This window comes from Ovis canadensis, chromosome 1 (assembly GCF_042477335.2).
Source record: "Ovis canadensis isolate MfBH-ARS-UI-01 breed Bighorn chromosome 1, ARS-UI_OviCan_v2, whole genome shotgun sequence".
NCBI classification, from domain to species: Eukaryota; Metazoa; Chordata; class Mammalia; order Artiodactyla; family Bovidae; genus Ovis; species Ovis canadensis.
Genome location: NC_091245.1, coordinates 199,794,702 through 200,083,059, shown reverse-complemented (window position 1 = coordinate 200,083,059; position 288,358 = coordinate 199,794,702). Strand labels below are relative to the sequence as shown.

At 38.5% G+C, this 288,358-nt stretch overlaps 2 protein-coding genes across 4 annotated transcripts in view; one reads left to right on the top strand and one right to left on the bottom strand.

The window, feature by feature from the left end:
* The window catches only part of TMEM207 (transmembrane protein 207), a 20,540-nt gene extending 14,251 nt beyond the window's left edge, over positions 1-6,289 (bottom strand). The window contains exons 1-3 of one of the 2 annotated variants that reach the window (XM_069557780.1): positions 5,958-6,245; positions 4,067-4,104; positions 3,279-3,401 (exon numbers count right to left, since the gene is read on the bottom strand). In XM_069557780.1, coding sequence (XP_069413881.1) covers positions 3,279-3,401; positions 4,067-4,104; positions 5,958-6,032 — 236 coding nt within the window. In that variant the 5' untranslated portion in view covers positions 6,033-6,245. Of the gene's footprint in view, positions 1-3,278; positions 3,402-4,066; positions 4,105-5,957 lie in introns of both variants that reach the window. The other variant, XM_069557787.1, reaches the window with a different exon arrangement.
* A 67,203-nt stretch (positions 6,290-73,492) lies between these two features.
* Positions 73,493-235,643, top strand: IL1RAP (interleukin 1 receptor accessory protein). Of its 2 annotated transcripts, XM_069557732.1 has the most exons (12): positions 73,493-73,754; positions 129,510-129,574; positions 181,822-182,107; positions 186,468-186,654; positions 200,806-200,971; positions 201,449-201,520; positions 203,499-203,625; positions 206,164-206,312; positions 221,189-221,332; positions 222,653-222,796; positions 233,634-234,212; positions 234,495-235,643. In XM_069557732.1, coding segments are annotated over exons 2-12 (1,920 nt in total). In that variant the 5' UTR covers positions 73,493-73,754; position 129,510; the 3' UTR covers positions 234,497-235,643. The 2 variants fall into 2 exon arrangements, with proteins under 2 accessions (XP_069413833.1, XP_069413842.1); XM_069557741.1 differs by lacking the exons at positions 233,634-234,212; positions 234,495-235,643 and adding an exon at positions 225,493-229,010.
* Positions 235,644-288,358: the final 52,715 nt, after the last annotated feature.

Below are 288,358 nucleotides of genomic sequence, written 5' to 3'. Positions count from 1 at the left end.
ATCTGTGGACCTAAGATTAATTACGAATTCATTAATTTGATAAATAGAAGAAAAGCTCAGAGTTGTTCCATTGGCTCCTCTACTAGAATTATCCATAATTTCCTATGCGAGGCATTTTTCTAAACCAACAGTTATATAATTTCATATGAATTAACTCACTTTCAAACTTAAAATTCTCTAAAGTAGTATCACACTGTTGTAATTCTCACTTTACAATTGAGACAATTCAGTCATAAAGAGGTTAAGTAACTTGTCCATGATAACCTAGTTAGAAGGGCCAGAGGCAGGCTGTAAACCCAAATGGTCTGGCTCTGGAGCCCATGTTTCTCTTACTACCATGCAGCACTGCAGCTGGGAATAGTAAAAGTCAGTTCTAGCCTCATATTGCTGCGTGGCACTGCCTGAGTGCATTCAATATCCCATGTTACAAAATGTTTCAAGAAAATATTAAAAATAGAAAAAAAAAAAGTGAGACCTTAGATAGTATCAGACAAAAAGAATAAGCCAGAGTGAGATCAGTTTGTAAACTGAATGTGGTAAATCCTGTATATAAAATTAGAACTCAGCTTCAGATCTGGTTTAAACTTTCTAGCAGTTAATAGGATAAAAGAGAGAATTGGTAATGTAGTATTTTCTAAAATTAATAAAAACAGGCAACATTATTCACCACACACACAACTATTTCTGATATAGTTATTCCCTTCTTCAGGGGATCCTCCCAATCCAGGGATCAAACCTGGCAGATTCTTTACCATCTGAGCCACCAGGGAAGCTCCAGAGAAATGAGAGACAAATTCAAACTATGGCGCTTCATAAATAGGCTGTGTTTAACAACAAGAGCAATGTTTTTCATAGTACTCTTAGAATGTAAACACAATAACAAATTTCATGGGTCCTTTTTGTAAAGATCATCCTTAACAAAAAGCTAGAATCCAATTTAGCTACAATAATTTGGGGGAGTGACGGGTGCCTAATTGTATCACCCTGAGACTAGTGACCTGACCTAATTAATTTCAGGGTGGTAAATTGTACAGTCACCAAAAGGATGGATGGATTGTGCATCCCTCAGGTATGGTACCAGGTGTGTAATTTTATCTACATATTGGATACATAGTGTGGTCTGTGGTGAAAATCTCAGGCTCAGGTGTCATTTGTGAGCCAGATCAAAGCTCTGCCTTTTACTTGCTCACTTTTGAGCAAAATACTTAACTTCCCTAACTCAGTAATATGGCAGACTATCATCAGCAACATATTCATGCAATTAATTTACAGAATGTTTATGGCTTTAGTTATGTTTCATTAAATACCCATTTTTGCATGCACATACATATCAATATACTGGTTATTTCTGGGAAAATGGAAGATTAAAGGTATAATTATGCAAAGGGCCTCTGTCATGTTTTATTCCATACATTACATTACTTACAATATCTAAATTATATACAAAAGCTTAGCAATGTGCTGTTTCTAATAAATGCTATTATAAAAATAAATTGAGCAGATTTGATGAGAAAAAATTTGTCTTGTGTTTGAAAAACAATTTAAATAGAACTAATACTAGAAAATGAAGATCATGGCATCTGGCCCCATTACTTCATGGGAAATAGATGAGGAAACAATGGAACCAGTGGAAACAGTGTCAGACTTTATTTTTTTGGTCTCCACAATCACTGCAGATGGTGATTGCAGCCATGAAATTAAAAGATGCTTACTCCTTGGAAGGAAAGTTATGACCAACCTAGATAGCATATTCAAAAGCAGAGACATTACTTTGCCGACTAAGGCCCGTCTAGTCAAGGTTATGGATTTTCCTGTGGTCATGTATGGATGTGAGAGTTGGACTGTGAAGAAGGCTGAGCGCCGAAGAATTGATGCTTTTGAACTGTGGTGTTGGAGAAGACTCTTGAGAGTCCCTTGGACTGCAAGGAGATCCAACCAATCCATTCTGAAGGAGATCAGCCCTGGGATTTCTTTGGAAGGACTGATTCTAAAGCTGAAACTCCAGTACTTTGGCCACCTCATGCGAAGAGCTGACTCATTGGAAAAGACTCTGATGCTGGGAGGGATGGGGGCAGGAGGAGAAGGGGACAACAGAGGATGAGATGGCTGGATGGCATCACTGACTCGATGGATGGGAGTCTGAGTGAACTCTGGGAGTTGGTGATGGACAGGGAGGCCTGGCGTGCTGCGATTCATGGGGTTGCAAAGAGTCGGACACGACTGAGTGACTGAACTGAACTGAGCTGAATACTAGATTCCCAAAAACACCTTCTTGTGGTGACGAAAGATTTGAGATACTGTGTCTATTTTCAATACATTCAGTATGTTTACTTACCTTCTACCAGCTCCCTAAAAAATCAACCACTTTCTTACCTTCTCTGTCTTTATTTTCTGCTAATTTTCATTATATCTGAAGTGGGGTTTTTTTGTTTGTTTTTATTCAAAAGTATTAAACAATACTGATATTAAACAATGGGTATGTGCTCAGTAGTGTTCGACTCTTTGCAACCCAAGGGACTGTAGTCCACCAAGCTCCTCTGTTCATAGAATTTTCCAGACAAGAATACTGGAGGGGGTTTCCATGCCCTCCTCCCAAGAATCTTCCCTACCCAGAGATTGAATCTACATCTCCTGCATTGACAGGCAGATTCTTTACCACTGTGCCACTAGGGAAGCCACTAAATAATGACAAATATATTAATAACAGACATGCAAATACAAAATGATGTAGCCAAAAGTTTTGTATTTAAGTACCAGTTTAAGTCCGGTAGCTAATTTGTTACTATCTCTCTTTGGGTCTCAATTCTTCACATGAAAAAAAGGCTAGTAGCCTCAGTGACTCTAAAGTTAGCATATAAAGTTCTCCAATACCATATTCTCCTGTCATGTTGATGATGGAGTTAGATTCAACACTTACGATTTTTCCAATTAAGAATTTCTTCATTCTAATGGGAATTCCCTGGCTTCTCAGTAGTTAGGACTCCATACGTCCACTGCTGGGGGCCTATGTTCAATCCCTGGTTAGGGAACTAAGATCCTGCAAGCCATGCAACATGATCAAAAAACAAACAAACAGTTTCATTATTCTAGTACTCTGGGTCAAAAGCAGAAGATGAAAGGGCAAGATGAAACAGCCACAAGGTCCAAAATTAAACAAACCAATAGTCAAAAGTCTGTTATGTCACCAACCCCAGAAGACAGAGGAAAAAGCAAGTCCAATATCAGTGCAAAGAAACAGCAGTGGAGAAACATGCAGTAACTGAAAGAGAGGCACGTACTTGACAAGCAGACTATCAATAATGGGATGATCCACCAAAGACAGGTGAAGGATTCCAGTGCCAAGGAAAGCATCCCACCCAGCATGGCCTCTTAATCTGGAGACAGGGCCCGAAGACCCCAGCCTGGAGGGTAACAATGATAATTAAAACAGCTAGTGGCAGTGAGGACTGCTCCCAGAAGAAGACAGCACTTGGCAGAAGTGATTTCTGACACTTGCACCAGTCTCAGTATGTTTCAGTTATCATTAATCAGCAGCAGCTTTATTAATGACAGCCTCTCCCCATTTCCAGAATAAAATTCTGAGAAGCATTAAGCCTATAGCACAAAAAATGAGAAAATTGAGTCAATTATTTACATAACTTATATCAAAACACTTTGAAATATATAGGTTATATCATTGTTTGCTTATATTTGAAACCAAATTAGCCAGAAAACTGTCTCCCATCTCTGTGTCTTAACACATGTGGATGCAGTCATAAAGGAAGACATGAACTTAAAGGACATCTAAAACCTCCAGGATGGAGAACACAGTGAGCAAAAGTACCTTGAAATCAATGAGGCCCCTTATTTTTATTTAACAAAGCTGACCACAATGAAAGTGCATCTTTTCTGCTTTTAGACAAATGGAGCCATTTGCATTTAAAAGTAATGTACTTTTTTTTCTCTCTAGTAATTGTAATGATCATTTGAAACTCATTTTGTGCTTCTCAAATGACTTGAGACATTTTTAGTCTTCAGATTTTGAAAATGCTGAATAAAACTGTGGAGTTTCTTGTTATTTACTTACATTTCATTTTCTTCACATGGTGTGTCTGATAGCACCAACTGAAACACATGTTTAGAACAATAAAATCCAAACATTTCATCAGTCTGATCCTTTAATACAAACAATGCCTAGAGACAATGGGGGTTTATATCATTTCGTTTTTTTTTTTTTAAATTAAAAATTCCATGGCAGAATCTATTGGTGCACAGAATTTTAATCGGAAAAAAAAAAAAATCTCTGGGTAGATACTTCAGCTCAGCAGTGATAGGAGATATATATTGTGAGCCAGATTCTTATCCTACACATCACCAGAGGTGTGTGAAAACACTCTGTTTTGTCTATAGGCAGATTTTGCTTACTCTAAGGAGCTTTTGTGCACCTTGTACTTTTGCTTTGTTTTCACATTTTAGCTAAAGGAAGGAGCGTCATTACTTGTAAATATTATTTTCACATGAAGGAATCAAATTCCCCACATGAAAACTGGGGTGAAGTCCATCCCATTAGCAATAGTGGATGTTAAATACATGCAGGAAAGAGTGATTTTTAACTGCTCAAAGGCTAAGGTCCACTGAGGCTCCATTGACATTCTTGTTGAGATTTACGTTTCTCTGTTTATCAAAGAAGGAAGAGCTAATAACCTTGATTGCTTTGCTTTGAAAGACTCAAACCATAAGTATTCTAACACAATTATCTTAGTCCTCTGTGTTGAGTCTTCTAGGTTACAACAACATACATCACAGAGGAAAGAAAGTACTACTATCTAAAGGATTTGTTTGTATATTTGTTCTTCTACTGAACTGAGACCCTTTTCAAGTATAACGAGAAAAATCATTAAATGTCATTCATAGGCAGCCCCCAAAAGTATGTTAATGAGGTCAGTGAAGCTTTTATTTCCTGGACCCTAAAATACAAATATCAATACAAGTAAGGAGTTAGAAAATTTAAAATCAAAGACAGGAATTTCATGCGAGATATCTTTTTTTCCCCCTTAATCCTGAGCTCATCTTCTTTAGCACCTCATATTTACTCCACCAAGCTTATCTGGCCAAAGAGATTTGTGGAGCTGCAGATGGAGCCATGAATTGGCCATCAGAGAGCATGGTAATGAACAATTTATAAGCACAGAAAATGTGTTGTACTCTCTTTTTCTAGAATGCTGCAAATAGACTTGCATACTAACTGAGAGGAAAGTAAACACTCTTATTTTGTCCATAAAGAAAGTTTATTTATGAGTAGATGACATGATTTAGGATCTAGCTTAACAGATAAATGAAGACAGCATTTCATTCTTAAGTCAATTCCTAGTCTTGTGTGCTGTATCCCAGCAGGAAGTACACAGTGTGACATTATTGCCCCCTCACTTCCAATGTTAGGCTTTGGACTCATCATGAAATAGGGAGTCTTAACATATTTCAGACAGACCTTTCAGATACATTGCATTCAAGTAATACTGACACAGAAATGCAGATATTAGAATGATAGAGCAAAGAAATCAAAATAAACCCTAAGATGATTCCATCTGCATTTTTCAGCACTGAAAAGTCATTGAGCCTCAAGTATGGCTCAGGCAACAGTAAACCTGTCTTAATTTAATCCTACCATAGCATTTTATATCAATAGCATTGCTGATTTTTAAAAATGTTATGGCATAGCAAAGCTAAACAAAGATTAAATTGCATCATATTATTTCAGTAGCAATCAAATTAAATGAAGGAGACACAGGAATAATACCATGACCAGCTTTCTTTATCTTTAACCAGTAAATATAATTAGTCATATGATTTTGATAAGGCTTTCTTAAAGGAAATTTCTAAACATCAGAGGAGTTGTTACCCAAATCACAAATCTATTACAAATCAGATCCTTAGAGTAGTAGCTTTGAAAATTATTTCCCCAAAAGAGAGTTGGTTACCTGGAATAGTGGCAGACACAAGATTCCTGCTTTTGAGATCACTGAAGTATCACTTAAAAGTCTGGATCTCAACATACTTAAAGGACAAGCAGCTCAAGATAGCGGTTTGTCATCTACGTTTATCTCCGTCTTACTCAGAACTTGTTAACTTCTCTACAAGTCATGCTTCCTGCCAGAGTTGTCATTAATGCTGGCTCTTTGTGACTGGTTAAGTACATGCCAGGGGCAGGAATTTGAGGTGCAAGCTCACAGGTACTGAGAGTTCAAGGAATTTCAGTTTAAGGTCAGAATCTTGATAATGTTTGTCAAGCCCTTAAAAGCCAGGGTTGGCCAGGCTGACCGTAAAACTAGCTGGCTGCAAAAATAACTTAAAACATTCAAGCACATGTTTTATTCCAGGGTACTTCTGGGTTTTTTGTTTGCTTGTTTTTCAGAACTTTTATTTGGAAAATTTATTTTGTTTTCCACCCTTTGTTGGCCCTGTTTTCTCTTCCTTTTCTATACATTATTTTCAGGCCCAGGTCTAACCCAACCTTGGGTATAAAGCTTTCCCTGTGCATAATAGTTGCACCTTATTTTTAAACAGAGCATATTTCAGTATTTATTTAAATGAAATAACTCCAACCCAACCACGAACCAAAAAGTTTACAAAAATATCTAGGGAAATTCTAAAAAAGAACAATAAAGTGTCACTAAACTACTATACATTAAGGCATTATAAAAGTACAAATAGGTACAAAAATTGGTACTGACACATGTAAACAATAAGATAGATACAATAGAGTAGCAAAGCATTGATTATTCAGTGGTAAAATTCTCACCTCTCATGCAGGAGACCAGGGTTTGATTTCTAGCTAGTGCAAAGTACGTAATTCCATTTTTTGGGGGCTTCCCAAATAGCTCAGTGGTAAAGAATCCACCTGCCAAAGCAGGAGACATGGCTTTAATCCTTGGGTCAGAAAGATCCTCTAGAGTAGGAAATGGCAACCCATCCCAATATTCTTGCCTGGAAAATTCCATGGAGAGAGAAGGCTGGCAGACTACAGTCCACGGGGTCACAAAGAATCAGGTACAAGAATTCAGAACAAGATGTTGCAGTGCAAGCCCCAGCATAGTTCATGAAATCTAGTTCTAATTATAATATATGGATTCATTTATGATCACATACCTAAAGAGCACTAGAAACATTTCGGCTTCTTTAGTTATCTAAACTACTACTCTGAATTGGCCATTAAGGTACATGGATTAGTTGAGCTGCATCTGGACTGCTGAGCATGCAAGCACAGAGTATGAAACAGAATACAGATTTCAGAAATAAATTATTATAAACACAAAGATTTATCTCAGCTGTCATTTCAAACCAGTGAGGAACAGATACTATTTAGCAAATGATGAAGTACTGAGTGCTTAGGTGGAAAAATGTTACAAATGACTTTTAAGATGCTAACGGCATTCATAATTAGATAAAAACAACTTACCATTATAATCAGATCCCTATGTTCAAAAAATTAATAATAAAGTGAGAAGAGGTAGATGTTGTGGTTCAGTCTCTCAGTCACGTCTGACTCTTTACAACCCCACAGATTGCAGCATGCCTGGCTTCCCTGTCCTTCACCATCTCCCGGAGCTTGCTCAAACTCATGTCCATTGAGTCGGTGATGCCATCCTACCATCTCGTCCACTGTTGTCCCCTTCTCCTATTGCTTTCAATCTTTCTGAACATAAGTATCTTTTGTAATGAGTCAGCTCTTCACATCAGGTGACCAAAGTATTGGAGTTGAAGCTTCAGCATCAGTTCTTCCAATGAATATTCAGGGTTGATTTCCTTTAGGATTGACTGGTTTGATCTCCTTGCAGTCCAAGGGACTCTCAAGAGTCTTCTCCAACACCACAGTTCAAAAGCATCAGTTCTTCTCTTCGGCGCTCAGCTTTCTTTATAGTCCAACCCTCACATCCATACGTGACCACTGGAAAAACCATAGCTTTGACTAGATGGACCTTTGTCAGCAATGTAATGTCTCTGCTTTTTAATATGCTGTCTAGGTTTGTCATAGCTTTTCTTCCAAGAAGCAAGCATCTTTTAATTTCATGGCTGCAGTCACCATCTGCAGTGATTTTGGAACCCAAGAAAATAAAGTCTGTCACTGTTTCCATTGTTTCTCCATCTATTTGCTGTGTAGTGTTGGCACCAGATGCCCATTCAGAGAGGAAGATATGCGAAGTCAAATCCTCTCTTATGTTGTTAGGAAAACCGCACAGCTTCTGTGGAAAATAATTAAACAATATCTATTAACCTAAAAACTAAATATATCCTTTGACCAGGCATTTCCCTTTCAACAAATTACCCTACAGATACTACTTATACATGGCACACATCATTACATTCAATGATGTTCACTGAAGTATTGTTGGCAATAGCAAAATATTGGAAATTGAATGTCCCTCAAAATGTGACTTATTAAAAGAAAATGATTACATCTACATCAGAATACTATTCAGCTATTTAAAAAGGTGGAGCAAACCATTGATTCTGATATAGGAAGGCTTCTAACAGGTTTTATTAAATAAAAAAGAACCAGCTTAGAATAATGTGTACATCTGCTACCTTTTATGCAACAAATAAGGAAGTATAACTTATAATGTTTTCTCTCTATATAAAATCTGGGTATATATGCTGATACATGGATAGAATGTCTTTGCTTAAAACAATTAATGGTAACGGGGCTTCCCAGGTGGCTCTAGTGGTAAAGAACCCACCTGCCAATGCAAGAGACATAAAAGCTGCGAGTTCAATCCCTGGGTTGGGAAGATTTCCTGGAGAAGGAAATGGCAACCCACTCCAATGTCCTTGCTGGGAGAATCCCATGTACAGAGGAGCCTGGCTGGCTACAGTCCACAGGGTCGCAGAGAGTCGAACATGACTGAAGCGACTTAGCATAGCACACATTAATGGCAACATATCTGTATAAGGGCAATGAAAGTCAGAAGAAACAAGAGTAGGAGGGAAATTTACTTTTTACTGGAAATTTCTTGTATGTTTGATTTTATTTTTAATTCTTTCATCTAAACATTTTATACACACATACATTTCAAAGGGCCAATTTTGAAGCCAGTCATCTAGTATTCAGAACAAGTTGTTGTAATTCAAGCTCTGGGATAGTTCACAACAACCAATTCAAAAGATAATATATGGATTCGTTTATGATCGCATACATTTAGTGCACTAGAAATAATTTGACTGTGTTAGTTTCCCAAACTACTGTTCTGAATTGGCCATTTAGGTACATGGGTTAGTTGAGCTGCATCTGCATGGCTGAGCAGCCTGTGTGAGGGCCTCAGTTTGTTTAGTATGCAGCCACAGACACAGCCATGAATTTCAAAGCAGAGAAAGGGCTTGGTGCCAATGCCAATAAGAGAAAAGTAAACCCAGCCTACAGTATTATTTGTCCAAAGACACCCTCCATTTTGAGTGTCTCTTAAGCCTGTAATTAAACAGAATGAAAAATAGGCTTTTCACTGGTGAGCTTATTTATTAGGTGGTCAGAAACCTGACTTCCGTCAGCGGAGTCAATGTTCTTAAGAATTCCTGGGAAAGAAAGAGAAGGCCAGATAACTAGAAAAGAGATGGGATAGTAACAAGGGCAGCATGTTTAGTTTAGCCTTCGAACTGAAGCTATGACCCATCAGATACATAGATTAAATAATTCTTGTTTTTAAACACACATACAAACAGGATCCCATAGCAGGTGGCTGACTGGGAGAGAACTGATTGAAAGCGAAGTCTATCTTCACAAAAAAGTTAATACTGCCAGCACAATTACTATATTTGATGCTAAAATAAAATTAATATTCATCACTATCTTTTCCCTCACCGATCATCATTTATCTGTTTACTTCTGTGACTTTCTCACTATACTCTCAACAACCAGCATGATATATTTTGCCTAAAACAGTATCTTTTCTAGTGCATTCCTTTCCCAACTTCATGACAGTTTGCTGGTCTTGGGAAAGGACGTTTGCCCTTGAATGTTCTCTTATATGCATCATTTTTAAGCTTTTTATTTTGAGATAATTATAGATTCACATGCAATTTTAAGAAATATACAGAGGTCTCACATATCTTTTGCCCAATTTTTCCAGTGGTAACATCTTGCCTAACTTGCACAATATCACAACCAGGAAATTGATATTGATATAATCGGTTGCCTGCATGATTTTTGACATTTATGTTTTATCATTTAAAAGTTGTGACTAATCTATTTTGTTCAACTGAATGCTTATGTGCATGAACTTGTGGTAATGAGTGACCATCTCTAGGAATTCATGCTGAAGATGGATGACTGCTATTCCGAACAATATATTTTTGTGGCTAAGATTCTGGCTCCTTATGTTTGTATATAAGAGTGGAAAGAAGTAAAACTCTTAGGAATCAAGAAGAAGAAGAACAAAGAGGATGTGTACTGTGATGACATATGAGATTACATTCACAAGATTTACTGAGTACTTAGATGTTGGGCCTATAACTCTTTGTAGCAAGAGAGTGGGCAGATATATGTTCAATAATACAGTGCTGGTCATTTACCCAACCTTTCGCCTATGCTAGGAGGAAGTAAATCCTTCATGAAAGGATGGACATAAGGGCATATGAAACTATTCTCTGGGTTCAGAGCCTGGCAGAAGTTCAAATTCCCTGAAGCTCTGAAGTCATATCACTGTTAGTCCTTAAAGGTCATGATATGCAACTGTTCAAAAAACTCTAAGGACCAAAATTCAAGGGATTAAGTAAGAATAAATAGACTGTATGAATAGAAGTGGGCAGTGCATAAAGGAAGTTCCAAAGAATAAATAAGAAGTCTTCGCTTCTCTTATTATGGAAATTAAAGGAGGAAGATCAGAAGACCTGAGCTGAGTCACCACTTTGCCACTAACCAGAAGCGTGACAATGAACTGTTCATCTTCTCTAAAAACTGTGCTTTCTGCAAAACAGTGATAGAAATATTGACTTATCTCCTTCATGTATTTTTTTTAAAAAGATCAACTTGAAAATATAAACATGGAATAAGATAAGGCACAGTCATATGGAACTAATTACTGGAGCATAATAAAATAAAGAATTCCAAAATTGGTTCACTTCATAGAAGCTGTGGGAGGTTGGGTTATTCAAAGAGGACTTTAAATGAGGAAGCATGTCTGGTTGTCCACTTTCATCATTTCCTTCTTCTCCCCAGTGAGAAGAAATATTGATCACATTGCTAAATCAATGGTCAATTTCCAGTCTTCATTTTATTTGTCTTAATTGGTAGCATTTAACTTAGATTATCACTTCCCCTCCTTTAAATGTTTTCTTCACTTTGCTTCCAAAACAATACATTTCCTGATTGGCCACCCACTCCAGGGACTGCTTTTCTCCATCTTATTTGCTGATTTCCCCACATTTCCCCAGACTTGGAGTGCTAGGGATATCCTAAGCTTGAACCTCAGAACTTTTACTTTTCTATAAATATTCACACTTTTGGAAATTTCATTCAATCTCATTGACTATCATTCATAAACTGGTATCTCCAAAACTCAGGTATCGAATCCAGATCTCTTCCCTGAACTCATAACCAATAGCCAACTTCATATCGCCATTTGACGTTTACTAGACTTCTGCAAATAAAATTGCTATAAACCTAGTTTCTCATTTCCCATCTTCCCTCTACCCTTATTCCCACCAATCTTCCATGTATCAGTGCATTACAATTATTTTCTTTATATTGTTCAGTCCAAAGAGACTTGTAAACATTTTTGAGTTCTTTCACATCAAATGCCCAGTCAATCAGCAAATACTGTAGTCTCTACTTTTAAGATAAATGCAGAGCCCAACACTTTTCATAACCTCTGTCAGCAAATTTTCACCTGAATTACTTACTAGTCATCATCATCTGTTGCCTGAATTATTTCAATAGGTTCTTTTTAGGCCCTCCTGTTTTCACACTTGCCTACCCACAATCATCTCTCAATTCAGCATTACCACTGTAATGCTCTTAACTATGAGTTAGATCCTGTCATTTTTCCACACAAAACTCTCAATTGGTTTGAATTTCCCTCAAAGTGAAGGGAAATCCTTGCAATGGGTTACAAAGCCTCTCAAAGTCTGTTCTCTCTTCCCTTTCTGGCCTCATTTACTGTCTCTTTGACCCACTCTGTACCCAGCACACAGATGGCCTTGCTTTTCCTTGAACTTCCTAGGCATTCTCCTACTTTAGGGCCTCCACATTTACTCTTCCCTAAGCTTGCAAAGGCACTTCCCATTTGTTAATATGACTTCTTTACCTTCTTCAGCTCTTTGTTCAACTGCCACATTTTCAGTGAGGCTTTCTTTAACCTTTATACTTGGTATTATAAAAACCTCCTTCCAAGCCAACACTCCCTATCCTTTTTGTGTAATTCATCTTATCAAAAAAAAAAAATCTGTGAAATGCCTATCTGTCATACTACATTTGACATTTATTTATCATTTTCTCCCTTTTCTCGAATAAAAACATTTTGAGGAAAAGAAGTTTTGTCTATTTCATTCACTGCGTATCTCCAATACTTAAGACAGTGCTTTTCACATATCAAGCACTCACTAAAAATTTGTTGACTAAATGAACTAATTGATTAATTAAGGTATGAATAAATGAACTGGCTTAGAGTCTGGCTAATGAGCATCTCAAACAGGTTGCCCAGTTCTATAGAGAGCAAGCTGCTTCTGGAAGCAGGAGTCCAGGCATTCTTTTATAGTGAAGATGGTTTCCAGATTGTATAAGAGGGAAAAAGTAAGCACAAATTTAATGTCAGTTTTGATGGGATTTTACTGACCACGCTGCTGTTACATGAATATAAGAGGGTGTCAACCAGGAAAAAAAATGCAGATGGAGGAAGAGAGTAAGAGCTGATTAAGAGGCACAGTAGTCAGATGAATCTCAGATCAGCTTAGAGAGAGTCTCCGCAACTTTTTGAATGGAAAAACTTGACATTGGTTTGTTCTACACTAATTACTAGATTGTACCAGCAGCTAAGAGGCCATGTCTGAAATGGACCATTAAATGTAGTCCTTTGCAGATTTAACACAAATTATATCACTCTGAAAAGTGCCTTGACATAACTTAGAGTTAAACATTTGCTGTAAATGCCACTGTTTATGGTAATAATTGACAAACCATGCTTAGGTTAGATGTGAGTAAGAGTTGTTTTACTAACTGGCAACGTTATTGAATTCCTTAAAACTGCAAATTTGGTTGTGTTTTAAAAACCATTTGATTAACATTGCAGTTAGTAAATAGCTGAGGTTATTGCTCTGTTAAATATAATGTGAGAGATACTAAAGTCAAACTTAATTCCTTTCACAAATTTCAGTGGAATTTTTTCTTATCAAGTGTTAAAAGTTTAGGACTCTAGCTTCCAATTTTGATTTTATAAAACATTACTCAAATCTCTGTGAATGCGAGGGATAAATATTCTTAGCTTTCTTTTATATCTCACATTCCTTCCCTCCCTACGTTCCTTTTAGAGTGATTGATTTTCTCCCTTACATATAAAAATAGAGTTAATGTTTCTTTCAAAAGAATGATCAAAAAAGAATTTTGAACTGTTTTGTTGTTTTAAATCCAGAAAAGGTAATGGGAGAATTCAGTTTACCAATTTTGTTAACTAAGCTGTCATGACAGTAAAGTGCAAATATGTCTTGCTTGGCCCAACTATCCATATGAAAATTGGCTCAGTTTTGTTTGTAGAAAGAATACATACTCCAAGAGGTTTATCTTATTTCCATAACTTGTACTGACAAAATAGCCATGACTTTCTGATCCAAAGAGACTCTACCAATTGTAGCTACTAATTACTAAGTCTCTTTCCCCAAGCTAAGAAATTTGCATTGATTTACCCGAGCCTGTTGCAATTCTTTATTTTCATGTAAAGTCATCCTATGTACATATAGAAAAAGTAAAGCTATGGAACTTAGGTTACTTGCCAAAGTTCACACAGCTAGGAAGTAACAGAGATAGAACTGAAATAGATGATTGTTTCCATCCTATGAATACACACATGTTCTTCTTCCATTAACTTCCATTTGTTGCCTTCTAGACAGGAGTACAGTCACCACTCTGTGACTGAAGAATATAAGCAATGGTCACTCACTGAGATTTGCTCCCACAGACCCTTGTATTCAAAGTGTGCTGGACACTGGGATAAATAGGTGGAATTTTGAGGCTTTTCTTCATGCCTATCAAAGACCAACTGGAGTAAGTTGCTTTGATAACTGTGTAAAGAAAAATCAATTGGAATTTACAGAGTTAGCAATTATTTTTTCATTGGAAAGAGCTGAAAACAGTGATGACTGTCTATCCAAAATCTGCTCTGCCTTCTATACAATACTGGCTTTATTGAGCCATTTACTCTTCTCTGAACCCCATGGATGGCTCATATATTTGTGTTGTCCATTCATTCATCTTGTTAATAATTAGTGTAAGCATGATATGTGACCCAGTTATAGACAATGAGACACGAGATAAATATGCTATAGGGACACTGATTATAGGAAACATTTCTCCACACTAATGGAATATTAAGCAAAGAATGATAAAAAAATTATTCTGACTTTAGATGTTTTGTATTTAAAATACCATTTCTGTTCCATAGCTGGTTTCATGGGAGATGATATAAAAGATAGATCTAAGATGCATTGTAAAAGATGTATAGAGATAAACTGGAGTACAGTGGCATCTCAGGGGGAAATATCAGAGTTGGCAAAGGTATAGAGGGAGTCAAGATTGTGTAAGATACTGGTGGGGAATGGCAACCAGGGGCTCCAATGGAGCTAGGACGAGAAATGTAGGACTAGATCATGGAGACTTTAAATATCAGAATAGAGTCTGGATAAGCCTTTCCCTTTAGGAAATACAAATGATTAGCAGATTTGATTAGTATCTAATCTGGAGATGAGACTGGCTAGAGGAAATGTCAAGTGAAATATTTGCAGTCATCAACATCTGAATCCTTAAAAATGACTACATGTACTTCAGCATGTTATTAATAAGTAAGCATGTGTTTACTTGGTTTTTATTCAGATATTAGACACTGTAATAATTAACCACATATCTAATAGAATGAGGAAAATAATTGATTGTAAATATACCAAACTGTCTAATAAACAAAATATTTATTTTCCTATCACATAAATTTGCCAGAAATTCTCTTAAGTGAAGAATGTGAAACAAAATAAAAGATTGGTTACTGCTTGCCCTCAGGAAAAATTTATGCTCCATGGAGTTTGCATTCCACTGTGGCTGAGGAAAGGAACACTTTGTCTTTGTAATTTAGACTATAATTTGTGTTCTGATAGGGTGACACTAAGTGGCTGAAAAGGGAAAGGCTTAGTCAATAGAATTCAAAACAAGAACAAAAAATTGCACTCGTGGTGACATTTATGACTCCCAGGCGACAGCATTAGGAAATTATACACATAGTAACTTGAAATCATTAAAAAAAATAAACGACAAGCAATTTCTCTCCTTTGGAGTAGCTCAACTCTCATCCATTCTTATAAATGGATGACAAAAGACAATGCAAGTTGAATCATATAAGAATTGGTAAAAAAGATTTTGTTTCCTTTTAAATAAAAGATATAAGTATTTTGCTATTGCATTTCCTATCTCAAAGGTAAATTTACTAGGTAGCATTTTTTCATTTGTGCTGTTAATTGTTGTTCAGTCACTTGGTCATGTCTGACTCTTTGCAGCCCCATGGACTGCAGCATACCAGGCTTCCTAGTCCTTCACCATCTCCTGGAGTTTGCTCAAACTCATGGCCATTGAGTTGGTGATGCCATCCAATCATCTTGTCCTTAATTGTCCCCTTTCCCTACCTTCACTGTTTCCCAGCATCAGGGTCTTTTCCAATGAGTCAGCTCTTCACATTTAGATGGCCAGAGTATTGGAGCTTCAGCTTTAGTATCAGCCCTTCCAATGAGTATTCAGGGTTGATTTCTTTCAGGATTAACTGGTTTGATCTCCTTGCTGTCCAAGGGACTCCCAAGAGTCTTGCCCAGCACTGCCTTTCAAAGGCATCAATTCTTTGGTACTCAGCCGTTTTTATTTTCCAGCTCTCACATCCATACATGACTACTGGAAAAGCCATAGCTTTGACTACATGGAACTTTGTTGGCAAGGTAATGTCTGTGTTTTTTAATACGCCGTCTAGGTTTGTCATAGCTTTTCTCCAAGGAGTAAGTGTCTTTTAATTTCATGATATGTGTTATTAATACTAACAGTAAAATATATAATTTTGCCTTTTACCTTATAAAACTTACTGTGGTTTTTCAACTCAATATATCTGAGTAAATTTATTCATATATATATAATATTTATCTGAGATATTGCTTTTGGATCCCTTCAAAAATTTCTTCCTGAAGGTAGAAAAAAATATGACCTTCTGGCATAATTTATAATTAATTTGTTTTTTTATTTCCATTAGTGCTTGAAGAATTCTCTTTTTAATAGAAAGTCTATTTTTTTTCACTGAAAATCAAAAGAACTTCCTAGTCCAGTATTCAATTATTCATTATTGATTTATTTGTTTTTTCATTCAGTAAATATTGAATCAAACTACATAAAATTATTTTCATTTGTTAAAAGTGGCTAGGACTTCCCTGATCATCCAGTGGTTAAGACTCCGTGCTTACAATGTAGGAGGCAGGGGTTTGATCTCAGTCAGGGAAGTGCTACATGCCGCAGGTGCAAAAAAAAAGTGGCTAATTCTGGCGATTACATTTTATTCAACCTGCCAGCCTACTACTTATTAAATTATTCTAGATGATGGTGATAGATATCTGGTGTCGTCTACTCATGGACCTCTGGCCTCTGACATCACATGCCAACTCACCTATCTAAATACTTAGAAAAAATTTTAATGACAGAAGTAAATGGCTATTTTTATTCTTAACCTGTCCAGTGATCTCCTTCCCACAGGACCATTATTGCCTTGAAATCTGACCAATCTGAATAGATTTCCATTTTGCCTGGGACAAAATGTTTGCTGGATGGAGTGTACTTTTTTCTCTCATTAACTTTTACTTTCCAATTTATCATTATTTTATAAAATTGATATATTACAAGTGATATATTACATATCAGCTATTTACATGAAAAATAAGGAAAATTAAGAAACTATATATCAAAGATCAAAGGAGACAAAGGGACTATGGTAATAAAATGCAATGTGGTATCATAGATTGGATCCTAGAGCAAATGAACTTCATTAGTAAAATTTTTACTAGAGTTTAGCTCATAGTAATGTAGCAATATTAATTTCTTAATTTGTGACTTCCTAAACTATAGGCTGCCAGGCTCCTTTGTCCATGAAATTCTCCAGGCAAGAATACTGGAGTGAGTAGCCATTCTCTTCTCCAGGGGATCTTCCCAACCCAAGGATCAAACCCATATCTCCTGTGTCTCTTTCACTGCAGTAGATTCTTTACTGTCTGAACCACCATGGTAGCCCATGTTATAATTCAGTTCAATTCAGTTCATTCGTTTAGTCAGGGCTGAATCTTTGCAACCCCATGTACTGCAACACGCCAGGCAACAAGTGCAACAACTCCCAGAGCTTGCTCATCAAGTCGGTGATGCCATCCAACCATCTCATCCTCCGTCATCCCCCTCTCCTCCTGCCTTCAATCTTTCCAGCATTAAGATCTTTTCCAGTGAGTCAGTTCTTCACATCAGGTGGCCAAAGTATTGCAGTTTCTGCTTCAGCATAAGACCTTCCAATGAATATTTAGGACTGATTTCCTTTAGGATTGACTGTTGTGTTCTCCTTACAGTCCAAGGGACTCTCAAGAGTCTTCTCCTACACCACAGTTCAAAAGCATCAATTTTTCAGCACTCAGCCTTCTTTGTTACCCAACTCTCCAAACTATACATGACTACTGGAAAAACCACAGCTTTGACTAGACAGATCTTTGCAGGCAAAGTAATGTCTCTGCTTTTTAATATGCTGTCCAAAAAGAAAGTGTAAGTTGCTCAGTCATGTCTGACTCTTTGTGACCCCATGAACTATACAGTCCATGGAATTCTCCTGGTCAGAATACTGAAGTGGGTAGCCTTTCCTTCTCCAGGGGATCTTCCCAACGCAGGCATGGAATCCAGGTCTCCCGCTTTCCAGGCAGATTCTTTACTAGCTCAGCCACAAAGGAAGCCCAAGAATACTGGAGTGGGTAGCCCTTCCCTTCTCCAGCAGATCTTCCTGAACCAGGAATCAAATTGCCACGTTGCAGGCAGATTCTTTACCAACTGAGCTGTGAGGGAAGCCCTCTATGTGCTGTCTAGGTTGGTCATTGCTTTTCTTCCAAGGAACAAGTGTCTTTTCATTTCATGCTGCATTCACCATCTGCAGTGATTTTGGAGCCCAAGAAAAGAAAGTCTGTCCCTATTTCCATTGTTTCCCCATCTATTTGCCATGAAGTGATTAGGAAAATATAATACCAATGAAGAGCATATATAACTCTCCATCTTGCTTTTGAAACTGTTCTATAAATCTAACAGTTTCCAAAATAAAAACGCAATAAGATACCACTAAACACCAAGCTGAGAGACTAAAACTAAAAGGATGGCCACGCCCAACCGCCCTGGAGAGACTGGAGCAATGAGTCCTCAGATAATGTTAGCTTAAGAGAGAATTCGTGCAACTGCCTTAAAAGACCGTTTGGCACCATTCTTTAAAGTGGAAAATAAGCACATATTTGAAAATAGTGTTATTTGCTCAGTCATGTCTTATTTTTTCAATTCCATGGACCGTAGCCTGCCAGGCTCTTCTGTCCTTGGGATTCTCTAGGCAAGAATACTGGAGTGGGTTGCCATTCCTTTCTCCAGGGGATCTTCCAAACCCAGGGATCAAGCTCAGGTCTCCTGGATTACAGGCAGTTTCTTTACCATCTGAGCCACCAGGGAATATATTTTACATTTTCCTACTTTACCTAAAAGGTTATGAGAAAATTTTTGTGTGTCCTGATTCACTAAGACTATTGTATTGCAGGGACTTGCTTGGTGGTCCAATGGCTAAGACTCCAAGCTCCCAACGCAGGAGGCCAGGGTTTGATATCTGGTTGGGCAACTAGATCCCAAGAGCTGCAACTAAGTCACATGCTGCAGCTAAGGTTCCTACGTGCCACAGATAAGACCCAATGCAGCCAAATGAATAAACCTTGGCAAAAGGAACGGCGACCTACTCCAGTATTCGTGGCTGGGAAACCCCAGAGACAGAGGAGCCTGGCAGGCTACAGAGCATGGGGTGACAGAGATGGACCCAACTTCGTGAGTAAACACCAATAAACATAGTATTGCCAGATCTCATATTCATACACAGTTGTCTGAAACTCTAAATAGTTTGGAAAGAACTTCCTCTTTAATGAACGATTCACCTCATTTCACTGTTTTATTTTTTTAAAAAATTTAGGCTTATTATATTGATACTATGCTTTCCAAGATGCTGCCCAGAAGGCCCACCTTCTGATTCACGCATCAAAACTTTGAGAAGACTGGCATGGCAGTAGTTTGGGGAGGGGTAAGAGCAGATATAATATATATAATAATCAAATCCTTTATGATTATACAGTGGAAGTGAGAAATAGATTTAAGAGACTAGATCTGATAGAGTGTGTGATTAATTATGGACGGAGGTTTGTGACATTGTATAGGAGACAGGGATCCAGACCATCCCCATGCAAAAAAGCAAAATGGCTGTCTGAGGAGGCCTTACAAAAAGCTGTGAAAAGAAGAGAAGTGAAAAGCAAAGGAGAAAAGGAAAAATATAAGCATCTGAATGCAGAGTTCCAAAGAATAGCAAGACGAGATAAGAATGCCTTCCTCAGGGATCAATGCAAAGAAATAAAGGAAAAGAACAGAATGGGAAAGACTAGAGATCTCTTCAAAAAAATTAGACATACCAAGGGAACTATTCATGCAAAGATGGGCTCAATAAAGGACAGAAATGGTATGGACCTAACAGAAGCAGAAGATACTAAGAGGAAGTGGCAAGAATACATGGAAGAACTGTACAAAAAAGACCTTCATGACCAAGATAATCATGATGGTGTGATCACTCACCTAGAGCCAGACATCCTGGAATGTGAAGTCAAGTGGGCCTTAGAAAGCATCACTATGAACAAAGTGAGTGGAGGTGATGGAATTCCAGTAGAGCTGTTTCAAATCCTGAAAGATGATGCTGTGAAAGTGCTGCACTCATTATGCCAGCAAATGTGGAAAACTCAGCAGTGGCCACAGGACTGGAAAAGGTCACTTTTCATTCCAACCCCAAAGAAAGGCAATGCCAAAGAATGCTCAAACTACCGCACAATTGCACTCATCTCACATGCTAGTAAAGTAATGCTCAAAATTCTCCAAGCCAGGCTTCAGCAATACATGAACTGTGAACTTCCAGATCTTCAAGCTGGTTTTAGAAAAGGCATAGGAACCAGAGATCACATTGCCAACATCCACTGGATCATGGAAAAAGCAAGAGAGTTCCAGAAAAACATCTATTTCTGCTTTATTGACTATGCTAAAGCCTTTGACTATGTGGATGACAATAAATTGTAGAAAATTCTGAAAGAGATGGGAATACCAGACCAACTGACCTGCCTCTTGGGAAACCTATATGGTTTCAGTGGTATATACTTACCCTCAACCTCACTGAATCAAAGCAACAGTTAGAACTGGACGTGGAATAACAGACTGGTTCCAAATAGGAAAAGGAGTACGTCCAGGCTGTATATTGTCACCCTGCTTATTTAACTTCTATGCAGAGTACATCATGAAAAACCCTGGGCTGGAAGGACCACAAGCTGGAATCAAGATTGTCAGGAGAAATATCAATAACCTCAGATATGCAGATGACACCACCCTTATGGCAGAAAGTGAGGAGAAACTATAAAGCCTCTTGATGAAAGTGAAAGAGGAGAGTGAAAAAGTTGGCTTAAACTCAACATTCAGCAAATGAAGATCATGGAATATGGTCCCAGCACTTCATGGGAAATAGATGGGGAAACAGTGGAAACAGTGTCAGACTTTATTTGGGGGGGCTGCAAAATCACTGCAGATGGTAACTGCAGCCATGAAATTAAAAGACGCTTACTCCTTGGAAGAAAAGTTATGACCAACCTAGATAGCATGTTGAAAAGCAGAGACATTACTTTGCCAACAAAGGTCCGTCTAGTCAAGGCTATGGTTTTTCCAGTGGTCATGTATGGATGTGAGAGTTGGACTGTGAAGAAAGCTGAGTGCTGAATATTTTGAACTGTGGTGTTGGAGAAGACTCTTGAGAGTCCCTTGGACTGCAAGGAGATCCAACCAGTCCATTCTGAAGGAGATCAACCCTGCGATTTCTTTGGAAGGAATGATGCTGAAGCTGAAACTCCAGTACTTTGGCCACCTCATGCAAAGAGTTGACTCATTGGAAAAGGTTCTGATGCTGTGAGGGATTGGGGGAAGGAGGAGAAGGGGATGACAGAGGAGATGGCTGGATGGCATCACCAACTCGATGGACGTGAGTCTGAGAGAACTCTGGGCGTTGCTGATGGACAGGGAGGCCTGGTGTGTTGCGATTCATGGGTTCACAGAGTTGGACACGACTGAGTGGCTGAACTGAACTGAACCGAAGAGCAGAAAGGGGGCGGCAAATAAAGTATTTATAGTTAGCAATACTGTATGACATTCTTAAAATATGCTAAGAGAGTAAATCTTATGTTAATTGTTCTTACTACACATAAGTAATAATAATAATAATAATAATGAAGGTGGAAGGAGACTTTAACTGGCAATGGATGTATCTATGGCCTTGGTGGTGGTAGTAGTTTCAGTGGTATATACTTACCCTCAACCTCATTGAATCAAGTATGTACAGCTTTTCACCTGTCAATGTTGCTTCAATAATATGGTTTTTTAAAAAGCAAATAAAATTTACTATATAACAGGATAAAGGATAAAAGCCATATAATCATTTCAGTAGTTAGATGCAGAAAAAGCTTTTGACAAACTTTAATACTGGTTCTTGACAGAAGTACTAACACAACTCAATGGGGAAAGGAAAATTTTTTCAACAAATTATGCTTAGAAATCAAATGTCTTTATAGAAAAGAATGCATGCATGTGTGTGTGTTCAGTCACCGGTCATGTCCGACTCTTTGCAACCCTATGGATAGAGCCAGCCAGGTTCCTCTGTCCATGGGATTCTCCAGACTAGAATACTTGTGTGTTGCCATGCCACCCTCCAGGGAATATTCCTGACCCAGGGATTAAACCCAAGTCTCCTGCATCTCCTTCATTGCAGGCCAATTCTTTACCACTAGCGCCACCTGGGAAGCACATAGAAAAGAATAAACATCAACTTTTACCTTACCACATACCCAGAAATTATTCAGTGAATTATCAGTTCAGTTCAGTTCAGTTGCTCAGTCGTGTCTGACTCTTTGTGACCCCGTGAATTGCAACACACCAGGCCTCCCTGTCCATCACCAACTCTCAGAGTCCACCCAAACTCATGTCCATAGAGTCGCTGATGTCATCCAGCCATCTTGTCCTCTGTTGTTCCCTTCTCCTCCTGCCCCCAATCCCTCCCAGCATCAGGGTCTTTTCCAATGAGTCAACTCTTCCCATGAGGTGGCCAAAGTATTGGAGTTTCAGCTTTAGCATCAGTCCTTCCAATGAACACCCAGGACTGATATCCTTTAGGATGGACTGGTTGGATCTCCTTGCAGTCCAAGGGACTCTCAAGAGTCTTCTCCAACACCACAGTTCAAAAGCGTCAATTCTTTGGCACTCAGCTTTCCTCACAGTCCAACTCTCATATCCATACATGACCACTGGAAAAAACCATAGCTTTGACAAGATGGATCTTTGTTGGCAAAATAATGTCTCCACTTTTTAATATGTTGTCTAGGTTGGTCATAACTTTTCTTCCAAGGAGTAAGCGTCTTTTAATTTCATGGCTGCAGTCACAATCTGCAGTGATTTTGAAGCCCCCAAAATAAAGTCTGACACTGTTTCCCACTCTTTGCCCATCTATTTCCCATGAAGTGATCAGACTGGATGCCATGATCTTCGTTTTCTGAGTGTTGAGCTTTAAGCCAACTTTTTCACTCTCCTCTTTTACTTTCATCAAGAGGTTCTTTAGTTCTTCTTTACTTTCTGCCATAAGGGTGGTGTCATCTGCATATCTGAGGTTATTGATATTTCTCCTGACAATCTTGATTCCAGCTTGTGGTCCTTCCAGCCCAGTGTTTCTCATGATGTACTCTGCATAGAAGTTAAATAAGCAGGGTGACAATATACAGCCTGGACGTACTCCTTTTCCTATTTGGAACCAGTCTGTTATTCCACGTCCAGTTCTAACTGTTACTTCCTGACCTGCATATAGGTGTCTCAGGAGGCAGGTCAGGTGGTCTGGTATTCCCATTTCCTTCAGAAATTTTCACAGTTTATTGTGATCCACACAGTCAAAGGCTTTGGCATAGTCAATAATGCAGAAATAGATGTTTTTCTGGAACTCTCTTGCTTTTTTGATGATCCAGTGGATGTTGGCAATTTGATCTCTGGTTCCTCTGCCTTTTCTAAAACCAGCTTGGACATCTGGAAGTTCACGGTTCACGTATTGCCGAAACCTGGCTTGGAGAATTTTGAGCATTACTTTGCTAGGGTGTGAGATGAGTGTAATTGTGGACCTAAATAGAAGAGTCTGAAGTACAAAATACCTAGAATAGAAGATTGGAATATGTTTTCACAAAAATGAGGCAAAGGTTTATTACAAAGCGTATAAAATGTCTGTGTGCCATTTGGAGGGCTCATGTGTTCTGTCTATGGGGGTATATAGGGTACCAGCCAAAAGGGAGAAGCCAAAAGCATAGTGTTGGGAGCTAGGTATGTGGGTTTGTAGATGGGGTGTTCCTCAAGATCTGTGGTCTGGGCTCTTGGTGGAGCCCCTGAAGCAATTGATAGAACCTGTAGTCAATTGTTCAGATCATCAGGCCATTTACTATGAGTTCTTACCCTCCTTTTCTGCTGTTAGCCATCCCCAGACTACAGCTGTGACAGTCTTCTCAAAGTTCTGATGAGTGAGTCAAAAACGGGCTGGGCCTCTTGGGGAGCATCCTGCAAAGCTGGGGAAGCATAGTATAATATCTGCTTTAAAGTTCTAACTGATCATATAAACATCTGCATCATCTTGGTTTGGCATCTTGATTGTCTTTATTCTTAGAATGGATTATCTTTCCTAATTCCTTTTACACCGGTTAATTTTGGATCATGTCAAGCAAATTGTGAATATTGTTTTTGTTTGTGTATTATTCTGCTATAATTCTCTGGAAAACATTCTTACTCTTCTTTCTGTGGTCGGTCAATCCAGTTATATTTTGATGGCAAGTTCTAGCTCACCTTCTGAGGATGGTGGCTCAAGTCTCAGTTTAGTTTTTTAAAACTTCGTTGTTTCAGTCAATCCTGTCCATGCAGTTAGGCTGAGACTTGTGTAAGATTCATTCCCAGAATTAAAGCTTCTTTCCTTAGTTTTCTTCTATCCCCTCCCAACACCTAGCCCATTTCTGCTCCTTTTGTTGCTCTCTATGGCCTGAAAAAAGTTGAGTTGTTGGAACATTACTGCATCACTCCATCACTCTGCAGCTGAGGTTGACTTTCAATACCGCCAAATGAAAAAGAATCCTGAAAATTCACTCTCATATTATTCCTCTTCCATATTGTGACTCCTCTTCATAGCTAGTTACATTTATTTACTCTCCTTAGTAAACAAAATGTAGTTGTAATTTTTGTATCTTATAAAATTTGCAGCTGTTGTCAGCAGGAGAGTTGGGTTACTAGGGACTCACATAACCAAACAAAAACTAGAACTCACACTGTTTTTTTTTTTTTTGTTAAGTGTTCTTTTCCTTTTTTTGGCATAAATTCCAAAAGAGTTATTCTTTAGAACATAGGGGAGAAAAAAAGTTTGTTACAAAAGAAGCCACGTTCAATTATTTATCCTACACCTTCAGTGTATAAGGAAGCTCATGCTTTAGAGGAAGGAATTTCTGTGTTTTTCTTTTTTTTTTTTTTTCCTATTTGAAATTAATTGGTTGTTCCTGCTTGAAAAAGTTGCTTTGCTCCTTAGAGCTTCAATTTACTTGGCAATATATTACCAGACCTTGGTACAGAATTTCTTTAAAAACTCCGTATTTCTATGGAAAATAGGGATTGTTATACTAAAATTTTGACACAGTTATTTCACAGATAATTTTGTTTATTATTTTTGGTTAGCATAAAGCATTTTAGCGTTAATGCACCCACCTTGTCAAAGTAAAACAGAAACCTAAAAAGCGTGCAGAGGTTGGGTTTTGATCTGTGACTTAATCTACGTTGCTGTCACCCTTGTTAGTTGAGCCTGAAATAATCATCTGCTGATTCTAAGCATATTTTTCTTTGCCTAGTTTTCAGGCAGGCTTTGAATTGGAGATCTAAATTAGAAATTATCCTATCTGTTTATTAACTTATAGATCAGTTTCATTTTTTAGAGAAAGCAATTAAGAATATGGTGTGCCACAGTAAGAGAGGCTGTCTGGAATCTCTTTACGGTCCTCATCACTTAGAAGAATAGCTATAGAATAAAACACTGTGACTATAATTTTTACTTTAATAAGCTTTTTGCTGTTCGATAAATGAATGAGGAGTAATTTTTAAATTAAATTTGCCCCTTCATGCAGTTACTTTTATTTCTACCTCCTCACTACATACCCACTTGTTCATTAGAATTTGTATCCAGATATTACTTAAAACTGGCATATAGATAAAAAGCTATGACTAAAATAATTTATTTGGGATTTCAAGCCATAAATTTTACTTCATCCTGGCCAAAAAGAAAAGAAAAAAAGTCAGAATGGAAACAGTGACTTTTAAAATATAAAAGTTATATTTTTTTGAAATACTGACAGCATTTAAGACTGGACTTTGAAATTACATCATAATAGCTAACACTTTTCATAAAACATTATCAAGTCAATTTCCTTGGCAAAATCATTTAGCAATAAATACTGAAATACATTCTGCCTTAAGTTATTTTATCATCTAATTCATGCATACTGTGTTTGAAACTTCACATTTGGGTGGCACATATGAATGGAGCATGATAATTTCCAAAAAGCATTGTTGAGAGCCTCTGAATTTCAGTGACTGTGAATAATTTATTATTTCAGATTTTCAAAGAACTTATCCAAAATTTTCACTTTAATGTAATTCCACCATCTTTATTTTTTACTCATTTTTCTTAGTAACATCTCTAGAACCACAGTGCATGTTTATATTATTATGACTTGGATATTCATTTGTGCTCTTTGAAATTGTGTGATATATAAGAAGATTCTTGAAATGATACCAGAAGAAGTTTCTGGGAGGTTCTCAGTTTTACTAAGCAATTTTTTGATTAACTATCCTTCTGGCTTTCTACCACTTGCAAATGGAGAAATCCTATTGCCATCACTGTAACAGAGGCTTGAATTAAAAGCTCTTTGTAAAGTGTTGTCTTGTTCTCCTAAGATGTCCTGTGCATGGTAAGCTTCCAATATGAAGTGTTGATAATGAGCAAAGTGCTAGCCCATCTGATTCTGATAAATTGGTAGGCTAAAATGGTATAAAATTGGCAATTCCCCTGGTGGTCCAGTGACTAAGACTTTCATTCTCAATGCAGGGGGCCAGGGTTCAGCCTCTGGTCAGGGAACCAGATCCCACATGCCATAACTATTCTGCATGCTGCAGCTAAAAGATTACACGTGAATCAGTGAAGATCCCAAGTGCAAGCTCTAAAGAGAATCCCCAGGTGATAGAAATTAAGACTGAAAAGTTCATTGGCTAGATCTCTGGAAACCATTGGGCATGACAGATAGAAGCATTGAGTTTCAAACTTTGTGTGCCTCATGCTTGTATTTTAATGACCTCACTTCAGTAAGAGGCTGCAAAGGGACTGATGCCTGTACCTGGGGCTTTCAGAGAACTGAAACCTCCATAAAAGGGCTTTACCAAAATAAAATCTATTTGCTGACATAGGAAGCAGATAGACAACAATGAATCTTATCTCTGCCTAGATTCTGGGTTGAAAAACAAGGGGTAATTTGTAAACTTGAACCCAAGTTTTTGAATTTTTGAATCTAAAAACTGCAAGAGGTAGGAACCTACATGTCAATAATTAAGATAAACATTGGTCTCACACCAGTGTGTTCCTCAGCTCAGTTCAGTCACTCAGTTATGTCCGACTTTTTGCTACCCCATGGACTACAACACACCAGGCATCTTTGTACATCACCAACTTCTGGACTTTACTCAAACTCATGTCCATTGAGCCAGTGATGCCATCCAATCATTTCATCCTCTATTGTCCCCTTCTTCTCCTCCCTTCAATCTTTCTCAGCATCAGGGTCTTTTCAAATGAGTCAGTTCTTTGAATCAGGTGGCCAAAGTATTGGAGTTTCAGCTTCAACTTCAGTCCTTCCAATGAACATTCATAACTGATTTCCTTTAGGAAGGAATGGTTGGATCTCCTTGCAGTCCAAGGGACTCTCAAGAGTCTTCTCCAACACCACAGTTCAAAAGCATCAATTCTTCTGTGCTCAGCTTTCTTTATAGTCCAACTCTCGCATCCATACATGACCACTGGAAAAACCATAGCCTCGACTAGATGGACCTTTGTTGGCAAAGTAATGTCTCTGCTTTTTAATATGTTGTCTAGGTTGGTCATAACTTTCCTTCCAAGGAGTAAGTGTCTTTTAATTTCATGGCTGCAGTCACCATCTGCAATGATTTTGGAGCCCCCAAAAAGTCTGCCTCTGTTTCCACTGTTTCCTCATCTATTTGCCATGAAGGGATGGGGCCGGATGCCATGATCTTAGTTTTCTGGGAATGTTGAGCTTTAAGCCAAATTTTTCACTCTCCTCTTTCACTTTCATCAAGAGACTCTTTAGTTCTTCACTTTCTGCCATAAGTATGTTGTCATCTGCATTTCTGAGGTTATTGATATTTCTCCAGGCAATCTTAATTCCAGCTTGTGCTTCATCCAGCCCAGCATTTCTCATGATGTACTCTGCATAGAAGTTAAATAAGCAGGGTGACAATGTACATCCTTGACATGCTCTTTTTCCTATTTGGAATCAGTCTGTTGTTCCATGTCCAGTTCTAACTGTTCCTAACAAAGGAGAAAGGAAACCAGTCTAAAGTTACATTCCACAATCCAGGTCAAAAGAAAATCTCACAGAAGACCTCCTTAAATGATATCACAGTAAAAATATTTTTGTGCATGACCAGCTGTGTGTAATCCCATGGACTGTAGCTCTCCAGGCTGCTCTGTCCATGGTATTTTCCTGACAAGAATACTGGCATGAGTTGTCATTTTTTCCTCCAAGGGGTCTTCCTGACCCAGGGATGGAATGATTGTTTCCTATGGCTCCTTCATTGGCAGCCAGGTTCTTTATCACTGAACCTCCTGGGAATCCCATAAAAGTAGTTTATAAGTAGTTATAAGAACTGAAAAGCTAATTAGAGAGTTGTAAGATAAACTGGAGAATATCATCTGTAATGCAACACAAAGATAATGAGATAAAAATATGGAAGATAGGCTCAGGGATAAGGAGAAAGAATAAGAATGTTCAATTATGTTTGATGGGAATTCCAGAATAAGAAAATCCAGAAAAGGGGTACCTTTATATTTGAAGACAACATGATTGAGAATTTTCAGGATTAAAATTCATTTTCAAGAAGTGTAAATTCTATAAAGAATAAATAATTCTACAGTTAGACATATTTTAATGAAATTTAAGAATATGAAATCAAACAGAATATGTAAAACCCAACTAAATAGAAAAGATAGGTTACACACAAAAGAGTTATAATTAGAATGACTATAGATAGCTCAGCAAAAACTACAGGAGTCAAAATTATGAAATAATATCTTCACAATGTAGAACAAAAATGACTGTCAATCTCCAATTCTCTGCCAAGTTAATTTATCAAGAATAAGGATCATATGAAATGAATTTCAAATAAATAAAGACTCTGGGCATTGGTGATGGACAGGGAAGCCTGGCATGCTGCAGTCCATGGGGTTGCAGAGAATTGGACACAACTGAGTGACTGAAATGAACTGAAAGACTGAGAGCCCCTTACAGACTCATCCTTCAGGAAAAAGGATTTCAAATCCTGGAAAAATGTGGATACAAGAATCAATGGGGAGCAAAATACTGAGAAATATGTGAGTTAATATATTCTTATAATCTTTGTGTTGTTAGTATAGAAAGTAAAGCTATTAATTAAACTTAAAGTCAAATACAGAAATTAAGAGTAACCACAGAAAGACTACAAATGGAAATGTAAAACTTGAAAACTAGTAGTAATCAAAAAAGGAAATAAATATTACACTAAGAAGCTCCAATCCTTTGGCCACCTGATTGGAACTCATTGGAAAAGATGATGTTGGGAGAGACTGAGGGAAAAAGGACAAGAGGGGTGACAGAGGATGAGATAGTTGGATGGCTTCACCAACTCAATGAACAAGACTTTGACCAAGCTCCAGGAGATAGTGAAGGACAGGGAAACCTGGCATGCTGGAATCTGTGGGGTCACAAAGATCTGGAGACAACTTAGTGATGGAAGAGAAATCCAATGGAAGAACAGGGAAAAGAGCAAAGAAGAAAGCATGATATGGGAAGCCTAAAATTGTATATTCAAATAAAAGTTGAATGCATACAGTAATAATAGATAGTATTATAAACATATTGGGCTTCTCTGCTGGCTCAGGCTATAAGAGTCTGCCTGCAATGCAGGAGAGCTGGGTTCGATCCCTGGGTTGGGAAGATCCCTAAAGAAGGAAATGGCTACCCACTTCAGTATTCTAGCCTAGAGAATTCCATGAACAGAGGAGCCTGGCAGGTCACAGTCCATGGGGTTGCAAAGAGTCAGACATGCCTGAGTGACTAACACACACACATAAGCATATTAGATGTGTTTTCTCATTTAATCTTTACACTGATGTTGGGCAGTAAATATAATTGCATGCTTGTTCAGTCATTCAGTCGTGTCCCACATTTGGCAGTGTCCAGGGACATTTTTGGTTGTCATAACTCAGAGAGTCTTATGGTGGGAGGAGGCCAATAATGATGCTAATATCCAACAGTACACAGAACAGTTCCCCCCAGTAGGCAATTATTTGGCCCAAACCATCAGCATTGCTAAGGTTGACAATAAGAAACCCAGTTTTAATTTACAGTATATCCATTTGACTTTTTATCTTCTCTACTTTCAGTTTCCCGATTAGCATGGTGGATGGGGTGTCTTACCTACTTGGATTCCATATAACATGTAGTTTTCATGTCTGCTACATGGGAAGTGAACATTGTAAGTGGACACTTGATCAACTGAATTTTTTATTCAACAGCAATCTTTAGTGTCTTTTATGTCTTGGATGCTCTCTTCAAAGTTTGTGTGAAAGAGTCTAAGTAGGTAGTCTTTACCATGTAGGAATTCTGAACTTAATAGTGAAAGAGATATATAAATCGATAATTTACAATACACTATGTACTTCAACAAATATATGAGGGAAAACTTGCAGTGGGGAATGAAAATAAGCTGAAGTTAATTCTTCTTAGAGGAGAAGATTTAGTTAAACAAGGACAGTGAGTAATGGTTTGAAGAAAGAAAAGAATTTGAAAAAAAAATACAGGAGACATCTTGTGATGGAAGATGAGTAAATGAGTTTATTCTAGCGCTTTGATAACAAGTTTAATACGAAAAACAACTAATTAATGGTTTTTAAAAGTCATAAAATTGTAAGCAGGGAATGATTATAGAGTTTGTCTATAGAACCTCCCAGTTTTATAGATATTGGAAAGAGCATATTTGTCATTTTGAGTCTGAAGGCAGGAAAATAACCAAAAAATTGATGTCCCAGCTTAGCAGCAGGTATAGGAATTCATTCTTATTAAAAACATTGTTTGTTTAGGTCTTCAATTGATTGGATGAGGGCCACTTTCATTAACGAGGGCAATTTGCTTTACTCAGTCTCTGGATTTAAAAGTTAATTTCATCCAGAAGCTTCCTCAGAGAGACACCCAGAATAATGTTTAATCAAATGTCTGGATACCATGTGGCTCCGTTAGGATGACATATAAAATTAACTATCACAATGAGTAACAAACAAATAACTGATACTCTCTACTAACACACTACAAAGTGTTTTGGAGGATTTTGTTTTATTCAACCTAGAAGAACTAAGGCAATGGCACCCCACTCCAGTACTCTTGCCTGGAAAACACCATGGATGGAGGAGCCTGGTAGGCTGCAGTCCAAGGGGTCGCTAAAAGTCGGGCACGACTTGAGCAACTTCACTTTCACTTTTCACTTTCATGCATTGGAGAAGGAAATGGCAACCCACTCCAGATTTCTTGCCTGGAGAATCCCCGGGACGGAGGAGCCTAGTGGGCTGCCCTCTATGGGGTTGCACAGAGTCGGACACGACTGAAGCAACTTAGCAGCAGCAGCAGCAGCAGCAGAAGAAGAACTAAGGATTTCATATGGTAAATCAAAATAAACCACAGCCTATTTGCAGTGCTAGACAGTTGTGCTGACTATTTTAGCTAGGGAAACTAGAATTAGGAAAAACATGAAAGATATAAAGATGTAACACTAACAAAATTGTTTTCTACCAAAATTAAGAATTTTACTAGTTTTGTATAATAGTGAGAGCTTCCCTTGAATGTATCTTTCAGCATTTCTCTTGAATTGTTTATCTGAGTAATTATTCTAAATTCCAAGATCTTCTCCTTGTACTCACTTTTGCTTTTTCCTTTGCATTCTATTTTTGTTTTATTCATGAAACATTTTCTCTAATCTCTCTGAAGCCTCTGATTGGAGTGTTGTTTTTGTTGGAGGATGGAGGGAATGAAAATTACCCACCAAACAGAGGAGACATCTTGAGACCAAAAAGTGAGACAGACAGCTCCATAAAATCAATGGATCAGTTTATTATTGGGGAAATTTATAAGGGCAGGATTGGGCAGAAAATGATCTGTAAGTATTTGTGGTTGCAACCACACTGTTCACCAAAAGGGGTCATTTGGGCAATTTTAAAGTTAACCTAGGGTCTGGGGTAGGGGCTTAGAAGTGGAATGTGCATTCCTAAGTCAAAATTCATGCTGCTGCTGCTGCTAAGTTGCTTCAGTCGTGTCTGACTCTGTGTGACCCCATAGACGGCACACCACCAGGCTCCTCTGTCCCTGGGATTCTCCAGGCAAGAACACTGGAGTGGGTTGCCATGTCCTTCTCCAATGCATGAAGGTGAAGAGTGAAAGTGAAGTCACTCAGTCGTGTCCGACTCTTAGTGACCCCATGGAATGCAGCCTACCAGGCTCCTCCGTCCATGGGATTTTCCAGGCAAGAGTACTGGAGTGGGTGGCCATTGCATTCTCCACAAAATTCATGAATGAGTAACTATTTTCATGGACACCTGGAATAGGTAAGGGAGGTTTTCATCATTGTCTGGGGAATAACGGAGCAGGCCACCTGAACCTAATGATTACTAAACAGTATCTAATGTTCTGTCAACTACCTGGGCATCCCTTAGTCTAGTCAAGTTGACACCTAAAATTAACTATCACAAAATAAGGCTCTTGACCACTTGAAAATATGCTTAACTACCATCAGAATGAGAGCAATGCAAATATGTTAAAATATATTTTTTCACCCATCAGAATGGCAATTATTTCCTCTAAAAATCGATAATACACTGCATGGGCAAGAATATGGGGAAATAGATAATCTGATGTAATCTTGATTAGAAGATATTAATATAACTTTATGGATAAGTATTTGGCAATATCTACCAACATAAAAACTTCCCTGGTGGATCAGACTATAAAGCATCTGCCTACAATGTGGGAGATCCGGGTTCAATTCCTGGGTCGGGAAGATCCCCGGGAGAAGGAAATGGCAACCCACTCCAGTATTCTTCCTTTGAAAATCCCATGAATGGAGGAGCCTGGTGAGCTACAGACCATGGGGTCACAAAGAGTCAGACCCGGCTGAGTGACTTCACTTTCACTTTCACGAACATAAAGGGCTTCCCTTGTAGCTCAGTGGTTGAGAATCTGCCTGCAATTCAGGAGACCCTGGTTCTGTTCCTGGGTCAGGAAGTTCCCCTGGAGAAGGGTTAGGCTACCTACTCCAGTATTCTTTGGCTTCCCTGGTAGCTCAGATGGAAAAGAATCTGACCACAATGGGGGAGACCTGGGTTTGATTCCTGGGTCAGGAAGGAAGAGGGCATGCCAACCCACTCCAGTAGTCTTGTCTGAAGAATTCTCATGGACAAGAGGAGCCTGGCGGGCTATAGCTCCCAACGGACTAAGCACAGCACAGCACATCAACATAAAAATTCACATACCATTTTACTCTCAGTTATACTTCTAGGAATTTATCCTTCAGCAATCATCCATGTCTCTCAAAGAGAGACAATATAATGCAGTAATTAAGAGCATGGATGCTGGAGCCACACTGTTTGGGTTTGAATCCTGATTTTGCATTTACTAGTTGTGTGGCCTTGGACAACTAATTTCAAATCTCTTATTTAAGAGTGTTTGGATTTGTAGATTGGGGATAATAATAGCAAGTGTCTCATAGGGTTGCCATGATTATTAAATATTTAATAATAAAATGTTTGGCACATAATAAGTACAATGTAAGTAGAGTGATCATGCATCTCAGTTTGCCTGGGATACTGCCCTGGTTTATACTCGCCCTGTCCTGGTATAAATACTAATACCCCTGTTCTTTTAGTCTCAAAGATGACCTGATTTGGATGACATATAGATACCTTATAGCTAAGTGTGAAAGTAATTATAGATAAAGATATTAATTGTGGATATGCTTATAATAACCAAGGTAGGAAATAATGTCCATCAATTGATTACTTGTTTAATACATGTACATATATACATATATATATTACAAATTAAATATATATTCCATCTTTTCGGAGGAATAATCTGCATCTATCAAAAAAGAAAATTAAACCTAGCAATTACTAAAACACTGGTTTCCAAACTTATTGGTCTCAGGATTCCATAAACTATTAAGATAATTTTAAGATATCAAACACTTTTTATAGGTTATATTTAGTGATCTTTACCATATTAGAATTAAGAATGGGAAAAATCTTAAGTATGTATTTAAGGCTCATTTTAAAAATAACAATGATAAACATATTCCATGTTAACATTAAAAAAACTACATTAAAATTAGCAAGAATGTGCATTGTTTTATGTTTTAACTAATGTAAAACACTCTTAACTACTTTAGCATCCAATGTGCTGTACTATCACATTACAGCTTCTGGAAACTTCATTGCACACTAGAAAGAATATGAGAGAAAAAAATTAACTTTTAGTTTGCTTATGAAAATAGTTTTAACCATATTGCCTCCCTGAAAGGGTCTGTAGTATTCTCAGTAGTTTTATCTCAAAGCATACTCTGAGAATTACTGATTTAGAACTGGAGCCCCAAACTAATTTTTTCAGGAGGATTATTTTATTATTGAAATTTGTTAGAAGTGCCTGCACATGATGATAACAAAAATAAGAATTTTAGTCAGTTTTACTATGGTTTGCAAATCCTCTATCAACAATGCATCTTATTGCTATACTTGAGGTAGACCCCTCTCACCACATCACCATTGTATACCACTGTGTGATTAAGACCAGATCCATCTGATAGATAAAAGCTCACATCCTACCTGATATAGCATGTTAAAGAATTATGTTGGTATTAAGGTCTAGTGATATACTCACTCATAGTCATTTAAATTGGGGGAAAAAAAAAAAACAAAACTAGTAAGTTAGGCTTCAGTGTCCATGAATCAAGACTCCAGATATAAAAACTGGATTTAGAAAAGGCAGAGAAACCAGAGATCAAATTGCCAGCATACATTGCATCATAGAAAAAAGCAAGGGAATTCCAGAAAAACATCTACTTCTACTTCTTGGCTATCCTAGAGCCTTTTACTGTGTGGATCACAGAAAACTTTGGACAATTCTTAAAAAGATGGAAATACCAGACCACCATACCTGCCTCCTGAGAAACTTGAATGCAAGTCAAGAAGTAACAGTTAGAATTGGACATGGAGCAATGGACTGGTTCCAAATTGAGAAAGGAATAGATCAAGGCTGTATATTGTCACTCTGCTTATTTAACTTATATGCAGAGTACATCATGTGAAATGCCAGACTGGATGAAGCACAAGCTGGAATTAAGATTGCTGAGAGAAATATCAATAATCTCAGATATGCAGATGATATCACCCTTAAGGCATAAAGTGAAGGAGAACCAAAAAGCCTTTTCATGAAAGTGAAAGAAAAGAGTGAAAAAACTGGCTTTAAACTGAAGATCGTTGAATCTGGTCCCATTACTTCATGGCAAAAGATGGGAAAACAATGGAAACAGTGACAGACTTTATTTACTTATTTATTTATTGGTCTCCAAAATCACTACAGACGATGACTACAGCCATGAATGAAATTAAAAGATGCTTGCTCCTTGGAAGAAAAACTATAATAAACCTAGACAGCATACTAAAAACCAGAGACATCACTTTGCCAACAAAGGTCCGTCTAGTCAAAGCTTTGGGTTTTTTCAGTACACATACGGGTGAGAGTTGGACCATAAAGATGGCTGAGCACTGAAGAATTGATGCTTTCAAACTGTGGTGCTGGAAAAGGTTCTTGAGAGTCCCTTGGACTGCAAGGAGATCAAACCAGTCAGTCCTAAATGAAATCAGTCCTGAATATTCATTGGAAGGACTGATGCTGAAGTTGAAGCTTCAGTACTTTGGCCACCTGATGCAAAGAGCCAACTCATTCGGAAAAAAAAAAAAAAAAAACAACAACCCTGATACTGGGAAAGTTTAAGGGCAGGAGGAGAAGGGGGCTTTAGAGGAAGAGATGGTTGGATTGCATCACTGACTCAATGGACATGAGTTTGAGGAAACTCTGGGAGACAGTGAAGGACAGGAAAGCCTGGTGTGCTGCAGCCCATGGAGTCGCAGGGTTGGACATGACTGAGCAACTGAACAACAACAACAAAACACACAGAAGCAATTCCCATCAAAGATTATGAGTCCAAGTGGGGAATGAGGATAAAAATTCTAGGAAGAAAAAGAAAAAAACAGTTTTAAATCATTCTCTGGACTCTAAATAGAAAATTCAAACACACTCATACTAAAACAGATTCAGCAAAGTAGAAGGCATTTAAATCTTTTACAACTTGAAAATAGTTAATTATCATTCTGAGATAATTGCAGCTTAAATTCAGTCATTCAGCCTCTGTTTTTACAGCCTGGCGTTTTCCACCAAGAAGAATAATCTGCCCTTCTGAAGAATTTTATTTTCCAAGATCTTTCAAGGGTTCTGCCAGCACAGCCCTGACTCACCAGCTGAGGCTTACTGACGAGGGGCAGGAGGGGAGAGAATTCCCAATGCATATGCTCCAACAAAATTCCTGGAAGTCCCTGTGCATTTTGTCATGACAATTAGACTGTGTACCCACACAAAATATTCTAATCATCTTCATTAAGCTAGTTTGAAGGAAACTAAACTAAAAAAGATCAAAATGTGAAACATCTTTCGGTGTAGCTTGAAATGAGAGAGAAGAGGGTCCATGTGAAAGTCCTGTTAAAACTCAAGAAAGGCATTCTAACATGTATACTATCATGTAAGAATTGAATCGCCAGTCTATGTCTGACGCAGGATGCAGCATGCTTGGGGCTGGTGCATGGGGATGACCCAGAGAGATGTTATGGGGAGGGAGGTGGGAGGGAGGTTCATGTTTGGGAACGCATGTAAGAATTAAAGATTTTAAAATTTAAAAAATAAAAAACTAAAAAAAAAAAACTCAAGAAAGGTGGAGAGCAAGTAGAGTCTGATTAATGCAAATGCAGTGAATTTGGAGGCATACATTATATCTTTTGTGATGAAGAAGTAGAAATAGCGCAAAAATCCCCACAATTTAATGGATGAGGAAATAAGGACTGACAGGGAATATGAGTGGTATTCGTCATGACACATGAAGCTCCTTAGATTACCAGATGTCAGAACTAGAATGTATTTTACAGACCATCCAGACCACTCAAACCAACCACTTTACTTTTTTCAATGGAAGAATTAAGGCCCAGGGTAGATAAAATAAAAAGACATGATGTTTCTAATGCTGTTACTTTATTCATCATCTGAAAAACTATAAAAGATACAAAATACCTTTTGGAATCTCCATTTTCTTAAAAGGAGCACATATTGATTATAGTTAATGCTTTTGTTACACTTTCTTTCCTCATAACAATATTTAAATATTTTAACATTTTGTAAACTGATAGAGGGCTTCCCCAGGGGCTCAGTGGTAAAGAATGAGCCTTAAATGCAGGAGACACAGGCGACACAGCTTCGATCTCTAGGATTGGGAAGAAAGGGAATGCAGTACTGTCCTAAGTCAAAACCAAAGCCTAATATAATGAGGTGAGCTTTATCATTTTCCAGTAGCTACATTATTAAATAAAATACAAAGACACTGATGCACTTGATGCTTAATGTTTACAGGTACTGTTCTTAACTCTTCAGAGAAGTCATCAATCAATTCAACAGGGTTCTTTTCCTCCAATAGTTTACAGTTATCCAAATGAGATTAATTACAGGAAAAAACAAAATTTATAGGCAGGAAAAAATTTGCCTATACATTTTAAAGTGAGGTATTGGCAGAATAGGTCAAGGAGAATTTATTTCTATTTAGAGTTTGGGAAATCTTCAAGAAGTTAATTTGAGAACAGATCTTGAAAGAATGATATGACTTCAGTGGACACAGATGGAGAAAGACGGTCATTTCAAATCAAAAGAAATATACACACAAAGGCAAAGAGATATGAAATTCTAATATGCTTTTTAGGACAGACAAGTATATTGGCTATGTGTACTTAGGATAGAAAAAAGAAAGTGCAGTGGGCTTACTGATTGCAATTCTTGCCCAGACACAGCTGTTCTTCGAGGCCACTCAAGTACCCAAACATCACTGAGAACTTTCTCTTAAGTGGCATGATCATTACCATGTGACCACGTCTCTAAATGCCCCTTGATGAATTAGAGCTAAGCTGTTTCACAAGCTCATCAAAAACCTATACACCGACTTGACCAAAAAGATGAATGAGGCCAATCAAGTGCCATCTTTGATTAATTTAAGAACATAGATTTTCAATGTAAGGTAAAGACATAGAATATATTCTGAATATATTCTGGAAGAGAAGTTATAGAGAAAGAAGAACTTAAGACAGAATCAGGACTATAACAAATTCTAATTGTGAGGGGTTCTGTGAAGAGAACCCATGAAGTTCTTAGGGGAGTCAGAGAGCGGTTTGTCCCCAGCCTTAACCCTTCTTTGATAGGTCCTTCTTATAAACCAAACCTGGAAGGAGTTTGGTTTCTCAAACCAAAAGAAATTGGCTAATCCAGAAACTAAGAAAACTAATGTAGAATTGGGGCACATTTTAGAGTACCTCTTATGGCAAGCTGAGTATTTTAGACTGTACTGTATATATTAACAGTTTCTGGTTTGAGATTTACCAAGAAGATTTGTTAGAAAGGTACTCAAGTTCTGGCTCACTAGATGGAGGAATCTACCTTTTTTAGCAAATTCCCATAGGGATTCTGAATCAGTGTTTATGGATCACAGTGTGAAAAACTCTGACATATATATACATTTTAAAGTAAGGAATTCCCATAATAATTTATATTTTAATTTGTGGGACACATGCAAAGCAGTGAGACCAGGAAGTGAGCTATTGAATATTCTAGATTGGAAATAAGCATTGTGGCTATTGATGAAATAATCTTTCATAGGTTTTCTCAATTGTAATTTAGAACTATTATACTATCTCAGTTTCTCATATGTTTCCTTTGCCTTCTTCCATTATTTTCCGCCTCTGTCTTATATATTCCAGGGGAATTGAGCATAATTCTATAGACTGATGTGAGAATTAGTACATCTGATATCAGGCTCTAGTGATCTAACTAAAACTAGCTCTGCTGCTGCTGCTGCTAAGTCGCTTCAGTCGTGACTGACTCTATGTGACCACATAGATGGCAGCCAACCAGGCTCCCCCATCCCTGGGATTCTCCAGGCAAGAACACTGGAGTGGGTTGCCATTTCCTTCTCCAATGCATGAAAGTGAAAAGTGAAAGTGAAATCACTCAGTTGTGTCCGACTCTCAGTGACCCCATGGACTGCAGCCTACCAGGCTCCTCCGTCCATGGGACTCTTCAGGCAAGAGTACTAGAGTGGGGTGCCATTGCCTTCTCCAAAACTAGCTCAGCAGATTGCTAAGAAAATTGGAGGAGGTTTAGACAGAATGAGTAAGATCTCATAGTGTACAGGACAACATCTTACTGCTGACAAGTCATTTACATAATTAAGGAATTCTTAAGTCTTAAGGTAGACAATGGAAAAGGAGGGGGAAATCTAGATGGTAAAAAAAAAACAGCTTTTAAAATAAGAGAGATAAAATCTAGGCACAGGTAACTGTGTATTACAGCTTTTCTTAGTAGAGAGAAATCGATATTTTTAGTTTTATATAACAGTAAACTAAAGCAAAAGCACTCAATATGCCAGCAAATTTGGAAAACACAGCAGTGGCCACAGACTGGAAAAGATCAGTTTTCATTCCAATCCCAAAGAAAGGCAATGTTAAAGAATGCTCAAATTACCACACAATTGCACTCATTTCACACGCTAGTAGAGTAATGCTGAAAATTCTCCAAGCCAGGCATCAGCAATATGTGAACCGTGAACTTCCAGATGTCCAAGCTGGTTTTAGAAAAGGCAGAGGAACCAGGGATCAAATTGCCAACATCAGCTGGAAAATCAAAAAAGCAAGAGAGTTCCAGAAAAACATCTATTTCTGCTTTATTGACTATGCCAAGCCTTTGACTGTGTGGATCACAATCAACTGTGGAAAATTCTGAAAGAGATGGGAATACCAGACCACCTGACCTGCCTCTTGAGAAACCTGTATGCAGGTCAGAAAACAACAGTTAGAAGTGGACATGGAACAACAGACTGGTTCCAAATTGGAAAAGGAGTATGTCAAGGCTGTATATTGTCACCCTGCTTATTTAACTTATATGCAGAGTACACCATGAGAAACGCTGGGCTAGAAGAAGCACAAGCTGGAATCAAGATTGCTGGGAGAAATATCAATAACCTCAGATATGCAGATGACACCACCCTTATGGCAAAAAGTGAAGAAGAACTAAAGAATCTCTTGATGAAAGTGAAAGAGGAGAGAGAAAAAGCTGGCTTAAAGCTCAACATTCAGAAAACTAAGATCATGGCATCTGGTCCCATCACTTCATGGCAAATAGATGGGGAAACAGTGGAAACAGTGGCTGACTGTTTTTTGGGGGGCTCCAAAATCACTGCAGATGGTGACTGCAGCCATGAAATTAAAAGACACTTACTCCTTGGAAGGAAAGTTATGACCAACCTAGATAGCATATTAAAAAGAAGAGACATACTTTGTCAACAAAGGTCTGTGTAGTCAAGGGTATGGTTTTTCCAGTGGTCATGTATGGATGTGAGAGTTGGACTATAAAGAAAGCTGAGTGCAGAAGAATGGATGCTTTTGAACTGTGGTGTTGGAGAAGACTCTTGAGAGTCCCTTGGACTGCAAGGAGATGCAAGCACTCCATTCTAAAGGAGATCAGTCCTGATTATTCATCGGAAGGACTGATGTTGATACTGCGACTCCAGTACTTTGGCTATCTGATGCACAGAGCTGACTCATCTGAAAAGACCCTCATGCTGGGAGAGATTGAGGGCAGGAGGTAAAGAGGACGCCAGAGGATGAGATGGTTGGATGGCATTGCCCATTCAATAGACATGAGTTTGGGTGAACTCCAGGAGTTGTTGATGGACAGGGAGCTCTTCGTTGCTGTGGTTCATGGGGTTGCAAAGAGTTGGACATGACTGAGTAACTGAACTGTACTGAACTGAACTGACAGAAAGTGATTTTTGAATTATCATTTTGCATTACTTTGGGGATTTAATTTTAAAGAACTCAAGTAGTTTACTCTGTCTCTGAATGTGCCCAAAGATACCTTAACTATCAAGTTGCAAATCATTTCTAATCCAAAAGGAAAGAAAGGAAAAGGAAAAGGAAAAGACTTGATACGTTTGAGAAGACTTTATGTTCTGTAATTAGGAATTTAATGATAAAATAGAAGACATATAAGGATCCCCCACAGCATTTTTGGCTTAAATTAGCAATATGATTTCCTGAATTCCCTACTTTTATTTCCATCAGTCTACATCTCCTGTGTTGTAAATAAGAAACTGAGTAACTAGGCTCAGATGCTCTTTTGAAGGTTCCTTGAAATAGCCAATCTGCATAGGCTTCTAATTGCCTTAACTTAAAAAGGAAGTATACTTTTAAAGAACATAACTCCTTACAAAACCAAATTGATAGCACTGCAGAATAATTACAGCTTATGCTGGTTGCTATGACACCTCTTATACCTACGTCATTCTTTATCACAAGTGCTTTTGAGTGTTAGTAAAACAAGAGAATAGTGACATAAGATTAAAGGCATGAGAGAAAAAAGATCTACTCATTCAAGGTGACATTAAGAGATAATTTAATGTCAGTATTCTACTTAATGGAAACATAATTATCTTCATAGCAAATATTAGCACATATATCTTATGATGCAATGACTTTAAGAGCTGGTACTTGAGGGAAGGATCAAAAAAGAGTGTAAAAGTTTCTCGCAAATGTAAAACATAAAATACAATAAATCTATATATGATAAAACTGGGGAAATGTTTAAGCATTTCTTTAACTAACCGCTAAGTAGTCTGAAGGGCCTTCCTTCGTGGCTCAGTAGTAAAGAACCTGCCTGCCAATGCACAAGACGTGGGTTCTATCCTTGGGTCAGGAAGATACCCTGGAGAAGGAAATGGCTACCCACTCCAGTATTGTTGCCTGGGAAATCCCATGGACAGAGGAGCCTGGAGGGCTACAGTCCCTGGGGTTGCAAAAGAGTCAGACACAACTTAGTGACTAAAGAACAACAAAGTGGTCTGGAACAAATTATTGATCTCATAAAACAGCCCTGTTTCAAGAGGAAAATTCAATAGTAGAGTTCTGTGATGAAGATTTTTGTCCTCTGGCAAACCACCTTTGTGTGGGAGGCTGTCAGAACAGGGCTTCACCCATTTGGTGGGGAAAAACAGGATGACTCTTGTTGAGGGAAAGAAAAAGGAAAAGATCAGGAAGAGAACAGCAGTTGAATGAATGAATGGTAATGAGTTCAGAGGAGCTCCTTAATCATTTTTCTACCACCGGCTTCTATCTGGATAGGATCAAAAGGGCTTCACTTAATGAGAAGATTTATCTTTGGTGTCTATGAAGCGAGAGTTGATCTGACATTGTTTAAACAGACAACATCAGAATGCAAGGATTTAAAGCTAGTGTATTACTAAAATGTTCAAAGAATCTCATGACAAATACATTCAAAATACACAATCTAAATCCTTTTCAAAGGGCACCTCACATTAATCCCTCAGCTGGGGTTCCTCATTTTTATAGCATCATTTATCACTTTAATGTAACATTAGTTTAGTGGCTAAAAGGCATGGCAGAAAACCTGCACTGAATGTTGGAACATTAATGACTTAAGCAAAAAGAAAACACTTAAAAGACCAGCCAGTGCTCTAGTTCTTTCCCCTAGGTTATAATCACAGATGCAGGAAGCAATTGCTGCTGTATAAATAATACTGAAATGTGGCTCATATTGGCAAGACCAGACTTATTTGTGACGCTAAAGGGTAAATAACAAAAGGTTTGACAACCTGACTCAAGGGAGAAATGTGTGTTTATGCGTGTTGGTGGGAGTGGTAAGGGGGAGAGGAATGAGATCAAACAGTTCTTTGCTTCCAGTGCAGATTTTTCTAAAGAAAAAAAGATAGGGGTGGAGATGAGACAGAGGGGGTGGAGGGTGGAAATACCAGGGCATCCTAGCAGCACAGATGGCATCGGGACTTACCGCCTCCCACTACACCTGAGGCTGTGGATGCTGCGGAAAGTCGGGTATGGATGTGGGTGTGGGGAGAGTCGGGGAAGCATTGCAAACTCCATTTAGAAGAGGAATAGCCCAGTATTTGTGAATTTAAATTCCCCACATTGCTTCAGCAACTTCTTTTGTTGCTTTCCTGAAATATATATCTGATTCTTTCCCTAACAGGGTCTTGGGAAAGATACTTTTGTTGAATTATTCTATCCACATTTATGAAATGGACCGGAAACGAGAATGGTAAGGATGGGACTGTCTAGATAAACTCTTTAAGCCCTTCTTGAATTAATCTTTTATGGATTTGCTTTGTTATTATTAATATAGCTGATAATTTTTCAAGTGATAGCCTTGTGTGTTGATGGCATCATATCAAAAGGCTGAATTCATGGGCACACTTTTCAGAAATTCCAGAATTTCCTAAAGGTGAAGCCATCTAGAAACTTCTGAGCACCTTCAATGTCACATTACTTAGTGACAAATATTTTCTTCTTTGGGCTTCTGCTTGACTAGACTTTACTGTTAGCATATAAACACTCGAACAAAACACTAACATCATTTCTAACAGCTTAAGTGCTTCCCTAGGATGACTCTGAAAACACCTGTCTGAGAAACTCAAGGCTGCCAAGAGAATGTTTTGTTCCTTCCAGCCAACCCCTAAAGATAGGGCGCCTGTCTTCCAGTCTCAGCGAGAGACCTGGAGCCTAACTTCGATGAAAGCCACTTAGCAAACACAGATGGGTTTCACAAGAAACCCTCCCTTGCTACTTTTTGTAATTTCTCACTTCCTTGACTCTACTGAGCCCTCGTTCACTTCCTTCCTTATTTGTCCATTCTCCCTTTAAATGCCCAGTCACTTCTATATAAGTCTAAATTGAATTTGGCTCATGCTGCACTCTTTTCCCTATTGTGACAGTATATTACTGATTAAAATCTGTCCCAACCACTTAAACTAGTGTCCAGCTTTATCTTTGACATTAGACAACTGCCCTCCTCATTTCAAGGTGAGTACTACCCTAACATCTGTTTGGTTCAAAAGGGTAAAATACAAGCAAGTTTCTCATCCTGTGTTTTATATAGCCCATGGTGGGCATTTTCCATCTGCCCCACCTCTTCTGCTGTCTTTGGGGCCCATCTGGCTTTTGTTTTAATCTCAAACACAGCAGATGACATTCTCTGCCAATGAGTCCTATTTTCAGCTCCTTTGGGCAAGCTACAGAAGCTGATCCATGCTCCCAGATTTACAGCCAGTTTTAAAACACTAAAAATCTAGTACTTATTATTTCCCACTGACTTAGGCTAGGGTCTAAAAGAACTGACTGATTCTTCTGCAAAGCCTTGAAAGCTCATTTTTAAAGTATCTATATATCAACTGATTGCTTGAGAATGGCCCTGTATGGCTTGTGGGTCTTGGAGGAATTCTTACTAGCTGAATTGGGTCTTCCTCCATGCCAACTGGAGAGGTAGGTCAAGCTTAGACCTTTCACCCTCTCACTCTACATTCTGAAGGTAGAGTGATCCCCATCTGCTAGTTCAGACTTGGTGTCTTCAGGATGAATCCTCACCTAAGGCCGCTCTAGGGCCTCTAGAAGCTAATCTATTGTGACTCTTTGCTATAGAGCATTGCTACTCAGGGATTTCCCCAGGGACTCAGTGGTAAAGTATACACCTGCAATGCAGGAGACACGGAAGACACAGGTTCAATTCCTGGTCAGGAATAGTCCTTGGAAGAGGGCATCACAAGCCACTCCAGTATTTTTGCCTGAAAAACCCCACGGACAGAGGAGCCTGGTGAGCTATAGTCCATGGAGTTGCAAAGAGTTGGACAAGACTGAAGTGACTGAATGTAGCATTGCACTTTACTACTCAGGGGAGGACCATCAGCAACTGCAACACCCAAAGACTTTTTAGAGATGCAGAATCTCAGGTCCTACCCAAGGCCCACTCAATCAGAAACTGGATTTTTAAAAGACACCTCGGTGATTCAAGTGCTCCTGAAAGTTTGAGAAACATTGCTATTTATAGTGCTCTGGCTTTCTCTTGGAATCCTCATTATAATTTCTGACTTCTGTCTTCCTAACATGGCCAGGAAGCTGTGGGTGTAGACTCTTCCTTATTCTTTGCAGAGTCTTCCTGTATAGATTATGGTCCTGCTCTGTAACCTGAAACCCACCACAGAGGTACCTCTCTGCCTGCCTGCTGGCACTCAAGAATCTCATGAATGTTCTATATTCCCCTCTTAAAATACAAGGTTTACACTTGGAAGATGGTCATGCCTTAGCCCCACTACCCTCATTAACACCTGATTCATCTTGGTTAACATACCGGTTCTAGGTCAGCCTGTCCTCACTAGCCCTATACTATAAAGTATACCCTTTTGTGCGCAAAGGATCCAGAATACCAAGAGCAAATGCACTGAAGTGATGATTGGGGGATATTGTAAGTAGATTGGGACTGGGGACACAAAACATGGGATTTAGTTTCATTTGGTAGAAAATATAATTTCACTTATCTCAGAGATTATTATGATTTGAATAGTAGTATGTATAGAAGCACTTGGTAAAGTTAAGCACTAAAGTGCTATTTGACCAAGTGGTAATTATGGGAACAAATGACTTCTCCATGCTGCATCCCTCTTACAGATATGTTTTTAAAACTATTTCAGGACTATAATAAGTGATAGATAAGAACTTAAGGGGAAAATAGGGGGGAAAGTCATTCTCATTGAACAGACTTATATTTTTTCTTTAATTTTCATTTTTGTTTAGATTGTTATACGTGTTTAATACATGTTGAAACCTTTTCTTAAAAAGAATAAGGAAGGAAAAAGAGGTTTAGTATGACATTAATTCAAGAATTTCTATGATGTGACCACAAGACACCCACTTTCCACATCTCTTACTTTTTTCCTCCTTTACCATCATCTCATCGCACCCCACAAAACTATTCCTTCACCTACTTATCTTCCCTGAAAACACTTGAGTTGCCTTTCTCTCAACCTAGATGTTCCCTTCCTACTTTAATCTCTACTGGTGAAAAGATAAATTTTTTTCATGTGCCAAATACCTCCCATTTACTTATTATCCTAAATCAAATATATCTGGATTTTCTTCTACCCAAAAATATTGGCAGGAAATTTACTGCAGTCATTACTTTCAGGAGGGCAGAGGGGTCTCCTCTCTCCCTCAAAATTATGTACGAATCTGGAGGGCTTATAGAGTCCAGAAAACTTAAAAAATAGTTTTTTGGAACTTAGCCATTCATGGTTGTTTCTGCCAGGGCTAAATATACAGAAAATCCAATTTTTATGCAAATTTTCTTGATTTTTAAAAGTTGGCAAACAATTTCGCATCCTTAAAAATCCTTCATGAACCAGTCAAAAGATATTTGTGGCCAAATTCAGCCCACAGGCTGAGAGTTGGTAACCTCTGTCTTAGATACTAGGATCCAAATTCTTCCCCATCTACTTAAAATGATGAAAACAGAGAATTTTTAAATTGGCTTTTCATTCTTATAATTTTCTTACAACTCTGAAAATAACACAGAATTTGAAGATTACTTTGTTATGCATATTAAAACACCATGAAGTCTTCCAAACTTAGCTCAGATACCTTCCGTGTCTTTCAGAAGACAGCGAGTACTATCTCATGCAATGAAATTGATTGGTAACTCTTCCATACCCTATAATGTTTTGGATCCTTTATCCCTACCATCCCCTCCTCTTTCCTCCTTCCTCTTTTCTTCCTGATTTCCTCTGACTAGTTTGATATCTAAGATTTAAACTCAGAGAGCAGTATAATCCAGTGACTGAGTTTTTAAACACTATTCAGTGGAACTTACAATACGGTGAAAGTGAAAGTGAAGTCGCTCAGTCGTGTCCAACTCTTTGCGACCCCGTGAACTGTAGCCCACCAGGCCCCTCAGGCCACGGGATTCTCTAGGCAAGAATACTGGAGTGGGTTGCCATTTCTTTCTCCAGGGGATCTTCCCCACCCAGGGATTGAACCCAGTTCTCCCGCATTGCGGGCAGACGCTTTAACCTCTGAGCCACCAGGGAAGCAAGGAACCAGTAAATTACCCAAGCTGATACTCTTCTAGGGGAAAAAAAAAAAAAAAAAAAAAACTTCTTATGGACTTAAACAGGGCTGTTTCTCATTAAATTAGTTTATAGACATAGAGTTTTCCTCTACTACACTATTATTCTTTTGAATGGAAGATTTTTATCTGATTGACTTATTAGTCTCTCGTAGAATATGGCACATTAACTGCCCCATAGTAAGCATTAAAAATGTTTATTGAACTGAAGATCCATATTTGAACATTGCCACTCCATGCATTCTGATTTACATGCATTCAATTATTGTCCCACACTCTCCCAACCTTGCCTTCACTGTACTCTACTCTCTTTACAGAGAGACTCAGAAACACATTCTGTATCACCAGAGAGAATCTACTATCCTTTACAAACTTTGTGTGATGGAAAATATAACAAAGAAGGCATAGGTCTGAATTCTGATTCTAGTCCATAGTACATATATGTTGTTTCTCAGGCCTCTTTCTCTTATGAAATAGAGCTTGCACTAAACGTGCTCCTTTAAACTCTGGAAGTACATAAAAGTGGCTTTAGAATTAGCACAGCAGGATTCAAACCTGACGTCTCTATTTTTCCAGCTATATGAATTTATCAAGCTACTTAATCTGTAAGACAAGTAAAGTTCTTATCACAGTACCTGGGAAAATAGGATGCTCTCAATAATTATAAGATATTTCATTATTATACTATTTTTGATTATTATAAATCCTTTAGGGTGACTTTATCTAAGGCACATAGATAGGGCAGCTCATTTTTGGTCATGGGATATGTCTGCTTTTAGCTTCCATAAATCCACCTCAAATTACCAGTGGTTATGTAATACATAAGATGCTCATATGGACATGGAACTGAAAAACCAAGTCATGTAAAGAGTTGTTTTGCAGCTGACATTTCCTTGATTTATTTCTCAGTCATTTGACTTGCTTTTCTTTTCAAACCTGAATTGTCCAGATTTATGATTTTGTGTAGGCATAGCTCGTGTCTGATCCTTAGTGAGGCACTGTTAAGAAAAAAACAAGATCAAAAGAATGAATTAGTTATATTTATGAATCTTTCTGAAAATTAATCAAGGGTTTCACTTTCACCAAGAGAAATCAGTAGAGACAGGCAATGCCCATAATTTCTCATTGCGAAAATAGTAAACTTTCTTTCCTTCGGGGAGAGCTGTAAAATTTTAGGAACTGTCTTAAAATATAAATCTACTGAAGACTCAGCTTTGTTGAATTATAGAGTGTTTAGCCTCAGCTCTATATGGATCTTTGTGGTTATTTAGCCTATACGTATATATTTGTTATTCCTCCTAGCATCTGTTATTTGAAAGTTTAATGAATCTCTCTACTCTGTTTTTATCCAGTAGCAGAAACTCTGAACCAAATTAGACACAGATGGATTCCTGTGTCATTCCATTAGAATGTTCCCTCTAAGTTGAGATGGATACCCTGCAAGCTCCTAAAGGAAGGAACTGTCCAGACAAAAACTTCCTAGCTATTGTGAGAGGTTCCTTTTGCTCCTGATTGTTACTGTTATTTCCTACCTTTCTCTTTTAATTTCAAAATGGCTTCACAATATCAAAACTAGGGGAAGAAGGGACAGATATTTAGAATCAAAATTGAATGTGCACTTTTTAAGGACGCAAATTTCTCCCCAGTCTTCCCTTAAGATTTGTCTGTAGATCTGTCTCTATCAGTTCTCTCTTTTTGCTCCACTAAGTCGATTAGGATAAACCTGAAATCAATGTTTATTGAAAGTATTATTCTTTTTGAAGACTAAGAGCTTCACCCTCCCTCTAATAAATATAATATTCTGTCAAAATGTGTCACAAATTTAATTCAATTGATGTAACAGTCCAGACTCAGTTAAGAGATAAATAGAAAGCACTCAGATTAACCTAATGAAGTTAAGTGTAACGAACTATCAGCCATGATAAAAGAATAACTGTAAGATATAAGGAAACAACCGTAGGGCTGATGGAGTGTCTAAGAAAGCACAAACTTGAAAGTGGTTCAGACTTCACTGCAGAAGGTGTGGTTTGGCCACAGGATAGCAGAGGTCACTGGGACAGGTCTGGAGCCTCCCGGGCAAACAATAGGCAACCCTTTGATTGCAAATGAGGTGCGGGGGCTCAGCAAACTAGTGCCGTAGTGCAGTGGGACAGCTGGCCTTGACAGGGCAGAAAGGCTTCAAGAGGAGACAGACCATGCTGGGGAATGGCAGAGGCCTGCAGATGAAATCACGGCAGGTCTGTGACCCTCTGGACCACAGGGGCTTGGGGATCACCCAGAGAGTCTGTGTGGCTCTGGGAAGATTATCACCACACAGAGATGGAGTGATCCTAGAGAGATTCTGAGACCATGGTTGGAGCAGTTTCCACCATGTCCTCACACCCACACTGTTGACCCGTAGTCTTCAGAGGAAGCTTCTTCCTTCTGCAGTGTCCCTCCAGTAACCTCTCATGAGAAAGCTTGGTGCTCACTTTGAAGGAGAAATGATTGTAGGAATCCCATTGTTGATTACCAAGTGTGCATTGAAGAAAGCATTTGAATCTGAAAGAAAATACTTTTTAAAGAAAACTATTTATTATTTATTTATTCATTTATTTTGGGCTCTGCTGGGTCTTTCTTGCTGGACGCAAGCTATCTCTAGTTGTAGCAAGCAAGGGGCTACTCTAGTTGTGGGGCACAGGCTTCTCATTGTGGTGGCTTCTTTTGTGTGTGTGTATATGTGTCTGTGTGTCTGTGCTCAACCACTCACTCTTTGCAACCCTATGGACTAGAGCCCACCAGGCTCCTCTGTCCATGGAGTTTTCCAGGCAAGAATACTGGAGTGGGTAGCCATTTCCTACTTCAGGGAATCTTGCCAACACAGGATCAAACTCGAGGCTCTTGCATCTCCTGCATCAGCAAAAAGATTCTTTTCTACTGAGCCGCTTGAGCCCCAGTTTCTCTTGTTGCAGAGCCTCAGCTCCAGAGCATGAGGTCTTCAGTAGTTGCAGCAGACAGGATCAGTAGTTGTTGCTTGAGGACTCTAGAGAACATGCTCAGTAGTTGCAGTGCACAGACTTTGTTGCTCTGAGACATGTGGGATTTCCTCAGAACAGGGATTGAACCCGTGTCCCTTTCATTGGCAAGTGAATTCTTAACCACTGGACTGCCAGGGAAATCTGACAATAGTTGTTAATGTACTAGTGTAATTTTACCCTAACTCAGCTCTAATATGTTGGAAAATTCTCTATACTTAAGGATTAGACAATCAGGATTAAAATAAGAATGTTACTAGTATTACTTAGTTGCCTCTATGTGGTTTTAGGCTATACATTTTGCATTCTTGAGTTTTAATTTTCTTGTCCATGAGATATTCATAGAAACTTCCTCAGAAGATTTTTGAGAGAATTAAATGAGATATAATAAATGAGAATTCTTCATACTGAAAATCTAAGTGTATTTTATTTAGTCTGTCTCTTTAAATCATTACATTGTTCATAAATCACATGCTAATAGATGCATCTGGAAACTAGATTGTTAACAAAAATAAGATAATTCCATCTCTTATTTTTAAGTAAAAAAGAGGCTTCAGAGGTCAGTGAATCATCTCCTTTGACAGTTGTGAAAATGAGTCTCAGGAAGCAAAAGGGACTTGCCTAAGTTTGTACAAAGATGGAGTGGCAGAAATAAAGCTGAGGCTTTTATATAGCACCTGCATCTTGAAATTAAAAATCAAAACCCAAACCAAAGCTCCAAACTAAAAAACAAAACCCAGATTTTAATTTGGTTTTATTGTTATTTCCGGTGAGTGTGGTAATAGGAGCAATGAGTGCAGTTAAACAGGATGGGGAGGGATGTTTTTTGTCAGTGTGTCTGTTTTGGTATATGTGGGGAACCTCTGTAATCTGACCAGTGAATTTAGCAGATGCAAAGTTTTCCTATTAAAAAAGGTGAAGGGTTGGGGTGGTCCTTTCATCATCAGCAAGTCACGTTCAAGAGCATGCTCTTTCAGGAACAATTGTTTGAAGCTTTTTCTCAAAAGCCTTTCTTCCTAGCTATTTCGTGTACTTACCAGTTCCTGAATCTCCTCAGTATTTTAGCCCTAGCATCGCTCTGCCTTCCTTGAAGGAGAGAGCTCAATACAAAACGCTTGTTGCTAAGCAGTGCCTATTTTTACTCCACTTGAACAGAATAGAGGCCCACTCGATGAGATTCTATCACTGAGGCTAGCTACTAAGCAGCTTTTGTAGGTTAAACATTCACTGGTGCTTTTCTGTGAAACTATACACTCCGTATTTTGGCATCCAGGATGAAAGTGTAAAGCTGAAGCCAAGGACCTGTAGTGGTAACATGTTCTTAAAATAATTGGAAAAACTCAAAATATCTCAATACTTCAAGTATTTATTGAGCTCCTAATACAGTTGATGATTCTGTATTATGTGTGGGGGAGAGGGAAATTATGAAATTAAACAGATTTGGCCCCTGATTAGACTCTATATATTACATTTAAAAAAGAGGCAGGCAAACAAAAATACCAAATAACAAGTTATAATAAGAAATAAACATGCTGACGAGACAGGATAACAAGGAGAAGGGGAATTTGTTTAAACAGAGAACAAAGAAGAGAGATTTCTGAGACTGTGATGCAAAGACTAAGAAGGCATCTATCATGTGAAAGGTTTTCCAGAAAGAAGAAACAGCTTGTGCATATGTCCTGGGAGAGGCAGTGTCAGAATGGGAGGTGGGATAAGAAGTGTACAGTGGGGTATGGAAGGAATGAACTAGCCATGAGGAACTGAGAGACCACTGCAACTGGCAGTTAGTAAGTAAGGAGATGAGGCTGATGTTATAGAGAGGGATGCATCTTAGCTTCACCAAGTAAATGAAAACCATTGGGAGGACTTTATGCAGTGAATGATTTGATGCATTTACATTTTTACAAGATTGTATTCATTTTCTGGAGAGCAACTGATAGTAAGGGGACAGGAATGAAACAGAGAGTCCACTTAGGAGGCTATGGCAAAGGTCCAGGGAAAAGAATGATAGATAATTGATGAGAGGCAGTGGAGGTAGCATAAAGGCAAATCTGAAGTATATTTGGAAAGTAGAAGGAAAGAAACTTGGTGATGAACTTCTGGGCTTCTGCCATAAACTTGCTCCTTTTTCAATCTTCCCAAATTTCGCTGATGGCCACTCCATCCTTTCTACTGTCCTTTGAAATTTATCCCTCGCACTCTTCAAACACTCAGCAATCGGCTCTACATTGAAAATGTATCCAGAATCAGCCATCTTCACTAACTTTGTCTCTAAATCTCTAGCCAAAGATACCATCCTCTCTCACTTGAATTATTGCAATAGCCTCTCCTGCTTTTCTGCCTTTCCTCCTGCAGCCTATGGTCGCCCAGCTCTCAGATACCCCATTAAAAATTTGATCAGGTCAAGTTAATTCTCTGCTCAAATCTACCACTTCACATATCACTTTGAAAAAGAGAAAAATACCTTACAACAGTTAAAAGTTCCTACATAATTTGGCCAAACATTATATCTCTTTCTTACGTTATACTCCACTACAGCTATACCGGTATCTTTGCTACTCCTCAAACATGGTAAGATTTCTCCCACCTCAGGGGCTTTACACTTGCTATTTCATCTTCTTAGAATCTTTCCCCTGTAAGCTATGTGATTTACTATCTTACCTTTTAAGTCATTGTTCAAATGCCACCTTTTCAAGTAGACCTTCTCTAGCCACTACAGATAAAATGATATTATATCTAGTACTCACTACTCTTTTCTTGCTCTAATCTTTTCCATAGCATTTATTTCATCTCTCATACTATGCATTTTACAATTATTTTTATTTGCATAAATGATTACATCCCATTAAGTGGTGAAATTTTAAAACTGATTTTAATTTTTAGAACAGCTTTTTATTTTCAGAAAAAAAAAAACTGAGAAGATAGAAGATAGTACAGAAAGTTCCTGCATATCTAGTACCCGGTTTATCTTATTGGAGAAGGAAATCGCAACCCACTCCAGTATTCTTGCCTCGAAAATCCCATGGACAGAGGAAGCTTAAGGGCTACAACTCTGTGGGATCACAAAAGAGTCGGACATGACTTTAATGACTTTAGCCATCATCAATTTCTCTTATTATCAACATCCTACTGTAGTATAGTACATTTGTCACATTAATGAATGGATATTGGAAAATTATTAACTGAAGTCCATAGTTTCATTCCAGTTTCCTTAGTTTTTCTTTAATGTCCTTTATCTAGTCCTGAATTCTATCTTGTATACTATATTATATTGTTTCCTTAGGCTGTTGTTATTGAGGCTTGCCTTGTTTTTGATATTTTTCATAGTTTTGAAGAGTAATGGTCTGATATACTTCAGGATGTCCCTATATTGGAAAATTTCTTATTTTTTCTCATGATTACACTGACGTTATGGCTTTTGGAGAGGAATGTCACAGAAGTAAGTTGCCATTTTCATCACATCGTATCAAGAGTGCACACTATCTACATGACTTATGACTGATGAAGTTGACCTTGATCACCTGGCTGATCAAGGTTCCTCTACTATACTCCTACCTTCCACCCACAATTCCCATATTGTAATCTTTGGAAGGAAGTCATTATGCAGTCCTCAGTGAATCATTGTACACAGTACACGGTGAGTCCACACAGTCCAACTCCTTGAGGGCAGAGTATCTATGCAAATTATTTGGAATTTCTCTGCATGAGAAATTTGTTTCTTCTCCCTCATTTATTAATTTATTCAATCAATTAGCTTGATCAGTATAAATATATATTGATTTTATTTTGTTTTGAGTTACAGTCCAGTACTGTCTTATTTTGTTCCTCCAGTTGCCCCATGTTTGGTCATTTGAAGTGCTTTCTGTTGCTCCTAAACCCGTTTGACATATTCCCATCAATTGTTTTTATCACTTTCTTAATTGCTGGCATTACGAGATGGTCCAGGATTATCTGTATAGTCCCTGTTTCTGTCTTAGAATCAGCCGTTTTTTTCAAGGAATGAAGGTGAATCTTTGTCAATTCAGTTGTTTCTATATCCCCAGCACCTAGAACAGTAACTAGCACAGAGGAGTTGCTCCATAAGTGTTGAGCAAATGAATGAATGAACTGAAATCAGGATTAAGGGATAGGGCAGTTATGGTCAGAATCCCCTCACCACATCAGACTCTTATATCATCAAGTCCATTGGGATCTAAACACTTTGGCATAAAACCTTCTTTAGCAGAATTGCAGAATCTAGATTTGCTCTCTTCTCAAAATTTTTAAGGAAAATTTTTTAAGAAAACAGGCATCCTGAGAGAAATGTCTGGAAACATGCAATTTATTACTTTAAATTACTAAGCATTGCTTCCTTCAGTCAGAATTAAATACCTACCCCTCAATGCTGCCGCCTTCTCATGCCCTAATTAGAGAACAGACTTTATCTTCCTCAATCGTCTTGTCTCACTTGCAGTCATTCCCTGGGCTGTGAACAGCCTGATGACAGGAACCGTGGCTTATTCTGTGCAGTGCATATAGTAACCAAGCTGATACACTGGAAAGTGGTTAGAGTGGATGCGTTGCACAAAGAGAGAATATGAGAATAAGTTAACCATCATTGCTGAATAACAATTCAAATTACAAAGCAAGCATAATCAAAGTATTTTAGCAGTGGGACAATTGTTCACAAAAGGGTATACTTCGGTTTTGAACACTTACAGGACGGAGGAAAATTCAAAAGAATGTATCGACTCTTCGAAAGGCTAAATCATTGTCTTTTCCCACTTTTATCTCTGTCATTTCCCATAAATTCCAGTAATCAAGAATCTTTTTATGCATGAAGAATCACAGAACTCTTAGGATAACCCTCAGATATAGTATACCTTCCTCATTTTAAAGCTAAGGAAACTGCAACCCAGAGAATGGAGAAATGATTTTTCCATGGTCACATAGGCTTGATATATGGATCTCAGTCTCCAAACCACCATGGTAGCCTTATTATTGCTCTAGCAAGAGGTCTCCACCAATATTGTTATCTGCATACAAGTGTATCCTTCAGTTCTTTACTACACTAGAAGATACATATCTGCTCAATAAAGCAACAGATAATGTAAGTGAACTAATTCAAAGGTCTAATATTTTTGCTCATTTAATAATCTTGAAAGTGGGAAAAAGAGTGCACATTTAAAACCCACAAAAGTCAAAGTTATTTTTTCTAAATATTAAACAGCTAAAATTTGGTCAAAATAGAAAAGGAGAAAGAAAGCAATATATATTGAGCACTTACCATGTAAAAATTAACTATACAGATTATTTGGTTTGATGCTTCAAACACCAAGGTAAGTACTGTTATGAGATATTAAATATATTACCTCCAGTCACACAGCTATTAATAACAGAGCTGAAATTCACACCTGGGTCCTGTAACTCCTGTGTCTGGATATGCCCTTTTTCTATATCATACTTCAGAACTCCAAGACTTGAGCTATTCTATAATCAGAATAGCAACAATCTCATTATGCCTATGTTATATATCATATTAAAGTTGTACTGATTTAATTGATTATTTGTAGTGTTCACCATTCAGTCTAATTTACTTCAAACAATATTTACTAAGTGTGTTCTGTGTTCTGGGCACTATATACCATGTTCAGGACAAATAAAAAGATGGATTCACCTGATCCTAAATAGGAAACACATGCTCATACTTAACTGCAATTGACAAGACTATATTGAAATTCCTCAAACAGATGGACAAAATACTAAATTAAGTACTGCACATGTGTGTTTGTGTGTACACATACATATATAGCAAGGGTACTGCCTGGTGTGTGTGGGATGTGTGTGTGTGTCTTTGGGCATATATGCATATGAAAAATCAGCACCATAAGTTTATACTTGCCCTATATACATATCATATATATGTAAGTAGATGCAAAAATGCTATAGTTTAGTTTCAGTAGGTTCTTTATTTTACCTTCCTGGGGCTTAAAGTACAGTTTAAGGTGTTTATTTGCTAGTTTGTACATAACCCAGATAAAATTCACATCCACCTTATATGCATTTTTTTCATAGTGATGATAGTGGAGATGATGTAATCATGGCTCAACATTTGGAAACACAATAAAAACAGGAATAACAACATCAAAGAAAAAAATAGAAAAAAGTTCTGACTGGCAAAAATTTTTTAAGAAAAGAAACTACAAGGACTTGGGATTTTCTAATAAGTTCATTTTTTATTTCAGACTTGGCACATTGTGTAAGCATGCCATATTTGTCAAATTCCAAATTTATAACTCTCCTTTTCTATTCTCTAGTCTCAAATTAATTTTCTCTGTCATACCTCAAAGAAATTCAGAAAAAATGCTCCTCTGCTGCTCCATTTGTCCTGGCATATATAAACGGTGAGTTTATAATAGTCATTTTATCCAGCTAATCTCTTCAGAACATTTGTTCTTTAGTCATTGTGAAATCCACATATAAGAGCAGGTCACTTGCAGTCTGACCTTTAAAACTCTCAGTAATGGGCTGCACGTTTTGCTGTCAGATGTTGTCTCTCCTCCATTCCCCTTTGCAAGAGATGGTCCTAAGTCAGAAGTCATGAGCTTGTGTACAGACAATTGGGGAAATCCTCTTCTTCTGCCTCATTTGGAAGTTTAGCTATATGAATGTCAAGACTTCCATCAGCAGAAAATAAAACATAATATTTAAAACCAATTAATGAGCAGAACCCAAACTAAAGCCAGGACTGGGAATAGGAGAGGCAAGAAGTGATCTTTAATTATTTACAGTGATTAATTTAAGAAGACCTGGCATAGGATATAAAGTGAGAGTGTGAGATGTTTGGTTTGAACAGAATTGTTTAAAACCAAGGAATACACATGAAGGAGATTATTTTCCAGATTGAACCTATTGGAGGGATTTTTTTAAAAAGCTTCTCTGAACTCCTTTGTACTCTATAATTGTGTATAGTTCTCACCTCATCTTCCTTCTGTGATATCTATCTGTGTACTCTTACCTCCTCTGAGGGGCTTCCCAGGTGGCTCAGGGGTAAAGAATCCACTTGCCAATGCAGGAGCTGCAAGAGACTCAAGTTCAATCCCTGGGGCAGGAAGATTCCCTGGAGGAGGACATGGTAACCACCCACTCCATATTCTGGCCAGGATAATACCATGGGCAAGGAGCCTGGCGGGCTATAGTCCATGGGGTCTCAAAGAATCAGATACAGTTTAGCAGCTAAGCATGCGCACACCCACATTCTCTGAGATTCCAAAGTTTTGTTGAAGGCAGAAAATGGGTCTGATTCAGAAAATCCTTCTCCATAATGCCTTTCAAGGTGCTTTGTACATAGTAGGTGCATGGTAAACAACGACTGTTAGGCTGCAGGCATGAGAAGAAATTCGAGGATAATATTAAAGTGATGTAGATTAAAGGGTGTGGTTTCTGTATCCCTGAATTGTGTCATCAATCAGTTTCAGAGAATCATTTTTGCTCCCTATACCTTAGAATAAGACATGCCAATGGAATGAGAAATGGAATGATTCAATATTGGCTAATACATTAGGGCTTCTTATGTGATAAGACATTGTCTTGTTAAATCAGGAGGGCAGACTGGATGAAACCAAATCACCTGGCATCTGTGGTCATGTCAGGCAGCTGCCGTCAAATGCCTGGGAAAGATGCTGGCAGTCTCCCTCTTGAGACGCCAACTTCATTTAATTAGTTTGCAGACTATGCAATTTTACCTGTTAATTTTACACTGACATTCTTTTCAAAAATCTCAGCTTTGAGTTTTTCATTTTCCAAGGTAAAGAACTCCAAAGAGTGATGATTATTGAATGTGAATGGAGTATGAAAAGTGTTTACTGAGCAGACCATATGAAACAATAATGATGATTACCATAATTTTAATGAAATTGTCTTCTTGTGTCTTTCTCATGGGAAAGTCAAACCACAATGCAATACTAGATTGTCAGTACTAGAGTCTCAGAGTTAACACTGAATCCTAGTGATGAAGAGACCGACTAGCTCTGTGTTCCATGGGCGTAGACAAATAATAAAGCCAGGACTTTAAGGCTGTTTGGGGGCTTGTGATTGAGTAAGACTGTCCCAAAGAAGCTTCATAAAGAAGACATGGTGGCAGACCTAAATTCAGGTCCCTTTGCTGACATTTACTACATATTTACAATCACGTCAACCAATCTGAGCCTCTTGTTAGGATGGGAATACCAATTCCTGCCTCATAACTTTCTTACATAATCGTTTTGTGGATCAGGTGACAGATGATCATTCCTTGTGAGGTATTGCTAGTTGCTAGTTGCTAAGTCACTTCAGTCGTGTCCGACTCTGTGACCGCATAGACAGCAGCCCACCAGGCTCCCCCGTTCCTGGGACTCTCCAGGCAAGAACACTGGAGTGGGTTGCTATTTCCTTCTCCAATGCATGAAAGTGAAAAGTGAAAGTGAAGTTGCTCAGTCGTGTCTGACCCTCAGCGACCCCATGGACTGCAGCCTACCAGGCTTCTCCATCCTTGGGATTTTCCAGGCAAGAGTACTGGAGTGGGGTGCCATTGCCTTTGTGAGGTATATAAAGTACATAAACATGAGGAATTATAATTATTACAATTCCAGGGAAGGGCCTCTCCCTCTTCTTAAATTAAGTAGGAGGTGGTTCTCAGCTACTCTCCATTTGGTAGCTCTGAATTCTCACAATATAACAGGAAAGCATTTTAAAAACATATCTCTTGCTGCAGTGTTGATTGAGCAAAAAGTGTTTATTGAATGTTTGTGTTAATCAATAAGTATATATCAAGTACCTATCACATGTAAGGAATTGTATTAGACTTTGGGGAGAATAAGAATTAGTGTCATCTATGGTTTCCTTAAGATACATGTGGTTTCTAAGAAACAGGAGACAATTTATTAATTCATTTTAAGTCAAGCAGTGGGGCAAGAACTCCCATTTTCTGTGCACCACAATGCACCAGCCACTGTGGTAGATGCTTTAAAAGCATTGCCACGTTTGATCCTTATACTTATTTACCTTTTGAGGTACAGGGATTTCTAATCCACAATTTTTTATGTGTAAACACTGAGGCTTTATGACTTTATGTCAGATAAGAATCTGCTATCAGTCAGTCAGAAAGTTGGAAATTCCAACCAAACTGGGGCCAGGACAAATAACAGGAAAGCTTGGCCAAGTATGGTAGGGCCTGATGGGAGTGTCTTCGCCTCTCTTCTTTTCTATAGTTCCACTTCCATGTGATCATACTTTTGGAAAACTTACATTTCTCTAGCTCTCACACTCTCCTTTTCTCTCCAGGAGTCCACTCCACAATGAACTCTTTATTTAAATGTTAATGATTTTATACGATGTCATTTATCTTCACAAAATATTTGATTATTACAAAGAGATGAGGTTTCTGACCTCATTTTTAAGGCAGGAAAATTATGCATGTTAAATAACATCTCAGAAACATCCGACATGTTTTGTAAGTATCTGACTTAAATATCAGTTATCACAGGTCATTTGGTGAAGAAAAGAACAAGTGTGCACTTACTGAATGAATAAAACTTAAAGCTAGTATTGTTATCTCTAAATATTATTTGCTACAAAGAATGTATACCAAATCATATATTTTTGCCGCATTGTTGTTAGTCAGTCCCTAAGTCATGTCCAGCTCTTTGTGACCTCATGGATTGCAGCACACCAGGTTTTCCTGTCTATCCCTGTCCAGGAGCTTGCTCAAACTCATGTCCATTGAGTCAGTGGTGCCATCCAACTATCTCATCCTCTGCCACCCCCTTCTCCTCTTGCCCTCAGCATTAGGCATGAACAAATACAAAGAAAAATTACTAAACTCATAAAACTATATATCTAAAGGAAAAAAAAACCTTTTAAGTAAAATAATAATAATAACCAAAATTAATCACAAGTTAGATATCTAAAACCTAAAATGTTAAATAATATTCTCAATTTACTTGTATCTTTGGAATTTTCTGTAGTTCATGATTTAAATTTCAGGGATTCGTTTGTTTTCTTTTTTTTGTTTTTATCCCAAACTGAATACTGTGTTTTGATTTTTCCTTCCAAAGAGGTTTCTCTATGCCCCAATTACTTATTTGTTAACTTCTTTCTTGGGAGAAGGAACGTTTATTTTTAATTGTTTTCCATAAAGGAAGATATATTACACTCCCTTTTTAGAGGAGTAGTACCAATTTTATTTCTTTCACAAATAACACTGTAGAATTATTTAAATAGACCATCATGAAGCTTAAATGCAATTCTATCATCTTAAAATTTCCAATTCTTTTAATTTTTGTATTAGACTGTATGCATGCTCTGTTATTAGATTAGGCTACAAGCCTATAAATATGAATTTTGAATTCTGTGTTTTAAAATTTAAATATCATGAGAATTTTTATACTGTGTGTAATTATAATGTCTAATGAATACATAATACTCTATCACATGACAGTTTAAAATTGACTAAGTCATTTTCCTAATTTTTTTTAACAAAGCAAAGTTATCATTTTTTAAAATTGTGGTAAGAATACATGCAGCATAAAATTTATCATCTTAAGCATTTTTAACTTCACAGTTTGGAAGTGTTAAGTATATTTGTATTCTTGTGCATCCAATCTCCAGAACTCTAATCTCTTGCAGAATAGAAATTCTGTACCCATTAAACAACTACTCTTTCTCACATACCCCCATCCCCTGCTAACCGCCATTCTCCTGTTTGTCTCTGTGAATTTGACTACCCTAGGTACCACATGTAAACGGAATTACAGCATTTGGTTTCTTGTGACTAGTTTATTTCACTTAGCATAATATCTTGAATGTTCATTCACATTGTATCATGTACCAAGATGTTCTTAATGTTTAAGGCTGAATAATATTTCATTGTATGAGTATACCACATTTGTTTATCCATCCGTCAGTCAGTGAGCATGTGTCACTTCTACATTTTGACTGTTGTAAATAGTGCTGCCATGAACATGGATGTACAAATATGTGTTCAAGATCCTGCTTTTAGTTACTTTGTGTATAAAATGAAAAGTACAATTGATGGATCATATGGAATTATATTTTTAAGTTTTTGAGCAATTATCATACCATTTTCCAAAGAGGCTGCGCCATTTACATTCTACTAAAAGTGCACATTTCCCAAATTCTACATATCCTCACCCACACTTCTTCATTTGCCGTCTTAATGGAAACAAGGTGGTATCTTACGGTGGTTTTGATTGACATTTCTCTGGTAATTAGCGATTCTTAGCATCTTGCCATGTGCTTATTGGCCTATATATCTTCTTTGCACAGATGTCTATTCAAGGTTTTTGCCTATTTCTTAATTGGACTATTTGTTTTTGTTCCTGAGTCATAGGAATTCTTTATCTCTGAATGTTAACTTCAGGTAACCTATAGTGGATATATTTTTCTCTTTGGTTAAACTATTTTTTAGGTAAATTTTCAGGATTAAACTTTTGTCTGGAAGAATATAACATTTTTAGGATCTTGACTTTAATTGCCAAATTACTTCTTCAAAGACTTGTGCTTATTAAGCTTAGAATCATGGAAATTCAGCACTCCACCAGTAATGCCAACATTTCTTAACAAAATTAGCTTCTTTTTTTCAATAGTAAGTGTAAAAATGTTCCTCATTGTCTACATTTGCATTTCTTTGATTATTAGTAAAGTTGAATACTGTTCCAGATTTTACATTCCCTTGTTAATTAATAGTTCGATCACATATTTGCTGATTTAACTATTGGAATTTGGACGTTCATCTCATAACTTTTCAAATATTCTGCAATATTGTCTCTACGTACATTTTTTTAATTTTAGTCATGCTTTAGTTTTCATTATTAAAAAGTTACGTATACTATCATGTAAGAATTGAATCGCCAGTCTATGTCTGACGCAGGATACAGCATGCTTGGGGCTGGTGCATGGGGATGACCCACAGAGATGTTATGGGGAGGGAGGTGGGAGGAGGGTTCATGTTGGGAACGCATGTAAGAATTAAAGATTTTAAAATTAAAAAAATAAAAAACTAAACTAAACTAAAATAAAATAAAACAAAACAAGCAAAAAAGTTACGTGTATGCATAATAGTTAACTAAATCTTTCTGAGCTTTGAAATATGATACTAGATTCTACTTCCTGCTATATTTTTGACTGTATATTTTCCATGATTCTTTCTTTAAAACAAGGTCAACCTGTGCAATTTTTTTTTCAAGGTATCTCACAATTGACAGGCTAGAACTGTGGAATTTACACAATCTGTTGCTCTCCTGAGTGGTGACCAAAATGTCAGGCTATGCTGCTATGTGGCCAGCTGAACATATTTGTGGAAGGAAATGCATCTTTTGGAAACATAGCACCAATAAATAAAATGGCCTTCAGGGGCAATGAAAGTGTCTTGGTGTCAATAGCAGCAATCAAAGCCATATCAGAAGCACTGTGGCCAAGAAAAGAAAATGAAGAGTCCTTGTCTGGGTGAGTCGAGAAGGCTGAGAATTAGCGTCCAGTGAATTTTACAGGAACAATAAAATTAAAGCTCTGACTACAGAGGGTCTTTCAAAGATCTAGGATGAGTAGCAATATTAAATTTTGAGACCTTGGCTAAATTCCAACCTGGATAATTGTATTCACTCAGTTTTAAATTCCCTCTGCACTTTCTAATGCAATGTCCTTCTGGGCTTCCTGGTGCTAAACACTGCATGCTGCTGCTCTGCGTGGATGAGTAACTGGTACCCTCCATCCTGGAGAAGGCCTTGAAGCCACCAGGGAAGCAGCCATTAAACATATCATTCTAGTCTTTCATTTCTGAAGACATACACTTCCAAACATTTAGGCTGTTATAGAAAAATCTGGAGGTCTTTAAGTGTCACGTTTTTGCCATGGGTATCCTCCCATGACCCTAACAATCCATTTCAATAGATGGAGTTGGTCAAAAAGATCTTGAGATTTCAGATCTGACAGTTTGAATTCCAGTTTAACTCCTCTGCTCTTATTACATGTTTGACCTCAGGCAGCTTACTCCCTAACACATCAACTTTCCCAAGGTTGCAGAAAACAATGCCTGAACATGGCCAGGCCTGCCATGACTAGTCTCTCACTAGCCTTTCCTACCTTAGCTCTTACTTCTAGGGATAGAGATTATAGATAGGGAAACTGGGCCATTTCTTTTCTCCTTTCTGCGCACATTCATGTCACTAGGCCTCTGCCCTTGCTGTTTCTCTTGGCTAAATGGCCCCAACCTTCCTCTTGTCTTGACAAATCTTATCCATCTTTTGGCTTCCCAAGTAGTGCAGTGGTGAAGAATCCACCTGCCAGTGCAAGAGATGTAGGAGACTCGGGTTTGATCCCAGGGTCAGAAAGGTCCTCTGGAGTAGGAAATGGCAACTCACTCCAGTATTCTTGCCTGGAAATTTCCATGGGCAAAAGAGCCTGGCAGGCTTCATCCATGGGGTTGCAGAGAGTCAGACATGACTGAGTGGGCACACACACACACACACACACAGCCATCATTCAGGAAGAATTTAAATATTATCAATATTTAATTAATATCTAAGTATTGTATACTTACTGTGGAACATAATATTGGGTTTTACATTTACTAATTGTTTAAAATCTCTGAACTGTTTAAACCTTTCTTTTCATATGATAATCTTTCTGAATAACAAAGCAGGTCTCAAATGAGAAAACAATATTATAGTTTATTCCAGGTTAATAAGCATACACAACCAAATAATCTCTTAATTTGTTCTTTTTTCCTACGGACTTCATGTTATGGTTAATGACTAGAAATGTGCAAATTTTTCCAAATGTATTTTAAATTTACTTCTTGTGATAAAAATTGTGCTGTCATTCTCTCAGATAAATATGATTTAAATCTAAGGTTTTTAAATGTTGTTCTTTTGGAGCCAGGTTAAATGAACATCTGTGAATTTTTTTCAAATTAATATTTGAACTAATGTATTTTTCTGGGCTCCAAAATCACTGTGGATGGTAATTGCAGCCATGAAATTAAAAGACACTTACTCCTTGGAAGGAAAGTTATGACCAACCTAGACAGCATATTAAAAAGCAGAGATATTACTTTGCCAACAAAGGTCCATCTAGTTAACGCTATGGTTTTTCCAATAGTCATGTATGGATGTGAGAGTTGGACGATAAAGAAGGCTGAGCGCCGAAGAATTGATGCTTTTGAACTGTGGTGTTGGAGAGAACTCTTGATAGTCCCTTGAACTGCAAGGAGATTCAACCAGTCCATCCTAAGGGAGATTAGTCCTAGGTGTTCATTGGAGGGACTGCTGTTGAAGCTGAAACTCCAATACTTTGGCCACCTGACGCGGAGAACTGAGTCATTTGAAAAGACCCTGATGCTGGGAAAGATGTAGGGCAGGAGGAGAAGGGGACGACAGAGGATGAGATGGTTGGATGGCATCACTGACACAATGGACATGGGTTTGGGTGGACTCCGGGAGTTGGTGATGGACAGGGAGGCCTGGTGTGCTGCAATTCATGGGGTCACAAAGAGTCGGGCATGACTGAGCGACTGAACTGAATTGATAATCTTGGAAATGTAGCTCTTGAAGATAATCACTAAGGAATCATTATACCTAGTTGTTCTCTATATCAAATTTTATTTTTTAGAGTCCCTTCTGGAGTAAGGTGATTCATCTCACACAATGACCACAACCCATAGGTTAGTGTAAGAACTGAGCATCTCTAATTATTTGCAAAAACATTCAGAAAATTATAAAACAAAGTAAAAAAGCCCCAGGTGATTCACCTGCTTAGTGATAAGGGCTAATCATGACTGTTCTAGAACAATATTGCCAAACCCATGGCCATCTTAAAGGAAAGCAGTGAGACAGTCAGAAAAATAGAAGATACTGTGTCCAGATAACACAGAAAATGAGAAGCCACATCTAGGCTGGAGCTCAGGCCACCCAGCATCAGTCAGATGCACGATTCTGCCTCTTTACTCTCTGACAAATTCACTGTTTCTTATCTTTTTCGGGATTTTCTGTATCCAAGCTAACTCTCTGACTAGATTTTACAGGTTACAATTATAGCAATACAACAGACCAGCATGTTAATCACTGCTCATTTTCAAAACTTGATGCAGAAGTCTCACTATCGCTTCTTTCTGCTGCTTGGGATGCAGAGCCAGTCAGATTCGTCCCAGGTCCGACAACGCCTCTAGTGCTATTACTTAATGGAGATAACCTCTGACTTGAGGGAACCAACATGCTCTCCAAAGACAAGCTATCATTTACTGATTAACTTATTCTCCAGGCAGGTTATGACTCTGTAGCGCTTGAGCTCCCATAAAGAGTGTGTGCCTGAATAAAACTACAAAGGAAGTATTTTACCCCAACAGAAATGAAGAAATTGATACCATATTAAGTCAAACTCTGTCCCCTGTGGTAATGTGATTTTCTTGGTTGTGTTTACTTTGTAAAAATTGATCATGCTATACACATATGATTAGCGCAAATTTATGTCTTTGTGTTATGCTTCCATAAAGTGTTTATCATAAATAATAATAACAATACTAATAAAATAGCACTGCCCTAGCCAGGCAGTTAGAGCAGAGTAGAGAATGAGAAAAACTGCAAGTTCTAGAGTCAAAGCAAAACACAACTTTATATATTCCTAGCTCTGTGATATTTGGCAAGTCTTTATCTCCCTGAGACTCAGATTTTGCCATATCTCTTAAATAAGAAAAATACATGCCTACCTTGTGGAGATGCTGTGATGATAATACAATATTTGTAAGAAGCACCAGGCTTATAGAATGCCTGGCCCTCAGCAGATGTCAGTAACTCATTCATCTGTTCAAACACTTTTTATGTCAAGAACCATTCTGGGATATAAAAGCCGGTAAGTCATAGTTCTTGCTCTCTAATGAGTAATTTCAGTAATAGTTTACCCATTTTTATTCCCTTTTCCCACCTCTCGGGGGCCACGTGTAAACACCTTCCTATGGACTCACATGGAAGACTGTACTCTCTTTCCAAAGGCGTGTACCCCATCATGTTGTAGTTATTTTATTTATATATAAACAACAGTTAGATGGATGGATGAGTGAATGCATGCATTTCCTTCGTCCTGTAGTATCTTATCTCTTCCTTCCTTATAACCATATATCTTAATTTCACCTCTCCTTCCAATCCCTGTCACACTGTTTCGTCCCTTGATCCGCTCCAAACAGAAGCAATATTCCTTCCTCAATACTCCAATAATAATTTTATTTGAACTTTTTGGGAAATCTCAGTGTAGTATGGGAAACTGTGACTTTCACAATCTGTTAATCCTGTGGTTTGCTACTGGGTTCAGCCTTAACTGACTGTGTGTCCTTAGGTAAGTAAGCTTCTCTGGCTCTATTATCTCACCAGTAAAAGTGGGGAAAACTATGCCTACCTCAGAAGGTTGTTGTAAAGTTTGAAAATGATGCAGTTCAAAGGACATGCCACAGAACAGTTGTTCATTGGAAAAGAGATATTATTTCAACCTTGTTTTGTATAACCTATGTAGACATTGTGTCTTTTTCTATAATTAAAAATCAACATTAACCCTATTTTAGCACTGTTCACAGTGCTCGTAAAGAGCAAATGTTCAACACATGTTTGAATAAATGAGTGAATAAAAGATAAAACAATTTCCCCAATGCTAGTGGTAGAGAAAGAAACCCATACATAGTTCCCAAATCCCAGAAAACTAGTTAAAAATCTCTTTCTGGAGATGGATAATATAACAAGTGCCTGCCTGCTAGGGGATCATTCAGGCTTCCTATTGCTGCACACACACACACACACACACACACACACACACACACACGCAAAAAAGAGGTGAATGGCATAGCCCTTTCATATTGCTGTAAGAACAAGCAATGTTAGCATGATTTTAACTGGCACCAACTGGCTGTTATTCACCAGATGGTGACCAATTTAGATTGAGTCTGCCCTAAAGAATATTGCAGAGTTTTCACTTACGGGATAATACAGGTGATGGTATCTATGTGAAGAGCGTGTCTTCCACTTTGATTAGATTTTTGGAGGCTGGAAGCTGGCAAATGTGCTGTTAACTACTTACAAGGCTAAGTTAGAGCCATAAAGGTAAGTTTCCCATGTTTGCATGCAAAGCTCTTGTCTTTAAATTTCCTGCTGTAGTGAAGTGTCAACATTGCATAATAACCATCCTCCAAGACTTTATTAAAATCCTGACCTTTGCTTTAAAGCTTCTGTTTGGAAGGAGAAAAGCAAGGAGAGAAAATTAGGTCTTTTCTAACAGTCTCCAGGAGCTTTAGGCCATAGGCCAAGAAGACTCAGGCTGTCTCTTGGAAAACATGTCTTTGCCTGTCACCCTGTCACTCATCTAGATCGGTTCCCTTGGAGGTACTGGTGGAGCACCACCATGAAGACAGCATTCTAAGGGAGGAGGAGCCAGTCTTAGGAGAAGCAATGGGGAGGTTGGGGTGCTGATTCACTAGGGCTATCCCATGAGGGGAACAACAGACCTCTAACAGCTGCAGAACTCTTAGCAGATAACAACTCCATCCAAACCCCTGCACTGCCTTGACCAATCTCAAGCATGGCTTCTAGCTGTGTGAGCTCCTGTGATGACCGCAGCCTTCCATTAAAATATCTGCCTGAGAAAACTCAAAGCTGCCAGGAAATTTTACTATTTGTTCCATCCAACATTTGATGATGGATCTCTGACTTCTGTTTCTTAGAGCATTTACAGTAATTGACTATGTATCTGTTACAATTCAAAAGTGTCTTTCTGTAGGACTTGAGAGCTACTTCTTTGAAACATAGGCATCAGGAAAAATAGGGCCTCTGATCCCAGGTCTCTGTGGGAAGACCAAATCCTAACTTCAATAACTTCCAGTCACCAGTGACAGCTGGCCTAATTGGATTTACATTGATCACCCTCCTGTAATTTTTCACTTCTCTGACTCTATTGAGCCTCTACCCTTTCCCCACCTTCTTTCTCTCTTTACAATACCCAAATCTCCTCTGCACAAATTGGAATGGAGCTCAGGCCTTTGCGTTCCTGTCAGGAGTTCCTGAATCTAATCTATTTCCATTGGTTTAAATAATGTGAACTGTGTTTATCTTTGACATCTCCATATGGAAAAGCCCCCATTTATGCGGTTCACCTCTATGCAAAGAGAGTTCTGGAGGGGATCTAGAGTTTACCTTTCACCTTTCTTTCATGGCTGTAGTTAACATAGCCTGCTAGGTTAAAGATATGAATGAAGAAAGCTCCCCACTGCATAGACCGATTTCCTCTTCCAAAATACTTGAGCTTCAGTAGCTTGATATGTGTGTTTTGGCACACGAGCATGGACCTCTGATAAGACAGGGCTGAGAAGTTAGGAATCTCCACCTTGATGACTTGGTTTCATCTACTTTTTTTCCTATACCCAATGAACCAAACTGAGGGAACAGAGGCAATAAGGAAGAAGAGACAGAGATTACATGTAAACACAGGGAACTTGGGGAGTGAGGAAAGGCATAATTGAGTCCTATAAGAGGGCTGTGGACAGCTAGAGAATGCCTATAGGAATTGGATTTGGATGAAAGTAAATTGGGCAGAGAAGTATTAAAAAAAATTGAGAATTTAAAAGGATATGGAAGGTGACATAATTACTTTTTTTCCCTTTTCACATTTTTCTTTTTGGCTCAGTTCTTTTTGGCTCTTCACCTTCCTTCCAAAAACTTAAAGTAAAATATCTCTGTACAGTACTTTCTTTACCCTGCTCCCAGCCAAGAAAAGGTATTTATTGTTTTTCTTCCTCTCTTCCAATTATTCTGGCCTGGCAAAAAAAAAAAAAGAATCAAAATTGGGGGCAATTAATTTGTGACTTCATATCTTTGGGTCTCAGCTTAGCAGTGAGACTTTTGAACTAGATTCATAGTTCAGCAATTGTTTATAAATGAATACTATATGCAAATACTACTTATTTACTAGGGAAACATAATTTTATCCTCTTGGAGCTTACACTCTACTGCAATAAATAGTCAGCAAACAAATAAATTAAAGAGTGACATAATGAGATAGAGAATTTAAAATATATTTGATATGATTGTCAGCAAAGGCTTTGATGAGAAGGTAACAGTTGAGCAGGGATATAAATGAAGCTTGGGAGCAAGCCACGGGGAAGAGCATCCCAGGAACAGGGAACAGCAAGTGCAAAGGGCCCATGATGGGACCATGTTAGTGTGCTAGGGGCAGCAGTAAGGAGCACACGGTGAGAGATTTGAGGAAGTAACTCAGTGTCAAGTCATGTATGGCCCTGTCTGGAAAATTTTCTAATCATGATGACAAGTCATTAACTATTTGAGAGCAGAGTATGATTTAATATTACCAGTAAAAATAACAACTAATATTTGCATAGCACTTCATTTGCATTTCACATGTGCCAATCTCTGTTCCCAGTGTTTCACTCAGGTGCTGTGCTTAGTCGCTCAGTTTTGTCTGACTCTTTGTGACCCCATGGACAGTAGTCCACCAGGCTCCTCTGTCCACAGGGATTCTCCAGGCATGAATACTGCAGTGGGTTGCCATGCCCTCCTCCAGGGATCTTCCCAACCCAGGGATAGAACCCAGGTCTCCCACATTGCAGGCAGATTGTTTACCATCTGAGCCACCGGAGAAGCATTTCACTCTTATTAACTCATTTAACTTTGCAACCCTATATTGTAGATATTATTATCATCTTTATTATTTTACAGATAATGAAACTGAAGCAAAAAATGTTAACTAACATGAATGTTTTATGTGAATATGTTATAGAATTTGAATTTGAACCCAGCAATCTGGCTCTGACCTCAACCACTAGCCTATATTTATTCTGATTTCTATTTATAAAGATCACTGTGAAGTATGAGGAAAGACTTTGGAGGGCAAGAGTTTAAGGAGGGGGGGGCATTGAGGAGAGAAAAGAATGACTTGGACTCTGGTGGTTGCGGTGAGGAGAGAAATAGTGATCAGATTTAAGATGTATTTTGAGGGCAGAGAAGACAGATTTGTTGATAGATTCTATATGAGCTCTAAAAGAAAGAGAGGGATCAATGATGAATCCAACTTTTTGGCTTAAGCAACTGGGCAAAAGTAATGTTTTTTACAAAGCTGGGTTTCCTTGGTGGTTCAGATGGTAAAGAATCTGCCTGCAATGAAGGAGACCCAAGTTTAATCCGTGGGTCAGGAAGACCCCTGCAGAGACAAATGGCTACCCACTCCTGTATTCTTGTCTAGAGAATTCCATGCCTGGTGGACTATAGTCCATGGGTTTGCAAATAGTTGGACACAACTGAAAAACTAACGCTTTCAATTTTTTCACTTTTCTTACAATCCTAGAAAAACTGGAGGAGGAGGCATACATAAAGAGCTTGTTTTGAACATGTGAAGTTTCAAATGGGAATGACACATCTAAGAAGAGATAAGAAGGAGGCAACAGGGGAAACAGAGTCTGTGATTCCTATGGTGTATTCAAATGTGAGAGATTTTATCACATAAATGCCTGAGATGAGATGTTCTAGGGAGGGACTGTACGCATGCCAAAGATTGGATGGAAAACAAGGAGTCAAGTAAAAAAGAGTTTGAAGGAGAAACAACTGTATCTGATGCTTCTAAACAGTTAAAGTAAGAAGGCCATGAATTGACCGTTGAAGTTGGTAAAGTGAAAGTCATTAGATACATTGCCTATGAAGCATTAGGGACAAAGTCAGATTGTACTGGGTTCAAGAGAAAAGCAAATTCTGAGGCCCCTTTACAACTATTTGCAAAATAATTTAAAATAACTTGAAAAAAGAAGTAGAGGCTAGCAGCAGAGGGAAGAAGCAAGTAATGATGCTTTTCCAATAGTCAGTCAATTTCAAAATATTTTGCTGCGCATTTCTAATGCACCCAACACTGTTAGGCACTGACATCACTGAGTTTGCAACCTCATTCATTCATCCACAGTTGTTCACTGAAGGCCTTGTATGTGAGGTTTCAAACATTTTCTAATTGTACAGTAATATTTTGCCATTAAGCAAATTAAAAAAGAAAAATACTTCCATAATTCTGACACATGAACATTTTCCACAGTCCTTTCAATCACTGTCTGTGTTTTCATACCTTTTACACAACCTTTTTAATTATGTCTTTTCCTTTGTAGATATAGTTTCATGATCCGTTAATTATGACAGCAAATACTTTATTGTGTGAGTATACAGCACTGGTTATTTAACCATTTTCATTCTCAGTCACTTGTTTGTCTTAAAATTACAACATTAACATTGTGATGACTTGTCTATATGATATCATCCTCATCAAACTAGGAATATCTCCTCAAAGTCCTAGAGTATATCTGGTTAAATTCTGAATCACCAACATGTGCCTGGCAGAGTCAGGACTTCTCGAAAGCACATAAGACTATCTAGTGAGGTGGTTAAGAGCAAGAAGACTGCCTCAGTTTTCATTTTGCAGTCTTATCTTGTAGGCTTGTGGCCTTGGGCAAGATATGACTTCTCCATCAAGTCTTCATATTGGAGATAATAACAGTCACTTAGATGATTGTGAAATTAAATTAACTGATATATACCAAGTGCCTGCTACATTGTAAGCATATATTATAAAAGTGTTCAATGAGTGTATTATATAAGAAAAAAATATTCGATGTCCTGAAATATATTTCACGAGTGAATAATAAATCAAAGACCAGTTTTGCTTCTACTTCATAAAATAAACTTTTAAAATTTTGGGTTGTTTCCGTTTTGGTACAATGTTGTGAACAGGTACGCTGTGCCAGGTATCCAGAGACAAATGCTTTCTCAGGATTGATTTCCATAAACGATAGAAATAAGTGAAACAACATGAACATGACTACAGCTTTAGTAATATTGTTATTTTACCTTAGGAAGTTCAACCATTTGAGGCAGCAGTGTCTGAGTTTTGCATTGCTGTTCATCTCCAGCTGGTACCTAGAGACTGGCACCTCCTAGTTTCACTTACTAATTCGTGAGGATCTTTTTCCTTCACGTCTTTTTTCTCCTTTTCTTTAATTTCTTTCTTTGGATCTCAATTTCATGGATAAATAAATAAACAGGATTCAATTAGGTAACTCTAAGAACAGAAAGAAAGTGAAAGTGAAGTCACTCAGTTGTGTCTGACTCTGCGACCCCATGGACTATAGCCTACCAGGCTCCTCCATCCATGGGATTTTCCAGGTGAGAATACTGGAGTGGGTTGCCATTTCCTTCTCCAGAAGATCTTCCTGACCCAGGGACTGAACCTGGGTCTCCCGGATTGTAGGCAGATGCTTTACCGTCTGAGCCTCCAGGGAAGTCCTAAGAACAGAAGGTAAGTCATAAATGTGGTACAGTAAAGCATGTGTGAAGAGACAGGTCAACTTGGCTTTTGTTGGGAGTCTCAGATATTAGGAAAGGTGTTGAAGGGCCTTGCCAGCCGGGAAGGAATGGTGATGGACTAGCAATAGAGAACAACAGAAGGTTCTTGAACAAAGAAGTCGACAGTCATTGTAAAGCTCCGGATGACTACATAGACTACCACTAGAGTGGGAGAAGTTGGCTGAGGGCTCTTTCAGAAATCTGGAGAAAAGGGAGTGAATGAAAACGAGTGATTCTTTTGAGATCGCTTGGTTCTATATCGATTAATTCATTCACTAATTCAGTATGCATGTACTGAGTGCCAACTTTGCGCCAGGCAACTTGCTAGGCACACCAGTACACGCCAGTGGAAAATACAGATTACATTTTGCTGTCATGAGCAATAGTTTGTTCCCAGGACTGTTACTTGCAGCGGAGCGGGGGCTCCGGACCACCAAGGTCGAGTATGTTTCTTCCTGTAGCGCTCTGGGTTTGGCACACGATGGGGGCGCAAATTCTGCACAGACTCATTCATGGCTTTGGTGCAGCAGAGAGTTAAATACACAGAGCCGGGAAGAGGCAATGTGACAGCGTTCTCGACCATGAGACCAGAATCTTGCAATGAGTCCAAGTGTACGTCTCTGTGTGGAGCAGAGCACGTCTACCCGAAGCGCCTGGCGTCGTGCCAAGCTGCGGGACCCACGCTCTCCTCTGCGCGCTCCAGTCTGCCCAGGAGGTGGCGGGGCGCCGAAGGGCCTAGCGCAGCCGCGGGTTGGCGGGCCGCGGGCCCGGCGCCGCTCCTCCTCGCCGCGGGCGGGGCTGCCCTCGGTGCCGCCCCGCGGCCTCAGCTCTTGGAAGCCCAGAGCGCGGGTGGCTAGCGAGCCGAGGCGGCGGGTGGAGCCGGAGCCGCGCGGCGGCGGCCAATCGCGCAGCGGCAGGGGAGGAGCCCCAAAGGGGGAAAAAAGAAAGTGCGGCGGAAAGTAAGAGGCTCATTGCGGGAAGACTGGCCGGATCGGGGTCTCCGGGGCTGGGCTTTGGCCAAGCGCACCGAAAGATTCGGTGCTGGGCGATCCTGCACTCATTCCCGCCGCCTTCACCACGTCCGCTCTTCCTCCCAAGAAAGGTGAGTCTGGTGCGGTGAGGAGGGCTTGTGGGATCACCGACCTACCGAATCTCAGGGTAGACGGATTCTGACAGATCTTCTCCTTCAATCCTGTTTTACAAAAGGGCAAACTGAGGCATAGAGCGCGGCAGCGGCTGGGAGAGGTCGCACAGCTAGTTAGTGCTGTGGTCGGGACTCGAACCCACTGTCCCGAGTCCCATCCTTGCTTTGTAAACATTTAAGTAACGCAGTTACGGGAGGGCTGCGCGTCGCTGCACCCTTCTCCCAGCTCTGAGGGATCTACCCTAGTATACCCCCGCCTTGATTTCTCCGGAGTGCTGCTGTGAACCATGAGGATAGATGGGGGCAGTGTATCCCAGCGTTGCCACTGGGTATCACGTCTCTTCCAGCTTGGACCTGTGACAGCCTGGGTAAAGGCTGCTTACAGCTTCTCTCCCTCTTTCCCGACCTGTTTTCTCAGAAACATGCCCCGCCGAGGGGGGTCTGTCAGACTCCTGGTGGGGTCAGTGGAGAGGCGAGGGATATCCCAGCACCAGTCACCCCGTTTGGTATCCTGGTCTCTTCAGCCATAGGGGAAGCGGGGCCAGTGGTACTGTGGGAAATACGATGCTTCTCATATAGGATTAGCTGACCGCACAGAACCATAGCCACTCTCACTGCTAAGTCCTGGGCAGGAGGGAGGCAGCTGAGTTGCACAGAAAAATCACAAACATAAAAGCAAACTTCTGCCGTTTCCTTTAAGAGTCAGTCCCCAGCCTGTCTTGCCTCCACCCCCTCGTTGTGAAATCCTGAAACACTGCTCTGCTCCGGAGATCTCAGGTTAGCTACCAGCTGAGGAGGAGTATTTACCTGGCTTTCTCTCCAGCTCTGCCACGTTTTAACTGTGTGAACTTGGGCAATCCAGTCTTTTTGATACTCAGTTTTGTTTTTGTTTTGTGTGTGCCTGTGTTTTTGGTCCAGCCATAAAATGGAGATTTTAGTGGTCACAAAGAGTCCTTAGGTCACTTGGGAGGATGAAACGGGGTAATTCAGACAGCATGGTTATCACAGTGCCTGACTTGGCACCCGGTCAATTTGACATTGATGGTAGCGATTGTAAATATTGTTACATGTTAACCTTGGAGACAGTGGGTTTTTTAGAGCTGATTTTTCAGACAGAGTGACTTTTTTTTTTTTTTTTTTTAATCTGGATGTTGTGGTGTTTCCTTCTTTGGAGTTTGAACAGCTCTTTTATAGTGTTTTCTGAATGCCCTCTACATGTGACTTTGATCGTAGATGCTTGACTTGGAATAGAAAATGTTTCTCAGTGATGCTGATTCCCTGCTAGTTTTTAGGTCAAACCTCAGTTCTGTGAAACTTTGATCTGAGGCTGCCTTTATTGGCAAAGAGGGTCTTGAATTTGATGAGAGGTAGACAGACAAGAGGAGAAGTTACAAGTTTCATCTATGTTGCAGACTATTCTAAGCCTTTTATTCCTGCGGTCTCAGGTCAGACTATACTTTTCAGCTAGTATAGGAAAACAAGAAGATTTACATGCATTTCTTTTGGATTATACAGTGGTGCTCCTAAATTCAGTCCCTCTGGACACAAACATCTAATGTAAACACAAACATCCACATATGCCCACCCTCTCTAGTTATCCTTTATTATTGGCATTATTGGTATTTTAAAATGAAGTAGTGTCCCTTATATACCCCCATCTGGAATGGTTGATTTTATTCTGATTGACTTCATACAGTTATATACTATTATCTCCTGGCTGTGCTATAAGTCCCTGAACTGAGCATCCAGTATTTAGTTGGCTGCCTGCTTCACGGTCCATTGCATATGGCTGTAGTACTGAAGTGTGCAGGGTGGGGGTGTGATACACCTGGAGGAAAGGACAGAGTTTGGTGGTACCGCTTAGGTAGCTCCCACACCAGGAATTTGCAGAGGATGGGAATGCTTGCTTCTGTCAGCCTGTTCCGTGTGCATGCATTGTGATGAGCTGGCCAGGATACATCTGAACGCGTGCCTGAGAGACCGGGGACTTGTAGGGAAAAGGAAAATGTTCAAAATAAGGTCAGAACAAGGGGATGGGAGATTGAAAGCTGACTCCTTTTAGTTCTGGTATTTCAAAGAAAGGTTATTCAGTAATACCTTTTCTCCTTATCTAGACTGTTTGTTACATATATATATATATATATGCCTTTACAATTTCTAGTGCATTCCATATGTATTATCTTCATTGCTACTTACAATAGCCTTGAGAGAAGGACATAATGGGTGTAGTAATAGTGGAAGGATAATATGATGATATGATAAAGTATGAAAATGGCCGGTTTTCCGATCAAATTCAAATTCGGTCTCTAATTCATATGTAGCTGGGTAATACTAAGCAGTTCATCTCACTGTTTAAAGTGGAAAAAATGCTTACCCCAAGGATTCATATAAAGAGTAAATTAAGTCAAATAATGTAAAATGAGTGTAGTGAGTAGGTGCTCATTAAATGATATCTCTTCTTAGCTGATCTCAGTTTATTGAGAAGAAAATTGAATGAGAGTCAGAGAAAGGAGAAGTTGTCAAGGGTCAGGTGGTTAGTAAATTTCAGTCTTAGAAATACAGTTCACATCTTCTGACTTCTAGTGGAAGGCCTTTCCCGTCACTTCCTGTCATCTCTCCAATGACATCATTAGCCATTTACTTCAGTTGTTAGGGTGACCTTACTTATTTGGTGACTTCAGGGTATCCATTTTGTCCTGAAGAGGACAGTTCTTTTCTGAGAGAACTATGCTCTGTAGAGGCTGGTGGGGCAGCTGTCGGGAGAAGAAGTTTCAGAGTGATGAATCTCTAGGGCAGCCTGTCTGTTCACATGTGTTTGATGCAGTACACCTTCAGTTCCTAGGCAGAAGAGTACCATGAGGACATAAAGTGCAGAGTTATGTCACAGCTTTCTTCCTGTTCTGGGTGGTTTCTTCTTTCTGCCATCCTCGTGCTAACACTCAGTCGTCTTAAGAAGACTGAGGAACAAATGCCATGAGTGACCACTGCATTTTTCTCTTCTTTTGTCCAATTCCAAGGATGGAAAGGGTGGGATATAGTGAACAGTGTGCAGAGGCAGCATTTATAGGAAAGACCACTGCCGGCTGGCGATGCTGATCACTGGTCTGGGGTTTCAGTCTTCCCGGTGGAAACTGATGGCTGCAGGCTTATGTAGGAAAACGAACAGATCTGTTTCTGGCCCAGACAGTGGGGCCATTTATCTGTTGAGACCCCCACAGGCCTTCAGGTTTCTTTGCTTTACAGCAAGCGGACCGGCTGGCAAATACATTTAGGGGAGAAACACTGTGCTTCTTGTTTTTGGCATCTGGAGGCATATGTTTGCTTTTGCCAAAAGGTAGGCGGTCAGCGTCATCTTACCTGGCATGGTTAGAAAAGCAGAAAGGAGCTGGAGAAAATCAGAGGAAGAAGCAGAAAAAAAGGTAAAGGTTATCTCTGACATACACACAGTTTCATTTGTTGCTCAACTTTGTCAGGCTTTTGCTGGTGACACAGATGTAGGATCTGGTGAGTCACTATTGCCTTGCCTGTGAAATATTAAAGAGAGCCACCTACTGTGCTCTCTACCCATTTTGGAAATTGTTCTGTGGGAGAAATAGAAACCCCAAAGAACAGGAAGGTTGCAGAACATTTAGTATCTGGTATTTGGGGGGATTAAATCAGGTTAGCTACTCATTTCCTCTGTTTCTATTGAAAGTGAGCATTCATGGCTTACATTGGCAAGGTTGTTAGGGGACCTCCTTCTGGTCTGACCATGTTCTGACTAGCCCTAGCAGCTGTGGCAGTGTGGAATCTTAGCGTCTGGAAGGTTCCTGAGGTGAGATATTATGCTCAGCACCTCATTCATGAGAGGTATTTACTATACATTAATTCCTTCTTCTGCCATCAGTTCTTTTAATTTATTAATCTGTTCAGTTGTGAAAATCAAAATGATTTTTGATTAAATCATTCAGTGATCTGTTTTTAGTGATCCCCATGAGGGTCGGATACGACTGGGCGACTTCACTTTCTCTTTTCACTTTCATGCACTGGAGAAGGAAGTGGCAACCCACTCCAGTGTTCTTGCCTGGAGAATCCCAGGGACAGGGTAGCCTGGTGGGCTGCCATCTGTGGGGTTGCACAGAGTAGGACACGACTGAAATGACTTAGCAGCAGCAGCATATGGCTTGTACTAAGTGGTTTAGCAGCATCATACCATTCAATCCTTATAGTCATCCTGTGTACTTTTGAGGCAACTGAGACTCAGAGAGGTTACATAGCTTTGTGTCATGTAGCACAAAGCAGGCACCACTGCTGAGATGCATCTTTGCCTTTCACTTTAGAGCTAGGAAAGACCTGAAATTCTGCAGCCTCTGAACTAGAACTGAGGACCTGAATTGAGACCCATGACCCACCCCTCCCCATTCTATCTTCTGATCCTGGCATTATCTTGCCTGTGCTGGGGGAAGCTGCATTACCTTTGGGCCTAAAGTGTGAAAGAGCTGGTCTAGTGAATCTTTAAGGCTCGTCTGCTGCAATACATTGTTATTTTTCTCTAAGATTCCTTTCAACTCTGAAATTCTATCACCACATCTCTTTGTAAAATTCAAGGCTAAAGATTGAAAGGGAAATGAAGAGAAAATGCCCTGATTGTTTTATGCCAAGAAACCTATTTTCTGGTTAAACAGAGGAGGGCAGAGGAAATCAGCATTCATCAGTGCATGTACTTCTGTCATTTCATTTAAGCATAAAATAACTCTCAGGTCTATATTATTGTCTGGCTTTTACAGATGAAAGAACTGAGGCTCTGAGAAACTTAGAGAATTGCCCACAGTTATCCAATTAGTGAGGATTAGAACCTGTGTGCCTGAGCACACAGCTCTTCGGTCAACTCTCCAGTGTTTATTAGACACTATACCATAAGACCTGAGGACTCACATAGCTAGATTTATCAATGTCTCCTCCTGTATGCTCACACCACACCACCTTAAACTACTATCTCCTTTCTCCTACTTTTCTTTCCAAACCTGCTACTCAAATTTTTCTTGATTTTTCCAAGTTTTGGAGATCCTTTAAAATGCTTATAACATTCTTTCTGTCTCTATGATAATTATGTTTTTTAAAAAATTTCTTTTTGTTACTGTTGGCCAGTAATTTGTCCCTTAGTATTCTTGTACAAGTCCCTGATGACTACCTAAACAACTGAGGGCATGTTACCCTGCCCATTCCTAGTGCGGGGTCCTGCACTCAAAATGTGCAGAGTTTAAGGAATGATGGGTTCATGCTATGTCATGTACTGTAGCATGGGCTTTCTAGTTTCTCATACTTTATCACATGTGTTCAGTCACTCAGTCATGTCTGACTCTTTGAGATCCCATGGACTGTAGCCTGCCAGGGTCCTCTGTCCATGGCATTTCCCAGGCAAGAAAACTGGAGTGGGTTGCCATTTCCTCCTCCAGGGGTTCTGCCCAACCCAGGGATTGAACCTGCGTCTCCTCCGTCTCCTGCATTGCAGGCAGATTCTTTACTGCTGAGCCACACCAGGGAAGCCCATACTTTATCATATCATTCATTATTGCAAAGCCTGTCTCTACAAACTAATAAAGTAACTTTATTATTATTATTTTTTAATTTTGTAGTCACAAAATCACACAAAGGATGAGGAGTCACAAATTTTAATAAGGTTGAATATCACTGGCTAAATCATGGAAAAAGACATTTTTATCCCAATAATACAGGGCATTTTGCTGCAAACACAGTGAACGATGACACTGAAGTTCATGCTTACATATATTGACAGCAAGGCCAGTGTCAGGTGACATAAATGAATTACCTGCGAGAAAGTAGGAAGTTTCCAGGGAAGTGGGCAGCTGCAGTGAACTTTGATCTTGATTTCCAAGAGTAGTGAAAAAGTCCAGCTCTTACTTGATATAATTGGATGACCTTTTTTGACTAGTTTATATGTAGGAGATGCCTGCGGTTTTTTCCTGTCCAGCATATAAGCCCTTATGATTACACAGGCTTCTTCTTTTCCCAATCAATGCTAAAAGCAACAGAAAAGAGAACCAGTCATTTTATAAACTCTGATAGCTGAAAATGTTCTTTTCATAGATAACACAGTCCCTTCTTTAAGCCAGTTATGGTCAGATGCTATGGTGACCTAAAATTATGGTTGTGTAAGATTGTGGGCTTTACCATCAGACCATCTTCCCTGGGTTTGACCTTGAACAGCTTATGTGGTCTGTCTCTACTTTATTCTTATCATCTGTGAAAGGGATAATAAACACATTTCATCTAGCTTTTGGTTGCTGTTAGTCAGATGCCAAAACATTTGTTAAGATCATGATATGTAGGAATTTTAACCTTTATTAGAATTAACAACTGCAATGATATTCACATGTATGCCCAAATTTATACTGTATTAGAAACTAGAAGGCCTAGGTTGAAATTAACAGTTTTTGGCCCTCAAAATGCTTGTTATTCTATACAATGCAGACAAATTTTTTTTTCTTTCTTACAATAATCTGATGTAACCAAAGTAAATGTTTTCAGCATTATTTAACATCCTGAGTTTGAGAGGCTGAATATTTGCGGAGGTCACACAGCCAGTGAATAGTGGAGCTGGGACTTGGACCCTAGCTTTCTAACTCCAAGGTTGTGTTTTTTCCCCCTTGATCATTCAGTCCACCAACCCTGGTACTGGTCAGTGGCTTTTCCTTCTCTGAGAGTCCATTTTCTCACCTCTAGAATGAGGAAGTTGGATGAGGTGCTCTCCAAGGCATGGTGTGCTATGAGTCTGTGCCTGTAGAGTTGTTGACTTAGAGGCACCATGGGAAGCTAAGAGTAGAACCGTACTCTTAGTCCCATGGAGGCATCCACACATATGTCATGGCATGAGGAATGTCATAAAATCCAGATACCTGGCAGCCTTCTTGACCTCAATGAGAATCACAAGTGAGCACAGGACTAGGAGGCAGATCCTAAAGACACCTTCTGTGTCCTTATGGATGCGGCTTTGCCACATTCTCACAACCTGCAACTGTTTTCCCCTTCTGGATCCAGGTTTTGGGGTGGGAGGAGTAAATAGACACTTGGATTAGGCATATTGACATTTATTGTTTGGTAAACGAAAAGAGATTATATATATTTATATATATATATAATATACATAAAGGAAGGAAGCTCTTCCTAAAGGAAGCTCTGTAGCACCATTGGTCACCATAGTAGTATGTGTTAGTTACTCAGTTGTGTCTGACTCTTGGTGACCCCATGAACTAGCCTGCCAGACTCCTCCGTCCATGGGATTTTCCAGACAAAAATACTGGAGTGGGTAGCCATTCCCTTCTACAGAGGATCTTCCCCACCTAGGGATCAAACCCTGGTCTCCTGCATTGCAGGCAGATTCTTTACCATCTGAACCACAGGGAAGTCCCTATTAACCACCATAATCTTCTATGAAGAAATAAAGGAATAAAATATGTAGCTTGAATTTGGATTGTTATATTATGAGTGCATATTTTCTGCTTTCTTCTTTTGAGCTAACTTAGTGCCCATTGAAGAACCTTGGCTGTCACTGAAATAGATATAGGATTTCATTCAGCTTATAGAAATGATGGACACTTGTGAGTGTAATACATACTAGAGAGCACTTTTCTGGAAGATTATACTTCCATTTTCCAATTTCAGTATAAGACAATGATAGGATTGGGCTCTGAATGGATAAAGTGAGAAAGAAAAGCTGCCTGGCTTTGAAGTCAGAGTTGAATTTGAATCCTAAATACTGATTGTTTAGCCTGCCCAGACTTAGTTTTGTCATCTGTGAAGTGGTAAAAAAGTCCGTTCTAGCCATCTCCTGGTTAGACAGACGTCTATATTTATATCTACACGTAAATATATATATATTTACTTATAGAGGTTAAAGTAAGATTAAATATATTAAGTCCATGGCTCTTAATATCTGGCTCCTAAAAGGCCTTCTTTATCTACTCCTCCCTCTTAACTCAGCACTACTGTTACTCCAAAACCTTTCCCCCATCTTTTTTAAAAGTCTGTATTGAATTTGCTGCAATATTGTTTCTGTTTTGTGTTTTGATTTTTTGGCCGGGAGACATGTGAGATTTTTAGCTCCCATACCAGGGATCAAAGCTGCACACCCTGGGTTGGAAAGTGAAGTCTTAATCAATGGATCACAAGGGAAGTCCCAGCCTCTCCCCTTTGATGAAACTCAGATAAAACCATGCTGAAGCTGAAGCTCCAATACTTTGGCCACGTGATGCGAAGAGCTCACTTATTGGAAAAGACCCTGATGTTGGGGAAGATTGAAGGTAGGAGGAGAAGGGGACAACAGAGGACGAGATGGTTGGATGGCATTACTGACTCAACGGACATGAGTTTGAGCAAACTCCGGGAGACAGTGAAGGACAGGAAAGCCTGGCGTACTGCAATCCATGGGGTCACAAAGAGTTGGACACAACTGAGCAACTGAACAACAAAAACAACAACAACGGATAAATAAAACCAGATAAAAAGTGGGAATATACCAAGTAGGCACTTCAGCTGGTCTGAGAAAATCTTTCCCAGTTTGGCCATCACTGGAGATAAATGCCTGGTAAACGCCAGGAAATAAATATGATAATTTACTTTAAAACATTTAGAAAGTTTTCAGATGGTTGAGGAATTAACCCAGTGATAAATTGTGGAGCGTGGACCATCTACATGGGAATCATCTGGATAGTTTGTTAAAGTAGCAGGTACCTAGGGCCTCTGTACTGAAGTCTGGGGATTGCTAGATTAAAATTTTCTATACTGAGAAGCAGTGTATTCTAAGAGTCCACAGTCATTTTACATAGGTTCAAATTCTAGCTCCATCTGTGTAATACAGGGCAAGTTATATAACTTCTCCATGTAAAATGAGATAAACAAAGTAGATTACTCATTGGGTTGTTATGAAAACTAAATAAGTTGATATCTAAAAAGTACCCATAAGACAGACCAGCATAAGTAACCACCCTTTATTTTCCTCAGTGTATAAGCCAGTCTTTAAGATACCTTGCAAGGCCTCCTATGATTTCCATTCTGTTTCCTCTCTGACTCAGGGTCCCAGATAACTACATGGCTAGCTCCTTCATCTCCTTGAAGCCTTTGCTCAGTATATGGTCAGTGAAGGAAATTTTGACTGTTTTATTTTTTATTTTTAAAATATTTATCTTATTTATTTATTTGGCTGCTCTGGGCCTTAGTTGCAGCACTCGAACTCATAGTTGTGTTGTGTGGGATCTAGTTCCCTGATCAGGGATTGAACCCAGGCCCCATGTATTGGGAGTCCTAGCCACTAGACCATTAGGGAAGTTCATTGACTGCTTTTATATCATTATAAAATTGCCCTTCATCCTGCTTCCTGTCCACACTCCTGGCATTCCTTACTTACCCTGCTCAACTTTTTCTTTAGTCCATAATAGTTATCACCTTGTTGGCTTCCACATGCTATTTAATATATTGTCTATTGTTTAGTGATTAGTTTACTTCCACTGGAGTAAAATCCATAAGGGGAGGGACCTTTATTTTTCTCACTGCTGTATCCTGGGTACCTAGCAAATAGCATCTGCCTAAATGAGGCAAATAGCATCATGAGTAAATGATGAATGAATAAATGTAAAGATGTTAGTATTATTTATCCACAAAGAGTAAAAAGAAATGGATGGAAACGGATAAGTAAATGAATTACAAACTCAGGTTCAATCTCCAAGGACACTTGGAGAAGGAAATGGCAACCTACTCCAGTATTCTTGCCTGAAAAGCCCCTTGGACAGAGAAGTCTAGCAGATAACAGTCCATGTGGTCGTAAAGAGTCGGCTATGACTGAGTGACTAAACAACAACAAAACGAATATAAAATAATGAAATAACCAGTTCATTATATATACATACACTTATACATAGATGCCTATGTATGTGTACATGTATATTAGGATACTGACTATATATTTAGAATATTGAAATTAAATTTATATGTGTGCAAAATATGTGCATATATATGTGTGTATATACATACATTTATAAATTATCCAAAATTGCCTTGGAAAGCAGATGTGATTGAGGTGATTCCTTGATGTTAGCATTACTATGAATAGTTTGAGAAAGATACCAAAGGAAATATATATACGTATATGTATATATGTGTGTTTATATATGTATACACATAAACAGATGACAAATAAGTAAACAGAAAAAATACAAATAATTTCAGGATAAGAAATAAGGGGGAAGAGGGACTGAAATGAAAATAATGACAACAACAACAATGTTGGAGGCTTTTGGGGAGGGGCAGTTTTAAGTTTCTACCCCTTAGTCAGGGGTAACATCTCTGAGAAAGTAGTGTTTGAGCTAGAAAAAAGACTGAGAAGGAGCCAGGATCATTCTGGTCATGGTTGAAGTGGCAGAGGTCTGGTGAGAGGGAAAGAAGGCCTGGGGAATGAGGTCCTAAGATAAGCAGGGACTAGATCAGAGTGGCCTTCGAAGCTGAGGTAAGGGGTTTGGATTGTATGCCAAGTGCAGCAGGAAGTTACTGAAAGGGCTAAGGTAGAATGATGACCAGGTTTGACATATTTAAAACCTCAAACAGAGAGTGAAGGAAAATGGAAGAATTTATTTCTAAGGTGAAGAAACAAATTGTTCTGATCTCATGTAGGTTCCTAGAACAAATGAGGATACAATTTAGTTTCATTGATGAGTCATTCATAGTCTTTCTTTCCCATTGTAATGTCCAGCAAAACAACAAAAGAAGCAAGTTAAATAGGCAAAACCAGTTTCCTTTTCTTTTTCTCAAACAGTATCATTATTTTTTCCAAATACACCAAGTAATCAATGGATATGTATGCACTGTTGCTCAATTCAATTCAGCTGGAAATTTTACAGTTCTTGTGTAGGTGTTTTATGTAATCAATCCCCCAAGACATTGGACCTGGAGCTCTTTCTTTATAAGATTTTAGGTACCATTTTCTGAAATCTGCTCTCCTAAAGGGTGAGCATGTAAAAGGAAAGTTTAATTCTACCTGAGCTCAATTTCTTCTTGCTAGTCTAAAAGTCTAAATGGCACCTAACTCTTCTCTCAAAAAGTAGAACTTCTCCATGAAGTCTTTACTGCTGTGCATAGGTAGGCTCATACATGCCTTCTGATAATGTAAACTTTACAAGTATTAACTTATCAAAGCCTCAGAGTAAGTTTAAGAGGTAGGTGCTATTATAATCACCATTTTACAGAAGAGAAAACAGGCCAAGGTTACAGAGTTAGTCAACTGTAGAGTCAAGTTTGAGCTTGGGCAAGCTTAACCATTGTTCCATATTGCTTGCCCTTGATTGTAAGAAGTGACCCGCAATAGTTTATTTATCTCTGTGTGTTCCATTTCACGGTGCTTCCTATGAAGGAATAGTTCAATAAATGTATTGAATCAGTGAACAAATGTGTGACCTTTTAAACTGTATTATTTTATTAGCATAGAGTAATAAACATGTGAGTTTTAGACTGCAAAAACTGGGCAGGGTAATGTACTTAATCTCTCTGAGATATGGTAAAATTACTTCACACCTCTAACCCTGTTGGCATAAGGATGTAGAACTTTTTTAGAATTAAATACTTTTATAAAGTGCTTAGCAGAGTATCTGCAACATAATTAGTACTTAGTTCACTTAAGCTTCTTTTATTATTTTTTGAACTAAAACAACCTCTCCAAACATACTTACACATACCATTTAGTTTTTCAGTTACACTAGTTTTATTAACGTCCTTTAAAAATCAAAGCCCCAAATCCAATCATATAATCAGTGTATAATTTTCTTCCAGGACCCATTCTGGTACCTTGCCCTCAGCAGGACACGTCAGTAGGTAGAAGGGCCAGTCATGGGGAACAAGATGGAGTAAAGGTTCTGTAGATCTCCCTTGATTCTATCCTCCAAGCATCCCCTCAGGCAGCATTTCTAATCCTGCCCATCTCCAGCCAAACCTGGCTTGATGTAAAATTATTTTATCTTCCAGTGATGGCCCCAGAGCATTCTGGGTGACTAAGGAAAAACAGCCAAAGACTCAAATTTTTGCCCCAGATAACACTTAATGAGGCTAATTTATACAACTTGCCAGGCTTTTAGGACCTCTTGGTAATCATTATCACTAATATTGATCCAATGCTTCTTGTGTGCCAGGAGCTGTGCTGAGTGCTTTATTTCTATGATCTCGTTCAATCCTTTCTCAAACGCATGTGAGTTTTAAATTTTAATTGTGAACTACCGGAAAAAAATTTTAAAGTGCCACAGTTGCCTCCTTGTGTGTATTGGGAGCTGTGATGATAAAAAACAAATATTTCTTACTAATGTTTTTTTGCCACATTTTTCTTCCAAGGCTAACTGAGCAGGGTTGTAACACCTTTAGAGTCTCCTGGGACCTTCCCTGCAGTGAAGAGGTGTTTGGCAGAGAAATGAGGCAACGGTTGTGAGGGAAGGCGAGAAGCTTCATTCCAGTTGACAGTTTATTTCTCCCTGGAAGAAGCTGGCAACAATGAACTCCGTCCTATTTTGTTGGCTGCCTTTACTTGCTTCTTGGTAGGAAACCAATGTGGTTCTGATTTATAATGACTTCCTTTTCTGCTTTCTTTATGAGATATTTTAAAGGGTGTGATTTTTTATGGTCCCACTTCTCCCAAATCTGATGATTTCCTTGGAGCAAAGGTACACAAACACTAGAGAAGAGCACCTGAATCATGGTTGATACTCATTACATATTTGTTGAATAAATGCATGGCAAAATCAAAACAAAAAGTCCTTTTTTTTTTCTGAGAATGGCTGCCACTATGGGATTTTTAAATGATGAAATCTCAATAGCTTTTATATTTTTTTAAAAGTAATTTCAAAAGAAGATTATTCTAAAATATGTAACACTTAATATTGGTGATTCAGGACAGTTTATTGGATGGACTGTAATTCCTTTAGAATTTATTGAGGTGAGATCATTTACCTGTATACTAAATGGCCTCAAACTGGTATCCTTGAAATTTGTGTAATCTGATTTTCATACATTTTCTCTTTCATTGTCTGCTATTATTTCTTGCTTTTAACATGTTTTACTCTACCAGTTTTCTCGCTATGCTCTGTACAGTTAGCTCTTCCTGCTTTTCTATAGGTTAAGGAGCCAACTAATGAGTTTTACTAGAACCGTGTATAAGATAAGAATAAATAGTGTTGGATTCAGACTGGAGAGGCTCTTCTTTAAGGGAAAAGAATGGCAAGGTAAGGTAGCTTAGAAATAATCTCCATATAAGTGAGAGAATGCCATACCCAGTAGAATTAGTTCTTCTTGCCCATGTTATTAAAAAGGGATTGGTGGTATGGAGAATTCATTTACTCCTTTGAATACCAAGCAGTTTTTGAGATCCTTCTGTAGTTAAAACCCTGATGAAATTTGGAGATTCAATTGCAACTACATAAGCACAACTCCAGAAGAAGAAGAATTTATAGATCATTATGAAAGAAAGATGCACCAGAGGTTGTATTGATAATATAACTTGTATAATAGTTTAGCCTAAGAGTCTATAATGTAACTTTTAAAATATATGTGGCAAAATATTTTGATGTTTTGAAGGAAGAAGCAGCTGTGTCACTCAGGAAGGGGTTTATGAGAAGTGGTATTTGAAGTGAATCTTGAAGTGATGGACAGGCAGGTTTTGGACACAGAGAGATTGGTGAGGAGGAATGATGAATGACGTATGCATTAGGGACTGACCAGGGAAGCAGAAATGATATGGATGAATGGTATGGACTGTGGATTTGTCATAAGGATTAGCCTCACAATGGTGGGAGAAGCAGGGCAAATAAAGGCCCCAAAGAAGATGGTTGGGGGATCACTAGGAATGCTGAGAAGGAACCAGCAAAGAAATCCGTTGCCTCTGCCTGTGATAGGCAGGCAGTCAGGAAGAAATGCTGTGAAATGGAAAAAAGCCACCTGGAGCCTGTGGGAAAAACTGCACCTCACCCCTTAACTATCTTGCTGCGTATCTAACTATATCCTGTGAGTGTCCTGCAAACGGACCTGATACTCTTCTCCACGGAGCTTCATAAATACCTGGCCTTGGGCGGAAGAAATTGAAGGAGGGATCTGGCAGGAGCTGAGGGAGCAGTGGACCTATCTGCAGCGCCCACCTAGGAGGTGATAGGAGGTGAGCCACCAGATCAGCAGTAACGTGCGTTGGACGCAGTAGTACCCAGGTACCTAGACAGATCCTCCCAAAGCAACTTCTGCTGCTTTATTTCTCCCCTGAAAATCCCACGCACATTTCCTTTTGGCTGCAAAGAGTCGGACACGACTGAGCGACTGAACTGAACTGAACTGAACTCACAACCATACAGAGAGGATGATTTTGGAAAACTTAATTCCAGTTGAACTAATCTTATGAAATTAAAAACCACAAATGATACTACAGATAAAGGAAACATGATGAAAACATAAAGCAGAGGAGGGAATCGGGTGCCTTACTGGTCGGAGCCCAGTTTGACCAGGAGGTGGGTATATGCCCATTGGGGTCCCTGGAGATTGGACTTAAAACAGGTGAGTAGAGGCTATGTTTTGAGGACTTTACATACTCAGTTGAGGAATTTGTGTTTAATCCTATGAGGCAGGGGGAAGCACTGAATATTCTTGAGTAAGAGAGGGAAATAATCAGACCTGTGTTTTAGATTGGTCTGGCAATTAGTGTCAAAGCATTGGACCTTAGAAAGGGAATAGGTGGGGCAATGGGTGATCATTCTATTATAATAATCCAAGCAAGAAAATTTACATTTCCAGAGCTCTCTTCTGTTCTCACCGAAGGAGGTGACTCAGAGTCATCATAAGAGGTTGCTCAGGACCATCCTGAGAATAAAAAGTCTTTGTGTACATTGCAAGCCAAGCCGGTTTGATCTATGGCTAATATTGTCAACTATAATGTCCTTGTGGCATACAAGATAACTGTCCTTTAAAACTCCCTAATGCTTCTGCTGTGGTGTGTGAAGAACAAGAGAACGTGTGTATGTAGTTGGAAATGAAATGAGCTTATGCAACCGCATCAGTATCATTTTGAGAGGAAGATGCTATGATTTATTTATTTTCACTCAGTAAAATAATGCTTTTCGGTTTTACTGAGTGGTGATAGGAGTGTTCCCATATGTCGGTCCAGTGCCTAACAATTTGCAAACCACTTACATGTCCATTATCTCATTTGATTTGACAACAACTCTGCAAGGTCAATTTGGTCTGAATTAGTATAAGTGAGAAAACCGAAGCTCAGAGGTGGCGATGACCATCAAGTGACCTCTTAGCCCTTGATGATTCAAGAACACTCACTGCAGTTCCATAGATTCAATGGACACCTTTCTGTCGCTCATCCTTTCATTTCACTCTGTGCACCACTGCCTGCTAATCTTCTTGGGACACATCTCTGGTTTGACTCCGTTTCTGTTCTAAATCTGTCCATAGGTTTTGCACTTCATTGCCTTCAAGGTCTGTCTCCATCTGGAAAGCAGGCTCCTTGTAACCCAGGTGTTACCGTTCCAGCTGTCTGACACCTCACCCTCCTGCAGGATTTTTACTGTCTTCCCCTCAAAGCACAGAACACCAAACATAGGGCAAAGAGGAAAGCCTCCTTTACAAAAATATATCTGAGCAGGTACCTTAGCATCCTGAGGAGGTGCACACAATCTGCACTAGGCCATTCCATAAATCTTCCCTAACAGTGGTTCCAAGCACATATTCCTGCGTGTTTAACAATCATATCTCCTGGCTTTTTACTTGTCAAAACACAGCAGAACTCAGTCACTTACCTTGACATTTAAAACACACACTTACACTCAGTACTGTATGACTGAGATTTCAACAGAGAACAGCAAGTGCCTACAAAAGCTATAACCTCCATTCAGTGCACCTCTGCCGTGGTTTGTTCTCCTTGAGGGGTCCCTATGGCATAGCAAGTTAGGATGACAACTTCAGGTCCTATACCTCAGGTCATCTAGGGTTGCTGCTGTTATTAATGCATGGCACAAGGGAGCAGGAGGAGGTGTATAGAAATCAAGCTTCAAGGAATACTTGCGGGAGTTCTCTGAGGAAACTGAACTGTAGAGTCAGAGAAACTAAACCTCTGACTTTGCAAATAGGCTGGAAAAGGATATCCCTGGTTTAGAGTCGGTCAAACCTGTCTATACCTGGCCTTCCAAGTTCTAGTCCAGTGTACTTTCTGCTCTAATATACGGCTTCTCCTACTTTGGTTCTCCCACCTGAGCATTGCCCTCATTTCTTTCTACCCAACAGGTGGGTTTTCTGCTTCCTGAATTTGCTACAGTATGTAGGGGAACATTTAGGAGAATTGAAAGCTAGACTCCTAGTAATGAGAAAAAATAATTATAGCTAAGGAATTGGAATGCTTACTGTGTGTTGGGTGCCTTATAAAATTATCTCACGTGATCCTCATACCTCTAATGCCATGAGTTGTCTCACTCACCCCGCCCACAAATAAGGAGACTCAGCCTGGCTAAGAATCTTACACAGCCATTGGGGATTGGAGGCCTGGTCTCTGGGATTCCAAAGCCCATGCTGAAGCCAGATGCTTTGTCCCACTGTGATGCAGTGTCCCCTCTATCCTGGGACCTCATCACATTGCTTACGCACACATGAGCATCTTGTAAATGATGTTTAATTGCAACACTGATCAGTCTGACAATTTCCTAGATATCCAGCTTGGGTGAGCTAGTTCATTGGTCATTTCTGGCCTCTTATTGCTTTCCATTCTCCTTTTTCAATTTCTTTTCAAGTCCAGGTAGCATAGAAGGTGCCTTAATGAGTTGATGCCACTTCTTCCTGTTTTAATGGCATTTTCATTTCCTCAGTATGCTTTTCTCACTTTGAGGTTTGGAGAGGTGAGTAGAGGAATAAGAACTTTCCAAAAGCCCTAGTCCCCCACCTTTGGGAGCTCTGTGGAGACTTGAAAATGATGCCTTCAGATACTGGAACTACTGGGTTAAATGTCCAAAGGTTTCTGTGGAAGAGAGAGTCATGTTCCTGACATGGCTCCAGAGACCTCAACCAGGACAGGTAGGCAGAAATTGCAGGGGATCAGAGTCTTGCTTGACATAACGAGATGCGTGTACCATTCAGGTCACATGAAAAGTGAACTGGTAATGATTTCACCATCCCTAGAGATATTTAACCGTCACCCCCCCACCCCCACATCCACTTGGCAAGGATATTACAGGGAGAATTGAATATCGGAAAAAGAAGTTTGAATTGAAATGACTTTTGAGGGCCTTTCCGGCTTTGAGATTCTGTCTTGAATTCACTTAGAAACTTTATCTTGGGAATAAAGGTTTGTCCTTGTTATAATGAACACCATCTAGTGATATCGCCCCCTCCCTCCCCACTGTGTTTCCCCCGTCTGAACAACTACTCGATTTAAGAAGGGGACTCAGGATGAGGAAGGATGTGGTTTCCTCCCGCTTGGCAGCACTTCGTGTCAGAATGGAAGCTTGTGTCTGTGCCTGGCACGGATCCGTGGGGCCCTCTTACCAGCCCGGTCGTGTCTGTGACCAGAACACGTGGGAGGTGCACTTCCGTGTAGAAAAATCTCCCCCTGGCAGCCAGCTCTGGATTTTTGCTTTTCAATTACTAATGAATGCAGTCTTGCCTAGGGCAGACCTCTTGGAAGAACTGAGACACACCTTGAAACAAGTCTGAATCAGATCAGACAAGCTTCCCCTGCAAAAGAATCCCTCTGCAGTTGGCAGCATGTGAGAAAGCGTCTTTGAGAGCCTTTTCTTCTTGCCATTTCAAAGGATAGCCGCTTGCAGCTCAGGATGACAGGAGTGCAAGGTTCCTGTACCCACCCCCATTTTCTTTTATTTTAATTTTTTTAATTGGCTTACTACTAATCTGAAAGTTGTGCTGTTCAGAATTGATAATTGATTTAATATCAGAATTGAGATAGTATCTCCGTTCTTGAAAGAAGGAGTGTTAGAATGATAGAAAGTGTCCAGGAGTTGATTAACAGATTAAATTTGAAAGAATAGGAAGAGAGTTACCAAAACTGACAGTGGGTCATTCAGATGGGTACTGCGTGTCCCTAAAAATGGACAATGCTTTTCAATTAAATGAGATGATCTTTTCCCCTCAGGACTTAAAAAGAGTTTACCAATGTCCAAACCAGTTCAGCTTTTTTTTTTCCTCAAAGAAATGCTATGTAGCTAAGTATGCTTTGAGCTTCCCTGGTGGCTCAGATGGTAAAGAATACACCTGCAATGCAGGAAACCCAAGTTCAATTCCTAGGTCAGGAGGATCCCCTGGAGAAGGGCATGGCTACCCACTCCAGTGTTCTTGCCTGGAGAATTCCATGGACAGAGGAGCCTGGCAAGCTACAGTCCATTGGGTCACAAAGAGTCGGACACAGCTTAGAGAATAACACTGTTTTCAAGTATGCTTTGCTGAAATCTATTCTGATTGGGTATCTCAAACTATGAAGTCATATCCCTTAAAAGGAGGCTTCAGGAACTCACAGCTGTCTGGTCAGGCCAACCCCACTGTTCTTAGGAAATAAACACGTTGAAAACATCATAGCTCCAAGAGTATCTTGGGATCTGTTCCAACACTGCCTGAGGGTAGCTTGGCCAAGATTCATACATATACAATACATCTTTACAAAGTTGTGGGCCAAAAACACAACTTCAGTTCCCCTGGCAGCAGGCTCATGGCTCCTGGGCCCAAGTAGCTGTCGTCCTTTGACATAGGACAACTGCTTGACTAGAAATGACACTTTGCTGGGATATAAATGGGATATTATTTTATGGGATGGTTATGTTTCTTAGTAGTTTTTCAGAGTTGGAAGGCAGCATGGCTTCAACAGAGAAAAGCTTGAACTGTGAATCAAAAGCATTTTGATTTTTTTTCACATTTCACAAGTGAACTATTGACCCCAGGAAGGTCACCTCTCCTTTCTGGGCTTCTGTTTCCTGAATAGTATCCCAAATAAAATTATTTGACTTCCAAGGCCCTTTCTAACTTTCTAGAGGTCACCTTGATAAGAAGATAGATAAGGAGGGGGGTAATTAAAAAAAGAAACAATTAAGAATAAGGTAAGGCATGGAAGGAAATGTCAGCCCACTCCAGTGTTCTTGCTTGGAGAATCCCAGGGACGGGGGAGCTTGGTGGGCTGCCGTCTATGGGGTCACACAGAGTCGGACACGACTGAAGTGACTTAGCAGCAGCAGCAGCAGCAGCAGCAAGGCTTAGGAAAATCTGTCTATTTGAAATAGAGGAACTCTTTGTTGCAACAAGCATTTACTGCAAATACATGAAACTTCATCTGTACAAGTATTGGATAATACAGGATATTCTGATTTCCCCTTTGCTAAGACCTGACTAGAAATATGAATCATAGCCACAGGAAAGCTTAGAAATCATCAAGTTTAAGTCATTTGCTTTACATGTAAATAACCCCAAGGCCCTTATCCAGAGTTACAGGGAGACCTGAACTATTGCCTTCTTGGGCAATGCCCTTTCAAATGCATTGCCTATTCAGTTTATTTAGCAATGATGAGTCTTTAGAAAAAGAATCAGGCCAAATTCTCAAAGTTGATTTCTTCCAAACAATAGTTTGGTGACTGGAAGAACATGCTGACAAGGAGATTTGATTTATGTGTATGACTTATTTCTCCCATGATAAACATCTTGTACCTAAGTTCCCTTTATACAACTCTCTTCTGGCCGACATATAACACCTTTCTTTCTCTTAGGTTTAGAAGTCTCTTTTCCTTGGAAAACTACGCCTTATAACTCATCTTTGATTCCTTATGAGGGCCATTCACCTTGACAATTCTGATTATAGTGTTTCTTAAGGTAGAACCTCAGCTCTCTGAAAACACTCAATTTTTTCTAGGATGTGGAACATTATGAAAAGTTAAGTTTTCAAATCCTAATTACCAATTTTTTAATCATGAAATAGCCACAAACATGGGATAAGATTTAATTTATCCTGGATTACTTTGGTCACCTGATGCAAAGAGTGACTCTTTGGAAAAGACTCTGATGTTGGGAAAGATTGAAGGTAAATGGAGAAGGGAGTGGCAGAGGATGAGATGGTTAGACAGCATCCCTGACTCAGTGGACATGTGTGAGAGTGTGCTTAGTCACTCAGTCATATCCAACTCTTTGAGACCCCATGGACAGTAGCCTACCAGGCTCCTTTGTCCATGGGGATTCTCCAGACACGAATACTGGAGTGGGTTTGAGCAAACTCTGGGAGATAGTGAAGGACAGGGAAGCCTGCCTTGCTGCAGTCCATGGGGTTGCAAAGAGTTGAACACAACTTAGCAACCGAACACACACACATTCTGGGTTATAGATCTGATTATTTAACAACAAGCTGACCTTGGATCAGTCATGTTATCTTTGAATTTTTGTTTTTCTGCCTGTCACATGAGGTGGTTGTCCCAAGGTCTTCCACAGGTCTTCTAGGATTAATGATCTTATAACTTTTAATATTAATAGTATGTTTTTCTAAAGTGTATTCCATACGACATAGCTAGCTGTCTTATAATGAGTATCCTGAGAAATTACACTTCTAATTAATAAGTCAAAGCCATCATTTGAGCATCAGTTATTTTTTACCATGCATAATGATGTCCCCAGCACCTACTGAAATATTTAAGGCTCTAACACTATGTGGCCTCAGACTTTTACAACACTGTTTTTTATATTTCTTTTTGCTTTTTAGTTCTCTTGTTTGCATTTTTTTATAATCTTTTGACAATTTAACGGTCACATTTTGAAGGAAACCTGTATTTATTTTGGCTGCACCTTCTGGCTTGCAGGATTTCAGTTCCCTAGCCAGGGATTGAACATGCACTCCCTCAGTAGTGAAAGGTCGGAGTCTTAACCAGGACGGCCAGGGAATTCCTCCTTTGGTTTTAGTGCTTCAAGTTTCCCACTGCTATTAACATGCCTACTTATAAAAAGATTTGCCTTCCATCCAAATTTACTACTCTTCTGTACTCTGGCCTAAAGACTCAGATAACCAAGTTGTTAGAGTGAAGATAAGAGGAATGTACTATAAGCAAATTGACTGATTTTTTTTGGTTGATGCAGAACTGTTTTGGGTTGCTGTCTAGAGCACCATTACTGGCTCTGGAGTGTTTACTTGGTGGCTGACACTGTGTAGTAACTGAGTTACCAACTGTTGAGGTATAACTATATGCCTTTGATCCTGTGTGTTTTACTTTCCTCCTCTTTTAGAGGTTATGTTTCTTAGCCAGTGGAATAATTTAAGATTTTTACTGTGATCTTCTGAGTAGATGCTAGGGATCTTATGGACTTTTTTTTTTTTTTAATTAATACTAAAATCACCATAAGCCTAAGTATGGTATGAGAAGAGCAAATTTTTAAAAAGTAATCAAAATGTCATCAATAGGAAAATGGTTAAATAACCCATGGTATATAACTGGTTAATAGAATTGTATTTAGCTATTAAAAGGAATAAAGTATAATTTTATAAACTGGTGTGGAAAAAAGGAATGATATATTGTGAAATAAAAAAGAAATTTGTGGACCCACAAGATTTTATTTCTATAAAAAAAGAAAATAGTTATGTATGAAAAAATGGAAAAACCTGAATCTAAGAGTTACAAATGAATATGTTGGCAGTGGATTTAATTAAGGCTGAAAAGAAAAGAGAAGGGGACATAATGTTTTTCTTCCTATCCAACATAATTTTTTAAAAGGTTATAATGAAAGTTATGACCTACCTAGACAGCATATTAAAAAGCAGAGACATTACTTTGCCAACAAAGGTCCATCTAGTCAAGGCTATGGTTTTTCCAGTGGTCATGTATGGATGTGAGAGTTGGACTATAAAGAAAGCTGAGCACAGAAGAATTGATGCTTTTGAACTGTGGTGTTGGAGAAGACTCTTGAGAGTCCCTTGGACTGCAAGGAGATCCAACCAGTCCATCCTAAAGGAGATCCGTCCTGGGTGTTCATTGGAAGGACTGATGTTGAAGCTGAAACTCCAATACTTTGGCCACCTGATGCAAAGAGCTGACTCATTTGAAAAGACTCTGATGCTGGGAAAGATTGAGGGCAGGAGGAGAAGGGGACAACAGAGGATGAGATGGTTGGATGGCATCACTGACTCAGTGGGCACGGGTTTGGGTGGACTCCGGGAGTTGGTGATGGACAGGGAGGCCTGGCGTGCTGCGGTTCATGGAGTCTTAAAGAGTTGGATACGACTGAGTGACAGAACTGAACTGAACCGAATAAGGACTTCCCTGGTGGCTCAGACAGTAAAAGCATCTGCCTACAATGCAGGAGACCTGAGTTTGATCCCTGGGTCAGGAAGATCCCCTGGAGAAGGAAATGGCAACCCACTCCAGTACTTTTGCATGGAAAATCCCATGGACAGAGGAGCCTGGTAGGCTACAGTCCATGAGTCACAAAGAGTCAGACTCAACTGAGTGACTTCATTTCACTTCACTAATGGAATTGTAGATAATTTCATCCTCAACATTGTAGTATTATGAAAATTTAAAAGCATACAGGACAGTTGAAAATATTACAGTAAATACTCATATAACCACCATCTAGATTATGTGTTTAATAATATATAGTCCCTGCCTTATTACTTATCTATCCATTTATGCAGGCTTCCCAGGTGGCTCAGTGGTAAAGAATCTACCTGCCAATGAAGGAGATGCAGGAGACGTGGGCTTGATCCCTGGGTTGGGAAGATCCCCGGAGAAGGAAATGGCAACCCACTCCAGTATTCTTATCTGGGAAATCCCATGGACAGAGGAGCCTGGTGGGTTACAGCCTATGTGGTTTCAGAGAGTCGGACACAATTGAGCGACTGAGCAAAAACACACATCCATTTATATATATATGGGTGATATTTATGTGTTCCAGGATGTTCAGACTTATTTAATGAGTTGACCTCTTACTAAATGAGTTTCATAGTCTATCCCACAGAGCCATAATGCCATATTCACAGATTTTACTGATTTGGACAGAAAGTGAAAGTGAAGTCGCTCAGCCGTGTCCGACTCTTTGCGATCCCGTGGACTGTAGCCCACCAGGCTCCTCCGTCCATGGGATTCTCCAGGCAAGAATACCGGAGTGGGTTGCCATTTCCTTCTCCAGGGGATCTTCCTGACCCAGGGATCGAACCGAGGTCTCCCACATTGCAGGCAGACGCTTTAACCTTTGAGCCACCAGGGAAGTGGACAGACACAGAAACAAATACTGATAGAGCAGTTATGAGTATCCTAGGCATCCTGTGGATTTCCTTGACCTGAGTAACCGTGCATTGACTCTGTGCTGTGCCTTTCCATGTAGGCATCTGTGCAAACCCTACACATTCTTCTAGACCGATTTAGTTTCTTTCTCCAGCACATTATATTAAGAAATATTTCTGGAAATTGTCAGTTTAAAAAAATAACTACAGATTATTTGTGATTCCACTGAACCACTGCTTAATTTTATAGTTCTGAATGCCTGTCCCTGAAGAAGCTTGGGGCAGATCACATTTAGTTTTGGTTCTACACAAACTCATTTGATGAAAGGGTATTCAGCTGCTGATGGGCTATGATTTTCAGAAGGCAGTTACATTAAAAAACAATAATGATTTAGGTACTTAGTTATAAATATAAAAATATGGACTATGAATAACATTAGACCAGACCTAACTTCTAGAATGTTCATTCTGCATGTTTTATTTTAACAGGTAGAATTTGCCTTATTGGTGATTAAATGAATGCACCCTACCCAAAAAATGGGCTTCCCTGGTGACTCAGTGGTATAGAATCTGCCTACAATGCAGGAGACCTGGGTTAAATCCCTGGGTCAGGAGGATCCCATGGAGAAGGAAATGGCAACTTGTTCTAATATTCTTGCCTGGAAAATGCTACGGACAGGGGAGCCTAGAAGGCTACCATCCATGGGGTCTCAAAAGAGTCAGATATGACCTAGCGACTAAATAAGAAACACACCCCAAAGGGGGTGAAATCCTTATAAGAACGCCATCATTTTTCCCTGGTTCGTCATAAATGGCCCACTTCCCATAATTCCTTGTGTGCTCCCCTTCCGATTACCCTCTAGTCTTGTAGATATCTTGTATTCGTCTAAATAACTCATGCACTTTTGCTTTCAGCAAATCAGCTGCTGGCCCAGCTTATTTTCTCCTTTTACAATTCCTTCTCCTCTTTCCTTCTGTCCCTTCCTCTCCGCTCCCCCACTCTCCTCTGTGTGACCTCTCTGGTCCCCACCACCTACAATGACACGTCTGTTCCCTCTGCCTCCCCACCTGTTTCAGTGCAGGGTCTTCTATATGAAAGTTCTCTAAACCTATGAGCTAGAAGGAATCACATCCAACTTCAGGTTCACGTATTCTTTATTTACAATTACATTTTATGCCTTAGGCTGTTGCTTCTCAATCTGCATGTGGTCCAGGGAGCAACACTATCAGCAACCTCTGGGGGTGAATTAGAAAGATAGAATTTGGGGTTCTTTCTTCTTGTCTGTCGCTTCTGTCTTCTCTTCTCTTCTCTTTGCTGATTCAGAGTCTCTAATTTACCAAGATCTGCAGATCATCTTTATACACATTGCTATTTGAGAAACAGTGTCTCCAAAAGTATATCTAGCTTTGCTTTTCACTTGATTGCTTTCAAGTCGCGGATTCTGATAGATTGAGTCTTGGGGTCAGGGACTGTGTCTTCCTCCTCTTTTATCTGCAGGGCATGAGGAATGGCTTTGCATGTAGGAGTGCCCCTTCAGTGTGGATTGTTGAATGAAAGCCTGTTATTTCATTGAGGAGGGTATGTGAGGGAAATATGTATGTGAATGCAGGGTATTTTCACGAATCTTGTCAGTGAGATATCTTTCAAACTGTCTCATTCCTGTCATTGCTGTGGTTAGGTTTTATAACCCTTGGTCCAAAGGGGCTTACCCCATTATCAAACCTGTTTCCTCCTTTCACTTCTTTCAGAACTGCCATAGTGACATGGGGGTATTGGAGCTTTCAGAAGCTCATGAGAATTTACCGTTCGAGGAATTGCTATTAAGGCACAGAGAAACACTTTGTATCTGTATTTTATTAATAGAGTTGTATCTGTACAACAGACATAATTGTGTATTTGTGTCAAGAATTGGAAGCCTGATCACAAGCTAGAGTAAGGTTCAGAATCAGATTTTGGTGTATCTGGTCTCAGAAAAATAATGTGTCAATTGATTATACTTGCTTTATGAAAATTTAGAAAAGGAGAAGCTTCATAATTTCAAAAGGGCCTTTTCTACCTCCAGTTATAGACTCTGCAGATTTTTCTCCTACCGTCGCCACCCTTCGCACTCTGCCTAGAGTTACTATTTTTCTTCTTGTCAATCACTTCTGTCTTCTCTTCTAGTCATGATGGATTTGTTTTGTGGTTCTCTCATTCATTCTGATCATTATTCCCACACTGAAAACTTCTGAACTGTATAACTCTGATGAAGTCTCTGGTCCTTCACAAAAATGTAATTAATAAAATTATAAAAATATGAAAAAATAAACCAAATAAAAATATTAATTATGTAGTAACAAAATGAAATAAAATAGTATAATAAAATAAGTCCAAATAATATAAATATAAATCATATTACTATAAATTAAATAAGATAAAGTAAAAATGAAATAAATTACTAAATAGTACATTTTTTTGACTCATGTAAGAACAAACCCAGTGAAAATTTGCATTTTTTCTCCTATTAAAAAATAATCTTGAATATGTCATGCTAGTTAAATCCATTTTTTTATATTATTAAGATGAAATTTTTTGAACACTTCTTTTGACTTATAGTCATTAATTTATTTAGGGGATGTTTCCTAGGTCTGTGCTCTCTATATAGCATTGTAATTAATGAAAAATGAATTATAAAAGAGAAAACAAAATTTGCTTTTCCTTCAAGTCTTTAAAGTGCTCATGATAAATAGAAGAAGTGAGAAGTGTTTAAGAATGGCCATAATACAATGTGCAATAAGATAGATATTAACAAATGTTTAACAAAATTGTCATAGAACTATTATTTAGAGAAATCCAGAAGGCGCTGGATATGTGGAAATGGCAGAAGGTTTTTTAGACCAATGAGGGACTAATTTCTATGAATTATGATTATTATTATTCACATTCATATTCTCATTCTGCCTCTTTCTCTCTTTTCTTTCTCTCTCACTGTCTCCTTCCAGCTCTCCCTTACTTCTTCCCTCCTTCCTAAGGTCTCTTTTTAACTTTCTTAACTTTTGTCTTTACGGTTTTTTTGTCTTTGGTGGACCAGTGTCTGTATGATATCTGTCATGAAGTTGAAAGCCTCAAAAGTCACAGAATTCTTATTTTGGAAATCATTCCAGAACCCTTTTCACGAGCTGGTCTACAAGGACACTGCTACCTGTCTTGGATGTACAATTAATCTTTTATTTGTTTTCACAGATATGAATGTATGTGTGTGTTAATCTGTGACCCCATGGACAGAGGAGCCTGTTAGGCTCTTCTGCCCATGAGATTCTCCAGGCAAGAATATTGGAGTGGGTTGTCATTCCCTTCTCCAGGGGATCTTCTTGACCCAGGGATCAAACCCAGATCTCTGACACTGCAGGCTTCCCTGAGCCACCAGGGACGCTCATAGGTATGAATATTCTTTTGTTATTTTGAAATCTGCTTGCCTTTTCTTCCAGAAGTCCAACTGGCCCTTTCTTCAGGTTTTCCTGCCAGTTTGTAATAACAAAAATTAGTCTCTATCTTTTATCTCTCTATCTTTTAGGGTTTCTTCCTTAGTTTAGTGAAAATTATGTTATTGGTTTTGGAGATGTTGGGAGAATATAATTAAAAACAAAGCCTCTCAACTTAGAAATCCTCTCCACAAAGGTAAGAAAGAAAGAAAACACTCTTATGACTGAATAAGCATTAAAAATAGATGAATCTCATGCTATCCACTAAGAGACTGCAAAAACAGAAAGAAATCTCAAACATTTATATAATCAAGTGGCCTATTGTGTGTGTTTTCAGGGTAAACAATACCTTGTTCTCAAGTAAGAGGATTTCATAGTATCATTTGTTACACATAGTTCATCCTGACATTACTTGGTAATGGGACTGACTGTTAGTTAATTGACTTTATTCAAAGGAAAACATTCTCATATCTTTAATTTTTAAATTATTATTTATTGTGGTAAGAAGACTTAACATATGATCTACACTGCTGACAAAAATTTAAGTCTGCAACACATTACTGTTGACTAGAGGTCAATAATATACAGCCGGTTTCTAGAACCGATGCATCTCTCTCTTAACTGAAGCGGTATGCCCATTGATTATGGACTCTCATTTCCCCATCTCCTAAGGCCATGGCTACTACCGTTCCACTCTTTGGTTGTATGAATTTGACTATTTTAGATAACTCACATAAGTGGAGTCATAAAGTATTTGTCTTTCTATGACTGGGTTATTTCACTTAGCATAATGTTCTCAAAGTTCATCCAAGTTATCGTCTGTTGCAGAATTGTCTTCTTTTTTAAGGCTGAATAGGATTCCATTGTTTGTATTTATACAACAGTTTTCTTTATCCATTCATCTGTAGATGGACATTTAGTTTTTTTCCACATTGTGGCTATTGTGAATCCTGTTGCAGTGAGTATGAGAGTGAGCTGATTTTAATTTGTTTGGATCACTACCCAGAAGTGGGATTGCTGGGTCTGACAAGGAGTGGTTTTGCAACCCTAGTGCAGCTGTCAAGGGATTAATCTCCAAATCTACAAACAGCTTTCCATAGTGTTAGTCGCTCAGTTGTGTCTGACTCTTTGCCACCCCATGGACTTTATAGCCCACCAGGCTCCTCTGTCCATGGAATTCTCCAAGCAAGAATACTGGAGTGGGCAGCCATTCCCTTTTCCAGGGGATCTTCCTGACCCAGGGATCAGACTCAGGGGTCAGACTTAGGGATGGAACCCATGTCTCCTGCATTGCAGGCAGATTCTTTACAGTCTGAGCCATCAGGGAAGCTCCACAGCTTATGTAGTACAATAAAATAATAATAATAATCCAATAAGAAATGGGCAGAAGACCTAAATAGACATTTCTCCAAAGAAAACATAAAGATGACCAAGAACACATGAAAAGACTCTCAGCATCATTAATTATTAGAGAACGACAAATGAAACCTACAATGAGGTATCACCACATACCAGTCAGAAAGGCCATCATCAAAGTCTACAAATAGTAAATGCTAGAGAGGGTGTGGAGAAAAGGGAACGCTTCTACACTCTGTTGGAATGTTAACTGGTACAGCCACTATGGAGAACAGTATGGAGGTTCCTTAAAAGGCTGAAAAATAGAGCTACCATATGATTCAGCAGTCCCACTCCTGGGCATATATTCTGATAAAATCATGGTTCAAAGTACACATACATCTTGATGTTCATTGCAGCACTGTTTACCATAGCTAAGGCATGGAAACAACCTGAATGTCAATCAGCAGAGGAATGGATAAAAAGAGAAATGCTACATATACACAATGGAATATTACTCATCCATTAAAAGGAATGAAATAATGTCATTTGCAGCAACATGGATGGGTTTGGAGATTATCATACCAAGTTAAGTAAGCCAGACAAAGACAAATATCATATATCACTTATACAGAGAATTTGAAAAACAATGATACAAATGAACTCATTTATAAAATAGAAACAGACTCACAGACTTAGAAAACAATCTTATGATTACCAAAGGGGAAAGGTGGAGAGGAAGGGATAAATTGGGAGTTTGAGATTGGCATATACACGCTACTATGTTTAAAATAGATAATCAACAAGGATCAACTGTATAGCACAGGGCTGCTCAATACTCTGTAGTAACCTAAAGGGGGAAAGAGTTTGGAAAAGAATAGCTATATGTATTAACTGAATCGCTTTGCTGTACACCTGAAACTAACGCAACTTTGTTAATCAACTATACCCCAATATAAAATTAAAATTAATAAAGGAAATAAATCTCCTTCCTTATTCTCAACAAGGAGAATAAAGCCTCTTATCTTTAATTTGGACATATGTTAGTATGTTTCGTTAACTCAGTTTAGAATTAAAGTCATTTTTTTCTGAGTTTATGATCAACTAGAAAGCTGAAGTTGGTCTTTAACCTTGTGTAACAAATTATATCCTTTCACAATGGAATCTGATTTGAAAATTCATTAGCATTTTTAACTTTAAAAATTTTTTATATTATGGTAAAATACACATAAAATTTAAAATTTACCATTTTAACCATTTTGAAAGCATACATTTTAAAAGTGACATGTTAAGTAGCTTTACATTGTTGTGTAGCCATCACCACTATCCATCTCCAGAACTGTTTCATCTTCCTCAACATAAATCCTACCCTTTAAACACTGACTCCCTATTCCCTCCCCTTCTAGCCCCAGGCAACCACCATTATTAGCATTTTTGCCTACCTATTAAAAACTGCCCGTGAAATGTCAATACCCTGCCCCTGGGCGATAAGTGGAGTTCTTTTTGGCCTGGATTTGAAACACAAAGGTATTTCCTTGGGAAACTGACTAGGAAAAACAACTTTAAAACCTTTGAATGTGGGGTCCTCATTTATACAAGTGATGCTACACTAATTACAAATAATCTAAGTCTGTGCAGTTCCCAGAAACATCTCATTTGTGCCCCTCCATTACTTTCAAAGTAATAAAAATCACTTTCCCAATGAAAATATTTTTTGCTTATAACTCAAGGATTTTGCTAATATAGATTGGCATTTTTCACAACCTTGGCTCCAGTGAATCTTTATCTTTTCTAAGCTGATATTTTGGATTATTTTGTGAAATATAGCAAACTAAATATTGACTACTTCCTTTGTCTCTTTTATTTGTAGTCTGCCATGGGCATTGGCCGGGGGTGGGGGTGGGGGGAATGATGTAAAAGAACCAGGAAAAATACTCTGCTGCAATCTGAGGTCCCTATTTAAAACCAAACTCTGCTATTTGGTTGCTGTGAGATCTTGAGTAAGACACTTCACTTTTTTGCACCTAATTTCTTCATCTGTAAAGAAGAAAAATTATATTCCTTTCTGAATAAGGGTTGCAAATGTCAAATAAAATAAGACTGGAAATAAAATGTTGTCTATACTGTCAAAGCGTGGATTATTTCAGTGGAGTAAGGTACCTAGCATATATAAGGATTTGGAAGATATTTGTTGAATGAATGAAAGGTTACAATGTTCTCAAAGTTAAATTTCCTCCCTCTTGAAACTCCCTCCCATCTCCCACCCCACCCTGTTGATGTATGGCAGAGACCAACACAATGTTGTAAAGCAAATATCTAGCAATTAAAAAAAATTAAAAAGTTAAATTTTCTAGATTTACCTTCTCTTTACAGGTACTCTTGGCTTGGCTTTGAAGTGAAGTGAGTGAAGTGATTCAGTCATGTCTGACTCTTTGCAACCCCATGGACTGTAGCCTCCCAGGTTCCTCAGTCCGTGGGGTTTTCCAAGCGAGAGTACTGGAGTGGGTTGCCATTTCCTTCTCCAGAGGATCTTCCCCATCCAGGGATCGAACCTGGGTCTCCCACAGTGTAGGCAGACGCTTTACCATATGAGCCACCAGGGAAGCCTTGGCTTATTGCTGCTCGACTCTGCTTTCCTCTGGTTCCTGGTCATGAGACAAGCCTGGGACCTCAGACCTTTGGCTGCAGTCCTGCGATGCTTGCACTTGGGCATACATCTCCTCAAGCAACAAAATACCAAGAAACTGTATGAGACTAAAAACAACTGTTTTCATGCATGATTGGGGCAAATTGGACCTGAAAGCTACAAAGAGACCAAAAAACCCGATAGCAGCTTCTGAGATGCCTGGAGCAATAGCAGAGTAGTGCACAAGTCCCACACAACACTGCCCAAGGGGTGTGCAAAACACCTCGGTCACTCCCTCGGTCTGACCCCTGGACGCATCTCTACCCTCACCACATATAAGGAACAAGCTTACCTTCCTTGGGGAGCAAGCAAGCAAGGGAACCTGTTGTTTGTTCTCACTTTCTCATGCTGCAGCAGGGGCCCTGATGAAGCCATGTCTGAATTTGTTGTCTGGCCTCTAGTCAATTTCTGTTGATTGGGGGAAGTTCCAGAACCCTGGTTGGTAAGAGTCACATGCCCCTCTCCTGACAGAAATCATGCTTCAGGCTTTAAGAATTCCAGAGTGCAAGATTTGGGGAGTGATACAAAGGGGTCAAGGAAAGCTTGTTACATTCTTCCATCGGCTTATCCTTTCTAAGTCTAGATAGTGCCTCAAAGCTTTTGAGGTGTTAGAAATGGCAGGTAGAAACACACTCATCCTCTGGAACACATACAGTTAGGAAGAAGGGAATATTCTTCTTGCCCAGCACCAGCACACTCAAGGGGTTTCACCCTGGCCAAAAGATAATGAGCTGTAGTATCGTTGAACCAGACACTGTAAATCCAAATTAAGCAGTATTCCAGGGTTACTCCCAGGAGTTCCCTATATGGACACGTGGGCAGGAGCTCACTCTGGGTCTTTCTCAGTGTATATTATGCACAGAATAAATGCAATTGTGTGTCTTATAAGGCATAACCAGGTCTTACCCTGATGAGACAGAAGACAGTCTCAGGGTATTCATGTAAACTGTCTCTGGATTTTAGTAAGGAAACGCCCCTCTAAAGATGACCTGGAGAGAGAAATGACTGTTGAGAGGCCAGAGCTGTGGAAAACAAATAAAAGAGTTTTGGTATTTTCCTGAACTGAGAAACAGCTTGTAAAATCACGGTGTTCAGATGGTGGCAATCGCTCAGTCCGCAGGTCGGAGCCCTTTCATGCCCTAGGTTTCCTGTGAGGCCCTGTGAGACAGACATTCTTCAGAGGTAGACCCTGTTCTCAAGAGAGAAGACTTATGCACTTAACTATAGTACAAGGCAAAGGATTGCATCACTGCAACCAGATGGGAAAGTTGTAAGGAGAAGAAATAAATTACGTCTGGCTAAAGGAAGCAGGGGGGGTTTCATGAAGGAAAGATTTTTTTGAAATAGATCTTGAAGGATGAGCAGCGTTTGTAGATGTGAAGGGGGGAAGGCAGGGCATTCCAGGCAGAATGGATGATTAAAAGGGAAGGGAGGAGCAGGGTTGATTTATATCCCTGTCCATGTGTGTACCTGTGGCCAGAGACTGGGTTGTATGAAGAGTGATGTGGAAAAGCATTTTGCCGCCAGATCCTGGAGGAGCCGGAATGTCATATGAAGGACATCAGGGAAATAGAATTAAGATGTGTTGTGTGGGAAAACTGATTTGGTCCTTGTCGTTAGTCAGCCTTTACAGGTGTCCCCATAGCACCCAAAACTTACCTAAGGCTTTTATATCCTTCTTGTTTGTGATGTGGTAAACGTCTCTTCTTTGACTTTGGAGAGCGAGATTTCAGTCTGGTATTTTTTTTTAAGCATCGGTGGATAGAAAGAATATTTACATGCAAAAAGCCACTGTTTTTTAGGTCAGCCTAATTAATACACATTCTCTCGTCTTTCTCTTGTTCAGAGTAGGGCAGCCCAATTAAAAATAATAGCACTTTTAATGTTTCTAGCATATTTTAAGGTTGCAGAGGTGAAAGGGTTTTATCTCCGGTCTCTTCATGTATGCTCACTCCTTTTATAACTGGAGAAATAAGAGCCCCCCTCTGTTTTCTGACACTTTCTCTGTGGTAGCTGATGTTCTGATTTGGCAACAGCATCAACAATTTGGAAGAAATGAAATCATAATCAACTCTAATTAGCGATACTGGCCGAGCATAGCGTTATTGTACTTAAATCCACTAACATGTCCTATGTCTCACTTTAGCTAGTCACTATGCTCCTGTTTCTGAATTCTTGCTTGCCACAGGGATGGCTTCCCAAATTAGAAAATTGATTTGAATTTCCCACTTTTTTTTTTCCAGTTAAGAATTCATGACCCTTACCTTTCTAAGAGTTTTCTCTAACATACCTCCTGGGAGAATTAGCAGGAATTTCTCAAAGCTTGTTCTATTTACTGGGATGCCTTATGCAGATGAAACCCCTGTTTTTCTGAAAGAACTTCAGTCAGCATTTATAAGCTGTGCCCAGAATCCTCCTGCTTATAGAGATATTTTAAACAAGGATCCTAAAGTCAATCGAGTTTGAGGAGCACTGTTAATGATTCCTAAGTAATTTGGTTTCACAGTGTGCATTCTAAAGGCCCAGAGAAGTCATGTAGAAAAAAGATAACTTTTAAACTTAGTATTTCGCCTAATATTAACAACCTCATGTTTCTCTAAAATGTGGGCACAATACCAAAAATGTAATTTCTTGAAATCACTTTGTAGAAGCCCAACCTGGACAATGTGGATCAATATGTGGTCTTTAGAGGCTCCAAGTTAATCTGAGAAGAAAATATTAATATGTATCAAGAACCTTGAATTTAGTAGGTGTATTAGGACCATGTGTCGAATTTATCCTGTCTACCTACCAGGATTTATGTGAGGGTTTTTTGTTTTGGTTTTTGTGTTTTATGATTTGGTGATCTTTTAAAACCCTGTGTCAACAGAGATGCTGCATCTGATATTATTTTCCTGAATCCAAAGAGACACCAAAGGGACTAAAATAATGAAACATTAATTTCGGCTGCAAGAATGCCAATGTTGCTGACCCTGCCGGGTTATTGCAGAGCGAGATTAATTATGCAGATGTGCTCCCCTAGGCTTTGGAGTTGAAGTGCCCTGTTGTAATTCACTGCAAGATCATTCATGTAGCCAGCATATTGATATGATTATTATTCCACCAAGGTTTTATCCGCCCCTAGACAGTTACAGAACAAGCATCTCTCATTGACTTCTTATTTAAAATTCTCAGGGCCACAGCAGGCATTCAGATCCTTTTGTTGGAGATAGTTACAGATCAATGGCATGAAGAAACATGGGATTTTCTTTAGGACATGAAGAATGCTGAGACTTTCTGCTAAGCAGAAGGTAGACATTCAGACTATAGTAGAAAATGGTGCTTCTGTGGCCCTGTATCTCTAACACAAATTTTTAAAATAATGACAAGAGCAGAGAGGGAGCATGTAGTGGAAAGATTAGGAGGTTTGGTATCATGGTATCTTACTTTGAATACTGGGGTCACATTTATTAGCTTCCCTGGTGGTTCAGACGGTAAGGTATGTGCCTGGAATGTGAAAGACCTGGGTTCAGTCCCTGGATGGGGAAGATGCCCTGGAGAAGGGAATGTCTACCCACTCCAGTATTCTTGCCTGGAGAATTCCATGGACAAGGGAGCCTGGCGAGCTATAGTCCATGGGGTTACACAAAGTCAGACATGGCTGAGTGACTAACACTTTCACATTTATTATCAGTGGAACTTTGGAAAAATCACTACTTCTGTAGAATGGGATTGACATTAAATACCATACTCTACAGAGCCTTCAGAGGTTTAAATATGTGTGGGGAAAAACAAACAAATAAACAAACAACTTTTTGAATGGCAAGTGTTTTAAAAATATTTTTTGTGCTGATGAGAAAGGCTTCCATTCTTGAACTGGCAGTGTCGGCATAACTGAACATGCGTTTTATGGCCCCAGTGCTTGGGTAATGTCCTATTAACTTCTATTATCACCAGTACTGCTACCTAGGGCAGAATGTGGTAACCATGCATTGATACAATTAGTGGCTCCAAGGAGTATATGGCCTTGAAATGATGTGCAGAATAAAATTCTTATTCTGAATCACTGTTCTCTAGTACATGGTTTTAGGGACTTAATAACTGCAAGATAATACTCATCTAATTAGAATCTTTCAACAAGTTTTCCTTCCTGTTCTATGCTCGGTGATAAAAAGTAATTTTTGTTTTAATTTTGTCCTAAATGTCCATCTTTCTATGCCTGGTTGCATTTCAGAGTGTTACCTGTGTTCAGAATCTAGCTGTAAGGCCATCCAGTTCAACCACTCCCACCCAACTTACTCCCAACATTAAAGCACAAGGAATCAAGTAATTCCTTCCTTAGAGCACGTTCTTTGGACTTACATGATTAATAGTAGCATGGATACACACAGCTAAACTTTTGTACAGTTATAAAAATAATGGTGATTTAGTAGCTAAGTCTTGTCCAACTCTTGTGACCCCATGGACTGTAGCCCACCAGGCTCCTCTGTCCATAGGATTTTCCGGGCATTTCCTTCTCCAGGGTGTCATCTTGACCCAGGGATCGAACCCAGGTCTCCTGCACTGTAGGCAGATTCTTTACCAGCTGAGCTGCTGTTATTTTCCCCATTTTACAGCTGAGAAAACTAAGGCACAGACAGATTAAGTAAGTAACTTGACCAATATTCCATGACTACTAAATGGCAGAGCCAAGGATTGGAACTTTTGACTAAAAGTGTAAGCTTTTAGCTGCAAGGTTAAATTAGCAAAGTGTATGCTGGAGATCACTGCTAGGTTTTGATTTTCCTGATGTCTGAGATATATCATTAGTAAAATCTGTTTCATCCTTTAGCATTTAGTACAGAAGGTCCACATAGGGAATATTCAGGTACTGTTTATTAGCTTTGCATTGGGAAAAAACACCCCTGAAAGGCTTATAGTGCAGCAATGAAACACCCCTCTTGTACTCTGTTAGTATTTTTTTTAGTATATGTTCTGCCGCCCTGTTCTATTTTCTTGTCAAAGCATTTTAAAATCTTGTATTAAGTACTGCCTGAGCACCTTTCTGTGAGGACACTTTTTTTCCCCTAAGTAGCTGTATAGTGAAGATAAGGCATACTTGTTGAAATTAGGGTCACTTGAGTCTTTAGTGGTTTATAGATCAGTGCATAATAGCCCTATAAAATTCCAGCTTACTCTCATTCTGATGAAAGGGGGATTGCGCGGTCTTACTCTATTTGCAGTAAAGTCACCAAATGTCAAATGCACATATAAAGGGTTATTGCCAGAACTCCCCCACCTTTTCCCTCCATCCAGAGTGATCTGGTTGACTGAGGTCACATCCCAGACTATGGGACTGGTGGGTACACATTACCATCTGTCAGGATGATCCTGGTGTCCAAAAATCAGTGAAAGAAGCCATAGAATTTTCTCAACAGGGACACAGACTCACACAGACCTCCTCAGTGTTAGTTCATAAGGGGATTTTCTTTAACACTTTAGATACAGAGTGAGAAGATTTTCTTCAGTGTTCTCTAGTTTTGGCTTACGTGGGTTCCCAGGAAGACTTGGAATGTTATCTTTGTGTTTCAGGGACAAGGTTGAGGATGGGAAAGGGGTGGATGCCTGGTGGGCTGTGTGCCCCAGTAGACAGAATGCTTGACGCTAGAGGCGTCCTGAAGCCCCTGTGCTTTCTCACAATTGGCACAGTGTCAGTCTGGTATGTGAGGAGTCTTCTGTGAATGTTCTGCTTTAGCTTTTGATTTTAACTCTTCTTAACCAAGCCAGCTGTGGAAACTGAGGCACCAGGACAGTTTAGTGCATAGACAAAGTCACACAAAGCAGGACTTGGGACTTATTCCACCTGTATCTCTGTGTAAGTGAAAATGAGGAGCCCCCAAGTGCTGCAGGATCGGTTTTAGTAGCTGAGGCTACTGAAACATCCAGGTCTCTGAACACAGGTGAAGCTCCATTCTGATACGTGATCTCTAGGAAGCCAGTCTTTTTTTTTTTTTTTTAATTTCTCTAATGGGAGCAGGGGAATGACATAGGGACAAGCTGTTGTGAAAGGACGAGTAACTTGATGGGGGATTTCTTGGACGCATTCAAGTCTAATTACTGAAACGTGTTTCTTGATAAGGAGTCACAGAACTCGTAGTGACATCTGTGTAAACCCACTGCTGGAGGAGACTTCATTCTCTGCATGACCTTTAGCCTTACTGAAACCCAACATTCATGTGAATATGTGTGACAAATAAAACATCAGCACTTCTTATTTGCATCATAATTCACCATTACGGCTTCCCTAATAGCTCAGTTGGTGAAGACTCTGTCTGTAATGCAGGAGACCCTGGTTCAGTCCATGGGTCGGCAAGATCCCCTGGAGAAGAAATAGGCTACTCACTCCAGTATTCTTGAACTTCACTTATTTCTCAGCATTTAAGAATCTGCCTGCAATGCAGGAGACCTGGGTTCAATCCCTGGGTTGGGAAGATTCCCTGGAGAAGGAAAGGCTATCCACTCCAGTATTCTGGTCTGGAGAATTCCAGAGGCCAAATAGTCCATGGGGTTGCAGAGTCAGACACGACTGAGTAACTTTCACTTCACTCACCATTCATAAAACTTTTCATAAATTTTATCTGATTTGATCCTTATAAGAGCCTATGAAGTATTTATTATGTTATTTTATTAGTAACAATATCTGGGCCCACAGGGATTAAGTAAAATATCCATGGGAGCACAGTTAAAAAGTGACCAACAGCAAACTAGAACTGGGGTTGACTGTATCCTGGGAGATGCTCTTTCTACCACCTAGCAATTGCCTTAGGGTTATATATGTTCATTATGTAACAGCATTGAACTATTATACAATTGACACAAACTTGGAGTCCTAGCCCCAAAAGAGAGGTAAAAAGAGAAAAACCTGAATAAAACAGATTGGACAAAAATTTCTCAGAGCTCTAAGGGAGATATAGATATCTGAACTGAGTTTTCAGAGAAAGCATCAGTTCAGTTCAGTCGCTCAGTCGTGTCCGACTCTTTTCGACCCCATGAATCGCAGCACGCCAGGCCTCCCTGTTCATCACCATCTCCCGGAGCTCACTCAGACTCATGTCCATCAAGTCCGTGATGCCAGCCATCTCATCCTCAGTCATCCCCTTCTCCTCCTTCCCCCAATCCCTCCAAGCATCAGAGTCTTTTCCAATGAGTCAACTCTTCCCATGAGGTGGCCAAAGTACTGGAGCTTCAGCTTTAGCATCATCCCTTCCAAAGAAATCCCAGGGTTGATCTCCTTCAGAATGGACTGGTTGGATCTCCTTGCAGTCCAAGGGACTCTCAAGAGTCTTCTCCAACACCACAGTTCAAACGCATCAATTCTTTGGCGCTCAGCCCTCTTCTCAGTCCAACTCTCACATCCATACATAACCACAGGAAAATCCATAGCCTTGACTAGATGGACCTTAGTCGGCAAAGTAATGTCTCTGCTTTTGAATATGCTATCTAGGTTGGTCATAACTTTTCTTCCAAGGAGTAAGCGTCTTTTAATTTCATGGCTGCAATCACCATCTGCAGTGATTTTGGAGCCCCCCAAAATAAAGTCTGACACTGTTTCCACTGTTTCCCCTTCTATTTCCCATGAAGTGATGGGACCAGATGCCATGATCTTCGTTTTGAGCTTCTGAATGTTGAGCTTTAAGCCAACTTTTTCACTCTCCTCTTTCACTTGCATCAAGAGGCTCTTTAGCTCCTCTTCACTTTCTGCCATAAGGGTGGTGTCATCTGCATATCTGAGGTTATTGATATTTCTCCCGGCAATCTTGATTCCAGCTTGTGTTTCTTCCAGCCCAGCGTTTCTCATGATGTACTCTGCATATAAGTTAAATAAGCAGGGTGACAATATACAGCCTTGAGAAAGCATGCATAGTTTAATTCCAACCAGTGGCAAGAAAAGAGAGAACCCGGAAGGGCTACAGAGGTGAGGTGGAGCTTTAGAACAGCTAGGATTCTATTCTTCCCCTGGTTTAGTTTCAAGTGGAGTTAGGTGATTCTGAAACGCAATTGCATCTTGTGGGCTGAAGATTAATAGGGAGTTAAGGCTGGGGCTCTTCTTCTTCTAATTAGAACTGTCACTATGTATTTCAGTATTTTCAGTGGAGCCCTAAGAGTTTTAATGCATCATAAAGGAGTTCATGGTGAGATAACTTTGGTTAATGCTGGGTTAAAACAACTCAACCACAATATTTGCTTGGTAAATGACCTGAGCCTTTAAAATGTTAATGTATACTGTGAATCTCTAAGAAAGAGATACATGACATATTACTTTTAAAAATCATATGGTCACATGATCCTTTGGCAGAATGTTCACCATAAGATATGATAGTTTTTATCATGCATTTTCATGTGCTTGTGTTGTATTTGATCACTTGTTCTTTTCTTTACTTTTCTTTCTGTTTATTTTGTGTTTAGAAGTCTGACTTTGCTCTCAAACTATGAGATCCATGATTATAAGAGCTGTGTGTTTTATTTCTGTATACTGCACAGTTCCTATTAAAGTGTATGAAATGGGAGTTCAATGAACACTTTTGGGTTTGAACAAAATTCAGTTCTGTATACTCAGAAGCTGGAGCTTGCAGTCTTTATGGAGAAACCTATGAAAACTTGGCTGCAGTTTTGTTCGTTGTGGCCTCTCTAACAGTGTGTAGATGAGGTCTGTCTCTAGACAGCCTGCCAGACTGGATCATGATCTTCAGACCACCCCTTTGAATTAGAGAGGTTATTAGTGGCAATGAAATTTAAGGGGAGAAAAACCTCACATAGTTAAGAAGTTTTTCTATACTGAAAAAATTAATGAATTTCCTAACCTGGAGGTGACTAGATCTTAGCCTATAAGGTGATGTGACTGTTTTTTGTCAGTGGTGGTTAAATTTCACCTAATTCTGTACCTGAACTTCAAAAACATCACCTTTCCCCAGTGACCTGCTCCCTCCTCTAGGCTTTCACATGCTATGAAATGCTTCTGCTGTAGCCCTGTTCTTTAGACTCTAGTAATTTATATGCCTTAGAACTGCAGGCTCCACATGAGCACAGGGGACATCTCCATTCTTTCTTCTCCTTCAGATTGTGTCCAGAGCTTGATGAATATTTGCCAAGTGAATTAGCACAAATGTTAGGCTCATCATAAATATTTCCCCCCTCTCCACGGGCTTGAGGTTCCCTGAGATGCCTCTCTGTCATATTCTGTGTTGGATTTTAAGCTGCTTTGTTGATTTACAAAGTTATATTGTTATTCTATGCCTTTCTCTAACCTCTCCCTGTTGTTATAAATCACACTTTTAACTTCAATCAAGCAAAGATTTTTTTCCCATAGGTATAATATATTAACACTAAAGTACAGAAATATTAAATGTACAAATTGCTGAATTTTTATAAATAAATGTACAAATTGCTGAATTTTTACAAATCCCCTTCTCCAGAGAATCTTCCCAACCTAGGGATTGAACCCAGGTCTCCCACATTGCAGGAGGATGCTTTACCAGCTGAGCGACAAGGGAAGCTCAAGAATACTGGAGTGGGTAGCCTATCCTTTCTCCAGTGGATCTTCCTGACCCAGGAATCAAACTGGGGTCACCTGTATTGGGATCACAAGAATTGGTGGATTCTTTACCAAGTGAGCTCTCAGGGAAGCTCTAACACTAAAGTACATAAATATTAAATGTGCAAATTGCTGAATTTTTACAAATGCATCATCATGTAACTGGGCTTCCCTGGTGGCTCAGTGGTAAAGAATCTGCCTGCCAGTGCAAGAGACATGAGTTAAATCCTTGGGTCAGGAAGATCCCCTGGAGAAGGAAATAGCAACCCACTCCAGTATCCTTGCCTGGGAAATCCCTTGGATGAAGGAGACTGGCGGGATACAGTCCATGGGGTCACGAAAGAGTTGGACATGACTTAGTGACTAAACAACAACAGCATCATGTAACCATCACCTGACTAAGGAATAAAACATTACCTGACCTTGAGAGCCTCACTCTTTCTCCTCTCTGTTAATACAGCCAAAGGCTATCTATATTCTGCTTTGAATTAAGTCATTTAATAGACTTTAAGATCTCCACTCCTTCAAATGTTTAAAATCTAAACAAACAAACAAAAAATCCCATCTTATCATAATAAAAACCAATGTTGGTATACTTTTATAATAGTATGAAGTAAAGTAAAGTGAAAATAACTCAGTCATGCCCAACTCTTTGCAATCCCAAGGACCATAGCCTCCCAGGCTCCTCTGTCTATGGAATTCTCCAGGCAAGAATACCAGAGTGGGGGTAGCCATTCCCTTCTCCAGGGGATCTTCCTGACCCAGGGATCAAACCTGGGTCTCCTGCATTGCAGGTGGACTCTTTACTGTCAGAGCCACCCCAGAAGCCCCTTATAATAGTATAATACTTTGCAATTAAAGTTTTCCACGTGTCACATCATTTTGATCTTCTACAGCTGCCCTACCCTATGAGATACCAAGGCAGAGGCTTTCATTTCATTTTGAAAATGAGAGATTAGAGGTCTAGAGAAGGTAACCATCTGAACTATGATTTTTCCAAGCTTAAGTTTTTTTATAAAGTGAATCATTACAATCGTGGCTTATCTGTAAGTTACAGAGGCCCGACTTACAATCATGACTGCTTTTCCAGAAATAGTTTGGAAACTAAAGTTGCACCTGGTATGTTCAAAAAATAGGACATGGCATGTTTTGCTTAATGGTCAGTGATCAACCTGAACCAAGTAATTTGGTCTGTTCTTTGTAAATGCTACTAAAAATAGCTCATCTGTCTCCTGTGCCACAATTTCTGAAGTGTTTTTCATATATTGCCTCATGTAATAAGTTAATTATAAATGAAATTTGCTGAGAGTTATTTATGTTCCTGGACAGTGCTAAGTACTCTACAGGAGTTATCAAGTACACTACTCCCAACAAACTGATGAGGTAGGTATTATTAATAGTTCTTTCACCTCATGTAAAACTCAAGCCTCAGTATCCATAAGTACAGAATAGCTATCAAATTGTTCACCTACTGGGGAGGATGTACATTGGAATACTCTTCCTGCCCTAAGAAGGGTCCACAGATGTTAAATTAGTCATTGAGACAGTGACCAGGTTATAACTTTAAGTGTTTGCTGTGGCCAGGCCATCCACGATCATACAGTGAGACCTAGTACACCAAGTTCAGTGCACTTTCACCTTTTTCTGACTGAAAACCTTGTTCTAGTTCTCTTTTGTGAAAGGTGAGACTTAATGATGCTATTTCTTCCCTCATCCCATGGAGCGTGTTGCTATTCAAAATATTAAAGAACAAAAGGAAATCAACCTGCTCACATTCTATTCCAAGCTTCTAAAGATGGCAGGTGGTATATTCTGTTATATATGTCCTCTCAGAGTTCCAAACACTTTGAAGCTATTTAGTTAGAAAGAAGAAGGCAGTATCTAAGAAGAGTGTGCTCATGTTTTCTGAACTCTGACTCTGCTGTGGTATCGAGGTTACCAACGCTGGCTTGATGTGCTGGAAGTTGGGACAGTTTCATTGATCTCTCCATGTGCCTCCACTGCTAGGCTTTTTTGGGAACATTTCAGACTTAACGATAGGATTGTGTTACTTTCAAAGTGAAATTTGAAAATAGAAACCAAATTCGGGTTAAAACAGCTTTCATTTATTTAAATTGTCTAAAGGGGTTCACAACTCATTTGTGAAGCTTTTTAGAAATAAAAATCATGTGACTTGCACATATCTTGTCAAATTAATATGCAATAAAATTGGCTTTTTTGGAAGTACAACTCTATGAATTTTAAATTATGGATAGCCTCGTTTAATCATTGCCCCAGTCAGGACATAGAACTGTTCTGTGTCCCAAACAACACCCTTGTATTGTGTCTGTAGCAGGAGCTACTGTCTCTAGCCACTGATCTGTTCTATGTCACTTTAGTTTTGTCTTTTGGAAATGTCATTTAAATCTGGATGGTGGATATAATATTGAAATTGGCCTTTTTTTTTTTTTCCCCACCCAGCATAATGCCTTTGACACTCAGCTGTTGTTATCAACAGCTCATTGTCACACACTGGTGCCAAGGAGTTCGTTTTGGGATTGTACCAGGGTTTGTTTGGATTTCTCAGGTGGCTCAGTGGTAAAGAATCTGCCTGCTCGTACATGAGATATAGAAGGTTCCTGGTTCGGGAAGATCCCCTGGAGAAGAAAATGGCAACCCACTCCAGTACTCCTGCCTGGAAGGTCCCATGGACACAGGAGTCTGGTGGGCTACAGTCCATGGGGTCACAAAGAGTTGGACACAACTGAGTAACTGAGCAGACACACACACACACACACACACACACACACAAGGATTTATCTGTTTTCCAACTGAGGGACATTTGAGTTGTTTCTAGTTTATGGCAATTAATAATGGAGTCACTATAATCATTCATGTATAGGTTTTTGTCCAAACATAGTTTCCATTTCTCTTGCATAAATAGCTAGGAGTAGGATTGCTAGGTTCTATGGTATATGTGCGTTTACCTGGCTTCCCTGATGGCTTAGATGGCAATCTGCCTACAATGCCGGAGACCTGGGTTCGATCCCTGGGTTGGGAAAATCCCATGGAGGAGGACACGGCAACCCACTCCAGTATTCTTGCCTCGAGAATCCCCATGGACAGAGAACACTGGAGGGGCTACCATCTATGGGGTCGCAAAGAGTTGGACATGACTGAGTGAATAAGCACACACAACTGAATAAGAAACTGACAAGTTGTTTTCTTAAGAGGCTGTACCATTTTGTAGTCTCAGCAGTAAGAGAGTTCCATTTTGTATTCTCTTCAGCATTTAGTATTGTATTTCTTTTTTCTTTTTAAGATTAGTTATTTTTATTTTCTGATGTGGACCATTTTTAAAAAGTCTTTATTGCATCTGTTACAACACTGCTTCTGTTTTATGCATTGTTTTTTTTTGGCCAAGAGGCATATGGGATCTTAGCTCCATCACCAGGGATCAGACCTGCACGCTCTATGCTGGAAGGCAGAGTCTTAACCACTAGACTGCTAGGGAAGTTCCTACTGTCAGTATTTTTTTACCTTAGTTTTTCTGAAAGGTGTTTAGTGGTATCTCATTTTATGGTTTTAATTTCCATTTCCTTATAGCTAATAATGTTGAATTTTGATAACATACCTCTTTAAGACTTTTGACATTTTAAAATTGAGTTGGTTGTAGTGTGATTCCTATAACTTTATTCTTCTTTGTCAAAATGGTTTCCTATATTTAAGGTATTTCTCTTTCCATATAAATTTTAGAATCAACTTGTGTATATCTGTAAAGATCTTTCTAGAATTTTTGATTGGAATTTCATTAAGTCTGTCAAATAATTTGGGGGAGAATTGGCATCTTTTATATGTGGAGTCTTATAATCCATGAGCATGGTATATCTCTTGTATTATTTTCTGTTACCAATATGAAAATACCAGAAACTTAGTGGCTTAAAGCAACATCCAAAATTAATTAAAAATCATTTATTAACACCAGAGATTCTGTGAGTCAAAAGTGCAGGTTAGTATGGTTTAGTTGGTTCTCTGCTTAGGGCCTTACATGGCTAAATCAAAGGGATCAGGGTTGTCAGCAAGGTGGTGTTCCATTCTGGAGGTGCTTAGAAAGATGACTCTTCAAAGTTGTTGACCAAATTCCACGCACTGTAGCTACAGGCCTGAGGTTCTTATTTCCTTACTGGTTGTCAGGTGAAAGTGAAGAGGAACTTTAAAGAGTCTCTTGATAAAAGTGAAAGAAGAGAGAGAAAAATGCTGACTTAAAACTCAACATTCAAAAAACTAAGATCATGGCATCCAGTCCCATCACTTCATGGAAAATATTTGGGGAAACAATGGAAACAGTGAGAGACTTTATTTTCTTGGTCTCTAAAATCACTGCAGATGGTGACTGCAGCCATGAAATTAAACAATGCTTGCTCCTTGGAAGAAAAGCTATGACAAACCTAGACACCATATTAAAATTAAGCACAGACATTACTTTGTTGACTAAGGTCTGTCTAGTCAAGGCTATGGTTTTTCCAGTAGTCATGTATTGATTTGAGAGTTGGACTATACAGAAAGCTGACCACTGAATATCTAATGCTTTTGAACTGTGCTGTTGGAGAAGACTTTTGAGAGTCCCTTCAACTGCAAGAGATCAAACCAGTCAGTCCTAAAGGAAATCACTCCTGATGTATACTATCATGTAAGAATTGAATCGCCAGTCTATGTCTGACGCAGGGTGCAGCATGCTTGGGGCTGCTGCATGGGGATGACCCAGAGAGATGTTGTGGGGAGGGAGGTGGGAGGGGGGTTCATGTTTGGGAATGCATGTAAGAATTAAAGATTTTAAAATTAAAAAAAAAAAAAAAGACTGATGCTGAAGCTGAATCTCCAATACTTTGGCCACCTGATGTGAAGAGCTGACTCATTGGAAAACACCCTGAGGGTGGGAAAGATTGAGGGTAGGAGGAGAAAGGATGAGGATGAGAGGATGTATGGCATCACTGACTCGATGGACATGAGTTTGAGTAAGCTCTGGGAGTTGGTGTTGGACAGGGAAGCTTGACGTGCTGCAGTCCATGAGGTCACAAAGAGTCAGACATGACTGAGCAACTGAACTGACTGTCAGCTGAAGATTTCTCCAGTTCTTTAATGCAACTGGCATTCCATGGCATGTTTCTATATTTATCTTTCAATATCAAAGACCTATAGCATTCTTCTCTTACTTCCCATTTCTTTGGCTCATCCTTTACTACATTTCTCTGACTTTAGCCAGAGAAAGTTGTCTGGCTTTTAAGGGCTCATAATGCAGAGTTCCAAAGAATAGCAAGGAGAGACGAGAAAGCCTTCCTCAGTGATTAGTGCAAAGAAATAGAGGAAAATAATAGAATAGGAAAGACTAGAGATCTCTTCAAGAAAATTAGAGATACCAAGGGAATATTTCATGCAAAGATGGGATCAATAAAGGACAGAAATAGTAGGGACCTAACAGAAGCAGAAGATACTAAGAGGAAGTGGCAAGAATACACAGAAGATCTGTAAAAAAAAAAAAAAAATCTTCATGGCCAAGATAATCACGATGGTGTGATCACTCATGTAGAGCCAGACATCCTGGAATGTGAAGTCAAGTGGGCCTTAGGAAGCATCACTATGAACAAAGCTAGTGGAGGTGATGGAATTCCAGTTGAGCTATTTCAAATCCTAAAAGATGATGCTGTGAAAGTGCTGCACTCAATATGCCAGCAAATGTGGAAAACTCAGCACTGGCCACAGGACTGGAAAAGGTCAGCTTTCATTCTAATCCCAAAGAAAGGCAATGCCAAAGAACGCTCAAACTACCACACAATTGCACTCATCTCACATGCTAGTAAAGTAATGCTCGAAATTCTCCAAGTCAGACTTCAGCAATACCTGAAATGTGAACTTTCAAATGTTCAAGCTGGTTTTAGAAGAGGCAGAGGAACCAGAGATCAAATTGCCAACATCCGCTGGATCATGGAAAAAGCAAGAGAGTTCCAGAAAGATATCTATTTCTGCTTTACTGACAATGTCAAAGCCTTTGACTGTGTGGATCACAATAAACTGTGGAAAATGAAAGAGATGGGAATACCAGACCACCTGATCTGCCTCTGGAGAAACCTGTATGTAGGTCAGGAAGCAACAGTTAGAACTGGACATGGAACAACAGACTGGTTCCAAAGAGGAAAAGGAGTATGTCAAGGCTGTAAATTGTCACCCTGCTACTTAACTTATATGCAGTGTAGCTCATGAGAAACGCTGGGTTGGAGGAAGCACAAGCTGAAATCAAGATTGTCGCGAGAAATATCAATAACCTCAGATATGCAGATGACACCACCCTTATGGCAGAAAGTGAAAAAGAACTAAAGAGCCTCTTGATGCAAGTGAAAGTGGAGAGTGAAAAAGTTGGCTTAAAGCTCAACATTCAGAAAATGAAGATCATGGTTCTGGTCCCATCACTTCATGGCAAATAAATGGTGAAACAGTGGAAAGAGTGGCTGATTTTATTTTGGGGTGGGGGGGGCTCCAAAATCACTGCAGATGGTGACTGCAGCCATGAAATTAAAAGACGCTTACTCCTTGGAAGGAAAGTTATGACCAACCTAGATAGCATATTCAAAAGCAGAGACATTACTTTGCCAACAAATGTTCCTCTAGTCAAGGCTATGGTTTTTCCAGTAGTTATGTATAGATGTGATTGTTGGACTATAAAGAAAGCTGAGCACCGAAGAATTGATGCTTTTGAACTGTGGTGTTGGAGAAGACTCTTGATAGTCCCTTGGACTGTATGGAGACCCAACCAGTCCGTCCTAAAGGAGATCAGTCTTGAGTGTTCATTGGAAGGAGTTTTGTTTTTTTTTTTTTTTAATTTTATTTTATTTTATTTTATTTTATTTTTTTTAATTTTTAGTTTTTTATTTTTTAAATTTTAAAATCTTTAATTCTTACATGCATTCCCAAACATGAACCCCCCTCCCACCTCCCTCCCCAGAACATCTTTCTGGGTCATCCCCATGCACCAGCCCCAAGCATGCTGCATCCTGCGTCAGACATAGACTGGCGATTCAATTCACATGATAGTATACATGTTAGAATGTCATTCTCCTTTGGAAGGAGTTTTGTTGAAGCTGAAACTCCACTACTTTGGCCACCTGTTGCGAAGAACTGACTCATTTGAAAAGACCTTGATTCTTGGAAAGATTGAAGGCAGGAGAAGAGGGGACAAGAGAGGATGAGATGGTTGGATGGCATCACTGACTCCATGTACATTAGTTTGGGTAAACTCTGGGCATTGCTGATTGGCAGGGAGGCCTGGAGTGCTGCAGTGTATGGGGTCACAAAGAGTCGGACATGACTGAGCAACTGAACTGAACTGAACTGAATGGTTAGTTCAAGCCCATTGTGAATAATCCAATATAATCTCTGTATTTTAAACTCTATAATCTTAATTACATTTGTAAAATTACTTTTGCCAAGTGAAGTAACGTTACGGGTTCCAGAGATTAGGGCATGAAGGCCATCTTGACAACCACGTATTTAGTTTCTTTGGTTTCTTATCAATGTTTGGTAAATTTCAGCATACAGATTTTACATATGTTTGATTAAGCTTTTTAGTTGAACATTTTAGTTTTTCTTTGAGTTATTGTAACCATATTAAAAAAATCTTTATAATTGTTCATTGCTAGTTTATAGTAATATGTTTAATTTTTGTGCATTGAGTACACGTTCTGTAATCTTGCTAACCATATTTAGTTCTATTTATAAATAGATTCCTTAGGACTTTCTATGTTGAAAATCATGTCATCTGTGTATAGCCTTATTGCATGGGTAAGACTTCTAGAATGATGTTGAATAGTACTAGGAATATCCTTTCCTTGCTCCTTAAAGCATTCAGTCTTTTAACATTAGATGTAATGTTAGCTGCACGTTTTTTATTAGATGCTCTTTTGCCATTTGAGTAAGTTCCCTCCTATACTTAGGTTCCTGAGAATTTGTATCATGAATGGGTATTGAGTTTGGTCAAGTACTGTTCCTGCATCAATTGATATGATGATGTGGTTTTTCTTCTTTAAATCTGTGAAAATCCTGAAACCATCTTGAATTCCTGGGATAAACTCTGCTTGATTGTAGAATATCTGTAAATTTGTTTTCTTGTGCTATCTATGGTAGGTTTTGTAATGAGAGCAATATTGATGCCATTAAACGAATTGGAACAGTTTTGTCCTCTTTAATTTTCTGGAGGAAATTGTGTAGAATTGATGTTATTAATTCTTTAAATGTTTGGTAGAATTCACCAGTGAAACCACCAATGCTTAAATATTTATTTTTTGGAAGATTTCTACCTACACATGCAATTTCTTTTTAATAATTATAGGACCATTCAGATTGTCCATTTAATTTTGGGTGAACCTTGGTAACTTGTGGTTTTTGAGATGGTCCATTTTATCTAAATTGTGGCATTTGTGTGCCTAGAGTTTTTAGTATTGCCTTATTATAATTTTAATGCTGTGTAATCAGTAGTGAAATACCCTCTTTTGTTCCTAACATTAGTGATATGTGTTTTACTTTCCTTCTTGATTCTCCTGGCTAAAGATTTAGCTATTTTATTTTTCTTTTCAAGGAACCAGCTTTTGGCTTTGTTATTTTTTCAATGCATATAATTATTTCTGGTCTAAAAATCTTTGAGAAAGAGAAAAAGGAGGCAACAAAGGAGGAGATGGTTGGATGGCATCACCAACTCAATGGACATGAGTTTGAGCAAATTCCAAAAGATAGTGAAGGACAGGGAAGCCTGTCATACTACAGTCCATGGGGTCTCAAAGAGTCTGACACAGCTTAGTGACTGAGCAATAGAAATCTTTATCTCCATTCTTTATTATTTCCCTCATTTTGCTTGCTTGGTTTAGTTTTTTCTTCTTTTTGTAGGTTCTTAAGGTAAAATATTAGATTATTTTCTTGGGATCTTTATTATTTTTTTATTGTGAACATTTAATACAGAAAATTACTCTCTAAGCACTGATTTAACTGTATCCCATGCATTTTGGTATGTTGGATTTTCACTTTTGCTCAGTTCAAAATATTTTCTAATTTCCCTTGAAGGACCTAAGCTACTCCATTTTGTTAAAGAAGACTACATTTTGTAAAAATTCCCAGAAAAGAGCTTTGTGGAAATCCCTTAACCTCACCCCACCACCCTGGGACCAATCAGAACCCGTGGCCAGCCTGGGAAATGGGAACCAATCAGAACCCGTAGCCGGCCCGGGAAATGAAAACCAATCAGAACCCAACACCTAACCCTTCCACAGAAAGTAACCAATTAGACGTCTCCCAACCCAGAAACTCCTGTTTTTCAAATTTTTCGCACAAGAATACCCTATATAAGCAATGAAACCCAGAGCTCGGGGCTCCTCCCTATACCTGCTGCGTCAGTATCGGTGGGAGCCCCAGCTCGAGCTTGGTAATAAAAACTCTCTTGCTTTTGCATTGGATATCGGCTCCCTGGTGGTCATTGGGAGATTTCGCGACTTGGGCGTAACACCCTCAAGACTTGCTCTTTGTTCCATGTATTATTTAGAAGTATATTTTTTAATTCCTAAATCTTTGGAGATTTTTCATGTTATTTATTTATTTATATTTATAGTTTAATTCTATGGTTAGAGATATACTTTGAATTCCTTTAAATTTGTTTAAGTTTGATTTATGGTGCATGATATTGTGGTGAATGCTTATGCATATTTGAACAGAATGTGCTATTGCTTCCAATTTAGAGTCTTCAAAAAGTTGCTCCATGTACTCTCGCCAGGTGTATAGCTACATTCATTAAGAAAGACAAAGTGGAATATGCTTACTTCATAATACCCAGATTCAGAGCCTATTATGTTACTTTGCTGAAAGGTTTTGAAGCAAAACCTGCTCAAACATTATCAGTATATTAGAAAAAGGAAAAGAAAGATCTAGATGGAATTCAGGCTCAAGGAAGTAATTGGGCTGCAGCGCTGATCCTGCATGTGGATGACCGTCTAGCTTCTGTGACTCGGTGTTAATGTCCAAGTATTCAGTGGACAAGTCAAAGCGCAGGGTATCTGTCAACGACAAATGAAGCAGATAAAGCTTCATGGTTAGAGGAGGTTTATCCAGCTTAGAGTAAGATATTACAGGGAAAATAAATGCAGGCTCCTAGAACAGAGTGCTACTAAGAACTAAGTTGAAGGACCATGCCCCAACCAGGTTGCTGAGATTCAGAGAGTGGCTATGATCTAATTATGGAGCTGCATATGGAATTAAGGAAACCGATGGATGAATCTAGTCTGTGGTCTTGCAAAATACTGTTGTATAGAAGGAAGATTGAGCAAATGATGATTCAGAGATAATCTGAATTATTATCTAGGGGTAGATAGCCTAGTTTCAGCCTATCTCCTGGTCAGTGAGAAAATCCAGTGATCAGGGCAAACTCAGAGGTAAGGAAATTTTGAAGCTTAATGTCGCTAGAGAAGGCAGACACTGGAAAGATTAATTTGCATGGATAGATGTTAAAGTGAATATGTAATCAGTTCAGTTCAGTTCAGTTCAGTTCAGTCGCTCAGTCGTGTCTGACTCTTTGCGACCCCATGAATTGCAGCACGCCAGGCCTCCCTGTCCATCACCAACTCCCAGAGTTCACTCAGATTCATGTCCATCGAGTCAGTGATGCCATCCAGCCATCTCATCCTCTGTCTTCCCCTTCTCCTGCCCCCAATCCCTCCCAGCATCAATGTCTTTTCCAATGAGTCATCTCTTCGCATGAGGTGGCCAAAGTACTGAAGTTTCAGCTTTTGCATCATTCCTTCCAAAGAAATCCCAGGGTTGATCTCCTTCAGAATGGACAGGTTGGATCTCCTTGCCATCCAAGGGACTCTCAAGAGTCTTCTCCAACACCACAGTTCAAAAGCATCAATTCTTCGGCGCTCAGCCTTCTTCACACTCCAACTCTCACATTCATTCATGACTACTGGAAAATCCATAGCCTTGACTAGATGGACCTTAGTCAGCAAAGTAATGTCTCTGCTTTTGAATGTGCTATCTAGGTTGGTCATAACTTTTCTTCCAAGGAGTAAGCATCTTTTAATTTCATGGCTGCAGTCACCATCTGCAGTGATTTTGGAGCCCCCCAAAATAAAGTCTGCCACTGTTTCCACTGTTTTCCCATCTATTTCCCATGAAGTGATGGGACCGGATGCCATGATCTTCATTTTCTGAATGTTAAGCTTTAAGCCAACTTTTTCACTCCCCTCTTTCACTTTAATCAAGAGGCTTTTGAGTTCCTCTTCACTTTCTGCCATAAGGGTGGTGTCATCTGCATATCTGAGGTGATTGATATTTTGAAATCCCGGCAATCTTGATTTCAGCTTGCGTTTCTTCCAGTCCAGCGTTTCTCATGATGTACTCTGCATAGAAGTTAAATAAGCAGGGTGACAATATACAGCCTTGAATATGTAATGGCAATCTTTATTATCATGTCGGTTATGTAGAACTAAGTACATATTTGAAACTTCTTGCTAGGTGATGTAGACGTTATACTAGGAAACAATGGCATTGAATATAAGGTAAGCACTAATATCTAAGAGGGAAAGTGTGGAATGATCGTATAGTAAACAAAATGCAGGGAAGGATGGCTAGGAATTTATTGTATTTAGGTTCCAGTCATCTGAAGCAAAGGCAAACACTATTAAACCCCATCACAATAATGTAACGCTAGGTTGTACTTCAGACCATGAGAAACTCTGCATTGTTAGATAGATTCCTTTTCTTTTCTGATTGTTTCTCCAGGTCTAAAAATACCCAGTCCCACTCTCCATAAGAAATGAGAATTAAAAGCTTATTACTGGACTTCCCTGGTGGTCCAGTGGTTAAGATTCTAAGCTTCCACTGCAGGGGGTGTGGCAGGTTCGATCTCTGGTCTGGAAAGTTCTGCATGCTGCAGTGCAGCCAAAAAAAAAAAAAATAATAAAAAAATTGTATTGTTTGTAACAATAGTAAACTTCTGAGGCTGAATGCAAGTCTGTGTTAAATGAATCAATCTTGTCAGAAATATTTCAGATCATTGGTACCTTTAGTCTTTTAAAACCAGCCTGCACAATCATATTTTCTTTTCAGTCTGATTTATTCTGATGCATTACAAGGCAGGACTGACCCTGGACTTGTATTTCCACACGTTATTTTAAGTTTATCTTGGTAACCTGACTTGTTGCCTCCAGCATAATCCAGTTACTCCTGGGATTATCAATTTAGGCTCTCAATCACACGCTAATTAGAATGTCTTCAAATTGTTGCCATAGGAACTCAGCAGCTTATAAACAGGCAAACTGTGAAAGTAGAGAGGTGTGAGGCTTTTTTTTTTTTAATAGCCAAAAACAATTTGGGAGGTTAGAATCCTTTAGCATAGCTGAGTATTGGAACTGAGATTACTTTGCCTTATATCAGCAATTAAATGTCTACTTGCTCTCTGTTGACAAGGACTAAACAGAATTATTAATTACTTTTGTTAATGGATGTCTTGAATGAGGACATAGGTGGAATGTTCATCAAGTTTATGGATGACACAAAACTAGAAGCATAATAACTATTGTGATGATCGACTGAGGAATCAAATTGATTTCAAGACAGAATTTAGTGGCAATCCATCCAATGTGTGCCTGGAGGAATGACCTCCATACAGCATAATTTGATCACCATATCATTCCTCTGATCAGAAAATTTCAGTGATTCCCTCCTTGCTGTTTAAATTAATCCCAAGTTCTTAGCCTACTGTTCAAGACCTTGCAATATCCTGATCCTAAAACCCTATGCTTTCCACCAAAATCTTTTATAGTTCTTTCCCTAATACCCTGTGCTTGAGTCAAACTGAATTATTTATAGACGATTTCCTATTTATGTTCCATGCTTTCCTCTGAGCATTATTCTCCAGTGAGTTTCTTTCCCCGACACTTTCCTTCTGCCTCAATTCTAAATTTCCAAACCACTTTTTTCAGTTTAAAGCTACCTCTTCTATTTAGTCTTCTTTGACTGCCTTAGCTGGAGTAATCTCTTTCTTTTACTAATCTTCAATAACACTTATCAGCTCCTGTCTATTTTTATCACTTTACTTTGTATTGTAGCTATTTCTTGCACACACTTCAAGTTTCTGTTAGACTCCGCTTAGTGCTCAAACTTCCGTCTGATAAATCTTTGAACATCCTGCAGTGCCTCTGCATGTCTGTTGTTCAAAGTTGATGATGCTGAAGTGGTTTGCATGTGGTTTATTTCCTCTACTGGGGATAAGTGCCTTTAGAGAAAGCCCTACATCTTGCTTGAGAGAGGTCTCTGCAATTATAGGCTAGTGACTTGTAAACAGAAAGTGTTCAATACATGTTTTGTTGAATTAAAGAATGCCAAAAGGAAAACTCCCTAAGGTAATGGTATAAGAATTAGAAGGGAATGGTGGTGTTAAGAAAGAGACATTTAATTTCTGAGATAAAATGTTGTTTAAGATATAATAAACTCTCCTGTGATTTATGTTGCTGTTGTTCAGTTGCCAAGTCATGTCTGACTCTTTGCAACTCCGTGGACCTTATACAAGTCCAGTATGCCAAGCTTCCCTGTCCCTCACCATCTCCTGTAGTTTGCCCAAGTTCGTGTCCAATGAATCCGTGATGCCATCCAACCATCTCATCCTCTGTTGTGCCCTTTTCCTCCTGCCATCGATCTTTCCCAGCATCAGTATCTTTTCCAGTGAGTTGGCTTTTCGTGTCGGGTGGCTAAAGTATTGAAGCTTCAGCTTCAGCATCAGTCCTTCCAAAGAGTATTCAGGGTTGATTTCCTTTAAGATTGACTGGTTTGATCTCCTTGCTTTCCATGGCACTCTCATGTACAATCATGCTAAGAAAGAAGCACAATAGAGATTTTTGGTGATGTGTGGCCAATAGAGGTGACAAGTGTATGAAACTTGCATCCTCCTTTAAAATGACCACACATTCTGGATGGCTTGAACAGTACTGATTTATACCTTTTGTTTCAGTGTAGCACTCTTATAAATGTTGCATCTCAAATGCTGTTAGTAGGTCACCCTATTTATTAAATACTTCTATGATTTTTAGACTACTGTGTTACTGTGAAACTTGTGACATAGGCTAATATTTGGGATGATAGATGTCGTTTGTCAGGTGTGGATATAAATCTCATCTCTGCCACCTAGTAGAAATATGATCTGGACAAGTTACCAAGACCTCTGTAATTACCCCCACCCATATGGCTATTATGTTCAAAATAGAGAGTGGAGGTCCTTGATATGGAATTTCTCAATAATATTCAGGTTTCAGTATTTATAACCCCACAGAGGTTTTATCAGGGGCCAGATATGTCTAGAGTACTGGGGAAGGAAATAGTCAACAGAGTTGTTATACCTCTAGCCCTTCTGCATTAAAGATCACACAACCAAATAAAAGGGCATCGTTCTTACTAGTGAACTGTTTCAGCTGGTTACCAACAGAACGGCTAAACATCACAGAAACTGGAATCCAGCATCATTTGTCTCTTGAGTAGGAAGAGTAGAGCATCAGTAAGACATGAAGGTTATACATTTCCCTTTACTATAAATTCAGAGTATGTTGGACTGCAAACCAAATCTGAATCTAGGATTTCTAGACTTTCTGTTCCTCACTAAGAAGTGTCTAGATAATAAAACATTTCCAAGTGGAAATAAACCAAGACAATATGATGAAGGGTAAGAAGAACAAACTTATCTGCCAGAAATTCAACTCTGATGAAAAAAAAATCTAAAAGAAACTATTTTTAAGTAGGCAGAGTTCAGTGATTAAGAGACCATTCTAGAGCCAGGCTGTTGTAATTTAATCATCACCCTACCACTTTCTGGGGCTTCCCAGCTGCCGCAAGTGGTAAAGAATCTGCTTGTTAATGCAGGAGACTTAAGAGATGAGGGCTTGATCCCTGGGTCTTCAGGAAGATCCCCTGGAGAAGGGAATGGCAACCCACTCCAGTATTCTTGCCTGGAAAATTTCATGGTTAGAGGAGCCTGGCAGACTAGAGTCCATGGGGTTGCAAAGAGTTGGATGTGACTGAGCATGCCCACGCTAGATGCACCAATTACCCTTTTGTAGCCAAAGGATCTTTTATGTTATTTACCCTTGTCTCAGTTTTCTTACCTGTAATATGGAGATATAAAAAAAGCCTATCTGCCTGGTTGGTTCTGACAATATTAACATTGTAAAATTGTTATAATTTTGATTGTGTAATTTTTTATAAATATTAAAAATGTATTATAAATAAAATTATATTTTTGTGTTAATATTGTAGAAGTCTTAAGACAGTTTCTAGTCGATAGTCAGCCTACATATGCACTAGTATTATTTAAGCACTTGAGGGTAATAAGTACTCTCCTTGCCTTTGTATTTGTATTGACAGGATGGGACTTCTGTGGTGTGTAATGAGTCTGTACTTCTATGGGATCCTGCAAAGTGATGCCTCAGGTAAGTGAATGTCTTTTAACAATCTGTTAAGATGCAGATAACACATAGAGTAATGTCGTATGTCTGAAAATGGGTTAAGAGACCATAATGTTGCTTATTTTCATTGACTTCTGTGGTAATATAAATCTTATATTTGACAGAATCATATAGTTTTGATGGTGGCAAGAACTACTGAAATCTTTAGTCTTTATGGGACAAAGTACACTGGGGGGACTGGTTTGGTGTGTTTGATTATAGAGATTTATCTTCACCTTCACATCTAAGGCAACTAGAATCATATTTCTTCCCCTTACCTCAGGTCCTATGGGGAAAGAAATGACAGCAATAGTGCATGACTTCTGTTTTCCAAACTTGAGCCAGTGGTGGAGAAAGCCTTGGTGGTAACAGCCCATTGATTGATACCTTATAAAAACAAATAAATAAAGATAGAGTTTTGCTCTGATGACTCCTGCAATGGAGGAGACACAAGAGACACAGGTTCAGTCCTTCAGTTGGGAAGATCCCCTGGAGAAGGAAATGACAATCCATTTCAGTATTCTTGCCTGAAAAGTCCCATGGACAGAGGAGACTGGAGGCCTACAGTCCAAAGGGTCACAGAAAGTCGGACATGGCTGAGCTACTATGCGTGCAGAGAGCACACATAGGAAAGAAAGAACCTATCATTAGGCTCATTCTTTCTTTGGATGTTACTTCATGAGCATAAGAAGTTGCAGCCAAAGTATTTATTGAGTTTAAATAACCAAACTCAGCTATCATGGACATGGATCGTATGACATCAGAGTTACAGGGGACTTGAAAGTCTGTCTTTGTGGGTCTCATCTCATATGTAGAAGTACTGCTCAGAACTATTTGATGGTACCTCTAACTAGTGATCCTCTCATTTTGGCCCATTGTGTCTTTGGACTGATCACATTATTAGAAAATTTTATTACTACATATAACTGAAATTTGTCTTTAGTCACATCCATACATTTCTTTGGTTCAACTGCTTGATTTAAATGGAAAATACCTCATCCCATGAGTCTCTAGTTTTAATTCAAGGAACTGAGTTATCTTCATTTAAAGAAAAACATTCCCATGTATAATTTCCCTGATGATCATGGATCATACTTTGAATATCATTGCTTTAATTCTTCTTCTATGTGAGAGGCCAACAGAGATGTTTAACAGGGGTCACCAAACCATGGCCATGTTCTCCCGTATATACCTTCAACTTTTCTTCATGTGGCATCAATTTGAGCCTTCCTACTATCCTGATTATTTTTCCTGTGTGTGTTTTGGCTTTGCTATACCACTTAAGGCATTTTATTGGAAACCAAAAATAGCACTAAAAGAGGGGTATAACTTGGACAGAGGACAGCTCAAAGCCAAGAGAAGGAGAGAGAACTTCTAACCTTGTTGGCCCTTAGGGGCTTTACAGAGGAGAGGATATATTATAAGCAGGACTGATATTGAACTGGGATTCACTAGTATAGGGCTCTACTGCCTGTTGAAACCAGCATCTACCCTGCTTAACTGAGTGTCCCATTTGGCTGGCCAGTTCCGTGATGTCCTGATTTTAAATATGTTGAGTATAACCCTGATAGTAGTTTCTTATTTGATTTAGTTCTGTCCTTGAATGGCATCTTCTTACAGAGGCCTTCCTTAACCATCTTAAGTAACAGCCTGCCAATCACTCCAGTCCTCTATCCTTCTTTAGTTTTCCTCATAACATTCAGTATTTTTTTTACTTTGTCAGTCATTCTCATCCTTTTCTCCTCCTCCTTTTTCATGTTCTTTTTCCTTTCCAATCTCTGTTTTCCTCTCCTTTCTTTCTTTCTCTCTTTCTCTTCCACAGTTAAGTTCAGTTCAGTTGCTCAGTCATGTCCGACTTTTTGCAACCCCATGAATTGCAGCACATCAGGCCTCCCAGTCCATCACCAACTTCCGGAGTCCACTCAGATTCATGTTCACCGAGTCAGTGATGCCATCCAGCCATCTCATCCTCGGTCATCCCCTTCTCCTCCTGCCCCCCATCCCTCCCAGCATCAAAGTCTTTTCCAATGAGTCAACCCTTTGCATGAGGTGGCCAAAGTATTGGAGTTTCAGCTTTAGCATCATTCCTTTCAAAGAAATCCCAGGGCTGATCTCCTTCAGAATGGGCTGGTTGGATCTCCTTGCGGTCCAAGGGACTCTTAAGAGTCTTCTCCAACACCACAGTTCAAAAGCATCAATTCTTCGGCACTCAGCTTTCTTCACAGTCCAACTCTCATATCCATACATGACCACTGAAAAACCATAGCCTTGACTAGACGGACCTATGTTGGCAAAGTAATGTCTCTGCTTTTGAATATGCTATCTAGGTTGGTCATAACTTTTCTTCCAAGGAGTAAGTGTCTTTCAATTTCATGGCTGCAGTCACCATCTGCAGTGATTTTGGAGCCCAAAAAAATAAAGTCTGACACTGTTTCCAATGTTTCCCCATCTATTACCCATGAAGTGATGGAACCGGATGCCATGATCTTTGTTTTCTGAATGTTGAGCTTTAAGCCAACTTTTTCACTCTCCACTTTCACTTTCATCAAGAGGCTTTTGAGTTCCTCTTCACTTTCTGCCATAAGAGTGGTGTCATCTGCCTATCTGAGGTTATTGATATTTCTACCGGCGATCTTGATTCCAGCTGTGCTTCATCCTGCCCAGCGTTTCTCATGATGTACTCTGCATAAAAGTTAAATAATCAGGGTGACAATATACAGCCTTGACATACTCCTTTTCCTATTTGGAACCAGTCCGTTGTTCCACGTCCAGTTCTACCTGTTGCTTCCTGACCTGCATACAGGTTTCACAAGAGGCAGGTGAGGTGGTCTGGTATTCCCATCTCTCTCAAAATTTTCCACAGTTTATTGTGATCCACACAGTCAAAGGCTTTGGCATAGTTAATAAAGCAGAAATAGATGTTTTTCTGGAATTCTCTTGCTTTTTCCATGATCCAGCAGATGTTGGCAATTTGATCTCTGGTTCCTCTGCCTTTTCTAAAACCAGCTTGAACTTCAGGGAGTTCACGGTTGACATATTGCTGAAGCCTGGCTTGGAGAATTTTGAGCATTACTTTACTAGCATGAGAGATGAGTGCAATTGTGCTATAGTTTGAGCATTCTTTTGCATTGCCTTTCTTTGGGATTGGAATGAAAACTGACCTTTTCCAGTCCTGTGGCCACTGCTGAGTTTTCCAAATGTGCTGGCATATTGAGTGCAACACTTTCACAGCATCATCTTTCAGAATTTGAAACAGCTCAACTGGAATTCCATCACCTCCACTAGCTTTGTTCATAGTGATGCTTTCTAAGGCTCACTTGACTTCACATTCCAGGATGTCTGGCGCTAGGTCAGTGATCACACCATTGTGATTATCTGGGTCGTGAAGATTTTTTTGTACATTTCTTCTGTGTATTCTTGCCACCTCTTCATAATATCTTCTGCTTCTGTTAGGTTCATACCATTTCTGTCCTTTATCAAGTCCTCTTTGCATAAAATATTCCCTTGGTAACTCTAATTTTCTTGAAGAGATCTCTAGTCTTTCCCATTCTGTTGTTTTCCTCTGTTTCTTTGCATTGGTCGCTGAGGAAGGCTTTTTTATCTCTTCTTGCTATTCTTTGGAACTCTGCATTCAGATGCTTATATCTTTCCTTTCCTCCTTTGCTTTTCACTTCTCTTCTTTTCCCAGCTATTTGTAAGGCCTCCTCAGACAGCCATTTTGCTTTTTTGCGTTTCTTTTTCATAGGGATGTTCTTGATACCTGTCTCCTTTAATGTCACAAACCTCCATCCATAGTTCATCAAGTACTCAAATCAGATCTAGTCCCTTAAATCTATTTCTCACTTACACTATATAATCATAAGGGATTTAATTTAGGTCATACCTGAATGGTCTAGAGGTTTTCCCTACTTTCTTCAATTTAAGTCTGAATTTGGCAATAAGGAGTTCATGATCTCAGCCACAGTCAGCTCCTGGTCTTTTTTTTTGTTGACTGTATAGAGTTTCTCCATCTTTGGCTGCAAAGAATATAATCAATCTGATTTCGGTGTTGACCATCTGTTGATGTCCATGTGTAGAGTCTTCTCTTGTGTTGTTGGAAGAGGGTGTTTGCTGTGACCAGTGCATTGATAAGTATAGGTAGGAATATATATATAAAATGAATGAAAAACTGTCCCTTCACATTTTTTTTTTGCCCAAGTTGGTCAACTATATAATTGGTCAATTATAAAGTTTATAATTGAACTTGTTTGTATTCATATTAGCAATTCATCAATGTAGTTTTATGTCCTCACCTTGAAGGGAAATGGAAAAATGACCTTGTTAACCTTGTTAGAGATCAGTGAATTCTCAGGAGGTAGTGGCTCATTAGGGCTGGTACCTCCCCACTGGTCCTGGCAGTGTTGCTTTTCTGAATGACCTTTACTGTAATCCATCCAAGAAGCCCCCACCACCACCCCCTCAGATGTTGTTGGAGAGTGAGCTTTTTACCCAGGAACTGACTCATAATTCTGCCAGGGAAGCTGATTTCTTGAATAAAATACGTTCTCATACCAGCCCCATTGAGTCACCATGGGAGCAGGAAACATGTTGTAATGCCCTCGGCCCATCTGGCCCATATTCATTTGCCTTCCTTATGAAAAGGTATATTGTGTCTGTGTCTGTGATGCACTTCCTAGTTGGAAGGAGAGGAACAAAAAGTAAGTGTTATTGACAAAAATAAAAGGGGAACTGGCTCTGAGCTATGAGAGGGAAAAAGGGATCCGATGAACCAACCTCTCCTGCATCATGCCTTTTACAACAGAGTAGATGACAGTAGACTGGTTAGGCTTTCAAAGGCCCTTCCTGTGCTTCAGGTACCCATGTTAACAGAACCACAGGATTGATGTGAACAAAGAGAGGTATCTTGAAAACCCTAAAGCTCTGTACATGCTTGTGATATTTGTTTTATCTTGTTCCTCTGGACTCCTTCGTGCGGGCCCTTCTCTAAAGGAAAGTTCCAAATTTTAAAAAGAAATCACAATGACACAACAGTTTTATTTCTATGTGGAGCATTTCAAATACAGTCAACTGGACTTTAAGGCACACGATTCTGACTAGAAAGCATAGTCTTTCTATAGCAGTACTGTGATTTCCATCTTCACTGGGGAGTGTGGGATCAATTCTGATTAGAAAGCATAGTCTTTCTATAGCAGTACTGTGATTTCCATCTTCACTGGGGAGTGTGGAATCAACATTTCATTTCTGATAGTAATAAAAGCAAATAATCAAAAATCAGTATTTACTCTCTTTTAAGGAATTAAAGCTTGAATGATTTTAGTAGTGATAATATAATTATAATGTTACAGTTATAGAGGTGATAATAAAGCTCCCTTTGCTGAAATAAAATTTGATTTGAATTTTACATACTTTGTCATTTAGTTCTCACACCCAAAACACAGCAGTCAAGGTATTTTAACTCCCTTTTAGGGGTCAGAAAATTAGAATCAGAGTGGCTGAGAGCTATCCAAAGTCATACAGCTAGTACTTAACAAAACTGTGACTGCAGCTATTTCCTCAGTTCCTAAGATAGATATTATTTTTACTAAATACGTTCCCCTTGGACTCTACTAGCATATAAATAATTTAGAAAAATATATTAAGATCCCAGGGAACACGAGTTTTGCTAATTGTTAAAGTACCACCCTGTAATAGATTGTTATGTTTTTTAATTAATACATGAGAATTATTTTTACTCCCTCTTCCCCCTCATTTGAGATGTTTTCTACCCACAAGGAAGAAAATCACTGTAATGTAAGCTCAAGACTCAATATTCCCATTTTTGCTTATCATACAATTAAATATTTCCAATATTATATGCAAAGAAGCTCTCCTTTGCAAGATTCTAAAAGCAAACTAATTTGTCACACACTTCCCTTTTGGTGTGTTTCTTTGGCAGCATGTTAGAAAGTTGAACTGTTAAAGCCACCTTTAGAGTAGAAATAAATATTCAGAAATTGTGATTCCAAGTTGGGGAGGTAGTTAGAATGGTACCATGTATAATCTGATGAATTTGAAAAATGCTGCCATCTCAAAATTATTTGCTACAGACCATATGAAAAATGATAGCAATGAATTTTCTTCCCCAAATGCACACACACGTGTGCGCATGCACACACACACACACACACACACACACATCTTTGAATACAGCTTTTTATTTCAGAGTCAACAAACTGTTGACTGTGTGCCAGGTGCAGGGCTAGATTTTTCACACATTATCATTAGTTTCACAGAAAACACTGTGATGGGGGTGGGGTGTAGAAATTCTTACAACCCTCTTATAAATTAGGAAATATAGAGCCGGGGTAGGGGGCGAGTAGGGAGGAAAAGGTGAGAGGGGAGTGTGGGGTTGGCCTCGGTTAGCAGTACTTCTGATAGGGTTTCAAAGGCCATCTTTCCTCTAAAAGCCAAGTTCTTTCTTTTATACCACATTGCCTAACCTTAGGGCTTTCTTATGCTAACAGAGGTAAGATTCCCTGATGTTTTTATCATTATTTTTAAGAAATTTGCCGAGAGTGGAAATAATAGTGTGACTTATTGGAAATGAATAACACTATGTAGCATTGTGGCTTAGCAGGAATCAAGATATTGATTCAAGATCTGACTGTTTAACTTAATGAGCTGTTTAATGACATTAAGGTCATTTAATCATGCTGTTTCTCTGTTTCCTTACATATAAACCAAAGCAACCAACCGATTAGCAACAACAAACCTAACCATCCAGCCAACTAAACCAACTGACAATAGCAAAATCTCAACCAGTTCTTCATTATTGCTTTTTTATTAAAGAACATTGTGGGTCTGACAATAAACCATGGACATATCCAAGATACACCATTCCTATTATTTAATTATTTCTAATGACAAATATTTGTCTTACAGTGATTTCACTTTATTCTAAATAGCATGTGTTTGACCATTTAACATTGTTAGAATCCAGGGTAAATAATGAAAAGTTCTTATTGTAAGAATCTTACAGTCAAGTCTGAGAGAAAGAAGAGAAAAAAAATACCAAACAAAATTGCATGAGAGAGCAGAGAAAGTTATTAATCCTGTAGGGCAGTATTGAAGATTTCTCAATCAAAGAACAACTGCTCTTTTCTAGGAGAAAATACATCTCTTATTTGGGAACAGAATAGTTCCGTTTGGCTGAAGGGATAGTGTGAAGGTGTTTAGAAGCCAAGCTGGAAAGGTAGGTTGGGAACAGATTGTGGAGGACAGGAATCCCTGCAGGTGAAGGAAATATTTTTGTTTAATGCATTTTAGATACACTTGGGCAGTTCTTTGTTGTTGTTTTTCTTCTACAAGGATCTATTGTATTTTAGTGCCAAGCAATGGTTCCTTCAGTTTGGGGCAAATATTCAATTTGTTGCCAGCTCCCATGGTCTCATATTATTTGAATAGCTTTTTGAAAAACTCCTTACTTGGGTATACTTGTGACATTCAGTCCTGTCTCTGTTGCTCATGGCTGGTCATCCTGAACACATTTTGTTTCTATGCAATTTAGTCTAAACATTTAGAGAATGTGAGAAGAATACAGTTTCATTTTATTCTTAGACCTAAAGGTCATTGGAATTATAACATTCACCCTGATGTCCTTTAAATGTTTCTTCTTGGGAGCAGCTATCTTCACTCTTGTTTTCTTTTCTTTTCTCTTTTTTTTTAATGCTTTGAAAGACTGATGTTTATGTTTAGTTACTTGTACTTCCCAAGGGTAGGTATTGAAAAGATATTAGGGTACTACAATTTATTGGTGTGATGCTGACTTTGCAGTCATAAATTCTCTAGAAAGGCTTCTTGTAATGCAGTGATAATTCTATGTTTAGAAAAATGACCTGATTTTTCCTTCACATGTATGAATTAAAAGAGGACACTATTTTTGTAGGGAATACGTGAGTATACATGGTTCTCAGTGGCAATGTCTGGCTTATAAGACTTTCTTGCCCTTTGAATCACCTTTGTTTCTGCAGGCCCATCCCACCCCTCACCCCTTAACATTTGTTTCTACCATATTTAGATGAGCTTTAGAGAACCAAATCACCATCTGATTACCACCGACTCACTACTGGGCCAATCATAACCCATTTTATTTCACTATTTTTAAAACAGCTTTTGTATTTAATAGATGAATTTCTTTAGAAAATAAAATATACTTCTATCCTCAATTTAAAAAAAAAAACCCAAAGTTTGCTTTATTCTAAAATCCACTGGGTGTTGCAATTGTTCATTTATTTTTGAGGGACAGGGAGAAAATGGGTAAATTTTATAAATAATATGAGAACCTTGGTCATAATTTCAAGTACCTGCCATACAAACCTATAAAAGCAATATACAGAATTGCCTTCTTTTGTCTTTCTCTGTTTTAGAGGCAGTGGGAACAATGAAAATATAAGATGGTTGAGAAAATGAGAGAAAAGAGGCAAAACAGTCACACACTTGATAATCTAAACTTGGCTGAGTTCTGTTATTTTCATGAATTTCTTTTCTTCTTCTGCCATCAGAATCAAAACTCCTGGTATAACTTTACATTATTAGGAAATAAATACCCTTTCCTACAGTGTTTGTAAGGTCTGTAATAATAGTTTAAGGCTCCTTGACATCATTGTTTTTTTTTTTGTTAACTTCCAAGATACTTTCATATTTTTTGAAGTACTCCTTAAGCTAGGCAGGAGTATGCATTTAAAAAAATTATTGGAGTATGGTTGATTTACAGTGTTGTGTACAACAAAGTGAGTCAGTTATACATATACATACATCCACTCTTTCTTAGATTCTTTCCCCATATAGATCATTACTGTGCATTTTGATATATACGCCACTTTACTGATGTTTGCATTTTTCCCGTAACTTATATAACAGAACATTGTGGTCCCTTTAAAGTTTGGGCTTTCCATACCAGGGAGAGGGATGAACTGAAGAGTATTTGCCAGCTATGCTTCCTTCAAGGAACTTACGTAGATACTCAAAAGAAAAGAAATAGAGAGGTCATCTATCAGTCACTGGTAGCTTTTTCTATATAAATATAGCTCTTTGTTAATATAATATTGTGGGTTTTATTTGATTCTTAGTTGAAATACAGATCTCTATTAGTGTTAAGGCAAGCACAGATATACAAATTATTGTTCTCAAGCAGTTCGCAACCATTGTTGACCATTATTTAGTCTAGCTTTGTTTACCCTTTTTCACTTTTGGAAGATACCTCTAATCATTCATTGTGGACTACTTTGCTGTTCAAACATTTTATACTTAATAAATTAAATTGATGCATCAGAGTTAATTCTGTCTTTCCCTAGATCTTTGGGACGTCAGATGGCCCCAGAACTCTTAATGAACTAATTTTTGCTTTTCACTTAGAAAGCCTCATATTTTCTAATTTGCTTTGGACTTTTTGATCTATCTAGTCTCCTGGGGAAAACTGAATTTCTCTTATACAGGACTTTTTGACATCCATGGCTTGCTTCTAAATGTCTTTTCAGTGGTTTTTTATTGTTCACTCAAGGTAAAGGAAAACAAAGAGGAGTGGGGGTGAGGAGAGAAGAGGAAAGAAAAAGGAGAGACAAAGAAAGAGAAGATATAGTAATAGAGACAGAGACACACAGAGAGAGATACAAAGACAAAGAGCTACAGAGTCTTTCTGTAGAGGAACATTGCTGCGTTTGATGCAGTCCCGGTTATATACTTTTTCAGGTCATTAAAAACACACACACACTTTTTTGAAAGATACCACACTTAAATACTCACCCTTTCTAACTGAACTTTACATTGAATGGTGTCATTTCAGAATAGCTCAGCTTCTGTTGTTTGTCTCTACGTCCTCTTTCCTTTCTTCTTAGTATATTAAAATGATGAGATGAAATAGAAGCCTGAAATATTATAGGAGTTTCCTTGTATCTAGTGTTCTTCTAGCCAAGAGTGCCATCAGCATCTTTAAGATACTTGTATTGTGAAGGCAGAATACGGCAGAGATGGTGGAGGCAGGGAACCGTGCATTGCCGGCATGGTAATGAAGGAAGAGGAGATGGCAGGCAAGAGAGTTCCCTATGCACTCTGCATACCTAAGGTCTAGGGCAGAAACAGTCTGTTTGCAAGTGACACTGAGCTGTAAAAGTCTTTTCTATTAGCAGTGTATTGCTTGAGGCTTAGTAGAAACCCAGCTTGTATTTAGGTCTAAGAGAAAGGTATTGCTTTGTTTGGAGGATGGTGGAAATTGTGAATAAAGCAGTTAGTAAATGGAAGTGTTGGAGGAGTCCCTCCCATGGCATGTACTATTCTTAGTGAGATGCTAAGGGGGATTTCAGGAAGAAAGTGAAGGCAGGGTCTTTGTTTCTGGTTACTTATTAAAGCAAGCTCTTAGCTATTTCACCTTTATTACTCTAAATATCCTGTTATTAAAAATGTTCTTCCTCTCATCTACAATGCAATGATAATTTATGACTGCAAAAATAGCCATGAAGCATTATGTAATATTGAATTTTTTAATCACTAAAGGAAGATCTTGTTAAACTAAGCATGGTTTTAAATATCTTTTATTCTAATTCTCTGTAAATTGGTAATAACTATATAGCGGAGTGTATGTGTTTAATAAAAAAGAAGGAAGGTGAGGGAGATAACCTTAATTGAATTAGGGAGTTGTGTATATGTATGTATTAACACAAAATAGTACATAAATTTCTAAATAAGCTCATAAGATAGAGATAAATGTTTTCATCTGTCTTTACCAGTGAGGAACTCCAGATTCAGAAAAGTGAATTTAAAAAGCTCAGTTAACTGAAAAGCCCTATTATGAGGGCTTCCCAGGTGGCTCAGTGGTGAAGAATCCACCTGCCAATGCAGGAGACTTGAGTTCAATCCCTGGGTTGGGGAGATCCCCTGGAGAAGGAAATGGCAACCCACTCCAGTATTCTTGCTTGGAAATCCCAGGGACAGAGGAGCCTCGCAGACTACAGTCCATGGGGTCGCAGAGTCGGACACAACTTAGCAACTGAACAACATAACTATTACTCAGTAGTAAAACTTGTCTACACGACTGACTTTAAAATGCATGCTGTTTGCTCAGTACCATGCTACCACTTAATTCTTTATGATTAAAACTCTTCATTTTCTAAATATGCCAACCAAAACTGTCAATAATTGATACAGAGCACACACATTTAAAAGGAAACATTTCAGCCAATTAAAAAACAGAGAACATACGATGTGATTTTTTTCATGGTGCAAATACTATGTCAAAATTGATTTGTTGCTTCCTGAAGCATATACTACAGTGCACTACAATTGCATATATTCAGATAACATATTTTTCCAAGGTCATAAAAAACTTCCGAAAGGAAAGCAGCTCTAAACAAGATCGCAGATGCATGCCGGAACAGTGGTTCAGTGCGGATGTAGTGGGTTTGAGGGGAATGGGAAACTGTTAATTGTAGTATTCAAGGTTCAGTTCAGTTGTTCAGTCGCTCAGTCGTGTCCGACTCTTTGTGACCCCATGAACCACAGCATGCCAGGCCTCCCTGTCCATCACGAACTCCTGGAGTCCACCCAAACTCATGTTCATTGAGTCGGTGATGCCATTCAACCTCACCCTCTGTCATCCCCTTCTCCTCCTGCCCTCAATCTTTCCAGCATCAGGGTTTTTTCAAATGAGTCAGCTCTGTGCATTAGGTGGCCAAAGTATTGAAATTTCAGCTTCAACATCAGTCCTTCCAATGAATACCCAGGACTGATCTCCTTCAGGATGGACTGGTTGGATCTCCTTGCAGTCCAAGGGACTCTCAAGAATTTTCTCCAACACCACAATTCAAAAGAATCAATTCTTCAGCGCTTATAGTCCAACTCTCACATCCATACATGACCACTGGAAAAACCATAGCCTTGACTAGACGGACCTTTCTTGGCAAAGCAATGTCTCTGCTTTTGAATATGCTGTCTAGGCTGGTCATAACTTTACTTCCAAGGAGTAAGCATCTTTTATTTCATGGCTGCAGTCACCATCTGCAGTGATTTTGGAGCCCCCCCAAAATAAAGTCTCTCACTGTTTCCACTGTTTCCCCATCTATTTGCCATGAAGTGATGGGACCAGATGCCGTGATCTTAGTTTTCTGAATGTTGAGCTTTAAGCCAACTTTTTCATTCCCCTCTTTCATTTTCATCAAGAGGCTCTTTAGTTCTTCACTTTCTGCCATAAGGGTGGTATCATCTGCATATCTAAGGTTATTGATATTTTTCCTGGAAATCTTGATTCCAGCTTGTGCTTCCTCAGCCTAGCTTTTCTCATGATGTACTCTGCATATAAGTTAAATAAGCAGGGTGACAATATACAGCCTTGATATACTGCTTTTCCTATTTGGAACCAGTCTGTTGTTCCACGTCCAGTTCTAACTGTTGCTTCCTGACCTGCATACAGGTTTCTCAGGAAGCAGGTCAGGTGGTCTGATATACCCATCTCTTTCAGAATATTCCACAGTTTATTGTGATCCACACAAAGGCTTTGGCATAGTCAATAAAGCAGAAATAGATGTTTTTCTGGAACTCTTGCTTTTTTGATGATCCAGCAGATGTTGGCAATTTGATCTCTGGTTCCTCTGCCTTTCTAAAACTAGCTTGAACATCTGGAAATTCACAGTTCATGTATTGCTGCAACAGAATGATCTCTGTTCATTTCCAAGGCAAATGATTCAATATCAAGGTATTCAAGGTTATGTTGGCATTATTCATTTGGCTTCTCATGTGGCTAACTCAGAAACATTAATTGGAACTCATTGTCTTTTCCTTCTGGCCCAAGTACAACAGGCTCTTTCCCTCCTCTTAAGTGTTTAGGGACTTGGTAAATGATGTTTTCATGTGGCTCAGACATTTTTTAGATATATACCACCACAAACTAGCTCAGTTGTGTCTGACTCTTTGAAACCCCATGAACTATATAGTTCACCAGGCTCTTATGTCGATGAGATTTCCCAGGCAAGAATATTGGAGTGGCTTGCCATTCCCTATTCCAGATCATCTTCCTGACCCAGATATTGAATCTAAGTCTCTTGTATCTCCTAAATTGGCAAGTGGATTCTTTACTGACTATGCCACCTGGGAAACATTTTAATGTATAGTCTTAGAAAATAGTTTTTGGTCTAATAATGCCAGTTTTTTTCCTGCTAGTTTTTAGTGGTATTTGGGTATGAGTTTTGAAATTTGGTGGTAGATTCACTCTGAGTTCCATTTTATTCCTGGTGGGCCTGGAATATTTTATCTTTTTTCATTATAGAAACTGTTTCTTTGTGTATGTGAGTAAGTGAGTGACTGTGTGTGTGTGTATTGAAGGACAGAGGGAGCAAATGCCCCCACTGAACTGAGAAGCATCTTGAGGCTGAAAAATAAGGCAGGTAGCTCACTATAGTCAGTGGATCAGTTTCTTATAGGTAACTTACAGGCTGGGATCTGGATAGCATTTGTAGCTGCTATCTGTGCCAAAAGGGGCCATGGGGACAATTTTATAGTTAACCGAGGGTAAGAAGGTAGGCCCTTGGAAGCAGGACATGCATCTCTAAGTCAAAATTCAAGAATGAGTAACCAGTCTTGTGGGTGCTGGGAATATGTCAGCAAAGGCTTTCATCATTTTGTGGGGACTAACAGAGCATAGAGGCCACCGGACCCTAGTAATTATTAAGCAGTATCTACTAACTACAAAGCCCTTGATGACAAAGAAGTGACACACTGTCCAGTACAGTCCTGGGTAGGGTCGGTGAAGGACAGGAACAGCTGTCAGGGCCAGGATGGTGCCAGTTATACTAACAGTCACAGGTGTTCAGTCACCCAGTAGTGTCCGACTCTGTGACCCCATGGACTGGAGCCCACCAGGCCCCTCTGTCCGTGTCATTTCCCAGGCAAGAATACTGGAGTGGGTTGTCATTTCCTTCTCCAAGGGACCTTCCTGACCCAGGGATCAAACACACGTCTCCTGCATTGCAGATAGATCCTTTACCGGCTGAGCCACCATTTTAAAGCATGTTATACTTTTAATCACAGAAGGATAAGTATTTCCCTCCTGTTTTGAAAAAGTACCTCTGTGATGTTATAAAAACAAGTCAAAGATCTATATTATACCCACATCTAGGGGAACTGGTCCTTCATGACTAGATGTGGAACCCACCTCAGCAGATGTTTCCTGGGCACCTGTTAATGTTCCCTTTCCCACAGGGCATGTAAAAAACAATTAGGACACTTCGCACCCATTCATAGTATAGCAGTATGTGCTGGACACTCTGCTTCTGTATTCGTTGGTGAACAAAGCACAGATGATATCTGCCCTCATGAAGCTTAATTCTTGCAAAAGGTGTAGGACAGAAGAAAATAAGTAAATAAATACATTTTTTAAAAGTTCTGTGATGATAATTTATAGGACATTATACTGATGAAAAGTAATAGGACAATACTCTCATTGTCAGATGGTTGGGAGGATCTATTTGAGAAGATAGCCGGCAGAAGGCAGTGGATGTCATGTGTGAAGGCCTGAGCCACAAGATCATGATGCCAGTGTTGCTGGCACTTCAACGACTGGGGGGAACTTTCAAATACATGATTCAGTATTATTAACTATAGTCCTCCTGCTATGCATTATATCCCCATCACTCATTTTGTAACTGTAAGTTTGTAACCTGTTTCACCCACCTTTCGATCTCTCACCTCTGGCCACTACCAGTCTGTTCTCTGCATCTATGGACTCAGGTTTTTGTTTATTTTATTGTATTTAAACAAATTCCACATATGAGATAATATGGTGTTTGATGTATATCACTTAACATACTGTCTCAAGGTCCATCCGTGTTGTCACAAATGGCAAGAGTTCCTTTTTTTAACTGAATAATACTGTAGTAATAGTACATCTTCTTTATCTATTTATCCATTGAAATTTGCTAAGTGAGTAAATCTTAAAATTCTTCATCCCAAGGGGGAAAAAAAAAGTAGCTATGTATGGTGATGAATGTTAACTAGACTTACTGTGGTGAACATTTCACCATATATGCAAATATCAAATCATTATGCTGTATGCCTGAAACTAACATAATGTTATATTATACCTCAATAAAAATATTTTTAAATGCACACAAAATAAATAAAAAAGAAAAGAACTCTGGAGGAAGAGACCTGAGATGAGGAGGAAGAGATGGTCAGGGTCCAGGGACTAGTAGGGATGTTGTTGCAATCGTCTTCACTATCACAAAAGGTTATTGGAAGGACTTGTACAGATCCCTGACATTATCTATTTATTGAATGTTCATGCTAACCAGCACATCAGAAATAGATTGGAGAAGATTTCAGTTTTTCTCAGTATGGTAGACCATGTCCGCTAAACAACCCTTTTCCTGTAAAGCAGCTAGAAATTCTGCATTTAAAAATAAATGTCTTTTAAAATGAATTGCTGAGTTGGTAAGAAATTCTCCAAGGACAAAATTGAAGTGAAAACAGAAATCCAGAAAAGCAAGGAAGCCAGCCCTGCAGCTGGCGGATGCCCAAGGTAGCATCCAGAGTCAGTGGAAAAGATGTATTTAAATGCTAGGACATTTGGATAATTTCTATAAAAATAAAGTTAAATTTTTTACCTCATTCCTTACTTCCAAACAAATCTCAGTTGAAATAAATATTTAAATGTTAAAAAATAAATTAAGACCTAAAATACTAGAAGAAAATATATGCAAATGTTTTCACAAGGTTGAAATAAAAGCCTTTCTAGATATATCAATCATCAAGGATGAGGCCATTAAAGAAAATCTGATATGTTTGATTACATAAAGATTGACAACATTGGTGGAGCATCGCAATATTGTAAGTTAAAGGACAAATGAAAATTTGGGAAAATATAGGTATATGGCAGTGGTTAGTGCCATCACAACACAAGGAGCTCTTGTGCACAAAAGAAATCCATTCAATATAAAATATATTCTTCAAAAAATATGAAAAGATTTTTAACCAGAAGTTCAGGCAGTTCAAAAAGAGAAACAAGTTCATCCTAAAAAGAAGCTCAGATTCATGAGTAAGATAGATACAAATTAAACCAACAATGAGATGTCACTTTCCACCCATTAGATTAGCAAGAATTAAGGGGAACAGTCCTGTCTAGTGCTGGACAGGACATGGTGATCTCATGCCCAGGTGTGGTGTTCTGGTACCCTGTGTGTAGGAGTGTACCTGGAATAGGTTCTGTGGAGGACACCTTGACTGTTTGTTTCAAAGACACAAAAGTGCCTCCCTTTGACCTTTTAATGAGCTTTGCACACATATATCCTGAGGAAATAATCAGAGAAATGCATAAAGACGTATTCACAAGTTTGTTTTTCACACTTCTGTTCAAATAGGTAATGCTGAAAAAAGCAATGTAATCATCCATTGATAGAGGATTCAAAAAAAAAATGGAGAATACTGTTGAGTCTTTAAAATTAATTTTATGTTTGTTGACTGTAGCCTCCCAGGCTCCTCTGTCCATGGGATTTTCCAGGCAAGAATACTGGAGTGGATTGCCATTTCCTTCTCCAGGGGATCTTTCCCACCCAGGGATCGAACCTTGGTCTCTTGCATTGCAGGTGGATTCTTTACCAACTGAGCCACCAGAGAAGTGATAAGGAAATGAGTTTATGATAGATATTTCTGTTTAAAAACAGGTTCAATTCAGTTCAGTCGCTCAGTCGTGTCCGACTCTTTGTGACCCATGAATCACAGCACGCCAGGCCTAACTGTCCATCACCAACTCCCGGAGTTCACGCAAACTCACGTCCATCAAGTCGGTGATGCCATTCAGCCATCTCATCCTCGGTCGTCCCCTTCTCCTCCTGCCCCCAAACCCTCCCAGCATCAGAGTCTTTTCCAATGAGTCAACTTTTCACATGAGGTGTCCAGAGTACTGGAGTTTCAGCTTTAGCATCATTCCCTCCAAAGAACACCCAGGGCTGATCTCCTTCAGAATGGACTGGTTGTATCTCCTTGCAGTCCAAGGGACTCTCAAGAGTCTTCTCCAACACCACAGTTCAAAAGCATCAATTCCTCAGTGCTCAGCTTTCTTCACAGTCTAATTCTCACATCCATACATGACCACTGGTAAAATAGGTACCATATAGCATAAAGTTTTCAAAATCTGAAATCTTTAAAACAGTGGCAGTTGTTTGCTGACATTTAGATTGCAGGGCTTTTGAGAGTTATTTATTCAATTTTCAGGAATTATGTGAGCCAGCTATTAAACCATTGGTAGTTTGAAACTGGCTATGGTGAGAGTATTTACCCAAGGGGAAAATAAAAATTGCTACAAATCAGCCCCCATCCTAACCCCATCACGGTTTACCATACACCACTGTGTGCATGTGTGTATAAGCACATTTGTGCACAGATACAGAAAACTTTTGGTAGAATGAGCCCAAATTTTAATAGTGATTATTGTATGAAAGCAAAAATATATTTCACTTTGTTTCTACCCTTTTAAAATAATTTTGTATTATAATCTGAGTATATTATAATCTACTTATATTTATAGTTATAAATAAGGAGTAAAAATTTTTGGAAATAAAGAATGAAGTCAACATCTGCTTACACTATATGATGTTGTTCACCCACTATAATAATTAGTTGATATAATGATGTTAATAGCATGAACTGCATCTGGCACATTCTGTAAGCCCAATAGTGTATATATTTATTGTTAGAGAAATGAAGGAATGCTGACAGATAAAGTAAGAAATTTAAAAATATTTGTATTATTTGATAATCAGAAAAGCAATAAATTATATTATTATCCTTATTTTGCAGATAAGGAAACAGAAACTTAGAGAGACTACGTAACTTAACCATAGTCATAAAACAGTAAACAAATGAACCAGGGAAACAGAACACAAACCCTTGTGTTTTACTCCCAGCCTATTATTCTTTTTCCTGGTATATCCAGGGAATTCTAACCCTTTCACTACTGAGGACATTGTTTATTTCATATTTTCTTTCTGAAGACTCCGTGTGTTGAAAGCAGTAGCAACTTGTTATGTTAGCAGCCATCACCAAATTTAAGAACATATTCATCCCTTGAAATAAAAATTATATTCATTAGCTGCCAGTTCACATCCCTTCTTCCCCTTTCCATCGTTCCTAAACCATTAGTCTACTTCCTTTTGCCATAGATTTATCTGTTCTGGACATTTCCTATAAATGGAATCATATGATGTTTTTCATGACTGGCTTAGAATAATGTTTTCACTTAATGTTTTCAAGGTACATCCATGTTACAGCATGTTATGAGTATTTTTCTAACTTCTATTGGTGAATAGCCCCCTTGTTTATCCATCCATCATTGATGGGCATTTGATTGTTTTCATTTCTTCTCTGTTATGAATAATTCTATGTGAACATTTATGTCCAAGTTTTGTATGTACATGTTTTTTCCATTTCTCTTGGGTATATACATAGAAGTGGAATTGCTGGGTCATATGGGAACTCTGCAATGCAGGAGACCCAGGTTCAATTCCTGGGTTGGAAAGATCCCCAGGAGAAGGAAATGGCAACCCGCCCCAGTATTCTTGCCTGGGAGATCCCATGGACAAAGAAGCCTGGAGAACTGCAGTTCATGAGGTCGCAAAGAGTTGGGCATAACTGAGTGACTTTCACTTTCACTCATTGGAACTCTATATGTGAAAGTTTTGAAAGACTTCCAAACTACTTTTGAAAGTCACTGTTCTATTGTAAATGTCTTTTGAAGTATACAGTAGCAGATAAATTTCAGGTTGTGTATGATAGATACCATAGCACTTTCTAGAATGGTTCCTTAAAGTAAAACACGTCAAAAAAGAAGAGATCACAGTGAATTCAGAGGTCTTCCCAAGACACACACCCCCAATCTGTGATCTAGGAGAGGAACATTTGAGCATTTTATTTTTTATTAGTGTAATAAACTTAAATCTTAGTGCTATGGGGGTTTGTAAAAAGTCCTGAATAACTCACTGTATGTAATGCAGAGAAAAAGTATCCTGGACTCAAGTCACATCTTGTCTCCATGTGACTCTCTGTCTTTATAAAATGAAGATGATCATATGGGCCCTACCTACTTTGCAGAGTTGTTCTGGAGATCCAGTGAGTTAATACACTTCAAAGTTTTCCTGTAATTAGCAAAGGCAAGTATGTAAGCAGATACTCACTTGAATAAACTTGGAAACTGACACCATGCACTTGGCATATGGGTAAATACTACTGATTTTCCTTCATATATTATGAGAGTAGGACTGAGATTTTTGCACTTGAAGGTGGATGTTTACCCATAAGAATCCACATTTTCAAATGCAGGTAAACTCTTGTCAAGAAAGAATTTCGTTTGCTCCAGATATTTGTTTATATACAAATTTTCTAAAAATTAAAATGCCTGTAGTTTGAAAACAAGCCTATGGTCCTATGATTCTCGGCCATTTACTTTGGCTTTGATGACTGTAAACTATTTGTAATTTGTATTATTTTTCAATTGTATTTCTTAATATAGTGGCAAAAGCAAGTGTATCCATTCATTAAGCAGTATTTTATTAAGACAATTTAATGAACCTGGCATTTGCTAAGCTTTAGGATACAGCGGTGAACAAATTTTCCAGTAGTCATGTATGGATGTGAGAGTTTGACTATATAGAAAGCTGAGAGCTGAAGAATTGATGCTTTTGAACTGAGAGTCCCTTGGACTGCAAGGAGATCCAGCCAGTCCATCCTGAAGGAGATCAGTCCTGGGTGTTCATTGGAAGGACTGATGTTGAAGCTGAAACTCCAATAATTTGGCCACCTGATCTGCAGAGCTGAATCATTTGAACAGACCCTGATGCTGGGAAAGATTGAGGGCAGGAGGAGAAGGGGACAACAGAGGATGAGGTTGAATGGCATCACCGACTCAATGAACATGAGTTTAGGTGGACTCCAGGAGTTCATGATGGACAGGGAGGCCTGGCGTGCTGTGGTTCATGGGGTCACAAAGAGTCAGACATGACTGAGCGACTGAACAACTGAACTGAACTGGTGAACAAATAGGTCCTGTTTTTATCTCATTGCTATCTTACAGTCTCCTGTGTTTTATGTCTAAGTGTCTTGGGGTTTCTCTTATGCACCATGACCCATGTATGACATGTTACTGTGTTTGCTTTAAAAATGAAGAATAAAGAAAGAGATTGAATTTAAACTCTAAAATGTATAAATGACAAAAAGGGCAAAAAATGTAAAAGATTTGATACTATGGTTCAGCTCTGTTGCTACTTTCCTGGGCAAATTCCTTAACTTTTCTAAATCTGTGTTTCATCTGTAAAACTGTTGGGTCGCTTCTGATTCCAGCTCTCTGGGATCCCATAATTGGAACTGTGAGGTTGAGGTCCAAGAGCCTCTGAACTGAGTTGCCTTTCTTACTCTGCACTTCTCTTTAGCCTATCTCAGTTCTTTTATGCAGCTCTGTCCACTTCTCTTCATCTTAACTATCATTCCAGTCCAAGGCACACTATTTCATTCTTGGCCTTTTCTACAGTAGCTTTGTCACTGACTGTTGCCCCTCCATTCTGATTCCCTGCAGTCCATTCTTCACATGACAACCAGCACTATCTTTTTAAAATGGCAAATTAAATCCTGTATCTCCTCTAGTGAAAATCTCCTCTGTATCTCCTCTCCTCTGATGAAAATCCTGGAAGTATTTCCTATTATTACTAATATAAACTTTCAGTTCCTTACATATTGCCCGTGTGTTCTCGTGTCTACCTGTTACCTATATCTTGTTGTATTTGACTGTCTTGAACCTGGCAATGAAGCTTCCTGAGATTCTTTCAGTGTGTTTCTTTTCTTCTTAAGGCTTGGCACACTCTCTTCTAAACTTCGCCCCTCACTCCTTCAGTTTACACCAGTCAGCTCAAAAGGCAGGTAGATCTTCAGCACACAGCCTTCCCTCCCCTCCAAACATTCAGGCTCAGTTAAGATCCCTGTCATATACTTTTTCATATTGCCCTGCATTTTTTTCATGGTATCCATTCATACAGCAACTAAATTATTAATTGTATAATTACTTGTTTAAGTATCTAGTGATTTAGTTATTTAATATCTGTCACCTTTTCTCAAAGGAAATCTCCATGGGGACAGACACAGTTTTGTTTACCATTGTATCTTTAGTGCCTCGCAGAAGACTTTGCAGTTATTAGGTGCTCAGTAAATACTCAGTGAATGAATGAACAGATGTAGGAAATGCCTAACAGTTCATTCTTTACCTCAGCTATGAATTATTTTGGGTGGGAGAGCATGCTATGCATATTAAGAAGTTCTGAGGAAGCATAGCTTTTTATCTCTATGCAATTCTTTTTTTTTTTTGTATTTTTAGTTTTTTATTTTTTAAATTTTAAAATCTTTAATTCTTACATGCATTCCCAAACATGAACCCCCCTCCCACCTCCCTCCCCAGAACATCTTTCTGGGTCATCCCCATGCACCAGCCCCAAGCATGCTGCATCCTGCGTCAGACATAGACTGGCGATTCAATTCACATGATAGTATACATGTTAGAATGGCATTCTCCCAAATCATCCCACCCTCTCCCTCTCCCTCTGAGTCCAAAAGTCCGTTATACACATCTGTGTCTCTTTCCCTGTCTTGCATACAGGGTCGTCATTGCCATCTTCCTAAATTCCATATATATGTGTTAGTATACTGTATTGGTGTTTTTCTTTCTGGCTTACTTCACTCTGTATAATCGGCTCCAGTTTCATCCATCTCATCAGAACTGATTCAAATGAATTCTTTTTAACGGCTGAGTAATACTCCATTGTGTATATGTACCACAGCTTTCTTATCCATTCATCTGCTGATGGACATCTAGGTTGTTTCCATGTCCTGGCTATTATAAACAGTGCTGTAATGAACATTGGGGTACATGTGTCTCTTTCAATTCTGGTTTCCTCGGTGTGTATGCCCAGAAGTGGGATTGCTGGGTCATAAGGTAGTTCTATTTGCAATTTTTTAAGGAATCTCCACACTGTTCTCCATAGTGGCTGTACTAGTTTGCATTCCCACCAACAGTGTAGGAGGGTTCCCTTTTCTCCACACCCTCTCCAGCATTTATTGCTTGCAGATTTTTGGATCGCAGCCATTCTGACTGGTGTGAAGTGGTACCTCATTGTGGTTTTGATTTGCATTTCTCTAATAATGAGTGATGTTGAGCATCTTTTCATGTGTTTGTTAGCCATCCGTATGTCTTCTTTGGAGAAATGTCTATTTAGTTCTTTGGCCCATTTTTTGATTGGGTCGTTTATTTTTCTGGAGTTGAGCTGCAGAAGTTGCTTGTATATTTTTGAGATTAGTTGTTTGTCAGTTGCTTCATTTGCTATTATTTTCTCCCATTCTGAAGGCTGTCTTTTCACCTTGCTTATATTTTCCTTTGTTGTGCAGAAGCTTTTAATTTTAATTAGATCCCATTTGTTTATTTTTGCTTTTATTTCCAGCATTCTGGGAGGTGGATCATAGAGGATCCTGCTGTGATTTATGTCTGAGAGTGTTTTGCCTATGTTCTCCTCTAGGAGTTTTATAGTTTCTGATCTTACATTTAGATCTTTAATCCATTTTGAGTTTATTTTTGTGTGCGGTGTTAGAAAGTGATCTAGTTTCATTCTTTTACAAGTGGTTGACCAGTTTTCCCAGCACCACTTGTTAAAGAGATTGTCTTTACTCCATTGTATATTCTTGCCTCCTTTGTCAAAGATAAGGTGTCCATATGTGTGTGGATTTATCTCTGGGCTTTCTATTTTGTTCCATTGATCTATATGTCTGTCTTTGTGCCAGTACCATACTGTCTTGATGACTGTGGCTTTGTAGTAGAGCCTGAAGTCAGGCAAGTTGATTCCTCCAGTTCCATTCTTCTTTCTCAAGATTGCTTTGGCTATTCGAGGTTTTTTGTATTTCCATACAAATCTTGAAATTATTTGTTCTAGTTCTGTGAAAAATGTGCCTGGTAGCTTGATAGGGATTGCATTGAATTTGTAAATTGCTTTGGGTAGTATACTCATTTTCACTATATTGATTCTTCCAATCCATGAACATGGTATATTTCTCCATCTATTAGTGTCCTCTTTGATTTCTTTCATCAGTGTTTTATAGTTTTCTATATATAGGTCTTTAGTTTCTTTAGGTAGATATATTCCTAAGTATTTTATTCTTTTCGTTGCAATGGTGAATGGAATTGTTTCCTTAATTTCTTTTTCTACTTTCTCATTATTCGTGTATAGGAATGCAAGGGATTTCTGTGTGTTGATTTTATATCCTGCAACTTTACTATATTCATTGATGAGCTCTAGTAATTTTCTGGTGGAGTCTTTAGGGTTTTCCATGTAGAGGATCATGTCATCTGCAAACAGTGAGAGTTTTACTTCTTCTTCTCCAATTTGGATTCCTTTTATTTCTTTTTCTGCTCTGATTGCTGTGGCCAAAACTTCCAGAACTATGTTGAATAGTAGCGGTGAAAGTGGACACCCTTGTCTTGTTCCTGACTTTAGGGGAAATGCTTTCAATTTTTCACCATTGAGGATAATGTTTGCTGTGGGTTTGTCATAGATAGCTTTTATGATGTTGAGGTATGTTACTTCTATTCCTGCTTTCTGGAGAGTTTTTATCATAAATGGATGTTGAATTTTGTCAAAGGCCTTCTCTGCATCTATTGAGATAATCATATGGTTTTTATTTTTCAATTTGTTAATGTGGTGAATTACATTGATTGATTTGTGGATACTGAAGAATCCTTGCATCCCTGGGATAAAGCCCACTTGGTCATGGTGTATGATCTTTTTAATGTGTTGCTGGATTCTGATTGCTAGAATTTTGTTGAGGATTTTTGCATCTATGTTCATCAGAGATATTGGCCTGTAGTTTTCTTTTTTTGTGACATCTTTGTCAGGTTTTGGTATTAGGGTGATGGTGGCCTCATAGAATGAGTTTGGAAGTTTACCTTCCTCTGCAATTTTCTGGAAGAGTTTGAGGAGGATAGGTGTTAGCTCTTCTCGAAATTTTTGGTAGAATTCAGCTGTGAAGCCATCTGGACCTGGGCTTTTGTTTGCTGGAAGATTTCTGATTACAGTATCAATTTCCGTGCTTGTGATGGGTCTGTTAAGATTTTCGATTTCTTCCTGGTTCAGTTTTGGAAAATTGTACTTTTCTAAGAATTTGTCCATTTCTTCCACGTTGTCCATTTTATTGGCATACAACTGCTCATAGTAGTCTCTTATGATCCTTTGTATTTCTGTGTTGTCTGTTGTGATCTCTCCATTTTCATTTCTAATTTTATTGATTTGATTTTTCTCTCTTTGCTTCTTGATGAGTCTGGCTAATGGTTTGTCAATTTTATTTATCCTTTCAAAGAACCAGCTTTTGGCTTTGTTGATTTTTGCTATGGTCTCTTTTGTTTCTTTTGCATTTATTTCTGCCCTAATTTTTAAGATTTCTTTCCTTCTACTCACTCTGGGGTTCTCCAACTCTTCCTTTTCTAGTTGCTTTAGTTGTAGAGTTAGGTTATTTATTTGACTTTTTTCTTATTTCTTGAGGTATGCCTGTATTGCTATGAACTTTCCTCTTAGCACTGCTTTTATAGTGTCCCACAGGTTTTGGGTTGTTGTGTTTTCATTTTCATTAGTTTCTATGCATATTTTGATTTCTTTTTTGATTTCTTCTGTGATTTGTTGGTTATTCAGAAGTGTGTTGTTCAACCTCCATATGTTGGAATTTTTAATAGTTTTTCTCCTGTAATTGAGATCTAATCTTAATGCATTATGGTCAGAAAAGATGCTTGGAATGATTTCGATTTTTTTGAATTTATCAAGTTTAGATTTATGGCCCAGGATGTGATCTATCCTGGAGAAGGTTCCATGAGCACTTGAAAAAAAGGTGAAATTCGTTGTTTTGGGGTGAAATGTCCTATAGATATCAATTAGGTCTAACTGATCTAATGTATCATTTAAAGTTTGCGTTTCTTTGTTAATTTTCTGTTTAGTTGATCTGTCCATAGGTGTGAGTGGGGTATTAAAGTCTCCCACTATTATTGTGTTATTGTTGATTTCCCCTTTCATACTTGTTAGCATTTGTCTTACATATTGCGATGCTCCTATATTGGGTGCATATATATTTATAATTGTTATATCTTCTTCTTGGATTGTTCCTTTGATCATTATGTAGTGGCCTTCTTTGTCTCTTTTCACAGCCTTTGTTTTAAAGTCTATTTTATCGGATATGAGTATTGCCACTCCCGCTTTCTTTTGGTCTCTATTCGCGTGGTATATCTTTTTCCAGCCCTTCACTTTCAGTCTGTATGTGTCCCTTGTTTTGAGGTGGGTCTCTTGTAAGCAGCATATAGAGGGGTCTTGTTTTTGTATCCATTCGGCCAGCCTTTGTCTTTTGGTTGGGGCATTCAACCCATTTACGTTTAATGTAATTATTGATAAGTATGATCCCGTTGCCATTTACTTTATTGTTTTGGGTTCGGGTTTATACACCCTTTTCGTGTTTCCTGTCTAGAGGATATCCTTTAGAATTTGTTGGAGAGCTGGTTTGGTGGTGCTGAATTCTCTCAGCTTTTGCTTGTCTGTAAAGCTTTTGATTTCTCCTTCGTATTTGAATGAGATCCTTGCTGGGTACAGTAATCTGGGCTGTAGGTTATTGTCTTTCATCACTTTAAGTATGTCTTGCCATTCCCTCCTGGCCTGAAGAGTTTCTATTGACAGATCAGCTGTTATCCTTATGGGAATCCCCTTGTGTGTTATTTGTTGTTTTTCCCTTGCTGCTTTTAATATTTGTTCTTTGTGTTTGATCTTTGTTAATTTGATTAATATGTGTCTTGGGGTGTTTCGCCTTGGGTTTATCCTATTTGGGACTCTCTGTGTTTCTTGGACTTGGGTGATTATTTCCTTCCCCATTTTAGGGAAGTTTTCAACTATTATCTCCTCAAGGATTTTCTCATGATCTTTCTTTCTGTCTTCTTCTTCTGGGACTCCTATAATTCGAATGTTGGAGCGTTTCATATTGTCCTGGAGGTCTCTGAGATTGTCCTCGTTTCTTTTAATTCGTTTTTCTTGTTTCCTCTCTGATTCATTTATTTCTACCATTCTATCTTCTATTTCACTAATCCTATCTTCTGCCTCCGTTATTCTACTATTTATTGCCTCCAGAGTGTTTCTGATCTCATTTATTGTGTTATTCATTATATATTGACTCTTTTTTATTTCTTCTAGGTCCTTGTTAAACCTTTCTTGCATCTTCTCAATCCTTGTCTCTAGGCTATTTATCTGTGTTTCCATTTTGATTTCAAGATTTTGGATCATTTTCACTATCAATATTCGGAATTCCTTCTCCGGTAGATTCCCTACTTCTTCCTCTTTTGTTTGATTTGGTGGGCAACTCTCCTGTTCCTTTACCTGCTGAGTATTCCTCTGTCTCTTCATCTTGGTTATATTGCTGCGTTTGGGGTGGCCTTTTTATATTCTGATAATTTGAGGAGTTCTCTTTATTATGGAGCTTCCTCACTTTGGGTGGGGTTCTATCAGTGGCTTGTCAAGGTTTCCTGGTTAGGGAGGCTTGTGTTGGAGTTTTGGTGGGTGGAGCTGGGTTTCTTCTCTCTGGAGTGCAGTGGAGTGACCTGTAATGGGTTATGAGACATCAAAGGTTTTGGGATAATTTTGAGCTGCCTGTATATTGAGGCTCAGGGGAGTGTTCCTGTGTTGCTGGAGAATTTACGTGGTATGTCTTGTTTTGGAACTTGTTGGCCCTTGGGTGGAGCTTGGTTTCAGTGTAGGTATGAAGGCTTTTGATGAGCTCCTATTGCTTAATGTTCCCTGAATTCAAGAGTTCTCTAATGTTTTCAGGCTTTGGGTTTAAGCTTCCTGCTTCTGGTTTTCAGTTTTATTTTCACAGTAGCCTCTAGACTTCTCCATCTATACAGCACTGATGATAAAACATCTAGGTTAAAGATGAAAAGTTTCTCCACCTTGAGGGACACTCAGAGAGGTTCACTGAGTTACAAGGAGAAGAGAAGATGGAGGGGGTAGTTAGAGGTAACTGGAATGAGATGTGGTGAGATCAAGAGAGGAGAGAGCAAGCTAGCCAGTAGTCACTTCCTTATGTGCGCTCTATAGTCTGGACCGCTCAGAGGTATTTACAGAGTTATACGGGGAAGAGGAGAGGGAGGAAGTAGACAGAGGTGACCAGGAGGATAAGAGAGAGGAATGAGTAGGAGAGAGACAAATCCTGCCAGTAACCAGTTCCTTAGGTGTTCTCTACCGTCTGGAACACACAGAGATTCACAGAGTTGGATAGAGAAGAGATGGGGGAGAAAAGAGACAGAGGCCACCTGGTGGAGAAAAAGGAGAGGCCAGAGGAGGAGAGAGTGGACAAGCCAGTAATCTCGCTCTCAGGTAAACTTGGGTAGTGAAGTTTGGGTTTTTAAATGTACAAAATTGACAACAAAGATTAAAAATCTGGAGTAGAGGTTGGATTTTCAAAGATACAATATTAAAGAAAAGCAGAAGGAAAAAGGAAGAAAGAAAAAAAAAGAATTATTGAAAAACAAACAAACAAAAAAAAACAAAACAAAACACCAACAACCATCCAAAGAGTATATTTGGTGTTTGCCTTAAAAAAAAAAAAAAAGTCTTTTTTTTAAAAAAATAGTAATACTAGGTTATAGAAATAAAAATTAGAGGAGAAATAGAAGATTTAACAATTAAAAAAAAGCTTGGAAAAAAAAGAAAAAAAAAGCAAAAGGCAAAAAAAAAAAAAGAATGATTTTAAAAATATTAAAAATTAAAAATATATCTGGCTCTTCTCTGATGTTATGGGCCGTGTGGGCTCACTTCCAAGGTGGTTCCCTCTGTTTAACTTCTTCTGTTTGCTGGTTTTTAGGCTCACTAGTTCAGTCGCGCTGTGGGGAGGGGGGATGCTGCAAACAAATAGCACTGTCGTGTGTACACAGTATCTCTGCCCCGCTTGACCTGTCCTTCCTCGCGGTGCACAAACCGCTCCGGCTCTACGATGCTCAGCCGGGAACCGTCTGGGGCCGGCCCTAGGCTGCGTGCACTTCCCCGGTCCAAGCCGCTCAGGTTCGGCCCTCAGGCAGCCCTCAGAGGCACAAATGCGGCTGGGACTGCGCTTTGTGCCCTTCCCAGGTCCGAGTAGCTCAGGAGTTTGGCGAGCGCAATCGCCGCGGCTTGTCACCTTTTCCGCCGCTGCCGCTCAGCTCTCTGGGTGGACCGCTGGCGCACCCCGTGAGGCAGACTGTGACTGTCCAGCACCCCCAGAAGTCTTAGCAAAGGAGCCTGCTTGCAGTTAGGTAAGTAAAGTCTCTCCGGGTCTGCAATTGCCCCTTTCCAGTCCTTACGGCTCTGGCTGCCTGTCCCCGGCGGGGAATGGTCTGTAGCCGGCTTTTTCCGTTCCGTCCTTTGTTCTGTGCTGGGTCCTGGCGGTGTCTTATGTTCGAGCTTTTCGCGTGGTAGCTATCCCACAGTCTGGTTTGCTAGCCCAAGTTAGATCGTTCTGGTTGCGCGTGGGGCGTTCCTGCCCGATTCTTACAAAGCTCTGCAGCCCGCGCCTCCCGCGCGTCCCTGCCCTGCCCCCACTTCCCAATGGCGGATGCAGACGTCTGTGCTGCTTTTCCGCTGGGGGAGTTACTGGTGGGCTTGTAAACTCTTGGTTTTAATTATTTATCTATTTTTCCTTCCTGTTATGTTGCCCTCTGTGTTTCCAAGGCTCGCCACAGACTCGGCAGGGAGAGTGTTTCCTGGTGTTTGGAAACCTCTCTTCTTAAAATTCCCTTCCCGGGATGGGCTTCCCTTCCCGGGACGGAGCTCCCTCCCCACCTCCTTTGTCTCCTTTTTCGTCTTTTATATTTTTCCTACCTGTTTTTGAAGACAATGGTCTGCTTTTCTGGTTGCCTGATGTCCTCTGCCAGCCTACAGAAGTTGTTTTGTGGAGTTTGCTCGGCGTTGAAATGTTCTTTTGAGGAATTTGTGAGGGAGAACGTGATCTTCCCGTCCTATTCCTCCGCCATCTTTCCCTCCCTCTCTCCCTACACTCTCTATGCAGTTCTTGATCTCTGTTTTTGCAGTGTGCTGACACTGTGTGGGGTGATAAGGATCTAAACCCTCACAGTTGGGTTCACAGTCTAGCAGGGGGTCTATCATAATCTTAATGATTTTACATTGGTTGATGTCATAAGTGAGGTCCAGAGAAACTGTTATTGTGGTTTTGAAGTGAGAGAAATGACTTCAAAATGAGAGTAGCCAGTTGTATCTAGAGGAGTTGTGTCCAGGTTAGGACTTTAGGATTCCTGTGACTTGACTACTTGGAGACGGATAAGAAAAGACCCTGCAGAGTGGGTCCATCACCGAACTCTTGCCCCCTGCCAGACATTATGGATAGAGCCAAATCTCTAATCAAGAGGCTGGAATTATTTGGGTCAATTTTTACTTCAAACAACTCAACCATTAAAAAGAATAAATTATTGAAATATAGTTGATTTATACGTTGCGTTAGTTTCAGGTGTATAGCAGAGCGATTCAGTTGCACATATGGAATAGATCCACTCTTTTATTAATATATTCTCTTATAGGTACTCTTGACCTTTTAAAATTTATTAATTCACTTCATTTACATAATAAAATTCAGTTTTGGGTGTGTGAAATAAATGAATTTTGGCAACTACATACAGCCATGTAACAACCACCACAACAATTAAGACACAGAAAAGCCCCACTACCCTCCAAAATTTCTCTCATGCCTTCCCGCACCCCAAGCCCCTAGACAATCAACGATCTGTTTTCTGTTTCTATAATTCTGCCTTTTCCAGAATGTTATACAGGTGAAATCATATGAAACTGGGCTTCCTTCACTTAGCATAATGCATTTGAGATACGTTCACGTTGTCAAGCATATCAAAAATTCATCCCTTATTGTTGAGATATATTACATTGTAAAGATAATACAACAGTTTGTTTATTCATCAACAAGTTGAAGTTCATTTGGCTGCTTCAAGGTTTTGACAATGATGATTAAGTCTGCTATAAACATCTGTATATAGGCTTTTGTTTGAACATGAGTTTTCATTTATCTTTGTTAAATACCTAGAACTAATACTGCTAGATCATATTGTAAGTATATATTTAACTTAATAGGAAAACGTCAAGCTATTTTCTTAAGTGATTGTACTTCATTTTGCTTTTGCATCAGCAGCGAATGGGAGTTCGGCTTATCCTTGTTAATACTTGATATTTTCCATGCCATTCCTTATTCAGTTCAGTTCAGTTCAGTCGCTCAGTCATGTCCGACTCTTTGCGACCCCATGAATCGCAGCACGTCAGGCCTCCCTGTCCATCACCAACTCTCAGAGTTCTCTCAGACTCGCGTCCATCGAATCAGTAATGCCATCCAGCCATCTCATCCTCGGTCGTCCCCTTCTTCTCCTGCCCCCAATCTCTCCCAGCATCAAAGTCTTTTCCAATGAGTCAACTCTTCGCATGAGGTGGCCAAAGTACTGGAGCTTCAGCTTTAGCATCCTTCCTTCCAAAGAAATCCCAGGGCTGATCTCCTTCAGAATGGACTGGTTGGATCTCCTTGCAGTCCAAGGGACTCTCAGGAGTCTTTTCCAACACCACAGTTCAAAAGCATCAATTCTTCAGCGTTCAGCCTTCTTCACAGTCCAACTCTCACATCCATACATGACCACAGGAAAAACCATAGCCTTGACTAGATGGACCTTAGTCGGCAAGGTAATGTCTCTGCTTTTGAATATGCTATCTAGGTTGGTCATATTAACAATTAGTATTTTCCCCTTTAAAAAAAATTAGCCATTCTAATGGGGGTGTGTAGTATCCTTTGTGATTTTTAATTGGCATTTATCTAATGACTAATGATTTGGGACTTTTTTCATACGTTTATTTGCTCTATATATAGTTTATATATATACTATATAATGTTTCTTTGATAAAATGTCTGCTGAAATCTTTCATCCCCTTTTAAATTGTTATCTCATTGAATTTTGAGAGTTCTTTACGTATCTGTTTACATTCTTTATCAGATGTGTGATTTTTAAAATTTTTTTCTCATCTGTAACTTGTGTTTTGTTAACTTTGAATTTTTCCAGTTATCTTCAACTCTTGTTGGCCTGTCATTGAATCTACCACTATTCTTTTTCACTCTGCATGTTTACAGAGCTTCTTGGCTTGTTCAGGCACAATGTGGGGTATAAAGCTGAAAAGGTCAGTTGTCCTGTGAAAAGGAAACTTTGGTAGTTGGAAAGAGAGTCCCTATATTCAGTGGTCTATAACCAATGGACTGATGTTCTGGGTACCATAGGGGATGTACAGACAGTGTGCTATATTATAGAGCAGTGCCATTCACTGAAGTTTCTATTTATTAAAATGTTTTGAGCATAGACTCCCTAAGAGAGAAGCAATATAGGTAGTGGATAATTAAGTTGCAGAAATTATAGTAAAGTGGCTGCTTCATGTATGATCAGTGAGGATAATATTGGGAGTTGGGGTGGAAAAAGCACAGGCACTGGGCAATGTCTTTCTCATCTTAACTGATCATAGTTGTCTTTCTCATCTTGATAAATCATAGTTCTCGAATCCAACAATTATGGAGCGAGAGGACCACCTCGGAGGAGACTAGCTTCATTGTCCACCGTCCCTGAACCCAGTTCAGTTCAGTTGCTCAGTCGTGTCCGACTCTTTGTGACCCCATGAATCGCAGCACGCCAGGCCTCCTGTCCATCACCAACTCCCTGAGTTCACTCAGACTCACGTCCATCGAGTCAGTGATGCCATCCAGCCATCTCATCCTCGGTCGTCCCTTTCTCCTCCTGCCCCCAATCCCTCCCAGCATCAGAGTCTTTTCCAATGAGTCAGCTCTTCACATGAGGTGGCCAAAGTACTGGAGTTTCAGCCTTAGCATCCATCATTCCCTCCAAAAAAAATCCCAGGGCTGATCTCCTTCAGAATGGACTGGTTGTATCTCCTTGCAGTCCAAGGGACTCTCAAGAGTCTTCTCCAACACCACAGTTCAAAAGCATCAATTCTTCGGCACTCAGCTTTCTTCACAGTCCAACTCTCACATCCATACATGACCACTGGAAAAACCATAGCCTTGACTAGATGGACCTTTCTTGGCAAAGTAATGTCTCTGCTTTTGAATATGCTATCTAGGTTGCTCATAACTTTTCTTCCAAGGAGTAAGTTTCTTTTAATTTCATGGCTGCAGTCACCATCTGCAGTGATTTTGGAGCCCCCCAAAATAAAGTCTGACACTGTTTCCACTGTTTTCCCATCTATTTCCCATGAAGTGATGGGACCGGATGCCATGATCTTTGTTTTCTGAATGTTGAGCTTTAAGCCAACTTTTTCACTCTCCTCTTTCACTTTCATCAAGAGGCTTTTTAGTTCCTCTTCACTTTCTGCCATAAGGGTGGTGTCATCTGCATATGTGAGGTTATTGATATTTCTCCCGGCAATCTTGATTCCAGCTTGTGTTTCTTCCAGCCCAGTGTTTCTCATGATATACTCTGCTGCTGCTAAGTCACTTCAGTCATGTCTGACTCTGTGTGACCCCACAGACAGTAGCCCACCAGGCTGCCCCGTCCCTGGGATTCTACAGGCAAGAACACTGGAGTGGGTTGCCATTTCCTTCTCCAATGCATGAAAGTGAAAAGTGAAAGTGAAGTCGCTCAGTCGTGTCAGACTCTTCACGGCCTCATGGACTGCAGCCTACCAGGCTCCTCCACCCATGGGATTTCCCAGGCAGGAGTACTGGAGTGGGGTGCCATTATAAGCAGGGTGACAATATACAGCCTTGAGGTACACCTTTTTCTGTTTGGAACCAGCTTGTTGTTCCATGTCCAGTTCTAACTGTTGCTTCCTGACCTGCATACAGATTTCTCAAGAGGCAGGGCAGGTTGTCTGATATTCCCATCTCTTGAAGAATTATCCACAGTTTATTGTGATCCACACAGTCAAAGGCTTTGACATAGTTAATAATTCAGAAATAGATGTTTTTCTGGAACTCTCTTGCTTTTTCCATGATCCAGCGGACGTTGGCAATTTGATCTCTGGTTCCTCTGCCTTTTCTAAAACCAGCTTGAACATCAGGGAGTTCACGGTTCACGTATTGCTGAAGCCTGGCTTGGAGAATTTTGAACATTACTTTATTAGTGAGTGAGAAGAGTGCTATTGTGTGGTAGTTTGAGAATTCTTTGGCATTGCCTTTCTTTGGGATTTGAATGAAAACTGACCTTTTCCAGTCTTATGGCCACTGCTGAGTTTTCCAAATTTGTTGGCATATTGAGTGCAGCACTTTCACAGCATCATCTTTCAGGATTTGAAATAGCTCAACTGAAATTCCATCACCTCCACTAGCTTTGTTCATAGTGATGCTTCCTAAGGCCTACTTGACTTCACATTCCAGGATGTCTGGCTCTAGGTGAGTGATAATCACCATCGTCATTATCTTGGTCATGAAGATCTTTTTTATATAGTTCTTCTGTGTATTCTTGCCATCTCTTCTTAATATCTACTGCTTCTGTTAGGTCCATACCATTTCTGTCCTTTACTGAGCCCATCTTTGCATGAAATGTTCCCTTGGTGTCTCTAATTTTCTTGAAAAGATCTCTAGTCTTTCCCATTCTGTTGTTTTCCTCTATTTCTTTGCATTGATCTCTGAGGAAGGCTTTCTTATCTCTTCTTGCTATTTTTTGGAACTCTGCATTCAGATGCTTATATCTTTTCTCCTTTGCTTTTCACTTCTCTTCTTTTCACAGCTATTTGTAAGGCCTCCTCAGACAGCCATTTTGCTTTTTTGCATTTCTTTTCCATGGGGATGGTCTTGATCCCTGTCTCCTGTACAATGTCACAAACCTCCGTCCATAGTTCATCAGGCACTCTATCTATCAGGTCTAGTCCCTTAACTCTATTTCTCACTTCCACTGTATAATCATAAGGGATTTGATTTAGGTCATACCTGAATGGTCTAGCAGTTTCCCCTACTTTCTTCCCTTTAAGTCTGAATTTGGCAATAAGGAGTTCATGATCTGAGCCACAGTCAGCTCCTGGTCTTGTTTTTGTTGACTCTATAGAGCTTCTCCATCTTTGGCTGCAAAGAATATAATCAATCTGATTTCGGTGTTGACCATCTGGTGATGTCCATGTGTAGAGTCTTCTCTTGTGTTGTTGGAAGAGGGTGTTTGCTATGACCAGGGCATTTTCTTGGCAAAACTCTATCAGTCTTTGCCCTGCTTCATTCTGTACTCCAAGGCCAAATGTGCCTGTTACTCCAGGTGTTTCTTGACTTCCTACTTTTACAATCCAGTCCCCTATAATGAAAAGGACATCTTTTTGGGGTGTTAGTTCTAAAAGGCTTGTAGCTCTTCATAGTACCGTTCAACTTCAGCTTGTTCAGCATGACTGGTCAGGGCATAGAGTTGGTTTACTGTGATATTGAATGGTTTGCCTTGGAAACAAACAGAGATCATTCTTTCGTTTTGGAGATTGCATCCAAGTACTGCATTTCAGACTCTTTTGTTGACCATGATGGCCACTCCATTTCTTCTAAGGGATTCCTGCCCGCAGTAGTAGATATAATGGTCATCTGAGTTAAATTCACCCATTCCAGTCCATTTTAGTTCGCCGATTCCTAGAATATTGTCGTTCACTCTTGCCATCTCCTGTTTGACCACTTCCAATTTGCCTTGATTCATGGACCTGACATTCCAGGTTCCTATGCCATATTGCTCTTTACAGCATGGGATCTTGCTTCTATCACCAGTCACATCCACAACTGGGTATTGTTTTTGCTTTGGCTCCATTCCTTCATTCTTTCTGGAGTTATTTCTCCACTGATCTCCAGTAGCATATTGGGCAACTACTGGCCTGGGGAGTTCCTCTTTCAGTATCCTATCATTTTGCCTTTTCATACTGTTCATGGGGTTCTCAAGGCAAGAATACTGAAGCAGTTTGCCATTCCCTTCCCCAGTGGACCACATTGCGTCAGACCTCTCCACCATGCCCACCCGTTACTGTAATTGCTTCTTTTGTCATTATTTGTGGTTTGTGTAAGTAAACACAGAAATAGCAAATGGATAACTTCCCTGGTGGCTCAGTGGTAAAGAATCCACCTTCAATGCAGGAGATGCGGGTTTGATCCCTAGATCGGAAAGATCTCCTGGAGAAGGGAATGGCAACCCACTCCAGTATTCTTGTTTGAAAAGCCCCATAGACAAAGGAGCCTGGCAGGCTACAGGCCATGGGGTTGCAAAGAGTTGCACATGACTTAGTGACTAAACAAAACAAAAGACATTCCATTCTTGACATATCTGGAGACGCACATGTGTGTGAGCCATGAAACAACCCCAGTGAGCAAACGTATTTCCCAATCCAGTCTTCATCTCTACCATAGTCATAATTAATATGTGTCACTCCTAAGTCAGTTTCTTACCCTGTATAAACCTAATCTCCCGCCCTCATGCTTAACTAAATCATCCCACACCCTATAACCCAGTCCTAGCTGATTTATAGACTAGTCATGTCTCCCTTGCCTTCTCTGCCTTTACTTACAATGTTCCACCAGCCTGGACTCCTCCCTTTGTTTCTGTCAGTGCACATTTTATTCATTTTTCAGGCTTAAATCAGATGCTGTCTCTTTTGTGAAGGCATCATTGAAGTCTCCATCCTCCCCTACAGTCAGAATTAAGAGCTCCTTCTGCCCTCTAATGACGTGGTGCATCTTTTTTCTTTTTAGCATTTACTTTATTTTGCTTCGCATTGAAATTAATTATTTGCCTGTCTACCTTCTTGAGACAGTGAGACCTTTGAGGGCAGAAACTGTATCTTCCCTTTGTCTTTATCCCTCCATCAGAGCCTATTAGAAACTATTGTATGTAGTAGGTTCTCACTGAGGGTTTATTGATTGAAAGACATGGCATAACCCACAGTTCCCTTTGCTTTGTGACCCAGACAGAAGAGGTGTTTGAGTGGCTGGTAGTTGTAACTGGAGGTGACAACATGATCCAATGTGTTCTAAGCAAATGCAGTCTGTATCTCTACTGACTGTGATTATGCTTTACTGTCTAGAATAAGAAAAGGATGATTTGATTTTGAGTAATAAGCAACCCAGTTTTAACTGTGTACCTTAAATGCCTTTCATTGTTCTGCTTAAGGTGATTTTCTACCAGCATGAAATGTTCTCCTTCCCAGACAGTTGACAGAGGAGCTGAGTCATGCCTGACTATGCTTAGTAAGACAGAGGCAGTCAATGCCCGAGGGAGCTGCCTTCGAGGACGAGCTGACTTTTCTGATTCCTCTGCTTTTTAAAAGTGGGTGTTTGAGAGAAAGTTGAGCATGAAGATAGCTTCGAAGTGTTCACTGGAAACAAGACTACATGATGGCACTCTGATTCAGACAGGTGTGATCTCCCCACTGCTCTGGGCTATGACATGTGCCTGCTGACACTGGAAACTGCTAATCACTGATTTCATTCTCCTCAGTAAAGAGACTCGCTCAGTTTGGTTAGCTTTCTATTAACAAGTGCCCACCTACTCCCACCCATATCCCTGAAAAACAGGCTTGATTTTACATTTTTAAGATTCAAGCTAGAAAACACTCGATAAACCCATCACGTTACAGAGATGGAAAGGGTTAGAGACCATCTGGTTTTACATCTTTGTAGTATCCATGAGAAAACAAAATTCAAGAGAAGAGAAGCTATTTGGCCACAGTCATGATTAAATTTTAGACTCTGGAATAAGGCAGATCTGAGGTAGAATTCTTCTCTCACTTACCTGCTATTGTTAAAAGATAAATTCAGGCATATTAAAAATTTTAAGAGTTTATTTGAACAAAAATCAGTTCAAATTGGGCAGTGCCAAACTGGATGTGGTTAGGAACACTTCACATAAGGCAACTGGGGCAAGACTTCTATAGAGAAGAGGTGGCAGCAAGACAAGGAATTTATTTGCTTGGCCATAACTTAAGTGGTTGCATTAGTTGAAAAAGGTGAGTTGGCTGTTTGTGGCTGATTGTCCTTAGATTTTGACGTTCTTTACCTTGAAGTATCCCAAGCTTAGGTTTTGTATTGCTTAGGTAGGCTTCCAAGACATTACAACCACCTCAGTCTGATGGCCTCCTTTTTTAATTAATTTCATGCCATGTAATCCTGCAAGTACTCTTTTATTTACTAAGGCTCTCATTCCTCACTTGTTAAATAGGGACAATAATAAAATCATCTGAAAGAGTTGTTATGAGAATTAAAAGAGATAATAAATGCAAAGCACTTAATACTTGGCATATAGAAAATATTCAATACTAGGTGGCCATAGTGGTAATTATTATAGCAATGGTGTTGTCACTGGCAGAGTTAGTGCAAGAAATCAGGTCTGCTGACCCCATATTGTTATTCCCTATAAAGAATACTATTAGATGTACCTCAGGAACTATATTTAATGGCAAGGAAGTTTAAAGATATGTCTGAAAATGAATTTGTATATTCAAAGAAAAGGCTCAGCAGTTTATTATAAGACTTCCCTGGTGGCTCAGTGGTAAAAAAAATCTGCCTTTATGCAGGAGACACGGGAGACATGGGTTCGATCCCTGAGTCAGGAGATCCCAAAGAAAGGCAATGCCAAAGAATGTTCAAACTACCACACAATTACACTCATCTCAGACGCTATCAAAATAATGCTCAAAATCCTCCAAGCCAGGCTTCAACAATACATGAACCGTGAACTTCCAGGTGTTCAAGCTGGTTTTAGAAAAGGCAGAGGAACCAGAGAACAAACTGCCAACATCCATTGGGTCATCAAGAAAGCAAGAGAGTTTCAGAAAAAAAAAAAAATCTGCTGCTGCTTTATTGACTATGCCAAAGCCTTTGACTGTGTGGAGCTCAACAAACTGTGGAAAATTCTGAAAGAGATGGGAATACCTCCTGAGAAATCTGTATGCAGGTTAAGAAGCAACAGTTAGAACTGGATATAGAACAACAGACTGGTTCAAAATCAGGAAAGGAGTATGTCAAGGCTGTATATTGTCACCCTGCTTATTTAACTTATATTCAGAGTACATCATGCAAAATGGTGGGCTGGATGAAGCATAAGCTGGAATCAAGATTGCCGGGAGAATTATCAATAACCTCAGAAATGCAGATGACATCACCCTTATGGCAGAAAGTGAAGAAGAACTAAAGAGTCTCTTGGTTAAAGTGAAAGAGGAGAGTGAAAAGTTGGCTTAAAACTCAACATTCAGAAAATGAAGATCATGGCATCTGGTCCCATCACTTCATGACAAATAGATGGGGATACAATGGAAACAGTGAGAGACTTTATTTTGGGGGCTCCAAAATCACTGTAGATGGTGACTGCAGCCATGAAATTAAGAGACACTTACTCCTTGAAAGAAAAGCTATGACAAACCTAGACACCATATTGAAAAGCAGAGACATTACTTTGCCAACAAAAGTCCATCTAGTCAAAGCTATGGTTTTTCCAGTGGTCATATATGGATGTGAGAGTTGGACTATTAAAGAAAGCTGAGCACCAAAGAATTGATGCTTTTGAGCTGTGGTCTTGGAGAAGACTCTTGAGAGTCCCTTGGACTGCAAAGAGATCAAACCAGTCAATTCTAAAGGAAATCAGCCCTGATTATTCATTGGAAGGACTGATGGTGAAGCCACAGCTCCAGTACTTTGGCCACCTGATGTGAAGAACTGACTCATTTGAAAAGACCCTGATGCTGGGAAAGATTGAAGGTGGGGGAGAAGGGGACGACACAGGATGAGATGGTTGGATGGCATCACTGACTCGATGGACATGAGTCTGAGCAAGCTCAAGAGTTGGTGCTGGACAGGGAAGCCTGGTGTGCTGCAGTCCATGGGGTTGCAGAGTCAGACACGACTGAGCAACTGAACTAAACTGAACTCTTTAAAATTCTTTTCCCATATAGGTCATTACAGAGTTTCTAAGCCACCACCTCTGTTGTCACTTTCTCCACAAGGCCGGGAGCCACAGCATTGAGAGATGGAAATTACCCAAAGAGTGTCCTGGTCTTAATAATTTTGCCTTGGGATATATACCTTGAGTGGACACACAGAAACACAAAACAGAGATATATACAATGGCAGTCAAAGTTGTGTGCTCTCGAAAGCCTTCTTGGTATGACTGCAGACCCTTTTCTTGATCTAGCACCTATTTCTCTTGTTTTCATTTTTCTTCTTTATCATAATTATTTGCTTTTTTTTCAGGGGCAGAACATTGGCATACAGCCCTTCATGAGTGTCAATGGAAAATGTGTGTACTGTGTGAAAGAGGGCTGACAGTAGGGTTATTAGCTAAAAAGTTCTGCATTTGGTTTCTTTGAAGTGTTTGCTTTTGCTTCTTATATTAAAAGTTTATTCTTCTGTTTTGCTTCCTATGTTTCAAGAGCTCTGGAGTTTAGAAAAGTTGGTTTGTGTTTTCTGCTTTCTCCTTGGCAATGAATATATGAGACAAATGTTTGGAAACCTTCAGTGAGTCAAGAAGCTGAGCATAAATATAAGCATAAAAGTTCAAACTTTGATATACCAGGAGTAAAGAAACACAAAAGTTGATGGAAGTGTGGTATAAATTATCTTTTGTAATTGATTTTATAGGCAGAAGTCATGCATGACATGGGGCAGATAACTAGGAATCTGGAAGATTCCATCCAGCCTCTGCTCCTAACTCAGTCTTTTTTTCAGGCATTCCTTCACCCCTCTGGTCCCAGAGTCTAGTCAGTATGACATGTCCTGGAACAGAATGATTTGTAATCTTCAAAGCACAGTGAGTTAGAAGTGTCTTAAACATTCAGAAACTTGGACCGTGATTTAGTCTTGGCATTTATCTTTCCAAGACCCTGCTCCTCCCTTTGGAAGCTGACACTGTTCTCTAGATGAGGAACCACTGGAAGCCCAGTCACTCGGAAACCTGTACCTTATGAATTCTTCCTGTACCCTCCATCATCATTCACACCTAGACATTTCCCAGACCCTTAATGCTCGACTTTGTTGCTTGCTTCACCTGATTTTCTCTCAGAATCTTTTGTTTTCTGCCTGTCACTACCAGCTTTCAAGAAAAATCTACATGCTTGACACATTATTAAAATTGCATTTTATAGGTGATACCTCTCTTAAATAAACTGGGAGGATTGTAACCCATGTCTCTTCCTCTGGCAGGTGATGAAGATCTCAAACACCCTTTTACTTCAGGCAATTTCCTGAGAATTTATGGGGAGACCGCTGGCAAAGCTCACAAGATGCTCTCTCTCTCTTTTTTTTCCTTCAGCTTTTTAGTTGTTTATAAAATATGATTGCCCATCTTGAGGCATGGGAATCATATAGCTTTTAATTAAAAATTGAAGGCCTCTGATGTACTTTGCACTGAGCACGCCTCCCTGAACCTCCAAATGGGATATAAGACACGAGGAGGGAGGCTATAGAGACCAATTGAGTATAAGGAGGGCTTTGCATTTCCATCACAGGGAAAATTGATCGCTTGGCTATCATTGTTAATTAGGAAGTAGGTTTATGCTTAGCCTGCTTTCTACATTTTAAGACTTAGCTCTTAATTTTGAATTTTCTTTCCTGACTCTGGTAAAATGCAATAAAAGCTTGAAAACAAATGCATGTTATTTTTCCCTGCTGTCTTTCCAGTTTTTATTTCCCTCATCTGTGAAATAATTTTAGCTAAAATTTGTTGAGTTACCAGGCATCCAAGCATGTGGTATTTTCATATGTGATCTTTTCTTACCCCTGTCAGTAGTTCCGTGAGGTAGGAACTTTTATTTGGTCCACGAGGTAGGAACTTTCATTAGCGTCATATTTTGCTTCATGTGTTATTACATATGAGGAAGCTGTGGTACGAAATCTTTCTTTCCAGGTGCCACAGCTATGGGCAGGGCTGTCACTTGTTTTAATATCAGCCCCAGCGATAAGACCCATATGTCATCTGTAAAATGAGAGGGGGAATTGGGTGGCTTTATTATTCAGAACACATGTAGAGTTCCCTCCTGCACTTCACTATTACTCTTTTCTGTTTCAGTCTTCCTGGATTGGCTTTCTTACCCATTTCAACCTGTTTTCTAGGAGAATATGTTATTGTACTATTTACATTGCTAATACCAACTGGGAATGTTTGCACAGATCTGTATTTCACCGGAATGATGGAGTAGAAAGAACATGACATTTGCCTTGAAAAAAAGTTTCTGTGCTTGCCCGTGAGCTCTGAGTCATTCATCAAGTTAGCTCTCTGGGCTTAGCTACTTCATATGTAAAATGGGAGGGTTGTTCTAGATGTTTCAAAAACTCCCTTGTAGTCTAACACTCTCAAACACCATGTTAGAGGGAAGTCCCCATAGGTTAAATGTTAACAATATTTGTCGGGCTATATTTAGTTTGAAATTATCCATACTCTGTTTGGAATCAAGAAAGAGAGGAATATAATATTAAGAACAGTGAGGACTACTGAAGAGCTCTCTGTTGAACACATTAAAAAGGATTGTCTGTTTAGTCTTAAAACCAGCCTTCTTTGGCACATAAGAATATTTACTTTACTTGCACATGCCCCCGTGGCTAGCATGTAGCAAAATAAGGATTCAAACTGGAATTGACAGGCTCCAGAGACTCCACAGGTGGCTCAGTGGTGAAGAATCCACCTACCAATGCAGGAAATTCAGGAGACTGAGTTCGATCCCTGGGTAAGAAAGATCCCCAGGAGAAGGAAATGGCAACCCACTCCAGGATTGTTGCCTGAAGAATGCCATGGATGGAGGAATCTGGCAGGCTACAGTCCATGGTGTTGCAGAGTCAGAAATGACTGAGAAAGCACATGCAGAGGCTCTACAGGGAAAGCCACGTCAGGATATGAGATCTGTTTGTTCCTTCCCCACCTCTATCATATATAATTAGCCCATCTCTCAGGTATGTCTTTTATCTTCTCTTAACTTTATTCACCTCATCTGTGAAATGAGGATATTACCATATATTCTGCTGGAATAGAAGGCTACAACCAAATCTAAGACCCATGTGTTTTGGGATTCTATGATGATGTCCAAAATGCCTTTACTTCCAATACTAAGGGCCTACTTCTTGAATGGAAATTTAAAAGCAAAGACCTTGCTTTTTGCTACATTTGTTTATATCCCCTAGAACTCATAGGATCCAAGCAAATATTGAGTAATAATGAAAATAAAGAGAGCGAAGGCTGCTTATTTTATGTGAATAGTAATTGGATATTTACATCTTAATCATGGATTAGAAAAAATTGCTTGGGGAAAAAACATAAAAACCAGCTAATGACTGCTTAGAGTTTCCCTAGTGCTCTGTGTCACACTTGACATAAGCCAGTTTATTTATTGTCACAACAGCCCTGCAAAGAAAATCACTCCCTTCAGCCACATGAGGATGCTCATTACAGCGATGTTTTTTTTTTTAAAGAAAATAATGGAACCATGGTAAAGAGGCAGCACATCCACAATCCATTTTTTAGCCTGCTCACCCCTGCTGCCACTTTGATGAGAGAAGCAGAGCCTTTTCTAGGCGGCTGTTAGATAATGCTATTCCATATTCCTCCTTATTATACACAGCAGCAGGAAGGGCAGCCATGGGCCTTTCTTGGACATTAACTCATGATGATGAAGGGTCTCTGTGTTGATGCTCCAAACACCAGTTGGGGGATGACTTGATGGAGACCAAGAGTGACCCTGGAGACCTTCAGCAGATCCTCTAAACCTGAGAACTGTAAACATTTCTAGAGCACCAGGGTTTTTTCTCAAGTCCTCTGTCACAAGGAAAGCTCTGTAGAAAGTGACATTCATGTTCACAGACTGGGAGAGAAACAGCCACATGGCAGGTATTGAATAAAAACCAAACTGTTCAGAGACCCTAAGTGCTGGTACTGCAACAATCATTAGACTTAGAAAGATCGTAACTCTGTGATCCTTCAGATGGTTTGATTTTGTAACTGTAAGTATCACCTATTTTGGTGTATGTTTTAGATCTAAACATCTCTGGTTTGGTTGTTTTCAACCAATTGTGAGATTTCACTGTCCTTTTTCACTTCTTATTTTTATTTTCATGTTTGCCTGGTAATGACTTTCTCTACTTTTTTGTTGTTGTTTTAATTGTAAGGACTACCACTTCTAATTGATATAAAATAGCAGCCTTTAGGTCAGTGTAAAGATAAGTGCTCAGTGTGTCAAGGAAGACTTATATACTATCTGGAATAATACTTTTTCTAGCAGCAAACTCTAAACTGCAAAACTGAAGCTATAACTTGTGGATCCTTACCCTCCCCCAACCCACTTTCTGAATTTGGCATTCTTTTCTTATCTGGCAAATCTTATCCTCTTGGAGCTAGTTCTTTTTTTTCCCAAATTACTCAATCAAGAAAACTCCCTTCTTTGGTGGGAGTAAGGTATGTCTAATTATCTGGTCCAGGAAAGCCATCTGCCAGTTATTAGCTGAATATTATTGAACAGTACAAGCATCCTGAGATGTCTGATGGGTGCTCACAGCCTCTCCAGCTTTCCTCCCCCATCAGGAACTTGTCTCTCTCCTTGTGATGGCTTAGTTGACAACTATTAAATTTCAGCAACATTTTCTAGACCTTTGAGTAGCTCTGCTCTGAATAAAAATTATCTAAGTTTTAATCATCTTTTTCTTTCACTTAACTCATGCTCTAGGAAATGTAGTTTATAGATTTTATTTTTTGAAAACTGGTGGTTTATAATAAGACACTGCTAAAAAAAATATCTAGATGGTTTAAATATTTTTCCCCCCACTGAGGAACAAAAGAGAATATATCTTTAAATGTAAATGTTAATCGGAGTCATAGACTCACAGGGTGGATACAACCTCAGAAATAGTTCAACAACCTACTTATTATAAGAGATGAAATAGGACATTGTTATCAATTAGGATAATGATTAGCTGTGAATAAGAAGATTCAAAATAAATTAGTAGTTCCATAGAAATCACCTAGGGATCTTGCTAAACTGTAGATTCTGATATAGTGAGTGTAAGTGGGGCCTGGAAGTCTGTAATTCTGACAAGTTCCCAAGGGGTGCTAATGAGATAGTGGTCATGGACCACACTTCTAGTAGCAAGAATATTAAAAGATACATATTTCTTATGTAAAATCTAGAGGTAGAATATTCAGGTTAGATAAAGCAGCTCCATACTTCACTCAAGGCCCCATCTCCTCCCACTTTTATCTTCCTTCCTCCATCTTCAGGGCGTGGCCTTTATTCTTAGGGTCAATAAGGCAGTGTCAGCTATCACTTTGATGTTTCCAGCAGCAAGAGGGAAGAAGTAGGACGGTAGCAAAGCCCAGGGAACATCCAGTATGTCAGTGTTTCTCAAGGCAACTTTCTGAAATCTCCCGCATGACAATTTCACACATATTCCATTGGCCAGAACTTAGTCCCCTGACTCTGTCCAGATGAGAGTGAAGCTGGAAAAGGTAGCCTTTATTCTGGATGGCTGTACACGAAAGTGGAAATCCCCAAATGCTAAAAAAAAAGAAGGGTGCAGGGACATGGTAAATGAGGCATGTTTAACAGTTTCTACCGCAGACCTGGAGAGAATCATTTTCCACAGGTCACATTGAGAATGGCAGTCTACATATGAATTGCAACTGGTACATGCATAGAGCTTTATAGTTTCTATAGAACTTTTTATCCCCACCTCACTCTGTTTTTCTTAAGTACTCAGTACTATTATAATCTTCATGTTTTGGATGTGGAAACTGAGGTTCATTATAATTGAATGACTTACCCTGCCTATCTTTTTTTAAAAAATTTCATACTTCGACTCTCCTTTCCCCCATTCCCTCATTCTTGATCCCTCTTATGAGATTCAGTGTTTTTCTTTGTTTCATTGGCTTATTACTTTCCAACGTACTCTATGCTTTTCTTACCATTTTTATTGTCAGTCTCCCTATGTGAGAAGGTGTACTCTGTGAGACCTTTATTTCATTCACCAAAATGAATTCTAAGTACCTGCTTCAGTACTTGGCTTAGGTGGTGCTAGTGGTAAAGAAGCTGCCTGCCAATGCAGGGGACATGAGACTCCAGTTCCATCCCTGGTCAGGAAGATTCCCTGAAGGAGGGCATAACAATCTACTCCAGCATTCTTGCCTGGAGAATCCGGAGCCTGACGGGCTACAGTACCTATGGTCACAGAGTCAGGCATGACTGAAGTGACACGCACACACAGGATGGGTTGCTCAGTAGTTATTTTTAATTGAGTTAATACAGTCAGTGGGTATTAAAGCCTGCTTCCGAATCACGTTTGTTAACCCCAATGTTAATGCTCTGTGCATGTCTTCTCTCTCAGGGCTCCTGTAAGGGTTTTGTGTCTGACACTTCTCTATCTTACCTCAGAGACTTGCCCACACTTAATTTGTTGATCTACTTCTTGTCTTCATACCACTCATTCAGTGTCGCTTCCCAGCCCAAGCAGCTTGCTCACCCCTTAGATTCTCTCTGGATCACAGTACCAGGGTACTATTTCATGAGGAGACAAGCATACTACTAGAAAAACAAAACTATTCAAAATCACCAAGATGGTGGTAAAACCAGCCTTCCATTAGACTGTCTCTGCCCTCAGACATAGGACTACTAGAATGGGCTACTAAAACTCCTATCGGAGTTTTTGAGGTGACTTCATCTATGTCGCATTCCAAGATGGGATGTTAAAAGGGCCTGGTTCTCATCTAAACTCAATCTCAGGATTGTTCTTTCTACCTGCACCGTGTATATACGGTACTATACTATACTGTACTACACTATACTATACTCTACAATACTACACTATGCCATACTATACTACACTACACTATATGATACTATACTTCACTACACTACTAGACTATACTAATATAATGACTGCTGTCCTGCTTCAGTTCAGTTCAGTTCAGTTGCTCAGTCGTGTCCGACTCTGCGACCCCATGAATCGCAGCACGCCAGGCCTCCCTGTCCATCACCAGCTCCCGGAGTTCACTCAAATTCATGTCCATCGAGTTGGTGATGCCATCCAGCCATCTCATCTTCTGTCATCCCCTTCTCCTCCTGCCCCCATTCCCTCCCAGCATCAGAGTCTTTTCCAATGAGTCAACTCTTCTCATGAGGAGGCCAAAGTACTGGAGTTTCAGCTTTAGCATCATTCCTTCCAAAGAAATCCCAGGGTTGATCGCCTTCAGAATGGACTGGTTGGATCTCCTTGCAGTCCAAGGGACTCTCAAGAGTTCTGCTTAGAAGCCTGTTTTAACAGTTGGTTCATTTATTCTACCAAGTATTTTCTTTTAATTAATTTTGTGTCTATGTCTTTCTCTTTCCAAGATTATTAACCTCTTGCTGGACAAAGACCCACTCAGATTTATCATGCAGATCCAGCTAGTATGTACTGAGCTCTTTACATATCTCTAGACCTCAGCATTCCATACAGCACTATACAATAGGCATATGACACATGGATCTGAGGGGGAAGCATTATGTCCAAGGTTATAAGGAAGTGGCACGGGCAAATAATTACATGTAGACATTAATTCCACTTTAGTTTGTCTAATATTTAAACCCCCCCCACCTTTTTTTTTCCTCCTGTACTTGAGCTTCTTGATTTCTTAAATTTACATTCTCTTACTGTAGCACCCAACACAGCAGGCTTCCAGTAAATATTTAATAAATACAAATATATGAGTAGCTTTCCTGTGGGAAATATCTTGCTTTGTATGTGTGAACATAGCTTTGGAACAAGCCTCCCAGAGCTATGTTCAGGCAGCTTTTATTTGTGCTACTACTCAGGCAAAAGTAAGTCAATTAATCTTTCTTTCGTTTCCTGGCATGTAATGTGGGAATGGGCATGAAAGCCCAAGAGGGTGTTGTGAGATTAATTAGTTAAAATGTATACCCTGCTATATAAATGCTAATTGCTGTCAGGAGCGTGGGTTGATTTTCCAGTGACTTGGCTTTGCACATTCCCATTAGTCCTCTGTGCCACCAAGCCCCAGCTTTAAGAAATCCTTTGACCGAGGGAAATGATGACTTTATAGTCCTCCCATGTTAAGGGGCCAACTTAAAGAGGACTTCCACTATGGAGTACACTGGATGAGAAGGGACATTTTAAACAAAAAAGTAATTCTCTGTGCCAGTAATTCGTTAAATTCCCTTTGCTGTTATTAGAGGTACATCTATTTGCATAACAGACATTTCCCCAGTATCTTCTTTGCCTGGTGCCTGCAGTGAATCATATAATTAATTTGGTGTTGCATGACACTCCAGCCTGTTGTCATAGATTTTATTTTTATTTGTTCATTGAATAATTTAAAAATCTCTGACAAAGTTCCCTCAGGTGGCTGGCTAGGGAAAGTTAAAGAACTCACAGAACTAATTTCAAATGGGTAAATGCCCCAAAGAAAAAACTCAATAATATCATTTTTACTAATGCTTATAGATACTAATATGTGTGGTTTTTGGTCCCTACTATAAAGGAGTCTGATTCACTCTATAGATACACTCATTTGATCCATGAAATATTCTGTAAGGGAGATACATTGCAGATATAAGATGTCTTTTCCCCTTGACACTGTATTGCATTTAATTTGGTTGAAAAGATATTCAGTGAATAAAACAGAAATTTTTGTTAACCTGTGTTTAAAGTTTAGTATGTAAGGGCCTTTAACATGTTGTTTTAAAAATAAGTCTGTTTGCTCTTGATTTATTATTATATTATGAAAGAAAAATTCTGGCTTCCTTTATTAGTCAATTTGCTATAACAAATTAATGTCTTACATCTCAGTGGCTTAATTGATAGAGATTTGGTTTAACTCTTTGAAAGTGAGAAGCTTTCCAAGCTTTCCTGAGAAGCTCTGCTTTGACTGATGGCAGGAATCCAGGCTCCTTCCATGTTTCATGCTGCACTTTTCACAAATTCAAGGACTCCATGGAAGGGAAAGAGAAAGCATCAAAGATTATGCTGGGAGTTTCAAGCTGTACAGTATTTCTGGTCCCTCACTGGCCAGAACCAAGTCACATGGTCCCAACCCAATTGCCACGGATATGCAGGTTTCATACGGACCAAGAAGAGAAACAGAGCTAATGAAGATTTACCCAGTCTCTGCCACAGTGTGCCCCAGTGAACACCAAAATTCCATTTCAAACTTTGTTCTCTATTTGTCTGCCTGAGTACGTCCTTCTGGTTTTGATGTCTCCTTTTCCATTTCCCTTTCACAATTAGCATTCTCTTATTTTTAAAAAAAATCCACCTGTCACTTATCTGTCTTACTATTAATTATTGTTCAGGGTCATGAAGACTTCTTAGGGCTGGGACTTCTGCAGCAGTCAGTGGTTAAGACTTTGCCTTCCAATGCACTGGGTGTGGGTTGGGTCCCTGGTGTGGGGGCTAAGATCCCACATGCCTCACAGCCAAAAAATCCAAAACATAAAACAGAAGCAGTATTATAACAAGTTCAATAAAGGCTTTTAAAATGGTCCACATTAAAACAAAACAAAGCAAAAGTCCCTAGCCAAAATAACAATTTAAAAAAGGATGTGGGATCAGTTTAAATTATGTGGGATCTTAGTTCATCGTGTGGGATCTTAGTTCTCTGACCAGGGATTGAACCTGCAACCCCTGCAGTGGAAATAGGGAGCCTTAACCATTGGACCGCCAGAGAAATCCCTAAGTAGTATCTTTTGGTAATTATTTTTATACTTTTCAATTGCCCTTTAGCATGATTGTTCACTGTGATAATCTACTCGGATGATCCATCAGTTACAGTTTTTTTCCTTTATTGGGGATCTCCATTTTTCTTCTATCTATACTGATTTTCCACCAAACCCTAATGTATAGCTGCTTTCCTAGGATGTTCTGCATTGTTATCCTGGGAATCCCTTCCCCTCTCCCTTTAGTTGGATCCCCCTACTCCTTGCTCTCATTTTTTCCTCTGTTGTTTTTTCTCTCTATTTTTTTTGACACACATTCCCCAGAAGCTTCTTGAAAAATAGTATAGGAATAAAAATTACTGAGTCTTTATGTGTCTGAAAATGTCACTTTCACATGTAAATTTTTTAGTTGGGTTTAAGGTTCAAGATTTTTTTTTTACACCTGTGCAATCATATTTATTTTTATTTATTTATTTATTTTTACTTTACAATACTGTATTGGTTTTGTCATACATCAACATGAATCCGCCATGGGTGTACATAAGCTCCTTGATAAAACATTTCTGTAAGATGCACTGAGTCATTATCTTCTAGTTTCTTGTCTTGTTTTTGAGAGTTGCAAAGCCGTTCTGATTCCTAGTCTTCCTAGTATGTGACTGTTTTTTTTTTTCTCTTTCTTACTTGCCAGTAGTTTATATAATCTTTTCTATTCTCAGTTTAAAAAAAAATATTTTTTGGTGCAAGTCTGTTTTCATCCACAGTGAGGGAGCAATTGACAGCTCTTTTTAATTTAGAAGGTTATGTATTTTAGTTCTGAGATTTGTTTTTGCTTTGAATTATTTAATTGAGAGTTTTCTCTCTCTCTCTCTCTCTTTTTTTTTTTTTTTTCTTTTGGGGATTCTATTAAGGAGATCTTAAGACTCCTGGACTAGTTTCTAACTTTCTTATCTATTTTTAATTTATTTTTCTTTGTATTCTAGTCTTTAGAAAATTCTCAATTTCAACTTCCAAATAAGCCATTTATTAAAATTTACCTCTCTTCAATCATGTGTTTAATTTTAATGAGCTTTTTGTTTTTCTCTGAATATTCCTCTGTTGTATCATCCTATTCTCGCTTGATGAATGTAGAAGTTTCCTTATCTCTCTGAGGATGTTAATGATAGTTTTGTTTTCAAAGATTTCTTTTACTTGAATAATTTTAGTTTTATTAAATTTTTTTTTACAATGTTTCTTTGGGTGTTGCTGTTAATAGTTGAGATTTTTTTCAGATGTCTCCTAGGGCTGTTCGTATTTAAAAAGTAGTAATTAGGAAGATGATTAGAAATTCTAAGTGTGTGTATGGGGTTTGTTAATCTTGAGTTTTTAATGTTAAATGATATGGCTCTACAAGTTGTTTAAAAAAATTCTCTGTTAGTAAGATTGTTAGATCTTTCCTCTGAAAGTAGTCAGGTTTCCTAGAGGCGATTCATTCATTCTCCCCCCTGGAGTGTAAAGTCTGTTTACACTCTCCTGACTGTTCCAATCCTTGAAGCTCAGTGAGAAAGGTTACTGAGTGCTAGGAGGGTGGGCTTGGAACAAAAAATGGCACTTTTTGATATAGCCTTCATCTACTTCTCCTTATTTTACTATTTCATATATGTGCTTATTTTTAAGGTATGTGGTTGCATTTGCCAGGATAATATAGATGATTCATATTGGTGATAAGAAATCCTAATTCTCTATGACTTAAAATAGTAAAGCTTTGCCATATGCCATCTATATCAAGGGAAATAAGCTAAAGGAGTCTCAATGTCTATGTTTTCCTATTTGCTAAGGCAGAAGAAAAGGAAGCATAGTGAAGCATACTCTGGCTCTTAAAACACTCAGCACAGGTGACACTTGGCACATCATTTTGGCCAAAGTGAGTCACCTGGCATCCTCTTATTTCAGAAGGACATAAAAGTACAATCTTACAATATGCCTAGGAAGAGGGCCCTGAAATATTGGGTGTTAAGGTAGTAGTGATTACTTATCTTGATACTGACAGTTTCTCCTCCTGATGTTTTTTGCAGTCTACTTTGCAGATTGGTTTGTTCTCCAGCTTTCCTCTCCTCATTTAGGACTTTTCATTTAAATGGGCCAAACTGGTCACCATTTTGTCCGTTATGGTATTGATATTGTCTTTTCTCTTATTATTGCTATTACTTGGGATAATGTCTTGAAAAATTAGTTTTAGTGAAGTTTCATTAATAGATGAAATTAGATGCATGTATTCAATCTGACTTATTTATCTGAAAAAAAAAACTGCAGTTAAAATTCCTATAAACTAAATGACCTAATTCTACAACTTTTCAGTGTGGGTTAAAAATATATTTAAAGAATGTTATGATATGTTTAATTAAAATATTTTAATATCAATTTGTCTTAATGTGAACAAAATGTTGGTCTTTCCATTTTTTTTTGTATATTAGATTTTAAAAGGTGTTTCTAAATGAAGCATTACAGTTGTAAACAGTACTAATTTGTTGAGTCTTAGAAAAGTCAGTTTGTTAAATTTCCTGAAGATCTATTATTTATTTAGAGATTTATTACTTACTTACAAAACATTTTGCAAGTCATAAATCTTCAAATTCTTTGCTTTTATCAACATTAGTCATTGTTAGTTGTTTTATTAGCTATCTGTTACCCCCAAGATGTTGCCCAACAAATGATCACAAACCTCTTTTAATTTATTACTGATGCAAGCTGGCCCTGCTCTTGCATCTTTGATCAGCTATGAAAAGGTCTGACAGTTCTGCTTCTGTAGGGTGTAGCTACCAGCAGGGTGCCTAAGCTCTACCCTGTGTATCTCCTTTTTACTAGAAAGCGTTCCTGTGTATTATAGTTGGTCTGATATGTGCAACAAGTGTAAAGTATATTGAACTTTGAAGATTTATTATAAAAAAGAATGTCAGTATAAAATATTAATATTTGCAATGTTTTAGATGTATCAAGTTTAATAAAATATAAAAATTAATTTTACCTGCTTCTTTTTATTTCTTTAACGTGGCAATCAAGACATCTAAAATAACATGGCAAGCATTTTACTTAAATATCTGGCAGGCATTTTAATGCTATTGGACAGTGAAGATCTAGCCCCCAAATTTGGAGACCAGGGGAGAACTAGGAGTCTTCTCTTTTCAGTTATGATCTTATCCTTAGAATTGCCTTTGTCCCCAGAAGAGTGAAAAAGCACATGATTTCTTGTCCAGGTGAGATTCTCCCTCATACCTTGTTGGGTTCAACAGGATCAAACTATCAGATCACATTGTTATCCAAGAGATAGTCAAAAGATGATGAAGGATTGAGAGGAAGTCATCTCTTCACAACACAGCTATTATAAGCTTCTATTAGAAAGAGGCTAATTAATATGGCCCGAGAAGAGGGTCCCGAAAAAGGTTGGGGGTATCCTAAGGAGAAGGTATGTTCTTTGGAGGTGAGACGATTCAGCTGCCATTTCTTTCTTTTTGATTATTCCAGAACGCTGTGATGACTGGGGACTAGATACCATGAGGCAGATCCAAGTGTATGAAGATGAACCAGCTCGTATCAAGTGCCCACTCTTTGAACACTTCTTGAAATATAACTACAGCACAGCCCATTCAGCAGGCCTTACTCTCATCTGGTATTGGACAAGGCAGGACCGGGACCTGGAGGAGCCAATTAACTTCCGCCTCCCTGAGAACCGCATTAGTAAGGAGAAAGACGTGCTCTGGTTCCGGCCCACGCTTCTCAATGACACGGGAAACTACACCTGCATGCTAAGGTAGGCTGACCCTTGTGGTGTCTTTCCCTTTTTGCTTCTGTTCCTGAACCCTTATCTAAATGATGGGTGTAGAAGAAACTCCCGGGGAGGGGAAGAAGGAAGCATTTATCCAGAAAGAGTTACTCTTCACCTCATTGGCTTAGCTGAGATTAGCTGAAAGAGATGTGCAGAGAGAAAGGTTGAGTTTCTGAGAACATTCTCCATTGTGGCTCCTTTTCAAACCAGACATACATCAGAGTTGTCTAGAGATGGAGGTTTATTCATATGTTCCTTTTCCTTGACACTGGAATCTACCTCCACTTTTGAGTCACTTGGAGATGTATCTGTTTCCTTAGACAGTGAACAGGGCTGGCAGTAGAACCCGTTCATGTCTGTTATTCTTGGCAGTTTTTTAAGTGCCTAGCACAGAATGAGGGCTTCTTTGATGGCTCAGCGGTAAAGAATCTGCCTGCAATGCAGGAGACCTGGGTTCAGTCTCTGGGTTGGGAAAATCCCCTAGAGAAAGGAACAGCTACCCACTCTAGTATTCTGGCCTTGAGAATTCCATGGACTATATAGTCCATGGGGTCACAAAGAATCAGACACAACTGAGCAAAAGCCTCAGCATGCCATATAGATGAAAGAATATTTGAGAAGCATCAAATGCACTTAAAACAATGCTTTTCAAACTTTTCATCAAAATTTCCATATAAAGCAAATGAACACCAGATCTCTGGGAATCTAAGAATATAATCCAAAGCATTCTACCATTACTACAAAATTTATTACAAACCCACTTTTTTTTCTTGTGAAGTTTCATATAGATTCTGCATTTTACTTCATAGTATATGAATTTTTCTTTTACAACAGATTAATATTGTTTTTGCTCTGAAGAAAAATCTTGAAAAAACTGAGGTTCCTCTGACAATTTACCATTTTAAGGCTTAGTTCTTTGACTCCCTGAGGTCCCCTTTCAGCTTTCAGGCTTTACTTTATTTTTCAAACTCTCATCTAGGTTATGGATATTTTAAAACATTGTTTCCTACCTTTTAATAAGTACATTGGTTTTTCTAGGCTTCCATTACAAAATACTGCAGATTTGTGGCTTAAACAATGGAAAAATGATTTCTTATTGTTTTAGAGGCTAGAATTCCCGGATCAAGGTGCCAGCATGGTTGTTTCATTCATCTCTGCTGGGCTTGTAGAGGGACATCTTCTCTTCAGGTCTTAGCATCTTTTCCCCCATGTCTTCTGTGTCCCAGTCTTCTCTTCTTTTAAGAGCATCAGTTTTATTGGATTAGGGTCCACCCATATCAACTTGCTTTGACTTAATTTCAAGACCCATCTCCAAATACAGTCTCATTCTGAAGTACTCAACTTCAACATATGAATTTGGGGTGGAGGATGCAACCTAGCCCGTAATAGTGGAGCTAGATGACATAACAAAAACAGAAGAATAGGTAATCCCACAGCTTTTGAATGTTCTTTGTCTCTAATGGACGTTAACTGTTCTCTGATGGAGAACCATAACTATATTTTGATAAGTTTAGCCAATGTGATTTCGTGAAAAAGCACTTCTTTATCACAAAAAAAAGCCCACATATTAATCAATGTGACCTTGAAAGTCTCTTGTTACCTCTTAAATCCACTGAGGCTTTCACCCCTTCTATTTCATTTTATTGGATTGAACTCTAGACTGGGGTTTAGACTTCCGAGGAGCTCATGTGTCCATTGTTTATGTTCTAACACAGCTTTGGTATGTAAACCTACAAAATGAAAAAGTTGGCCTAAATGTTCTTTGAGCCCCTTATTATCTTTGACAATTAATAATCTAGTAACATTCCATACATGGACCTCAGCAAATACCTGGGAACAGGTTGTCAGTAGCTTTCTGGTTGACCTTTGTCTGCTATGCATTCTAGTGTTTCAGTACCTCTATTTCTTTTTCCTTACCAATATAATACTTCTCTAGAGCTCTCTCTCAAACAATTTCAGCCTTCTTTTCATTATAGAAGCAGGGCTCATGATCTTCAAGGTCTGAGTGTATCTTTACTGTTATTTATCGGTTTCCAGATTGCCATCTCTTCAATTCACCTTCTGCCTGTCTTCTACATCTCTAAAGAAAATTTGAATTAAACTTATCTGGTGGGGGCATCAGAAGCCTCCTGTAATCATGTGGTGATTCTTAAACTGAGAATGACCTTAAGCTGAACCATGTGAAATCATCGGCTTGATGTCATTAACACCATAAAGCTCAGGTTCATCCTCTAGGATTTTACTGCTTGTATTCTTGCTTCAATACCTTTGTTAAGATAACATTCATATTTGACCTATGAAGCTGGAAAAGTTATTCTAACTATTATTCATCACTTTATTTTTATAGTCAGAAAATGTATCTTATTAAGCTGAAGTTTACCTTCTGTAATGTCCACCTATGGAACATTTTTTCTTCTTGGAAGACCTTTTGTTATTTATAGGCAAAGATCATGCTTGCCACTCACCCTTTCCACCTTATTACCATTGTCATAAGTCATCTTTAAATGCGCTTTCCTCTCATCTTGGGAAGGGTAATGTATTCTCCCACATCTTCCTTTGGATTTAGTCTTAGTTCATGAGTTACTGAGTATATAAGATGTTTTAAATATTGAGAGAAATCACAAAAGAGGGTGAACAATTAATGACCCATTTACATATCACCCTAAAAATCACTTATTGTTATTATCTATGTTCTTTTCATTGTTTTTCTATATGTAACACAATTTTACATCTATCCCATGTTGCTAACAAATATTTATTCAGTGCCAACTGAAAATTTAGGTATTGTGCTAGATGCAAGAAATAAAAGAAAACACATATGGCTATGCCATGTGATAAATTCAACCAAGGAATTGTCTGACATGCTGAGAGGATGAAAGTCTTAATTTAAATACAGGATGACATAAACCTCCAAGTGAAAAGTAGGATGATGGGAGAAGAAGAACCCTCCAGGCAGATGAAATGACTTATATAAACATTAAAGACATAAATACAGTTCCCCAGCCATCTTAACACATTCTATGCATTTGTTAGTTTTTCCCTTCGTGGTTGATGTGTGTGTGTGTGTGTGTGTGTGTGTGTGTACAACAACTCTGGATGGTTGTACCATGGTTTTTTTACAGGCTTCCTTTTCATATGTGTTTCTAATGATTCCAATATCTTCCTTGCTGATACAGCAAAGGATGGACATTTTTGATCAGGTGCTCCCTCTATTCTCACTTTTCCTACTTCTGTCGTGTGAAAACATCTCCAGAAACAGGGTGACTAGGGCAAAGGTTAGGCTTTTAAAAATACTTTTGGAAACATTTCTTTTCCAAAACTTGTTTATACCAGTATCAACCATGAGTTAATATGCTCTTCTTACCTTTGCCTTTCCAGTACTAGTGTTATTAAGAGTGTTTTAAGGGTATTAAACATTTTATATCCCAGGTGACTCAGTGGTAAAGAATCCACCTGCCAGTGAAGGAAACACAAGAGATGCAAGTTTGATCCTTGGGTTGGGAAAAATCCCCTGGAGGAGGGGGAGCAACCCACTCCTATATTCTTGCCTAGAAAAATCCTGTGGACCAAGAAGCCTGGTGAGCTGTGATCCATGGGGCCACAAAGAGTTGGACACAAGTGAACATGAAAGACTGAAGGCAGGAGGCAGGAGAAGAAGGGGACGACAGAGGACAAAATGGTTTAATGGCATCACCAACTCAATGGACATGAGTTTGAACAAGCTCTGGGAGATGGTGAAAGACAGGCAAACCTGGAGCACTCTGGTCCATGGGGGTCACAAAAAGTCGGACACGACTGAGCAACTGAACAACAGATATATATGTGTATATATGTGTGTGTATATATATATATATGTGTGTGTGTATATATAAATACATATGAAAGTGAAAGGCGCTCAGGCATGTCCAACTCTTTTTGACCCCTTGGATTACACAGTTTATGGAATTCTCTGGCCTAGAATACCAGAGTGGGTAGCCGTTCCCTTCTCCAGGGGATCTTCCTAATCCAGGGATGGAACCCAGGTCTCCAGCATTGCAGGTGGATTCCTTCCAAGCTGAGCCACAAAGGAAGTCCATAAATACATACACACACACACACACACACACACGTGTATTTAGGAGTATATCTAAAAATGTAAGTAGTTTATCAATAGTAGTTAATTGTGTCTGTCTTTATTTTGTTATGTCTGTTGTTCTAGGAAATACCTCCATAACACATTTAATTGTTACATGAACTTAATATATAAAGTCTCAGTACATAGGAGTACTTCACTTCGCTCATTTCAATGTGTTTGCAGCATGAAAACAAATGAAACTGCCCATTCACTGAACATTTTTCTTTTCAGGAATACCACCTATTGCAGCAAAGTTGCATTTCCTCTGGAAGTGGTTCAAAAAGATAACTGCTTCAATTCTCCCATGAAACTTCCAGTGCATAAACTGTATTTAGAATATGGTGTTCAGAAGATCTCTTGTCCAAACATAGATGGATTTTTTCCTTCTAATATCAAACCAAACATCACTTGGTATATGGTAAGCAAACTAGAGGTCATTTACCCTCTCTAAAACAATAATGACTATTTGTTAAATTGAATTAATATAGAAACTGAGATTTGTCTCGTCATAATTTCTTCCTTAATAACTTTACACAAATCTTTTACTGCTTCCTCACTTTCCCCATTTTAAAGGAAGTGGTGGAGACTTTGCCTCAACTCATCATGTCTTAAATTATAATCTCTGGGCTACCAGAACTATCTTATTTCTATTAACTTCTTATGAAATACAGTTTGAGAAATATTGCCAACTTCTACTCACTGCTGAGTGAAGTCAGACGCTTCACTAGAAATTCCTCTGGTGAATTTCTACTCTTTAGTTAATCAGTACAGTACTTAATACTTGTATGTGTTTTCATGGTTGCCCTCCTTTGTGGGCACATTTGATCTATGATCTATTTGACATCTGAAACCTTAGGAAATTATTTAATCAAAAATGAAAGTATTGGGAGATGGATTTGTGGCGGCAGCATAGTTTTCTTATCTCTTCAAATATCCGCCTGAGCCAAATCCCCAAACTCCTGAGCAACATTTAAAACAAAACTCAGTGACAAGTTGTCCATAAGAATCACTTTCAGTAAACCAAGTGATATAATCACTAATATGACCCATATAGATTCAGTGTCTATAGAGAAGGAAGCAGATGGAAATGGAAATAATATGGTATCTGGTAGGCTCTAGAACATGAGAATCCCAAAAAGGCCAGTGGAGAACAGCAGCTGAAATTGGGAGGGGTTTTGCCCTCTATAGAGGGTAGGTCTGAAAAGCCTATAGCTAGACATTCTGAAGGAATTGAAATAGGTTTTGTGCTTCAGAACTCTGTAAAACAACCACTCACACTGAGGAAAAACTGCTGATCGAAACAAAGATCAAAATAAACAGGGTCAGGGCAATGTAGAGGATGGAAAGAGAACTGGCTGAGAATGGAAGAGCAGAACAGAATCAGGGGATCTCAAGAGCATAGTTTTGAAGAAGGAGCTCTGTAAAGTTGAAAACTTCAATTAAATCCTAAAGCTCAGGAAAAACTAGCTTTACATAACAATGAACAAGAAACTGCTCTGGCAGTTCAGTGGTTGACTTTGCCTTCCAGAGCAAGAGGCAAAGGTTCCATCCCTGGTTGGGGAACTAAGATCCCACAGGGCTCATGTCCAAAAAAATAAAAACCGAAAACAGAAACAATATTGTAACAAATTCAATAAAGACTTTAAACATGGTCCACATTAAAAAAGTCTTTACAAAAAGAAGAATCAAGGTAAAATCCCATTCAAAGCTATAAGGAAAAAAGAAGAAGAAGCAGAATAACATTTCTATAGAAAAAAACGAATGCATGCAAGGACATATTTGCAACTTGTTTCAAAAACTGGCAAAAAGACGTTAAGAAGTGATGAAAGATGAGAAAGAATAACAAACAAGAATAAAAAATTCCAGAAATTATATAACTCAATAAAATTTTAGAAAAAGATAATTTCAAAAATAATGCTAAACTAAAAGGAAGATAACAGAAAAGGAACACCATAAATAATACCTGAAGATTAAAAAAAATGGAAGATAGAAAAATTTTGATCAAAAAATGATTAATAAAAATAGAAAGGTTAGAATGGATATACTAATATGTAAACTGTAAGATGATTGATATTATGAGATATAAAGAAGACCTTTTAGAATAATAAAAAGGTGAACTCATCAAGAAGGCATAAAAATAATAAAAAAATATATATGCTTGGTAACAGTGTTTCAAAATATATAAAGGAAAAGGTGAAAAAATTAAAAGAAGAAACAGGCAATTCTATAATCCTAGTTGAAAACTTAGTATCTATCTCTTTTTAAGTCATTAATGAAAAAACTTAGGGAGCCAAATTTAAGAGTTTTTCATTGGCCAAAGATGGAACAATTTGAATTTTAGCAAGGCTATTCACAGGTTGCATCTCATGAGTTAAGTTTAAAATCCATAAATTTATAGTGATATTTCAAAATATGGCTGTATTTGGATGTTAATAGGAGATAAACACATTATCTTGAAAACTGGTTAATAAACAGGAAAAAAATCAAGATTTTATTCTGCTTTTTCTATAAGAAATGTACACTGAGTAATGAAATAATTCAGGGAAGTATATTTTTATAAAAGTATATAATCACTTTGCAAACCCCAATGAATTACTAAATCTAAGCATCAATGAGTGCTACTATCATAAGAAGGGAAATAGCCATATTGCTTTTAATGAAAGAATATAGTATTACCTGTATTTGTGCCAAATGGGTTAAATCTGAGTCTGATAAAACCTTTGGCTCCTGTTTCCATTTTTCAGGAAATATAGAGAATGGAGGAATGTATTGATCTGCACCATGAGTTTGCAGTCAGCAAAATCTAAATAGTGAGAAGCTCTATAGGCCAAATGTTTTATGTTCATCAACAGATAAGCTGCTAAAAAAAAAAAAGCAGCATAGAGTGAGAATGAACAGATTAAAAGAAACAAAATACATTTAAAATGATTTAGTGATTAAACTATAGTATCTAAGGATACACACATGAATAATAACATTGTAACTGAAAACAAGGAGTGATTTCACTATGCAAAAACAGATACTTGCTACTTTGGGAGGTAGTAAGGAAGGTCCAGTTGACATGGAGCATGTGAGCACTTTCAAAACCAACTGTCAATGTTCTATTCCTGGACCTGAGTGGTGATTATAAAAGTATTTGCTTTATACTAATTCATTAACTCATACATATGTTTTGAGTGTTTTCCATATATGCTTCATTCTGTAATCAATACAAGAAAAGGAGACAGGAAAGGAAGGCGAGGTAGAGAAGACTGATTTAAGATACATAACAACAAATTGCAATGTATGGACCTTAAGTGGATCATGATTTATTCAAAAAAAGTTGTAAAACAAGTTAGGAGAAATCAGGGAAATATAAGCACAGACAGAATGTTGATGACATCGATGAATTACTATTACTTTTCAAATTGCAATAATGGTAGTGTAGATATGTTTGCAGAAGGGATCTTGTCATTTAGAGGTACACACAGAAATATTTATGAATTAAATTGTATAATGTCTGTGATCTGTTTTGAAATAATATTGGGATGCAGTGAGTAGATATAGATGAAACAAGACATAGCTTGAACTGGTACTTTGACACTAGATACAGGTGAAGGAATCATTGTATAGTCTCTCTATGATTGTACTTTTTCATGGTAAAAAGGACTAAAAGAATAATATTAACAATTTTACATTAATAAGTATATCTTCCAGTTTAAAAGAATATATTCATCTATTTATCTGTAGTAAGGTCTCTCATTTCTAATGAGACCCTATTCACTTTCTGTATTTTTTGAATATTGTCTGAATAAAAGTTTTACTTTTATACATGTTCTATTATTTTCTCCTCTTTCTCCACACCTGGAACATCCCTCTGCCTGGAACATCATCTTTTTCTCCTTTAGAACAGATGAAATTCTACACCTTCACAAAATGTCCTCTATTCTTTCCAGTTGAAATGATTTTCCCTCACATACCCTTATAGAGCTATTTATTTGTGACTACTTCAGTGTTACTTTTAGCTTCCTTTACTGTTTTATAGTCACTTATTCATGCATTTATTCAGCAGCTACTTGTTGAACATGAGCTGTATTCAATGCAATATGTCGGCAGTCTGGGGAGGACATGGTAAAAAATGCGATATATGCCCTCCTCAGCATAGTTTCAAAGGATTTCAGTATAATTCAAGAAAGTTTATAAATAAGAATTCCTATTCTTATCAAAAAGTAGAATTATGAGTTCTATAAGAGAATTTATTATTGGTTTTAAAAAGAGAGGTTTGCATATAGGCATTATATGAGTTTGACTGTTTCTTGAGGGCAAAATTGTGCCATATCCATCTCTGTATCTCCAGTAATTCCCAGATGTCTGGCTTTCCTGATTAGATGAGTTTCTGTGCTATTAATCAAGATACGAAATAGCAGAGGAGGAACAGATTTGGGGGACAAGTAATGAATTTAGATCCTGTCATATGAGTTGGACTTATCTGTGTGACATCTAGATGGCAGTGGCTAATAGTGGCTACATGTGTATGGGTCTGAAGCTTATTTAAAAAGAACTCAAAGCTGGAGGCAGAGAACCAGATGCATTTATGTGATAGTTGAAGCCCTTAAGTAGACAAAATAAAGTGAGAAAAGGGCTAAGATACAAATCTGGAGGGAATGTTCATGAGGTGAATGAAACCTGAAAGCCTGGAAAGGAGACCAAGAAATAAAATCATGGTTATAAAATCATGACCATGGCAGATACCCAACAATGTGCAGGTGACTAAAGAAGATAACCAGTAACCAGCCATCTTTTCTATTCTCTGATTATGAAAAAAGCTGCTATTGATGTGTGTTACACTGCCTTTTATTTCTCTACATTTTGGTAATTGATCGACAGCTTTACTCCTAAGTGCTTCCATTCTGGGAATAAAATCAAGTTTCTTGGTAACTGCATTCTCCAATCACTGTGTAGCAATGCTGCTACTTTTTTTTTTTTAAATTTTGCTTTCTACTTTCAATAGTCACTCCCTGCATCCACCAAGGTATCTTGGCCCTCCTACAATAGTCCTCTTTGTTGTTGCTAACTGAATTCCTTACCTTGACATTGTAGAAATTGTCTCTTTTAGTAATACAAATAACTCTAGAGTAATTAAAAGACACATTAATCAATTCCAGCAAATTTGCTTCCCTGTTAGCAGAAGGATGAAAGCTAATGAAATGAAAAAAGGAAACTAATGTTTCTTTCATTTTACTCAACATTCAAAAAACTAAGATCATGGCATCTGGTCCCATTATTTCAGGGCAAATAGATGGGGAAACAATGGAAACAGTGAGAGACTTTATTTTCTTGGGCTTCAAAATCACTGCAGGTTGTAACTGCAGCCATGAAATTAAAAGATGCTTGCTCCTTAGAAGAAAAGCTATGACAAATCTACACAGCATATTAAAAAGCAGAGACATTACTTTGCCAACGAAGGTCCATCTAGTCAAAGCTATGTTTTTTCCGGTAGTCATGTATGAATGTGAGAGTTGGACCATAAATAAAGCTGAGCACCCAAGAATTGATACTTTTGAACTGTGGTGTTGGAGAAGACTCTTGAGAGTCCCTTGGACTGCAAGGAGATCAAGCCAGTCAATCCTAAAGGAAGTCAGTCCTGAATATTTATTGGAAGGACTGATGCTGAAGTTGAAACTCCAATACTTTGGCCACCTGATGTGAAGAGCTGACTCACTGGAACACACCTTGATGCTGGGAGAGATTGAAGGCAGGAGAAGAAGGGGATGACAGAGAATGAGATGGTTGGATGTCATCACTGACTCGATGGACATGAGTTTGAGCATGCTCTGGGAGTTGGTGTTGGACAGGGAAGCCTGGCGTGCTGTAGTATGTGGGGTCACAAAGAATCACACACAACTGAGACTGAACTGAGCTGAACTGAACTGAATATTTCTTTCATTCCACTAGGGCAATACATTGTGCTATGTACTTTAAATATCATCATACATAATACTCATCACAATCCTTCAAGGTAGATATTAACCTTATGTAGATTGGGAAACGGATGTTTGGAGATACAAACAATAATCACTAACATTTATTGAGCACAGGAATTCTAAATGCTTTAATAATTTCACTCAATTATCTCAACTTGAAGTGAAGTCGCTCAGTCGTGTCCAACTCTTTGCGACCCCATGGACTGTAGCGTACCAGGCTCTTCCCTCCATGGGATTTTCCAGGCAAGAGTACTGGAGTGGGTTGCCATTTCCTTCTCCAGGGGATCTTCCTGACCCAGGGATCGAACCCGGGTCTCCCGCATTCCAGGCAGACACTTTAACCTCTGAGCCATGATAGTCAAGGAAACTGAAGTGTGGAGTGGTTGAGTGATTTGTCCAAGATTCAACACTATGCTATCTATATCAAGAGCCTAGACTTTTCATATTCTCTTATATAATCTACTCAAAGCAATCCAGCTGATAAGATGAGAATCTGGAATTGCAGGCCAGTTCTTCAAACCCTGTGCTCTTCAGAAAGGCCACAGAGAAGGTTGGTCCAGTCTTTACTTCTGGGACAAAGGGCACTTTAAAGGGGAGGACTATCTCTGAACACATATTGGGTTGTAGACTGGACTGTGAGACATAAGGAAACCTATGAAAAGAGGACCCTGGAAAATCAGAAAGAGCTTAGAAAAACTGAGATTGGAGGGAATAGAAAGTCCAACATTTCTGTCTTGGCGTCTTAGGGAAATGGGGCAGGATTTTGCTTTCTTCCCCCACACGTCTTCCCTTCTCTCCTTGTCTTCTGCATGGCATGGTTTTCTTCATCCAGGGCCCAGAATTCACAGTTCTCTAACGTAACAGTCTTGTGAGTGAAATCGATGTTCAGTAAATGTTGAGTAAGCCAGTGTTTGTAACTAACTTGGAAAAGCAAACTGCGGTTTATGTCATTTATTGAATTTCAAATAGCCAGCTTCTGAAAGAACTTCCGAAACACAACATGTATATAAATTGGAGGCTACCTGTTTATTCACAGAGCCTACCAGATATATAGTGGTCATGACACAAGTATGATCTTGTTATTTTCACTATTATTGTTAAATGGTTTGGACACATGAGCTTTAAAATAGGACAAGTCATTTTGACATTCATATAATGGATGGTTACTCTTCCTCGTTGTTATAATTGGGTATTTGAATTTTTTTCCCCAAAGACACTTTATGAAAACAAAGTCAGTATTCCCTTTCTTCCTGAGGATTGGAGAGACCATTTTATTGAATGCTTTGGGTATTACATTTATAGCAGCTGCTGAAATGCTCTCAGTTGGTATTTAACAGTATAGATATCATTCTGGATATCAATTTTCAAAAAAAGCTTGTTGTCTGTGTCCTTAGTATAATCATTAAAATTGGCATTTTATATCTACCTTTAATTTTCAGTATGAAATTCATCACAAGTGGTTGGATATTGTCTAGAAACCTGTCAGGGAATAGGAAAATCTTTGGAAAGTACCATCAGTAAAGCACATTTCTGAAACTGCCAGGGTTGGTCTTCTTGTTGGCATAGCACATATTATCAGGAAGTTAGTGCAAGGTCTATGTAATAGATGTTATTTTTAAAGTGCTCATTTGATCTGACAATGTATTTTGGTTGGTTCTTTATCTCTTTCCTTTCCCTACTGTCCCTATATAGTGATATTTAACTTTTGGTATAAAGGAAGTATGGTTCCCCAGGTCATTCAGTGGTAAAGAATCCACCTGCCAATTCAGGAAATGCAGGAGACATGGGTTTGATCCCTGTATCGGGAAGATCCTCTGAAAGAGGAAATGGCAACCCACTCCAGCATTCTTGCCTGGAAAATCCCATAGAGAGAGGAGCCTGGTAGGCTACTGTCTATGCAGTTGCAGAGTCTGACACAACTTAGCATAGTATAACACTTAGCCTATTATATAAAGAAAGCATGTATCATAGTCTCTTTCTAAATTATACCTATTTAATTCCCTGCAGAGGAACCTAGCAGGCTACAGTGCATGGGATCTCGAAGAGTTGGGCACAAGTATATGATTGAGCACACACATACACACAATTCCATACATGCATATCTACACACAGCATTTTGCATATAGTTTTAGAGCTTCTGAGGACCTAAAGGTTCATCTTTTAAACTTAAACTCACTTCAAATATCTGCAATTCCTTCTGGGAGAATTAGGCTGGATGAATTACCTGCTCTATGTTTTGATGGCACTTGATTTATATTTCAACTTTGTTACTGTAATGATTGCATTCCTCTCTTCTGTATGAAGTAGTGTCTTCTCTCTTTTGCTTTCCCTTGATTATCAAGCACATATCATAAAACTGAGTCAATGTATTTTGTATTTAGGAATTGATTAAAAATTGAATGAATTAGTTTGGACTAGAAGATATCATGGGAATAAGGGCCATTTCTGTTTTTACTGGCTACTGAATGCCTAGCTTCTAACTCAATGCCTGACACCTGCTACTGCTAAGTCACTTCAGTCATGTCTGACTCTGTGCAACCCCATAGACGGCAGCCCACCCAGCTCCCCCGTCCTGGGATTCTCCAGGCAAGAACACTGGAGTGGGTTGCCATTTCCTTCTCCAGACACCTAGAGGGGATTTTGTCAATTTTTATTGCACAGATATTGCATGACATAGTTCTGCTCACTTAAAGTGACTGGTGTATAAAACTCTTGAGAGTCTTTTTGAACAAGTGTGGTGTATTTTATAACAACTTAATTTTGGGAGCAAAAATGTCAGTAGATATTTTTGACTCTTCTATCCTTGTATCTTAGCTTAACTCTTTTTATCCTTACTTCTACTTTCCCCATTCATCCTACAGCTCACCCATCCCATATCTTTATAAGTCTGTATACTCACTATCTTATTATCATTTGCATTCCACGTGAGCTTGCAGGTCCATGTATTATCCCTTTGCTTCTCTGGTTCAGTTTATAATTTTGATCATGCAACACCAATATATTGAGCATTTACCATGTGTCCAGCATTGAGCAGTTGCTGGCTGTGCAGATGAAGTACTAATCTGCCTACCCCCCACTTTACTCCATAGAAGTAAATATTCTGAGAAAGAGATAAGATAAATGAAAAGAGATGATTGTGTTGAAGTTAGTTAAGTGCTAACATGGAGAGCAAAATGTTGTAAGAGTAATGAAGGATGTTGTTTGTACTTTTTTTCTGTCCTTGGAGGGTACCTCTCCATGTCTCCCCTGTTCCTGCATGACTTAATAATCTACCTGTCCTTTAAGATCTGGTTCAGATCTTCTTTTTCCATACAGATTTTCTAAATGTTTTCTGTTTGGTCTTCTTCCTCCACTTCCCCATCCCAGTATGCCTTTCATAGTATTTGTTGCAGTCTTCCACTAGACCACATATATCCATCTGTAGATTTGGTTCAGTTCAGTTCAGTTGCTCAGTCATGTCGGACTATTTGCGACCCCATGAATCGCAGCATGCCAGGCTTCCCTGTCTATCACCAACTCATGGAGTTCACTCAGACTCACATCCATCGAGTCGGTGATGCCATCCAGCCATCTCATCCTCTGTCGTCCCCTTCTCCTCCTGCCCCCAATCCCTCCCAGCATCACAGTCTTTTCCAATGAGTCAACTCTTCGCATGAGGTGGCCAAAGTACAGGAGTTTCAGCTTTAGCCTCATTCCTTCCAAAGAAATCCCAAGGCTGATCTCCTTCAGAATGGATTGGTTGGATCTCCTTGCAGTCCAAGGGACTCTCAAGAGTCTTCTCCAACACCACAGTTCAAAAGCATCAATTCTTCAGCACTCAGCTTTCTTCACAGTCCAACTCTCACATCCATACATGACCACAGGGAAAACCATAGCCTTGACTAGATGGACCTTAGTTGGCAATGTAATGTCTCTGCTTTTGAATATGCTATGTAGGTTGGTCATAACTTTTCTTCCAAGGAGTAAGTGTCTTTTAATTTCATGGCTGCAATCACCATCTGCAGTGATTCTGGAGCCCCCCAAAATTAAGTCTGACACTGTTTCCACATCTATTTCCCATGAAGTAATGGGACCGGATGCCATGATCTTCGTTTTCTGAATGTTGAGCTTTAAGCCAACTTTTTCACTCTCCTCTTGTACTTTCATCAAGAGGGTTTTGAGTTCCTCTTCACCTTCTGCCATAAGGGTGGTGTCATCCGCATATCTGAGGTTATTGATATTTCTGCTGGCAATCTTGATTCCAGCTTGTGCTTCTTCCAGTCCAGCATTTCTCATGATGTACTCTGCATATAAGTTAAATAAGCAGGGTGACAATATACAGCTTTGACTTACTCCTTTTCCTATTTGGAACCAGTCTGTTGTTCCATGTCCAGTTCTAACTGTTGCTTCCTGACCTGCATACAGATTTCTCAAGAGGCAGGTCAGGTGGTCTGGTATTCCCATCTCTTTCAGAATTTTCCACAGTTTATTGTGATCCACACAGTCAAAGGCTTTGGCATAGTCAATAAAGCAGAAATAAATGTTTTCCTGGAACTCTCTTGCTTTTTCCATGATCCAGCAGATGTTGGCAATTTGATCTCTGGTTCCTCTGCCTTTTCTAAAACCAGCTTGAACATCAGGAAGTTCACAGTTCACGTATTGCTGAAGCCTGGCTTGGAGAATTTCGAGCATTACTTTACTAGCATGTTAGATGAGTGCAATTGTGTGTGGTAGTTTGAGCATTCTTTTGCATTGCCTTTCTTTGGGATTGGAATGAAAACTGACCTTTTCCAGTCCTGTGGCCACTGCTGAGTTTTCCAAATTTGTTGGCATATTGAGTGCAGCACTTTCACAGCATCATCTTTCAGGATAGAACTGTCTTTTCCATTATTGTTCCTTAACAGAGTTCTTTAAAAACAGTAGGCTTATTGAATGGAAATATTTGTTCTTATTTAGTTAAGCCATCTGCTCACCCATACCCCGTACCTCACCACATGACTTATTTCCTCTCAAGGATCTCAAAGTCATTTCTTATGCTTATTTTTACCTATATACTGTGGTAGGTTGCCAAGGCTACCATTGCGTGGTTGAAGAGTTGCTCTCCTATTTAACTTCTGTTTCAAATTCAGAATGAGGAACTGATGGCTCAACTCAGTGAATGACTTGTCTTCTAGTCAGATATCTGCTTCATAGTGGAATCCACATGTTGTTAACCTATTTCTTATATTTGGAAATGTCTTTTTATTATTTTGGGGGTATCAAAATCTCTGTTCATATCTTTTTTTTTCTGGATTCCAAGTGAATGATTTTGAAATCACCAAAAATATGAAGGATTTATTTTCAAGAATGATTCATTATGTTCAAAAATTCCCTTTATGTCTTAGGTCCATGAAGGGCCTCGAGAAGCAGATGCTTATAAAAAGCAGAGCTCATCAGATACTACAGGCTAAATGGGTGTTTTTAGTTCAACAATGCCCTTAAGCTACCCCCACTACATACATAAAAACATATAATGTATAAATTTTGTTCATTTCCCCTTCTAACGTGTTGTAAGCTAATAGCTTTTTATTGTTTTTGTTGTTAATTTAATTTTGAATGATCACATTTTTCTAAATGGTAGATTAGACTCCAAAGTTTTTCACTCCTTTGTATGGAATGTTCCTCAATTTGAAATATTTTTCCAATCAAATCAGCTCCAAGAAAACCTGTCCTTGGCCTATATTTTTATATTTCCTTATGGAAAGAGGAGAAAATCCCAGAGAACTTAACTTACAACACTGACACGTAGAACCAAAGATAGTCAGGCATATTCAGCCCAAATTTCAAGTCCATCCTCAAGAGTTTGGAATAAGGTGAAGAGAAAGAAGACTTTAGCAAAAGATCAACACACACTTGTTTTGTAACATTTTCCTTACAGTTTAGATGCGTCAGATTCCATTTCTCTGTTAATGAGAAGTCCATGAGGCCTGACTCTTGTTCTATTCAGTGCTGTACTCTCAGAACCTGGAAAAGTGCCTGGCATGCAGTTTACTGATTAATATTCAAGGGTGAATGAATGAATGAGAAGACTTTGAGTCTGAAATTTCTTTATAATTATAGCACATACTATATCTCTTAAAGCAATATGTTTTAAATAGTTTTTACATAAATGATATGTGGTGAGTTAAAAAAAATTGTGTGTGTTTTTGTTTTACTGATTTGAAAAATATGAAATATTTTTAACCTTTTGACTGTCTTGGGTCTTCTTTTATTAGAGTATAATTGCTTTACAATATTATGTTATACTTTCTGCTATTGACATATATATATGCATATATATATGTATATATATATACATACTACAGTGGGTAAAAAATATTTTTTAACATTTTTTTAAGGAGTGCTGTTGACAAGTTTAGTATTAGTAGCTAACTTCTCATACCAAAAGCTATGTTTTTCCAGATTACCACTAATTCTAAGAATTAAACTCATAGAACAACCACATCACACTATTAATACTGGGACTGGTCCCAGGTGTGTCAGAACCACTGTGGGTGGGGAGATAGTGTCTGGTGGGATTAAGAGCAAGTCCCTCAAAACATGTAGATCTAGGTTTAAATTCCAGCTCTGACACTGCCTGGCTCCATGATAATGGTAATCACTTAACCTTTATAGGCCTTTGTATTTTCATCTATAAAATGGGCATAAGAACATTCTAGACTTGCTAAGTTTGGAATAGGATACAACGATGCAGTACACCTAAGCACAGTTCAGTTCCGTTCAGTCGCTCAGTCGTGTCTGACTCTTGGCGACCCCATGGACTGCAGCACGCCAGGCCTCCCTGTCCATCGCCAACTCCCGGAGTTCACTCAGATTTATGTCCATCGAGTCAGTGATGCCATCCAACCATCTCATCCTCTGTCGTCCCCTTCTCCTCCTGCCTTCAGTCTTTCCCAGCATCAGGTTCTTTTCAAATGAGTCAGTTCTTTGCATCAGGTGGCCAAATTATTGGAGTTTCAGCTTCAGCATCAGTCCTTCCAATGCACAGGTCTCAGTATAATTTTTTCAGCCTCAACTAATGGATGAAGATTAATGTTCATTCTTCATCAAGAAGCTAATGAAAGACCTTTACTCAGCTGTCTAAAAAAATTGGGTTTTAGCTCCGCAGTATGTAATCTAGAATATCTCTTTATCTATCTCGTTGTTTTCCACCCATAAAACTAAGGCATATTTAATCTGATTTGTCTACTTCTCATGGACAGCTAAGCTAACACATGAAAGAGGAAAATAACTTTGAACTATTTAACCAAAAGTTGCTAGATTATATAGTTCTATAGATAGTATAAACTCAATATAAACCAAATGTGACATAAATTTATTATAAGCATATGGGGTTTTGTTGCCTAGTTTGTGATAACTTTAGAGTGTTGAAATACTGTGCTGAGGTGACAATTGTCTAGAGGCACTGCTTATCAAAACAGGATAAATTGTATTCATATACAAGAAAATAACTAGAGTATATGTCATCTTCCTCTTGATGATCATTACCATGAATCAGAAGTTTCGTACTATTCTTAAAAGATGTTATTTCTTGTGACAGAGAATTACAAAATGTGCCACTTAGTAGAACTGTCATATTTCAAAACATATGTGCCAGGAATTGAAGTAAGAAAACCTTGAGGATACAAGAATTAAAGTTAAATGTATGAACATAGGAAATTGAAAGTACAAGCTGATAATAGGCTCCTGAGACTTTTAAAGATCTGGAGTACGTTAAGGATGCCCAGTTCTTTTTGTCAAAAATAAAGTATTGATTATCAAAAGGAAACACAAATTTTTCTGAAATTAAATGTTCAATGCATATTTTTGTCACATATGATGTATTGGTTCTTTTCTTTAAAGGAAAAGAGTAAAACAATACAGCCAATTAGTGGGGCTGAGCGATCTGAAACAGGATTCTAGTTATGTTGAATGAGATATTTTAACATCAAAATTTTAAAATGCAACTGAGTTATGTGAAAATATGAATTAGAGTACAAATAAACTCTTAACGTTTGCCAAGACTCATAAAATATATTTTACTTTTAAATTCTGGAGTCTATACTATTCAAATTAAGAAATGGGATAAACAGAAGAAAAACAAAGAAGTTTGGAAATAACTGATCTGGTGAGTCAACAGATGCCAATGCCAAAACCAGACATCTAAAGCAGAGCCTAGCTTGTCAGAATGACTGTACTGTGAGTTAACATAATCAGCGTAGAAATATTGAAAAATAGTTGTTTTTTAAGTAGCAGTGTATGCATTTGCTTAAGCTTCCTTAACCATCTTTTTTTTTTTTTTTTGAAACTTTGACGATGCTTTACTATTAACTTGAAATTCCCAAAATTTGAACACTAGGTCTTGAGACAGGAACCTTGTGCTTTTGGATTCATATTTCAGTTTAAGAATATTCATTTCCCTTTTATAGAAAGGATAATAAAAGTTACTGCACTCTTAGCAGAAACATCATCAAATATAGGACCAAAATAGTTTTATAAAAACTGTTGCCAGCATAGATATGTCTGTGTTCTGTGCAAAGTTAGATGTGAATGCATGTGTTTGTATATTTTCTATGCATGTAAACATACTTTCCTTTACTTCTTCTTAGGGCTGTCGTAAAATACATAACTTTAATAACGTACTACCTGAAGGCATGAACTTGAGCTTTATCATAGCCATGGTTTCAAATAATGGAGATTACACATGTGTGGTCACATATCCAGAAAATGGACGTACCTTCACTCTCACAAGAACTCAGACTGTAAAGGTGGTAGGTAAGCATGATTTATATTAAGTGCACACAGCAAAGTGCAATAATTTTGTTCAGGCTCTTAATATTTTGTTATAAAGAAGTATGTAAATTCTGAAAGAAAAGTGGCTTAGCTTTTTGTTTACTGTAAATATGTATAAAAGAAACAATTGAGGAAGACTTGAAATCAATTAATTGCTAAGTAGTATGAGAAAGAAACCTACCTCCTATAGGCTTTGGAAAGCAAAAACACTGGATAAAATAGTTCTGTTTGAAACATGAAGGATACTTAATGTATTCTTTTCCCTTTGTTTGCTTGTTTTAAATGAAAGAAGTGTTGTAATTGATTATACATGGAACTGTGGGTCCTTTCAAGAATGGACAAATTGTGCCAGGAAGTTGGGCAATCTTCACAGAAGAGCAGATTTTTGAAATAGGTTATGTGAAATTAAAGGTCCATGATTTGACATCATCTCCCTTGGTTCCTTCCTCTCTACCACAGGCTCCCCAAATGATGCAATGCCTCCTCACATCTATTCACCTGATGATCATGTGGTCTATGAGAAAGAACCGGGTAATTACAGCTGTGCCTCTGAATAGCAGTTAGATTCTCTTAATTACAATATCTAAAAATGTCACTTAAGTTAATGCAAGAGCATAGAGAGCTCTTGTAGAGAAACACATGAATTGAAACATAAGTGTTATCAGAAACCAAATCAGCTCTGGGGATGAGCTCCTTCTTTGATCTCTTGGGCAGCTCAGGGATTCTCTGCTTCTCTCAGGGCAGATGCTCTCTTTTTCCTCTGTGAGCAGTTTTTCTCTCCTGATTAGTGACTTCTGTTTGATGCACACTTTAGCCTGTGCAGGGTTCTGGTATACTGAGACTTCAACATGAGCAAAAGACTTCCTTAAACTTCTACCCCACTACAAAGGAGTGGGGAGTGGGACTGGGGGCAGAACTGGGAATTCAACAGGTAACAACTAATAAAACTAGTACTTCTTGGTTTGAACACTGTCAAATGTTTACACCAGCTATCTTCTTCTCCTTTTAGTTTTTGTATTTTTCATTCTATATAAAAATTATTTGGAACCGACCAGTTAAGGCATAATATGTTGTACTTCTGACACAAAGCCTCTCGTTAACTTGAAAACCGCAGAAAATTGTAACATCCTTGACATCGTATCCTTCCCAATATATTCAGTTCCAACCCAATGAAAGATATAAAAGAAAATTTGTTTAAAATGTACTAAAGATAATAGAAGCAGTGTTCAATCCAGCTGGAGAACAATAACCCCCTCAAATTAAGGTACGGTTTCAAATAGTGATCTGCCTTGTGAAAAAAGCAAGACCACACTGAGGGAGTCTGCCAATCCTGGATGGACCAGATTTTCTAAACTCAGTAGTGGTTTTATATATTAATATGAACATTCTTTCTGGCATTAGGGTAAACCCATATTAATCATCTAAATGCCTTTCCTCTGTCTGTCATATTATGGTTACAAAAGCATGCTTGAATCCACGGTCACTTCATCTTTGTACATATTGTTATAGGCAACTGTCTAGAGAATGGCATAAGAACCTTACATTGGAAGAGAGGCTAGGGTATGACCACTCAGTGAGACAAACCTGAGTTCAAATTGGGATGACAATATAATTTATCATCTCAACCTTTTGAGAATGAAAGCAGTCAATATTAATAACTAACTAGGAAAGCAAGCATAAAACAGAACTGTTCTGGGCAAACAAAAACAGAAGGTCAGTCTGGGTGAAATCCTGGTCTGTCACTTATTCGCAATTTGACCTTGGGATAGCATTTAAGTTTCCATTTTTGCATCTGTAAAGCATTAATTTAAAAAATAATTCATAATATCTTGTTAAAATTAAATGTATCTATTGATAAGTAGCTAAAACATTTAGCACAGGGAATCATTCAAAGTCCTCAGTGAGTCTGCTGCTGTTGTTACAACTATTATTACCATGTTTTGCCTAGAGATTCCCCCTGTCTTCACCATGTTCCATCTCAGAAGGATAGCATAGCATTTCTATTTGTGAGTTGTCTTTAAGCTCATTGACTGAACCATGATAACTTGAATATTTCAAGATGCAGCCTGCCTGGTCAGTCCTCTCAGCGATGGCATTGCCTCATCTTCTCTGGGCCAAGGACCAAATATCTGGATAACCATTCCTCAATCTCTCGTTGTTGGTGAGGGAAATAACAAAGAAGAGCAGTCCATGGAGGTTTAGGGCTAAGAAAAGAAACGTTATCAGAGCCTTTTGAACAAATACTGTCATTTTAGGACATATATTGACTCTATTAAAAGATGGGCATTCTAATAATTTTATATAAAAAGCTGCTGTCCTTTTCCTGGTTTGTTTGTTTTGCAATGAAGTATGGTACATTATCTTATGGTAGTCCACTTGAAATTAATCAGAAGTAAGCTTACAGGTACATAGAACTTTTATAACTTCTGATTAATCACAAAATACAACCAATATAACCATGTAACAGTTACAAATTCATGAGTTAACTTGTTTTTTTTTTTTTTTTTAGGAGAAGAGCTACTCATTCCCTGTAAAGTCTATTTTAGTTACCTGAAGGACTCTCGCAATGAGATTTGGTGGACCATTGATGGAAAAAAGCCAGAGGATACCACTATTGACCTATCTGTTAATGAAAGGTATCATTGACACTGACAAGGGGGTGACTAACCCTTGTTCCTCAACCTAATGCCTTCTGGTTTATGCTAATTGATGAAAATTCTAATTTTTGCCTGTCAGTAACAAAAATCAGCCTAATGTTCAAGTCTTTAGTGGCTATATCCCAAAACAGGATTCTCAGACTTGCAATCCAAGCCCCAGATACTACCTGATGGTTATATCTTTATGATGCCTTCTTGAAAGTAGTTGGCATGAATATCCTATATGAATGAAAGGCCAGGCCTTAGAGTTATAGACAGATGAAAGCCTGCCAGCATGGCCCTATTCTGTCTCTCAAGTCTGGAGTCTGGGCCTATGTTTTTGTGCCTCAGATAGTTGTGTTAGTTCCTTATCTCCCATTAAGCATGTATTTCCTATCTCCTTCCTCTCCTTTTAAATTTTCATAGCATATATATCACATTTATAAGTGATAATTTTTAATATTGGCTAAAAACATTAATGTTCTTTAAATTTTATTTTTTAAGTGGATGAGGTGGTAATATAACTCACTTTTAAAATAACAAGCTGGGTCATGACATAAATAAACATGATATTTTTTGAAGTGGCTTGATTTGGCAAGGAAGACTGCAACAATAAATAAAAATGAGCAGCTAACTGCATGACAAAGTAGTTCTGAAAACTTACACCTTATCATCTATGTGCTGATAGATCTTAGGTTACTTGAACTTCAAGAAGTTAAAAGATATTTATTCCCTAGTAGTAAACTCAGACTTTATACAGAAATTATGAATATCATCAGGTAATATGCAAGATACATAGTTCCTAACTGAGTAGATTTTACAGATATAACAATGATACAACAGAGATGTCAGTACAATGTGATAAATGCAGTAAAAGGGAAGTATTGGATATTTGGAAAGATTTAATTGGTAAGCTCCAGTCAGCTTTAGGGTGTTAGGTAATACTTCTCAGATGATACATGGCCTAAATAAAGATTTGAAGGATAAGTAGAAATAAACTGGAGAAAGAAATAAAAGTATGTTCCCGGTAAAAAGAAAAAAAAAATTTTCTTTTTCTTACATCATGCACAAAGGTGTAGAGTTTCAAGAAACAGAACATATTTAATAATACAGAAGGAGTTTCCTGAAATTGGAGCAATTTTTGCTGAAGGAATTGATGAAAGATGTGACTGAATGCACAGAAGGAGAGTTATTGACCATTTCAGGAATTCTGAACATTGCACTTCCAACCCTTATAAAAATAATGAATGAATAGTAATGACAGTCATACTGTTCCTCCTTGCTGCTATTGAGACACAAGTCACTGTTCATAGTTGAGCAGTGCAGTTCAACTTAGGTTAACTCCATCACAGCCCTTAACCAAGTTTTCATGACTGACAGTAAACCTCATAAGAACCTGGATGTCAGTCAACTGTAAGAGAGAGAATTTTTTTTTTTCCTTTAGACCACAGTAGTTCAGAGAGATCTTCAGTCTTGATCTTAGACCCAAAGCGCTTGATCTCTGACTTTCAGAGAATTGGATATACTTATTTTCACAAAGTTTACTTGCTCTGAGTAGTTTCTTCTTTCTTTAGGATATAACCAGGAGGTTTCAGCATTTTGACCAAAATGTTCTATCTGTGTGCAAAATCCAAGTTTTGGGAATCCCTGAAATGCATCAGCTATTACTGTGAGATAATAATAATAGCTTATATGAATATTTATTAAGCATTGTTCTAATGATTCCCAGGTGGCGCTAGTGGTAAAGAACCCACCTGCCAGTTCAGGAGTCATAAGAGACATAGGTTCAATCCCTGGGTGGGAAGATCCCTGGAGAAGGGAATAGCAACCCACTCCAGTATTCTTGCCTGAAGAATCCCATAGACAGAGGAACCTGGCGGGCTAAAGTCCATAGGGTTGCAAAGAGTCAGACATGACTGAAGTGACTTAGAATGTACGCATGCATTGTTCTAATACTTATGAATTAACATACTCAATCTTCAGAATTCTTGAGTAAGTTAATACATGCAATGCACTGTTAACAATAGTTAATTAGACATAGTGCATTAATAATGCATTAAACAATGCCAGTTTCCTCCTTTTCAAAGGAGGAACTAAGACATGGAAAGATTGCTTACCATGCTCAAAGTACATGCTCAAAGTACATGCTCAAAGTACTTGCTGGTTAGTAAGTGCAAAACCTCGATCAAAATTCAAAGGGGTCAGTCCTGAGAAACCTCTCACTGAATCAATGCTGCATCCTGCCTCATATATTTGAGGAAAGTAGACCCTTCGCTTTGCAGAGTGACCTGTAGTATGATGCTAACGCTGGGTGTTGAATCTAGATATTGGGATTGTGAGTAGTAAAGATGGTAAAGAATGATATTAGAATCCGGAGGCTAGTTTCCTTTTGTATCTTCAGGATCATGAGCACACAGCTTATTGACATTCTGTCTGTCCTCACCCGGGAGATCTATGATTATCTAATTGTCTGATTTGCATACAGCCTTTGGCCCTTGAATCTCACTAATGCTTTGATTTTCTTTTTCCTGCTCCTAGTGTAATTCTGAAAGTAACAGAAGACGAGACAAGAACTCAGCTTTTGAGCATCAAGAAAGTTACTGCTGAGGATCTCAAGCGCAACTATGTCTGTCATGCCAGAAATGCCAAAGGGGAGGTTGACAGACCAGCCAATGTGAAACAGAAAGGTAATGGATGCACTCAGCAGATGAATGTGTGAAGTCCAAATGCAACCCTCCAGTGAATAAAGGAAAAGGAGAAATTGACAACGAGAGCTCTATCACTTAGCACATTCTGACACATAGTAATGAATTAAACTTGAATGAAAAATCTTGCAAGTTTCCATTTATATAATGATACTGAAAATATGATGTCTTATGGTTTTAGTATTTAATTCCCATATGTGACTTAAAAATTTCATATGATTATGATAATAAGGCACAGTGTCATATCTATAAAGAAAAATGAAAACTAAAGAATATTTCCTGTTCTCAGAGATATAACAAAACTGGTAGAACCACATATCATTGGTGAATTGTAAAGACCATTTTAGAAATCACTGACGGCAGAGTTCAGAAGTCATAAATACTGGTCATACCATATGACTTAATACTTTTGGAATTTTTCTTGAACAAGTAACTTAACAGAAAGAGAATTATGTCCCTATCAATATTCTTAGAAGCATTATCTATAATAATGAAACATTATAAATAGCAATCATCTAATTGCATGTAAGTAGTTAAGTAAGATATAAAATATTCTTAAAAATATAATTTAAAAATGATAATTTTAAATCCTCTGTGCCAATATTTCAAGCAGGTTTTTAATACACCACTAGCCACAATTGCTAAAATGAAAATTAATAAAACTATTAAAGTGATGTAAAATGATTTCTATGTTGATATTACTATATTTTCCTACAATAAATAAAAATAATAAAGGTTTCTTGTGTGAGCTGTTGCTCCTGAAACATATTGTATCTAAGATTTTCTTTGGATCTCTCACCTAACAAAGAACCCTAGATAATGAATCCTTTCATGAATGTTTTTCAGTGATCTAGATAATAATAAGGATGATTCATCACACATGAAGTCAACCCATTCAGAATCATTTTGGACCTATGTCAAAGTTAGAGCCCTTAATATATACACAAAAAAATTAAAAATGTTAATTTAAAACTACTGCATTTTGCAATAGGATTAAACCTCTCTTAAAACTGATTTAAAAAAATACAGGCTTCACTTTAGCATTTTATTACAACTTAGGAAGTAAAGAGCAAAAGCCTGAAATATATGCCTCTTAAGGAGACTTAGTGGATTGGTTCTGAATAGTTCATTGCTTCTGGTCCTCAGAAGGCAGTGTAAAAAGAGAAGACTGAACTGCATGTTTTAAGACAGTGTTTCCCAAAGTAAGTTCCTAAGAATACTACTAAGCCTCTTCATAGTACTGCAATTCATTTTTTGTACTCTAGACACAGACGGCCTACGTTGGAATACTGTCCAATTCTGTGACCTTGGAAAAAAATCACTTAACCTCTCTGAACTTCAGTTTCTATTTAGAGTAGGCAAAATATTAATAATAGCACTCCCTCACAAAGTTGTCTTAAAGTACTCAGCATGGTTACTGGCATATAAACATATATAAATATTATATGCTCAATGAATGTTAGATCTTATTATACTTGCACAAGATTTTTGTAGGTATTATTTGACAAAGGCTTTTATACTCAAGTATAATTAAGGTCTGTGATAAGCAAAATCAATCAAGTTAATTTAGTTCAGAGCCTCATGATTTTTTCCTATGTTAATACTTGATATGAATATCAAATTGGAATGTAGTAGAGTTGAAATGTAGTAGGTAGAATTGATTCAAATTGACTTGATTCCAAATTCTTTAGGTATGGAACATTTTTGTGGGTTTCATCTTCTAAGGCATGTGTTTTGGGAAACAATTATGGAGGAATAATAAATTAATAACAGTGTCAGATAGATAGGATCAAAAGAATCAGTTGAAATCATGTTGAATCTAGGAGTGATATGGAAGTCTGTCCACCAGAGCTGCTTTGAGTAACTCTTCTTTCACAGAAGGCTGTGTTCCCAATGGTTCAATATGAATGGCTTTAGGAATATGGAGTGACTAGTGTTGCACAGAGTCGGACACGACTGAAGCGAATTAGCAGCAGCAGCAGCAGTGTGTCTACTGGAAAAGGGAATGGTCCCCCACTCCAGTACTTTTGCCTGGAAAATCCCATGGACAAGGAGCCTGGTGGGCTGCAGTCCATGGGGTCGTGAAGAGTCAGACACGATTGAGTGACTTCACTTTCACTTTCCATTTTTCCACTTTTCATTTCCACTTTTCATGCATTGGAGAAGGGAATGGCAACCCACTCCAATGTTCTTTCCTGGAGAATCCCAGGGACGCAGAGTCTAGTGGGCTGCCGTCTATGGGGTCACACAGAGTTTGACACGACTGATGTGACTTAGCAGCAGCAGCAGCAGAGCATCCACTAGACCAGATGATCTCTGCTGAAATTATATTAGTATTACGTATAACATGGTTGGTTCTTTGTGCACTTAGTACCAGAAGAGCTGTGTGATTGCTTATGTGGATTCTATTCTGGGCCGGCTAATCCTGAGATTCATAGGTGATATCTGTGTTCATGTTCATATGCTATATGTAGGGGTCCCTCTCTGAATTCCTTGACAAAGTCCATTTAATAGTTTCTTCTGTTATAGCTGGTACTTTTTAAAACCCTATATTAACAATGTTTCATTTATGAGGACTTTCATATTTAGGCTTATGACCCATGTCTTTTTTTCCCTCATACAGAAACCACATTGAAAGATCTCTCTTTTTCTTTTTTTATTGAATTGATTTTACACCTTGGCCAAAAAAAGACTCTCTTAATGTTAGTCTATTTCTGAATTCCCTATTATGTTCTATTAATCTGTTTGTGTGTCTTTAGTCCAATATTTACGGCACCCCACTCCAGTACTCTTTCCTGGAAAACCCCATGGACGGAGGAGCCTGGTGGGCTGCAGTCCATGGGGTCTCGAAGAGTCAGACACGATTGAGCGACTTCACTTTCACTTTTCACTTTCATGCATTGGAGAAGGAAATGGCAACCCACTCCAGTGTTCTTGCCTGAAGAATCCCAGGGACGGGGGAGCCTGGTGGGCTGCCATCTCTGGGGTCACACAGAGTCAGACACGACTGAAGCGACTTAGCAGCAGCAGCAGTCCAATATTACTTAGTCTTGACCGACAGCTTTAAAGTAAGTCATGAAATCATATGCTCATATACTTTATGTTCTTTCCTCCATATTTTCTTTTCCAAGATGGATTCAGGGACCATATATTTTTCATGTAGATTTTACTATCAGTTTGTCTATTTCTACATTAAAGGCTCCTGTGATTTGATTGGAATTGCAAACTAATTTATAAATTGATTCAATGGGAATTGAACTTTTAGCAGTATTGAGTTTTTAAATTCATTAACATTATATCTCAGTTTATTTAGGACTAATTGAATATCCTCAGCAATGCTTGTCTTTATTTTTTGCTTTCAAGTCTTTCGCACATATTGTTAAATTTATCTCTATTATGTTGTTGATACTATTATATATAATATTTAAATATTTTCATTACAAATTGCACATTTGTAAAAAAAACATGGAATTAATTTTTATGGCCCTTTGACTTTTCCAAATTCACTAATTAAATAGGGTTTCTGGGTTTTTTTTTATGTATTAGCATTTTCTATACACTTGATCATGGTGTGCATGCTAAGTTGCTTCAGTCATGTCTGACTCTTTGCACCTCCGTGGACTATAGCCTTCCAGGCTTCTCTGTCCCTGAAATTTTCCAGGCAAAAATACTGGAGTGGGCTGCCATGCTCTCCTCCAGGGGCTCTTCCTGACCCAGGGATGGAACCCACATCTCTTATGCCTCCTGTATTGGCAGGAAGGTTCTTTCCACTAGTGCCACCTGGAAAACCCACAAATAAATAGACTTTTACTGCTTTTCCAAACTTCCTACTTTTGGTTTCTTTTCCCTGACTGTCTTACTCTTTCAGACCTCCAGTGGCACGATCAGCAAAAATTGAGAACAGCCATGTTTGCATTGCTTCCTATCTTAGATGGCAAACATTCAGTTTTCATAATAACTATGATGCTACTTGTAAGTTTTTGTAGATGACTTTCATCTACATGAAGTATTAAGCTTATATTTTTGGTTTACTGAGAGTTTTGTTTCGTTTTATTTTTATAATGAATGTATCTTGAATTTTTTCAGACTCTTATCCATTGAGATGATGATATTATTTTACTCTTTTATTCTGTTAATATTATACTTTACATTGGCTGATTTCAAAATGTTGATACAACCTTTCATTTCTGAGGTAAACCCCAACATCATCAGAATTTATTACCCTTTTTATATGGATGTATTTTATTTGCTAATATCTTAGAAGATTTCTATGTTAGGGAATTTGCTCATATATTTGTTCATGAGAGATATTAGTCTGAGATTTTCTTTCCTTGCAGTGATATGACTAGTAAAAATGTCATACTAGCCTTATGATATGAATTGGATGATGACCCCTCCTTTGCTATTATCTGGAAGCTTATGTATAAAATTGATATTACGTCTTACTCAAATATTTAAAAGCGTTACCCACGAAACTGTCTAGGCCTGGCATTTTCTTTATAGGAAAGCTTTTAATTATGAATTCAGTTTCTTTAGTAACTATTTGGATATTCTGTTTCTTCATGTGTCAGTTTGGGGAATTTGTCTCCTCAAATAATTTTTCATGCTTTATCTACGTTGTCACATTTTTGGCATAAAAAGTTTTTACATCATTTTGTTATTTTTTTAATGCATGCAGAATTTATAGTCATTCTCCCTCCATTCATTCCTGATAGTAGCGATTTAGATTTTCATCCAATCTGTTTATCAATCAATAAAGAGGTTTTCCAGTTTTACTGATTTTTTTCAGTGAACAAAAATGTTTTCATTTATTTCTCTCTATTTTGTATTTTATTCATTTTATTCTGTATTTTTCTTTTTGCTTGTTTTGCATTTAATATATTCTTCTTTTCTATCATCTGAAGTTGAAAGCTACATCACTGATTTTTAAATAATTCTCTTTTTCCTGTATAAGCATTGAGCTATAAACTTCCCTCATTAGGCCACTTTAGCTTAAACAAGCAAATGATGAAATGTTGAAGTTTCATTACCATTCAATTCAAATTATTTTCTAATTTTTTATAATTATTTTTTGACCCAGGATTTATTTAGAAATGTGTTACTTAATTTATACATGGTTGGGAATTTTCCAGATTACATTTTTTGTCATGTTATGTACTAAAATGTAATTTAATTTTAGAAATGACTGTTTCCACTCTTTATCTTGATATTTTTGATATTTCATATTGTCATTAAGTCTAGGTAATCTAAAAATTCAGCAATGAATATTAAAAGGCAAGGAAAGGGCACCTGTGACTTAGAACTACTTGGGAAGACTGTAGAGTGAAGTAGAAGGAACATAGGATTTGGTGCTAGACAGGCTTCAGCTCAGGTTGTGGTTCTGGTGCAAACTGTATATATGAACTGGTTCAAGCCTTCCATTTGTCATTCTTTCGATTTCAACTCCCAGAATATCTGTGAGACTGGAGGGAACAAGTAACAAGTCCTTAACATGGTGCAGCACAGTTGATTATAAATTCTAATTTAATTCTGTTATGACCAGAAAAGATATACTCTGCATCATTTCATTTCTTTTACGTTTATTGGTGTTTCTTTAAAAGTCACAGCAGATTGTCTATCTTGGTAAATGTTTCACATGCATTTAAAAAGGGTGTATATTCTGGAGTTTTGATGTACGACAAATGTCAGCTAAGTCAACTGATGTCAGTGATGTTCAAGTCTTCAATGTACTTATTGATTTTTTTTAATCTGCTAAACTCTCATCTTCTGAGAGAGTGGTATTGAAATTTTTACATAGATTTATGTATTTTTCTCTCTTCACTTCTGCCATGTACTTCACATATTTTAAAGCTGTGTTTTTAGATACATACACATTTGGGACTATTATATATTTTTAATGAATTGACTCTTTTAAATTATGACATGTCTTTTTTTGGTTAATATTTTGTTGATATTAATTTAGCCACTCCAGATTTCCTGTAGTTAGTATTTGTATGGTATATCTTTTGTTCATTCTTCTGTTTTATCAATATCTTCATATTTAATATACATCTCTTATAGATAGCATATTATTGGCTTTTGATTTTTAGTATAACAAGATAATTTCTGTATTTTCATTTATATGTTTAATCCGTTTATCTTTAATGTAATTACTAGCATTATTGGCTTCAGGTCTACCATCTTCCTACTTATTATCCAGGAGTTGCACCTATTCTTTGCTTTTTGCCTCCTTTCCTGACTTCTTATGGATTAATTTGATAATTTCTTGGCATTCTATTTGGCCTCTTTGGCCTACTGACTTTCAGTTCAGTTCAGTCACTCAGTTGTGTCCAACTCTTTGCAACCCCATGAATCACAGCACACCAGGCCTCCCTGTTCATCACCAACTCCCAGAGTTCACTCAAACTCATGTCCAGTGAGTCGGTGATGCCATCCAGCCATCTCATCCTCGGTCGTCCCCTTCTCCTCCTGCCCCCAATCCCTCCCAGCATCACAGTCTTTTCCAATGCGTCAACTCTTCCCATGAAGTGGCCAAAGTACTGGAGTTTCAGCTTCAGCATCAGTCCTTCCAATGAACACCCAAGACTAATCTCCTTTAGGATGGGCTGGTTGGATCTCCTTGCAGTCCAAGGGACTCTCAAGAGTCTTCTCCAACACCACAGCTCAAAAGCACCAACTCTTTGACGCACAGCTTTCTTCACAGTCCAACTCTCACATCCATACATGACCACTGGAAAAACCATAGCCTTGACTAGATGGACCTTTGTTGGCCAAGTAAAGTCTCTGCTTTTCAATATGCTATCTAGGTTGGTTATAACTTTCCTTCCAAGGAGTAAGCGTCTTTTAATTTCATGGCTGCAGTCACCATCTGCAGTGATTTTGGAGCCCCCAAAAATAAAGTCTGACACTGTTTCCACTGTTTCTCCATCTATTTCCCATGAAGTGATGGGACCAAATGCCATGATCTTCATTTTCTGAATGTTGAGCTTTAAGCCAACTTTTTCACTCTCCACTTTCACTTTCATCAAGAAGCTTTCTAGTTCCTCTTCATATTCCGCCATAAGGGTGGTGTCATCTGCATATATGAGGTTATTCATATTTCTCTCAGCAATCTTGATTCCAGCTTGTGTTTCTTCCAGCCTAGTGTTTCTCATGATGTACGCTATATAGAAGTTAAATAATCAGGGTGACAATATACAGCCTTGACATACTCCTTTTCCTCTTTAAAATCAGTCTGTGTTCCATGTCCAATTGTAACTGTTGCTTCCTGACCTGCATATAGGTTTCTCAAGAGGCAGGTCAGGTGGTCTGGTATTCCCATCTCTCTCAGAATTTTCCACAGTTTATTGTGATCCACACAGTCAAAGGCTTTGGCATAGTCAATAAAGCAGAAATAGATGTTTTTCTGGAACTCTCTTGCTTTCTCGATGGTCCGGTGGATGTGGGCAATTTGATTTCTGGTTGCTCTGCCTTTTCTAAAACCAGCTTGAACATCTGGAAGTTCACAGTTCATGTACTGCTGAAGCCTGGCTTAGAGAATTTTAGCATCACTTTGCTAGCATGTGAGATGAGTGCAATTGTGCAGTAGTTTGAGCATTCTTTGGCATTGCCTTTCTTTGGGATTGGAATGACAACTGACCTTTTCCAGTCCTATGGCCACTGCTGAGTTTTCCAAATTTGCTGGCATATTGAGTAATTCCATGTTATTTAAAATTTTTTTCTATTGTATTTACAATATTTGTCTTGAACTTATCACAATCTACCTTGAATTAATCACTTGACATATTTTATAAAACCTTAAAATGGTAAAGTTCCATTTTTTTCTCTCCTGTCTTTGTTTTATTGTAACAATGCATTTCAATTTACATTTAAATGCCACAATACATTGCTATTATTTTTGCTTTAAATAAGTATTCTTTAAATACATTAAGAACTGAGAAAAAATTATTATTATATTTATTTGCATATTTTCCATTTCTGACGCTATTCATTTTGGTAACATTTTAGCTGGAAAACCATTTAATATTTCTAGTGGCATACATCTGCTGGTGACAAATTCTCTCAGCTTTGTTTCAATCTGCAGGTTTATTTCATCTTAATTTTTATATTTTGATACTTTATTGACAGATTTCAAATACATGGAAAAGTTGAGAGAATTATACAGTGAACAATTATATAACCTGTGTAGATTCTATCATTTTGCTATCTTTGATTTATCACATATCTACCCATCAATCCATTCTGCTATGCATACATTAATATATCTTATTATTTATACCTTTAAAGTAGTTACAGTCATGAGTAAAAGTTATCACCTAAACATTTAAGCATCTTATATTATCCAAATTTTAATATTTATTTATAGTTCTCTTAGGTTTTTTTTAGGTAAAGTTTGTATACAGTGACAAATTACAAATCACAGTTATGTGAACTTTGATAATATTTTAAAAATGTGTACATATTTATGGTATAACTTAAAATCAAGTATAGAATATTATCATCACCATAGACAGTAACCTCCCACTCCTTCCCCTTATCAATCAATCCTGCTACTCCTAGCTTCTCCACCACTGTCAAAGCAACTGTTCTGATTTTCCTTATCAGAATGTACTATTTTTTTCCTCTTCTAGAACTTTGTATACCTAGACCTATACAGAATGCACTCTTTTATAAAGCTTCTTTCACTCAGAAAATAATCTTAATAGTCATGCTGTTGTATCAGTCGTTAGCTGCTTTTGTTTGCCAAGTAATTTTTTGTTGTTGTTATTGTGTGTTTTCTTTCTTTCTTTTTTTTTTTAAAGAATTTATTGCAGCTTAGTTATTCTTTCTCTGGGTGGAGGTCATCTGGGTTGTTCACAGTTTTGAAGAACTTCTGTTAACATTCTTATCCAAGCCTCTTCATGGACTTTTATTTTTACTTCTCTGATGTGAGTACCTATGAGTAGAATTACCAGCTTAGTTTTATCAGAAACTCTCAGCACTTTCTTCCCAAGTGGTGGGATCATTCTCCCCTCTCACTGAAACAGTGTAGTCACATCTTTGTCATTCAATGTTGTTACTCTTTAGTTTTGGGCTTCCCTGGTGGCTCAGCGTGAAGAATCCACTTGCCAATGAAGGAGTCGTGGGTTCAATTCTGGGTCAAGAGGAGCCCCAGGAGAAGATAAAGACAACCCACTGCAGTATTCTTGCCTGGGAAATACCATGGACAGAGGGGCCTGTCCATGGGGTCACAGAGTCAAACATGACTTAGTGACTAAAACAACAGCAAACAACAATCTTAGTTTCAGCCGTTCTAGTGAGTGTGGTGGTACCTCATTTTCCAGTTTTTGTTTCACTGATGATTAAGATGCTGAGCACCTTTTCATATGCTTATCAGTCATTGGTCTTCTTTTGTGTTATGAGTGTTCAAATACCTTGTCCATTTTATAAGTAGGTTGTTTGTATGTTCATTATCAGATCTGAGCAATTCTCTTTTCTACCCTAGATACCAGTTCCTTCTTGGATAGATATTTTGCAAATACTTTCTCCCACTCTGTATCTTGCCAGTTCCTATCTTCAGTGGTACATTAGTGATGAGGTGTAATTTATTAATGTTTTCTTTAATGGTTATTGTTTTCTTTGTTCTAAGAAATCTTTGCATACCCCTAAATCATCATAATATTTTAGATGTTATGGAGAGAAGGCTGCCCCTGTCACTTCTCTAAGACCAGAAGCTGATTTTCAAAATGTACAAGTTTGAACTAAAATAGCCAAACAAATAAGGTCTGAAGATTAATTCAGTTATAAATCTTTGATTTACTATCAGGTGACACTAGTGGTAAAGAACCTGACTACCAATGCAAGAGATATAAGACACTTCAGTTCGATTCCTGGGTTGGGAAGATCCCTGGAGAAGGGCATGGCAATCCGCTCCAGTATTCTTGCCTGGAGAATCCCATGGACAGAGGAGCCTGGCGGGCTACAGCCCATAGGGTCGCAGAGAGTCAGGCACAATTGAAGGGACTTAGCACATGCACACACATGCACACATTCTCTTTGTTATTCAGGCAAGTGACTATTATTGTAGCACCAAAAATTGTCAAGTAGTAACAACAATTGAGCAAAGAATAGACAAATATTCCATGGCAGGGAATGCTTGAAAATTCAAGAAGCTGGTATTTGGTTGGGAGATTCAGTGGATAACAAGGCCCCTACTATGATACTGAATATGAAGGAGATAAATTTAAGTTTTCAAGGAGAAACAAAATTGTAGACTGATAGCTTGAAACAAGGAAAAAGACTAGAGCTATTGTGCTGGCTTAACCAAGGGTGCTGCTGCTGCTAAGTCGCTTCAGTCATGTCCGACTCTGTGCGACCCCATAGACAGCAGCCCACCAGGCTCCCCCATCCCTGGGATTCTCCAGGCAAGAACACTGGAGTGGGTTGCCATTTCCTTCTCCAATGCATGAAAGTGAAAAGTGAAAATGAGGTCGCTCAGTCGTGTCCGACTCTTAGCGACCCCATGGACTGCAGCCCACCAGGCTCCTCCATCCATGAGATTTTCCAGGCAAGAGTACTGGAGTGGGGTGCCATTGCCTTCTCCATAACCAAGGGTAGTTAGCTGCAAATTTGGGCTCTGGAAAATGGCTAGAGGGAATTCTGATTCAGAAAGAAACATTAGAGCAAGTCACTAAATTTGTCTCCATCCTGTTTAGATGATCAGTGAGAACAAAGATAGAAGTAGTTTAGGAGTCCTATATCACCCCTTTGACTGGAAACCCTTTGGTTTGGGATGGCATCAGAGTAAAATCTCTACCCCCTAAACATCAAAGACTTGAGGTGGGGCAGACGGAAAATGTGGACTAAGGATCAGCCTTTCAAACAAACCAGCAAAGTTATATTGGAAAGCTTTTTAGAGCACTTCCTAAATGTGACTCAAACCATTTAGAAAATCAGGCTTGTGGATTATTTATCTTGAGTTCAATTAGTTAAATAGCATTAGGAACTTCTTGAAATCATCAAGGTGGCCCAACAAAATGCAGTCTGTAAATACGACATGTGTAATTGCATGACACAAAATTAAAAAGCTCTAGTAGAAATAAAACAGGCAGTAGTGAAATGAATGTGGCAGAGGGAAAGCCATGAGTGTAATTGATATCTTGATCACTAAACAAGGTAACTATTGATCTTTTTTAAGAAAAATCCATTTCAGGTAAGTGGATCCATTGACCTTTTTTCATTTTTTCTTATTGTGAAATGTCCATCCAGGCAGAGCCAAAATAGCTGAGCAAATGATGAGGATGACAGTGGGAATTAGCCCAGTGTGTCGTTAACATAACATCCACTCAGAAATACCAAGGACACAGCAATTTTCATGCCAGCTACTCAAACTGATCTTAATAAATTCTCAACTGCACTGACATAGCTTTATGGCATTTATTATCTTATTTTAAAGCACTATTGTTCATGGGTTGAGTACAAGCCTGTGCGCATGCATGCTCAGTTGCTTAGTTGTATCTGACTCTGCAACCCCATGGACTGTAGCCCGCCAGGCTCCTCTGTCCATGGGATTATCAGGCAAGAATACTGGAGTGGGTTGCCATTTTCTACTTCTGGGAATCTTCCAGACCCAAGGAACGATTGAACCCGGGTCTCCTGCATTTGAGAGGAAGATTCTTTACCACTGTGCCACCTGGAAATCATGAGTATTAGAGTACATGGTAATTCTGTACAGCTGACTCCCAGGCTATATCTGTAGCAGGATTAGTACCCTGAGTTTAGGATAATGAATGCAAAACTCAGTGATTTTTCCTGTTAATTAGAGAATTTCAGATTTTGCTCTAGGCTACTCACCATTTTCCCCTTAGAATAGCTACCTGTTTTAAAAGGGATTTTTCACTGGCATGATCAATAATTGAACTTCATGGTAGTGTTGTGCAAAGATCTCTGAACTTTGAAGTCAGGAAGGCCTGATAACAGTTCTAGATTGAAGAACATTTTTCTGTGCCTTGTCCCGGCAAACACTTAATACACACAATGTTCAGGTGTTTGAAAAGGCTTTTTCTCACCTCTACCTAATATACCTCTCCTGCCCCAACTCCTCCCCTCAGTTACCTCCCTCATATTACCCTGGTTTATTTCCTTCATAGCATGGATCACTCTCTAACAGTAACTGTCTTATTTATTTTCTTATTTACTTCCCTGCATTAGAATCTTAGCCCTAAAAGGGCAGAGACCCTTCCTGTTTTATCTACTGTTGTAACCTCAACAGCTTCTAGCAAATGGTAGATGCCAATAAGTAATTGTCAAATCAGCTAATATATAATTTAACCCACTTCTGTTTCAGATCCAGAAATATTTTGTTCCATCTCAAACTCTTAAGTTTCACTCAGTTCAGTTCAGTTCAGTCGCTCAGTCGTGTCCGACTCTTTGTGACCCATGAATCACAGCACGCCAGGCCTAACTGTCCATCACCAACTCCCAGAGTTCACTCAAACTCACGTCCATCGAGTCAGTGATGCCATCCAGCCATCTCATCCTGGGTTGTCCCCTTCTCCTCCTGCCCCCAATCCCTCCCAGCATCAGAGTCTTTTCCAAAGAGTCAACTCTTCTCATGAGGTAGCCAAAGTACTGGAATTTCAACTTTAGCATCATTCCTTCCAAAGAAATCCCAGGGCTGATTTCCTTCAAAATGGACTGGTTGGATCTCCTTGCAGTCCAAGGTACTCTCAGGAGTCTTCTCCAACACCACAGTTCAAAAGCATCAATTCTTCAGTGCTCAGCTTTCTTCACAGTCCAACTCTCACATCCATACATGACTACTGGAAAAACCATAGCCTTGACTAGACGGACATTTCTTGGCAAAGTAATGTCTCTGCTTTTGAATATGCTGTCTAGGTTGGTCATAACTTTCCTTCCAAGGAGTAAGCATCTTTTAATTTCATGGCTGCAGTCACCATCTGCAGTGATTTTGGAGTCCAAAAAAATAAAGTCTGACACTGTTTCCACTGTTTCCCCATCTATTTCCCATGAAGTGATGGGACCAGATGCTATGATCTTCATTTTCTGAATGTTGAACTTTAAGCCAACTTTTTCACTCTCCTCTTTCACTTTCATCAAGAGGCTTTTGAGTTCCTCTTCCCTTTCTGCCATAAGGGTGGTGTCATCTGAATATCTGAGGTTATTGATATTTCTCCCGGCAATCTTGATTCCAGCTTGTGCTTCTTCCAGTCCAGCGTTTCTCATGATGTACTCTGTATATAAGTTAAATAAGCAGGGTGACAATATACAGCCTTGACTTACTCCTTTCCCTATTTGGAGCCAGTCTGTTGTTCCATGTCCAGTTCTAACTGTTGCTTCCTGACCTGCATACAGATTTCTCAAGAGGCAGGTCCGGTGGTCTGGTATTCCCATCTCTCTCAGAATTTTCCACAGTTTATTGTGATCCACACAGTCAAAGGCTTTGGCATAGTCAATAAAACAGAAATAGATGTTTTCCTGGAACTCTCTTGCTTTTTCCATGATCCAGCGGATGTTGGCAATTTGATCTCTGGTTCCTCTGCCTTTTCTAAAACCAGGTTGAACATCAGGAAGTTCACGGTTCACGTATTACTGAAGCCTGGCTTGGAGAATTTTGAGCATTACTTTACTAGCATGTGAGATGAGTGCAATTGTGCAGTAGTTTGAGCATTCTTTGGCACTAGTAAAGCTGATAAAGCAGCCACATGAAGTTGCAAATACATGGTATAGTACTAGACTTATTTTAGGACTTCCCTGATAACTCAGTGGCTAAGGAATCCACCTGTGATGCCGGAGACCCAGGTTTGATTCCTGGGTCAGGAAGATCTCCTGCAGAAAGGATAGGCTACCCACTCTAGTATTGGGCTTTTCTTGTGGTTCATCTGATAAAGAATATGCCTGCAATGTGGGAGAACTGGGTTTGATCCCTGAGTTGGGAATATTCCCTGCAGAAGGGAAAGAGTACCCACTCCAGTAGAGTCAGACAAGACTGAGTGACTTTCACTTTCAGACTTATTTTAAATATCACATAGTACTAGACTTATTTTAAATAACACTACTTAGAAGTCTGAAATGTTATATCCAGAAATGTTCATTCAGTTCGCAGAGTTCTCAAGATAGGATGGATGAAGAAGACATACTCTCTACCTAGACAACTGTAACAATGTACAGTTTAATGGTGTGTGAGAAAGAGTGGAGAAGCAGGCTTGTAGAATGTATATCCCAGATCTGTACACCTGAGAGATACTTTGAGAGCCAAGCATACTCAGCATTAGGTGGATACCCTAATTTTCTGTTCAATGATAATAAAATTGTTGAGGCCTATTGTGAAATATAAAGAAAAAGGAATTAAATTTCTTCCATATGGCACTGGACAAGAGGTTGAAACTAAGACTGATATAAACACATTAAAATTTTTGCTCAGTTAGCTGCTCCAACAATTACAGTTCTACCAGTGTCATGAGCTAGTCTAGTAAGAGCTGGACATAGGATGGAGTTACACTTTACAAAAATATTTTTGAGAAGATTTAGTTGTCAGTTTGTGAGTCAGATTGGATGACCTTTTAAATTGTTCCCGATAAGATCTGTTTTAATTGTAATATCATCGAAGTGTATTCAAATCATATAGTTGTTTAAAAGCACCTTCTGTGTCAGTTTCTGGGAACAAAAAGATAAATAGGCCACAATCTGGTATTAGAACATAGTGCTTAACCTCCACCATGTGATCTCTGCTTGTTCACAGATATAGGTCAGGTTCATGACTCAGCTGCTTGGTTTAACCAGCTATTTGCAGAATGATGGGTCACCATGACTATCATGCACAAATCAGTTTGTTTCTTTGTTGGTCTCTCCAATGATAGCTCCAAGGTACACAGTGGAACTGGCATGTGGCTTTGGAGCCACAGTTCTCCTGGTGGTGATTCTCATTGTTATTTACCATGTTTACTGGCTGGAGATGGTCTTGTTTTACCGGGCTCATTTTGGAACAGATGAAACCATTTTGGGTGAGTAATGAGAATTTCATGTATATATCCTGACTACAATCTTGAGAAAACATATTGGCTTGATAAAACCTGGATTAGTTGGAAGATATAATCAGACTAACTTTGGTTTCATCCCTTACTATTGAAAATCTTTCTAATGCATATTAGTCTGCTTTCTTGGGTCAATATATGATTTAGTCTAGATTGGCACTATCCGAATAGAAATACAATATGAACCACGTATGTAATTTAATATTGTTCTAGTGGTCACATAAGGAAAAAGAAAATAAAAGTGAAAATAATTTAAATAATTATGTTATCTAACATGTTCAAAAGGCTATCATTTTAGCTTGTAATTTAATATTACGTTAACAGAGATATTTTAGTCTTATTTTTGGTACTAAAAAATCTTCAAAGTTCAGCATGTATTGTGTTTTATACTTGCAGCATACCTCCATTCAGACCAGATACATTTCCAGTGCTTAATAGCCACTTGTGGCTTGTGGTTATTGTACTAAACAGTGTATGTCCACACTTTGTACTCACAGGTTATCTGTGTACCAGAAGAATCACATGGGAGCTTACTAAAAGGAGCATCTAAAGGCTAGCCCCTATTATGAATCAGCATCTACATTTCAACAGTATCCCAAAATGATTCGTGTACACATTATAGTTTAAGAAACACTGTTTTAGTGCCTCTATGCCAGGTGACAAGAATGAAACATTTAATTACCAATTCTAATACCCATCCCATAAAGAATATCATTGAGTGGCTTGTAGAAGAGACAGGCACCTGTATTTTTAACAAGAGATGATTTTTATAATTAGGCAACTGGGAGAAAAATTGGTTCATCAAATCTAAGCATATTTTAATTGTAGATATTTTCAGGTATACATGATTTAAACATTTCTCAAGGTTTTTCTCAATGTATTATTCTTATATATTAGTGAGTGACATACGAGGGCAGGAATTAGAAATGTTCTGCATGGTATTTTTGCCAGCATCTCTGACTGAATAACTATTTGCTTCCTGATTCCATCAGTTCATAGTCGAATGAGCCGAACCTCACTCATTCTCCACTGCAAACTCTGAACTCACTGAGATGAGAGTAGAAGACACATCAGATAAAATTTGCAATTACACCTTAAAATAGTCATTTTGCCTGGAGACCTGTCACAGGTGGGGAATCACACTGAAATCTGTCAGCTAATTCACATGTGTAAAAAATGAAAATGTCTAATATCCAAAAGTTTGATTTAAGAAAAAATACAGCACTATTGAGAAACTTTACTAATTTATATTGGATCTGTGTTTTGTGTCTTTTATTGAATTTTTGCTAGATGGAAAGGAATATGATATTTATGTATCCTATGCAAGGAATGCTGAAGAAGAAGAATTTGTATTACTGACCCTCCGTGGAGTCTTGGAGAATGAATTTGGATACAAGCTGTGCATCTTTGACCGAGACAGTCTGCCTGGGGGAAGTAGGTATTTCAGATGAGTACAGGTGATGCTACACTGAAAGGCAGAGTAGACCTCTAGCTTCAGGTCACACGTAAGAGTCATGGCACAGTTCTGTGTTGACATCTTTAGACATTTAAATGCCCAATTCGTTTTGTAACAGATAGAGACTCTCTAGGAGTAAATCTGGTCTTCCCAGATGTCTCAGTGGTAAAGAATCGGCCTGCCAATGCAAGAAACACGGAGATGTGGGTTCTATCCCTGGCTCAGAAAGATGCCATAAGGAAGGAAATGCCAATCCACTCCAGTATTCTTACCTGAGAAGTCCCATGGACAAAAAGTTTTGGCAAGGTATAGTCCATGGGTCACAAAGAGTCAGACATGACTTAGCAACTAAACAACAGGAATAATTCTACATTGTAAGATGTAGATTATTCAAGTGCAGTTTTAGGTTTTAAAATATTTCCCCAGTAAGTTTTAAAAACAATGTCAGGAAAGTGTAGATGCAGAGTACATTGGAGCTCTGCTAAGAGCCACAGCTTTAAACATTTTGTTTACTCATATTTAGATTTTTAGAAGGTTTAACTATTTGCACTAATTTGCCTAGAATTTTTTCATAAAGAGTGAGTTTAAAACATTTGTATACAGATAAGATTTACTCGATTTTGCAAAAAGTGAGGCGCAGAAGAGAGTGCATGGAATCCTCCATTATATTACTTACTGATAGTAATTAGAATATTTTCCTTCCTTTTTTTTATTCTTGTTTTCTTGAAAACCAGTGCTGCTCAAATCCCCTCTTTCCTTGTGTCTGTTTCTTCCTTCATATCAAATTACACATTTGAAATGAGTTTAACATTTTACAAAGGCCAGTATATCCTAATAGGTATAAAAAGATTGAAATGCTGAATGATTTAAAATAAAATATACATCTAATTTTCAGATCCAGACAGTAACACGTAAAGTGATGCTACATTCAAGTCTCTTTTATAAATGCATAATAGCACTCATAAACCCACTGTTAAACTCTGTACTGTTAAAATGAATGAATATATCTGATCTTTACAACAAACTAATTTATTTTCTTCCCCTAAATCCTGTTTACATTAATCACTTAGCATATTTTTTAGTTATATTGATAATTTGAGAGAGAGAACGGACATTAATATTTATTCTTATTTTGAATTAGCTGGATCACTTTATGTCCAAAATCATCATCCAAAAGTCCATCATGCTTCTTTTCTGTAGGAGATAGCTCTTTCAGCATAATTTTGTCAGAAAATGATGACTTGACTATATAGATAAAGGACAAATCCCACTCATTTTGAAGCTTAAATCTTAAATAATTTATTCATCTAATTATTCATTCATAAGTCTATCAACTGATATTTACTACTATCTGAACAGTTATGTGAAGATATACAGTATAACAACAATGTAAGACTCTGGCAGGGATTGATAGTTTTTGTAGAATTTAAGTTCTATGTAATTACTCTTGCACTTTGCTTTTGATGGCTGATCTTTGTGATCTTTTGCATTCTCCCTGCTGCTTTTACTCAGTCCTCTTTGCCTCTAGGTCTCTTTCCCTGCTTACACACAGTCAATCAGCAACAGTGCTTCCTGGATTCTCCTCTAGGCTGCACATGCTATTTTAATTTCAGCTCTCTCCCCATTGCCTCTGTACCTGTGAAGATTAAAGGGCAAAATGACTGCTAAGGGGAGTGAGGAGTATGGTAAACCTTGAGATGGTTTTCCACAACACTGGTGCATTCCCTGGAGTTGCTTTCTATCTGAACCCCAGGAAAAGGATTATTCAGTCCTTGATAAGCAACCTCGAGGAGATGGATTATTCCCAAGAATTTAGTGACAGGAACTAATCAGAACCCTTGACAACAGAATAAAATTATGCAGCATTTCCATTTTCCCCTGCTGCTGCTTCTTTTTCGACCTGAAGAAACCATTTGCTTGCCAGTGAAGGCACACGCATCAGCTAGCAGCTGCTGAAACACATGGCTTCTTAGTAATGACAGGAGTTTAAGGAGAAAGATTCAGGGACTAATTTAGGCTCCAGAGCAGAGCAGAATAGAAAGCTGAGCTGAGAATGTGATTCCAGCCAAAATACCATTCAATTGGCTAGATTTTCTTAAATTCCTATTCCAATGATATAGAATAGTCTGTGTCTGGGAGGTGCCTGACAGTAGAGAGGGACTACCAAAAAATGAAGTGTTTTACTCTTGCTGTTCTGTGTTAGTGAAAAGTGAATTTCTATGATTTAGCACTATAATGTATATTTTTTAATACTCATAGGCAGTAGAGAGTTAATACATGGGTATCTTTGGGGAGAAAGGGATGAAGACCTGATTTTGCTGGGCCAAAATATACCACACAGTTTGAAGAAATTGATTTCAGTACTACCCACACATTCTTCATGTCCCAAATGATGCTTCTGAAGACCAAGGTCATAGGAATACATTTTGACTTTATGCCTATTTGGAATTCCTTCAGGGTTGGAATGTGTGGATTCAGTCTCTATTCTCCCTGAAGAGAGTGACATTTTCTGAACATTTTCTGAATCCTTGGGTCTAAGGATTAAGTGTTGTTGAACAAAGTTTCACCCCAATTCTCACACTATTTTGCTAATTTCTTTTCACTTGGTCCTCAAGCTCCACACTTTGAGGGAGTTCTTGGCCATCACTAATCCCCATGGTGTTTTCTTTCCCAGTTGTCACAGATGAGACCTTGAGCTTCATTCAGAAAAGCAGACGCCTCCTGGTTGTCCTAAGCCCCAACTACGTGCTCCAGGGAACCCAAGCCCTCCTGGAGCTCAAGGCTGGCCTAGAAAACATGGCCTCTCGAGGCAGCATCAACGTCATTTTAGTACAGTACAAAGCTGTGAAGGAAACGAAGGTGAAAGAGTTGAAGAGGGCTAAGACGGTGCTCACGGTCATTAAATGGAAAGGGGAGAAATCCAAGTATCCACAGGGCAGGTTCTGGAAGCAGCTGCAGGTGGCCATGCCAGTGAAGAAAAGCTCCAGGTGGTCTAGAAGTGGCGAGCAGGGTCTCACTTATTCATCCTTGAAAAATGTATGAAAGAGCCAGTGAATGATGGATGAAAAGATCCAGCAATACTCCAAGAAGGGAAGATTCCCCTGCTTTATTCCCAGTGTGTTGTTCATGGACAGAAACAGATTCTATGGAAGCCTCCCCATAGAGATAAATTCAGGGTTACTGTAGAACTGTTCTGCTTCCTCAGGAAATACCCAAGGCTTAGAATGATCATGCCACCACTTGTCACCAGTGCCTGAGGTCACTCCATTTTTTGCAAGAATTGGTGATGCAAAATTCCGCTTCTGCATCCTCCATTCCTGTTTCTACTCATATGTATTCACTCTCACTCTCTCTCTCTCTTTTTTTTTTTTTGAATAATCTTAGTATTATGGGGAAGCCTTTGTAATTGATTTAGAGACCCCTTATAGATGAGTCAGGACTTCCCTGGTGGCTCAAACAGTAAAGCGTCTGTCTACAATGCGGGAGACTTGGGTTCGACCCCTGGGTCAGGAAGATCCCCTGGAGAAGGAAATGGCAATCCACTCCAGTACTATTGCCTTGAAAATCCCATAGACAGAGGAGCCAGATAGGCTACAGTCCATGGGGTCACAAAAAGTCGGACACGACTAAGCAACTTCACTATCACTATAGATGAGTCATCTGTTAGCAAGGTCATTAAGAGTTTCAAGTATAGTTTTCTTTTCTTTTTATTCATCCCTTAAAAGATAATCAGGGCCTAAATTTATCTTTGCTAAGGAAAATAAACTGTTATGCTCATCCTACTATGCTAGACACCCTCACAGCAAGACCAACACCATTTATGATGTTATAAAGCAGGGTGACTAAACGTTCCTTACGATTGGCTTAAAGGGCTTTCCCTCATTGTCTACTGTCATCTCCCCCCACCACCCCCTGCACTCTATCTCAGGTAGTTGGTATCATATTTGTCACCTTGAAAACTATGTAATAGTATTTTATTACAGTAAACTCCCAATTATCTGTAGGTTGACCCATATCCATCACTCCATCTCCCTTCCTCCTGCATTTTGGGTCAGTCATTCAGAGCATGCAGGTGGCTCCACACTTGATTCATTGGAGAGGAAGCTTCTCTTACTGGTGCTAATATTGCGTAAAAGAAGAGCAAAAAGCTTTCAAGGGCATTTTCTGTCTTATAAGAAAAGCAAAGAACAGGATGTTTGTCAATTTGTCTTTTAATCTTAGCTTTGCTAATGTGAATATTATGAAAATAATTTCTCTTTACTTGTTTCTGTCTGCCCATTGTAAAGTGTTAAAATTAGACTTAGGGACCTTGAGAGTGCTTTTAGCATTAATACTCTAAAAGTATTAACTGGACCCTGAGTAGTTTTCATATTTTATTCACTGATAAGTTAATAACACTCACTTCAAACAAGTTAGACGGAAAAGTCACTGTCAACTAAACATGTTTTAGTTTGTATAAGTAAAACTTTACTGTTCTTAAGACTTGGAAAAGTGAAAACTAAGTCCAGGGTTTACAGAGTGGTGAATATCTATGTTACATATAGATTAAAAAAATATATATATGTATATACACACAAAATTATATATATATAGCATATATACACATGAATTACAGATACACATACATACATACATGAATTGTATATATATATACACACACACTACACCTACATATATGTATATATATATCCACATATGACTTTAAATAGCCATTGGCACAATATTACAAATTACTGGAACTCTTATCCAGTTTTTAAATTATGTTTTTTACTGTAATATTTTATGTCACTGTTTTCTGCACATTAATAATATTTGTGAATTTACAGCTCCCAGAGTAGTTGTTGTTAACTCCTGCCCTCCTTAAATTAGTAACAATAACTTACTACTGCCACAGCTGATCTGGGTGCAGTGGCTTCTGTTTTGCACAGAACTTCTGTGGTCACTGCTAAGCAGTAGCCAGCCCTCTGGCATTAATTGACCATCTACTGTATTCTGAGCACACATACTTAGAAATTATGTTAATCTTAGTGCTCAACTCTTGGAGAGATAAGTCTCTATTTGGACTTTTAAGTAATAAAGGAAAATAAAATAAAAATACCTATAAATGAGCCTGGGTATCCTATGAAAAATAATAATTCATAATTTAAGGAAATCCTTATCTTAGTAGTATGAATGTTGATAAACTATTCTAAAATTATCTCCTATTTTTGTGTCCTTCTGATTACTAAAGTCTATTTAATAAATCATTTTTCTATGGAGGAGTTATTATTTTAAATAAAACAAAAGCTTCATGAATCATTGACTACAAAACTATGGTATGGGGGTCATCTTGGATCTAATGTTTTTAGCTTTGTTAATGCATTTCATTACTACAAAGCGCAATTACTCCTTCTATTAACCCTTTCATCACAAGACCAGGGGAGAACTGACCCCAGATAAGATTTGAATTTCAATTCAAGAATGAGCTTTGGGTAGATGAGGGACAGCCCCATTATCAAGGGGCCATTCTCTTGCCAATGCAGCATCTTTTTGCACTTTTGGATTTCGTATTTATGCTAAATGATGTTTGGTACCCCTAGAAACTTCTAGATAAATTTTGTTCTATTACTGTATTTGCTACTGAACGTTTTCAAATGCTAAAAATCTAAAGCAACTCAAATTGAAATGATATCTCATCCTAAGATAATTTTGTTTCAAGAGTTCTTTTTTTGTTTGTTTGTTTTATGATCCAGAAGATGCCCAGTACAGATTATTTGAGAGAGAAGGAGAAACATACATTGGACAGCAAGGGGAAATCTCTCTCTAATATTAAAAACAAAAGCATCTGATGTTAAAAAGAAAAATCTCAAAGGTTTTAGGTATATGGTATAAAGACCTTCTGCACCCAATTAAACAAACAAACAAAAAAGACATGATATATAGAGTGTCCAATTACACAACCATATAAAATAATTTAATTTTTTCTGCATTGTAGTTTAGATGATTCCCTAATATTCTAATAAACAAGTACTCCATTTTATTGGAAAACAAAAGTTTCACTCCACGTGTTAATTATCTATTTTCTTTCCATAGGTTTTTCATATTTTAAGACTATCTTTTTTATTTTATCCATAAATGTTTGTATTTTCCATTTTCCATTTGATTTGTAAATTTGTTTATTTTAAAAATAAACCATTTATTTTCACCTTTGAATTTTATTTTGTGCATGTGTTTTATGTATTTTTCATGTTTGGGCATAAGAAGTGAGAATAAAAAGAATGATACACTTAGAAAAAGAAATGTTTTAAGGGACATTAGTTTTCTCTTTCTGAGAAAACTCTGAAGAAAACTGGGAACTTCAACTCAACATTTTCTTTACCTCTGAGTAAAAGAGTTACTTAAGTAAAATGGATTAATCTAATATACCAGACATCTGTATGTGTTTGTGTGTGTGCATGTGCACACGTGAATGAGTGTGGAGAGAAAGAATCAAAAGAGAGAATGAGATGGAGAAAAAGATGAGGAATAGAGACAGAGAATAAAGAAAGGCAGAGAGAGAGGAGAGAGTTTTAATATAGAGACACAAACCTATTTCTTTTTGTTCAGCTTGAAACTTGGACAGTTAACAGTAATAGCTTACCTTTTATAAATTTTCAACTTGAAAGCAGTTGCCTTAAAAAAGATCAACTAACAATGTCTTGCCTTTAGTTAGCATGTGATCATTTGAATCAGATATGCATTTCTATTTCAAACAAATCAGTGATAAATATTTGAAAAGACATTTTCTTTTGAGTTAATATTAAGTCTGTAGTAAAAGGGAGCTTTCTTGCTTTTTAAAATAAATCTTATTTATTTCAAGGATATTTATTGGGCCTCTATAATTTAACTGGTTTGCTTAGTAAAAATTTTCCTCCAAAACATTTCCTTGTTTCAAACCAGTCTCCAAAGAGTAGACTTAGGATCAATGCATGGAAGTTACAAAAAAAGCCATCTTTACTCATTTAAGAAACAGCTTTAAAGCAGAGTTGGAACATAATGTATATCACTGTCTTTGGAGATGTAAGCACCCAGGTGATACAGTGGTAAGGAATCCTCCTGCCAATGCAAGAGATGCAGGTTCAATCCCTGGGTCAGGAAGATTGCCTAGAGAAGGAAATGACAACCTACTCCAGCCTATTTTTGCTTGGAAAATTTCATGGACAAAGAAGGCTGGCAGACTATACTCCATTGTGTTGTAAAGAGTTGGACACAACTGAGTGAACAACTGAGGTTATTAGGTCTTTGACACAAGTAAACATGAAGTATAACAGACGCATTCAGCAACTTATCTATTTCTCTGTTTCTACTCAAGGGATGTGAAGTATTCTTAGCAATGGGTTAACTAAGTATTTCACTTTTATTTTAAACCCTAATAGACAGAGTTTTAAAACTTTGAATCCACAGTTAAAGTCAATCTTCTAAAGTTCCCATTCAAAGTTCCCATTCAATTCAGTTCAGTTCAGTTCAGTCACTCAGTCGACTCCGACTCTTTGCGACCCCATGAATCGCAGCACACCAGGCCTCCCTGTCCATCACCAACTCCCAGAGTTCACTCAGACTCATGTCCATCGAGTCCATGATGCCATCCAGCCATTTCATCCTCTGTGGTCCCCTTCTCCTCCTGCCCCCCAATCCCTCCCAGCATCAGAGTCTTTTCCAATGAGTCAACTCTTCGGATGAGGTGGCCAAAGTACTGGAGTTTCAGCTTTAGCATCATTCCTTCCAAAGAACACCCAGGGCTGATCTTCAGAATGGACTGGTTGGATCTCCTTGCAGTCCAAGGGACTCTCAAGAGTCTTCTCCAACACTACAGTTCAAAAGCATCAATTCTTCGGCACTCAGCCTTCTTCACAGTCCAACTTTCACATCCATACATGACCACAGGAAAAACCATAGCCTTGACTAGATGGGCCTTAGTCGGCAAAGTAATGTCTCTGCTTTTGAATATGCTATCTAGGTGGCTCATAACTTTTCTTCCAAGGAGTAAGCATCTTTTAATTTCATGGGTGCAGTCACCATCTGAAGTGATTTTGGAGCCCCCCAAAATAAAGTCTGACACTGTTTCCACTGTTTCCCCATCTATTTCCCATGAAGTGATGGGACCGAATGCCATGATCTTCATTTTGTGAATGTTGAGCTTTAAGCCAACTTTTTCACTCTCCATTTTCACTTTCATCAACAGGCTTTTGAGTTCCTCTTCACTTTCTGCCATAAGGGTGGTGTCATCTGCATATCTGAGGTTATTGGGATTGATTTGGAATCAATATTAGTCTATCCATTATTTTAATATTGTGCTCAGTAAACATTGAATAATAATAATTTAATCAAGGTGATTAATTCAAAAGCATACCATGCAGTAGACATTGACCTAATGGTATTGATAAATTGTCCAGCAACCCTACAAATTTGCTCTCATTATATGTATTTTATAGATGGACGAATTAAAACTTTAAAGATACTAAAATAAATGATTATACTATTAAGATAAATGGAGAAACCAGTATTTGAATTCAGATTAGTCTTTCAAATTAGATGACTTTATTTTTTAAAATCTGTACTTCAAGTTTTAAGAGAAAGAGAGAGAGGTTTAATACACTCTCATATACCAGTAATCTAGCTAAAGAAAAAAATTACAGTCCTAGTTTTCTTTTAGTTTTCTTTCTACTCCCAAGTTAATACCTAGGATACTGTAACTTTTATAGGCAGGATTATTCTAGAGTAGTGAAGAGTTATAGATCAGAAACTGTCACTCCAAACCCAATTTATGACCACACACAAAATAACTGGTCTTATCAATCTATAGCCACACCTCAGGTTTTCTTCTGGTTTTTTTTTTTTGGGGGGGGGACCCAAACAGAATAAACAACCTAATTTAAGATGCCTTCTCCAAATAATAGTCATCATTTTAAAAATATAATCATTAACATCCTCAAATATGAAATTTGACAGTATGGAAGATATTAAAATAGGCCATAAAGGAAGCAGTTTCTCAAAGTATTATATGAAGATGCCAAGGTATAGATCAACTCTTATCTGAAAACCATGTTCTAATCTATTCCTCAATGTCTGGAATTCCACCATTCATATTTATTTATTTTATTTTTTTTGCATTACCCTGTCTAAAAGGCAAATCCTCCACTTTCAAGTGGATTACCAAAATTAAAAACAAACAAAAAGCCATAAGCTTTAAAGACAATTTTTTTAGAGGGTCTAAGACAATGTTTTATTTTCAACAATGGTACCCACTTTGGACAGAACAAACATTTTGCTAAAGTGACTATTTAGAAATGAACCACCCATACCCACAGTTACACACCTCCTCCCTACACGCAATTTGAGTGCACGAGTTCCTTTTGTTGAAAAATTATGCATGTTATCTTAAGGTTATATCATATTCATCATGATACAGGAGAAACAGTAGACTTCCTAAAGTCACATCCTTGGTTTTATGAAAGGTAGAAACATAAGATTCTGAATAAGATAGGAAAGAAAACGGAGTTACCAAGACACACAGATACACACACACACACACACACACACACACACACACACACACAGGCTTTGAAGATAAGTGATTGAAGCAAAAAGAAAAGATTAAAGCAAAAAGTCACTAAAATACTTTGTGCTTTTGATAAAGCCAGTCACAAGTTCTTAAACACTGAGCACATCTCTTTGTTTTCCTTCAAATTCATGTTAAACTCAGCAGTTGGAAAGAAATAATATGGTAGAGAGCAAAGCTCCTTCATTCCTTGTCAGATTCATAATCCAATTCACTGAAAGCTTTCAGCTTGTCTTCACAGACTGAGTTTCTCCCTCAGTGCTTCACTCCTGGCCTGAGAAGCAGAGGTGCTCAATCTCATGGTCTGTTCACAGTATGTGTTTTCAGAGTTGTCAACAGCTGCAATTTACAAGTTTGGAATTACCTTCAGAAAATCTGTTTAAGCTCCTAAATCTCACAATGAGTTTAACACGGAGTTTATCTCAAGAAGCTTCTGTTAGGTTTTGCCCAAATTCACCGCAATAAATATTAGAATTGAATGCTTGGTGAGAAGTCTAATTGGCTGATTTTTACCAGTTATTGTTGTCATTGTTTTTGCCTCTGTAATTGTTATTCAAACCAATTCTGGGCATACAGAGAAAAAGAAAAGGAATTTTGGTTGCCAGCACAGTCAATACTATGAACTGTCTGATATATCCAAAAATTTTAAGTATCAAGAGCTATAACTGTGTGGATCTTAGGAGCGAGTAATGCCCTGTAGATCTTTGCTGATAAGACTGTGTCTGGAGCATTATGTTCAGTCCTGTTCATGATAATACTCTTAGGTGACATATATATATAAACTGAATGTTATTAAGAAAAAAATCAATAAAAGTAGGGAAGAGACTTGATACCAATTCATATGGAGAATAAGATTTAAAATTCATGAAGTTATTTAATCTAGAGATGAGGAAAAAAATACAATGAGATCACAATAATTATGAAATACTTAAAGTATTTTAAAATGTCAGATCTAAGACCACTAAAGTACAAGGAAACAACTTTTCAAAACAAGAAATTATTTACAAGTAGAACTGAAATTAGCTGCTTTTACAGGTGGTTACTTCCTCACCCTTGAAGGTAGCAGACACTGCAACAATAAGAATAGTGTAGATGAGATTCCTTACCTGGGTAGCTTATTTAACACTTCAATCTTGTATTTTCAAGTGTTCGTTGCCTGTCCTCCCTAAGACTATCAACAATGAACTGAAACGTGTATGTTTTCACTAGGGATTGTCCTATCTTTCATTTTCCTATAGATACAGTGGAAGCAGTTTTTGACTTCATTCAAAGGAGCCGGAGGATGATTGTTGTGCTGAGCCCAGATTATGTGACAGAAAAGAGCATCAGCATGTTAGAGTTCAAACTGGGTGTCATGTGCCAGAACTCCATTGCCACCAAGCTCATTGTGGTTGAGTATCGTCCCCTTGAACAGCCACACCCAAGCATCCTACAGCTGAAGGAGTCTGTATCTTTTGTGAGCTGGAAGGGAGAAAAGTCAAAACATTCTGGCTCCAAATTCTGGAAGGCCCTGAGACTGGCTCTTCCACTGAGAAGTCTGAGTGCCAGCTCTGGCTGGAATGAGAGCTGCTCTTCCCAGTCTGACATCAGTCTGGACCACGTTCAAAGGAGGAAAAGCCGTTTGAAAGAGCCCCCAGAACTCCAGAGCTCAGGGAGAGCTGCAGGCGCTTCTCCGGGCCCAGACACGATGTCGAAGCACAGAGGGAAGCCCTCTGCAGGCTGCCGGTGCTGTGTCACCTACTGTGAAGGAGAGAGTCAGCTTAGGAGCAAGAGCCGGGCAGAGATCCACACCCAGCCCCAGTGGGAGACACACCTTTGTAAGCCTGTTCCCCAAGAGTCAGAAACTCAATGGATACAAAATGGCACCAGATTGGAACCCCCTGCCCCCCAGATTTCAGCCCTTGCTCTTCACCATTTCACGGATTTATCCAATAACAATGACTTTTATATCCTATAATTACTGTGTGGTGGGTGGTGGCTGCTATTTCTACCAGCCTGTTATGTGTCATGAACCTATGGGAATAATTGACATTTTTATCATCTAACGGACTATCAGGTTGTGTCCCCTTTATTGATTTTTAAAAACTATTTATTTCTAGGAGACAAAAGACCTGAAGGACCTGAATCCAGATTTATTGCCTCTAATGGCCTCAGAAGAGCACACTCTTCTTGGGCCCTAGAAGGTCAGTATGTGCAAGTTGCTTAAAGTCTGATCCTCTCTCTTACCCCATGGTTTTAAACAGAGCAAAGAATTTCAGTGTTTCCTTTGAGTTTGTTGACCAACCTCATACTATAAGTCAGTCAGGTGTACTTGGGCTATGACACTTAACAGGGTATGTACATCTCAAGGGAGCATCATAGAAAGAAGTCAGTTTCAGTTTTGGTGGAAGCTGTAGGAACAGGCTCAATGGGAAACCTACAGAACATTTTCCCAGGAAGAACCAAGTACTCCCACACAGGGATGCGTAGAGTTCTGTCTCACTGTAAACTAGTGTTCTCTAAACTGCCTAAAGTTGTTAGCATCAATAAAGTTATATTTTTATGTGATTTCATTTGTACTAACAAATTTTTACCTCTCTCTTTCCCTTCTACTTTTTCATGACTTTTAAATTCATATCTGCAGACTATTCTTTTCAGGAAATTGAGATTTGGTTTGGGTACTAGGAAAGCTGAGCTGTATCTTTAGTTTCTTTCTAGGAATGATCTAGGAAAGGGCCAAAAGAGAATGAGAAAATGTCTCAAAGGAAATGAAGAGCTATACAAAAATATCATTAAAATTTTAGAAATGATAGCTGAAAAATCCAGTATGGTTAGGGGTTAGGGTAGAGTTTGGTCCATCAATCCCTTCTTCTCATTTGGAATTCTGAGAATAGTCATTCAAGGGCCTACAAGGATCAAAGAGTAAGAAAAAGGAGAAAAGAGGGCCACATATAAGTATAATACAATGCTCTTCATCTCGTACTCATGTGTATATGGACATAGATAGAGATAAATATCTCTTTAAATATTTTAATACAGTCATAAAAGGCACATAGCATTTGATTTCCAAGTCAGGGAGAAAATAGAGATAATTAAGCCTGGAGGTAAAGTATATATTTCTTTAAAAAGGATCATCCTTCACTCTGTTTCATTTGATTCCTGTCAATGATTAAGCCCCAGTGTTGAAAAAGCATCATTTTTCAAATGAATCTCAAAATCCAGATTTTTAAGTAATCTGTCACTTATGAAATGACTTAAAAAAAACAAAACAACAACCTAAACACATGAGCACATATTCACCCAAAGGGCCACTAATTTGTAATTTCAGAGCTAAAGTATTCACTCAAAAGGCATATGTCGAATGGGTATCCAAATAACCCTGGTGATATTGAGACTGAAGAACACAGACTGGCCCTAAGGAAATAATGGAAAACATTTATTCCCTCCCCAAACAGAAGACATCCAGACACTCAGAATAGGGCTGAACTGACCCAACACTCCATTAAGGAGAAAAAGCTGGAAATAGCGTGTCTTCCTTCTAGTCTGGTAAAGGGTCCCTGAATGGTGGTTTTACTGTAAGAAAATTAGAAGCACAATCTACTGCTCATGAACAGGAGCAAAGCAAAAGGAGGCAAAGGTGGTACCAGACATTAGCACTCACTTTAGCACGTACACTTGACTCCTCATGAGCTATGGCCTTTCTCAGTTATTAATAATGAATGAGGGCTGGAGAAAGAAACCAGAGTTTTCACCCCACTCCTCCCCTTGGAAAGAAATACAGAACTTTCTGTTGAAACAAGAAGCGATTAGATCCTTTTCATGCAGAACTAAGATGAGGGAATAGGGCCCTCCAGAGTAAATGGGATTCAACAAGAAACTTGTAATTAGGAAAGGACAGGCCACCCTACCTGAATACCCAGCAGTAAATGACAGTGTGCAACTCATGTTCTACATTGCAGGCCTTCTTAAAGAGATTAATCCATATTTGATGTATGTTCAGGAATCTTCACTTGGAAGACAGATAGTAGTTTCTCTCTAAGTCTGTTAAATAGTGGCTAATGTAAGTTGCTCCAAAACCCAAGTAGGGAGATAATGCTGTTATCCGTAATCAGTCTTATTCCTTATTAGCACAGTGTTTCAAATCATAAAATATGTTTGGGAAAACTGATAGATTACTTTTGTCATTTATAAATTATTTCCTAAGTGAAGAAAATAAATGAAAAGACTAGTGGGAGAGGCATGGAAAATTAAACATGAACTCTTATTATGAATGTGTAGCTGGATAATCGTGGTATTCTCAAAAGCTCAGTTTTGGTCAGTATCAATTTCCATTGACAATATAAGCACAATGAAACCAATAAAATGTTAGGTTTTTTGGCATATAGCCAAAATCTAAAAGATGTTCAGACAGATGATAGACCATACTTGTACTGTATGGAGAAAAGCAAGGAGGTTATATGAGTATTTCCTGACCCAACATGGTACACTTGAATGTAGTGTTCAGTACAATATATTTCAGTTGGGTGAATAAGGAGGAAAATATTTCCTCATGGGTCATGCAGATTCCTAACTCAATTGATATGGCTGTAGGTTAAATGGATATCACTTACACAGGAATATCGCCTTTTTAGGAATAAGTTTCAAGTTAAGCAGAGAGAAATATGAGACCTCCTTCTCTCCTGTGTTTTACCATGGGCTCTAAGGGTCTCCATCTCCTGTGAGCTAAAACGGAGATAATATTATTAAACTTATTGGACTTTGTGAGTATTAAATTGTATAACTCATGTAGGTTCATATCACAGTGTCTGGCACATTGTAAGTGCTCAATAATTATTGGCCAGTTTTATATCCATAGTGAAACCACTCCATTTGCATAATTATTTATGGCTTACAAATTGATTTTATTACATCATTTTTTAACACAAAAGCAGTACAGAACAGGAACATATTATCCAGACTAAGTGACTTTCCTAATGACACTCAGTCAATTAGCAAGGGTTGGGCTTCTAATCTGGGCTTCTGACCCCTGACCCAGTGCCGATTGTAGAACTACTCTTGTAAGACTCAAGTGGAACTATTCCTATTACAAAGCCACCTAATTAGAACTATTTAATTTGAACTGTTACACATTCCAATCAAAAAGGCAGTTAATGTTAACCCACATGCAGCAAATTAAATGTCATATCAAGTATGTGATGTGACAACTGACCTTGTCATATTATGGTTTATATAATTTCACTTTAAAATATTATAACATTTAAGTATTAAAAAGTAGAATCATTTTGTCTTCTAGAATCAATGATCATATTATAATTTTCCCCTCAAATAGATACTTTATATTTTTCTTTATGGGAAATAAAAATATGTTCATCTTGAAAATAAAATATAATATTTTAGGAACTATCATTTACACCATGGGTTACAATTACTTCTTATAATTAGTAAAAACTCTGGTAATAATATATTTACTTCCTGTGTAAAGATCTGAGGTGGTTAGTAAACTAATGTTCCTAAACTAATGTTTTTGAAAAAGTTATGAATAATAAATTGAACTAATCATAAAGATGTGTACAGAAGGACAAACAATCCCTATGGCACTTGTTTCAAACCTTTGTGTCTAAAAATTGTTTGGGGGGCCATTTTACAGGTGAAGATCTCAGGTGAAGCCCCTACTCCAGAGAGACTGATTTATTAAGTACTGGACATTGTCCAGGCCCTTGATAATTCAAATAAACTATTCCATGCATCAAACAAATAACTACCTATGATAATTATTTCAAACCCCATCATAATTTTATACTATTCAGGCTATAAGAGGAGACAGCCTTTATTAGAGTCTACTCTAAAGCTCTAAATCTCCTTAAAGTGTATTCCTAGATACATCCACATGAGAGCCAATTTTGGTTTCATAGTAAAATGTGTATTTCTTGATCCTATGCAATATGAGGATCTCTTGAGTGGAGCAGATTTGCACTCAGAATAAACTTCCCAGGTGATTCTGATTTACCAAAAAGCTTAAGAAACAGTCATTTTTATCTCTCTTTAACTCCTCTTTTACCCTTATAGGCTCTGATTTTCTCCAGCCAAGGAGGACTACGAATCATCCTTTTAACAAGCCATAGGTGTTTACAGGCTATAGATGAAAATATAGGGCAAGTTTAACTCTTGGAGTTGCCTCAGCAGGAGGAGATATTTGAGTAGATGAGTAGCTAATGGAATATATTTCTAATATGTGAAACATCAAACACAGACATTTGGAATCTGATAGGACTGCTGTAGCTTATAATATATAATTATCAGAATCACATAAGCAATGCTGTGGTAACAAATAACCTCAACATTTTAGTAGCTTCATATAACAAGACATTTCTTATATATGCTACTTGTCCAGGCATAAAGGCTTACTTTCTTTAGCACTGCCACCTGAAATGTGTGGCATCCTGTTATTCTATATTTCAGACTAATTATTATACTTGATACTTTCTTAATTTATTGGCCAGAACTAGCTACACATACTGATCTAGTCATAGAGAAAGCTGGAAAATGCAGTCTTCCTGTGTTCCTGGAAAGAAGAATGAAATAGAGCTTGGAAAACATATAGCATTATCTGTGTCTAAGAATGGGATACTAAGATTGCCTGAAGAGCCAAGAGACCTACAAACTGGGATATGTCACATACTTTGGTAATGAAGGCATAGAAGGACTTTGCGGCCAACACCCTACCTCAGGTTGCCAACCTGTCAAGTCAGATTGCTATCGGAGAAAAAAAAATGTACAGAAAAGTGTAGACCTTGTGTTTAAATGTTCCTCGAAGAAAAGTCACTGAAGAAATGCACAATAAATATAGCTTCTAATTAAGGGGAAGCATTCTTAAAAATTGAAAAATTTTAAGTTTCTGTATTTGGTTAATTTCCATTCAGTTAGTTCTCTAAGCATGTGATGCTCAAACTATCTGCCAATGAGCCATTTCATTTTTGAATATTCAGGAACCCTCAGAAGAATTAAAGACATTTAGAACACAGCAGAGCATGTAACACAGTCATTAGAAAGCATCACTGATTCATTTATCTGAAAAGCTAAATAGGGAATTCAAGCTGAACATGTTAAAGCTCAGATTAAGGAAGAGACTAATGCTAATGTGTACTTTAGGCAGTCTACTATTATCTAGGCATCTGCTCTATGATTTGGATTCTCTGTACTAAAATCTGAATGTTTATATGACTCTTCTAATATCATGAAATAGCATTTTATCATGAGAAAAAATGCCATTTTGGGGGTGGTAAAGATCGATGCTGAAGAACTTTTTTCCTACATTTAAATGTAGTTGGTTTTAGGCTTCCTGGGTGGCTCCCTGGTGAAACATCTGCAATCAGGAGCCATGGGTTCAATTCCTGGATCAGGAAGATCCCTTGGAGAAGGAAATTGCAACCCACTCCAGTATTCTTGCCTGGGAAATCCCATAGACAGAGTAGTCTGGTGGGCTACAGTCCATGGAATCACAAGACTCGGACATGAATCAGTGACTAAACCACTACCACCAAACTTGGTTTACAATGTTGTGTTAATTTCTGCTGTACACTGAAGTGATTGTTATACACGTATGGGTGTGTGCATATATATATATACATATATATATGTATATATATATGTATATATATATATATGTATATATATCAGTTCAGTTTAGTTCAATCGCTCAGTTGTGTCTGACTCTTTGCGACCCCATGAATCACAGCACGCCAGGCCTCCTTGTACATCACCAACTCCTGGAGATATATATGTATATATAAAATTTGGTTATATACTATAATATTGAACAAAGAAGAAGTTTTATGCCCTAGTGAGGTGAGGACACTATTGACACATTCCAAATCTTCAGAGAATAATTTACAAGTTTTTTATTTGGGACAATTTTAAAAACACTTAAAAATATTTAAATGGAAAGAATGCTCTTTGAAATGGGTGCATGGAAAGGAAGCAAAAAGATTCAAAATAAACTGAACTCAGATCATGAGCTATTTTTATCCTACTTCAGGTAATGAGACCATTAACACTCTATTTCTATATTGAAAAAAAAAAAAACAAAAAACAAAAACCTCAAGATACAGTCTTTGATGTGTTTTTCATTTAAGACACAAAGGTATACATAACAACTTACTGCTTTTCTATTGTCTAAAACTGTGTCATATGCTTGCAAATAATTTGTAATTTGGGCTTCCCTGGTAACTCAGTCAGTAAAGAATCTGCCTGCAATGCAGGAGACATACGTTTGAATCCCCATGTCAGGAAGATCCCCGGGAGAAGGAAATGGCAACACACTCCAGTATTCTTGCATGGGAAATCCTATGGACAAAGGAGCCTAGTGGGTTACAGTCCATGGGATCACAAGAGTCGGGATATAACTGAAGCAACTGGGCACCAAGCACAATTTGTAATTTGGTGTCATATTTTGAAACATACCTTGGACAATGGTTCTTAACCAGAATTCAACATCTTTTTAAAAACTGAGCTTACTCCACACTGATACATCTACCAAAATGATTTATACACACACATATATATATATATAATCTTGTAAAGGATGACTGACTCAAGTTGTCCATACAATATTTGCAAATATTTCAATGAAAAATCAATAGTGACATATTACAAATTTGTCATAAAGAGGTTAAAAAATCCTAATTCACTAGACAATTTCTCCCCTTAAAATGCAAAATTTAAAACTCATTCCCACATACTAGGATTTGAGTCTTTTATTTTTATATCTTAATATGAAATTATATAATCTATGAGAAAAACCCAAGCAGATGATAGCATTATAAAAGTCACCAATGTAATTACTTAAGCGCATAGTCAAAGAAGGCCAGAACATGTGATCTGTCACCTAGAACAGGAAAGTGTTGAAGGTGTAGTAACTTGGCTATAAGCAAAACAATTTGATGACTTTTAAGAAATGTCAGGAGAAAAAAATTAATAAATAAATGAACCCATTCATTTTTTCACAAACCCCAGTAATAAAAAAAGGAAGGATGATGTATAAAACTCCCCAAATATCATACTTGAAAGCTAAAATGTGGAGTGGATGTCAGGTATTAAGGAATAAAGTTGAATGGTTACTTCCATCAAATGGGCTCTTGATATAGTAGAAAAAATACTAGATAGGAGTCAGAAGACCTGAATTGGAGTAACAATTATTCTATAAACTGTGTGATTTTCAAGCAAACACTTTTGCTCTCATGTTTTGAATTTCCTCATATATAAAATAAGACTAATATAATATCTACCTCATTGGATTGTTGTAAAGGTAAACTTATATAATAAATGTGAAGCTGTAAAATGTGGAAACTATTTACTTGGGCTTCTCAGATGGTATTAGTGGTAAAGAACCCCTCTACCAATGCAGGAGAAGTAAGAGATGTGGGTTCAAGCCCTGGGTTGGGAAGATTCCGTGGAGGAGGGCATGGCAACCTATTCCAGTATTCTCGCCTGAAAAATTCCATGAACAGAGGAGCCTTGGTGGGCTACAGTCCATAGGGTTGCATAGAGTCAGACATGGCTGAAGTGACTAAGCACAGCACATGCACTTGATAGTGGGATGAAGATGATAATGATATTATAGAAGAAAGTTGAGGAAATGAAGAGGTCCAAATGAAGCTCCTTAGTCTACTAAATACTGGGGTATTTCCCACAGTACATAGAGTAATTGTAATCTTTCATACCTAAAAGTTAGAGAATAGACAGTACAATTTCATATGACTCTAAACACTGAAGATTACAAAAAAAAATCAGTTTCTGAAAAAGTAAGAAGTAGAAAAATAACTCTATTTGTTTTGCATTGCCATATAATGAATTCCCCACAGCGGCTTGAAACACCTATTGATTACATCACATTCTCTGTGGGTTAGGGATTTGGGAGAGGCTTAGGTGGGTGGTTCCTCCTCAGAGTTACTCCTAAGGTTACTGTCAGAGTGTGTCCAGGGCTGTGGTCATCTGCAGGCTTCACTGAGGATAAAGGGTCCACTTCCAAGCGCAGGCACATGGATGTTTGTAGGAAGCCTCAGTCCCTTGCCATATGGACCACCCTGTAGGGTCATAGGGTTACTTAGTATCCATATGACACATCAGCTGGCTTACACCAGAGGAAGAGATTCCAGAGAGAGAGGCAGAGAAAGAGAGTCTCTATCACCTATGACCCAGTCTCCAAAGTGATGTATCACTACCTCTGCAATAGTCTATTGGTTAGAAACGGGTCCCAACGTCCAGCCCAGACTCAAGAAGAGGGGAAATTAGCTCTTAAAGGCGGGATCAAAGAATCTGTCAACATATCTTAGAACCAGTCCTGTAACACAGAAAAAAAAAAAACTTTCAGTTGAATAAATTGAAGTTCAGAAAAAGAAAGTGATTGGTCATTAGCCTTCCTAACTTCATCCCTAATCCAATAAGCTAAATGCTGGCACCACAACTCAAATGAGAACTAACTAACTTGTTCTGGCTAGGACATTTCTTCCGTCTAGTGAAAGATTATAGACTGGAGAAGAATGATATCATCTGTAGTCCTGGTATCTCTCTTTCTTGCGGTCTCTTTCTTCTTTCTCTCTTTTCCTTCCCTTCCCCTCTTTCTGTTCTACTCCACAAAGAAGCAAGCAGGCTCTGAAAACTGCAGATGGATGAGGTAAGTGGAACTGGTTAGCCATATCTTGGTCTGGAGTTAAGTCCAAATATAGAACTTTTATTCTGGGCTTGCTTCTAAAGATATTGGAAGTGATGGTTTATTTCAAAAAGCGGATGCTGCAAGAGGAAAGATGAATAGGTAATTGCTCTCTTTGAAGTAACCCAGGTTCTAGTCTTAGCTCTGAACTGAAATGATTATATATTAATAATCAAGTCATTGATCCCCTGTATCTCAGACTTCTCAGCTGCCCCAACCCCATAAATGGATGGAGTTGGACTAGACATTCTATTGGTTCAGTTCAGTTCAGTCGCTCAGTCGTGTCCAACTCTTTGCGACCCCATGAACCGCAGCACGCCAGGCCTCCCTGTCCATCACCAACTCCCAGAGTTCACTCAGACTCACATCCATCGAGTCAGTGATGCCATCCAGCCATCTCATTCTCTGTCGTCCCCTTCTCCTCCTGCCCCCAATCCCTCCCAGCATCAGAGACATTCTATAGGTTGCTATAATTTTATACTTCTTTGGTTTACTTTGTTGTTGTTTAGTCACTAAATCGTGCCTGACTCTTTGCAACCCCATAGAGTGTAGCCCACCAGACTCCTCTTTCAATGGAATTTCCCAGGCAAGAATACTAGAGTGGGTTACCATTTCCTTCTCCTGAGGATCTTCCCTACCTAGGGGGTCAAACCCACATCTCCTGCATTGCAGGTGGATTCTTACCATGGAGTCACTGGGAAGCCCTTGGTTTATTTAGTAATGCTTAAATAACCCCCTCCTCTCTCACACACATATACACCAGCATCCAAGTCTAGTTATAATTGGAAGAATATTTAAAAGGTATAAGTTTTCTTCTCAAGGAATCGTGAACAGTGCTTTATTTAGACCTAGTTCCTGTAACACGCATTCTTCACTTGTAAAGCTAAACAGCTTACTTCTTTCTGTCCTCCCTTATCTGTTTTCTGTCACTGCCTGTTGCCAGTAGCTCTGAGAAGATACATTAAGTTTGTATGGAGCTTCATCATAGTTCAACTCTGATGCCTTCAATTTCTCTAAACCAATTTTAATGTCAAATTTCAAGGTCACCACTTTGTAAATTAGATTGAACAAAAACGTTAACTTCTTGCTTCCTAAAAGCTTTATGTTCTTGTCTTTTACCGAAACAAACTCCAAATGACCTTTTCATTGTGATATATGTTCATATATTTCACCATGCCAAAAAATAAATGGAGACTACTTCTGAAACTACACAGTGTATAAACAGTAACATCTATGGAGTTAGAAGATCTGAGTTCTAATTCATGCTATAATTCTTTTATTATGAGACCCTGAGCAAAGCACCAACTGTGTCATAGTTTCAATACAATTCAAGCATCACAATATGCCTTTCTAACTCAGATATTCTAAGAGCTGGTATAATAATGAAGAAAGGCTTTTCTCTTTGTATCAAGGTATAATCCATGATTCCTTCTGAGCTGTAATCCAAAGTCAGATGTCTAAGGAGTTGATTCATCATAAGTACATTAAATGCTAGTTGAGTTGCATAAGGTGAAATCAGATCTGAGATCTCTCCTCCCCTCTCAACCTGAGTCAATTGTTCATCAACTCTTTTTCATCTATTTCCCAAAAATCTTTCAAAAATTTTCTCTTTTCCCCAGGAATTCTAAGAATTTGAGGTACATACACACCAACCACTCTTCTCTGAACATGCCATGGATTTTCATGCTCTATATACCTTTGCTAATGTTACTTCTGTTGGAATGCCTGCTCTTTTCCTCCCCCATGTAAGAGAGTTCTGGCAATGCTTCAACTTCAGCTCAAATGTTTTTAAGCATATGAAATTTCCCAGATAGAGTTGGATATTCCTGCTCTGTGACTGTATTCTTCATAAGACTTCTGTTACTGAATGATACTTTATTGTATTTCTCTTTCGCCTACTATCCTCTAAGTGTCTGTGGACAGAAACTATCTATTGAATCTCTAATTTAATTTAACAAGAAAATGAGAACATAACATTTTTCCATTGATGTTTTGTTAAATAAATTAATTAATTATGACCAGTATCATTGAGTAAAAAGTAAAAGAGCCATGCCTCTTTCTTACTTCCATCTCCACTCCATAAAAGATGCAGTGTTCTATAAAAGATAGCATTTTAGGATTTTGTTCATCACTGTGTAAGATGAATTTCAATATTGGAATCCTGGGTGTCCCAACACCACATCCAACTTCGTTGAATTTTGCCGTTGTCATTGCTTGACAACAGATGACCCATGACCTAGTATGGGTGGGAAGAGGCCCAGCTGCACCATGCCTGTCCTGGTTGCCACCCCTACATTAAAGACTCCTGTCCCTGTTTCACACTATCTGCAATCACAGCTGATGCTGGAATCAGCATCGTGCTTGTCAGCAGATGTTCTATTTGTGATCTTGCTATTAAATAAGTCCAAAATGACAGGACACTAAGCTGTGATAAATAATCACTACCTACAATGTACTGTAGAGTATTTTTTGAAAAAAATTAAACCTGCTTATTGTTTCAAAATTCAGGTGATATTGTAAAAAAATAAAGTATTATTTGATTCAGGGTTAATTGGTAATTAAGAGATCAATTCTTCCAAACACCTTGTATAATGTATTTGTTTACTCTAGGGGTCAATAAACTCTTAATACATCTTACAGCCCTCCTTTCCGTGTTTATCACCTCTACTGTGGTTCAGGACTCATCACTTCTTATAATCACTTTTCTAGTTTCTTTCAATGACTCTAGTTCCTCCTACTTCAACTCTTGTGGATACCACCACCAAATCAGTCTTTCTAGGATATAACTTAGACCATGACATGTCAAATCCCCAAAGAATCTGCATCTCATTTTACACAAAATAAAACTTGTTTTGGTTTGCTTTGCTCTGCACTTGGGATACTCCATTCCCTATCCTGAGCTTATCTTCAGCAACTTACATTTTTCTGCTTTTGTGTATGTAGTCAACACTCCAGTTCAACTGAGAGACAATGTTTCTTGAATACTTTTCCATCAGTGTGACTTTGTTCAGACTGTTAATTCCCAAAGACCCTTCTACTCATCTCCCATGTCTATTCTCAAGGTTACAGTTCAAATATCATTTTTCTGATACCATTAGCAGAAAATATTTTCTATACTATCAAATCTCTCATTGTATTCAATTTGTTTTCATTAATTTACTCATTCAATAATATTGAGGATCTACTTGAACTAGTTGGAGAATACTCTTGAGAGTCCCTTGGACTGCAAGGAGATCCAACCAGTCCACCCTAAAAGAGATCAGTCCTGGGCATTCATTGGAAGGATTGATGTTGAAGCTGAAGCTCCAGTACTTTGGCCACCTGATGCGAAGAGCTGACTTATTTGAGAAGACCCTGATGCTGGGAAAGATTGAGGGCAAGAGGAAAAGGGGACGACAAAAGATGAAATGGTTGGATGGCATCACTGACTCAATGTATGTGGATTTGGGTGAACTTCAGGAGTTGGTGATGGACAGGGAGGCCTGGTTGCTGCAGTTCATGGGGTAGCAGAGAGTTGGACACTACTGAGCGACTGAACTGAACTGACTCTGTGCCCAGTACTTTTGTAAAAACTCAAAACACATCAGTGAACAAAACAGATTAAAATTATTTATCTCTTTTAGGCTTACATCCTAGTGGTAGGAAACAGGAAAAAAGTAAAGTGTTAATAAGTAATTAAAAGGCGAAAGATTTATACGATCTGAAGAATTAAAGATTTTAAAATTTAAAAAAGAGAAATAAAAATAAAGAAAAAAAGAAAAAACAAAACAAAACAAATAAGTAATTAAGATACAGAGTAAGTTCTATGGATTTAGATAAATCAAACACATGTGACAAGAAGTACTGGGAGGGAATTTTCCTTTTAAATAGTGTTCATAGAAAGGTCCCACAGAGAAGGTGGCTTTTGAGTGGAGACATAAGAGAGGTGGAGGAGTGAATGGACTTACTAGCAAGTATAAAGGCCATGTTTTGTTGTTGTTCAGTCACTAAGACAAGTCCAGCTCTTTGCAACCCCATGGACTTGAGCGTGCCAGGCTTCCCTGTCCTTCACTGTCACCTGAAGTTTGCTCAGTCATGTGCATTAAGTCAGTGATGCCATCCAACCATCTCATCCTCTGTTACCCTCTTTTCCTCCTGCACTCAATCTTTCCCAGCATCAGGGTATTTTTTTTTTTAAGACAGCTGTGCTGCTTGCACACAATGGAATATTACTCAGCTATTAAGAACACATATGAATCAGTTCTAATGAGGTGGATGAAACTGGAGCCTATTATACAGAGTGAAGTAAGTTAGAAAGAAAAACACCAAACAGTAACATTAATGCATATATATGGAATTTAGAAAGATGGTAATGATGACCCTGTATGTGAGATAGCAAAAGAGACACAGATGTAAAGAACAGACTTTGGGACTCTGTGGGAAAAGGCGAGGGTGGGATGATTTGAGAGAATAGCTTTGAAACATGTATATTACCATATGTGAAATGGATGACCAGTCCAAGTTCAATGCATGAAACAGGGCAACCAAAGCTGGTGCACTGCGACAACCCAGAGGGATGGAATGTGGAGGGAGTTGGGAAGAGGGTTCAAGATGGGGGATACATGTACACCCATGGCTGATTCATGTCAATGTATGGCAAAAACCACTACAATATTGTAAAGTAATTAGCTCCAATTAAAATAAATTAATTAATTTTTAAAAGTCGGCTCTTCGAATCAGCTGACCAAAGTATTGGAGGTTCAGTTTCAACATCAGTCTTTCCAATGAGTATTCAGGCTTGATTTCCTTTAGGATTGAATGATTTGATCGCCTTTCAGTCCTCTGAACTCTCAAAAGTGTTCCCCAGCATCACAATTTGCAAGAATCAATTTGAAATTTGAAAGCACTCAGCTTTCTTTACCGTCAAACTCTCATATCTACACATGACTACTGGAAAAACCATAGCTTTGACTATATAGGCCTTTGTTAGTAAAGTGACGTCCCTGTTTTTTAATATACTGTCTAGGTTTGTCACAACTTTCCTTCCAAGGAGCAAGTATCTTTTAATTTCATGACTACAGTCACTATCTGCAGTGATTTTAGAGCCCAAGAAAATAAAAATCTGTCTCTGTTTCCACTCTTTCCCCTCCTATTTGCCAGGAAGTAATAGGACTGGATACCATTACCTTAGTTTTTTGAATTTTGAGTGTTAAACCAGCTTTTTCACTCTCCTCTTGCACCCTCATCAACAGGTTTTATAGTTTGTCTTTACTTTGTGCCATTAGAGTAGTATCATCTGCATATCTGAGACTGTTGACAATTTTCCTGGTATAAAATGTCAAAAAAAAAAAAAAGAAGAAGAACAAGTATTGTGGTTTGCACATGGAGTATGAGGACTACCTGGGAGAACAAGGAATGAAGTCGGGGGCACTGGAGTAATTTGACAATAATGTGTGTCTTTGTAGATCATTGTAAGTTCTTATCAGTTTCCTCCAAGCAGAACAGCAAAAGCTTTCTCTATAGTCTCAACAGGAAACAGATGACATTTATAAATTGAGAAAAATAAATATACTTTAACAAATTTTAAATTTACAAATGTAGACAAAAGGTTAAATAAGCTTAATAAGAGTACTACCACAGTAGTAGCAACAATGAGCAGCATTACTTCCCTAGGCTAAGATGGCAAAGAGAAAGAGTAATTGTAAGACACCAGGAGTGGGCTGCTACACTGCAACTGTGGTTTTCAGTAGAGGGAAACAGCCAACATTTTTGACCATACAGAAACAGAAGGAATACCTAGACCTCACTCTCCTCTTCCCACAAATTTCTAGTTAGTTCCTCTCATTGCTGGATCCAACCAGAATCTAGAGATCAAAGAATCTTGTAGATGAAATCTAATAAGTTCAGCCTACTTTGAACATACACAGGATCTAGGGAACACACAAAGATATTCAGATCTGGAATCATTTGGAGGGATCTGAATAGAGGAGTGACATGATTTATTTTACATCTTTTCAGGACATTTTGTGAAGGATAAATTATAGGGGAACAAGAATGGCAATACACTAAGTGAGAGATAATGAGAATTGGGTCAGCATTTTAGCAAGGAGGCAATGAGAAGTGGTTGCAAGCTTTGCAATTTGAAAGTTAAGTTGACAGAATTTTCTGACCTATTAGAAGAGGGATATTAAACTATGAATGGAACTAAATTTAAATTCATAGTTCTGGCCCGAGCAACTGAAAAATAAAGTGGCAGCTTTGACAGAGGGAGAAGATAGGAAATTCAGTTTGTTTGTTTGTTTTAAATTCAAAATGCTTCAGACTTCAAGGTGATGATGCTTAGGAGTCAGCTTAGTGCTGGGAACTTGCCATTCAAGACAAAGGTCTAAACAGGATGTATTCGTTGTTGTTGTTCGGTCTCTAAGTCATGTCTAACTGTTTGCGACCCCATAAGCTGCAACACACCAGGCTTCCCTGCCCTCACTATCTCTCAGGGGTGCTCAAACTCATGTCCATTGAGTTGATGATGCCATCCAACCGTCATATTCTTTGCAGCCCCCTTCTCCTTCTGCCCTCAATCGTTTCCAGCATCAGGGTCTTTTCCAATGAATGGTCTCCTCCAATCAAGTGGCCAAAGTATTGGAACTTCAACTTCAGCATCAGTCCTTCCAATAAATATTCAATGTTCATTTCCTTTAGGATTGACTTGTTTGATCTCCTTGCTGTCCAAGGGACTCTCAAAAGTCTTCTCCAACACCACAGTTCAAAAGTATCAATTACTTAGTGCTCAGCCTTCTTTATGGTCCAGCTTTCATATCTGTATATCACTAATGGAAAAACTGTAGCTTTGACTATATGGACCTTTGTCACTAAAGTGATGTCTCTACTTTTTAATATGCTATCTAAGTTTGTCATAGTTTCCCTTCCAAGGAGCAAGCGTCTTTTAATTTCATGGCTGCAGTCACCATCTGCAGTGATTTTGGAACCCAAGAAAATAAAATCTGTCATTGTTTCCATTTTTTTTCCCTATCTATTTGCCATGATCTTTGCTTTTTGAATGTTGATTTTTAAGCCAGTTTTTTCACCCTCCTGTTCCACATTCATCAAGAGACTCTTTAGTTCCTTTTTGCTTTTCTGCTATGCATACTGGTATATTCATATTGAAATGTAAATATTGTTTCAATTTGAATATATTAGAAGGAGGTGGATGTACCAGTAAAAGAAAAGGTCCAACCAAACTATTTCTAAAGAATCCCAGTGATAGAAGTTCATCATGATGAGAAGTAACCAGCAGGAAGTTTGTAAAGAAAAAGCAAAGAAAAAACATAAAATGTAGAGCCCTGGAAGTCGAATGAAGAAAGTACTTCACAGTGAAGGAAATGATTAGTAAGTCAAATGCTGAGGCTGGATCAAGTGAGATGAGGATGAGAATTGACCATCAAATTTAGCAACTAGAGAATGTTGTTGAGCTTGATAAGAAGCATTTTGTGGAGTGGTGGGAGAAAAAAACTGCTCTGAATGGGTTCAAGAAAGAGAGGAAACAGCACTAGGTACAGAAAGTAAAATAATTCTTAATGGATTTTACTTTAAGGACAGAGAAGTGGAATTTTTTGAGGTATAGGTGGCATCAAGAAGTGCTTTGTTGCTGTTTCCTCCATGCTGATTAAAATGCCTCACTTTGTAATGGTAGTCCTGGTTTTTACCTGAGACCATTCAGCATACTTGTGTGTTTTTCATCATCCATATTTAGTTGTACATGGACAGGTAAATAAGCAGAAAGGGGATAAATAAAGATGAAGGACAGAGAGGGGAAAATTGTTGGATGAATAAACCTGTGTAAATTGGCAATAGTGCACAAATGGCTGCTGCTGCTAAGTCGCTTCAGTGGTGTCCGGCTCTGTGCGACCCCATAGACGGCAGAGCACCAGGCTACCCCATCCCTGGGATTCTCCAGGCAAGAACACTGGAGTGGGTTGCCATTTCCTTCTCCAATGCATGAAAGTGAAAAGTGAAAGTGAAGTCGCTCAGTCACGTCTGACTCCTAGTGATCCCATGGACTGCAGCCTACCAGGCTCCTCCGTCCATGGGATTTTCCAGGCAAGAGTACTGGAGTGGAGTGCCAAAAATAGCATAAAATTCGGAGTAACAAGAGGTTGCTGGTAGGTAGGTAGGTAGATATAGTGCCAGGAATTTGAGAATTGTCTTTTCTGGCTCTCTTCTATTGCTTTCTAAATGAAAAAATTATAAAGATAATCAGTGTAGAGTAAGAATAAGAGAAGAAAAATTTAGGACAGGTGGGCCAGAAATGAAATAGTTATCATGGAAAATAAAAAGTGAATAGTCCTAGGCAATATACTATTATTTCTGGGGAGCAATAAGAGTCTACTAGAGGATGATGGTCATGAAATTGGTATGGCATTAGTCAGCATGAATGTGCATTTATTTCTACCACATCTGTCTATAAATATGCAGGTGGTAAGTAGGTGGAGAGATGGATTTGACTAGAATGGGGGTGGATAAAGCCAGCAGAGACATAATTATGTCAATTGACTGGGGGATTTAAGCAATATAATAATTACAGTGAGGACATGAGAGAGTTTAGGGATAGGAAAAAGTGATAAGATAAATAGATTGGAGATCTTGGTAAGCTCAAACAATTGTTAAAATAAGAGTACTAGGACAAGAGACATAGAAAGATAGGTAATGACAGAGAGTGTGTGCTTAAAACTGAAAGTATGAGAATTTTAAATTATGCAGCCTCATGACATTAAAGGTAATTTACTGTCAGTGAGGGAGTGAGGTAGGTTGAATATAGGACCACTAGTTGGGAGGAGATCAAGGATTGAGAAGCTAAAATGTTGAAGATATACTCTATGTGACTATTTGAATCACAAGAATTAAGGCAGTACTATTGAAAGAGCGACAGTGATTCAGCTATTAAAATTACAATGTAAGCGGGAGAGATCAGGGTTTGATATATGATCGCAAATATTTATGAGGCAATCTGGGTGGTACACATGAAATTCAAAGCTGGATGATTTTATGGAGGAGTGAGGACAGTGGTCTAGAAGCAGCACAAAGAGCAAGGAGGATACAATTTACTGCAAGTCCTGTTGTATAAGGAGTATGTGAAGACAATAACCATTACCTGAGAAGGCTAGAGAAGAAACAGCGTCTTTGAGAAAACCAGCTTCTGTTAGAGTATGAAGAGAAGGTCATTTACAGAAAAGAAATAAAGGCTACCAGAAATTCTGCCAATTACTGACCATTACTTCCAGAGGCCTTGGTGAAAGTGATGTAGTGCTTAAAGAAAGGAAAGGAATTAGGTCAGAAATGGGGAAGACCAGAACCATGTATGGATTATAATGCAGAAGATGAAAGTCATCTTGGAGCCTTAGAGTCATGTGTCACCTATGATTAACTTGGTCTGATGGATTCCAGCAGATAAATGGAATGGAGGGGGGACCAGGTTGTTTGTGGGGTGGGAGTGGGGAAGAGAGTATAAAAATAACCTATGAAGAGGGAAGTTTAGCAATCTTGAGATAACCAGAGTCTTTTGTGGACATAACTGATACAAACAGAACCAGAACATAAAGAGGTTTGTCCCAACACTTTCAGGGCAAAAAGGTGATGAGAAGGATTCAAAGTTCTTGTCAGGAACCTGAGCAATTCTGGGGCTCTCTCTCTCTCTTTTTATTTTTTGTAAATTTATTTATTTATTTTAACTGGAGCTAGGTACTTTACAATAATGTAGTGGTTTTGCCATACATTCACATGAATCAGCCATGGGTGTACATGTGTCCCCCATCCTGAACGCCCCTCCCACCTCCCTCCCTATCCCATCCCTCAAGGTTGTCCTAGTGGGGCTCTCTCTTGACCTGTGTTAATGTTCCTGTGAGAGATAAGAACTAGGCCCTTTACTTCCTGTCCTGTATGTAATGATTTGTTACATATTCAACAGTGCCCTAGGACCATTTCCTAACATTTCTTAGTAACAGTTCACTTGAAAGCATGATTACTGTCATTCGCCTAGTTTCTCCATAATCTCTAAGCTGTCCCACATGATAGGCACTTTTAAGCCATTGTCAAGAAATAATCAAGCCACCTTCAGTTACTATTGAATGTTAAATTTTCGATTTCAACTTAACATTGTTCTTTTGAAATTTTTATTGGAGTATAGTTGATTTGCAATGTTGTGTTAGTTTCAGGTGTACAACAAAGTGCATCAGTTACACATATACATATACCCACTTTTTAAAAATTATTTTCCCATTTAAGTCATTACAGAGTACTGAGTAGAGTTCCCTGTGCTATACAGTAGGTCTTTATTAGTTATCTTTTTTTATGTATAGTAGTATAAATATGTCAATCCCAGTGTCTCAATTTATCCCTCCTTCCTATCTACCCTTGGTAACCATAGATTGTTTTCTACATCTGTGAATCTGTTTCTGTTTTATAAATAAATTTATTTGTATTATTTTTTAAGATTCCACATATAAGCAATTTCATGATACTTGTCCTCTGTCTGACTTCATTCAGTACGACAATCTCTGGGTTCACTCATATTGCTGTAAATGGTAATATTTTATTCTTTTTATGGCTGAGTAATATTCCACTGTATACATCAACCTAGCTTTGTATAGTATAATTTTTAAATTTTTTGTCCCAAGGATGCCTAGTGTCTCACATGCCCTGTCCCTCTCAGAAATGACACTGCATGGAGGTGGTTAGTATTAGTATGACATTTAGCCATAACAGCAACCTATTCTTATTTCTTTTAACTACCACATTCTTTAATTATCCCTGTGTCTTTCTGATCCCTTTGCCTCCAGTGCCCAGTACTCTATCTCCTAACAACTATTTGTTTACCTTACGGAATTTTCTTCATTCATTGTTTCAGGCTCAACACAAATATCGCATTTTTGGCAAATGCACAATGAAGAAAAAAATTTATACAGCTCAAAATCCATTCTCCCAATTCACAGTAATAAAATTCTGATTTTTTTTAGGGTATTCAATATTTCCTTTCCTCAATCCTTGTTTTATAGCTAGGATTAGATTCAGAAGAGGGCATGACTTAAACCCACTCAATCAGTCATATTTCCTTGACCTCCATAATTAGTTTACAAAAGCCACATGGTCCAAATCAATCCAAAAAAATTAAAATGGGCTTGCCATTAGAATTTTCAGAAATAAATATAATCTTCTGGTGGGGTTCCTGAGAGAAAAGTAGCTGCTATGACCAACCTTCCTTGCTTTGCAAGAAGAAATTACTTGGATAAAACCAACAGAGGAGCCAAGAGATAGAGAGGGAATGACTCCTGAAGTGCTATTTTGAGTCCCTGGATTCAGGAATATCTAAAGTATTTTTTTAATCCCTGGATTTTTCAATCATGGGAACCAATACATTTTTTTTTCCTTAAGGTAAATAAAAGAACCATGACTAATGCTATGATTTAACACGATGTTTAGTCAGAAGTCCAATGTCCAGTAATCAAAGCTCAGTTCAGTTCAGCTCAGTTCAGTCACTCAGTCTTGTCCGACTCTTTAGAACCCCATGAATCGCAACACGCCAGGCCTCCCTGTCCATCACCAATTCACGGAGTTCACTAAGACTCACGTCCATTGAGTCAGTGATGCCATCCAGCCATCTCATCCTCTGTTGCCCCCTTCTCCTCCTGCCCCCAATCCCTCCCAGCATCACAGTCTTTTCCAATGAGTCAACTCTTCTCATGAGGTGGCCAAAGTACTGGAGTTTCAGCTTTAGCATCATTCCTTCCAAAGAAACCCCAGGGCTGATCTCCTTCAGAATGGACTGGTTGGATCTCCTTGCAGTCCAAGGGACTCTCAAGAGTCTTCTCCAACACCACACTTCAAAAGCATCAGTTCTTCGGCACTCAGCCTTCTTCACACTCCAACTCTCACATCCATATATGACCACTGGAACAACCATAGCCTTGACTAGATGGACCTTAGTCGGCAAAGTAATGTCTCTGCTTTTGAATATGCTGTCTAGGTTGGTCATAACTTTTCTTCCAAGGAGTAAGCGTCTTTTAATTTTATGGCTGCAGTCACCATCTGCAGTGATTTTGGAGCCCCCCAAAATAAAATCTGACACTGTTTCCACTGTTTCCCTATCTATTTCCCATGAAGTGATGGGACCGGATGCCATGATCTTCGTTTTGTGAATGTTGAGCTTTAAGCCAACTTTTTCATTCTCCTCTTTCACTTTCATCATGGAATGAGGTTCATGACATCAAAGCTCAAGCTCCCAATAATTATAAGGCCTTCTAGGACCCAGAAACAGTTACTGTCTTAGACAGTGGGGGAAAAAGACCTTGCCTAGGACTTCTCTGCAGCTCTAACCCTTTACTTATGATTCCCACTCGATGAATAATAGCAGTCAGGCCATTAATGCAGAGATAATTAGCCAAAGATATTTAATTAAGGAGAAATTCTTCTTCCTTGTGAAAGCCACCTAAAGTCTACAATTAAAGTTTCATTCAATTATGACAGTGCCCATATTCAATATGAGTCACATAGTCTGAGACAAAACCTGCCCTTGAGGGAAACAAAGAAAAGTTTAAAATCAAAGTTTTTCAAAGAAGTCTGCTTCCTATTGCATTTTATCAACCTGCTTACGCTTAGAACAGTTTTTAACATATTTTATTCAGGAGTTTCAATTTTTTTATTCAGAGCTATAAAACAATTAACTAATCAATTATTGTTAATTCAGCAACAACCCAAAACAAAGCAGAGAAATATTACACATAAAAGGCACAGAGAGAACTTCTCCAAATACATTGTATAGTTACTTTCCAATTTTAAAGAGCAGATCAAAGACATATCATTTAACTATTTTTGTGAAAAATATTATCTTTTGAAGAAGTAAAGGAGAGAAAATCTAAAAAAACGTAGTGTTTTTCCTCGGGAGCGTAACAGAATCATAGTCAATGTCATGTCCATAACACACTACCGTGTTGTGTTGCACATTCCCCCATCTGGAAAATCCTAGGCTACATACGTGCCTCCGAAGTTATTCAGAGAATTACATTAATTGCATGAAACAGACCATAGTGATTGGCCATAAATCATAATTACCAGCAGATAATTTCTCTTGAAACACATTTATGATGGCTTACACTGATAAAACTGTACCCAAAAAAGTCACAGCTATGTACTTTTAGTCATGCTTATGAATGGTGTTTTCCCTTAAAAAAATAAAGTATCTTCTTCCAACAATGTAGACATTTTCATTCTCTCTAACTTTAAAATTTGCCCTGAGGATTGTATTGGCGAACAGCAGGGTACTTGCTGGAGAGAGGAGATGAAGGGCAGTGGGGTCTACCTACCCTCACTGACCTACATTGTGCCATTTCTATGACAATAAGAATCTTGTATAATTATATCCATTCCAAAAGTTATATAACCAAGATTCAGAAAAACTGACTTACTCAAGATCCGGCAACCATCGAATGGCAGAACTAGTACTTGAAAACCAAAGAAATCCAGTTCCAAAGACTAAGTTTTCTTCACAAATGTGAGGCTGTCTCTTCACATTTCAATCAATGTGATTCTTATGGTTGTTTCTTTATTTTTGACACCAATGACGTATTATTTTAATGAAATACAATCAAGAATGGCTTGATGATTAATAAGCTTTATTATTTTGTCATTACAGATCACAGACTATAATAAGACTACATAAATGGCCTTATGAATCCAAATGCAACTTTCTGTTATATTATGACAATAGCAGTAGCAATAAATCACATTTATATAGCATTTCACAGTTTCATATATTTCCACATACTCTGCCTCATTATGATTCTGCTCTTGTCTAACCCATGAATTAGGCAGAGTCAATTTTATTTTCACTATTTTAAAGTTGAGGAACAGAGAAGTTCTTGCTCAAATCAAAAGACCACAGAGCCTATATGAAAACATAGACCATTCATTCATTGATGTGCTTACTCTATCATATCTATTGCATACTCACTCATATCTATCATATCTATTGCATATCTATTATGTGGGGCTTCCCTGGTGGCTCAGATGGTAAAGAATCCACCTGCAATGTGGGAGACCTGGGTTTGATCTCTGGATAGGGAAGATCCCCTGGAGGAGGGCATGGCAAGCCACTCCAGTATTCTTGCCTGGAGAATCCCCATGGACAGAGGAGCCTGGTGGGCTACAGTCCATGGGGTTGCAAAGAGTCAGATATGACTGAGGGACTAAGCCCATCTATTATGTGAGACTCATTTCTTAAGTGATATCCAATCTACTACTCATTTCACAATGAATAGTAGATTGTAGTAGACTTTTACGTTACAGACTATACAAAATATGTTAATAATAGTACCTACCGGCCTATTACTTTTCCAAGTCCCAACCTAGCACCTCTGCTAAAAGAAGCCGATTTGGGTTGTTCTTTGAGTCAGCTCAGTAGCACAGACTGGCCCCAAAGCATTGAATCCATAAACTGTTTGCTAACATATGATGTGGTCCAGCATAAACTAAAAGAAGCAGGCTAAGGGAATAGAGGAGCCAGACTGCTGGGTTAAAGGACAGATTTAATAGAGCAGAAGCTCTTGCTCTTACTTTGAACGCATAGTAATGCTGACTAATGCATTTTAAATAATTAAAAGCAGCCTGTAAAGCAAGAAAAGAACATATCTAGATGCCAGAAACAAAAACTAATAACGGCATTAATAATAATCCCAAAGCCATAGCTTTAGCAAGAGTTGAACCATGTTGCTTCTGGGAGAATAAGGTTATGTGCCTTAGTGACTTGAATTTTTAATGCAACATGCCAAAATGAAAATATGCTCAACATCACTCACTATTAGAGAAATGCAAATCAAAACTACAATGAGGTATCACCTCACACCAGTCAGAATGTCTGTCATTAAAAAATCTACAAACAATAAATACTGGAAAAAAAATAAAAAAAATAAATACTGGAGAGCATGTGGAGGAGAGGGAACACTTTTGCACTGTTGGTGGGAATATAAATTGATGCAATCACTATAGAGAACAGTATGGAGATTCCTTAAAAAACTAGGAGTAGAACTGCCATATGACCTGGCAATCCCACTAATGGGCATATACCCAGAGAATACTATAATTGAAAGAGACACATGTACTCCAGTGTTCATTGCAACATTTTTTACTATAGCTAAGACATAGAAGCAGCCTAGATGTCCATCGACAGATGAATCGATATGGAAACTATGGTACAAATATACAATGGAATGTTAGCTTTAAGAAAGAACACATTAATCACTGCAGATGGTTATTGCAGCCATAAAATTAAAACACGCTTACTCCTTGGAAGAAAAGTTATGACCAACCTAGACAGCATATTCAAAAGCAGAGACATTACTTTGCCAACAAAGGTCTGTCTAGTCAAGGCTATGGTTTTTCCTGTGGTCATGTGTGAATGTGAGAATTGGACTGTGAAGAAAGCTGAGAGACAATGAATTGATGCTTTTGAAGTGTGGTGTTGGAGAAGACTCTTGAGAGTCCCTTGGACTGCAAGGAGATCCAACCCATCCATTCTAAAGGAGACCAGTCCTGGGTGTTCATTGGAAGGAATGATGCTGAAGCTGAAACTCCAGTACTTTGGCCACCTCATGAGAAGAGTTGACTCATTGGAAAAGACTGTGATGCTGGGAGGGATTGGGGGCAGGAGAAGGGGACAACAGAGGATGAGATGGCTGGATGGCATCACTGACTCAATGGACGTGAGTCTGAGTGAACTCCGGGAGTTGGTGATAAACAGGGAGGCCTGGTGTGCTGCGATTCATGGGGTCGCAAAGAGTCAGACACGACTGAGCAACTGAACTGAACTGAATGAGGTGGATGAACCTAGAGCCTATTGTACAGAGTGAAGTAAGAAAGAGAAAGACAAATATTGTATATTAATGCATGTGTATGGAATCTAGAAAGATGGTACTGATTAACCTATTTGGAGGGCAAAAATGGATACACAGACATAGCGAATAGACTTGTGGATACAGTGTCGGAAGGAGAATTTGGGATGAATTGAGAGATTAGCATGGAAACTTATACATTACCCTATGTAAAACAGATAGCTGGTAGGAATTTGGGGTATGACAAGGGGAGCTCAACCTGGTGCTCTGTGACAGCCTGGAGGGGTGGGATGGGGTGAGAGATGGGAGGGAGGTTCAAGAGGGAGGGCACATGTGTATGCCTGTGACTGATTCATGTTGATGTATGGCAGAAACCAGAACAATATGGTAAAGCAATTATGTTACAATAAAAACAAGCAAAAAATAAAATGATCAAGACTTCAATCCTCACATACAGTGAAGACTGTATCTGAGCTCTTAGTATAAACTGGAAGCAAAATAATTGTTCCTTTGTATATGTGTAGCATCTTAAAATCTCTGAAATCACTTCTCACTGAGCAATGGGTCTTGAGTTCATAGGCAAAAAGACCTATGACCCATAAGAGATCGAGATCTTAGTCCTATACTTGTATGCAACCCAATTATATACCACCTGAGGTATCTGGAAGAACTCCAGCTAGAACTGATATAAAAGTTGACCAATCTTCCCATGAGGCCTAAGAGAGGCGACTACAAAACTGTCCCATAGGGGAATGTCCAGCGGTTGGAATTTGCACAAAACTCCCTAGGAAGTTTACCACTGAAAATGTTGTTACATACATGAAAGTAGAAAGCAGACAAGACTCACACATAGGAAAAAATATATATCTGGAATCACAGAGAAGAAAAAAAAGTAGAAAGAAATTTTAAAATAAGCATATTTATGAGTTTTAAGTGCTCAGAAAACCTATAAAAAGAAAAAAAGAACAAGATAATGATTTAAAAATGAGTACTTATGACCAGTCAATCTTAAAGGAAATCAATCCTGAATATTCATTGGAAGGACTGATATTGAAGTTGAACTGCAATACTTCAGCCACTTAATGCAAAGAGCCTCTCATGGGAAAAGACCCTGATGTTGGGAAAGATTGAAGGCAAAAGAAGAAGAAAGCGATGGAAGGTGAGATAATAGATAGCATCACCAACTCAATGGACATGACTCTGAGCAAACTCCCGGAGGTGGTGGACAGGGAAGACTGGCATGCTGTAGTCCACGGGTTGCGATTGGATATGACTTAGAACTGAACAATATGACTGCCAGTGAACTTCTTATCACCAAACATTGAAGTAGCTGACTTTTTGAATAATATTATCAAAGCACTTAAGGAAAAAGTGAACTGTCATCCAGCTAAACCATAATTCAAATTTCTGGATGAAATAAAGACACTACCAAAAAAAAGCTAAGTGAAAACATTGTCCATGGAATTTGTAAACAGAAGTGTACTTAATCAGGAAAAAAGTAAACCCAGAAATAAGCAGTAATATGCAAGCAGCAAATATGAACAAAGAATTAAATAAAATATATTAATATAGAAGCAAACTATTAAATGTAAATTTTAAAATAATTTTTGCATGTGTAAAAATGAGGTGGAATTAAAATAGTAAGCAATGTAAAAGATTGGAGACGAATAATAAAGTTTGTTAAAGTGGACACATCTTTTCTTTATTTAGAAAAAAGACACATTAAACAATATTTTAGGTGTATTAAAATGTAGTATATGTCACTGAAATGATATAAGTATTTAACTTTAAAATAGTATATTGATAAATATTGATAGTCCAGATAAAAAGACAATTCTATCAATAGAAGGCAGAAGGGAGGGAGAAGAAAGCATGGTCTAGAGAAAACACATAGTCAGGCTGCAGCCTGCCAGGCTCCTCTGCTCATGGAATTCTCCAGGCAAAAATACTGGAGTTGACAGCCATTCCCTTCTTCAGGTGATCTTCCACGCCCAGGGCTTGAACCCAGACCTCCCACATTGCAAGCAGATTGCTTACTGTCTGAGTCAGCAGGGAAGCCCCTACGCAAGGGAAGTCTTCCCTTGTGGCTCAGACTGTAAAGAATCTATCTGCGATGCAGGAGACCTGGGTTTGATTCCTGGCTCAGGAAGATCCTCTGGAGGAGGAAATGGCAAACTACTTCAGTATTCTTTCCTGGAGAACTCCATGGACAGAGAAGCCTGGTGGGCTACAGTCCATAGGATCACAAGGAGTAGGATAGGACTGAGTGACTAACACACACAGAGATAAAACAACTAAGGTGGTAAAAAACACATTCAAATACATTAGTAATTAATATAACATAATCTCCCCAAAAAGCTAAAATGCAGAAAACATATACAGATTATGAATATATGCATTTATATGTAAATAAGTAAAAGCATATAGAATGGTACACTTTAAATCCACCTTAATGATTAGCTGATGGAGAAGAGGAAGAAAAATAGGATTGAGAATGCTTGAAAATGTGTTGTTTTGTCCGTAATGTTTTGCTAGCAAAAAAAAGAGGCTGAAACAAATATGACAATGCTATTAGTTGTTAAGTCTGAGTGGAGAATACTTGAGTATTTTCAATCATGTTAGTGCTTTAACTTTTTTAATGTCTCCAATTTAAATTCATATTAACATATGATCCATATTATACATACATATTAACAGTAGATCCGTAAAGTAAAGGTTATGAACCCCTGCTCCTACTGTGTCAGTAGGTAACTCCATACCTGGAGTTTCTGAGCAACAACTATTCCAGGTTCATCTGAGAACTTTTGTCATATACTAATTCATAAGTCTAAAATAAACTAAACAAATAAAAAATAAATAAAATAAAATAAACTCACTGTATTTAAAGGAGCTAAAGAGAGTCTCTATTGCTTTGAATTTGAAAAACTTAACTCTATGCATACACCCTAATAGCTGCTTTGAAAAAAGATCAATATTGTCACTAATTTGATTAGATTTCATCTGATTTGATTCAAGCCTGCAATGTGGGAGACCTGGGTTCAATCCCTGGGTTGGGAAGATCCCCTGGAAGAGGGCATGGCAACCCACTCCAGTATTCTTCCTGGAGAACTCCATGGACAGAGGAGACTAGTGGGTTACATTCCATGGGGTTGCAAAGGATCAGACACGACTGAGTGACTAAGCACAGCAATGTATTTTAACATTCAGTCAAGCAGGGACTAAACAAGACATGATGAATTTGTGTAAAGCATGAAACTTATCTTCAAGAAGCATATCATTGGTTGAGTTAATAAATGAAGAAAGAAAAAAAAATTACAACACAGAGTAGCAGATTAAAGGAAGATTAAAAGAGAAGAAGGTACATGAAGAAAGAGTTTTTCACAACTGGATGTGATAAGAGAGGTGTACTTAGAGGCGAGGGTATCAGAGTAGTCATTTAAAGAATAAACTGAGGTTTTTCCAGACATCCCTCTCACTCCTCCTGGCATGTGAGGATACAGCAAGAAGACAGCCGGCCATTTATGAACCATGAAGCGGGTTCTGACCCTCACCAGACACCAAATCTGCAAGTGTCATGAACTTGGACTTTCCAGCTTCCAGAACCATTAAAAATAAATTTCTGTTTTTTTAAGAAGTCATTCAGTATATTGTACTTTGTTGTAGCAGCCTGAACTAAGGCAACACGGGTAAAGAAACAATAATGTGGCAATTTGGGAATTTGAATACAAGATGTATTAATATGGTAGTTTATTTTAATAAATAATCACATCAGTGTTGAAATAATTGTTAATTTTAGATGTAATAAGATATTACTTTTAAGTGATACCATGCACTGATTTTATTTAGAAAATCATTATAAATATTTCATAGTGAAAAAAAGAATAAACTCGGTTTTTATAAAGTATCTCTGTTTTACTCAAGGTATCTCTGAGACTGGTTTATCTACAATAAAAACATTCCAAAGGAAAAATCTAAAATATCATCTTTGAAGACCATAAGTTTTATATTCTTCCAATGAGGGTCCTAGAAAAAGTTTAATATTTCCTCAGTATTAGGTTTGCTGCAGCAGATGACTCAGACATTTCCGAATTCCTTAGAATGTTAATAAGGACTAATTTTCTAATATATTTGCAAGATTATGTTTATTTTATTAATTTAACTTATAAATTGTATATTCATTTTTCACTGTTTTGAGTAGGATGCTTCAGACTAAAAATTGTAATTTGCTTAAAATTGGAAGTTTAGAGTAAGACCCAGTGAGATAGGACAAATGGTTGAATAGAATAAGCAAGTGGGTAGATGCATAGATTTCTACTAGCTCTTCACTTTGCTGTCCTAAGTCTTTGCTTTTCAGTTTGAGACTGAAGTACTACATTATTGATATACAGCTGCAGAAATTTCCAGCATTGCCTCAAGTCACATGAACATCCAAGGATTCTGTCTCTTTCTTTCTTAATAGGTGAATACATATTTGGGATTACTGTCTTCCTGACTGATTTTTTTCATTATAAAATATCCCTCTATCTCCAATAATACTTTATATTTTAAGGTCTACTTTGATATTAATATAGCCATGCCAGCTTTCTCACATTTAATGTTGCATGATATATCTTTTTTATCTTATTATTGTCAACAATCTGTGCTCTATATTTAAAGCGTGTTTCTTGCGAACAGCATATGGTTGGGTCTTTTTAAAATTCCGTTTTTTTAATCTTTGCCTTTTAATTGAAGTGTTTAGTTCATTATCATTTAATGTAATTATAGACACGACTTGAGCTTTCCATTTATCTTATTTATTCTTTGTTCCTTTAGTCTTTCTCTTCTACCTTTTTGTGGGGATGGGCATGAGCATTCTTTTTCATCCTCTGAATTGTTTTTTTAGCTATATAATTTTGTATTTTTTAAAGCTTTTGCTCTAGAGGTTACAATAAATTTCTTTAAGTATTTGCAGTTTATCTTCAAATAATATTACATAATATTACTTTATATAATCTTAATATAATTACAACTTGCCTTTTCCTAGCATTTATGCTCTAAATTGTCTTACACTTAGCTTCCGCATACAGTATGCATCAGGCTTCTCAGGTGGCTCAGGGGTAAAGAATCTGCCTGCCAATGCAGGAGACATGGGTTCAATCCCTGAGCCTGGAAGACGACCTGAAGAAGGAAATGGCAGCCCACTCCAGTATTCTTGCCTGGAAAATCCCATGGACAGAGGAGCCCAGTGGGCCATAGTCCATAGTGTTGCAGAATTGGACAAGACTGAGCACACAAACACAGTATACATTATAATATACAATTATTTCACATGGTTAATAGTACATTTGACCTTTGAATAACACAGGTTGACTTGCACGAGTCTGCTTACCGGCAGATTTTCTTCGGTAAACACTACAGTAGTAGACGACCCACAGCTTGCTGAATCCACAGATGTGGAACATCATATACAGGAAGGAGGGAAATCTGTGGGACTTCTTCTGTGGATTTGGGAAAGTGAGGTCAGTCCTAGAATCAATCCCCCACTGGTAACAAGAGACAAACAGGATTTTAAATTTAAAACTGCATGTGAAAATAAGACACTTTTTAAAAAGTATTTTTGTATTTACCCAGATATGTATCTATTCTGTGTTCTTTATTTCTTCCTGTTCATCCAGAGTTCCATCTGGTAACTTCTTTTCAGCCTGAATAATTTCAGTTAGCATTTTGGAAAGTTTTTAATAGTGTAGGTCAGCTGGAAACAAATTCTCTGATTTTTTGTCTCTGAAAATGAATCTTGAGGGATATGGAATTCAAGATAGCCAGTTTTGTTTTGTTCATCTTTAATACCATAAAGTCTTCTAGTGAGAAGTCAGCAGTCATTTGTACTGCTGTTATTCTACATGAAATATGCATCGTGTGTATAAAAAGTAATTTTAAAATATTGTATGTGTTAAAAACAAATTTATTTGACATAATTTCCATAAATTTAAAATTTACACATTATGTGTATGTATTAACATCTTACATATGTGAATACACACACACACACACACACACACATATATAGCCCAGGTGGTACTAGTGGTAGAGAACCAGCTTACCCGTGCAGGATATGTAAGAGATGTGGGTTCAATCCCTGGTTTGAGAAGATTCCTGGAGAAGGGCATGGCCACCCACTTCAGTATTCTTGCCTGGAGAATCCCATGGACAGAAGAGCCTGGCAGGCTCTCGTCCATGGGACTGCAGAGTTGGACATGACTGAAGAGGCAGCATACTTGCATATGTACATATATAAACACCACTCTAGTAAAGATATAAAATATTTCCATCATTCTAGAAAGTTTCTTTGTGCCCCTTTTCAATCAATTCTCATTTCCTCCCCTGCCTCCTCTGCCAGAGGCAACCTTTTTTATTATTATAAATTTTCTCTTCTCTAAAACTTTATATAAACAATCATACAGATAGATTTTTGTGTCTGTCTTCGTTAGATTAGTATAATATCTTTTAGTGAGGCTAACCTACACTGTGGCATACATCTGTGGTTTGTTCTTTTTCAGTTATTAAATAATACTCTGTTGTAATAATAAACCACAATTTTAAGAAATCATTATATACTTCATGAAATGTTAAGTTGTTTCCAGTTTGAAATTTTTAAGAATAAATCTGTGAAGATTTTGTACAAGTCTCTTAGACAAAATATACCCTCATTTCTATTGCATAAATAAATACATGGTTACAGGATAGGTATATGCTTGAAATTATATAAGAAACTGCTAAACCTTTTCCAAAAGTGATTGTGGTATTTTATATTCCCACAAGAAATGTATGTATGAGAGTTCTTACTGTTTCACATACAATATTTTGTCCTGTCAGGCTTGCTAATTTTAGCCATTCTAGCAGGTGAGCAGTGATATTACACTATGAATTTAATTTGTGTTCTCTTAACATGTAATGATATCAAAAATTTTTTCGTATGCTTGTTGGCATTGAAATTTGCATATATCTTCAAGATTTTTGCCTCCCTTACTCCATTGTATTGCTAAAACTTTTTAGTATTGAGTTATAGGAGTTCTTGATATAGTCTAGATATAAATTAGACACATACTCATCATATATATGCATATGTACATTTACATATATATATGCATACGTATACTGGAGAAGGAAATGGCAGTCCACTCCAGTATTCTCGCCTAGAGAATCCTGTTGATGGAGGAGCCTGATGGGCTGCTGTCCATAGGTTGCAGAGGGTCGGACACGACCAAAGCGACTTAGCACGCATGCATGCATTGGAGAAGGAAATGGCAAACCACTCTGGTATTCTTGCCTGGAGAATCCCAGGGACAGAGGAGCCTGGTGGGCTGCTGTCTATGGGGTCACACAGAGTTGGACACGACTGAAGTGACTTAGCAACAGCAGCAGCAGCATACATATACATGCATTTAGACTTTCTGCAAGTGTGTGTATTGCCCATTAATTTTAATGTAATCTCCTTATAAGCAGAAAGTTTAAATTAAGTCTAATTTATATTTTTTCTTTTATATCTATCCATTTCTGTGTCTTCCCTATGAAAATTTACCTATCCCCAGATCAGAAAATTATTATCCTGTCTTATAGAAGTGTGTATTTTTAGCTTGTTGTTAGGTTTAGTTTTGTTATTCATTTGAAGCAGTGTTTGTATATCATTCTAGGCAGAGGTTGAGGTTCATTTCTCTTTTTTTTGAGTATCTAGTTCCAACATCATTTATTGTAAAGATTATTGCTTCTCCATTGAATTATTTTAATGCTTTAATTGAATTTTAATCATGTAACTGTGAATCTATTTCTTCGTTTACCCTTTTGTTCTAATGACCACTTTCTTAGGTGTTTGGGGAAAAGGTTCACTGTTTCCATGCATGTTTTTCAATCAGTCTTTATTCTATCTTCTCTCCTCTCAGCTTCTACAGATATCTCCCTTTATGAAGATGTCTTGATTTTTAAGCTAATCAAGACTTAAACCCAGAGAAGATAAAAATTATTTGCTCATAAGTTAATCTTAAATTTTTCTCAGCTCAAAATCAGCTGTGTTCTATGTCTGAATTAAAGGACTTTTAAATTATTATTAAATTATTCACTATTTGAAGAAATAGCTCATAACTGTCTATGTGCATCTGTTCTCAATGGGCTAAATGTCCCATGAGGTTTAGTGATCTTAATTTTCTATGGGGATAAGAGTGTTCTTCAGTGTTACAACCTGAAGAAGATGAACATTCTACTCCCTCTTCTCATTGATAGTTCAAGGGGACAATTACATATTTGTAATTTGCTTGCAGTTCAGTTCAGTCGCTCTGTTGTGCCCGACTCTTTGTGATCCCATGAATCACAGCACGCCAGACCTCCCTGTCCATCACCAACTCCCGGAGTTCACTCAGACTCACGTCCATTGAGTCAGTGATGCCATCCAGCCATCTCATCCTCTGTTGGCCCCTTCTCCTCCTGCCCCCAAACCCTCCCAGCATCACAGTCTTTTCCAATGAGTCAACTCTTCGCATGAGGTGGCCAAAGTACTGGAGTTTCAACTTTAGCATCATTCCTTCCAAAGAAATCCCAGGGCTTATCTCCTTCAGAATGGACGGGTTGGATCTCCTTGCAGTCCAAGGGACTCTCAAGAGTCTTCTCCAACACCACAGTTCAAAAGCATCAATTCTTGGGTGCTCAGCCTTCTTCACAGTCCAACTCTCACATCCATACATGACCACTAGAAAAACCATAGCCTTGACTAGATGGACCTTTGCTGGCAAAGTAATGTCTCTGCTTTTGAATATGCTATCTAGGTTGCTCATAACTTTCCTTCCAAGGAGTAAGTGTCTTTTAATCTCATGGCTGTAGTCACCATCTGCAGTGATTTTGGAGCCCAAAAAAGTAAAGTCTGACACTGTTTCCCCATCTATTTCCCTTGAATTGATGGGACCGGATGCCATGATCTTCGTTTTGTGAATGTTGAGCTTTAAGCCAAATTTTTCACTCTCCACTTTCACTTTCATCAAGAGGATTTTGAGTTCTTCTTCACTTTCTGCCATAAAGGTGGTGTCATCTGCATATCTGAGGTTATTGGTATTTCTCCCAGCAATCTTGATTCCAGCTTGTGTTTCTTCCAGTCCAGCGTTTCTCATGATGTACTCTGCATAGAAGTTAAATAAGCAGGATGACAATATACAGCCTTGACATACTCCTTTTCCTCTTTGAAACCAGTCTGTTGTTCCATGTCCAGTTCTAACTGTTGCTTCCTGACCTGCATACAGATTTCTCAAGAGGCAGATCAGATGGTCTGGTATTCCCATCTCTTTCAGAATTTTCCACAATTTATTGTGATCCACACAGTCAAAGGCTTTGACATAGTCAATAAAGCAGAAACAAATGTTTTTCTGGAACTCCCTTGCTTTTTCCATGATCCGGCAGATGTTGGCAATTTGATTTCTGGTTCCTCTGCCTTTTCTAAAACCAGCTTGAACATCAGGAAGTTCACAGTTCATGTATTGCTGAAGCCTGGCTTAGAGAATTTTGAGCATTACTTTACTAGCATGTGAGATGAATGCAATTGTGTGGTAGTTTGAGCATTCTTTGGCATTGCCTTTCTTTGGGATTGGAATGAAAACTGACCTTTTCCAGTCCTGTGGCCACTGCTGAGTTTTCCAAATTTGCTGGCATATTGAGTGTAGCACTTTCACAGCATCATCTTTCAGGATTTGAAATAGCTCCACTGGAATTCCATCACCTCCACTAGCTTTGTTCGTAGTGATGCTTTCTAATTTGCTTTAGTCAAGTATAATGTGGAATAATCACCTCTGAAACCAGGAAGATGTCTTAATAGGATGATAAGGGAGAATATTAATAGCAATTAATATTTATCTTGCTCTTGAGAGTTATTAAAGTGCTTTCACAAACACTCTCTTAGTGATTTTCATATCCCTGTAGGGAGTATGTACTGTCGTTTTTACTATTAGTCTCATTCTACCCATGAAGAATCTGAGGCTCTGAGCAATGAAAGAATATGGTTTAGACCAAGCAGGAAGTAAAAGAGGAAGATTAAGACACAAATCTCAAATTTTACACCTCCCCTGTAATCACACATTGCCTCTCTGTAGATCCCACAGAGAGAAGCTAAGAATCTCTAGGCTGAGAATAGTTATAGTAGCAACAAATTTAAGCTATACAGAGATTTAAATTGCATAGAGCCCTTCCTCTTAGAAGATCTCTTTTGTTAGCTACACTCACCTAATAGACTTTATCATTGTGGTGATGATGACTGTCTCGTCTGAGACTTCCCTAATTCAGTTCAGTTACTTGCAAAGCCAGATAGCTCTGACAGTAAGGGATTACACTGCTTTATACATCCTTTGGACTATTCAGTTAACAATTACCTCCTTCTCACCTTTCTCCTTCTTCTGAAGCCTCATTTGTAAATCTATCTATTTTTTTCACTTTAATATAAGGGTGGGAGCAACCTTAAACTAAAATAAATGGCAGAGCCAGGTTAGGAACTTATTTGGGGGAATTGTACCAGATGTAATTTCAGTGTAGATTTTCCTAAAATTAGTTCAAGGAAAAAAAAAAAAACATTTTATTGGTAATGCCATAATGGACTTCAGTTTACCAAAAGTAAAAACAACAACAACAACAACAACAGCAAAAAACCAACTTTAAAATAAGGGTCGACTTTGATAGGACTCCAGAGCTCTCTGTCTCCAGGTGAGATGAAAACATTTTTCAGCTACTCTGTGGAAATTGGCTAACAACACTGCCCATGTGTCATTGCTTGGGTTCCTCAGGAAAGTGAAACATATTAAAAGGATTTTAGCTATTCCTTTACCAGGGAGAAGGACCCTATGTAATAAGAATAAGGGACAATGGACAAGAAGGAGGGAGGGTAGAAAGAAAAGAGGGAGAGGTGATGCAAGGGTATATTATTAAATGGTTCACCACTAAATGTGGCTGATTGGTCAACCCCTAGGGACTATCCTCCGAGAAACCATTTTTAGTTTAGATATGTAGTTTTACATATCAGAATAGCCGCTTCATGCAGAAAAAGAAAGAAAAGCTTTTTTCTCATTAAGTAACTCATTTCCTATTGAACAAGTATTTTCCAAAATTGTCAAACTCCCCACACCTCTGGTGGGCTTAAGGGGAGTACCACAACTTCTCTTTTCCAGCATGATAAAAAGACTCCAAGATGGGAGGCAAGAAAAGTACAGTGTGGTTATGAGACAAGATACTGTTAAATTTCCCCTGTGTGAAGCTGTAAGCCTATGCAATTATGACTATAGCAGGAGAGAGGTGAGGCTGATAAGATACGAAATGGACAATAAATAAAATCTGATGGAAACCACCCTGTACATCTCTCAGGTCTCCGCACCACGATCTGGAGTTTTCACTTTTGCGAGAACAGCTTGCCTTTTCTTTTTTTTCCAAACTGTCACCAAGTCTCATTCTAAATGTTGGCCACATAGTGCCACTTAAGATGTTAAGATTTAAGGCAACTTAGTTATTGAAATATACTCCAGTCCTTGCTGTAGTAGTGAGGCTGTGTTTGTCATCATCTTCTTTCCCTCCATCTATTCATTATAGTGTTTCCTCGCCTTCAGCCAGCATTTTGGCTATTCTGAGTTGCTAATCCTGAAGGTCCAATTTCTTAGTTGTCTTTCCAGGCTGCGGTTGCTGCTGTTGTCTGATAACTACCGTTACTGGATAGGAAAGCAATAAACCAGTTCCAAACATACTCTTCCCTGCCAACACTGTTGTTGTTCAGTTGCTCAGTCACATCTGACTCTTTGCGACCCCATGGACTGTGGCACGCCTGGCTTCACTGTCCTTCACTATCTCTTGGAGCTCGCTCAAACTCATGTCCATTGAGTTGGTAATGCCATCCACCCATCTTGTTCTCTGTCATCCCCTTCTCCTCCTGCCTTCAATCTTTCCCAGCATCAGGGTCCTTTCCAAAGAGTCAGCTCTTTGCATCAAGTGGCCAAAGTATTGGAGCTTCAGCTTCAGCATCAGTCCTTCCAGTGAATATTCAGGAATGATTTCCTTTAGGATTGAAAGCATTAGCTAGCAGAAACCATCACTTCAGATGATCTGAGCTGCTGCTGCTAAGTCACTTCAGTTGTGTCCGACTCTGTGTGACCCCATAGATGGCAGCCCACCAGGCTCTGCCGTCCCTGGGATTCTCCAGGCAAGAACACTGGAGTGGGTTGGCATTTCCTTCTCCAATGCATGAAAGTGAAAAGTGAAAGTGAAGTCACTCAGTGGTGTCTGACTCTTCATGACCCCATGCACTGCAGCCCACCAGGCTCCTCCATCCATGAGATTTTCCAGGCAAGATTACTGGAGTGGGTTACCATTGCCTTCTTCAAATCTGAGCTGATTGCACCCTTATTACATCAATTATTTACTTTGCCTTTTGACCTATTGACATAAGCAGATGAAAGAAATCAGGTAGTAGGTTCAAGTTCATGGGAAACCTTACTGTGACTCTAGGTAAAAGTGTTTTCTTTTGGGGCAACTGGGAACTCTAATTGGGTGATGCCTAACAGTACAGTGATGAGCAGGACCAATTATACAACTGGAGCATAGAAAGAAAAGGTGAGAGTCAAGGATCTTATTTTCTTCCCTTAATTCCAAGATATACACATACCTTGATTGTCAGAACACAATACATCAAATTCTCCTCTGAAAGGAAAAAAAAAAGACTACATTCTTTTAACTTCCAATTGTATGTACTTTTGTAGTTTCTTACCTTTTATTTTGCACTGGTAATCCAAATAAATCCAGCTTGTTTGTTTTACAATAGGGAAAGAAGCATGATATAAGTCTAGTTTGTATGTGTATGGGTGTGTGATGTTCAGTCACCTATTTTTTTGTTTATCTAAGTGTTTTGCCAAGGGAAGTATAATATTCTCTAAATGTTGGATATCCGGTTCTTCCTACCATCATATGCCAACCTAAAATGTCCTGTACTTATGCTTTAGTTTTCTTTCCATATCTACACCTCCATAGCATGCAGACGAGATGTCACAGTCTAAACTTACAACCCACCCTTGCTATTTAAGGAATTCCCCACACACATCTGTTCATTTAGCTTAAGACTGGCTACAGGGTCTTTTGTTGGTGTGTGCTGTGTGGGTTTCCCAACTGGAGTCCTAATTTGCAACACCTACGACTTGCTCAGCTCATTCTAATGCTAGGGTGGTTTCCTTCTGTGAATAAATGTCAGTGATGTGCTCTAGGCAAAGCTATTGCCCTCATGAGCCTATGAAGTTACTCCGGGAATAGACTCTCTATTTCTATATGCAAGTGAACATTTAGAACAGGTATATTAGCTAAGCCAGCTTTAGGAGATTAAAAGAAATGACTCTTAGAGCTGAAGGCAGAAGGACATTCATTGCCATACATTATAATGTTTCATTCAAACAAATTATATGCAAACATTTGTTGAGTGTCTGCTATATGTCAGGCACTGGATATTTTATATTCTACACATATTCATGAGGTTTACCATGAACCAAGAGCCATGTTAAGAATAAGCCAAAAATATACAAATAAAATAGTAAGGATGATGAAACCAGTCAAATAATCATGATAACTAAAAATAGAGTAAGGAGTGGTGATTTTAACAAAATGGCAGAGGGGGTGATTACCAACTTTCATCCTTTCACACACACACAAAAATCAATTAGATAGCTAAACATATGAAAATAGTCTTGTGAAGACACAAGAGTCTCAATAAGAACATACAACAACTTAGTAGGGCAGAAAATAGAATAACCACACAGAAGGGATCACTGGGGAGATCAGCATGGTTAAGCCATGCGAAGACAACTATCGAGCAGCTGTAGAGGGCCATAGTGGAGTGGAAGCTGTCAGTGTCAGCTCTACAGTGGGTGCCACTGGGGCCCTCTGCTCTATAGAAAACCTCAGCAGTCTCTTCCATAGAGGACCTCAACAACTGCTCTGACAGCTAAAGACTCCCTACAGCCTTCTCCATGGAGGACTCAGTAGAGTTTGTTGTCACAGACTTTAGTGACTTGCTCCATGGAGAAAAGTGGCAGCTTTCACCACTGGACCAAAATGGAAGCAGTGACATATTTTATTTTCTTGGGCTCCAAAATCACTGTAGACAGTGACTACAGCCATGACATTAAAATATGCTTTCTCCTTGGAAGGAGACATATGGCAAACCAACACAGCATATTAAAAAGCAGAGACATCACTTGGTTAACAAAGATCTGTATAGTCAAAGCTATGGTTTTACCAGTAGTCATGTATGGATGTGAGAGCTGGACTATAAAGAAGGCTGAAGGCTGAAGAATTGATATTTTCAAACTACGTTGCTGGAGAAGACTTTTGAGAGTCCCTTGGACAGCAAGGAGACCAAATCAGTTAATCCTAAAGGAAATCAACCCTGATATTCATTGGAAGGACTGACTGATCCTGAAGCTGAAGCTTCAATACTTTGGCCACATGATACAAAGAGGGGACTCACTGGAAAAGACCCTGATGTTGGGAAAGATTGTAGGCAAAAGGAGAATGGGGTGGCAGAGGATGAGATGGTTAAATAGCATCACAGACTCAGTGGATGTGAGTTTGAACAAACTCTGGGAGGACAGAGGAGCCTGGCATGCTGCAGTCCATGAGGTTGCAAGGAGTCAGATAATACTTAGTGACAGAACAACAACATCACTGCCTAACACACCCTGAGAAGGGATAATGCTACAACCCCCAAGAGGAAGCCACTGTAGCCCACCATGGTGTCGACTTGCTTTTAACCCCAAACCCAACACATCCTGGACTCTATGTACACTCACATTCCAGATCCTGGCTCCAGAACCACAGTTGCTCTCACACACCTGTGCACCAGACCCTGATTTCAACCTCAGACACTGGGGCCACCACTATAGCAGAAGTTCCCATGTTTTAGTACCTGGAGCTGTGGTAGCTCCACACATGCCCACTCGTCATGCCTTGCACCCAGTGACTGGAGCCGTGGCTGCAGAAGGAGTGTCTGTCTCCCAGACCCTAGAGCTGCTGTGGATCTGTTCACACTCATATTCTACACCTCAGCTTCACGTGACCACTCCATAATTGTTTGCACCTCTCACACCATTACCAATGCTGAGATGGAGCCACCTTGGGTGGGCTCTAGTGCCCCCGATGCACTAGACCTTAGAGGCACAGTCTTCTCATTCATGCCTATACTCCAGGCTTCAATTCCATGACCACTTCATAGATTCCGACACATCAGACACAGGTGCCAATGCAAATGTGAGAATCCTCACAAGCCATCCTAGCACCAAGAGGAGTCCCTTTGGCCATGACTACTCTGTGTGGAATAAAAAAGATCAGGAAGACCTCAGAAACCTTCATTCTTACACTGTATGCAAACTTGATTGCAAAATGGACTATACAAAATGGATTAAATACTTATTAAATGTAAAACCTGAAACCATAAGACTACTGGTATAAAACATAAGGAATAAGCTTGATATTGATCTTGGCAGTGATTTTTTTGGATATTACATTCAAAGTACAAGGAACTCCTTCATGAAAATATAATAACTTAAATATAATAAATTAAAAAACCAAAAGGAAATTCACCTTAGTTGAGTTAGAGAAACTTACCAGTCAGTCAACCCTCTCTCCACTATCCTAACTTCTATGTGTCAACTAAAAAAATATTCATAACATAAAAGTTGAGAGTTTTATTTGGCAAAAAATTTTAAGACTTTGAGGCCAGGAGGCAGCATCTCAAGTAATGCTGAAAGGAGGTAAGGAGGGCAGCCAGACTATATAAGAGTTTTGCAACAAAGGGTGCATAGTCTGAACGTCAAAAGACTATGATTAATTAAAGAAAACTACATAGCTTGAGTTAAGGAATTTAGCTCTGCTGTATGTATGAGGAGGTGCAAGAGTCTAAGCTCATTGAAGTCATTCCTTTGATATGCACTTTAGCTATCCAGGGCCAGGATCCTATATTTTCATATCTGGAGTTTCCTCAGGGTTCACCATTGGGAGTGTCTGCAGTCTGATAGCTGCTAGATGGCATACATTCTTATCTTCCTGAGTTCCCTCAGGGCTAACCTGGGAAGTGGCTGCAACTGCTGAAGACTGGGACATCCTTTGTTTACTGATATGGCAGGCAATATGATATTTCTCATCTGAGTAAGCTCTTTGAAGCCATAATCTCATATTCTGTTTTGCAATATGATTTTTAAATCACTTCAATTTTTGGTATTCGTGAGTCTAAGATTGGCGTCTATCTGGTCAGGCTTATAGTATATATCATAACCCACTGAGTGCCAAATTTCCCAGTCTCCTGGGATCCTTTTTGTGTAATGGTATACCTGTGCTCTCTATTATCCAGTTTTCTCTACTGAAATCCTGCATATGGCCTGCTTCAATTTTCTTAAGTAGAAATTATAGGAGGAAATAAGCCTCAGATTGTTCCCAGGACTTGGGCCTATACTTTTCCTCTGGTCCTGGATACTAGGCTGGGCTAAAAAGCCCTTCCAGTCTTTCCCCTGGGAAACCAGTCTCAGTCCTTAACTAGAATGGTCAGTTGAATGGCTGGACTGGTCCTAGCTCTCAGGCAGGGAAACTTTAGACTAAAATCTTTGACAAAGAAATTATCTCTCTTAGTCATGTTTTTTTGTTTTCTTTGTCTTAACAAGAAAGAAAGCCTTAACTTAATTTTTGACACATGTAGTATGTATGTGTATGTCAAATTATCGCATTCTCAAGTTGTAAGAGTGCTACAGTGATGCCAAGCAAACTGAAACATCAGAGTTTGGAGCAGAGAGAGGTTGATTGCAAAGAGAGGAGGTGGCTCACGCTCTGAAAAGCTCCTGGAAATTCCCAAAGGTTTTTGGCAAAGCACTTTTAAAAGCCAGGTGATCTCCAAAATATACAGGCAGCTCATGCAGCTCAATACCAGAAAAATAAATGACCCAATCAAAAAATGGACCAAAGAGCTAAAAACAGACATTTCTCCAAAGAAGACATATGGATGGCTAACAAACACATGAAAAGATGCTCAACATCACTCATTATCAGAGAAATGCAAATTAAAACCACAATGAGGTACCATCTCACACCAGTCAGAATGGCTGCTATCAAAAAGTCTATAAACAGTAAATGCTGGAGAGGATGTGGAGAAAAGGGTACCCTCTTACAATGTTGGTGAGAATACAAACTAGTACAGCCACTATGGAGAACAGTGTGGAGATTCCTTAAAAAACTGAAAATAGAACTGCCGTATGACCCAGCAATCCCACTGCTGGGCAGACACACCAAGGAAACCAGAATTGAAAGAGACACGTGTATCCCAATGTCCATTACAGCACTGTTTATGATAGCCAGGACCTGGAAGCAACCTAGATGTCCATCGGCAGGCGAATGGATAAGAAAGCTGTGGTACATATACACAATGGAATATTACTCAGCTATTAAAAAGAATGCCTTTGAATCAGTTCTAATGAGGTGGATGAAACTGGAGCCTATTATACAGAGTGAAGTAAGCCAGAAAGAAAAACACCAATACCGTATCTTAACGCATATATATGGAATTTAGAAAGATGGTAATGATGACCCTATATGCAAGAAAGCAAAAGAGACACAGATACAAAGAACAGACTTTGGGACTCAGTGGGAGAAGGCGAGGATGGGATGGTTTGAGAAAACAGCATTGAAACATGTATATTATCATATGTGAAATAGATGACCAGTCCCAAGTTCAATGCATGAAACAGGGCACTCAAAGCTGGTGCACTGGGACAACCCAGAGGGATGGGATATGGAGGGAGGGGGGAAGAGGATTCAAGATGGGGGACACATGTATATCCACGGCTGATTCATGTCAATGCATGGCAAAATCACTGCAATATTGTGAAGTAATTAGCCTCCAATTAAATAAATAAATAAAAGCCAGGTGAGAGAAGCGCTCTCAGGATCAGATCAGGCACGATTCTCGCACACAATTCTATGATGAGCTGATGATGAAGGAGCAGGGTGATGTCACAAGGGTTAACTTTATCAATCCTTTGGCTCCAGGAGACCTAGGGCTAAGTTCTCATAAAGTAGTATCTTCTATTTGGTGAGGGGTTTTCACATATGAAAAACAATTTAGGAAACTTATATCAAATACCATTATCTAAGTACTTCAGAGAAGAGGTAGAGCAGAGGATGGGGGAAGACCCCATGGAGTCCTTCTTGGTTGCAAGAGGATTTGGGTAAAATTGAGGAATCCCTCAAATCTGGCAGGCTGCCATCGCTACTGAGATGAATTTACTAAAATTATCAAAGAAAGCAGCCAAAATGAAGAATTTAGAACAGGAAAATCACATCATACGCATCATCTATTTCTTTTTTGATAAAGGTTGCGTGGAAAACATCTCTAAAAAGTTTTATCTAGCTCCACCTGGTGGTGGATACTGAAACATATGGCCATCGGTAGTTACGTAACTTTTTTTTTTTTTCTTCACATAACTGTGGACCTCCTTGGAGAAGGAAATGGCAACCCACTCCAGTACTATTGCCTAGCGAATTCCATGGACAGAAGAACCTGGCGGGCTACAGTCCATGAGATCGCGAAGAGTCGGACCCGATTGTGCGACCATGTTCAGTTCAGTGGACCTCCTTAGGACTTCCTAGGTGGCTTAGTAGTAAAAAATTTGCCTGCCAATGCATGCTGCTGCTGTTGCTGCTGCTAAGTCACTTCAGTAGAGTCCGACTCTGTGTGACCCCATAGACGGCAGCCCACCAAGCTCCCCCGTCCCTGGGATTCTCCAGGCAAGAACACTGGAGTGGGTTGGCATTTCCTTCTCCAATGCATGAAAGTGAAAAGTGAAAGGGAAGTCACTCACACACACACACACACACACACACACACACACACACACACGGACCTCCTTGCATGTACTAAACAAAAAACAGTTCTGAGATTGAACTGTAGTTCTTTTCCAGTTGGATATTCCTAGCAAAATAGCAGATAATGTAGGTGCTCAGTGTCAAAGTAAAATCTATTATAACAAAACTTTTCAAGAATAATTTCCAGGTCATTCTTGCTGTAAGAACAAAAAAGGAAAAATGATGCATTAACAGCAGTTATCACTACAGAAATAATTTAAAAACCATAAATGTTATTCACTAGTGAATTTTTATGAGACAAATTTTGAAATACCTTATATGAATTTTTTTCTATAAGTAAAGATGATGACATACAAAATTTTAAAGGGAATAACTTGATAATATTTGTTTATAACTGATAAATCAGGCTGCAGTGTGGTAAATGTGGACAATGAGGGATGGAAGTAAGGAAGTGTAGGAGATTAGATGGCAGGAGGGCTCTGTGACCAATGTTTTATAGGTAAAAGATTATAAGAAAACAACTTGAACTAGGGCTGACGCAGTAAAGATGGTGAGAGCTCAGTTTCCAGTGACATTTCTAAATTAGAATGAACAAGGTTTGATCATTGAGTTAACTGTAACTGACAAAGAGTGGAAATAGTTGAGTTTGCTAGCTTTCAGGTCCTTGGATTCAAGGAATTTTCCATTAAATTTCAAACTAGCCACTACCTTCCTGAAGTTGCACATTTCTTCCTGGAAATCATCTTGGAATTCATATCTTACCTGGATCAGAAGGAAAGAAGGTAAGCTTTATAGATGAGTCGGCCTGATGATTTATCCTGAGAAACCAGGCCATTTAGAGTGACTAAAACTAAATTTTAGGACAAGCTATAAAACCAAGGCTGGTACCTGGTGTGAAAAAAGATGAGCAGCCAAATCTGCTCTACTTCACTCACTTAATATATCTGCTTCACTCACTAATGATATCATTCATAGCATAATAGTTTTTATAGCATCTTCTGTACTAGACATTATGTAAGACACTTCAGAGTTAAGTGAAAATAAGAGGAAATCTTTGCTATCAATCATTTTATTGATAGTATCTGGTGTTGAAACAAGCAACTAAGAAGGTGATTCTAAGACAGCATGATAAGTGTAATTTTTACAAAATGGAAGAAAGAAGTTATGCATGGTGTCATGAGAGGACAAAGAAAGAGGCAACCATAAACTTGGAAAGTTCAGGAAGCCTCCCCACATGGTTATATCTAGAGTAAAATTTTGAGAAAAGTAAGCAACTCTGATGAAATAATAAAGGAGGATTCTTCTAGGCAACAGAGGAAGGAGCCAGTGAAAAGGCCTAGAGTGTTATAAGTAGCTTAGTATGCCTGAAACATTTAAAAAAAATAAAGAAATAAATAAAGAAGAAAAAGTGAATTTGAAGAAAGGATCATGGTAAGAGAAAATTTTTCAGAAATAACCAGAGGCTAGATCGTGCCTAATATGCATTTATTCAAAATTCATAAAGAAGAAAATTCATTCTTCCACTCTTAATTCTTATCTTATTGTTAAGGGTTAAGATATGGGTCTCAGCATTTAAATAATAACCTATGTTGTCACTGGCTTATGTGGGTCAATTTTCACCTTTTGGTGTTTCCTCAAACCAAAAGCTTCAATTTGTCCCTTAGAAAAGAGAACATTTTGCTACAACAGGATTATCCTATGCTTCAGCCATATTTAAGGCCCCATTTTGCATTGCAGGTCCAGCCAGAAAAGAGTATCAGAGCACAGTATTTTCTTTTTGAGATGTGACTAATGTACAATTTTCTCAATTCAAACTAGAATTTTTTTCCTGTAAATTAGTTTTAAATATTTTTCCAAACCAGAGACTGACTTTCAAATGCAGCTTCCCACCTTCAGCTTGCCTGGGAAGGTTCTGCAAACTCTTCTATCAGACCTAAAAGAAGAGATGGATTATAATATCATATATAGGCTGGCGTGCAAGCAACAGAGAAAGCTTGGACTAGGTCACCAGCATTCACAAGAAACAATGATACTAATGAGTCAGACACAACTGAATAACTGAACTGACTGAATGAGACTATACAAAGGGACTGGAAAGCTGAGATTATTTATATCTCTTTAGGGAAAGGGAGTCTAGGGGAATAACATATCTATATCTCCTATCCTTCTTGATATAGTTTCCCTGAGGGATGAGATACATGAAAAAGTTTGCAGGGATCCACTTCCTCAGCCAGAAAAGGTTTGCTAGCCGTGATGCAAATTTAGGGGGAGCCATGTTGGAACAACAGACTTGTTCCAAATAGGAAAAGGAGTACATCAAAGGCTCAATATCGTCACCCTCCTTCTTTAACTCATATGCAGAGCACATCATGTGAAATGCAGGGCTGGATGAAGCACAAGCTGGAATCAGGATTGCCGGGAGAAATATCAATAACCTCAGATATGCAGATGACACCACCCTTATGGCAGAAAGTGAAGAAGAACTAAAGAGCCTCTGGATGAAAGTGAAGGATGAGAGTGAAAAAGTTGGCTTAAGCTCAACATTCAGAAAACTAAGATCATGGCATGTGGTCCCATCACTTCATGGCAAATAGATGGGGAAACAATGGAAACAGTGTCAGATTTTTTTTGGGGGGGGGCTCCAAAATCACTGCAGATGGTGACTGCAGCCATGAAATTAAAAGACACTTGCTCCTTGGAAGAAAAACTATGACCAGCCTAGATAGTATATTCAAAAGCAGAGACATTACTTTGCTGACAAACGTTTGTCTAGTCAAAGCTATGGTTTTTCCAGTAGTCATGTATGGATGTGAGAGATGGAATGTGAATAAAGCTGAGCGCCGAAGGATGGATTCTTTTGAACTGTATTGTTGAAGAAGACTCCTTAGAGTCCCTTGGACTTCAAGGAGATGGACTACAGCCAGTCCATCCTAAAGGAAATCAGTCCTGAATATTCACTGGAAGGGATGATGCTGAAGCTGAAACTCCAATACTTTCGCACTAATTCACTGGAAAAGACCCTGATGCTGGGAAAGATTGAAGGCAGGAGAAGTGGATGAGATGACTGGATGGCCTCACTGACTCTATGGTTATGAGTTTGAGTAGGCTCCAGGAGTTAGTGATGGACAGGGAGGCCTGGCGTGCTGCAGTCCATGGGGTCACGAGGAGTCGGATGTGACTGAATGACTGAGCTGAACTGAACTGAACTGATGTCAAGTGGTGTGAATCTGTAAGTATGTATTTAGGGGAGGTAGGTACTTGAAATACAGATTCTTGACCATGCTAAGAAGTCCAAAGTAAGCTAACATGTTCAGACTATGTTCAGATTGCATTGAGGAAACATCACACTGGTTTAAGTGGAAAAATAGCATGAACATATTTATACTGTGTAAATATCAGTCAAGCTTCCATATATAGAACAATCTGGAGAAGCATATCAAAGGGAAGAAGTTCTTTTAGAAATGTGTATAATCATTGAGACAGGAGCTGGTGACTGAGCTAGCCTGGTGGGATTGTGTATGTTGAGGTATGACTGGACTCAAGAGATGTTAAGGATGGAGAAGCAAAGAAAATTTTGGAAATAGATCAGAGATATCTATGGTGATGGACCACAGTTTAGGGAAGATTTCCTTACCTCAAAACCCATTGGGAACACATGTTACTGCTTGCCCGAGGACTTTTTTCCTTGACTATGGAAACATACTGGTTCTACACTCAAAAGGAAACTGGACGTATCACAGTTTTGCCCCAGAAACAACAACAATTGCCCCCAGCCCATGATATATGAGGAACTGGCATATGAATACTCCAGCTTCCTCTCCCTCAGAAATAGACCTATAAATTCTGTTCTACTAGAGTTTTAGAGTTTCTGGGAGAGATTTAGCTTCAGTTGACTAATGGTAAGTGGCTTTATAATGCACTTTTCTTTGGCAGCCTTCCATTTCATTTTTTTATTTCCCCATGTCTCTGTGTTTCCTAGGATCATTTGAATATTTGCCTCACTGTTTTGAGGGAAACAAAGGGCAGCTTTCCTGGAAAGTGATTTATGTTGGGATGGGAATGAAGAGTACAAATTTTGGAAAAGGTGAGTCTAAGATATTCTACTCCAATTATGTTTCAGTTTAATCTAGCTCTTAGGGCCTTCCTGGGGTTATACTGGACTTCTCTGATAGCTCAGTTGGGATTATAACATAAGCTTGCATGTATTTCTGAGGTTTTGGTTTAAGGCCTGGTCATGTTTTCTTCATGAATTGCTCCTCTTAGAAAAGTAATGTGTTCTCTCATTTAATGCTAGACCACCTGGCTCTAAATTATGCCACCCTTTCTGGATGACATTTAATTGTATTGTACATACTGAATTGAAGAATATTTTCTTTAGTGAATAGAAGTTAAACTAGATGCATTGTGGTGATGATTTTGCAGTGTATACATATGTTGAATTATTATATTGTACACCTGAAAGTAATATAATGTTATGTGTCAATTATGTCTCAAAAACAATGGAAACATATATAGGATTATTTCATTGTTTTTATATAAAAATATGGACGTGTTATATATACATCTCTTTTTTTAGCAATGTTTTTTAAATTAAATTTTTATTTTTACTTCATTTTGCTTTACAATACTGTATTGGTTTTGCCATACATTGACATGAATCAGCCAGAGATGCTTGGGGCTAGTGCCCGGGGATGATCCAGAGAGATGATATGGGAGGTGGGAGGGGGGTTCAGGATTGGAAACTCATGTATACATCTCTTTTTATTGCATATTTTACTTAATTCTTTACATCAAGTAGCTCTAATTCACCCTTTCTAATGGCTGTGTAATATTCCACAACATAGATGTGGTCATGATTGATTTACCTCTTGCCTTATTGAACACTCACTTTGCTTTTCAGTTTTGTCTTGTTTTGTTTAAACACTGTGACTTATGCTACAATAAGTATTATTGTAGATACCCCCAATATTTTTGATATCACTTTTAGTTTTTTATTTTATTTACGTAGGATAAAATATGTTGCAATATACTGAATTGTGTATCCCATAATTCACATATTAAAGACTTAACCTCCAATGTGGCTGTATTTGGAGAAAAGCTCTTTAGGCAGGTAATTATGGCTGAATGAGGTCATATGGTAGGACCTAATCTCAGAGGACCAATGTTCTTATAAGAAGAGGAAGAGCTTCACTAGATATTTCTGTCTTTCTCTCCACATGCTCATGGAAGAAAGGCCACATGAGCATAGAGTGAGAAAATGGAATTTATGAGAAAGAAAGAGAGCTCTCAACAGGAAACTGAAACCATCAGCACCTTAATCTGCTACTTCTAACCTCAAAACTGTGAGAAAATAAATTTCTGTTATCTAAGCCACCCAGTCTATGGTATTTTGTTATGGCAGCCTGAGCTGACTAATATATATAGGTTCAGTTCAGTCACTCAGTTGTGTTGGCTTTTTGCGACTCCATGAATTGGAGCATGCCAGGCCTCCCTGTCCATCACTAACTCCCGGAGTTCACTCAGACTCACGTCCATCGAGCTGGTGATGCCATCAAGCCATCTCATCCTTGGTCATCCCCTTCTCCTCCTGCCCCCAATCCCTCCCAGCATCAGAGTCTTTTCCAATGAGTCAACTCTTTGCATGAAGTGGCCAAAGTATTGGAGTTTCAGCATTAGCATCATTCCTTCCAAAGAACACCAGGACTGATCTCCTTTAGAGTGGACTAGTTGGATCTCCTTGCAGTCCAAGGGACTCTCAAGAGTCTTCTCCAACACCACAGTTCAAAAGCATCAATTCTTTGGCGCTCAGCTTTCTCCACAGTCCAACTCTCACATCCATACATGACTACTGGAAAAACCATAGCTTTAACTAGATGGACCTTTGTTGGCAAAGTAATGTCTCTGCTTTTGAATATGCTATCTAGGTTGATCATAACTTTCCTTCCAAGGAGTAAGCATCTTTTAATTTCATGGCTGCAGTCACCATCTGCAGTGATTTTATAGGTACATTAATGTTTTTAAATGTCCTTACAACTTTTCTGCTTTATTGACTTTGCCAAAGCCTTCGACTGTATGGATCACCACAAACTGGAAAATTCTGCAAGAGATGGGAATACCAGACCACCTGACCTGCCTCTTCAGAAACCTATATGCAGGTCAGGAAGCAACAGTTAGAACTGGACATGGAACAACAGACTGGTTCCAAATAGGAAAAGGAACACGTCAAGGCTGTATATTGTCACCCTGCTTATTTAACTTATATGCAGAGTACGTCATGTGAAATGCCAGGTTGGATGAAGCACAAGCTGGAATCAAGAATGCCGGGAGAAGTATCAATAACCTCAGATATGCAGAAGACACCACCCTTATGGCAGAAAGTGAAGAAGAACTAAAAAGCCTCTTGATGAAAGTGAAAAAAGAGATTGAAAAAGTTGGCTTAAAGCTCACATTCAATAAACTAAGATCATGGCATCCAGTCCCATCACTTCATGGCAAATAGATGGGGAAACAGTGGCAGACTTTATATTTTTGGGCTCCAAAATCACTGCAGATGGTGATTGCAACCATGAAACTAAAAGACACTTACTCCTTGGAAGAAAAGTTATGACCAACCTAGACAGCATATTAAAAAACAAAGACATTACTTTGCCAACAAAGATCCATCTAGTCAAGCTGTTGTTTTTCTAGTAGTCGTGTATGGATGTGAGAGTTGGACTGTAAAGAAAGCTGAGCACTAAAAATTGATGCTTTTGAACTATGATGTTGGAGAAGACTCTTGAGAGTCCCTTGGACTGCAAGGAGATCCAACCAGTCAATCCTTAATGAGATCAGACGTTAAGGTTAAGTTTTTACATTTAATCTGCTGTTTACCTAAACTTGTATGTATCATTTGGGGGTGGGTATAGGAAATTGCTTTGCTAAAAATAAGCTCCCAGGGTGTTTCAAACTTAGAGAAGACCAAGGGACAGTATTTTTTTATCAAAGGAATCCTATTTTTTCACACTACATAAACTTGGTTGCTCTGATACCCCAGAGAGCCCGCCTGGGGGCCTCCTGGCCCTGGCTCAGGGGCCAGGGCCTGGTGCTGGGCTTGCTGTCTCACCATTGCCAGGGGCTGGAAGCTGGAGGGGGCCTCTTAGGCCAAGGACATCCACACTCCCCACCCCATGCACGCCAGCGGCCCACCACCAAGGGGTCTTCATTTCCACGGAAAGCGGACTCCAAGAGGCGGCAGTGGCCGTGACCCCCAACCTAGGTGCTCCAGGGTGGGCCAGCTGCTCGTGGGGACGGCTGGGGAGGTCGAGGAACTCGACCACATCAATCTGTTTTCTTTTATCCTTCTTCTGTGTGTGGTTTTTTTTTCTCTCCCCCCAACCCCAAGGAATATCATGGTTTCTGAGACACTCAGTGGGGGACATTTTGGTGAAGATGCAATATTTTTATGTCATGTGATGCTCTTTCCTCACTTGACCTCGGCCACTTTGTCCCAACAGTCCATAGCCCCACCCTGACCCATATCACCCCTCTTGTCTGGTGCTCCAGTCCCAGGCCTCGGGCCTGAACAGCTGGGCAAGGTCTGGTGGCTGGGGAGGAGTGCCAGCAATAGTTCATAGTGAAAAATCTGTGGGCTCTTGAAGCTAATTTTTTACTAAAGTTTTTATACAGCCTCAAATTGTTTTATTAAAAAAAGATTAAAAATGGTAAAAAAAAAAATCCTTAATGAGATCAATCCTGAATATTCATTGGAAGGACTGATGCTAAAGCTGAAACTCCAATACTTTGGCCACCTGATGTGAAGAACTGACTCATCTGAAAAGACCCAGATGCTGGGAAAGATTGAAGGCGGGAGGAGAAGGGGATGATAGGATGAGATGGTTGGATGGCATCTCCAACTCAATGGACGTGAGTTTGGGTAAACTAAGGGAGTTGGTGACGGACAGGGAGGCCTGGTGTGCTGCAGTCGATGGGGTCACAAAGGGTTGGACACAACTGAGAGATTGAACTGAACTGACAACTTATTTCAAAACTTCTATATTATCTTTCCATTAAAAAAATCTTTTTTCATAATGTTCTTTATAAACTACATGGATTCTATCTTTTACTTTGATCAAGTTCCTTAAATTTCTTCCCATTTTCTCAAATATAAGAGGAGATTGATATTAATACTTGTTTCCTCATAAGATTGTTGTAGAGATTAAACATGTAAATATATATGTATTTTGCATATATATATTTAGTTTGACAATATACATATATAAAGTCTGACAATATACGTACATTCTTTGAGTAGTATTATATATTTTCTCTTATTCCTTCTTGTCTTTTAAATTCAACTGAACTTTTTTGTTGCTCTCTTTCTATTCTTTCTTGCTTTTAGGTCCACTCCTCCCTCTCTAATTCCTTCTTGCCACAGAGCTTCACAGGCTCATCTTCATCTTTCCTCATAAAGAGTAGTCAAACAGACCATCTATTGAGATTCCCACCAGATCAATTGACAATTGATTCCATTTGGTCTCTAGGCAACATATTTTAGGAAAAGAATGTGAATGCTGCGTTTGCATTTATTTTCCAGGAATAAAAATTTCTTCAAATAATCTTTCTCTTTGTTCTAGGATCCATCCAAGCTTAAAATAGCATTTTCACTGTCTGCCTTCGCTTGCCTGATATGCCATAAATTCTAAGCATATATATATCTGTATCAAGATCACATTGATATATTAAATAAGATACAGATTTATGTGTTTAGAAATAATGTCAAGAAAGAAAGAATATTTAGAAAGAATATCAAGAAAAATAAGTTGCCAGAAGAACCAAATTAAAAAGTGTGAAAGAAAAAAAAAATGATTTGTACAAGCTAATGCCCTGGCAATGGTTTCTTGGTACTAGTTAGCTCTTATTATTCTTACAGTTCATTGGTAAGTTGGGACATTATTTTCAGGGCTCTTTTTCCACAGTGACCACTGGAGGGCATTGCCAGTCAGCACTGAGGGCAGTAAACAGCACCCCTTACCTTGGGGAAACTTAAGGAGCAAAGGTGAGGTATGGCAATAAGGTCAGATAGCACCAGGGCAAACTAAGCTAGGACTAAGTGCCTCAAGGCAAGATTTTGCTGGAATTGAGACTGAAGTTTAAAAAAGAGCAGTTAAAATACAGTGGGTGTTCACCCTAGATTTTCTTCTTGGTGGGCTCACTATTAATACTGATACTGTAATTGACTATGGTATTATGGCTGCATGTGCTGTATCGTCATATCATCAGTATGTTACCTAAAGGGTTGATATAGATTTAATTTCTGAAAATTAAAACTTAGTTTAATAATGATAGGTGATTTCACCAGTAGAAGATGGCATAAGCAAGTCTTTCCAAAATAGGAACTGTTTCTTTAGGAAAGCAAAATGTTATTCGTAATATTTGAACACACCTATGAATTCCTTGCAATGTTGATTTAAAAACTGACACTTTGTTACATTACCTGAAACTTGATTCTGTGGAATGACATACTGCCCAATTAGACCACTGGCAAAACATAAATTAGAGTTCCAGATCTCCAAGCTATCATTAGCACATCTACAGATTCTGCTCTTGAGCCCCTGGTGCTTCCTCTGAGCACCTTGAAGCTGTGCCTCTGTAAAAGTCTGCACCCTGCTTGTTTTCCATTCTACCTGCTCATTATATACATTGAAGGGCATCAAGGAGATACTCTAATCTCATGTTTCTGGAAAATATTTTCACCTGACTGTCAGCACTCTGCTCTCCTGGGGTTGTCTCTGACATCAGACCTCTTCAGTGCCTTTTGCTTTCCTCTCCCCTCTGATGTCAGAACACAGAATGCCCCAGGGGATAGACATGGATTTTCTTCTGTGTCTGCCTCATTTCTTTGGTGATCTCTAGATTCAAGGCTTTTAAAAGCCACCTGTAGGCTAGCTATTAATTGCTAAATTTATGTCTCCGGACTAAGTCTCTCCCATTTACACCAAATTCCTACATCCAAATGCCTGCCTGACACATCCCCTGGAGTGTCTAATAGATACCTCAGACTTAACACATCCAAAACTAAGTTGCTGATCTTTCGTCCAAAATGTAGTTTTCCTATCTCAGTTTAAAGCAACTTACGCTGCCTCAGGTGAAAAAGACAACAGTCACTCGGGCCCTCTCACTCATATCTTACATCAAATCTGTAATTTATATTTATAAAGAGATTTATAACTTACAAAATATTTTCAAGGATGATTATTTCTTTTGGTTCTCAACCTACTGAAAACTGATAAGTTTTCTACTAGCTCACTGGAAAATGAGATGAATAATAACAATGAATTAAATTTTTACAGACCTAAGTTTTTCATTCAAAGAAGAGTTCTTTAACCTTAGATATATTCTTTACAATATTTGATTCATGATGTCCTTTATTTCATAACAATGGTCATAATATTCATAAATGTCTTAAGCAGGTAAAATAAAAAGTTAATTTCTATTTGAAAAGTATTACGATCTACAATATGGAAAACCTGGAATCAATGATCTACACTCTTGTATCTCAGATAAGAAA

Coding starts and splice junctions, on each gene's coding strand:
- IL1RAP (XM_069557732.1), top strand. CDS start 129,511: ATGGGACTTCTGTGGTGTGTAATGAGTCTGTACTTCTATGGGATCCTG. Junction 182,108..186,467: donor AACTACACCTGCATGCTAAG/GTAGGCTGACCC, acceptor TTTTCTTTTCAG/GAATACCACCTATTGCAGCA. Junction 203,626..206,163: donor GACCTATCTGTTAATGAAAG/GTATCATTGACA, acceptor TCCTGCTCCTAG/TGTAATTCTGAAAGTAACAG.